The 231,520-nt window shown below is 37.1% G+C and overlaps 6 protein-coding genes and 1 long non-coding RNA gene across 98 annotated transcripts; 4 read left to right on the top strand and 3 right to left on the bottom strand.

Annotated features, from left to right (window-relative positions):
• Positions 1-246: 246 nt before the first annotated feature.
• Positions 247-37,438, bottom strand: USP33 (ubiquitin specific peptidase 33). Of its 26 annotated transcripts, none has more exons than XM_085511477.1 (27): positions 32,870-33,000; positions 29,244-29,307; positions 28,614-28,752; positions 27,489-27,542; positions 26,480-26,527; positions 26,364-26,381; positions 25,480-25,542; positions 22,949-23,098; positions 21,664-21,763; positions 19,570-19,639; positions 19,234-19,347; positions 18,465-18,543; positions 16,183-16,603; positions 15,643-15,783; positions 14,776-14,888; positions 13,397-13,568; positions 13,190-13,294; positions 12,589-12,622; positions 11,739-11,784; positions 10,840-11,020; positions 10,034-10,160; positions 8,623-8,792; positions 6,883-6,964; positions 5,523-5,631; positions 4,474-4,576; positions 3,638-3,706; positions 247-1,320 (listed from the first exon to the last, which is right to left on the bottom strand). In XM_085511477.1, exons 3-27 carry the CDS (start codon positions 28,692-28,694, stop codon positions 1,163-1,165), a joined length of 2,808 nt encoding a protein of 935 aa, XP_085367603.1. In that variant the 5' UTR covers positions 28,695-28,752; positions 29,244-29,307; positions 32,870-33,000; the 3' UTR covers positions 247-1,162. The 26 variants fall into 26 exon arrangements, 21 of the variants coding, with proteins under 21 accessions (XP_085367603.1, XP_085367606.1, XP_085367602.1 ...); XM_085511480.1 differs by having other exon boundaries at positions 13,190-13,260; positions 13,396-13,568; positions 32,877-33,000; XM_085511476.1 differs by having other exon boundaries at positions 32,877-33,000.
• MIGA1 (mitoguardin 1) lies at positions 33,220-65,524 on the top strand. Of its 3 annotated transcripts, XM_015870001.3 has the most exons (16): positions 33,220-33,293; positions 33,847-34,017; positions 34,787-34,964; positions 35,360-35,496; positions 36,805-36,931; positions 37,375-37,511; positions 38,185-38,308; positions 55,881-55,981; positions 59,688-59,806; positions 59,970-60,042; positions 60,384-60,470; positions 60,595-60,693; positions 60,982-61,116; positions 62,236-62,289; positions 63,547-63,663; positions 63,824-65,524. In XM_015870001.3, exons 2-16 carry the CDS (start codon positions 33,919-33,921, stop codon positions 64,040-64,042), a joined length of 1,806 nt encoding a protein of 601 aa, XP_015725487.1. In that variant the 5' UTR covers positions 33,220-33,293; positions 33,847-33,918; the 3' UTR covers positions 64,043-65,524. The 3 variants fall into 3 exon arrangements, with proteins under 3 accessions (XP_015725487.1, XP_015725488.1, XP_085367664.1); XM_015870002.3 differs by lacking the exon at positions 63,547-63,663; XM_085511538.1 differs by lacking the exons at positions 34,787-34,964; positions 35,360-35,496.
• Positions 38,863-40,774, bottom strand: LOC107317384 (uncharacterized). 2 transcript variants are annotated; one of them, XR_014932803.1, is made up of 3 exons: positions 40,646-40,774; positions 40,117-40,194; positions 38,863-38,994 (listed from the first exon to the last, which is right to left on the bottom strand). It is a non-coding gene; the product is annotated as an uncharacterized LOC107317384 (long non-coding RNA). The 2 variants fall into 2 exon arrangements; XR_001556856.3 differs by lacking the exon at positions 38,863-38,994 and adding an exon at positions 39,744-39,829.
• Positions 65,525-68,552: 3,028 nt separating the features above from the next.
• NEXN (nexilin F-actin binding protein) lies at positions 68,553-92,975 on the top strand. 18 transcript variants are annotated; one of them, XM_015869970.3, is made up of 14 exons: positions 68,553-68,776; positions 75,100-75,179; positions 76,231-76,422; positions 76,565-76,646; positions 76,732-76,880; positions 78,200-78,241; positions 79,325-79,519; positions 79,600-79,767; positions 82,222-82,407; positions 86,273-86,473; positions 87,532-87,753; positions 89,534-89,719; positions 90,164-90,524; positions 92,810-92,975. In XM_015869970.3, the coding sequence occupies exons 2-14, from the start codon at positions 75,153-75,155 to the stop codon at positions 92,848-92,850; spliced, it is 2,052 nt and encodes a 683-aa protein (XP_015725456.2). In that variant the 5' UTR covers positions 68,553-68,776; positions 75,100-75,152; the 3' UTR covers positions 92,851-92,975. The 18 variants fall into 18 exon arrangements, with proteins under 18 accessions (XP_015725456.2, XP_015725455.2, XP_085367625.1 ...); XM_015869969.3 differs by having other exon boundaries at positions 86,270-86,473; XM_085511499.1 differs by lacking the exon at positions 92,810-92,975 and adding an exon at positions 90,628-91,118.
• FUBP1 (far upstream element binding protein 1) lies at positions 71,769-116,313 on the bottom strand. Of its 40 annotated transcripts, none has more exons than XM_085511519.1 (26): positions 116,123-116,313; positions 115,132-115,222; positions 114,106-114,168; positions 113,228-113,266; positions 112,831-112,870; positions 112,078-112,127; positions 111,919-111,990; positions 111,623-111,680; positions 109,298-109,460; positions 109,117-109,215; positions 108,932-109,033; positions 108,183-108,285; positions 108,004-108,104; positions 107,583-107,727; positions 106,082-106,242; positions 105,200-105,354; positions 105,035-105,114; positions 101,922-102,050; positions 101,209-101,283; positions 97,066-97,211; positions 95,397-95,489; positions 94,483-94,530; positions 93,461-93,600; positions 92,064-92,150; positions 81,337-81,567; positions 73,476-76,351 (listed from the first exon to the last, which is right to left on the bottom strand). In XM_085511519.1, the coding sequence occupies exons 1-21, from the start codon at positions 116,234-116,236 to the stop codon at positions 95,484-95,486; spliced, it is 1,992 nt and encodes a 663-aa protein (XP_085367645.1). In that variant the 5' UTR covers positions 116,237-116,313; the 3' UTR covers positions 73,476-76,351; positions 81,337-81,567; positions 92,064-92,150; positions 93,461-93,600; positions 94,483-94,530; positions 95,397-95,483. The 40 variants fall into 40 exon arrangements, with proteins under 40 accessions (XP_085367641.1, XP_085367645.1, XP_085367632.1 ...); XM_085511513.1 differs by having other exon boundaries at positions 76,038-76,351; positions 95,397-95,494; XM_085511509.1 differs by lacking the exon at positions 95,397-95,489 and having other exon boundaries at positions 75,921-76,351.
• Positions 116,314-116,437: 124 nt separating this feature from the next.
• On the top strand, positions 116,438-140,462 carry DNAJB4 (DnaJ heat shock protein family (Hsp40) member B4). 8 transcript variants are annotated; one of them, XM_015870005.3, is made up of 7 exons: positions 116,583-116,628; positions 121,850-121,894; positions 128,945-129,023; positions 130,398-130,535; positions 131,941-132,226; positions 134,800-135,374; positions 136,904-140,462. In XM_015870005.3, the coding sequence occupies exons 5-7, from the start codon at positions 132,016-132,018 to the stop codon at positions 137,135-137,137; spliced, it is 1,020 nt and encodes a 339-aa protein (XP_015725491.2). In that variant the 5' UTR covers positions 116,583-116,628; positions 121,850-121,894; positions 128,945-129,023; positions 130,398-130,535; positions 131,941-132,015; the 3' UTR covers positions 137,138-140,462. The 8 variants fall into 8 exon arrangements, with proteins under 8 accessions (XP_085367674.1, XP_085367672.1, XP_015725491.2 ...); XM_085511544.1 differs by lacking the exon at positions 121,850-121,894; XM_085511545.1 differs by lacking the exon at positions 128,945-129,023.
• A 5,385-nt stretch (positions 140,463-145,847) lies between these two features.
• Positions 145,848-167,423, top strand: GIPC2 (GIPC PDZ domain containing family member 2). Its single transcript, XM_015870003.3, has 6 exons — positions 145,848-146,222; positions 152,597-152,782; positions 155,925-156,105; positions 158,542-158,651; positions 159,382-159,463; positions 166,455-167,423. Exons 1-6 carry the CDS (start codon positions 145,980-145,982, stop codon positions 166,607-166,609), a joined length of 957 nt encoding a protein of 318 aa, XP_015725489.2. The 5' UTR covers positions 145,848-145,979; the 3' UTR covers positions 166,610-167,423.
• The last annotated feature ends 64,097 nt before the right edge of the window (positions 167,424-231,520 follow it).

The following is a 231,520-nucleotide window of genomic DNA, read 5'->3' as shown; positions in this document are numbered from 1 at the left end:
TAAAGTAGCCAGAAAATATATGGGCATGGGGACAATATCACAGCATTACTCCAAGGTTTTCACAGTGATGTAATAAATGAAAAAAATTTGAGAAGGCTCCCAACCCCTCCCCACATTAAGGTTGGTTGCCCCCATCCAGCCCCTTTTCTCTCTTTTGTTTTTTTAAAACAAACAACCAAACAAGTAGCCTTGAGTACCGCTGCTTATTTGGTAACTATCAGGCAAAGAAAAGACTAAGTGCCATTCTGCGTTCCGATCTGATTCATTTAGTGAAATTTTGCAATATATACATTTTATCCAGCTTTTCACATTATAGGTCATCATGCTAATGAACAATACAATAAAATTCTTCAAAAGCAACTATCTGTGAATATAATTCAAGAGACCAGACAATTTAACTTCCAAAATTTATATCACTCATGTCCATAATCATTTTACATTTCACATTTCATGCTCTCAAACATTACCCTAGAGAAGACTACATCTTTTTTCTCACAAATATTATTAACGCTAGCAGGTTTATAGAGTTACAGAAGCCTAACGATGCAAAATTGAGCAGGTAATAACTTATGACATTCGCTGACTAAAACAATATTCAATCTACGTTAATGTTTGATCCATTCAAATATGTTAAGTATTTGGATGTCACTCATTTTATATATACTTACAGTGCAAAATAAGTGAGAATTTTTTTCCTGAGCATTTAAGACATAAAAATCCTTTTTCTTTATCATTGATTGCAATCCATTTAGAATATACTCTCCTTATACCTAGCATTGTCAAGACTTTACAATTAAGAAGGCAGACACTTGTGGGTATCAGAAGCCCAATCAGGAAGGTTACATACATCTCTAGAACTTTGCTCCCATTTTTCAAGTCTAAGGATATAACAGGATTTTGACTTACACTGAAAAGTCCAGAAATGACAGTGTTTTCCACTCACCAAACACTCCAAGAAGAACAAACTACACACTTTCCAAAACAGAGAAACAGTCTTCATTTAAACAAATTGCAATGTATATTTCAACTTACACTTCTGTAGTTAATGTAATGCCCAGTGAGATGTGCCTCCAATAGACAAGAGAATAAAACTTTTAGGAATGTATTTTGGGCATTTTGTAAGGAAGCTGGAGTCCTTACAAATTCATCCCTTCCTCAGTAGCTACAGACAATGAGTTTCTAACTCAATCTTCTCTTCTGTTTGCAAGATATCAGGTTCTACTGTAGGAACAGGTGGCCTGTGTATAATCTCTGGGCCTCCACCATAGATTGACTGAAGAAAATTCCACGTTTCTTCAGATATCTGTCCAGAATCTGCACCTGCAAACATTTTAAAAGTATTAACTTCTATTTAAAACAGTTATTTCCACAACTCTTTGAAGCTTGTAATAGATACAAAAAGAAAGAAGAATGTATTTCAAATTTAACAATAATCTAATTTGCACTTTTTCCTATGCCAGCTACCAAACCTAAGGGCTTTTCTGTATTAACATATTTCTTCATTCTTACAACCTACCTGCTCTCAAAACTATCCAGTACTTAACATACCCCAGATATAAGACATGTGAAGCATTTTATCTGAAATGCACCCATCAAGCTAATAACTGATAGATCTCAGAGTTGTGACGCTGCTTCCTGGTATGGAGGGATTCACATTAACAAAAATTCCCATTCATTACTGTGTAAACTGCAAGTATTCAAGGTTTGTGCGTCAAATAAATAATAGTGATCATAAAGAATAAAAGCACATGGCAGTGTAATGAGTCAGCCTGGCTTCTATTCATTTAAGTCTCTGTCTACAATCTCTTCTGGCTAAAGGTTTCTCTGCCATCCCAGGTCAGCATCCAACAGTCTTGTCTGATTCTCCAAAACTTTTAGAAGAGCAAGGGCAGATCAGCATCTCACCCCTCTATGTTCTACCAGAGTGATCCTGTCTGACAAAATTGTAGCGTATCTTCACGTTAACTTACATAACAGAGGACAAACTTCTATTCTACCTGAATAAACATCTTTTCTTTAAGCAACTCTTTAGAAACTTGCACTATGGCAAGTTTCTCCCAATGTCCTTTCATTACATACTATTAATGTTTCAATGAGCCTAATTTCTACTTTAGAAAAAAAGGAACAGCAAGCCTTCTCTCCCTGTCTCCTATAATTTCTCTCCTTGCCACCTGCTCTAGCAGGCCTCCTGCTGTGACAAACATCTAATAAACTTCCAAAAATAAAAGGTGCAAAGAGCTTATGTTTGTTTATCCACACCAACTCAGCCATGCGAAGCTTCATATGGATGCAGATCCTGTGCCAGAACTAATGAAGGTATGTTTGAGTTTTATATTTTTCATGTACTCAGAAAACAAGTCGGCCTCCACAGGCACAGGGGTAGATCAATCTCACTCCCTTATAAAGATTCCAGCAGCCAGGTGTAATTGAACAGACACAGTGAATGCCAACTCATTAGAACTGGGATCAGGACCACAGAATACTATTTAGTAGCACTCCTCTGTTTTCATTCACAAATTGGAATTTTTCCACAGCCTATTCCTCTTAATCTCTACCCCAGTTCTACCTAATATGAACCAAAATAGCTTTAGTTCAGAGTCAATAACTGCCTATTTTACTATGAATTCTAATCTGATTTTATGTTGCTACTGAACATCAGTCAGACGTCTGAAGACTTATGTTTAATTTCTGTGTTAAGAGCTTATACCACTAAGACGTACAACAAAAACTCATGGGTGCAAAAATCCATTCTGTTTTCAGTATGCCCTTTACATTTCGCAATTGGCAACATGTGTGTTGAACCTACTGACCTCCAGCGATTGTCACCTGTAGGTCCTTTCTATATGCTGAAGCATTATGTTAAATTGACTTTTACTTGGTAGCTGGATTTTTTCCACAATTTTAACACTGCAATAGTTGAGCAGTTTAAATATTGATGTATAATATATTGATATTATGCATCCATAGGAAGTCTGAAATCTTTCTTATAAAGATGACCACGTTAGACATTTTCCTCTGTACCCACAATTTTTCAAGTAGATGGTTGGTTTTAACCATTTGACTGAAGAATAATAAAGAAAACATATCTTTGTATGTTAGAGAACATTTGTAACATGCAGTGGTAGCTCTCAAAAATAAATAAATAAAAAAAGAGCAACAACATTTAAGTATTATTAACTTCTATCAGAAGCAGCTCTCATTTCAAATTAATTTCAAGACTCAACTATATACGGATAAATGGCAATCTAAAAAAGCCAAGCAACTCTGAGAGAAGAGAAACCCAACAAAAACAAAAGTGATACAAAGGCAAAAGCAAAATTTGCCCATTTTAAAGTTACTGTAGATCTCCTTTTAAACTCTCATCTGCACTTGGATTAGCCTATTACAGAAATTCATTCTTTGAGAGCTTATTTCTCACTCTCTAAAAAACAAACAAACAAACAAACACTTGAATAACTGCACATTTCTCAACTTTACTCCTAATTGAGCTTTTAGTTCTGAAAACAAACAGAATACAGATTCATTAGGTATCACCACTTCACCATAACAATTAAAGATAAGAATTCATAATAAGTTCACTGAACTTGGGCAAATGTATCACAAGGAGCCCAACATTGCACTAATATGAGACACCTACCTTGTTTTAGCACAGTATTTCCACATTTTGTTATTGCAATCTTAGCATTATCAATAGGACCAGGGGGATCTATTAGGATGGAAAGGATGGTTAGGAAGAGTGCAAAAAACAAAAGGCAGATTGGAGTTTTTATTTTCAAATGAAAAGAGAAATAGCTAGTTTGCCTACTGCTTGCTTTTTGTACTGCCTCACAGTATGTTTTAAGTTGTTAACAGATAACCAGAATTTTAATTAAGAGGAAGTTCTCCAAAATATTCATGATTACAGTAAGTCTTCAAGCAACATCAAGCACAAATTTTTACCCCTAGCAAAACTGTTTTAAAGCAGACTCAGATATGATTGTAGAATATTTTATCAACACTTCCATTTCAGATCTTGAGAGGCACCTGAAGAATACTCAAGTTGTACTGTTATGGTTGTTACTCCGTTATCTATATGTTTTTGCTGTGCCAGTGAGATCTCTTTTCCTGCAGAAGCTGCAGCATTATTTATCAGTTTGTACTGCAAAATACATCCTCCCTCACATCTGTATCTCTGCTGCTGCCAACAACCACCGCCCTCCACACCAGCATAAACATAATGTTCTTTCCACGGCTATCCCATTATCCATTCCTGTTAATAACCAACATTTGACTGTACTTTGTAATTTAATTCCTGGGCATATTTACAACCCATGAAACCAATTTCTTAGATGCTTGTTCTAAGAACCTTTGTTGCCTTCTCTTGCTGCTATTCCTCCATCTTTCTACCAAAGTAGAAACAACCTGCAAAAACATCACCACTGCACAGCAAGAAATAAGAAAAGAACTGGTATTTTGAAATGAAGCACAGCTTACCACTGTCTTTTCCTTTCACAAATTCCTCCCATTCTCTGAACCACTGCATACTGATGCAGTAAAAAGTTGATGGAGATTCTTCTTCTTGGAATGCCCTGTAAAGCTGGAAGGAAAAAGGAGCTTTGTTTTTCTAGCTTCTGTTTCTTTAAACCCTTTCAACCACTCTAAACTATTAACAACATAGTATTATACTGCTACAGAACACTTTGAAGAACTACAGGCCATTAGGACAGTAACTCCTCAGTGAAATCCTGAGGTGAGATTGATGCAGTGGTAGCCTTCATCTGAACAAAATGATTTGTTCCCTACTCAAGAACTTTCTTTCTCCTGAAAACAACAAGATAAACTATATTGTCATGTTTGTTTTTCTACCAATTCTCTGAACAGGCCCAATGAACTCATGCGCTGGGACTTTTAATCTAGAGCAAATAAAAAGTTGTGAAAACACATTAAGATTCTTTTTCCAATTAAAGTAAACAAATAATATAATAATAATAATAATAATAATAATAATATATAATAATAATAATATATATTATATATATATCAGTTTGAATTGTTCAAGTTTTTCTTGCAAGGCAACATCACAAAAAACAGCTACAGGCAGAGTCTCAGACTTAATCGCGTAAGTGGAAAAAAAAATGTTTCTTTAATAAAAAATTGTTTCTTAAAGCCTCGTATTTCCTAAAACTTTTTTTTTTTAATTATATTTTTTTAGAAACTGTAGATTAATTCCTTGCACAGAACAGATCACTGCCAGCGTATGAAGTTACTTATAGGGCTGTGCTCAGTTTCCACACTATTGACAAAATATTTCATGTTTTTAAATTGCTTTTTTATTAAAGCGTATTTCTGTACAAACAATTGTGTGCGACAGCATAAGAACATGGTTACTAACAGAAAGATAAGGATTCTGTACAGGTATACACACACTTTGCAAAGTTCATTTGTTACAGAAATTGCCTATGAAATTTTGACAACTCCTTGTGTCAAGTGACGAATATCAGATGATGCTGAAAAGCAGAAATAAGAATTGTTTACTTTTTTACCCGAATAAACATCTCCAATTCATTTTTCCTTCTTTTTTCAAGTCGTTCAGACTCTATTTGGCAGGTATGACAAACATACAGATGGTTAACAGCTGGTCCTCCTCCATACCTGCAGTGACAGTAAAATAAATTAATTACACAAAAAAAAAATAATCACCAAACAAGAAAACAATATTAACATTGTGGAAAATGTGTAAGTAGGATCATGTACCTGTAGACATCACAAGCATCAGCTTCTTTCAACATCTATTTGAATTCCGATGCATGGCAATTGCCATAATTTATCTCCCTAGTACTATTTTGTACTTAACCCTAAGACAGCTGTATTCCAATTTCTTACTACCTAAGGCCAGTTAAACCATCTTGGCGTATCATACATTTCTAAAGGTATCACTATATCACTATGGAAAAACATGTTGGTGAGCAAGTACTCTGTTTTATACATATACACACACCATGCATGATTTTATTAAAAACTCTAAGAAACCGCTTATGGAAGTAGTCTGTTTCTCGTTTCCACGACAAGCTCTTCATCAGTTCACTACTATCCCAACACTGGTGTCCAACATTTTTTAAGCTTTGTTCTTAAGAATTTATTCTCCACACATCTCTTCTCCTTTTAATTTTTTGTGCACATCTGCATACATGAAAGTTTTCAGGGCTGCTGCTACAGAGAAGCGCAGAATATAGAAATGTAAGTATATATGCACTGTTAGGAACACAGGCAGCACTGACTGGTCTGGAAACTACAAATCCAATGAAGAAAATACCCACAAATGTCCAGCAGCATTAAGAGACGCATTTCTGCTGCACAAAGGTTACGCTGAAAAACTTGTCGAGATAAGAATATTCCAATGTGAACCATCAGTACTGGCAGCTGAAGCCATACGTTCAAAGCCAACATAGAAGAAACAGTTGTTTCCAGTCAATAAGAGATCATTAAGCTGATACAGAGAGTTCTTTCAGAACACCTCGTGAAAGCATACTTCTTCTGACCTACTTTGAATCATTTTGCACATACCATACATGTTTATTAGTTTTAAAGCTCAAGCATTATCCCAGTACCACTCTATGTTGGCTTCTAGAATTACCTTGCACAAGCAAATTATATAAATTGGCAGTTTGCCATCCCTTCACTTAGCTTTGTGCTTAGAGTACGTGTATTTTTCTGAGCCACTAACTCTCAAGTCTGATTGTGCTGCGTGGAACATATTTGCTCTTCAACTAAGACTGCATGTTGATGAGTCCACAAGTTTCCTGAGATACTAATTGCACTAACTGTAGAACTCTTACCATGCTATCTGGCACGTATTTTCTCTCAAACTATCACTGACCTTTTCAGTTGCACTACAAAACTTACCTGCTGTACAGATTATCCCATATATTTTGAGGTAGCATTACAACCAGGTCCTCTATGAAGCCTGCTTTGTGGGGAGGAACACCTGCAGAAGCAGAAAAGACAAGTTATACAAATTCCATGTTAAGACATTTTTGGAGAGAGTTTACAGCTTACTATATCAGTACCTGCTTTCAATGAATTCAAAGAAATCATGTAAAAAAGTTGTATCACACTGAAACACATTACTGCATTCAGTAAGACCACTCTAACTGCAGGTTTTTATGAGGTTAAAAAGTTAATTAAAAAAGCAGAAGCAAACTGCAGGAGAAATTAAAAGGCTAGAATCCTTAAAATACTGATTGCAAAATGCTTCTTCAGGTACAGTTACAATGGTACAAGTGCTGAATTAATGTTTATGTGAGTAAACAAGTTACATAAGAGTCTACTCAAAATTTACTTGCAATAGGCATTTTTTTAATTACTGCAAACAACACAAATCCTTCAAGCACTGAAATTTTGAGGCAGGAAGAAATAGAGGGGCTTGCAGAATCAGAAATGTTGAGCTGAAGCATATTGTAAGCAGCAACAAAATTCTTTGATTAGGGGAAAATGTAGTAGCTATAGCACTAGTACAAGAAGAGTCATCTGCTGTAATCAGGCAGAAGGAAAAGCACAGCCACAATGGCTCCCATACACACATACTATGAATGGCTACAGGGGCACAATATCCCTACATTAGAAGTTTGGTTCAGCAGCAGGGGCAGCATCTCTGGATGCTATTCTAACACAGGTGCATTTTATATTAGAGAATAGGTATAAGAATAAAATAGGTTTTGTTGTAATATTTAATCTTTATTAGCCCTTAGCACAAAGTAAAATTTTTTTTCTCCCATAAAAAAATATTACATCTACTACTTTATTTACAACACTTCTATCTATTGGACACTCTCCAATGGATCAATTTAAAATCTTTCCATTGCTTCTAGCACATAGCTAAGAAAAATATTGGCAGACCTAAACATTGTGCATGATGTCAAAATGACAGGATTTTTAAAATGGGAATATAACTGCTTACTGAAAAAGAGCAGATAAGGCAAATCGTTCCTCTCTAAGAGGAACAAGAAAGCTTACATACGAAATGCTTAATTACAAAATGAAGCGTGTAGAGAAAAAAAAATAGGACTTCATACAGTATGATTTCCAATTAGACATCTACTAAAAACAAAACAAACAAACAAAAAACAGAAGTAAAAGTTACCTAGGAATTAAGAATAAGTAGCTGTAATGTAAACTTGCTAAATTACTTAATTACATAGTTTGGTACTGATGGGGTAACCTCATTGCAGCCTTCCAGTACCTAACAGGAGCTTACAAACAGGAGGGGAGTCAACTCTTTACAAGAGTAGATAAAACCAATTCCATATATTCTGCCATTAAGTTGAAGGAGGGAAGATTTAGGTTGGAAGGATATCAGGGGGAAGTTCTTTACTATGAGAGTGCTGAGGTGCTGGAAAAGGCTGCCAAGAGAGGCTGTGGATGCTCTGTGTTCAAGATTAGGTTGGATGAAGCCTTGGGCAACCTGGTCTAGTATTAAATGGGAAGGTTGGTGGCCCTGCCTGTGGGAGGGGGGTTGGAACTTCATTATCATGGAGGTCCCTTCCAACCCAAGCCATTCTATGATAATTTACTTTATTGAAAGAAATATACATCACTACAAGTCAACAGGAAAATCCTTCTTAAATTATGCTGTTACTGTCTCACCTCCATGCATACAAAGGAAGTCATTATTAGAAATTGGTCCTGGCTCTGCAAAAGTCTTGAATTTATTTAACCACTGTCTTGAAACATAGAACTGCAGAAGACTTGGTTCCATCATATTCAGTAGACTTGATATTCTCCGTCTCTCTCTTTGAGCTTCTTCATTACTCTTTCTATTGCAGAAATAATAATCATTACATAAAGATACATTCTTACATAAAGTGCAGACGGTTTACTTTGTGGATAAAGAAAACAGACGTTGAAGTACTTACCAGGGCTACAGACGTACTTCAAAGTTTTACTAGTGTGATTTAGTTTACTTAACTTGAAAAATCTCTCATACTGTTCTTATGTAGTTAAAGCCACCATCAAAACTGATCTCAAAGAACTTAGATGGTCATGTTACAGAATTACATGCCACAAATATTTTCCAGATATACTTTTAAAAAGCATACATACTGCCAACAAGCCTTTTAGATATTTTTTCAGCACTTTGCTATTTGAAATGCACAGCAGAATTTTGTGGCTTCATTCTTTTTTAAAAACAAACTTTAAGAACAGTGTTCTTTCATTATCTTATTTTAATGCATTTGCCCATGAGAGAACAAGTGTTCTCTCTTGGCAGTGCAGCACAACTTCAACATTTCTTTTAGAACACCTTCTGAGTCGGACTCAAAGGCATAGCTCAGATGGTGGCAGACACGCACAACCCTAGTAGAAGTAGAAATTTTATCAGAACACATTTTATTTCTTCTGCACCTCTGACACAAGCTGTTTTGCAGTCAGCTATCCAGGGAAATTTGATGCTAATAATTCAATTTTCAAATTCCGAATTTCTGGTAAGTTGCTTTTATTAACTCAACTACCAAAATGCCCTAGAATGAAGATTATTATAACATGACTTCTCGCCTTTCATTTTGACTTTCAGGAAAATGCTAGCCTATAAACTCCCTGAAATTAAATTATAACACAGTAAAATCCCTGTTGTTCCATATCCCATCTGCTAAAGAGTTTCCATGATTCCCTTTAGAGCTCAAAGAGTCAGAGTGCTAAATCTCTAATGCAGACCTCTTTTCTGCTCATTGAAAACTACACAGCTCTTAGAACTAGTAATGAATTATTTAGAGCTCTTTCTACTCATCTTAACATGTTTTTATTTATGCAGATTCAGTTTTCATTTTAACTTGTGTACACATTTTAGAAGTGATCGAGCAAGTGTTAAGGACATAATCAAAGAATTACATCTCTCTCCAGTACAGGCTTTTCTAATTGGTCTAATTCTTCTCTAATGATTCTTGGAGAGCAGCTAATTTCTGGAAGCTGAATGAAAAGACTTAATTGCTTAATTATTATTTTCTTTTTTTTTTTAACATAACTGACTAATATTTATATCATCATATTTTTAATTTCTTACCTGTAGAAGAGAACATAGGCTTCCGCATTTTGCACTGTGGATTCTGAAACCTCTGTGACACTTTGGTCATCAAATTCATACCACAAATTATTTAAATTGTTTCGACAATATGCTATATAATGTCCACCTAGAATATTAGAACCAAGAGTTACCAGGTAGCGTGCAAAGTTGCCATTTTATCTCATTTTCATGCTAAGCAGATTAGCTACAAAAAAAGCCAACCTTCTGTACACCTCAAGTTTGGGGAACAGAAGGGTAAGTTCTGTAAGAAAAGTTACAGAAGGTAACTTTTACAAAAACCTCTTAAGTTTAAGGCTTCTGGCTTTAAACCTTTCTTGTCCTGATTATCTGTATCTTAAAGGTGCTGAAAGTGCTAGAAATAAACCCAACAGAAAGCATTAAGAAGCTAATGATACTCTCATCACAACCCACTTCCTACTGCAGGGTTAACTGACAGAGATCATCCAAAAGAATGGTCATCTTTGTGGTGCTTTGGGAAATTAATTTCAAAGAAAGTAAGGCATACAAAGCATCAAAACCTCTAGACAAATAGTTAAGTAGAATAGGTAACCAACTAACTGCTGGTATCTATCGTTATTTATACTATTTATTTTCATTAGGATATGGAGTTTTGCATGTACTATTTCAGAAACTTTTTTTTTTTTAAATACAATTTTTTACAGAATTCAACTCTAGCATTAAAATTAACCACTCTCAACTGTTTAACTCCTCAGTACATAAACGTTATTTTTAAACAAAAGTGCTGATGTGAACAACAAATGCAAAACAATTGACCTCATACTTACTGCTGGCAGTTCCATGATGGCAGATGACAGATAGGAGATCATAAGTCACTATCTGAGCTGGACTGTCCTTCGCAAGGAAAGGCTGAAGATCAAGGCCTTCCAATGGAAAGGACACGTGGGTTCCAATTTTTGTGGAAAACATAAGTTCATGTCTAAATCTTTTGAGATGAATACAGAGTATCTGCAAGAAGGATCAGTACATTCACTCACTCACTGCTACTATTTGATTTTTAATAACTATAATTTATCATGTCCTCTTCTTTTATCATCCCAAAAGGATCCCTTTCCTCTGCAGTCTGAGAAAATTGATCACAAGCTCTGTGTTCCACAGATACATTATTTTAATCAAATGAAGCTCAAGAAATTCCAAATTAATTTGTAATTTTATTAGACTTATTTTACTATCAGTATAATTAGACAGTCCTGAACTGATACTTACACTGATGCAGCAATGAAAGACATACCTTTCCTCTTCCTTAATGGAAATATTTTCAATCTCACCATGAGGGACATTCATTCTTCTTGATTATTGCAGCCATTAACTCATATTTTTAGGTGAAGGGTTGGATTACTTTTAGTACATAAAGTTACATATATGACTTACTGAAAAAGACTTCTACAGCATAAGTTAAAGAGCACAGCCAGACTGGATCAGAGTATTAAGTTCTGCAGGCTGATGACAACAAGAGGAATAAAACCTAACGTATCTTTTTCCTAATTTAATTTTAAGCACCAAATTCACATTCTTCCAAGGCAAACAATGTAATGTTTCTCACCTCACAAAGATACACTTTCATCATGCCACATTATAAACACAATTTTCCACAAACAACTCATTAATCTTACCACACTACTAATTGTGACGAAAAAGTGTTTTGAAGTGTAAGTGGTAACAGTACCTCTGGAAATTTTTGCACTTTGCAGAACTTCACTCCATTTCTTAACCTACATAAAGAAAAGATTAATCCACACTTATTTCTGAGAAGGTTTTTTCTGTCTGTGTGTGTGTTAGACCAGCAAAAGACAATGAAAATCTAAGCTGAGCATTAGTAAGACAAAATATTTCTAGAGTTTAGGCTAGACATGAAATAGCAAAAATGACAAAGAACAATGTTCCAGAAGAAAAGGACAAACTGTACTGCTGAAAAATTCAAAGCAGTAACTACAAATAACCAACATCCTTCTAACAGTTTGTCTTCGCATAAAGGAACTTCAAGCTGATTATTCAGCAAACGGAAAAAAAGAAACCTACTAAGTTTATTTTAAAGAAGTTAGCTAGAGCAGATCACCAGTTACATAGCAAGGAAGAGTGCTCCTTTTTCATACAAGGCTCTGAACAGCCTTTGGACCACTGAAAGTGCACGAGTATATTTCTATCAATATAGATATTCATTTATTATCATTATCATTTATTACATCTCAATGGAAGTTTCTCAGTAATACAGAGCTAAAAGCTTTTTATTTCATTAATTAAAAAAAAAATAAAAATTAGACTTATCATTAGATTGGTCTCAAATTGTAAGAAACAAAAATGAATTTACCACACTGGTTTACAACACAGTACAATGAATTCTTGTTTCCCAGCTACAGCACCTTTGTAATACTAAACTTCTGGCAGAACAAAGTAGTATAAAAAGATCAGAAGTGCTGTGACATAACCAAAGAAAACAAATTTCTCCAGATTAACAGAAACAATAAAGCTCTCAAATTAAAACAAGTTAAAACAAACAGAGATAAAAGCTAGCTTACTTTTTACACCTTCCACAGCTGTACATGTTATCACCTGCAAACATCAGAAAGAAGAAAAACAGCCATTATTCTCTAGATCCACACGTCTATCCTTCAAGTGCAAACACTGGACACATAAAAGCTTCAAGAGAATTTGTCTTTCAGTTGCATCTGATATTTAACTGCTATAAGAGTGTTGACACATCAATTAAGTAGAAAGGTCCTACATTTTATGCTTTTAACTATAAAGTAACACAGCGTATGCTGTCTGAAGAGATGATGCTATATAATTTAAAAGGAAAAAAAATTTCCCAGACCAAATTAAGGTTATAAGAATGACAACAATATTTTTTTAAATACTTATGAACCTTCAGTTGGTATCACTTAATCATAGTAAACTGAGATTCACTTCACATTCCTAAAGCAGCTTTTATCAGAATTTCTTGCCTAAATATTCCAATAACTGAGCAGCTTACCTTGACCGCACTAAAGAAAGGCATGACTGTATTAGAGTTTAATAGGTAGCCTTTTCTTAATTGCATAAAGCAAAAAATATACTATTTATTTATTTAAAATTGCAACTGGAGGAAAAAGCAGCATGTTCATGTAATTAACCTCTTACCCTTCAGCTCATCTCTGGCGAAAAAGGCAGCAAGACAATCTTGTAAGGTTACAACTGGACCCCAAAACCAGCTAGGAACACATGAGACAACAAACCTGAAACATCATTGACAGAAAAGAAAGAAAACCAACAAATGTTCTGCTGGAAGAGCAGAAACGGGGATTTCAAAATAAACAGATAAATAAATCAAGGTAAGAATCATTTACCTTTTGAAATATTCCATAAAAAAAGCTATCCAGCCCTGGGGGGCATATGCTTCTCCACACGACCCTGTTTTGACTAGAGATGTCTGATGACTTGCAGAATGGAGTTTAGCAAGATCTTCCTTACCTGGAATTGGCAAGGACAGATCCTGAAAAGTCTCCAAGGTTACAGACAACTAAAGGAGAAAACAAATGATATAAAACAGAGTTAAGCTTTAACAGAAACAGCAATTGCTTTCAATGAAGATTATCAGTAACTAAATCATTGTATAGACACAGATTACACTTGGTGGCAAGTTAACCACTTAAAGGAAAAGTTCATTTAAAAAAAAAAAGGTAAAAAAAGAACATTCTGGATTTAATGATTATGTAGTTATAGAGTAAAAGCATCAACTATACACAAACAGAACTTTGCTGCTGTTGTTGAATTTGCTCAACCCAAACGCAGGGAGTCATAAAGACATGAATCTGCATTAGAGCGAGGTTTCGTTTAAACCTTCATAGAACATCCTGAACTGGAATGGAACCACAGGGATCACAGTCCAACTCGTGGCTACACACGGGACCACAAAAAAAAAAAAAAAAAAATTAAAAAATCCTATTTCTGAGAGTAGTGTCCAAACGATTCTTGACCTCTAGCAGCAGCCTGTTGCTGTCATCACAGCCCTGGAGATCCTGTTCCAGTGTCCGAGAAACTTGCCCTCAATGCAAAGACGTGGACATCCACTACTTGGTACTACTACTTTGAAACTCTAGGGGCCTACTGTACATTTTAATTGATTTTTTTAAAAGTTATTTTTAAGTGATCATCTGTGCTGTTCGAAATAATGCAAGAAAATCAGCTGTTCTTCTAATACACATCTTGCAGTAGAAGACAACAGCAAAAAGCAGTTAGTGACCCATATTACTTGTAAATGTCTTACTTAGATTTTGTCACAGATACATTTTCTCAGCCTCAATCTGCCAGTAAGACTTAAAGAAACATGACCGGACTTCTGCCTTTCACTTTTATTTTTATCATGATGTGGTTGTGAAGTTACCACAACAGCAGGTGTGACTATTAACATATTCAGAACTTAATTGGGAATAAATCATATCTAAAAGTTGTTAAAGTTTTTCCTTCATCTTTGCAGTAAACCAATTCTTAGAACGTTATTATTTCTCCCTGAGTAAGTTTCCACTTCAATGAAAGAAAGTTAGCTTAAACAAAAGGTGCTTATAGTAGCAGCTATTAGCATTTGAGTAAACAAGCATCAACAGCCTTATCCTCTGAGGAATGTCTGCCACATGAGAATAGTTACCAGAAAACAACTGCATCTGTAAAACCATAGCTGTATACATTGAGAACAAAACACATTAAAGAAATTCCCCTTCTTTACTCACCCGATCACAAGTCAAGCACTGTACTGAGCTTATTATAGTCCCATCAAATATATCAGAGATAACACTCCTGTACTTCTTGCACTTCTTCCTTTTTGGTGATGATACAGTTGAGGCTGTAGAACAGAAATAAAATAAGGAAATTAATGCAAGACACACTGATTGTACTCTCCCCTCAACTTTGAACAACATAATCAAAGGCCACATCTATTTTGGATTCCATTACGGACTAAGGCTCCATTTCTATTTACTAACTACTTCCTAGAAATTACACAATGAGATTTTCTATTACTACCCAACAATCCACATAGGTTCCTCAAGTAGTTAGAATCACTGAATAGTTTGTGTTGAAAAGCAAGTCAAAGATCACAACCTTCAATCCCTCTGCCAGGAACACCCCTCACCCTGCCTCAAACACTTCCAGGGATGTGGCATCAACAGCTTCTCTTGGTAGCCTATAACAGTGCTTCACTAAGAAGAGTTTCTACCAAAATCTAAATCTTTGTATCTCCATATCACTAATAAAGTTTAAAGCTTTTATCCTCACCATACCACTACAATCACTGATAAAGATCTCTCTCTAGCTTCCTTATAGCCCCCCCTTTAGGTACTTGAATGCCACTATAGGATTTCAACAGGACCCAACAATCCCAACTCTCTCTCAGCCTCTTTGCATAGACCTCCAGGCCCCTGATCATATTCTACAACCATTATGAGCAATACAGTATTGCTACACAAGAAACGTGAAATCAGAGTAAAGTCATCCAAGCCTGGAAGTCTGCTGTAAAGATAGAAGAAACAAAACAAATACTGTAAAATACAGCAATTCATTGACACAAGGAAAGAAGGGGGGAAAAAAAGGGCATTTACCTTTTTTGTGTATTGGTGTCGATGAAGAGCATGATGTGCATGACTTTGGAGGACTGCTTGACAAGCGTGTGTTCATCCCTTCATTTGATGACACAGTTTGGCCTCCAGATACATCATTCATGTGGACATCATTGATGTACTCTGCAATTCACATTTGCATTATTTCATAAATTCTAGCAAAAAAGTCACAGCAGAATAAAGTGACACAATAGGTTATGTAATTTATTTAACCACGCTGTCAGGTCATAGGACATTTAGGAGTGAAACAATTTCAATTCACACATGTCAAAGTCAAAACAAAACAAATCCTCCACTCTGAGTTATCTGAGACCTTATCCAGTACAAATCTTTAGTTTTCCAGAGGAATTCAAATTGAATTCAGGATATGAATACTGAAAAAAATAAGTTAAGGAAGTGCATTGTTTACAAACAAATCCAGTCAGCTGGCTTCGCCCATCTCTACTGTATCCTACAACTCTCTTCCACTTGTGCAGGTATTCCAGCTAAGAATTTGACTGTTACACTTTATTCATGCATTACCTGAGAATCTGCTGTGTATCTGTACTTTGACAGTTCCTTGATTATTTAAAAATTCATTTGCTTCTGAAGTACTGTTTGTGTCTTTTTCCAGATCCTCCATAGAATCTGCTCTGTTAAGTTTGTTGCTTGATATTTTTTCTTTCTGCCAGTCTTTGGATGTGATTGAGTTGTTGTCATCATCCTGAATTAACATGGCTGTCTCTGCAGGATCCTCCAAGACCGGTTTGAAAACAGCATCATTTTCTATTTTATCACAGGTACCACAGGACTCACAAGACTGAAAGCCTACATCTGACTGGCTCTTGTCTACTTCCATACTCTCTTCAGAACTCATAGTCTGTGCATCTTCCACTTCCACAATGGGTTCTTTAAGTTCTTCATGAAGCAAATCCATTAAGCAACGCAAAAATTCTTGTGCATCCTAGGATTTTAAACAAGTTTTACAATATCATTCCATTACATCTAGAAAACATTTACATTGAATCATGAAAGGATACTGATTAATGAGAACAAAACCAACTGCTGGCCTAAAAAAAATTAATGAATAAGGTAAACTCCTTTGTCCAGGTCTGCTGTTCCAGACCACTTATTTGCTTCCTATAGCCATTTCTTGAACATCACAAGGCCTCTCGTCATACAAATTGCTTCCCCAACACTCCAATTCCCAGAAAGCTTATTTCAACAACTTTTAACAAAAATACTTTCATAGTTTACATGTACAATGAATATAATTCAAGTAACCACCAACAGTATGGTCAGGTTCCAGCTTTACTAGTAATGGAATATTTTAGGATAGTTTTTTTTATGCTGTGCCTTCTGCAAAGCAATCAGTGCCTTGCTTTCGCTGGGCAAGGAAGCATTTTATTAAAAGCCTTACAATCTGATTAGCACATCTTTCCAATTTCATCAAACTGTCAGTAAGATCTTAATTTTTATTCTCAAGCCTAGGCAGGATTCCTCAAGAACCATCGCTGTTTCCACTAAGAGCTGTAAAGTATTATCACAAGCCTAATCCATGTTCGGAAATGCTTCTTTCAAAACCACTAAATCTCAAAAATCTGTGCAACAGCTTGTTTCCTGACAGCAGAGAATATCTACCAAAAGTAACCACAGGAGAAAACCTCTTTTTCCTGGCAACTACAACAGCTTGCATTTTTCCTGTTGTATTTTATAATAATCATTTTCATAACAACCACCATTCCCACACATCAGAGCCATTAGTTATTAAGCTCACAGTTGCTGACCAAAAAACATTCTTCCACAGATTTTTTGGTATAAAACAAATTTTGTTATTTTCTTTAAAATTACAGCTATTACATATCTTTTTCTTCTACCCAAAAATCAATGCTTAGTTGCCGGGAATCCTTTTCCAAGAAAACAAGACTCAAAACACCAAGTGCAGATAAACTGATAACCATTCTTCCTTTAGCAAAATGACTGTTTACCCAACTTGTGAGGATGAACAATAGAAGAGTGCTGGTCATCTACGACCTACCCAACTTTACATGTTGCCATGAAACCTACAAGTAAAGTTTATAGTGTGATCCAGGCAGAACCTAAAAATATCACTTTAAGCACTACTACCCAAATAATGATTCTCGTCAGCACTCAAAGCTGCAAGAATCAAGTTTCCCTATAGATTCCTTTAAGTTACCAAGACTAATTTTCTACTTTTTCAGGAACTCATGCAACTCTTAAAAAATAAAATAAAATATTTAAATTAAAAAACACTGAGACTAAAGAGTAAAAAATTTAATGAGTAAACATATACTTGAAAGCTTCACACTGCAATGGGACATTAAAACACGTTCTAATGCTCTGATCCACCAATATAAAACAGGATAATTGAAACAGCAAAACTCCTTTGAGTAATAGCTGGCTCCTGAAATCTGGTGAAGATACTAGTAAGCTTTTCTAACTACAAGGCTTAAACCTCTCCTCTAGCCCAACTGTTTTTAATAAGGTACTACAAACAGCATCAGTGCAGCAAGACACTATCTGAAGGATCAACTGAATTATTCAGCCTCTTATTATAAAATAATCCATGCCTATTTAATAGGTTACCAACTTACAGTTCCTACAAGGCTGCTTGTAAAATACACCTTATTTTTTAAAAATTAACTGAAAATTCAAATTAAGAAAACATAACTTGAAAGCGAATTAATGTATATTTTGAATTTGCTTTAAGTAGATATAAAAAGTATGGTAGTTCAAGCTTTACATAAAAAAATAAAAGACAATTTTACAGCTTTGGTGATTTAAAACACGTAAGAAAGTTTTACCTGTTGAGAGTAGCCTCTAAAAGTGGGATTAACACTTTTAATTCCTTGAAATAAACCAGTTGGAACAACAGAACCAGGCCTAAAAAAAAAGTTTAAAATATGGGTATTTATGTAATTTAAAGCCTACATTCAGGTAGAATTCTCCAAATTTACTGGGATAATAACTTAATCTGCAACTGAAGTATGGCATTTACTGTATCCATAATATTAACTAAACATAACTTTAGTATTGAATTAACTATACAAAAAAAACAACTGACAAAGACTGTATCAGGCCTATGTTTCTTGTCAAAGAATCAGATGCTGGATCACACGGTCTTGACATTAAGTGCAATTATTTCTTTAACATTCTATGCATACCTGTATTTTCTTAGATGGCGATAACAGAAATTACCACATAAGGAGTTGGAAGCAATTGATATTTGATACAGATTTAAGGACAGAGAAATGATAAATCAAATATTTAGTTTACATCTATCTGAAATTCATCTATTATTAAAAGTTTACTGCCACTTTTCTTTAGTGTTTATTGTTTATTTCTTGTCATATCTTCTTTACTGCAAATTACATCGATTTTTGTCCTGTCACTGATGGATACAGATAACTGCCTGTAAGAGGGGTGAAAATCAAGCAAGATAAAGTTCCTTCTTTCGGAGAGTAATTTTCTGATATCTACAAAACAGAAGTTAGACATGCAGGACAGATTAATCCACCCTTTATGACTCCAGAATATATTTATAACCATTTTATCATCAAAGTGATGCAATACCTGTTTTTGTGCCAGAGTTCTGTCATCAGCTTGAGGTAACTTTTACAAATTGCTGGTTTTTTATCTGTTCGGGCTAAGCCTCCACAGTCAAGAAAGAAATGTGTTAAAGGTGGGCTGAGTTAAAAAGAGAAACATATATAATTTTTAAAGTCGAAATAGAAGAGTAAATCCACATTTCATAAAATACTATTAAAAGAAGAGCAATATTGCTACATAACTGAACAATTCAATTTCCTACATCCTTAGATACTTTAGCCAAACATTTCCTAATAGCACAACTGCAGAAAATATGTGCACAAGCAAATAGAAAAATTCATTTACAACTATCCTACGTACCAGTTGGAAAGAGCTTGTAAAGCTGCATTCATGTAACAAGTGTTACCAATATTTTTTAATCCTGTTAGACCTGAAAAAAACAAAAACAAAAAAACAAACCACATTCAGCAAGAATGGTAATCTAAGGCATATTAAGAAAAGCACTTCATAATAAAAATGTGCTGATTAGGATGCCTGTGTCACAGTTATAAAGCCCAGTATAATGTAGATTTTTAACCACAAGAAAAACAGGACTCCTAACTCCTGCATCTAGATTACTCTATTGAAAAAGTAATTAGTGTTTTGGTATTGGGTAAAACACTTCAGAAAAGCAAATTATGTTTTATTTTAATTTTTCCTGTTTTGTGACAGATGCAGATTGTCATTTTAAAATACAGTTGTCAAACATTTATACATTAGTAGAACTTAACAATTTGCCCATTCAGTTACATCGTTTCTATGCTGTGCTCAAAACAGTTAATCACAGGACCAAAATAATCAAAATGAAGATTTAACTCTTTTGTCAAATACATGTTAACATTCAAATATGATATTAAATGCTCAAAATGTACTTGCCATGTGACTACCCATTACAGAGCCATAATTAACTTACAACCAAATTTTTCCTATGCCAATTACATACCCTTATTGTTATACACAGACTGCTCAATTTAGATTACCACAAAGAATGTTTTCAAGCCCAGCTTGTCTACTCTCTTGACTGATATCCACATATAGTTTTCCCACACACATAAAAGCTACAACTAACATTCTTTCAGCGATTGCAGAGGCAAGCAAAAATGCCCTCTAATTTGAGGAGAAGCTATTCAAAGAAGTCATAATTATCATACAATCCCAATTCAGGAAAAAATTCATTGGAACCGTTTGCTATTCAGAGCTACTGAAGTGTTAAATTAATAAACTAATTCACCTCAAAATAAATGTGCTGTTGTGTGGGAAAATAATAACACAAGCACAGAATCAATGAGACAGATGATGTTATATATAGCAATCAACATCAGTGATTCCAACAGAATCCTTTAAGCACAAGACTAACCCTGATCTGGTCCATGTCAGAAAAGTAAAACTTAAAAATGGATTTATGTATATTAGAAAATTCAATGAAAAGTATTTTTTTTTAATTAAATGGATTTATTCACTAAGTTGGTAAAGGGTGTCTGCCTGAGAAGAAATACAGTCCTGCATCCCATTATCTGAGCCTGCATACTTTTAGTCCCTTCAAAGATGTACTACAGAAAGGGCAGTCATTCTTACTTAAACGTGAAAGTAAAAATAATCCTGAACTGAGCTGTTGAAATATCTGCAGCTATTTAAAAGAATATAAAAAAAAAAGAATTTAAAAGAAATAAAACAATACTCTAACAAAGTCTTCCAGCCTGCAATGTTAGAAGTGAAGTTTTTGAAGAGATTTCTTTCCTTACGATGAAACACTCCAATGCTTAATTCATCAAAAACACACAGAAAGAATTTTTAGTTGTTTTTCCTTCAAATTTGAGGTGTATGGACATAATCACATAAATATTACAGGGAAATATAGCACTTTCTATTTGTATATTATTTCCATACAATTTACATTTCCAGAAACATTCATAGGATTATAAACTCGTATATGCACATTGGCAAAAAAAAAATAACTAGGAATAAAATATATAGTTTAATGAGTTTAGGGCAGATGGCAAATTAGTGGGGTAGTGATATATCCATAAAGACTGTGCCAGACAACAGAAGGGGCAAAGCAGGCTTTTTGGTCAATGCCAGCAGATTTGCTGGAGAGAAAGCTAGTAGCACATGAGTAAAGGAGAAATAAGATCCATATATCAGAATAACTCCTACCATCACTGATGGAAAACAAACTGCCTTACAATATGCAATAGGTTCTCAAAAGTGACACCTTAAAAGTTTACTGGTCAGGTACTATAAAGAAAATGATACTTAGAAATACTTTCTAACAAATATGCATATCCTTTGTGATATCAGTTGAATGTAATGAAACAATTCCAGTCAGAACAGAACTAACATATAGCTGGAAAATGGACTTGGGAGATGGACACATGCAGTAAAGATCAATAAAGCACTGCATTTCACTTTCATTACCTCTTGTCTTTAACTCATCCTCTTCCACTTCTATATCAAGGTCATCAAATACTGCTGATAATGGAATCTTCAGCGTGGGAATACTGGGTATTTTAAAATCCTTATAAGGAGAAAAAGAAAAAAGTATATGTATTTGTATCTACCCATTTCCCTCATAACTTTGCCAATGAGTAACTAAAAGTGACTTAATGAATTTCAAAATCTTACTCTCTGTAAAGTGAGGATTTCACAATTAATAGATTTTATCATGAAATAATACATCTTTGTTTTCACATTAGTAGCTACAATATTGCATGTTTTTGTACAATAGCAGAAGAACTGAAACAAAGCAAGCTATAGAGGTTTTTTCCCTTGACAGAACAGTTATCACATCAAAACCACGGTTTCTGGTTTTGATCTGCCACCAGATGGCTCACTACATTTAAGAAAGAAATTAAACTGCTAGCAACAAAAATATACAAATGCATGAACAGATTATTCAGCAAACAATTACTGCGTGACAAGCTCCTTTTGTGAGCTCATAAAAACTCTACACAGAGTATGACACAGACAAAGCCCTGATGATTTTTCTGTACATCATACCCATTTCTTTAGCAGACTAAAGCAGGTTTAATTGTCACAGGGCACAAGTTAAGAAGTCTAGACTTTGCTCTGTATCAATTCACTAGAAGTTCTAGTTAACAGATGTTACAATAGAATCCAGCAGTACAAGTGCAATTGGGATGCTGGCGTGTACTGAAGAAACTACTCATCTTTCTGTCCCACTTCCATCTTCAATAGTAAAACACTGCACACAACTTACATATCATCTTTCCCAATACTCAATTCCCCAGACAAGATATTCTTAGAAATACTGCACTTCTATCAGTTTTAACCAAGCCACTCCTCAGTTTTATGAAAGCACATTAAACACAATAAAGAAATAACACCCATTTTCCAGACATATGATGAACAACCATACTTTTAGAAGAAAGAATGGGAAGCATAGGTGAACCATTCCCATCTTGTAGTCAAATTTAACCCAGTGCTTTTTCTGTACCTTCAGAGTTTATTACTGATTAAAAAACAATCAGGCTATAAGATGAAAACAGCATTCTCAGGAAGTATAGATTACAGAATCTGAAAATATAAGGCTGGCATTGTCTCCAGAAAAAAACTTATCAGAACAGAGAAACAAGCAGAAAGTATAGTCACAAGAAATAAGAAAAGTCAGATTCACAAGAGAAGTCACAAAGTTTATTGTAAAGATACAGCTGATCATTTCACTGGGTTAAAAAAAGAATACCTGCACGCTATTTTCTTGTGTTTGAGTCAGCCTTGCATTGGGCAATGGAGAATGAGATCCTAATTTTCTATCCAGGAATACTTCCTTACTACAGGCGTAACACCAAACACGGAGCGTAGTAAGGTTGACAGTTAGACAGTGCTTTGTCTCCTAAAACAGGCAAAAAAAACAAGAATGTGATTCAGAGATTTAGCTTAATTAAATAACAGAAGTATTAAAATACTAGATCTTTCAATAATGAAATAATTGTGCATGTTAAGATACATAGTATTTATAGCAATTTGGTTAGTACAGTTTTAGCACATGCGGCAACACATTATTAGCATAAGCCAGTCAAAGTAGAAACAACATATAATCAGTCTCCAAGCTGCTGTCATACGTGTGTGAAATGCTTCAGCGTAGTTATAAAAGCAAAAAGACTGACTGTAGTCAGAAGAATTACATTTTGCATTAAACTCATTTTCCAGGTCTGCCATTGGTTGTAAGAGCAGTCTCCTCCCACACAGTAAGGATGATGTTTTATTCTACTGGTTTGCTGTATAAAATTCAAGCCATTGGTCGCTTAACAAGCAATTAGAAGAGTAATACAAGATCTTTAGTCCATTTATTGTAACAGTTGCTCTTATCAAATTCTAGACCCAATTAATTCTTTATATAACATTATGGACACACAAATTTTTGAGGGACAATATCTCCACTGTTGTAACTTCCACCTTTCTTTCATGAATTTCTTTTCCTACTGTAAGATCACGCACATAACTGCTATTAAACTCCAAAGATTTCCACCATCCTTCGCTGTATGTGGCAGCACTGACCAGCTTTAGATAAGAAATTTTCTACCAGTTAGGAAAACAATACCACAGCTGCAAGGATGTCTGATTTCCAAGTACCCTCACTTAATAAGGCTGTGTAAAATAACGTTTTGTAACATTAGATGTGGACTATAGCTTCATTAAATAGCCCTCTAACTGCACTGTGACTTCTTTATAAGACTTTAAATGAGGGCTTTAGAACTAGGATCCACTTAAAAAGCTTGTTAAAGAGGTACACTTGTATACAGATTTACATCAATCCAACACTGATGTCCATAGACATGCAGTCGACACTGCATCAGAGGAAAAAAAAAAGACAGGAGTGGGGGTGAAATGCAATCAAAACATACTTTTAGGAGCAAGCATCCTATTTGTTCATTAATAATCATCACTTGGTTGTTTGTTTTCTTCCTCAGTATGATTAAAAACCAAAAATATCACAGTGTGCAGCCCTCAATTTATTTTCTGTGACAGATGAATTGCAAATTGGCGGCAAAAATTTAATCAGAAAGCCAGTGAGTAGGATGTTAATAAAGCAACCTCTGTTCCTAGTATATTCATAGAATGGCATAGGTTGGAGGGGACCGTAAAGATCTTCTAGTTCCGGCCTTGCCATGGGTAAGGTTGCCAGCCACTAGATTAGGCTGCCCAGAATCCCATCCAACCTAGGTCTCACCAGAGCCTTCTCCAAGCTAAACAAGCCAAAATCCTTCAGTCTTTCTTCATAGGAAAGCTGCTGCAGCCCTTTGATCATCTCCAGGGCTCTCCTCCTGTGCTGGGTGCCCCAGGCCCAGACACAGTACTCCAGATGGGGCCTCACAAGGGCAGAGCAGAGGGGGACAAACACCTCTCACCTTGCTGGCCACCCCTCTGTTGATGCAGCTCAGGGTACAGCTGGCCTTCTGGACTGCAGGAGCACACTGCTGGCTCATGTCCAGCTTTTTATCAGGATTCTCAAATGCTCCTCATATTGATAAGAAAAAGTGACATAGCTTATTTGTTCCATTTTGGCAAAGGTTCCAGTCACACATGTATGTGCACTGAAGAAACCACGAGTTTAAGATCCAAACAGATGCACTCAAGCTGGTCAGCCCAGCCAGAACTCAGCACGTTGTCAAACACAGCACACACACACCACTGCTCTACCAACCTGGATCTAAAATCAAAATCTAGCAGGAGGACGTGTTCAGCTTGATTTACAGGGTTTTTATCTGAAGCCACTACAACAGGGACCATAATGCAGAAACAAAGCACCAGTTTCATGAATTAAGAATCACTAGTTTTAACATTCTTTATTCTCTATCTTCATCAACACAACTTCCCTCCTCTCATTCATCAGGCAGCCACAATCCCATGAAGGCAGATGAAAGCATAGCATAAAACTTGAGGTACTCAAGAAGACTTTTGTCTATAGATCTTGAAAATTATCACTGTTTATTTGGGTGGGGTTTTTTTGGTGTTTATTTTACTATTCCTTTCAATTTTCACCATAGTCTTTATAGAAGCTCTAGGGTCAGAATTACATAAATAATTACACAGCTGCAGAAAGATTTTATTCACACATCCCTAAGCTAATGAAACATGATCCTGTAAGTGAAAGAAAAGCAAAAATAAGGGATTATGCCAATATATATTATCAACTTCATTAAACAGGGTAAGAAAGTTCCGTAATTCTACTTCAATGCTTCAAGCTACTGAGTTACTAACAAATGCACTTACCTGGGAATGGATGGTACTGTGATCGACATGGGACTCGCCACAGCCAACATACGTACATCTGTTCTGTTGAACAAGATATGAAGAAGTACACAGAATTAAAAAGTGGCACCAAACAGGTTTACAGAATAGGAGCACACAGCCAGTCCACTTCAAATGCACTAATATTTCAAACTTTCAGGTTCCTACAGAAACCAAGAGACATGCACGCTAAGTGTTAAAATAAATATTACCTAAAGCTAAGCCAGAATGCTGCAAGATTTAACTCAACTCCTTAACCTGGTGGAGAGCATAAAACATTTAGTATTTCTAGAACGTACATATTTTTTGCCATTTTGATATTTTAGTTCAGATTAAAGTCAAAGTACATTTTTACAATTCATTATTTGACAGAGACTGTAACAGAAAACATTAAGTTAGCTCAGTGTCCAAAACACTGAATCACAACAGACTAGAAGCAGGACATGTGTATATAAAAATGCCTTTATATCCTTATATACAAGGCCTATTCTTCATAGAATTATCTCACTGTTCATTGATTATTTACCTTGAAATAAAGGTTTCTGGCACTATGTGGTTAGGCGCTCACTACATTTTACTTAAAAGATCTAAAGCAGTTTTTGATTTTAATTATTGAGTTTAGCTGTGCTAATTTCAAAACATATTTGGCTGAGTTGAATATGAAATCTCGCAGTTGTCAATCTTCATTAATTCCTCATTTGCATGAGTCAAGACAATCCTTTATGAGGGTACGGCATATTATCTGTATAGTGCTCTAAGCATGTTAATTTATGCAATCAAACTGCAGCTGGACACAGTCAAATTTCTGCATTAAATTATCACAGGTGATGGTTAGGTTACAGATAGTTAACATGCTGGGATCTCACCATGTGCTGGCTGCTTTTCTATGCACAAAAGGTGAAGACAAGATGTTAATTCATCCAAGAGGAGATGTATCACAGCATGAAACTTTAAATGTACTACTGTAATCAGAAAACTTAACTGGAACTGTTGGTATGAAATTAAGTTTTTCAATAAGAGTCCAAGAGCTCTAAGTGAGAAATAAAAAACAAGCTTTAAGCTTCACAGCATTTCCCCACCTGCCAGGTTCATGCATCCCTCAACACCTCTTCCTATTTGTCTTCCTATTGCCAAGAGAATTTTTATATGTAATTAAACTTCAAATCATTTAAGAAAAAGACATAAAATGTGGCTGTTTTTCCCCCTCCTTTCTATCTTCTATTGACAGAAGGAACAAAATCTGATCTCTTCACCATTACAATACATTTAAAAGGTAAATAATGATGTATATTTTTAAAAGTATTCATACATGCACCTATAGGTTTCCATCTCAGCCTAGAAGTCTTCCTAACAGGACTTAAACAGAGGCTGTCAAGAAATGAAGCCAAGCCTTTACAGTAAAATATCAAACTTGGGAAACAGCTCTAGGCTTTAAGAGCTCAGAAGACATTTTAAAAACTAAAGCAGCTTCACAATCTCCTGTTGGTATGGATCAGAAGCAGAGAGAAAGAAGAACAAGGTAACAACATATTTTAGATATAACTATACATGGCTTAAATACAGTACAGGAATCCAGATAAGTTTGAAGAATGTTTGTTTCTACATGTTTAAAAAAAAGTATGAGAGTGTTACTTATTTTTAAGAATCAAAATTCAGAGTATCTGTTTTGAAAGCTGTAGGAAGCCAGCGTATACTGCCAGGTATTAGTATTAAAAATCGTAAGAGAAGGTTAGAAAAAGTAGCTTAATTTATTCAGGTACAATATATTATCTTAGGGTCTACAGACATATTGGAAGGAGTTACTTTTTAATTTTTAAACCTATTAAACAGGAAGAACCCTTAATATGCTGGCTTCTTATAAAAAAAACTCATTTCAAACACAATAAGTTACAAGAAAAAGAACTTCAATAAAGCTTTTCCTTCCAACAACATAAACACTACCAACCTTTAGCTGTATTCTTCTAGAAAAAGATTACAATTGAGCTACTTACCTCCAAGCATGCCCAAAGGTTGGGTCCTCTAACTTTACAGTCCTGACAAGTGCCCTGTTCAGTTAAAAACACAAGCAAAGAATGATTTTTAGTTACGGTCATCAGTAAACCACAACCTCAAGATGAACTGAGAAAAATAATGCAAGACCAACTATTAACTGTGTTTCAACCATCAGGTAATTCTTAAGGTGAAACAAAAAATAACATTTGACAATTTTTGTTTCTCTTAACCCAATTTTAATCTCTGTGTATCTAGTAAAATCTTACAGCTCTGAGATTTCATCTGAAGAAATGTTCCTCTAAATAAAACATAAATACATTTCATGTCACATTATCATCAAAATCAGTCAGTCTTGCTCATCAATTTAAAACCCAGAGAAATGAAAATGGAACTTATAACACCTGCACATTCCTATTTCCATACATTCAACACTCCCTACAAAGGTTTCCAAAGAAAATATGACACTGGAGAAAAGCTATTCCCCTCAGCAGCAAACAACTGCTCCCCTTCTACAACCGTGGACAGAAAAGGTTTAATTTTTCATCACCTCCCCATTATTAAAATGAGTTACAAAGTCTTTTGATCTCTTTATTAATACTAGCTAGAAACCAAGAGTTCAGACAGGTTTTCAACCTGTGGCTCCTTTATCAGAAAGTAAACTGTGATCCAACAAAAACCAAAGTATATATTCCTCCATTTCACTCAAAACATCAGTAATACTACCTACAGTAGTACCTACTCTATAGCTACGCTTCCACATTCTAAGTAACTAATTGCCACAACAGAATCACCTGAAGAAGTTCCGCTTATCTGTTTTAAGTGATATATCCATTAAAGCAATATCGCTTGCTTTTAAAAACACTGATGGGAAATATTACTTTTAAATATCAAGTATGAAAAAGGGCTTTCAGCTTTAAAGTCCATTATTTGTACCATATTTAGTTTAAACATTATTACAGCAGTGCAAAAAAGATTTTACTGCATATTTAGTTGCTTGTTGGTTTTTTTTTTTTGGTTTTTTTTTTTGCATTTAATGCCCAGTAATACAAGATGAACTGTGCAACTAAATTCATAAGGATGCTTAACTGAGATAGGAAGGAAGGAAGGAATGTGCTACAACTCACATGAGACTTCTGTATCAATTCCTCTTTTGTTATCTCTCCAACCGACTCCAGGTGTGGACAATTGCTGCTGAGCGATGACATTTTCTGATGCTTTCTTTTCCAAGATCCAGACGCTGGGATTTCTACAACCAAGAAGGCACTTTTCAACAGGAGCGAGAATAAGCAAAACCCAATTCCTTACAGTGTGCAGCAATAGTAGAAATCTAATATACAATCTTTACAAGAATATGCCTTTTAAAAATGTTAAAATAAATAACTTATCAAAACTGCGGGAATCAGCAGTCCAAACTAAATACAACTGAGTTGTAAAAAATGCAAAACACTATTTTTCTGAGTTTTAGGGTATAAACCTAAATGAGTGGAGCAAAGTCAGTCTGGCTGATCTGCTCATCTTCCTGCCTTCAACCATGGCACTCAAAAGGCAAAAAATGAAAGTGACAGCTTTCAGGCCTACCCAGGGCTGTATGTTTGGAAAGTGTTATTACACAACACTGTTCAAGTGTGCTGATGCCACATGACCTACTTGTCAAGGCAGAAGGAAACTTTATCTTGCTTTTATTTATTTACACAGACACATTCTAGATAGCAGGTACACGATATATCAAAAGCAAGCTGAAACTTGTAACTCACATGTAGTACCAACTGCCCAGCAAACTTCTCTCTTGCTTGAGTTCTTCCTGTCCATCCAACAACCCTGATGCAGACACACAAACTTATCAGAAACAAGCAATGCTCAATACATTCACTTTTCCATCATTATTTCAATTTTAAAAACTGAACATGGCTACATTATGTTCACATAAGCACTCAGTGAACTCTCACTCCCGTTTTGCCACTTGAACAATTGCTATTGATGCGCTGATCTCTTAAGCCCAAGAAGTCTTACACTTTCATTGCCCAATTATCCATCCAATCTTGCTCTCCTTTACCAAGGCAAGCAGGTAAACTTCCAACCTAACTCACTAATGCACTTTATTCTGTCTGCAACCTTATATTTCTCATTTGCTCTGGCAGCTCTAGACCTGTTTCTTCACCTGCATGACCAATCACTGCTTTCAGTGCTAGGTAATCCAAGGCTCTGGCAGCAGAGACTGGGAACAAAACTCTGCTAAGCATCGCATACACACTTCCTAGTAAACTTCCAGCTTTTTACCTTTTACTTGGTCTTCATTTCTACTCTCCCATAATAAGACATTTGTCATTTCAGCTTCCTCTGATTACTGAAGACAGCTTTTTTGTGTTCTTAGCATACTATATGAATGCTTTATGTACCGTGATTATATATTATACCTATAAAAATAATGTAAGGCATATGAAGATATATATGTCATATATATATGAGTGTATATTTTTATATATATATGCGTACATATATTCAACATCTTTCAATCTTTTTGCACATCAACAGCTTTATGATAAAATACCTGAGATCACAATGCTAGAAAGACAACAGTAAATAATTTGGGATTTTAGACCAAATAAGGTCTAAATTCTTTTCCCTGATTAACGGAAGAACCTTTAAAGGACACTGTTATTGAATATAAGTTGCAGATGAAAAAATATTTTCTCAGCTTGTGTCCATTTGCAGCATTGCTGAAAGACTTCAAATACAAAAACAACAGTTTTCCAAGCAAAAAACTCATTGACTTTGTCATACTGGAAATTCTGGTTTGAACTGTAAAGTTCCTTTCCGGAAAGGAAACAGAAAGATTTATGCACATTTCGTCTTGTACGTTTCACAATGTCTACACAAGTGTTAAAAATGGATGAGTGAGTTTCAAATAAAGTCTTATCTTAAAAGACGTCACGGTGAATTAAAGCTGATTTAACACAAATGCCTTAGAAGGCTTGGTATAATAGCTTACTAAAACCTTGGCTTCATTACTTTACAGAAGTATATTTCTGAATGAAATATTCCAATCAATACAGAGCAATGAATGAAGGATGAACTTCATCTCATACTACCAGGTATCTATTCAATTGCTCACTATCAGAACTGCAAAACCAACACAAATAAAAAATCATGTAAACCATCACAAAAGCATGAACAATATTTTAAATATTATCAAGTTATTAGTTATTCAGCATAATTCCATGGCATTGTAAGACTTGTGTGCTGACTAGCAGGGAAGGCCTGTCATATACACATAGAAAAAACATTAAACACTAAGAGTTCAAGTAACCTTGAAAGCTTACCACAGAATTTCTTAAGAAACAATAGATTGTAATTTTTATTTATATATAATATTTATTTATAATTATATATAATATTGTAATTACTTGTTTGTAATTTTTTAATTGAAGCTAGAAATCAGTGTTTCCATTCATCTAATCACAGTAGTTAACACTGTAACAATGTTGAAATTAACAAATATTTCCATTCAGCTGATGTCCCCGGAGCCTTTTAATCAGATCATTATACAGGGCTGCTCCCACACACCTGAATACTCGTCCTATGAACTATATAAATAAACTAATTTGAGAAATCAAAGATAATTGTAAAAAACCTAATCTTACATAAATCCCAGCCAAATAAATCGTACATTTTGTAAACAAAACAGAACTCAATTGTGGAACGTTGGGGGAAAACAGAACAAAAGGATTATTCTGAAGACAACAGCTGCCTCAAGCAGTAATTGTATCTTCATTATAGGCTTTAATTACTGTGAGGATTCATCTCTGAATAACAGTGTATTTAGCCAGTTAGCACTAAGCTCAGGGCTCTCCATCTACACTTGGGGTTATTTCACTACTGACACACTGGAACAGTCATGTTTATTTTCTCTTTCAATACTAATAAGCAAGAAGAGTGGTACAGGGACGCGATTCTGTATCTGGGTGTTTAATTACATAATCAGTAAAGAGCTCTGTAGCTTTCAGTAATTAACTGCTACACAACCAACACCACCATCCCCTGCAAACTGCACACGCCCTTTGCCTCAGATGTATGTAATCAGAAGTTAAAGATGCACATTTTTTTAATCAACATTCTAAATAATTCTGCGACAACCTATTACTTTGCAACAACAATGCGTGCAACACAAAACAAAACATCTTCTTTTTTATTAATCTTGAAAAGGTTTGGTAATAAAACAAATCTGATCAAAAGGACCTAAGGAAGATCGCTCCTTAGTTTCACATCCTACTTTCTATTCTGTTATCCAGTCCATGGTTTTGATACCTTGTCCCTGGATCCAGGCAACAAGAGTTACTCACCAAGTCACTTTCATTATATGTTTTGCCTTGTATTGTTTCATACAATCATTAAGGTTGGAAAAGTTCTCTAAGACCATCCTGTCAGACTGTAATCTACCACCAATACTGTCCATTAAATCGTGTCCCTATGTGCCACATCCCCACGTATCTGGAACACCTCCAGGGATGGTGACCCCACCACCTCACCGGGCAGCTGTGCCACTGTATCACTGCTCTTTCTGAGAATAATTGTTTTGTAATACACAACCAATACGAGATCTGAAACGTAAGGAAGGAAAATGTGTGTCTACACCTACACACTTGCACTATCATGCATATGGCTATGGCCTACAACTTAACCAAGAAACTTAACCAAGAAACTAAATATCTATATATCTATATAGATAGATAGATATAGATATATTAACATCGTTCTTCTTTTTTACATGATTCTTAGAATCCTGATTAACATGATTCTACAGTATCACCCATGACAGTTTAAAAAATTCATTTTTTCTCTGGGAAGCGTATCTTTAGAATTAAGCTTGAAAGCAGGCGAGCTAATGACAGAGTACAAGCATTACACCGAAAATTAAGTCATAACTGATTAACTGAGTACTGGAGCGCTAAATCGTCGAAAATACATTAAAAAAAGCTCACAGAATCACAGAATGAGCCGAGTTGGATGGGACCCCAAGGATCATGTAGTTCCAACCCCCCTGCCTAGCAGGGCCACCAAACATACACCTTTACTAGATCAGGTTGCCCAGCTCAAACTGGGAGTTAACCCGCTTATAAGGTTACACAATACTTACGTTATGTTGCTTTCTAAAGCCTACAGCCTGCCCATCCCCTTCTCTCCCCACACACTGCCCAGCAGACAGACCCGGAGCACCGAACCCGCGGGGAAGGCCCAGCCCGTCCCGTCGTGCCGTGAGCACGGTCACAGCGATGGCTGGGGCCAGGCTGCCTCACACTCCCAGTCCGGACGCAGCCACCGCCCGCTCCCCCGCCTCCCATCCCCCTTGGGGCGCACAGACCGCCCCCGTTCCTCCTCTTACCTCTTACCGATCCTACAGCCGAGTCGCGGCCACTCCGCTAAGGACGCGCCTCAGGCTCCATGGATATCGCTTCCACACCCCGCAGGCCGCGGCGCAGAAGGTGACCGCACAGCGCCGCACCGGGCCGGCACAGCGCCCCCTGCACAGGCGGACCAGCGCCCACCGGACAAAGATGGCGGCGGGAGCGCTGCCCCGCACAAAGATGGCGGCCGCAGGCTCTCGCCCCGCCCGGCCGCCTGCAGGGGAAGCTGCCCTGCCAAAAGATGGCCGGCGCGGGATCCGAGCGGGGCGGGCTGTCCTGACGTGTAGAGGCCGCCTCACGACCGACCTCGGCCGCTCCGCCCGGAAGCAGATCGTTGTCGTCTCCTAGCAGCGGCGGGAGCGGGCAGGGAGCCGCCCGCGGGGCTCGTGGCTGCAGCTACAGGTAACCGAGGGCGGGGCTCGGCTCGTAGCCCGGCTTTGGGGCAGGAGGGAGCTCCCGCTGTCACCCTGCGCTGGGGCTGCGGTTGGAGGTTTGCGCTGCGTTGGGCATCGGGGAAGGGTGGTGCTCCTCACCGAGTGAGGTTACGTCAGGCTGTGGTATTTATTCCTTGTCGAGTGTCTGTAGAAACGATGCTTCTCTCAGCGAGAGCCTTCCTGTCTGCCCACGAACTCTTTGAGCTGGTGGATACGGTCCTGCTGACAGTAGCGATCGTAGAGCTGGCTTGTGTATAATTTGAAGGATATTAGCAATGAGCTTTTAGGTAATAAAGCAGACGGCCCTCTGCAGGTCCCTGCTCACGCACACAGCCCTTTGCAGAGAGCAGTTACAATGGGCTGGAGCTGAGCTAGCAGTGCACTGTTTTTTTCACTAAGCACTAATCCCTATGCACGAGCATCTCTGACAAGTTATGGACCTGTTATCTGGGGGCAGCAAGCCTGTAAAAGAAAGTTGTCCTGGGCTTGCATTGCATAATTCTTCATCCTTCGTTTGACAGTACTCAGAGGACATCTGCAGCTGATGTTTTCAACGTGATTCAACTTAATGAATTGATGGGAAAGAAGGAGCCATGTCAGAGGAGGCTGTTACTGAAGCACGCTTTTCTCTGAAGACAGTGGCTCTACGGGCATTTCACCTTCCTGTGTCCTGGTATCACTCTCTCACACAGGTAATACGCACATTATCTGAGCATTGTAACTTGTGATACATTGTTAAAGTTTAATTGTAATATCGTACTCGCTTTTCTGATCTTCTGCTTGATTAAATAAGTGACAAATTACTAAAACAAGGCAGTGATTCTTATGAAATATAGAACCAGATCCTTTTGTTGTTATTATTTTTTGCTGTTTGTGTTATTAACTACAGGATTTGCTTTCATAAATAGACCTTACATGATTTATTTCATTGATACTGTGCTGTATAAATAGCAGCGTGGATAGCAGTCCCTCGTATTTGGGTAAAGACCACATTTATTCTGACCTTTGTTTTCAAGATGGAAGGCTGTGAGTGTTGTGAAGCTGACGCTCCTTGTATGCAGGGAATAGTAAGATGTGTCCCTGGAGCATCCTCATGACACAGGCAGGGGGAAGGTGCTGTCATTACATTGTAGAGATCCAGAGAGAAGAGGTGCTAGTTGCCTGTAACCACATTTGATAAGCAACAGAGCGAAAAACATCAGAATTACTTGAAAATATTAACCTCAGAGAATAAGTATGTTGAAGAGTAAGCCACATGGACGTCCTACTAATCCCTTTGGCTCTCACCTGGCCATCACAAAATTTGAGAAGTAATTTGTCAATAATAATAATAGTTTCTCAGGGTATGTGAGAACAGAATCTCTTAGTTACCCAGGCTGAGCACACCAAAAGGAGTCAAAGGGGAAAGGCAAGAGTTAAGAAGCATGGGATTCCAATGAAGTCATATTCTTTAATTTTCAGATAAAACTTTCCCCTGGTTTAAAGAAGCTGTTCACAGTCACAGCAGTGAGTGCAATATCTGTCATTTTTCTGGCCCATCATTTCAAAAGAAAACGTGGAAGGAAAAACAAGCAAGCATCACAATGGGAGCCAGGTCATCTACTATTAGAATGTACCAAAGCAGCTGCATCAGAAAAAGGTACATGAAGAAACCTCAAAGTCTTTTTGTCTTGGGGGGAAGAAAGGGATGTGAAGGGGTAGGTGTATGTAACAGTATATGAAGCAATTTTCCTTTAACATTGAGAAGGTTTGAACTGTTTGAAGTAGAAACTTAAAAACAGAATTATTGTTTTATAAGTTAGTCTTCTTGATGTTAATGTTTCAACTGTAAATTTGAAACAATATATATATATTGTCAATAGGATACTAACAATTGGATTTGCAGTTCTCATGGATGTACATCCATGTACATGATTGTTTGCTTCTGAATTGGATTTTATTGAAAAGCTCAGAAACAATTCCTTGCTAGTTCTTGCTAACATAAGATTTGCTAGTTTTAAAACTTCTACAAACTGAAGATGTTGTATCTAATAGGTTCAAGTTGTTCCAGTAGCCGACAAAACTTGACTCTTTCCCTGAGTTCTGCCAAGGAAAAAGGATCACAGTCATGTATCTATGCAAATGGAGGGCTTTTCAGTAAATACTCTGGTTCAGTTCAGAGCCTGGTCTCCGTAAGTAAAAGCGTTTTAAGGCATTTCAGTGTCCGTTAACCTGCATTGGGTGCACATGTAATGGTTTCACTGAGCTGAAATAACTTTCCTGAATAAGGTGTGTTCACCACCTCTGAAAGCTGGAGGGTCTGACTGAGCAGATGACCTCCTTGTGGAAGAAGCTACGATACCTTCTACATTGTGAAAATAGCTTTTCAGAGATTTTTATATAACTGTAAAGCAAATGGAACGGCCCACTGATTCTGTCCCTCTGACCTTTCATGTCTTGCATTTAACAACTTCATAAGAATCCAGTTCCGTGAGATGGAATGAGCCAAAACTATGCTACTCAGTGCAGCCAAAAGCAGGATTCCCCTTGTATCTTGCACTCAGTTGTGCATTCTTATGTGTACGCGTGTATAAATAAAGGTAATATAAATATACATACACAGCTTCAATGCATTTTAGACCTTTTAGTGAGCCAAGTTAGTTCACTGACTTAGCAGTAAATCACTTGTAATAAATCAAGATTGAACGCTTTCTTGTTAGGTTAGTGATCTGGATTCAATCTCCAAACATTAGAATTCACACATGAGTACCAGAAAAACCTGAACAGAGAGAGGTAGTGAGACCTTCTCAGCCACATCAGCTCCTCCTAGACTTCGAGTCTGGAACAACAGGTCTTGAGGATGCTCAAAAACTTCCAAAGTTGTATAACTCACTGGCACAAATGCCATCAGAAAAATAGCTTAGTATGTTTCAAAGATGACAGAAAGAGAAGAAAAGTAAGAACTTAAGAACCCTTAGTCAGTATACTAAAATAAATGAAGGTTCCTTGTGCTCCTCAGCTACATTGTAGATGCTATGGTTTGGAGTCTTCAGACTGCAGATTATCTTTGTTTCAGTGATCAACAGCTCTAATTGGAAACTGTTTACAGAGCAAGAAGTTTAATACAGTATATCTTCAGTGGTGTTCCTAGAAAGTAGGTTTACATCAGTCTAGACAGCTTTTTATTTTTGAGACTTTCCTACTTTTTAACAATCTATGGTCAGATTTACTGGGAGAACAACATTGTAGATCAGTGATTACTTTCATATTTCAGAAAAGGAGCAACACAGACTTCCAAAACATTGCTGTTAATAGTAGGGTGTGTTTTAAAAAAAGGAACAATTCTAATTGGCCTGATAATAACTACACTTCCCTAAAATCTTTTAAGAGGTGATCTGTAGGTAAGACTTTAACCATAACATACTCCAGTAGGAATGTAATCTTAAGGATACTCTGTATAACACTTCTAAATCTTGTTTTTAAATTGTATTTATTTCTAGGTTCAGAGTGCCACCTCTTGTCACAGTTGTGCTTGTGCCAATTCTAATTCCTGGGATAAAGCAGATGAAGAGGATATTAAGCTTGTTAATATTCCAGTGACTACGCCTGAAAATTTATATTTGATGGGTAAGTTATCATAAGAATATGCAGCATCTACCAGCAATAAAAGTAGATAATTGTTTTTATGACAAAGTGGCACGTGCACAATATTATTAAAAGTATTTTTTCCCCAGTGTCCTGTGGGCACCTAAGAACATATCCATAAAGTTATGAAAACCTACTTAATCTAGTGTTAGGTTTTGAAAACATAGAATTTTGACTCCTATGTTTGTAGTAGTAAGCTCTAGGTTTTCTTTTTAAAAAGTAAATAGGAAAAAAATACTACTGTCCTTTTTGATTTAACCATATTGTGAGCTTCTTCATCTAAAAAAGACAGACAGCTGTTTTAAAAAACTTGTATTTCTGCTGCAATCATGCATGTTATCTGTATACTTTCCTTTGACACTAAAATATGAATACATACCAAAGCTGTGTCTGATGGAATGGAGGCACTCTTGATCATACTGTAGGTATGGAGCTCTTTGAAGAAGCACTGCGTCGATGGGAGCAGGCATTAACGTTCCGTAACAGGCAAGTGGAAGATGAATCAAGCTGTAGTTCCATCAAGCTGGGAGCAGGAGATGCAATTGCAGAAGAAAGTGTAGAAGTGAGTATATTTAATCTACTTTTGCTGTCCTTGCAATCCATTGCCTTTTGCTACCTGAATGTTATAAACTTCTAAACGTATTTGCCAAAGCCAAGAGCAAATTCAAAGAACATGCATTTGAAGGATATCTAATTTTTTCCTCCCCTTTATTTTATTAGTTAGTGTGGGGGAAAGAGTTTTATTTCTTGTCAGTTGCTGCTGCATCAATGTTTACTTCTGGACAGCATTACTGTTATCAAGTTACCAAGCATTTCTTTAACCACTTCCCTCTCTTGTACAGCTGTGAGAGAATATCTGCTTAGCAAAGATACAAGTCTTAGAAAAGATGATTATTTGTGAATATGATATGGCACTTGTGAACATTAAAAAATAATATGTTTGAACTTTATCTGTATCTCTTTGTTCTCATAAACTAAATGATTAAATATTTTGAAATAAAAATACACCTGTACAGATTTCACTCTAGTGCAGTAAGCATCAAAAATTTATAGATTTTGATCTTAGTTTTGTTATACTTAGTAAAACATACATATCTTTAGAAATGCATATGTATTCATGCTGCTTGTAGGACACTACTGTGGCACAGCGAGCTCTTTAAAGACCGAGTAAGATTTCTTTGTAAAATCCAAGAACATAAATTGTAAATAAATGGAAAATCTATGTCTTCTTGCAGGATATCATTAGTGCTGAATTCATCCATAAGCTCGAGTCCCTGCTTCAAAGAGCTTATCGTCTTCAGGAGGAGTTTGAGGCCACCCTTGGGACCTCTGATCCTGCTTCTCTAGCTAATGATATTGGTGAGTACTACTATTTTGTTTTTATTGCTTGTATTAATACGTCTTATGAAGGAAATTCATGGAAACATCACTGAGGAAGCTGTATTTTAATCAGTAAGTAAACAGAATAAAGTCCAGGTCTTCCACATTATTATTTAAAGCTCAATATAGTATTTGTACTTTAAGTTAGAATGAACTGCTGAGAGGATTTTCTCCCCCAAACCCCATAGACTGTAGGTATATATAAGTATCTTCAGAATTCTTCACAGCTTTCTAAAGTTTATCTTGACTCAGGTATTTAAATAATTACACAGTAAAAACTGTACATCCCTTTTCTTACAGCATGGCTGTATGAAAGCATTTCAAAAGAGAGCTTCATACATTATAATGTGATAATGGGATGGAAAGTACAGTGATAATAACAGGGTGGTAAGTCTTTGGCTACAGCATGTGAGCCCAAACACAGCAGCTGCAGAAATGAAGAAAAAGAGCTGCTTACCTTGGAAGGCCTCAGGTAGGTAGGAACCTCCTACAAGAGATGCTCTCACCTCCTCTGCCAACCCTTAAATGAGGTCTGGGTAGGGGTGGATCCTGGCTCAACCCCTTCTGATTACTCAGGTGCATTGCTTACATCTGTGCTCCTCTGGTTTGGCCCTGCCTTCCTACCAGGTGCTCAGTCTCTGCTTCAGGCTGTGACTTAGCATTTCCTGTATAAATGTCAATCCACAATTGTGTGTGGCCCAGTGTAACTTTAAATAAATAAATAGCCTGGCCCATAACAAAATGAAACCAGAAGGTCAGAAGATAGCTATTTGCAAAGCTCTCAACTTTAGAGATTGAATGTTATGATAGGTATGAGTGATTAAACCTGGGATGTTGTAATGGCAAGTCTAATAAGAGTAACTGCTGCGAGACATGCTGATTTTGTTTAAATAATTGGTTTAAGATGTTCCTAAAGCCTTATACCACTGCACCTTTTCATAATTCAGTATCAAGCATCTGATCTCAAATAACAGTCAGACTTCAAAGGCAGAACATGTTCTGGGATTAGTTTTAGTTTGTAGTCTTATTTGTTAGGCTTCAGATTTGATTTTGCTGGCACAAGGTGGCAGTGCTCTCATCTCCCAGCCTTCACATCATTCTGCAACTTCTAAATACAGATCTGAGTAAGGTGAGAATTAGGTCAAAGCTGGCTTTCTGCTATGTCTATGTACACTTGCAAACATACATAAGCAGAAAAGTGTTTGGATGTCTGAAGCCATAAGCCATAAATAAAGTTGCAGCGTGTATCCTTTTTTAAATAGAAACTTATCTGTAGCTTTTGTCCCCAGGCAAGATTAATAAAATGGAATTCAAGGGGCTCACTATATTCAGTTGTTGATTTGTTGTGTTTCCCTGGAAGCCTTCTAAAGATGTGATGCATCTTAAAAAAAGCTCCTTACTTTCCAAGCCTGTTTTCTCAAGTGTTCTTAGTAGAAATCATTTGTGATCTCCTGAGTAGATGTTGTCTGTTTCTTCATTATGAATTGTATTTGTGCTGGCCTGGATGTGTAAGGGCAAAAAAGTAAAGAATTTATTTAGAGAGCTGTGCTTCACTGTTCTGGATTTGGGTTTTTCATCATTACTGTAAATTCATGACTTGAACAGCAAATATAATAGCTGAAAATGCATCACTTTTGCTGAAGGTTATTTTAGGATGTAAACAGAAGAACATCATCTCATCAAGCACTGCAGTGCTTAAAAGATTTAATACAGAGAATGTTTTTGTCCCGTATTTGTTAGATACAGAAGTATTTATTCATTCACAATTTCATAGATAATTTTCTTACCTGTAAAATATGACTAATAGATATGTGTGAATGTTTGAAGAAGGGTATTTCTGAGATCAGTGTTTTTTGGTAACTTTTCTGGGAAGAGAAAGAAAAATGTGTTTGGGAGAATCATCAAAGCTTTCTTATGTTTATGTTTTTCCTTTAATTTTTACTTGGTAACCCAGTGAAAGGAAAAGAGCTCTCAACAGACTTGCCCTTACTACCCCTAAAATGTATATGTTAACAAATAATGCTCATTTTATTTCGCTTCTCTTCGAAGCTTTGTATAAGTCTCTTACAAAATGGTAGTATGGATAATTCACATCTATAACTTACAAAAGAAGCTGGATAAAGAAAGCACCTTAATCCATCACTTACTGATCATTAGTCTTGGAAAGAGGAAAATGCAGCAAATGATAGAGAAGTTGCCAATAGAATTACTAATGAGGAAGGAAAAAAAAGGGGAGGGGGGATGGTGAAAGAAAAATCACAAACCAAAATGTCACGCCAATGAAATAGTGGAGTTAATAATTCACTGTTCTGTTACCTCAGGTGATAAAAGCTGTAATTAGTGCCAGTCGATATGATTTCTTGGGAACTAGCACTTCTCAAACTGTAGGGTTTTGTGAGAGATGTGTGGTTTTGATACCGCATACATTAGATGATAAGTATTCGCTTGCTGACTTGAATGTTTGTTGATGCTCTGCCCCACTATTAAAGTATTTTAGAACAATTTGTGGTCAAACACTGTAATTTTATCCACTATGTAGTTGTTGATAAAATTGTTCGCATGTCTTGAAGCTGATGAAAAATAATAATTGAGGTCATTAAAAGCATGGAGTAATGAAAGGAAAGGGTTAGTAATACTGATATGAATTATCTTTTTGATTGTTTGAATATGACCAGGTATGGATTATACATAGAGATGGGAGATTTTAAAAAATAAATAGGAAAATTATGCCCCACAATGTAAGTTATCAGTACAGTGCTGCAGGGGAAAAAATAAACACAAATTACTTCTAATCTTTGACTACGTGACAAGAACAGTATCAGCATATTTACAGAGATACAATCTTGTTTCTGTATGGTTTTAGGATACTGTGTACCAGTTCTGTTCTTCATACTTCAGAAGATACGGAAATACTGGACAGCTCAAAACAAACCATAAAAATGATGCATGTTTTGAAGAGACAAGCTCATATATGGCTTAAGTTGTGTATGTTTAACTCTTCACTGAAGAATATACTGAGAGGAGACTTGCTTCTTCTGAATAGCTACTTACACGTGGAAAAGTTACGTGATATTGGGGAATATTTAGGCCTGGTTGTCAAAGTCGTAACTATATCCAGTTTCTGCTTGTTCAAGTGAAACAAATTAAATTCCGAATTAAGCTTGTCTTAAAGTGTGCTGAGGGTATTCCAGAGTTTTAGATAAAGGTGTTTTGCTGTTCCTTTATTATTATTATTATTAAATAGTGTTTTGAGGGAGGATTTACGTCCTTTTGAGAGCAAGGGCTTAGATGGTCACTGTAGTCTTTCTGGCATTGAAGTGTCCAGCATTGTGACTGCTGCTTTTTATTTATTCATACACATTTGAAAAAAAGCCTTTGTTCCCTTTAATAGGTAACCAGAAAATGCTTTGCCATGTTGGTTTCCTTGGTTGTATCTTTCCCCCCTCTGGTTAGATATATTTCATGATTTTTTCTTCAGTTTTCTCCATCTTTAGTGCTTGTGATTAACCACAGCTGGAGACAGGGCTCTGACAGTGGGGCAGATGCTATCAAGTGTTATCAAAATACTTGCTACAAAACATCTGACTTTCCTTATTACAACAGCCTCAGTTACAGTGAGCTCCAAATCTGGCCAGGAAGGAAATTTTCAAAGTTAAAGTCACCCACTGTTTTCTAATTTTTCAGTTTTCTCTGTAAAATATTTGATCAAACCTCTGGGGCTCCTGAAACCACTCTTCTCCCTACTTGTTTACTCATGAGAGATATTGCTCCTTCCAACATCTTGAAATGCTGTTCTTCCCAGGTTCTAATTTTCTCTAAGTAAGATGTTAGTGCTGCTGTTGACTGATGTTCTTCTAAATTCCATGCTGCTTACTTTCCAAGCCCAATAGTTTGACTGTTATGTGAGCTGTACCAGTCTCCCGAGGTCTCCATTGCTGAGTAGCTCTGCATATCATCATCACATTTCAGTGTGGAAGACTGAGGAATGAGTGCTGCAAGCAGGGACACATTGCTGACATTGTCTCAGACCACAGGCTTGCTTTTCTTTTTGTGATTGCATTTACTAGTTGAAGTTGTTTGACACAATAAACAATTTGCCAACGTGCTTTGAGAGATAAACTTCTGGAGGAAGATATTGGTAATAAGCAATGTGGGAGAGACAGGAACAAGTTACCTGGGATACTGCTAGAATACAGTCACTTGTCACTGCAACTAGTCTCTTTCATTATGTGGCTGAAGCACTTCTCTGCTGCTTGCTGTGACAGGTAAAAGATGGCTTGTCAGAGCCAGCAATCAGCACTTGAAGTGGTTGCGTGCTCTAGTCAAATATTCATCTTTACACCTGCTACATAAATACCTCTTGGGGGTAGGATTCTGCCAGGCTGTTATTGCTGTTGTTATTAATTGCAAATCATCTCTTTTGACTCAGTAACCTATTGTTGAGTTAGAAATGAATACAGCCCTGGAAAAGACTTACACTTTAAAAAGATAAAATAATGGAACGTAATTGTGTTCACATTCCCTACTGGACTTTTAGAATTATCATAGAAACCAGCAAGCTAAAAAGGAGAATTCCTGGGTGTAAAATTAAAAGAAATACATAGGGCGAAGCTGCTGTTGGTTTTGTGCTGATTGATTCTCTTAGGACTGAAGCCTGGGACTAGAAGACCTAGAAACAGGCTTTCCTGGAGCAGGCATAAGCAACTCTGAATCGGGAAGGAGGCACTTGACAGAAAACTCACATCATCGTAGTGCTCCTTGTCAGTACTTCATTCCTAATTCTTACAATTATTATTTTGATTCTAGCTGTGAAAAGAAATGCTGACACTCAAGCTAATGGCAACTTGTATGTGTACTGTCCCCTAAACTTTATGACAACGTATGTATTTTTATTAATAGTAGTTACTTTTTAACTTTAAAATACTTGCTTATTTAATTTTTTGTTTATACCATTTACGCCAAATAAAAGATCTGTGACGAAGGTCTGTGCTGCTGGATGATAGGTATGTCTGTTTCTTTTTTTAATTTTCTCCTCACGCTCCAAGATATGCCTGGCATTTGGGAGAGAATGAGCACAGCCTTTAACCTAGTGACAAAACGCCTGGGAGAACCTGTGTATTAGAACCCTTTTCTCTAGCTGCTCTTAAATAAGAAAGCCTTTGCATAATCAACAAAGCTATTGAAGGATCATTTGTTATATATTTAATCAGCACAGATTTCTGTAGTGTTTTGTTGTTAGTGAATGCATGAGGTCTGTTTTTTCCTTCCTGCTTAGAAAACATAAATGGAAAATAATTAGTTTGAGAGTGCCACGCTTTATGTGGTTGCACACAAGAAATATTTCTGCTTCTAATTCTCAGATAGGCACCAATTAGAAGGCCAGCAGTTTTTAACAGTTCACTTAGTCATGCTGCCTAGTAGCACATACCATCAAGTCATTTTCAGGGTTTAACTTTTTATCACCACTTGAACGTTTTGTTTGCTGTGTGTTCCCTGAAGATAAATTTACATTAAATGATTTCTTCATTTCTTGGAGAAATGCAATTTTTTTTTTTTTCTGGTGGCTGAAGCAGAGCTGGGATGCGGGTATTTTAAACAAAAGAAAACACTTATAATTATGGAGAAGCTTTCTTCTCTTCTTCTTCTTTCAGTCTTTTATAAATGAAAGTAATATTACTAAAAGCAAGAGCCCAGAAAAGTTACTTCAGTCTTATTTTTAAAAAAGGCAGATTTTGAATTTAATTTAGCACTCATAGTTTGTGGAAGTTCAGTAACTGCTGAAGCTTGCTGCTCTGACGTCTCCTGTAGTACAATCCAGTGCTGCAACTAACTTGTCATTTCAGATGCATGAAATGACAGATATCTGAATTGCAGAGGATGTTCTTCAATTATCAGTAATATCAGTAGTAGACTTAGCTCTAAAGGCATAGTTGGCCGGTAGTAGTAATACTTCCTCTCCAAATTGAATTTGGCAAAATTCTTTACCCCAAAGTCCCCAAAGGCAGGATGCAGAGGACTGTGAAACTGCTAGTTAAAGGTTCCATTTAAAACTGAAAACAGTAGTATTTCTGCAAGCTTTACATGTATCAAAACCAATGCTTGGTTTTCTCAGCAATATTCTGTCTCTTTTAGCAGAAACTTTTGGAAGTCGGAACAGTTTTGCATGGATCTGCACAGAAGTTATCAGTATTGAAAAAGTTAATGTTTGATAATCTGTATCTGTGTTGACGTTTGATAACCTGGAGTGTATGCTTGTGTTTCTTTTACAAGTGGAAACTCAGATGCCTTTTCATTGCATAGGAAATAGATTAGTTGCAATCTTAGCAGTGGCTCAGAATAATCTTTTTTACTGGGCTAGAGCCAGCATTGGAGATCACCTATCTCCATTGTTTCTCCTTGTTCCTGACAACATGAGAACAACTACAGTAATTTCTTTCCCAATGTCTCTCCTTTCTTCCTGCCTCCTTCTGGTTTTCCAGGCTGTGCTTCATCTCTTACAGCCTTTCATCTTCATTCAGAACTTATTCAATGAAATTACAAATCAGCTTGTAATTAATGAAGAGCATAGTGTAATTAAAGTAAACAGCAAAACAAATATTAGATTGGCTTTTTACAAATATTGAAACAAAATATTTTTAATATTTAGTTAAGTATTTCTTTTCATTTTGTGAGAAGAGCAAACCATGAAAGTCAGTGATGACTGTCAGCACCATTATTCATATAGTCAAGGATTAGACTAGATATTGCTCCATAGACAGAAATGAAACGATGATATAAACAGAAGGGTATTGGAAATTAAAAGCTGGTTTGCAGCAGGGGCAAAGTTCATCATCCACCCTACAGTGAAGCTTGAATTAAAACCCACAACATGCTGAAATATATATAAATGTATAGATATTCCTTGATGGGGACATATAGAGTGGAACATTGTGGCATTGCTTTTAAGGTAAGTACATACTGCTGAACAGTAAGGAGTGTCACAATTCAAAGCATCAAAACAGCTGAACAGGTCAGATTATGGGTACGCATAGTCTAATATTCAGTTTCCAATAGTTGTTGGCAGTAGATTTAAAAGGAGTTTAAGAATAGACTGCATATAAAAGAGCCTTCCTTTAGCAGAACTCTTGGCTTCCAGACAATGGCTAGAGGCTGCCGTAGCCAAGTTTACCTCTGACCATCTGTTTTCAGACCTCTGAACATCCCTTCGAATCATTTTATGCTTTCAGCTTTCACAGTGTCTTATAGCTATGACTTGCCATACCTTTATCATTTTAAAATAATGAAAGGAAAAAGAAATCCACTTAGAACAGGACAGTTGCTATGAAATGTAATAAATCTTTCTCCTTGCTATTTATAATTAAATCTCTTGATAGGTTCCTTTCCCTCTTCTCATATCAACCTTGTGCATATACAAAATCTTCGTGACTGTTATTTATTGCTTCTCATTTCAGTTGAACTCTAGTCCCTCACATCTCTCTTTGTGAGAAAGCCATTGTGTACTTGTGTTTATACTGGATAGTTTTCTGTATAACTTTCCAAGCTTTAGTGTATACTCTTTCTGAATATTTTGGCCAAAATTTATTATATAAAGTTCACATGATGAAGACAAAATAAAGGCTTATAGTGACACAGTTTCTATCTCCTGATAGCTTCTGGCTTTCTGGTTGTGTTTTCTACTATACAACCTAAGAACAGTCACTTCACATATTTTCTATGAGCTGTTCCTGTTGTTGGGTTCCTATAGCTCAGGCTGTTCTTGTGCGTTCATTTGCTGTTACTAAATGGAAATCAATTGGTGAAACAAATGAGGCACTTAATAAGCTTCTTTGTTGCTCATTTTTTTTAAACTTAAATTCAGCTAGCTTAAATATCCTGCTTCTGTAGCCAACTCTGTTCCCTTGTTATCCCTTCATTTTTTCCTTATATATATATATTTTTAAGCTGTGTATTTATTTTAAAGAAAATGTTGCCTTGTATCTCAGCCCACATTTTTTGTGGGAATCTCTCAATAAATGCTCACTTTGTTTTTATTTGCTGTTGGTGTTTCCCTCTGATAAGAGCTATAATTTCTTTAGGAACTTTGGCAGGTGAGTTTTTTGAAAGCTTATAGGATAATTTAAATTTAGGACAAAATATAAATTAAATCACTTATCAACAAGCTATTCTTTATCAGTTGTTTGTTGCAGGATTCATACCTGCTGTCTGTAATTAGATAGCAATGAAGCCCTTACTAATAGTTTCCATTAAGCTGCCTTTAATTTGTGTCACCAGCTGTGGTGAAAAGCTGTGAGCAACAGTCAGTAGCTGAGCACTTTTATACTTAATCTTTCTTAAAAACTGCTTGTCTTTGGTGCTTATATTTGTTTTTCACCTTCTTACACATATCTACCTACTCTTTGCCTAAAGGAAGGTGATCATTTTCCCCCCCACATCAGGGCTGGATTTCCTTAAATTTTGCCTTTACTTTTGAAACAGCTTTCCAAAGGCAGGAAGTTACATTGTTGGTTGTTTTTTTTATTTTTTATTTCTTTTTTATATACCACTTCTCCTCTGGTATATTCTTAACAAGCTAAGAATTTACAAATTCTTCTTCTTACTAAAGAGGATGTATATACACTTAAAGTCTGTATGTTTATATACATTCTGAATATAAATGTTCCAGAGGCAGGAAAAAATCATACCAGACAAATGGCAAACTGTGGGGGTGGGAGAAGTGTTTATTTTTCTGGCTGGAGTACTGCAGTGTGAGGTTATATAAACTGATGATCAAGAACATGTTTTGGCCCATAGGCCTAATTCCTGCTTCAGAACTTCAACTAGAAGTAATTTATTGTTGCATTAAATTCTATTTTAAGAGAGGCTTGTCTGAAACATTCTTGGGGAAAATGAAAGGAGAGCCAGAATGGGGCAAGAGAGATACAGACAGAACGATAGTTTAGTGACTATGAAGACATCAGATCTGTTAGTTTGCTAATTTAATCTTAAAAATGCATAATGTGAAGATCAGATATTGACAGAACCAAACAAAATCAGCAAATTCAGTTCTCAGCACTATAGTTCCTTTATCAGCTCAATAGGTAATTGATGCTAAAATAAATCAAATTTTACCTTCAAGGGTTTAGACCGAAAACATCATGTGCACACATGCAAGAGCCAACTATTCTTCTTAACCCATGAGATTCAACTATCAGAAGGGAAATCAGTCAGTCTTACTTGATGGTATGTCTGGTCTGTACACTATGTCCCACCTTACCTGATAATCCTGTTTGTAGCAAAGTGCTGTGCAGTATCTGATTCAGGAGCACATGCTGATCACACGAGGTTTTGTTCTCTCTACTGCTATTTAAAGCTGTCCTTGTTCTACATGCTGAAATGCCTGCAAATGTTTAAAGGCAAACCTGTAAGTATTTCCAGATAGTAAAGAACAAATGTAATTTAGACTTTATTTTCAATTAACAATGGATAAATAACATATTGACTAGATTGCAGCTTGAACTACATATGCTGGAGTAACTGATAAGCATTGTCAAGTGTCACAGGTCAGGGTACACTGATTGTTAAATATAATTCAGGTATTAATGTGTTGTTTCTAATGCATCTAACAGTCTCAGTAATTCAGAGGAAAAACTTTTACTCAGTATTAACTTTAAAGGATTTTTATTTATCTCTGTCACATTGTCAAGGGCAAGAGGAAGACAAACAGGCCCTACTCCATAGGGCACTTAAGATATTATTTAAGTCTTAGTGCTTAAAGTTACACATGTATCTTGCTAATTTAGGTTCCTAAAGTGAATGCTGTGTGAAACTGGGTTGGCAGAAGCCAGTTGCACTCCAGAACAGATTCACTGCAGTCTGCATAATACTGTAACATTTTTCTTCCCTGAAGTAGTCTGCTTTTTAAAAAAGAATCTGTTACTCCAAATAAAAAAAGAAAATACATATTCACAGTGTTTGGTTTTTTTGTTTGTTTGGTTTGGTTTTTTTGATGCTTACTTGACTGAGTGTCAGCAATGGTTGGTTCTGTCTTCCTAACTTAAGGCCTGTTCCTGGGATAAAAACATACCTACCTGTCTTTCTTATCACTGCCTTCAGACCTGCATTGCAAGCTGATCACACGTGTGTTGACTTTATCATGCTTGTATAGTTGTAATTATACAAATGTATAGCTGTAATTACAAAGTGAATGGATAGCCATAGGGTATATAAGGAAAAGACTCACCAGTGCTGAGGCTCACAGTTGAGATGGATGCTCTCCAATATTGAGACTTGGCACAAAAACCCCACACAAGAAAAAATCTCCAAAAAGAGATGCTACCTCAGCCCTTAAATGGGATCTAGGAGAGGTGGAGTCAGGCTTCACCCTCTTCCAGGAGCACAGCTGAATTACCTTCACCTGTGCTCCCACAGCTGACCCATCACTTGCCTCAGGTGGTTAATCAGAGTTTCAGGCTGTGATTAAGAGTTTCCCATACAATGTTTCAAGAGTAAAGTGTTCTGTGCCTTTAAAATGCATTCTTATTACCAACTGCTAGACAGTACAATTTTCTTTCAATGTAAGAACAAATGAATACGTGGGTTCCTTTTGTCAGTCTATCTCTTCTTACTTTGAAATGCAAATATCCCTGAAGCGTAATACTCTGGCTAAAGAAAAACCTTTCTAGCAACCTTGTGTTTAAAATGTCACTTCAAAGAGAACATGTTGGATGATCCCATATTCTTCCACTGTCCAGTAAAATAGTCTATGTTCTAGGATACAAAATTATATATTTATATAAACTATGTAATGAGCGTCATAAGGCAGAAAGTTTCAAAGTTTCAGTGAGGGAAAGGAGTGAGAGGTACCATTAGAAATGAACCTGTGCAGAGATCTCAGAGATCTTGTCGAGGTTTTTCTTTTTTAGAATTTTATTAGGCTTACCCAGGCATGTTTGGCCAAATGGACAAGTTCAATTACATTTGAGATTGCTTTCAAGTCTGGTGCAAAGGTTTTTCTACCTAATGTGCTTATGGATGCCTCTGATGTAGGAATCACATTAAGTGAACTAATTCTAGATGTATAAACCTTGAAGTTAACCTTGTATTTTCTTCTCCTTTAAACGTGGTGCTGCATTTTGAATCTGCTCTGCATCACAGTGAGTTAATGTGCTATCACACTGTATGTGACTGAACAGACCATTCTATTGTCAGTAGAAAGTGCATGTGCAAAAATAGTGGCAGGTTGTGCTTGTTTTTAAGATGTGAAGAACTAAGAAAAGGCAGTGACGTTCAAATCTGATGACTAAGGCATCTGGCAGTCTTCACAGTGCTGTGCTATAAATCCCCAGTGGACAGCCCACGTTTTAAAATAAGCATCATGTGAATTCAGACTAGACTTTGCTATGGCCAGAATAGATGTTACACTTGCTGAACTCCAGGAGTGCTCCTATGAAGGGGATGTGGTGACAACTCTGTTTCTCGTTTTCAAAGTCTACATTTTCAAAGAAATGAAAAAAAAACTGTTTTACGGAGGGTTTCTTAACAGTGGGATGTAGTTTACACAGAATATAAATCTCAAATTTGTTTCAGACTCTTAGATTCACATTAGGCAGAGAATCAGAGCAATAAACCAGTAGTAAAGCATTTGTTTTGTATTTACTAAGCTGATTTCTGAGCTGTCAGCACGTATGATGCATTAGTTCAGGTTATCAAGTACACATTAGATTAGCTGCTATATTTTCATTGAGTTCAGATTTCAATGATTTAGCACCAACTGTGTTTATCTTGCCTCTTCTTTGAGACTTGGAGAGCTTCTAATGCTGAAGGCTTTTTGTTTTGAGATTTGGGTTTTAAAATAAAGCATGCCACGATGATTCAGAACGTTTTCAGAGGTCGCATTCTTTACAACAAGAAATTTGATTAATTTCTGACCTTTAAAAAGTAAAATAAAATCACTATAAAAATTTTCCAACTCAGTTACTAAATCTGTGGAAGGCTTGTCTAACAAATCTAAATTTTGAAAGAATAATTTCATTTATCAGCAATTCAGAATATCAGACTCGTGTTAATGTAGCTGTGTCTGATAGACCAGAAATAAACCATACTAGCATTCTTGTTTTAGGTACACTTGATGTTTACTTAGACTGAAATGATTACTTTCAGACAGGCATTTTGTGCTGTTTTTTCCTTTGCTAGATGAGAACATTCAAGGTGCTTGATTTTACTCTTTTAGAATGTACAAGCAGCAGCCAACTCGCTCTGTTTTATACATCAGTAAGCATGTGATGGTCAGTAGATAATAGAACTTCATGGACAAAGTCAATATCACAAAGGTCTGAAAATAACCAAATTATTTCAGACATTCAGGAAACTGCTTTTATTTCTTTCTGAAGTATGTGGAAAATCTCTTAAAGATTACAAGGTTATTTTAGGCAAGTTTCATCTTTTTCCAGACAGTTGTCTGCTTGAAAACTACTGAGGCATTTGTTAAGAAGGGTATAATTGGACGACTAGTTAGCTTGACCAAAGATTGCCTTTAGAAGCCTATGTAGATTTATGGGTATGAAAAGGAAAGTGAAATAGTGAATGCTCAGTACTCAGTGCTATCCCATGTCCAAGCTGTTCCTTTCCATTGAACCACTGCTCTGGTGGCTGAGCTCCTTGTCAGGCACTGGTGGGCAGAAGTTGTATGTTCACCACAGGGCCTGCTGGAGGTGGAGGCACAAACCAGCAGTCAAACTGAGCAGCCAACAGCACTAGAGTGTGACATTTTTTACTTTTTTATTTTAAATGGATCTCTGATCAGCTCTTGCTTAGCGTGCTTGAGTCTGCATCCTGACAAAAGAATGGCAAGAAGTGTTTTGCCGATGCATGCTGGCATACTGGTAGGGTACAGGAGTAGGTTAGATGTTTTCAGAAAACTCTGATCTAGTATATAGAGTTACAGAATCATTAAGTTTGGAAGAGAGCACTAAGAACACCTAGTCCAGCCATCAACCCTGCTCCACCATGCCCATTCACTGTGTCTCTCACTGCCACATCTCTTGAAAACCTCCAGGGACAGTGACTGCACCTAGGTGTGTGTTTTAGGCAGTAACCGCTTTTTTTCTATACAGTAAAGTGAGATCCCCCCAGCTATAAGCGCCTTCTTGAATGCAGATATCTGTGTTACTGGTGAATGCAAATGAGGAACCTAATGATAGGTGTTAAGGCAAGAGTGGTCTGTGGTCACCCTACTCTGTCCTTGGCCAAACTTTAACTACTGCTGAACTACTACCATCTGAAGGTAGAGATTACTTTGTGTCATGTTTTTAAAATGAGTAGAAAATCCACTGCTTTCTAGGCGCATCCTGGAAGACTTCATGTAATACATTAGTAACTACTTGATAGGACTGATGACTTTTTAAAGAATACTCAGTCAACACTGTCAGCATTATGACTATTTATAAATGTAAATAAAGCTGCTTCTGGATGCTTCAGCAACAGTGTTGACAAAACACTGCTGCATGTGACCCAGCGAGAAGACAGCAACACGTTCTTTTGAAATTGGATTGTGTGTAATTCATGCTGCTGTGCTCTCTCAACTTGACTATTGTAATTCCTTTGTTTAGGTGTGAAGCCACACACCCAAGGGATCTGACTGCTGCAAAACACAGTAGCTGTTTGGGGTAGCGTGGCAGAGCAGGGGGAACGTGTTATTTTTGGTGTACCCTGACTTTTCATAGGTGAATTTCTCTGTGAAGTTTTCTCCTTTCCAGAGTCTATCCCGGGAGCTCACTGTAGGTATTTTGTAGAAGGGGTTTTCCTTCCCCATTCTGCTTTCCCACCCATTTTGTTCTGTTGAAGCAAGTGGTTGGGGACAATAGGAAGCCATGGCTTTACTGGTGGCATTCAGAACTAGATTCCTTAACTCTCAGTGAATTCTTTGTCAGCAGATAAGTGCTTTCCTTTTTTAGCTGCTGCATGCAAGTGTAAAGCTCACTTGCAAACTCGTACCACTTTTCACTTGGGGTAATAGAGAAGATAACATGTATACACTGTCCAGAATTTAAAACATTATTTTTAGGTGAATTCTTGACAAATGAATACTAAAAAGCTGATTTCTGTGCATTTCCATCTCTAAGGTCAAATGCTGTTTGGAATGTTGAGGTATTTAAGTTTTTGGTCTGCCATAGCTTGGGAAACTACCAGAGACCAAACAAAGAAATATCTCAGAGTAGCACCCTATAGGTATGAAGTGTTTGGTTTTTGTGTATGTGTTTTTTATTCTTGTTCATTTGTTTTGTGGTAGTGGCTTTTTTGGTTTGATTTTTTAAAATATATATATTTAAACATTATTATTTATTGTTATCATTATCTTTATTTGCATAATCTTATAAAGCTGGGGTTAATTTCACAAGTTTTAGCCATATTCTGTATACTTAGCATTCTGGAATCCCCTTAATCTATCTTGAGATGCAGTTAGGTATTTTAAAGCTCTACGGCTTAGAGTCTTTATGGCAATTACTGTTGTCAGTATCGCATCTGAAATTCCACTTCATCCTCTTTACAAATATAAATGAACCCTAAATAACTCCCTGGCTTCTCAATTAAGTAAAGTGTATTTGAAGCTCACACAGTCGCTAGTATTCCTTTCTTTAAGATACGAGTCTATGTTATAACTTGGGATGACTGTACCAGCAGATGCAGCCACGGGTGGGTGGGTTCCTCCTTCAGCTGTTCATTCCAGGATTCTCATTGTGCTGCTGTCTCTTTTTTCATGTTCTTGTGTCTAAGAATGCTCTCCTGGTACTTGTATGGTATGTACTCCAGCTGCAACTGAGTTTTCACCCCACCATTTTAACAACAGTGTGTTTTCCGTGCAGTGTGGGTCCAGTGAGCACCTGCAAGGCTGAGGGTATTTTACAGTATCAGGGCTGTGGCAGCCATCAGTAGCTGACCAGGACTGTTTGTTTGTTTTGGTTAAATGTGTATTTATATGGGCTTGTCCAAGTATCAGTATTATTTGCAATCTTTTAAGAATAACTGTTTTTTCAGAGCCTGCAAATATTGTGCATTTTGGCAACAGAAGGATTTTTTGGATGTGTGTAGGAGGGAAAATTATCCATATTCAGCAAACACTTAAAAAGATTTTGGCTAGGTGAAAGTTTCAGACCCATATTAGGAAAACTGGAATTATGACTCCTTCAGCAAATGTAAATTATTTATATTCTGATTTTAAATGAAAAAACCCAAACAGCCTAATGTTACTACAGTCAGTTATACAGCCTTAGTTAAAAAGTTAATTATAAATGATCACTAGAGGAAAAATTTTAGAGTAATTCTTCTTTTTTTCCTTTTACTCATCCTGTTTCCCCATTACTGCATCCTTATGGTTAGGGTAACGAATCAGCTTGGAGTTAGATATGTGTTTGGACATCCTCTTACACTGTCAAAAAACACATTTGATCTGGAATCTAATCCTTCACTGACATAGCAGGGTGTTTTCTTCCATTCTTCTAACACGATGTGCATTACATTTCTGTCCATTGTACTTTGTAAAGTTGGTATGAAACCACCAATTTAACTGTAGCTGGGACTTGGGTCTTCCCTATGAGGGTGGCAAAGACTTCATGGGATTGAGACTAGGTTGACACATGAGACTGTTTGACAGCTGCTCTTCGTGTACATAAGAGCCTGGGTCCTTATCTTAACATCTTGATTAAAGCCATCAGTAACATCATTAACAGTATTGCACATACATACTTGTAAGAGTTCATAATTTATGTTGCTATTTATGAATAGAGCTGTTTACTTCTCATGAAGTAAGTGTTGCATATTGCTTGTAGGCTGGAAATGTTAGGAAAACAGTATTTCTTTGGATTGCACTTGAACCAGGTGTTAGAGAGCTTTTCTAATTATGAGATGTATAAACTCTAGTTTTAATTGCAGATTTATTATGGAGAACATCTTAACCAAAATGAGAGGCCCAGTAGAAAATCCATGGCCGGGCTGTACACCCCTGTGCAGCCCTGTGTTTAAAAGTATTATTGCAATTTCAGGAACTGCTAATGTGAAAAAGAGGTATTAGAAAAGCTTTTAATGTTATCAGAGGGATACTAATGCAAGTTATGGGTAGAAATGAGGAGGAAACATCATTTTACCTGTCTGCTCTTACCAGACAGCAGGCAAACGCTTTACAGACCACAGTTTGGTTTTCTGTTCCAGCTCTTCAGATTCCAGCACACAACTGACTCTCAGTCAATTCAGATGCTGCTGTACTTTTCCTCTGTAAGAGATTAGAAGAGAGACTAAACGGTTAAGAAGGATTTGAGAGTCAAAGATATTAAAATGAAAGTTTGTGAAGTTGTGATTAGAAGTTGGAGTCTGCCTAACTCAGTGTAGTGCAGCAGCATCCAGTGAAGTCTGTGGCCAAACTTTTACCAATTTTTCCCCTTGGTGAATAGTCTCAAAGACAGAGACTTATTGTTATGTACACTTTTTGACCTGTCATTCCAAGCAAAAAAAACCAACAACCCTAACAACCACTGAAATAATAGTTAAGATATGTGGATTGTAGCACTTCAGTTGATGAGTAAACCATTCCAGTAAGTTGGCATGAGGCCACTTGCGATGTAATAGCATTTTTTATAAAGTATTGCCATAGCAACAGATCTGGATGATATTGGGTAGCTGGTTGCTGTTGACTGCTGGAAATAAAACAGACTTTTAGCAACACATGTGTAATGTCTGAAGGTAAAGTAACCCAAAATAAATGCCTGTGCTCTATTGAGAATGCAGCGCGGGGCACATCAAGCCAAAGTCTGACTTACTGGCTCATGAATTTAATCCTTCAGTGAAAGTGTTTCTGTACAGAAAACAAAGCCATGTATGCTAGCAATATGTGCTGCAGTTGACATCTGGGAATAAAATAAAGGAAAACTGAGAGACACTGTATTGCAGGTGATTTTAAGAATAGAACATCAGTTATTTTCGAGGCAAGAGTTGTAGTGCAATAGGAAGTACTGCTGGATATGTTGTCACAGTGGAAAAGAGGAAAAAGGGGATACAATGAAGATTAAAAACTTCTCTGGCTCTGCTGGAAAACCATCAAGCAGAAAATGGCATAAGAACTGGACAACGAAACAAAACTCAAGTGAAGCTGAAACCTGTTTTTTTATTAGTAGCCTTTTTTTTTTTTTAATAGTACTTCCCGATACTAAAACATCGAGCCTTTGTTACATGGTGCAGCCAAGTTAAAACCTCAATGAAGGATTTAGATCAATATAGCAAAGTAGAATATTTAGGTAGAAGGATCTTCAGAGGTTTATCAAAGAAAAAAGCACAACCCCTGGAAAACTTTTTTTCTCTGTTTATGCAGATGATGTTCTTAAGTCCATTTTAAAAGCAGAAAGAAATGCACTCATACTTGTATATTAGCAGGTCATAGAAGCATATATTCTCATGGTAATATGCTGTTGTGCCTTCCAAGAGAACTACTACATGAAAATGTACATGAAATAGACTTAAGACTTAAAGCTATTAAGCTATCAGAAAATTCTATTTATCTTTTCTTCTTTTTTAATTTGTTTTATAGATAAAAATACAGACATTACTGTAAAGGATAACACGGATGATTTTTGCCTTCGAGATACATTAAGCATCGCGTCGACGGACTCTTTTGTTTCCACAGCTGAGGTAAGACTCTGGAAGACCGATTCTTGAAAGATTAATGGATCTATTTCAACAGTGAAAATAATAATTACTCGAAATTACTGTAAGGGAAGCTTGTTTCTTCTATGGAGAAAGGAAAAAAAAAAAGCCAAACAAGCATTATTTTGCTTGCTTGTAACTAGCTTCCTTAATAGCTGCAGTAATGAAATGGGAATCAGTCTGCTTATTATCTGTCTTTGGTGGCTTTTTTTGTTTGTTTGTTTGTTTTTTGAGGGGGAGAGGAGGTTGGTAGAAGGAACATGGTTACTTGGCAGTATGTTTTCACAAGTCCATCTTAAAAGTAGTTGCTTTTAAAAGTATTTCAGATTTTTGTGATTGAGAGGCATAACCAATTGGAGGCTATAATAGATCTGTTTTTCTATTTTCTTAGATAATATGAATATATATGAAGCAGTCTTTGCTTTCTTTGAAGTCTTTTTATTTATCTATTTTTCTTTTTGTAAGAAATTATTGGTAATTGATGGGTATTCTTTTAGTATGCTGTATTCTTCATCTGACTTCCCCTCACCTTCTTGGATAAGACTGCAAAGTATACATAATGAAAGAATCTTTGGATAAGAGAATATTGCCTGTTAGCTCTTATGTGCTACAGCTCCCTTGGAGTATTTGAAAGCATTTAGTATACAGCACTGAATGAGGAACATCTCAGTTTATGGTCTCTCATGAGCTGAATAGTGCTCTTCTCCAAATTACAGAGAAAGCAATTGGTCTCTGGGCATATTCTGTGCTAGATATTACTATCATATATGCACTACAAATAAGCTTCCGTCAGCTCTTTGTTATCAAAAGAAAGTTATGACCATGTTCCTTCCTTTTCAGCTGTTCTAGCCTTTACTGATAGAACGTGCTCTCTGATCTCCTTTGTCAAATTTTACTGAAGGATTTTAAAAGATTTTCATCCTGGGCAAGAAAAAATGTTTAAAATTAACACTGAAAATAACTGCTGCAATTAGAAGGGGTAACTACTGCTTCTCAGTGTGTGTCAGCTGGAGATAGAGAACAGCGATCACTTAGAAGTAACTGGATTAGAACTGACATACCAGATAATGGATATTCTAGACATGATGGTGTCATATAGATTCATCTTGCTTATCAAATCCCCATGTATTGTTCTTGCAGATGGAAAGAAGAGGAAGGTTGCAGTTTAAGGGGCTGCGTTTCTTTCAGCTTTCAATGTTCTTTCAGCAAATGGACATTTGTCCTTTCATCCTGTGCTCCATGATTGCAGTTACAGTTTTAGCAGCCATCCCAAACTGTCTTAGAAATGTTCCATAGACTGTAATAAGTGCATATACATTTTTGCCTACTGGAATCATCAGTAATTTCACCTTCTGGGAAACTGTATAGTAGTAGAATTTTTTCTGTTCACATCTTGCCACGGGCTGTATTGACAGTTACTCATTTTCTTTCTGCATTGCATCCTGTCCAAAGCAGTAGTACTTAGTGTTTTCCAAGGCTCTAGTTTTAAAGACTGGAAGCTATATCCATGTTTCTGTGCTGACACAAGTCAGATGTAGCTCACTGCCCTCAGGAAGAATACAAGCAAAGGCATGGAGAATCCTAAAACAAGACGCAGGTAGATATTTTGCTGCAAACTGATATGTACACTGCTTAGGAGGTAACAAGGCATTGTGCTGCATCACATTAGGACAAAACACAGGAGGACAGTTTTCAATAAAATAAATGTACAAAACTGGAACAGTTGGCAAGGATTAAACTGACAAATGGGGATGTGTGTATTATCACATCCCCATTTGATGAACGCTGCAGTTCAGTAGGGTATGCTAAAATTTCATCGTGGCTATGACTGATTCTGAGGATCATGTACCTGATGACTTCTCATAGAGAATTGTGCCAATCTGGACACCTGCAGTTTACAGGTGCTCAAATCCTCATAAAGAAGCCATCTCCAAACCCAGCCAGACTTCTGTTCCCAAACACACATAGGCCTCTCCAAAACACTGCAGGAGGGACAGTAAATATAATTATTTGTCTTAAGTTATTGATACTGTTTACTTACTGTGATAAATAATGGTGTTTTCATCCTTATTTGGGACCGTCTGTTATCCTCTTGCATTTATGAGAGTTAGGATCCTTTTCGTATTCTTGTGCTCTCACCTACTGTGTGATCAAAATAGCTGCCTCCTTTGGCAAGTGTACAACAGTGAGTGTGCCAGAAAAAGGTCTCCACCTCCTCTTTCCTGGCTTCTTTTCCATTTTTCTTCTTTTCCTGTCTCCCTGACAGTGAGTTTTATTGCAGCCTCTCCATTGTTGGCACACTTGTGTTTATGATGTCTTACTTTCATATGTTGATTACAATTGAATTTGTATTTCTGTTAGGAAATAAACTTTTCTTTGTTTGTGGAAATGTCAGTTTAGCCCAGAGCTTAGAAAATTTTTAAGACTAGTGAGAAAATCCTTAGCTGTGCTTTCCTGTCCGCTCCCCACATAATTATTTGATGAAGGTTGTCTTCTTTACTTCAAATCAGTTAAAAACAAAGCAGTGCAGGAAGCAAAACTGTCACTGAAACACAGTGTTGCCTTTTTTCTGGTTTCCCAACAGAAGTTTTAATCATTTCCTAAAACAGAGAATACCAGAGGGAATGGTGTTAGCAAGTAATAGCAATATATATTCCTGTAGCTTTTATTAATGACTTGTCTTTCCTTCTTCATTACAAAAATTCAAGATGTGCCTTCCTGTTTTCCATCTGACTTCAGAATTGTGGCTATTATTGCTGCTCTGATCTTCTCAGGACTCATCATTCCCATCCTGGTCACTCCTCACATGTTCATTTAGTCCATCCAATTTCATATGGATTATTGCTTTATCTCAGAACATGTCTTGCAGTCCAGCACGCTCTCCATGCAAAACTGCGAGGAGCTACATATTTTAACAACTTCATAAAACACATGGAGAAAGGGAGGGAAGGATTCATATGTAAAAGAAAAATCTTTTTAGAGATGCAGATACCCAGAGAAATAATTCATTGATCTTCTTAATACAGGATAAGCATCATTTCTCAGAATGCAAGGAAAGCTGACTTCACCAGTAAATTGACCTTTTTATTATGGGGAGCAAGCAAGAATTCCTAAAAGGGCCAGCACTGTGTATTTTTGGTACTTCCATGTAGGTGGTTATTTTGGTAGTCAAAAAGATCCTACTGCACAGCTGAGAATTTTTTCTATTTATTAAGAAACAACTTGTGGTTGGCAAACAAAAGCACTGAGGCTGTTTGTTAGACCAGAGCAGTTAAGAAATACTGAGTTGAAAAGCTATTGTGAATTCCAAAGGTTTGATATTTTACATTTGTTTCATTGACTCATTGCTAGCAGGTAAAGCCAAACTGTCTGTAGAAAATAGGTTGGTGTCTGTGGAGAAGGCATGCTGGAAGCATATCTAGCAATTAATGTCCTTATCAAGTCTCATGCTTGTACTTGTTGGTAGGTGCTCAGTGATATGAGTAACTTCTTAGCGTAGTTTTATTTAGTAATTTTAGTTGAAGTTTAACGTAAAGTTGGGGGGTTTGTTTGTTTTTAAGTATTTCTAAGATGTGAGTAACTACATGTACACACTTCAATCACTATGAGAAGTAGTTTTGAGTAGATTTCTTAAAGGATCAGAAAAACTTCAGCAAATTCTTTAATGAATGTTACTTTTTTTTTCTCCCAGCTTACAGAGCACAGAGAAGCTCGTAATACCTATGGTCTAGATTCCCTTTGCCATTGTCCACTGTATGAAGAAGCAATGCACTTAGCAGAAGAAGGCAAAATTTATTCACGAGTGTTAAGGTATTGATGTATTGATTTGTCTAATTAATAATTAATTATTAATTTGCAAGAAAAGAAAACAATAAAGTTAAATGTTCTGCACAGAATACAAGATTCTCATACTGGGTATTTTTTTAGTTGAATTTTCTTGTGCTTCTCTATTTGATGTCTTTATTTTTCGTAGGACTGAAATGTTTGAATGTCTCGGAGACAGCGACTTCCTTGCTAAGCTTCATTGTATTCGACAAGCTTTCCAGGTAAGCAGAAAGCAAAGTGATCTGTCTTCTTAAGCCTAAGACGTGTGACTATGAAGTGCCACCATCAGTGCAGTACTTATGCACATGCTTTAATAATATATCCTGTAATTAAGCATATTCTTAATTATTGCTATAATTTCTCCATTTCTGTAATTCTAAAATGGGGCATCCCACTCTTGCGATTAACAAAATTTGGAATATTTACACCAAAGACTTCTTGGGAACTTGCCTGCTCTACTAGTGGTTATAATGAAGAAAACTTTATTACATTTGATTGAACTAATTAAGGTTCACTTGCTATAATCTCTGAATATGTCTATATTTTCTAAAACCTTTTCTAGATAATTCTTTCAGAAACAGCAAACAGAATATTTCTTGCTGAAAGTGGAAGAAAAATTTTATCTGCCCTAATTGTGAGAGCACGAAAGGTAAAAGCCTTTTTTCAACTAATGTTTCACTGCTAAAGTAACTTCTACCATAATTCATTTTATAATGTAAATAAACCATCTCTTGTGTTAGGTTTGCTTGACATTCATTGCTTTTACTTTGCAGAATCCAAAGAAATTTGAAGATGTCTTTGATGAAATGATATATTTCTTGGAACAAACGGATCACTGGGATAATACTGAAATGGAACTTGCTGCTAGAGGAGTGAGTGTGACTTTTTGAAGTGTTTTTACCCTTAATTGTGCCAACTGTAACAGCCAAAAATAATTCTGTATAGTTCAGAATTGTGGGAAAGTCAGCTCTGCTGTGCCTGGTATTCTTGACTTAGAGAAATGGCATCCACCAGTGTACTTCAATACCAGAAAACATTTACGTCTTTTTTTCTGCTACTCTTTACATCTGTATGTTAAAACAATTAGAATATGATGCATGTTGAATTCCACTGCTGAAAGAGAAACTAAGTTACTTAGATCATGTTCTGATTTAATATAGGTAAAAAACTTGAATTTTTATGATGTTGTTCTGGACTTCATATTGATGGATTCATTTGAAGATTTAGAAAATCCACCAATATCTATACAGAATGTAGTAAACAACCGCTGGCTAAATTCCTCCTTTAAAGAAACGGTAAGTATTTGTTGTTTTCATAGTCATGGTGTTGTTGCAGTACATTACAATAAGTAGATGCTATGGTGAATATAACAATGGTGAGAGCATTCTGACATGAAATAGTTCTTCTGGTGATCTGTGCTTTATATTATTAGTGTGAATTCTCAAGAATAAGAATAAATCCATCAACTCCATAATAAAGGCTATGGGTATCATCTTGATAAAAGCATTTAATTTTGAAATAAAGAATCTACGTGCTCCTTCGGTGTAAAGACTAATTCAGCTTCCACAACAATTATATATATTGAATATACACCTGAAGTATCTTCAGCAGAAAAAAATACTGTATTATCTCTGCCAAAAATATATAGGATGATTGAATATGCTGGAGAAAATACTTTAGCCTTGACTGCAGAAATACATTTGTTCTAAGGAAGTAAAATTTTACAAGGGAATTTTCTGTTAGCCCCATCTTAGATATTAGATCCAGATTCTGGTACATAAACCAAAGGGTCAGCAATAAGACACAAACAGCTCCTGCTACAGGTAAAGGAATACAATACCATCACACAGACACACATATTGTAAGTATGCAATTACAGCACTTCAAGAATAGTAAATTTATCATCAAGTATGAATGGAGAATCAGATGAGGATAGAATTCTGTTAGAAGCTACGAGGGGGAAAATAGAGGAGTTCTGATATGGGTATATTGTATTATACAGACCCATATTTGGACAAAAGTACTTCGCTGAATCTGAAGCTATTGCAGGAATGTTTTTGCTAAAAGTAAAAAAGGACATTACAATGTGTTCACATGCTATTTAGTATCTAAAATAGCTACTGATGTCTGAGCACACTCTCTGGTATATAATGGACTGATGCTCAGTTAAACTGAATAGATGTTGCTAACAGTTCAACTGTAAAAAAAAACCTCAAACCAACAGTGATTATCAAATCACATTTGAACTAATATACGGAAAGTGTAACAACGAATGATTTCAAAATAGCAAATATGAACACTTGATGAAAGTAGTTGTTTGCATCAGCTGATTCTTTATAGTTGAAAATTTCATGTTATCCCAAGATTGCAACTAGAAGAACATACAGAAATACAACACTCTGCTTTCCTTTTAGGCTGTGGCTTCAAGCTGTTGGTCTGTACTGAAGCAGAAAAGACAGCAAATGAAGGTTAGTTGCTTTGCGAATTGTATGTACCAAAGTTACTCCAAAGAATGTGTAGTTCTGCCTTGTAGCTTTGGAAAAATTAATTATAAATCAAGCCTTATTCCTGTATACATATTAGTTTAAACAAGACTGTCACCTGAAGAAGTTCTTGTGAGGACTTACTATGAATTTTTTAGCAAAAAGTCTTACCTGAAAAATTCTCAAAGCAGTTTAGGCCAGAAACATAGCTGACAGTAGAATCTCTGATTTCTGGGTCCACACACGTACTTCAGATTTTTGCAGACCGAGGTCGCTAATTGGGGACATTCTCAATCCAATGTCTCTGCACCATCTCCACAGCTAACTATAACTCAGTCCCATTTCTTTACCTACCTGGAGCAGCTCTGCCCTCAAGGACTGCAGGATCTGTGCTGCTGCCTCTCTCAGTGCCCTTCATCATCCTGGCTTTCATGGAGAAAACTCTGCAGATTGTGAAGCAGTACTCCTCTGTGCCAGCAGCTCCACTTTTAGGGGCTTTTATGAGACCTGAAGGCAAATGCCCCCATCTCTAATATCTAACCACTTTGTAATTGGAATTGAGCTTTACTGCTGAACATCCATTGCCATTGGAAGTGATTTTGCATACCACAGCTGAGGAAGCACAACTTCAGTGATTCAAAACTGCGTGCCTGGACAAAAAGGATGGAAAAGAAAATCAGGAAACAATTAAACTGTTGTATTTGAGTGTCTGTAGAGGAAGAGCCTAATATTAGCAAAGCTTTTAACATTGTGAAGAAGGGGATAACTGGAAAGGATATTTAGATCTGCACTTCATTCCTAACTTCCAGTAGCAGAAGTTGACTTTTAGAATGGAATTGAAAGAAAGCGCTTGAATTTCTTGATAGCTTCAAATGCAGCTTTTTTTCTTTTTACAAGATTCAGCCATACACAGCATAGGATCTCAAACAGGAGTAACTGAATAAATTTATTTGATCTGTCATATGGGAGAATCAGAGTAGGCTGGTCATGAACTTTTTGGCCTTACGCCTAATAACACAAAATACCAGAGAAGTTTAAAACAAACAAACAAACAAAACCAACACCACCACTTTTCTAAAACAAGAGTTGCTTGGTAGAGTTACCTGTTATTTAAAGGAGTTCAGGTTGCCCCAACTCTGCAGCAGTCAGTTTGTTAGGCTTTTTTAAACATGTGATTTTATATAATAGGGTCTTATATTAAATGTACTGTGTAACTTTTGTCTCCCATTCTTACACCCCCAGGTACCTGATGGATTTTTTGCTCATTTCTATGCTATATGTGAACATATCAGCCCTGTTTTGGCATGGGGTTTTTTGGGTCCTAGAAATTCCCTTTATGACTTATGCTGCTTCTTCAAGGTTTGCACCTTCTTCTTAATTACCGCTTATCTTAGTTTAAAAAAGAAATCCTATGGAATTACATTGGATTGCTATAGAAGTAACATTGCATGCTTCTTCTTTTTTCTTCTCATAAGTAAATACACGTTTTTCCTTTTTTGTTGTTTTTTTCCCCCACTAGGATCAAGTGCTTTTCTTCCTCAAAGACATCTTTGACTTTGAAAAGGTACGATACTCAACTATGGAGAGTTTGGCTGAAGACCTTATGCAATTATTAATGCGACGCACTGAACTTTTAATGGCCTATCTTGGAGCAGATTCATTGAGACATGCCAGTGCTTGTGTAAGTGGTCATGGGCATGTGATGACCAGTGGGCTCTTAGAAGCAAAGGTACAGTAAGCTTAAAATCCATGAGATGTGAAATGGAGTGCACTTTGACATGCTCCTTCCCACCTTTCTTTCTAACCCCAAAGCTTTCATTGCTGTTAATGAGCAAACATCTGAAAATGTACCATGTTGCTAAGTAAGGAAAAGGACTCAGGGAGGATACAAAAAGAACTGGTGAGCGTACTGTTGTATATATCTAAATTAAATTTGCAGCTCAGCTGATATCGTATTTATACTTAATGTATCCCAAAGCTTTTTTTCTGTAATATTTTGGTAAAGTTTATTTATGAAATACTGTACTTTTGCCACAGATAATTTGTAAGTGGAGCTGATGGATGTGTCTCATGTAAAGGCTTATAGTACAAAATGTTCACTACAGAGTCTCAAAGTCATGATGTGTCTAGAGCAGGGAGGTGTTTCAGTGGGTGTATATGCAGTTATACAGTCTCTGATTCATGTGACACGTGCAATAAAGTAATCACAGTCACAAAACTGAACATGTTGCCACTGCCCTGCAGTTATGTTTGTGTGGATGTAAGCAGTCATTCTGTACTACAGTATAGTAAGAGTGATGCAGGCACCACTTGGGCAGTAACAACTTCCAGTATGCATCTTTTGCTTTATTTTTGTGTGTGAAATCTAATAATCATGGAGTTGTTTGTATCAGACCACTTTTATATCCAAACAGCTATGCTAGTTTGCCAATATATATATATATTTTTCTTTTTTAAAACTGTAAAGACTTAATTATATCCATCACCACCATGTTCTTAGTTCTTTTGTAGCATTTCAAAATACATTTTAAAATCATGATAATTTTTAAATCATGAAAGAGAATCAAGGGCAGCATTTTGGAATTAAAAGTTTTTACGTCTTCCTGCCTTCCTTGTAAGGAGGTCAATTACCTGTTTAGGAGGAAATGTGGTGATTTGAGCCATAAATGGGCACATGCAAAAGTGTGGTGGCTCAGGATATGGAAACCTGAGCTTTGTGTAGGGGGCAACACTGTAATGTGGCATGAGAAAATGTGAGGCAACATTTTGACTGTGCAAGAGCTAATAATCATCCATAATCTCGAATTCCTATAAATTGAAACAGCGTTTCCTAGTTAGCTTTTAAACTACACTGATGTATTCTTGGCCACAGAAAGCCAGCCTACAAGAATCCAGCCTGTGTTAAGAAATAAGACTAATTACAGACTAATTCTGAACATTCAGATATTCAGGAGCATGTTGTTGTAATGTAGCACATTGAAGCAAACTTTGATTAGAAACATTTCAACTCGTGTTGCACACAGCCCAAACTGATGGTACTTGAAGATGACGACCTGTGTCTTCCCATAGGTTTTACTGAAGCCAACATTTTGTCGTGTACATATGATAAAGACTGTGAAAAAGTGTCATATGACTGGTGTGAAATGCCAACTGATTATATTAAAAATAAATAAATAAAATAGTATGATTCTATGTGTAATAAAATATAAGTTCCAAATGCTGCTGTTGCCCTGTTTCCAACATTCAGGTGGCTGAACTTGGCACCCTGCTATTCTTTTTCTCTCAGTTAATAATATCTGCAATACCAGAATGTGAAGTCTGTGTCATGTATCTTAAGCATCATCTCCTCTCATTGCAGTGCTCTAAAATTCCTGTGTGTTGGCAGCTTTCTGTAGTCTGTGAATGGAATTTTATAGGTGTCGAACTGGATTCAGAATCAGTAAGAGAGTAAATGTTGTATTCCACATCAAATATAACACCTGGGCACTGTGTCACAGGAAGCTGTGGTTTGTCTGGTCCGATAAAGTGTTGAGAAAGTGAGACCTTAGCAGTCATCACAGGAAAGCAGAAATGCACGTTTTTACAGTAGTAAATTCCTGTCTAAATGACCAATTCTTGTATTTATAAAATACTTCTGAAGAGAGTACAGCCCAAATGTTATTCAACAGTGCTGAGATGAGGCTGTTTCCCAAGGATTTAGTTCTGTGGTCTGTCAGGAATGAAAGGATTTAAAACAAAAAACCAAAACCCAATATATTATGCCAAAATATGTAGAAACTGGTTTAAGTACCTGATATTTCTGGTTCAAACAATGTGTCCCCTTTAGGTCAGGAGCGCTTCCATGACATCACAGAGCTCTCAGAAGTCCATAGAATCAGGTCAGAAATGAGGCTGATGTTTCCCATCCAGAATAAGAGTTACAGCATCCGGTTGCAGAGAGGTATCAACAATAGGTATTTCTTTCAGACTTTGGCTTCTGTTTATGTGAACTTTGTGGGAGGGGGAAGGAAAAAGAAAGTAAGGAAGAAAGAAAAGGAGAGGGAGAAGAAGGGAGGGGGGGGGGGAAAGGGGAAACAGAGAAATGTGCATGTGCAGATACCTTCAGGACCTTTTGGACCTTCTCCCTGGAAGCATCTGCATATTCTGCCCTTCCTAGCTCCAAAAGCAGAGCTGTGAATTGAGGTAGGAGGGAGCTGCTTTCTTGCTGAGGTTTATACAACCGAGCTCAAAGGGACATAAGGAGTATCTGTTAATAACTGCCACACAGCTGAAGAATTCCACGTCTTCCACCTCTGAGAACTCAAAATGCCAGAGCTGCAGCAAAGCAGTGATAGACTGATGTGGCTGTATTGAATTCAGAACTGAAGTAAGAATGTAGTTCATAACCTCTTTTTAAACAGTTGTGAATGCTCCTTTCTGTGCTAATAAGAGCAAGCTAAATTTAAAAGCCGTCCTCTTCTGTCATAACTATGGCTGAGATCAGAAATGTTGAATGCGTGAGGACCGTAGAAGAATCAAGTATTTACATCATTTGCAATTTGGTTGTAATAATCATCTCACTTCTAATGCGTTCTTAATGGTTATTATACTTCACTTTTGTAGCCCTTGGTTTCTGTCAAACTAAATGTGTTAAATCAAGTGCTTGGTTAAGCATATCTGTGAACTTCTTATTGCCAAAATGAACTGCAGTTGTGTTACTCAATAAAACAATACCGTGACGCTGCTCGTTTGGATAACTGTCTAAAACTGGAGTTTGCACAATTCTTGACATCTAATGTGAAAATATTTAATATGGGAGCAGCTTTAGTACCAGTTATCCATCTGAACTGGAATTTAAATGTGCTTCTTAGAATCCAACAAACATATGACAATAGAGAGTGTTGGTTTTGTAGACCCGTTTCATTCTGCTTCTCCTGTACAAAGCAGTGATCACTTTTCAACACGTTGGCCAGTGATCCACCAAACATGAAGAGTGGAGCTTTTAGCCCTGAAGTCCAACAGGTGGCTCAGGCAGACACCTTATAAATGAGAACACTGCCCCAAAGGAGGGCTGTCGTGGCTGCAGACACAGCAGGTATCAGAGGTGTGACAAGGGCAGCGGCTGTTCTGCTGCTGAGATCTCTATCTATCTAACCGGTGTGCTGTAATTGCATTCTTCTATTTCTGTCAAGTTATCTCTTTTCTTGGTTTTAGGAGCTGGTTTTTTTTGTTTGTTATTTGGTTTTTTGTTTTTCAGTCCCACTACACTGAGCTCTGGCTGAAAACTAAGGCTTCCCAGGGGGGCAGGTAATGAACTGCAGCACTTAAGGGAGGTGTCCAGTCCTCACTCCTGCACAACAGTGGTGCATAAATGCTTTGATATGAGTAAATTTGGGTGTATGTCTGCTGGAAGCTGCTAACTGAATGCTTCCTGCCCTTAATTCAGTGTGTGTGCCCTGACTTCGGCAATACAGCTGTTCTGAGCGTGGCATTGGGGGAAAGTTCTGCGCTGTCCTTTGAAATACATACTGTGTTCTAGCAGTGATATCTGTTGTTCAGATTGGCAGAGGCTGATGGCGTGTGGTTATCATCCCCATGTCTGTGATTCTGGCTGCCCCTTGGCTCCAGTCTGGCAGACAAAATACAAGGGAGATAGAAAAGTTCTGAGCTGGGGACGGTGCAATTGGAAAGGTAGGAAACGAGGGGGAAAAGGAATGCATTCAGATGTAATGTAACCACACTCCTGCCTGTGCTTAGTGAAGTTTCCAGAGCAAGGCGCTGCTTGAGGCTGAACGCGCTCTGTGTTCTGGCACGGGCCGGATTCCTGTCCGCTCCATCAGCGAACTGTCACAGCACTATTATTAGGCGATTGCTCCTCGTGTGCCATAAAGCGACCGAGGAGCTGACGGCGGCAGGTTATAAAGCCGCTCCGTAAGCGGAGCATGAAGCAGCCGCTGCCAGCAGCGCTCCGCAGCCGGGGGTGAGTGTGCGGTGCGGTGCGGGGCCGGGCTCCCTGCGGCGGGGACCTGGGGACGAGGCCCGAACTTCTGTCGGCCCCGGGGCTCTGCCGCTGCCCCTCGGCCAGGAATGCGCGGCCCCCCCTGGCCGGTTATTTATGGCTCCGTGGCGCTTCCAGCCCAAAATAAGCCCGTTGGCCGGGACGGCTGTGCGGGGTGGACGAGGGGGGGAGGGTCGGGAGGTGGCTGTGAGCTGACTGGGAGCTGACAGGGCGGCCGGGCCGAGCACCCCGCCGCGCCGAGGGGCCGGGCACATCGAGCCGCCGCGGGTCGGGGCTGAGGCTGAGGCTGAGGCGGGACAGCTGCCGCGCCGCGGGGCTCGCCTGGAATGCGGGCGACGGCCGCGAGCCGAGACTTTTATGGAAAGTTGCAGCGTTGGAGCCGCGGCCGCAGCCAAGGGGCGTCCGCAGCCCGCAGCGCTACCGCCCGCTCCGCCGGGACTACGCCGAGACGCAGCGGCGGGGCAGCGCTCCCAGGTAAGGAGCGGAGGGGATCCCGGCCGCCCCCACCACCCGCCGGGACGGGGTTCGTCGCGTCCCCTCGGGAAGGGGCGGCGGGTCCCGCAGAGCGGCAGCGGGCACCGCGGGGGCTACGGCACGAATCCGTGCGGACAAGAGCCGCCGCGTCTCCGCGCCAGCGCCGGGCTGTTGGTGAGCGCCGGGATGTTTGGTAGATGCTGCTGTGATTGTGATTGTGCCGCTGCAACGCAGCGACTCGGGGGGAATAGTGCGGTCTTCTGACAGCTTCCTAGCGATTTGTTACCGGGTTTGGTCTGGGTATATAAGAGCTGCTGTCGGTATAATGAACATTCGCGAAGGAAATGCTGAGGAGAACGCAGCGCTGTGCTGGAGCCAGCCGGCGCGTGGCTGTGTGTTACAGTGCTGTGGTGTTACAGAGCTGTGGTGTTACAGTGCTGTGGTGTTACAGAGCTGTGGTGTTACAGAGCTGTGGTGTTACAGTGCTGTGGTGTTACAGTGCTGTGGTGTTACAGAGCTGTGGTGTTACAGTGCTGTGGTGTTACAGAGCTGTGGTGTTACAGAGCTGTGGTGTTACAGAGCTGTGGTGTTACAGTGCTGTGGTGTTACAGTGCTGTGGTGTTACAGAGCTGTGGTGTTACAGAGCTGTGGTGTTACAGAGCTGTGGTGTTACAGAGCTGTGCCGTTACCTTCAGGTCTCTTAGAAAAATGCCCTTTGGAACGAAATTCTGAAATAATAATTAGCCCTATAGGAGGGCCACGTGCACTGAGGAATACACATTAACATGGGAACATATCTGGTGTGTGCAGAAAACCCTCAGCAAAACACAAGAACTGGGCAGACAGTTCTGGACGTATCCCCAAGAAATGCTTTCTCCAGCCATGTCTGGAATGCCATACATGGGTGTTTTCCTCCATCAGATAATCCATAATTTACAACGTGTGGACATTCCACTTTGTAGCGCCCTTAGCAAGGAACAGTGCCTCAGCTGAACTGGAAACGAGATGGGGAAAGCTGAAGTGGAGCTGCTGAGGGTGAGCCCTGCTGTGCGCTGGGATGGCCAAGGCATTGCCCTCAGACATCGGCCCCAACGCTCAGTAGAGTGGAGATGGTCAATGGAGCTCCCTCCATGCAGTGAAGGGTCCATGTGTCAGGGAAGCAGCACGTAGGCTGCCTGCTGTCATATGAGATGGGAAGAGGCAAACTGCAGCCCTACCTCACACACAGCATTTCGTCCCACATTTCAGTGCCCGCTCTCCAAGCCTGGCAGTGACAACAGGAGCTGAGCTCAAATCTTAAGGTTCCTCTTCAGCTTCTGGGACACAGCAGAGGCTGGAGGAACTGTGGCATGGGGCAAAACATGCGTTTTCCTCTTAGGGGTCTGAGTTCACATTTTACTGCGTCTCGTAATCAGGATCAGCAGATGTCTTGGAGCACGGAATCACAGGCCTGAAGATCTCACCAGCACTTCCCTGGGCCCCGCTTTGTTCAGGAGTATGCCTACCCCATAATAGCACCTGAAGGGAGCAAGGAATTAAGGGGCAGATCTCTTCCACAGAGAGGGGTGACTTTATTTTTCTAACACAGAAGCTGGGCTGTGTGGCACCGTCACATTAGGAGTATTTAGAGCTGTGTAAACATATTCAAAATAGCTTCCACAAAGTAGATCTGTATAAACAGCACAATGTCTGCAAAGGCCATGCTGCTGTAACAGAAGACTTGAAGTGCAATGAATTGAAAGAGGGAAGAGAAGGTTGTATATGAAGTCCTGGGTCAGTTTTTGGAAGGTCCTGGTAAATCTTTAATTGTAAAGATATCATGAATTAAATACAACTGAGTGCAAGTAGTTTTGTATTCTACAAGATGTAATGGCTGGGCAGCTGGTGCTAATTGTCAGAGCTCGTTGGCTGCAGAGGAGCTGACAGTTTATACCAGCTCAGGACCTTCCCCCATGCCCGTTAATTTTAGAATCTACTTCACTATCTGTAATTTAGTACAACAGCTGGTAGAGTCATACCAGAGAAGTTGCAGTAAGGACAGAAATGGTGAGCCTTGCTCACCTTCCCCTCCTCTTTCCAGTTCTATTTAATCCTCCTTTAAATACTTTAGCATTACGGACCGTGTTTTCCTCTCTTAAGTGCTTTGGCTGCAAGTGCTAAGTTTCCAAGTCTCACAATATGGTTTTCCTATATAACGGAGTCTTCCCTGCAAGTGGATCACAAAGAGAGACAGATGGTAACCGTAACTTAGACCGTGCTGCAGAGGGCTTATTTATAACTCACAGTAGCCAGGAAGACGGCAGGGGGGCCTCTTGAAAGGAGGAATCACAGAGCAACTCGATGGTTATTTTAAGTCCCTGCATCGTACTCCTGTTTGTAAAGAGTAGGAAAACACTTGTATTTCACTGCGTCTCTCACGTGGGGGTGTTAATGACTCCACTGAAATAAATTACAATTAAGGAGGTTTGTTTGGGGACTTAGGAGCCATCAAACCTCCTGTGTCCCACGAATGGTTTTAATTTTTTCAGCTTTAGAGTGTTTTAGGGAATCTTAAGTTTTTAGACAGCTTCGTAATAGTAGGACAAATGTCTTCTGAAGTAAGCACACAAACAAGCAGACCCTTGTTGTGCTAAAGAATAAGCATTACTTGTATTAAATACTATCTTAGATAAAAGTTGCTATTGTTAGAAAATAGCATGTCAAAGTTTCTTGGGTTGGAAAATAAGTACCTGCTTTTTGTATAGCTATTGGTAGATGATGAGGGAGCTATTCTTCCACAATTTGCAGGCTACAGGGCTTCCTGACCCTGAAGGAAACCACTCGAGGGGTCCCTGAGGCAAGGTCCTGCTGCTGTTCATGTTTGAGGTCTAAATGGCATGAAGAGGGATGAGGGGGCAAACATGGGCTGTATCATGTGTAGTGAGGACCTACTGCTTTACATCCGTATCAGTTAGCATCAAAGGTGGAGGCAGAATGACTTACAGCTGCAAAATGCCTTGGAGCCAGCTGGCTAACCTTCAAGCACATTAATAGTTAGGTGATGCCAAAAGGATTGGAAAGTGACCTAAAGTAAGAGGAGATGTGGCAGTATTCCAAATGGCAGTATCTGCCATCTTGATGGACCACAACAAGTTAGACTGGCACATTATTGGAAGTTCAAAGAGCAGGAATTTACAAGGTTGTGGTGCACCAGGCCCAGCACTGACAGCGGGTGAAGGAAGGGATTGTCCCACTCTTCTCCATGCTGATGTGTCCTCACCTCAAGCACTGTGTGCATGTTCGGTCACCACAATATAAGGATGTAAAATTGTTAGAGAGCATCCGAAGGAGCTTTGTGAAGACAGTGAAGGGTCTGCAGGGCAAGATAAATATGAGGAGCAACTGAGGTCCAGTGGTTTGTTCAGTGCAGAGCTGAGGAGAGGCCTCATGGCAAGCAGCTCCTCACAGGGAGCGAAGGGCAGCGCTGAGCTCTGCTCTCTGTATCAGGGGCAGGGCATCCACATAAGTGAATCAGATTTTCAATCAGCCATGGTTTTTAAGTGACTTTAAGATGGATGGGTTATGTTGTTACGGTGAAGGTCAGCAGCAATCCTCACAGGAGCACTTTAGGTGAAATGGAGTCATTTCTCACAAGAGATTAACTTTGGGGCTTACTTTTCTGCTCCAGCCCTATATTAAGGCTTCTCTCAGACCTGCAGAGAAGAATGAGGAAGTCAAAGGGTCTTAATTAGTTTTAAGTCATACTGATTATTATGGGATATCACTTACATGTGTGAAGTATGATAAGCTCTTAAGACGTTCAAACTCAACAGCACAATAGACAAATGTACATTGAAGCATACAGCAGGCACGTCCAACCTGCTGTCCTGGGCTGAAAGCAGGGCATGGGGCACAGTGCAGTGCCAGCTCATGTTATGCAAAATTTGTTTATAGATTTTGATGCACTGGCTGAACACGGTCCTGTGAACCTTGAAAAACATGCAGCCACGCTTTCCATTTTGATACAGGAATTTGAGAACAAGTTTCAAGATTGTGAGTCCATTTTCAGTCACCATAAACACATTCCATCTGAAAATTCACAAGTATAGAGCTGCAATAAAAAAATTGGCCATTTCTCTTTACCAGACTTTTATAACCCTCACTTCATAGTCATGCCTTCCTCACGCCATTGCTTTTAGGCAGTACGTACGTTTGTGAGCAGCTGTTTCAGAGGATGAAACACAGGAAGAGTAAAATGTCATCAGTCATCTCTGATGAACACCTTCAGAGCTCACTAAGAATTGCAGCAGCCCAGGACAATTCCCTCTTCACTCAATGCAGCCCAGGCAAGACAAAAGTTTGGATGTCCATGGCATATAGAGACCTTAAAACTCATAATGCTCATAAAGTCATCTCCATTTCCAGACACAAGAGGATTGTCATATGCTATTGCTTACCTGAAACTAAGCAGGAACTTAATAAAACATAACATACCCTGCCATTCCCGTCTAATTTCAGGGGAAAAATGTAACAAAAAAAGAATCAAAATGCCTTCATTCCTTACATCATTGGGATTGCAATGTATTTTCTCTGTTTTGCATATTTCTCTATTTTCTTTTGGAAAAATAAACAACTACCCTGACTCATCTTGAGCTTTTTCTCTGTTCCCTCCCCCCCTCCCCCCCCCTTTTTTTTCTCCCAAAGTTACTATAGACAAAGATTAGAGCTCATAAAATACATTCGTTTAATGTTTCAAGAAGTGTCATTTCTACATCAGTACATCCAGGTTCGTATCACGCTCACGTGACAAAGTCTTTTTGTAATTATTTCACAGAGTCGTAATATTTTTAATTGTACGTTCCTAACACTGGCTGGTGGGGGTGTCAATTCAACAATGTAATGTGCTTAGGAAGAGTTTGGAACTCATACTGACCTCATTGTAAAGTTGGGGCTTTCCTTGATGCAGCAGGAGAAAGGGAGTCAGGAATAAGCTGTCATACATTAAAGCAAAACAGATTCTGTTCCACACTGCCAACCCAAGGTGTAACTGAGCCATTAACACGTTTCTTGTGATAAAAATCATTATGCTTCTATTCAAATAAATTTGATTTTCACGGACATCAGCCATGATCATCATCCTGACTCAGGAAACCAACTGTCTTCTGGGAACTGCTTGCTTATGGTTTTGCCAGAAATCTTTAAGTCTTAACTACAAAGCTTCAAAGTCAGCTTAGTGCCTACTGGAAGACTTCTGTTTTACAACTTCAGAACGCTAAGTGAAAAATGTTTACATCAGCTCATACGAAACACATTTGTTTGTTTTTTTTCCAATGAGTAATTATGGAGTCTGAGAACTGATAGAATCAAAGCATAGTTCTGTGAAGATTCACTTCCTAGAAGCACAGTTACAATTAGGATTACTTACTGAGTACCCTCCATGGACTCTTCTTGTGCGTTTGATTAAACCATGATTAAACCATGATACAACTTGTGCTTTCATTACACCCCAGTCACATTCAGTTCATTCATAAAGTGACAGTTTGGTCTCTAGAACAGGGAATGCTGCCATTTTTGGTCACATCCTTGTGTCACATGGCACGTATGCTATCTATAGTACCAGATAATCTTTAGTTGCTCCTGAAACGTTTCTCTCGACTTAATAGTTTTCATGTGGAATTCTTCTAACTGAACGATCACATCCCACGTTTGATCCCCTTAGAACTGCGTACATGTGGTATAGAGCAAAGGGAAAAAAGGTTTTGACTGTGATTTTTCTACTTTTATGGATTTTACAAGTAACCTCACAAGATAAGTCAAGATGCCAAACCTACCTGAAGCCCAGCTTCATTCTCTCACACACTCAGCAGCAGTAGGAAGAAAGCAAAGCCGTACAAAGGCAAGGCAGCATCTCCAGCAGGCTGTGTTTGGCCTGAGCGTTCTGCAGACTTCTTGCAACCTGAGCTCACTGGCTCAGACCTCAGCCTGAAGCGGAGTGGCAGAGGTGCAGAGCACATTCCTTTCTGCTAGCACAGTATTGAGAAAAACAGTTTCGTAACAGGCAGCCAGAGCTTGGCTGAGAGCTCTGACTTTCTTTTTAAAATGGAAATTAAAAACCAATATCTGGGACTATGTAAGGGGGGTATGAGCATGAATAGTGAATCATAAGCTTGTTCTTTTAATTACTGTTGCATACTTAGAACCTATTCATTTCTTTGTGAGCCTCAAAGGACCAAATGAAATTGTGATACATCAGTTTCAGCCCATGCAAACTTATTTACAGGAAGATGGTCAAAGCATCATTTAAAAGGAAAAGAAAGGAATATAACTAGAACTGTTTCTTTCAGGTAGAAACTGAAAGCAATCAAACGTACCAGGTGCAGAGCAGAATACTGTAACCATGAATGACATCGCACAGAAAACAGAGGTATGTACCAATTTTAGAGCAGTCAAAGTAATATAGTAATTTACAACTGATGCTTGAAAATAGGGCAGTTAAAAAGCCATTGTAAAATACACTTATAGCATAAGTCTGGCTACTGTCGATTTTAAGACAATGGAAGGATAATTGAGAGCAGCTTTAGACATGTTCATATTGGTATTGAAAATGAATGAAGAGACTTGTAATGTTGGGGACAATTCAGGCTACTTGAAATATTTCTACTTATGCCGTGATACGCTGAGTGCCAGGAACAAAAGCAAAACATCATTAGAGTATCTGCTGTTGGTTTAGGTGGAAAATATGAAACAAACTTTCTTTCAGCCAGTTTTCTCGGCATAACTGCACTGACACATTTCTGCAGTCACTGCAGTAAAAAGATGGAAAACATCATACTGCAAAGTAGGTACTTCTCTTACTTAAGTATTGGCAAAGATGTGTTTGTTACCTTTATTAGTACCAGATTCCTGCCAGCCAGGACCTTGGACCCTTTACACCATAAAATCACTGGATGAGTTTCTCTGAATATTAAGAAAAAAAATAAGTATATATCATATTGGAAGTTGTAAATGAACTGATAGTGCCATGTATTTAAAACCATTTACAGATGTGGAAGAGTTGCAGAACACAGACATGTTCTATTACATGTCTGCCTACTTACATTTGTTTTAAATGTGGTGTTAGGGGCACAAGACCTCTTTTAGTGCTTACAATTTCAGTGCAACAGTATAAATCTATATATAATGTTTAATAAATAAAAACAAGTGTACATTTGTGTTGCTCATATACTTAGTTACGTGGCATTCATCATCACAGTTTTTAAGTTTAATACAGTGCCAAAACTCGTTTAGGATATTTCAGTATTTATTACTGTTTAGCTATGAACAAATACTTCATAGATGATGGCTAATGGCACAAAGTTCATAACCCTGAATGTACTTTTATGTTCTTACATTCTTTCTAATCCAGCCTGACTGCTTCTGTTCATCTGTTTCAACTTTCTTTTTCTTATCTTCATTTCTTCTATATCTTCATCAAGATTCTGCTTTCTTCATCTAAACCCGTCCAAAAGTCCTATGTGCCCAAGCTTCACAAGGGTGATGTAAAGGATAAATTTGAAGCTATGCAGAAAGCAAGGGAAGAAAGAAATCAAAGGAGATCTAGAGATGAAAAGCAAAGAAGAAAAGAACAATATGTTAGAGAGAGAGAATGGAACAGGAGAAAGCAGGAGGTTATTTTTCTTTGCAAATATTTTATGTTATTTTAATATTCAGTTTTGCACGTGAAAGTATTTTCACGTTATTTTAAGACAATATTATTGGAACCGTATTTAAGGTGTAAAAAGTTTACTTTTTCTATATTTCATCAACCAGATGAAAGAACTGCTTGCGTCTGATGAAGATGACGATTCAAAGTCACCTAAGACAGATAAAGGTTACGTTCCAAAGCTAATAGGTAAGAAAGGCTGAAGTTTAAAGGCCACATAATCCACAATGTAGGCATCACATCTCCTTACTGATTTGTGTGTTTCATATCACAGGAACTGTTAAAGGCAAGTTTGCAGAAATGGAGAAGCAAAGACAAGAAGAAGAAAGAAAAAGAACGGAAGAAGAAAGAAAGCGCAGAATTGAGCAGGATATGATTGAGAAAAGAAAAATTCAAAGAGAATTAGCCAAAAAAGCACAGGAGGTATGGTGATCTAACCAAAATAAGGTATAATTATCAACAAATTAGAAAAAGCTTTGTATTCAGCAAAAGTATTTGACTCTAAGGTTTCTGATCGTAGTGGTTTACGTGAGAGAGATACTGAATGGGATTGAATTTAGGAAGAAAGTGAAGATGAATATTATCTAAATAATCTTTAGGGTAACCACTTTTAAAGCTTGAGTTACAGACAAAAGCAGGCAAACATAAATGTGGTAGGAGTAGAAACCAGGCACAACCCGGGGTTTGTAAGTGTTTATAGAAATTACTAAACTAATCTGAAAGTATTTATTTCTGAACCCTTACTTTGGGCTATTTTTTGCTTACAAATCAGTGAATGCAGTTCAGTGACAGATGAACTGAGGCACTAAGAAGTGTGAAAATGACCTCATCAGGCAAATGTATGAGGATGCAAGTAAACTAAAAATCACAATAATTCATGTTTAATTCCTTTGTCACTTTGTGAGCTGTTCCTGCACCTACATGTGAACAGACTCTAACTGTGCCAAAGGAGAAAATCTAGTCATTTGTAAGATTTTGCACTGGAGCATCATATTAAATTCCATCTGTAAGTTTTCCTCAGTGCTGCAAACACTGCAGTACAAGTAAACACTGAGATGATAGGACTATAAGATTTATTTTTCATGTGTTTTACAAAAAGATAGGAATATTTAATTTAGGTTTTTCTTATGAAAAGTGCTTTGGCTTTTTGTAAGAAAAGAGGAAAAGTGCTGCAGGAGAACTCGGTTTTCAATAGGAACTTATACAGTATTTTCTACTTTCAATATTGTTACCTTTCCTGCTAAAAGTACACTTTTATCCAGCAAATATTTAGTTTACTTTGAAAGGCAGAATTATATATCATGGAGAATTCTAGAAAGAACATTCCTGTATAAAACTAACACTATCAAGACACCAAATAGAACTGACTTTTTGCAGGGAGTTGAAGGGAAGACGATGTCACTTAGATCAGAAATACTTTTGCTGTCATGGCTTTTTGTTTGATTTTAAATGCAATTATGGAATGCTCACATGAAGAATGAACATCTATAGCACTTTCCTCGGTTCATCACTGAAGTGTTCAGAATGCTGAAGCATGCTTTGTCTACCATGTCACGTTTCCTGTTCCTCAGCTTGCTAACCTGTCTGAAATACTCCACCAAAGGTTCAGTCGTTACCATCTCTGTGAATTTAAGTGCTACATACATAAAACTGACACACACAAAAAAATTTCCAGTTCTTTGTTTGAAAATCTAAGGCAAAGAGCCAAATTAATGTAATCCTATGAAATTCTTATTTAATAGATTGATGACTTTAACAATACGGGAACTGAATCAGCAGCAGAGGTAATCAGCTTTTTTTTTAAAGAAATGTTCACCTACATTTTTATTCACTTTGCTTTATTATTGTTATATGGGCTGGGAGAAGTTCCAAAAGGGCACAGGTATTCACTGCTGTTCAACCAAGGAGGTAACAGTTTTTTAAAGCATACAGAAGTGTTTACCTGCACTTAAAACTCAATTTATTTAAGTTTTAGAGTCTGAAGCATGAATAATATGTTGAAGGGTTCAGAACAATTCAATTGCAAATATTCAAAGCCACCACAATGATTTCAGGTTACTGACAATGATCCACTAAATCCATAAAGCTCTTTGCCTTAAGCTTGTCGATAAAAGGGGGTTCTGTCAATATACTGACGTTTGAACACTGGTCTCAACTTCTTGGTAACTTTTGTCCCTCAAATGAACTCATTTAACGTATGGGTTTCTATTTCAAATCTTGCAAACAAATATATCATCTCAAAAATCTAGGCTTGAAGGTCCAGTCTTCTGTCAGTAACACAGAAGCACATTCATATTACAGTTATAAAAAGATAACAACTCACCACCAAAACCTATCAAGTTCTTGAACAGTGTCCTTGTTATCATGGTATCTAACTTAAAAAAAGAAAGGGAGAAGCGTATTTTGGCAAAATAATTGATGAAAATAATTTTGAAGCAGAGACATCCCTCAAAAGCAAATTGATCTGCTTGACAAAGAACATACTTCTGGACCTACTACCTTGTTCCAACTACCGTATCTCCCTTACATAGTAAGAAGTAGACTGCCACTGCAACTTCTACATATTCGAAATTCCACCTGTTCTTACCTAATCCAAATAATGAATATTTATAAGAAATAGTTATTGAAAATATGTAAAGAAATGACACCTTGCCAGCAATTATGTTTAAAGTATAATTCAGTCTTGATGCTTTCAGATATGACAAGAAAATTAGTGACTGTCAGAGGCAGACAGATTTTTTGTTGTTAATACTCAGTGCAAGTAATTATTTTGGGACTTTTGGTGCACACAGGTAACAAAACAACAGCTTAAGAAGTTGCCTAGAAGTGAAGCTTTATGAAAATATAATAAATATCTTTTTGGACAGGAAGGGGATGCTTCTCTACTGGTTACGGTAGTGCCCGTAAAGCCCAACAAAACACCTGGGAAGATGAAAGTAAACTTTGATAACACAGGAAAAGAAAGAGCAGAACAAAAAGGCAGACTGGATGAAGAAATGAAGCTTATATATGAGGAACAAAAGGAATTCTTTAAGGAAACCAAGTGCCTTTCATTTCTCACGGTAAACCGCACATCTAAGAATGCCTAAGCAATAAACCTGTGTGTTACTTAAAAGGTAACTATTTCATTTTTCTTATGCAGGGTGAAAATCAGGACAATGAAACACAAGTGTCTCCCGGTAAGCTGAAGGTAACTTTTGAAGAACTTGAAAGACAAAGACAGGAAAACCAAAGGCGGCAAGCAGAGATAGAAGCAAAGCAGCGTTTAGAAGAGGAAAAACGTGCCTTTGAAGAAGCCAGACAGCAGATGGTAAGTACATGTTTTGTGCATGCTGCTATAGAATTCTGATAGAGGATATGCCTTTACATTCACTCCTGAACCTGATTCTCATTGCTTAGCTTGATTTCAAGCTGACAATTCAGTCACCATGAAGTTTTGAAATAGATGCTTCTCATCTTGGTTCTAACTCATTACCCATGTAGGTATAACTCTCATATTAAAATAAAATGTTTGTTGTCAGTATTATCAGTTTTCACATCTGCACTTTGTAGGACTTTGCACTTAAGCTTTAAATCCTCAGGAAGAAAATTACTTTTCTGTTTGGATCATGAAAAATACTTTGTATGTTTAAGTAACCAATTTTTATGAAGACAATCAGTATAGGAAAATGCTCCTTCTTATTCCCACACTTATCTTTATAAACATGATACATTGTGTTGGTTTTTTAAACTTGTTTTTGTGAAGAAAATAAAGACAGGTCAGCCGTCTTATAGGCAGTGGCGTAAAGAACAACATACTAGAAATTACGAGATTTGACACCAAATTGTTGCTCACAACTTGTTTTATATTATTTGCAAAACTATTTCCATTATCAAGAGCCAGACTTATTTTAGTTCAGCTATAAACAGACCTCACTATAATTTGCTCTTTAATCATACTAAGGGAATCGTGCATTTGGCACTAGGATAAGATAACACCAGATACTTGAGTACTGTATTTCCTATTTTACTATTCTCTATTTGCAAAAGCTTTATTTTGAAGTTCTGTATTTAAGTATCCTTCCTCTATACCATCTCAAACATTGTGACTTTGTTCATTCACATACAAAGAAGTTTAATGAGTCATGTTTTTTCATATTTCTTGAGAACTTTAAACATATTATTTCTATGAATTTGCTAATTTTAACTTTAAAAGAACAGTGTAAATATAAATTACCATTCTTAAACAAACAAGATCGTTATATTGCCTATATTTCAAAAGCAATTTGCTACTTGATGGAAAAACAAAATAAACCAAAAACCAGCACAACACAGAACCTCCAGAAAGCTGAACTTCTGAAATTCCCAATTGGTCCAAACTGGGAAGGTTCGAGGCTCAGACAGATGCCAAAACTGAAGTTAATACCCCCTTGTCCCCACCTCTTGTCCTCCCTGTGCCCTTGAAAAAAATCACCTTATGGAATGGTTATTCCCTACCGATAACCTTGGCATTATGTGAATAATGCTCATTTTTGTTTTCTTTTGGAGTAGGGATATAAGTGAAAGAGAAAAGAAAATGAAGGAGAGCGAACTTTGTGAAGCCACCATAGCCATTCCAATTGAAGTTTTCTTCACATCTCCCACCCTTATATACCTACATTTAGTAACCAAGTAATATAAAAGCGTGACAACGGAATTCACAAATTCAAAAGAAAAGCAAATCACCCATGTGGTACTTTTCTATTTTGCGGTTATATCTGCTATCAGTGGTTGTCAAAACCTGGTGTAAAAAGTTTCCTTTACGGAAGAGTTCAGTAGTTCAACTCCTTCAATTCTTTCTTGCTTTTTTTCCCCCCCTTATGAGACCTCTGTAATTCCCTCAGATGTCTACCCAACATACCAGGCTTGCTTGCAGTATGCAGATAGCTGGAGCATTAATACTCTTGACAGTCCCCAGTCAATTTCCACCATTAACAACTGAGGTACTCCGTGACATGTTCTGAAGATGGTTCATTCATTTTGCTCTTCTTTGTAGTTTGCAAACAGTGGGTTTCTCTTAGCAGATAATGTTTACTGGAGATAAGAAATATTGAAATATCTCAGTTCCCTTTCTTCAGTGATGATTAAATGTCTAAAAAGAAAAGAAACAAAAATGTCAGTCTGGATTAATTAAAAATATTAATTTAGTTTTGCTATAAAACTACAGCCTTCCTTTAAGCTGCTAAATGCACTGGTGATAACTCAATGGTATAAAAGTCAATGGAAATGATGTGAAGAAAGTGAATAGGAAGTGCTTGTTTACAGGAAATAATCCAACCCTGAAACTATGAAATAGATACTTAATTTTTTTATCTTTTTCCTGATAAGGCATCCTGCTCCAAATTACACCCTGAAGCAATTTCAATAAATACAGAAGTTCAATATGGGATTCTGAAATACATTTCCTCTCTCTCTCTTCTGGTTAAAAAAGGTTCTTATGGGAAACGAATCATCAGTATAGAATTATAGAATCCTTAAGAGTTGGAAGGGGCCTCTGAAGGCCAACTAGCCCCACTCCCCTGCAATAAACAGGGACGCCACAGCTACATCAGGCTGCCCAGAGCCTGATCCAGCCTCACCTTGAAAGTCTCTATTTTTTCTCCGGGAGAAAAAAAAGCAATTATAAAGGATCAGAAAGGAATTAATGGAGTACTTGTTTGTTATTCAGAAAAGATACATAAAAAAAAAGCAACAAAAAACCTTATCCAAACATTATATTTTTCCCCCTCTCCATTTTTTTCTGAAGATAAATGAAGGTGGCCATGGAGAATCTGAAAATTCTGGTAGAGAATTCCGTCCTGGTAAACTTAGGCTCAGTTTTGAGGAGATGGAAAGACTGAGGAGAGAAGAGGAAAAGAGGAGAGCAGAACAAGATGCAAGGAGACGCATAGAAGAAGAGAAAAGGGCATTTGCTGAAGCACGGAAGAACATGGTATGATACTTTGTTTAGTATTTAGTTTATTATTTTCCCTCAATCTCCACAATGAAAGGGAAAAGTTTTAACTGCAGTTAAGTGTATGCTTCAATTTCTTCATTTATTAGTTTACCCTACTACTTATTGGAAGGCAAACTACTTAGGGCTCCCCATAAAAAATTATCAGGAAACTATCCTTCCTCACAACAAACCTAGAAAAGATATCAAATGAAAAGCAGATACTGTTTCCAACTGCCAGTACTATGGTAGGTGCAAAAATGCAAAGCAAAGTATCTTCAGAAGGAAGGTTTTGTGTTTGGCTGGGGGCAAGGGAGAAATTCCTGTGTCTTTAGCTGCAGTTTTCCAAGTCAAGCTCCCTACGTTTCTCACTCACTTAAGTGTAATTCACGCCATACTAGAAGAATGCTCAGTGCAAGTGCATATTCTGAGCTAATCCGTGGCCCTTGAGCATGGAAAAAATGAAGAAGCTGAAGTCAGCTAATTGAGGTTTTTATTGTATTTCATTACTTGTTTGGAGAAACAGAAAAGGCAACTTGTGGAATTTACTGTTACAATTCTTTATACAGAACATCGAACTGGAATCGATCCCTGTAATATGCAATGATAAAATCTGAATTAAGATTATATCAAAGATGAATTTTTAGGGAGCAAAGACTGACAGCTACATTATTTGGAAATAAAGACAGATGCCCGACATCTGAGGGTCGGAGCAGTAGTTTGTACACAAAATAGCACAGAGTCTTTCATTGCTTTTTCCACTAAGTTCAAGTTTCAGCAGGCTTTTGGATATAAACCAACTACTTACTGGTGGATGTTAGGAAATACAGAGTTAAATTTAACACCAGCTAAAATACAAGTATTGTATTATTCAAAACGAAGGGCAAGACATACCATGAAGAACTGTGGGATAACTCATTTATCCAGCAGTCTCTTCCTATGTTCCCTTGTGTGGCTTTACTAGGAAAGACCATCTGCATGTCTAATTCTCTTTTTTCTTCATAATTCAAAGTGATGCTTGTGAAGCAACAGAACACTTTGTATGGCTTCTAGTACTGTTAGCAGTGCTCCCTCTGGCTGAAAATTGGGCTGAAGACCAGACCTCTACTCTGCATGGCCACCCACAAAATTACAATGTAAATTTATACCAGGTTTTGTATTGGAAAGCAAATATTGAAAATAATGTGTATGGCCTGTCCACAACTCTGAAGTGGGAGCAAAGAACCTTAAACCTCTAGAAAAGGAGTGCTACTGGACTTCTGCCACTATAATCTTAATGAAAAGCCAGCAGATAATTCAAAGAAAGTAAAGCAAGGACACCAACAACTCACTGCCTTCTGTTTTTTACTGCTTTCTTCAGAATATTGTTTTCTGCCTCTGTGTAACAAAAGCTTAAACATCCAGGCAAGAAAAGTCTCATTGATTAATCAAGGCTTAATCCATTTGATGCAGCACAGCCTGCAACTGTAACAGCGCTGTAAAGATGTTCTCTGGTCTAAAAAATTAATTGAAGATGTTTTCAGCATATACGTGCTAGAACAATTTTCTGTTAATTACTATTCTGAAAGAGTTAAGAGTTTCCTTTACTTGAAATAGAAAACACAAGCCTGTTTTCCACACCTACACAATATAGCAGCAACAATTTGATGTGTTTTAAGCACTTTAAGAACACAAGTGATCTCACTCAGAATTACTAAAACCGCATATTCATTTTTAAGTGTTTAAATTGTTGTCTTAGAACTTATTCACGCTTACCCATTTTAATTCAATTTTGACAAAATACACACAAACAGATGCTGTTGCTGAAAACCATCAATGCTGCCTCCACCTCCTTTTGCAAGAACCTCCCTGTTTCACATTTTCTTCTGCTATATTTAAACTTCCACATCTCCCACTATCAACATGATCCCTTTCAGACTCGAGCATTCATTTCTCTGCTGTCGATCGCTTTCCATTAGCAACTATGTGAAGAACCTGTCTTAGTATGAACAAAAAGCCGTTCTATTTTGTATCAATCACTGTTCGCCCACTGAAAATTGGCTGGCAGAGCTGCACACCACTGCCATTACAGGGCTGTTTCCCACAACTGTCTGTTCCCAGTTTGTAGAAATCAAACCAGACAAAGCCACAGGCTCACTTCACAAAACAGAGCTGAAATAATAATAACCAAGCTAACCACAAGGGTTTTGTGTATCACACAATTCAGCTGATATTTGCCTTTCTCTTTTTTTCCCCTTAAATCAGGAATAGGTTGGCTTTCTATCTTTTTATTACTGACTCAAAAATACAAACAGATGCAGTAATTTGGTCATATGCACTTTTTGTTTTCATACACAAATACATTAATACATTTTGAATTAACATTTCTCCTTTCATGAGCATATGAACTCATACATCATCAGAAAGACTTGAACGGCTCTTTACTGACTTAGCTGCAGTTAGCTCCTAGCAAATACGCAGCTCTGCACTGTTCTCACTGAAGGAAATAGTTTACAGCTTCATTTTTTGATTCCACTTCTCCATGACACAGTTTCTACAACTAAAGCTGGTATTATGCAAAACGAATGAAGAATGGAAGGAATGGTGGGGCTGCAGTCCAGCTGAAAGCTTACTCACGGGGAAAATTTGAAGGAAATCTATAGTGACTAAGAGTATTTGATTGAGCCAAAAAAAAAACCCCAAACCAAACCAAAATGCTATTGAAGAAACAAATAAAAACAGAAGCAGGCATGAACAAGGATGGCACAAGCAGCAGTAAAAGGCACAAATTATAACAGCAGTAACCACGAATAACAGAAAAAGTGGAGTACTAAAGCATTTGCATATATATATATAAAGTTAAAACACTTTCTCAAATGGAAGCTTTGATCCCTTATAGAATTTGGATGATGGCTCCTGTTTGGAGCGCAGTCTGCCTGAAATTCTGGGCATTCCTCAGTGTTTGCCACAAGGCTTTTCAAACATGCACTGACTGAACAGTGCCAAAAGCCGTTATCTTTGTGCAGTTCTAGATCAGTAATTGACCTCATTGCACACCTTAGACTGCTTTTGTTGAGACAGTCTCTATCAGTGTGACAAAATAAGTCCACATAGTTACACGCAAAAGTAGACTCACATAGGTTTTTATCTAGAATTTACTTTCCTGTGCAATTCAGATGACTGGGTTATCACCCTTCAATGTCATAGTAATGCTCTGCTTTAACAAATGCAGTTGGATTAAATATTTGTTTCTAGATTTCCAGCTTTTGGAAGTAGTTAAGCAGTGCTTCTCTGAGGCCATACTATCCTCTTATGAACTGATCAGAAAAACAAGCAATCACCTCATAAAGAATGACCATTAATGCCCAGCCAAGCTGTGCAGCCTAAGGACAGGGAAAGAAGGAAATCAATGAACTGGCAACATGATTTCATATCTTCCATTTGCATGTGTCTTCTAGAAAATTCTTCTAATATTGCATATTAGCAATACTGATATCAAATAATATAACACAGATTGCCTACAAGAAAGACTACGGATATTTCAGCATATAGGGCAATGCCACTTAGACACAAATACTTAATATAAGGACAATCTGTGGAATGAACAAGAGTTGACAGCTTTGAGTCCCAAAGCTGCTTTCAGAGGACATGCTCTCCCATCATCTTGTAGAAAAGGCTGCATTTGTATGCACACCTTCATCTCCATTATAAAATGTTTAGAGCTGTAATAAGAAAGGGCTAAAATCAAACAAATCCCCCAGACACATTCCATCTCAAAACACCAAAGCAAAACCCTACTGCACCTTACTGCTCTGTGGCAGAATACTTGGATATTTAATCCCAGGTACCTTCAGGATGCAGCATTAACGATGTGAATTTCCAGCAGGTGCTGGATGATGATGAACCACCAGAAATGTTTAAGACATTTTCTCAAGAATCTCTCATCCCTGGTAAACTGGAAATTAATTTTGAGGAGATGCTGAGACAAAAGATGGAAGAAGAAAAGAGACGCACAGAAGAGGAACGCAGGCAAAAACTGGAAATGGAAAAGCAAGAATTCCAACAGCTAAGACAAGAAATGGGAGAGGTTTGTATATCCAGAGATGTGTTATGCATGCTCCAAAGAAAAATACAACATTCAGACTTCAGAGTATAAGATTTTAACTGGAAGTTCCTTTTTAAGGGATTTTAAATCAATACTTCCTGTATCACGTGAGAAGAATGAAAATCCAAAATATCTTTTTATAATATTGCATGCATTTAATTTCTAACCTACCAGGAAAACGCCTGTATCCCCTTGCTACCCTTGAAGTATAAACAACTTCCAATTTGTTGTTTTAGCATTTCAATTAAGTTACCTGCAAATTCTACTGCGTTAATAAAACAAATACAACATCTTTCCAATATGTGGAAAACAAACACCTAGATTCAAAATTCAAAGATAAAAGGAAAAAAGAGCAAAATTCCTGCCCTCCTCACAGAAATGCCCTATTAAATAATTTGGAAGGAATTATAGTGACCTTGAGTTGTTTCTAGTGTATCAAGGATTTGAAGGCTGTCACAGCTGATGTTAAGAATCACACCCAGAATTTGCCTTGCATACCAGATGACTAGAACAGCACATTCAAGAAGTGCACACCAATTTGATTTGGTTGTGGGTGGTAATTTTCAGAATATGATTCAATTTTGAATATTAGAATGACTTTATTTTTGTAAGCAAAGCTAGAGCGAGTAATAAAAGCCTACAGCTTGCGAGCTTTGCAAGTACATTTTGAAATGCACACTGGGGAAGAAGAGATACAACTGAAATGCATTCCCTTATTGCCATCAGAGGTCATGAAGTGATAGAGCAGAATATAAACAATTACTTCTTTTCCAGCTGTGACATCCTGAAATCTCATTTGTTTGATCTGTAAAACCAGAGCAAAAATATTTTAAAATTAAAGCTTAATGATGCTGTGAACTCAGTAGAATCCAGACCACACTGAGAGAAAAGTCATTAGAAGGAAAAGGTCTTTGACTTGAAATAACTCCAAGCTAAAAGAGTTGTTCAAGCACTCAAAGTTACACCAATCTGTGGGCAGAACGGGTAGTGACAATAACCAAGGTATTTTCTATCTTATATGTTCTGTTATTTCTAAACAGCTGGAAGAGGAATCTGAAACTTTTGAGCTAAGCAAAGAATATGAAGAATTAATAAAGCTAAAAAGAAGTGGTTCTATCCAAGCAAAGAATCTGAAAAGCAAGTTTGAGAAAATAGGACAATTGTCTCAAGAAGAAATACAGAAGAAGATTGAAGAAGAACGAGCCAAAAGAAGAGCAATGGATGAAGAAATAAGAGAAAGGGAAGCTGAGAAGTTTCAGGAGGTAATTTGTATTCTGCATGGTAATGATTTACTCAACTAGCACAGCTGATAGTACAGGGCAATACTACTGCTTTCACCAAAATTTGCCGTATTTCCAACATGTTTCTGTCCCTGCTTCTCTGTTCCCTTCTTTGGATGTATGATGTTGGCATCTCTAAGAGAAACAGCACTAGTTTATTCATCAATCATTTGCACTCAAGCAGGATCTGTTTATCTGCTCATACATCATTAATAACCTGTTGGCCTGAGGTGCTGAAACATGCTGGTTTTTGAGTCTGTTCTACTAGTGGTCACACATGTTGCTGCTCCTTCTGAACTCTAATTCATTCCCACCATATAAATTAAAGCCTCACACTGAGGCTTTAGTATCCACAATCATTCACTTCAATGTCAGCTCAGAACTTTTTAAACTTCCCATTGAATGAGTAACACTAACATTTCTGTAAGGTCAACAACCTGCCTGAGCGCTGAAGCAAAGTGACTGGGGATGTACCACTGCCACAAGAGCACTACAACTTACACCTGGAAGTAAAATCTTTAGAAGATATTTTTCTAATACACTTGAGATGATTTATGCAAATACTCTGTATTTCTCTCCCTAATCTTCTCCCTTCCCACATCTACTCTACAATCATTTTCTATGATCATTAAGTTGATTATTTTCCAAAAAAATAGATAAGCCCAGCTAAAAAACAGCCCACAGAGAAGATGACTTAATTGGGAAGGTCTGCTTTTAAAGTCCACAAATAAAAAGGCCAATAGCACAAATAAAAGAACTTGTACAAGCAAATCAGCAGTGACTTCTAACACACCAGCTGGTTGCATGGCAACGTGAAGAAAGGTTCTGTATCTCTAGTACGTGACAGTAACAGAAAGCAAACACTCCCATTATCTTTTCTATACTTCATGGATTCTTGGGAAAATAGGATTTTCCTTGGACAGGAATATGGAGAATTACAGCATAAGTGCAGTAGGATTTATTCTCATTTGAGGTGAAAAAAGAATTTAAATCTCTGCAAAATTAGCTGCAGGGAAAACCAACCAAAATCAACCAAAATGCACAGAAAAAAAACCTCAACAACCCAAAATCTGAGCATGAGGAGTTGCAAAAAAAGTCTAAGTATTCTTTTTGAGGAAAGAAACTAATAAAAATCAATGTCTCTTCTCAAAACAAGGAAGGACACGTACTTAGTTGGGCCACTGCTAAGAACATTTACTTGGCTCCCCAATGTAAGACTGCAGTGATGATTCACTTCAGTGCTTTACAACTGTCCTTAGAGAAAGACTGAATACAGTTTCCAATAGCTCTGCTCTTTTTTCCCTTAGCTTAATAGTTTATCACCTCTAATCCAGAGCTACAGCTGTAGCCAAAGTTACTTCTACAATGTTACTACAACATACCACTAACAAAGTGCAATTAAGAGTGAGACGTTACAGGGGACATGTGAATTCACAGTATATACTTGTAGCTGTGCAATACGTTATTTCTTGAATCCACGCCTTGCAGACTTGATAAGCAATTTATTTCTTTAGAAAAATGTATTGTTGAAGTATTAGACTAAGGTTCAACTGAAATGTCCTTGGTAACTTCTAAGGGGAAAAAACTCCCATCTCAGAATATGAGGAATTATTATGAGACTCCACTTTACATCCAACATTAAACAAATCTGTGGGGAGAAAAATAACCAAGAGGACTCAAGGTGGCTTTGCAGTTAAAAATTAAACCGGTACAATTGCTATGAGCATTTAAAAATTAAATCCTATTCTTTTTCTTTCCCAAGGATGATGAGGTAGATGTGAGACCAGCCAAGAAATCCGAGGCTCCATTTACTCATAAAGTAAATATGAAGGCACGTTTTGAGCAAATGGCAAGGGCTAGGGAAGAAGAAGAACAGAGGAGGATTGAAGAACAAAAATTACTACGCATGCAGTTCGAACAAAAAGAAATTGATGCTGCATTACAGAAGGTAGAGATTACAAAGTACCTTTTCTAAAGTACTGTCTTTTAACTTGGCCTCTGATTACCACTGATGGCAACAATGCCAGAAGTATAAAAGGAGTATTATATAAATTATTACATTTGTGTAATCAATTACTTTTGAATTTTTATTACTTTGAAGAGCATGAGAAATATACTGCAAGAAAACAGCAGTTTCCTTTGAATATTCTGAACAAGGAAACACTGTTCACGCTTATACTTTCCCCTAAGACACCAGCCATACCAGCTTCATTAAAACAAAAGTTTAGACAGCATTTACTGCCTGTCCCATGTTCTGAACATTGTTTTCTAGCATGGATAGGCATTTCCCCTTCTTAAAAACAACAGCTTTTCTGTATTCAACTATATGTAAACTAGCAGTCAAGCAGCTATTGCTACTCTGAAAATTCTAAACTGAATTATTTTAAAACAGAAAAGGGAAGAGGAAGAAGATGACGAGGGAAGCATCATTAATGGTTCTACTTATGAAGATGAGGAAGACCAAGCCCGATCTGGAGCTCCCTGGTTTAAGAAGTCACTGAAAAACACATCAGTTGTTGATGGTGAGCCAGTGAGATTTACAGTTAAAATTACTGGAGAACCGAAACCTCAAGTCACATGGTGGTTTGAGGGGGAAATGTTGCAGGACTCTGAGGACTATCAATATATTGAAAGAGGAGAAACCTACTGCCTTTACTTGCCTGAAACCTTCCCAGAAGATGAAGGTGAATATATGTGTAAAGCAGTCAACAACAGAGGCACATCTGCTAGCACCTGTATTCTCACCATTGAAAGTAAGAGTTAGTATTTTAATTTGCTTAAATCTCACATACTCTTGTATCTTTCCTATTGTGAGAAATCTATTAATCTCTTTCTCTTAACCTTTTTATTTTCTAGCTGATGACTACTAATGCTCTACTTTAGCTGGAATCTTTCTTCCCCTCAAAACTTTCTTACTGCATCATCTCTTTTTCTGATGGGGCCAACTAAAGAAAGCAAAGATATGCATTGTCATTCCTGCATCAGATATGAATAACCTTCAAGTTGTGTGAGTGTCCGGGTTCCTTGCTCAGTACAGAATTTAGTATTGCAGGCTAAAAAAAAAGGAATCAATGTGTGAAAGATCAACTAAAAGGAAAAATGGAATGATAGTAGCGCTCCCATATTTGAAGACCAACCGTTGTGTAATAGTATAAAGCTAAATACACAATCTGGAAACTTTTGTAGTAGTGTAAATCTACTGGTATAGTTTTGCATGAGCACTGAATATTTAAGCTGTTTTACTTTATCCCAGAGGCACAGAACTGGCAAAAGGAAATACTTATCAATGATTTTTCAAGAACTCCAGTGTACTATTTTTAAACAATAAAAGATTACATAACTGCTCACTCTGTTGCTCTGTGGTTCAAAGAGCATTAGTTTGGTGGTCATGATTCTTTAAACAGGCTTGCATTTAAACTCTTATGCTCTTATCAACCTATGCAGTCGGTAATCCAAATAGTAAGAATAATCTCAGTAAGGCCTGTAGCTACCGTAAGAACATCACCATTTGCTTGTAAAAATTCTATTTTTTCACTCTTTAAAAGACAGAGAAAAATATGAACCAACAGTTACGTTGATAGAAGTAAACAATTACTTTCAGGAAGTACATCGTTTTTCAACCTCCATTTTTTTTGATGCAATGAATTTATAGTTGCATCTCTAAACGATGCCTGCTCGAGACAAGCACACTATTTTTCAATAGAATCTCCTTGGTGTCAGTGCTTAAGTCATTGTGCTAAACCCTTGTGAATTTTTCAGCATAAGCTTCTTTAAGAATTACTTTACAAATAAGTCACATTTTCAACTGAAGAGCACTGGCAGAACCTTAGCATAAAACACAGTAAAGCTAGATTAGATTATGGAAACATTTAAAAATTACTAAGAAATTTTACTACGGTCAAATGTGCTGACTGCCCTCAGAACAGTCACTATGGAAGTCACTCTTTTGCCTCAATAAAATAGTTGTAAAATTCAGAGAAATCTTGGGAAAAAAATATAAGCTGCATGATGTTTTCAGTGAGTATTTTAATAGCCATATAGACTTCCATGGGGGTGATGTTCATTCACATGAGACTTGGATGTTGTGATATTTTTCCTCTACATCTGTAATTTCCTACTAACGAAGGCAGGGTAGGAGCATAAGAAAGACAAAAACATTGCTATTATTATCCACCAGTTTACATTTATTGAGAAAAACCATACAAAAAACATTATACAGTTAACGTGTACCCATATTACATACAATGTCAATGCAAGCTCAAAACCACATTTTTGTAAAGCATTCGATTTACCTCAAGTCCAAGCTGCATCTCCCTAAGACACTGTTCCCATCACAGTTGCCTTTTAAAGCCAATCTTCTTTTTACACACGGGTAGTTTCTGCAGAGAACACTTTTCTCAGGACGAAAATGCATTTCACATGCACGCAAGAGAAATATTTGTGCATACATACGAGTTTTATAAGCTATTACTAGGGAAGAAGGAATCCTGTCAACTGCAGGCTTTCTGAAAGGCCCGGTCCTCCCTTCCTCCCCCCACTTCCAGACAAAAGTAAAATAAGAGCCCTTAGCATGCAATGGAAAACTTAAAAATTACTTTGGAAGAGAACAGGGGAGAAAAATTTTCTATCATCTGATACAATAAAACACTACTGGTAAAATGAGAAACATGTCAAGATAAGCTGTGCAAGTGAATAATGATCCTTTCTGTCTGCTCAACTTGAATGAAACACATGACCTGTGATAATGCTAGACTGAAGATTATTCACCTGACATTTTACTTCATGGCCTACTAGAGTCTAGGCTGCAGAAAGGTGTATGAAATTCTATCCCCTACTTCAAACGTTATGCTTCTCTTACGTGACTTCTCATATTCCTTCGACTACCTAATTTGTTAAGACTCCAAGGGGAAAAAAAAAGCAAGAAACATATAAACATAGCTTATGGATAAGAAAGTCTAATTATCTCCTGCCATCAGAGTAACTCTGATAATGTTTGTTTTTTTTTTTTCTTTCTTTTTTTTTTTTTTTAAATTCTAAGACTACAATTTTGGAGAGCTGAATGATAACCGCTACATTTAGTACAAACCAGCATGCCTGTAAGCTCTGCAGTCACAAAGTCAATACACCTCAAGTGCTATATGCTGAGGTAAGAAACTCATCTTCCACACCCTAGCAACATTCCAATAAACTGACTTTCTTCTTTATTTCCTCCCACTGGCTAAAACTTACTGCAATATTGTTAATAATATTTTAGGAACAACAGTAGTTAAGAAAAAAAGTACCACGTAAAAGGAAGTGAAGAAATGACTCACCCCACCACTAAATTCACAGTATCAAAATCCAAACAATACACACCTAACTTTTTCTTGTGTCAAAAATGAAGTCAAATTGCATATTACACTACAGATAATCAAATATTAAGTAGCTTGAGAAACTAAACGACAACTATTGATTTAGTTCAAAAAGTCAAGATATCTAAGCTTGACCATATAGAAGAATATAAATTAAAACTGCTTAATATTATTAAATCACACATTAAAAAAAAAAACAAAAAAACAAAAAAAAACAGATCATGGAACAATTATGGTCAAACAAATAATACTTTAAAGAATGAAAAGTGATCAAAACAAAAATCATACCCTACACCATGGGATACATTTCAAATCTGTTATGCTTTTGCCAATTTTACCTTCTACATGGAGCCCTTCTACGGTCCATGCTCATCGGCTCACCAATGGCATACACTCAAAGGATTCCTCTTTACTGGTAGTAACTATCTCAGGACCTGATTCTATGAGCTATGATTTGGTGCTTGCAGCATCTTCAGCACTGTGTGTGAAAATGAAGGCAGTATTTTTGAATATTTTTCTTCAATGTACAGATAAGCAGGACTTTTGAAAGAGGAGCAGCACATTTCAGAAACAGAATCATCAACAACAAAAAACAAACAGATGCTGCTTTACTTTAAGCTTAAAAAAAATAAAAAAGAAAACCTGTACCAGACCATCTATAAGACATACAAACATTTGCAACTATCAAAATATACAGCAATTCAGTTTAAGTATCAAGGAACAAGATACACTGACTGATATACGGAGAAAATATCATTTGCTGTATCATTAACATTTAATTGGTGCTTTTCCAAGTAAAACATACTAATCTCTGAAACTCCAGATTCTATTTTCCTACCTTGTCAAGTATGAATTAGCAAACTAAGTTATCTAAAAATGCCACTATCACACTGTAACTCTAAGACAAGTCATCAAGTTCAGCGGCAACACGAAGTTATATTCTTTGTATTTACGTCTTATGGATTGAGTGACAACAGTGCCCTACTGTAAAAAACATTTGTGAAGGCTGTTGACATTTCTATCACAAGTAATTCCTGCATATTTTAAAGGTTTTGATTCTTTAATTGCAACAAGTAGCTACTGGAAGAAAAAGAACAAGAATGACTATTTATTCTGCTCCACTTCAATTACTGCAGTCCACTCAACTTTTCTTACAAAAAAAATATACATATTTACCTAGAAATATAAACAGTTGTTTAAAAACTTAAAAAAAGACTTTCCACTGAAATGGAACCGTGAGTAACAATGCATTTGGGAAAGCAGAAGATTGCTTTTCAATACACAACCACAAAGATCTCACAGGGACAACATTAATGTACTGAAATATTTAAATTTATATACTTCCTTAGGTTGTGCTTACCTGTTGCTTTTTTGCAGCAGAACCTAAGGTGGAAGGTCTGGGAAGGCACTGTGAAGTATAAATAATTGCACTGTTTGCAATTAATAAAGATTTTATACCTTAAATGAATCAAAATCAACAGCCTCCATTTTGTGAATGATAAAGAATCCAGTGAATTCAATTTTGCTCAGTTTAGTACATAACAAATGCACCATTCTTTACGATTATCTACAAAATACCATGCAAAATATCTCAACTATTATACTTCATACCCTACACTAAAGATAGCAAATACCCTCCTATCCTTTATAAGGTACCAGAATAATTCCTAATTGTTAAAGGGATAAAAATAATTCCTTCCATTTCTACAGCACAGTACATACATTGCTAATTACCTGAATAGACTACTTCAAATTTCAAGCCTCAACTTTTATTTCTCTGTGCAGCCACCCTAAAAAAAATTTATTCTCAAAGCAACAATACGTTGTTCCAAGAAGATAAAGTAACAGTTATAGAATTAAAACATACCTACATCACTACATATCTGCAAACTATCTGACGACAAAAACAACTGGCTATCAAGTGGTTCCAAAAACTTCAATGTTACAATATGCATACTTTAATACACTGAATGATAGAGCTGTCTCACGAGTACTAAAGAAAATACTATTACTCAGATAAACAGCAACATAATTGTTTTTTTTTTGCTATTGCTATACCATTCAGGAATACTTACCCACAAAGCTCACATTATGTGTATGTAATATGTATATACGCAAACCTATGTTTCTGAATCAAGAAGCAATTACAGTTTCCTAAGATATCAGCACTGTATTCCAACATAATATTCACACAAGTATGGCATTTGCATTATGTGGAACATTGACAAAAAGATACTGTTGCAGTTCATCAATTTGTCATTCTGATGTACTTACAGTGCAATGCTCCTTGAAGGAACAATCAAGGATGATACACAGCACAGTCCTCCTCACCCCTACAGAGCTAGTTCTATACTGGCTGGATCAAACCTGCACTTCAACAGACAATGGCAAGACAGACTGTATTGCATGTTGTCTAATATATGCAAAGAGCCAATAAATATGCAAAGAGCAAACAGGATTTCAAGAGAATCAGATGTTTAGTATGAGCATTAGAGCAATAAGAAATTTCAAGTATATAAAAAAAATAAAAATCAATCGATTCAAGTACTTGAGTATTTATGAAAATAGAAGTTATCTGCTCTGCAGGAAGTTCTCAACCACTCCCCATCAAACAAAACAGCGTTTCAAGGACAGATGCAATTTCTGTAACTACTATGCATACCACATTCACTTTTCTACACTGAATTTTGAAGTGGACTACTTTTAACTGAAGGCTTAAGCACATTACTTAAAATAAATGTTATAACTAGCCTGAAAAAATCCTCAAAGTAATTACGCAGGAACAGGTTTGAAGTATTCAACTAAAAACAAAAGTCATCTGTTGTAACAGCTGCACAGATCTGAAACAGTGGTCACATGTAAAAGGAAATTTCACTGTTAATGCAATGGAAGTATGCCAAAAGATCATCATAAACACATGCAGTTTTAATCAAATAGAAAGAAAATTAAGATATCAAGATCACTGGTGCTAGGCAGCAAAATACAACGAACAAAAGAGATCCTCCATCTACAACTATTCTGCAAGAGGGGAAAAACATGCTAACGACAACTGTTTAAACTCAACAAAGTTCCAAGGGGGGGAAAAAAAATAATCTCAATTGTGTACAGGTACCTTGATTCTGCGTTGTAAATCAATCCTATAATTCTTTAAATACCCACATATCCAACTTACCGACACAGGAGGTTTCATATTATTTATTGTAAAGCACAAAACAGGCATTTTAAAAGTGATAAAGAATACATTGAAAAAGTACATTTATATCACAAAGCATTGACCACATAATTGCAAATACATTTGCTGGAATGTGTACATCTACACTAATACTAAAAACAAACCATTTTTCATTTCTACACAGAAATATTACCTCCTATCAGTAGTGATAGATATTTTGTACATTTTCAAAAACACTATTTTTTTTCTTTTTTTTTTTTTTTAAACCAAACAAAATTAAGATCTTCATCAAGGCGTCTGCATCCATACATTTAACAAAGGTATTTTCCCCCACACAATGAAGCAAATACTGTATTGTCCACTTCTTATTATTGGCCCTGTGCAGAAGAGATACATAAGAGATACACAACAAGTTAAAGAAAATCCATTAAATCGAGCTAACTCAGGAGTGAAGCCTTTAAGAAAGAAAAATTGGTTAATGTAAATGGTGGTGGCTTCTTGCATGGTTTTCAAAACCCTGGGAGGAGAAAGTTTTTTTCTTTTTCTTTTTTTTTTTTTTTAAATTAAAATCACCAAACACACAGATAGATACAGAAATCAAGTTATCACATAAACAACGTCATCTATTAATTATTCTGATAACAGGTACTGTGCTAGGAGAAAAAAAAAAAAAGCATACTCCAAAGGTAGCAAAGCAGAAGACATGCAAAACAATATCTATAAGTACTGAAACAGAAGCTAGCCAGAAAACACACTGAAGGAAGTTTATACCTGTGGTGCTGGAGGATGCTGTGGCATTCCCTGGGGACTTGTCTGGGCATAATAAGCTGCCTGCTGCCTGTAGTACTCGGCCCATGCTGCGCTGTAATCTGGCTGACCACCAGGCGGAGCTCCAGCAGGTGCAGGAACTGCTTGACCTACAAGTGATTCAGGTTTTATAGCTTTGCTGCTGCTACACAAGTGAAACAATTCCAAAATCCCATTACCTAGCAAACATCACTTTGCTTACACTTCTGAACAACCTTGTGGCTGCTCCTTCTTACCTTACTTCTCATTATACCACTTTAATGCAGTGATTTCCAAAGTCCAAAAGCTTAAGTCCTTGTAACATCTGGTCTACACCAATCTGACCAACCAGTTTAAACCAAAATACAAGTTAGCAGGGGAGATCACGTTCCATCACCTACCTAATCTGACCTGATCTTATACTGTACAGCCTGCAATACTTAATTTGTCAGAACCTCATTTATGCACTCCCCCAGTTTCAGTATGCTCAGTGTGATGTCTGGATTTCTGCAAGTTATCTTTTTTCAAAAGAGCACTAATGTTTGTAAACTTTTATTCCACAAGAGTACAGCCCTGAAACTTCTCAACCACTGCTCAAGTGCCTGTAAGTAACAATACATACAGACAGCTAAGAACAACTGATCTTTCCCATAACATCAAACAACACTTTAAAACATTTTTATAAAGGTGATAAGACTAACACACTGACTCTCTCATGTATCAAAAATGCTACAGCCAAACTGAAGACCTAAGCCATACTACTATTTCAAGGCAGGTCTGTAGCAGGCATACTTACTTCCTTTCCCCTTATTTCAGAACAAGCAAAACTACTCCAATTATTACCATTATGTTCTTCAAAGATCTTTGTCTCAAAGGTTCTTTGCCAGTTACCACTGAAGAAGATACCTGACTATGAACACAAGCTTCTCTATTCAGTCACTGCTTGCACACATCCAGACAGAAGGGGTCCATATATATTTTCTTTAACTTCTGAAATAAAGCACTTCTTACTACTGCAATACACGTTCTTAAGAGGTCAGAATATTTCCATGTGGAAAAAGTCAGGCCTAGATTACTACCATTGAAACACAACCCACAACCCACCCCCCCAGCCAAACTGTTACACTTTTTCTAGTGCAAAAGGAAACAAAACCAAACCCTATCCTATCACACTACATCAAGCAAATCTAAGTAAAATGCAAGCTTCTATCCTATGCAATTTTAAGAGAGTGCCCCTAGTCTGATCTTCTGCTAACAGTGGGGAGCTTCCAAAGGATGAAGGCTGGATACTGCCCATATCAACTCACTTCTTATTCAACTGCAAGACCACAGAGCAGCCTTCTGCTATAAATTACAATTTAGTCTTCTGATCAAGAAGTCTAACCACAGCTATCTTTAAAATATCGCTACAAACCATCCCAGGATACCCTTTTTCCAAGTTTCCAAGGCAATACATGTATTAACTCCTACAATGACATACAGATCAGTTAGTGAAATGTGACTTCGTGTTTCTTAGGAACCAATATCCTTGGAAGATTTTTACTGATGTAGTTAAAGAAAAATAGTATAACTTCATTTCAAAACAACACTACCAACATATCTTCAAGCATTAACCTGCTGTCTTGTTAACCTGAAGTTTAAAACAAGTATTTAAATGTATGACTTAGGGTACTAGGAGAAAGCTTGAGCCACCTACGAGACACACATACAGTAACTTACCGGTGTGCATAAGAAATTTCATTAGCTCTTCAGTCTTACTTTTAATTGTATTTGCTACTCAAAGCAATAGTTCCTGAGCAAAACAAGGGTCTGAAAAACAGGACAGACCTTGCCACTGTGTTTGTGAGTGAGTTGGTAACATGTAACTTTCAAGCCACTGTTATCACAAGCTCAAAAATCATAGGCAGAACACAGAAAATGTGTGATTGGCTGCGTCCTACTAAACAAGTAGAAAGTCACTTAGGAAAACAGCATTACAGTTTTCATTACAATATTCAGAACGCTTTAGTTTTCAGGTCACTATGAGAAAAAATCCATAGCACTAGTTGCAGTATTGCAAGAAAGTTGTTCAGTTTAGCACTACTATGAGCTTAGTGTAGTCTCCTCCAGCAGCCAAACTAAAATCATTAGGGCTCTTCACTCACATTTCAGTTCAATTACCTGAAATAGCACATGTATGAATTTTTTTATAACATCTGTTTGTGTAACTATCTGTGCTGTGAGAAATCTGAAATGGAATCCAAGAATGACCCTTAATTCTGAATTTTCTCCTTTTGCGTGAATTAGGGACAGCAGCATTACAGCACAACAGGAAGCACAAGCAATAGCAGCTGTATTTGAGAGATGTGAGACCGCAAGAATGTGCTGATGTAGAACCTTCCCATGTCAGCTCTTCTACCATTTAACATCGTAAAGGAAGCAAGGAAAAACACCCAATTATTTACTGCAAAACAGGGAACCTGCTCCTCAATCCCACTTGTTCAGTTCATCCTCCAAGTGGATCACGGGAGAAATTACAGATTCTATCTCAATGCTTTTATCATGCCAAAGCAGAAGATGGTTTTTATGACTTACAAACTTAGGCAAAGACTAGGGAAAAGAAAAAGAAAAAAGAAAAAAAAGATCAGAACTGCCTGTTTTTCCTCTTGTTTTTTGTAAGAATTTATCCATTGTGAATTTTAAGAACAATTCTTCACATTTCCTAATGTTTTCTTCTCAGAACTAAGACTCCTTTCCAGACGTGCTCCCCAGAGCTACCCACCACCTTTAGAGCCAATGTTTAGTTAGAGCAAGCGCAACACTACAGCAGTGCTCACTTTCAGAGATAACAAAGCAGGGTCTCTCATCTTTTTGATAACGAATTAAATTACTCTTAATTTAAGGGCAGTAAAAAAGCTCTAGTACCTTGCATTGACCATGTGAGCTGTGATGACAGAGACAGCAAAGTCAGAAAACAAAAAACCTCCACCAAAATCCAATCAAACAATAAAAAACCTTGTTAAATGAAACTGGAAGAGAAAGAATGTTCATTACATCTTAAAAACCAAGTGTTTCGAAGTTCAGTTTTTACAATCTCATATACAGTCCTTGAAATATCACATCACTCTATCTTTTGTTTCATTGATATATGCTACACCAATAAGCATGAAGGTAATTATGTCTTGGCAAACTGAGATCAAGTTGGTTGCAAGTTGGTAGGAGGAATCAAGCACGTCATTATTCCTAACTCCAAAGCTCTGTAGAATATCTTACTGAATAGAAGGGGTGCCATCCAAAGAGGGGAAAAAAGAGAAAAACAACAACAAAAACCCAACAATAATAGTAAAAAAAATCAATCTGTCCCACTAACATTAAACAAACCAATCCCCCAGCAAATGAAAAACCAACAAATAAATCAGATGTCTTCTTATACAAATCTACATCATGTATAGTAAACATGAGAGATCAGTACAGTCTGAACATTTACATACAAGACTTCACCATGATTTCAAAGACAGCATTTTCTGCCAATGCACAAGATCACATATTCTCTCTTTATTCAGCGATGGAACCTTAAACTGTAGATGTCAATACTTCTTAATAGTCAGGTTGATCAAACTATTAATGAAGGTTGCAACTACATATAAACTTCAGTTTAAAGCACAGCACTTAAATGCTGCAAAACAAATACTATTAAAAAAGCAATAATGTAAATGAAAGTTAGTTCTGACTTTAATGATCACAGAAAGAAGAAGTTAGAACAAGAAAAAGGAAGGTAATTGAAAGCATAGAAAGCAAATCTACTGAACACCAAAACCAACACTTTCATTAAAAAAACCCTCAAAATGCACTTGAAAATATTTTAAAATACTTAAAATTTTAAGCATACAACAACAAGGATTCTTTCCCCATGATTAAGTACAGCCATCTTTAAGCAGATAGTTTTTTCCCAAAGTTCATTACTGGAATGAATACAATTAAATGCCTTCACTGTTCTATTTTCTTCCAAGGTCAAGGTTTTGGTACTATTGTTAAGGGGAAAAGTCCATAATGCATTTTTCTTTAAATAAAAAAATAAATGTCATCAAATGAGACACACAGATCTCCTACAACATCCTACTACAGAACAAGAAAAATATGCACACGTACCCATTTTTTTGTAGTATTCCTCCCATGCCTTTGTATAGTCAACCTGCCCTGCTGGTGCTGGGTTTGGCTGATCTCCTGAATTGAGCAACAACGAATGAAGGTTTAAATAAAATGACTGAATTTGCTTTTCCATAACAACTTACAAAGAATCATATGAATTTTTTAAGCAATAATCTCAATATTACTCAAATCTGTCAGTAAAAGCCTCCAAGAAATAAGCTGCTAAAAACATAAACAATTACTAAAAGAAGCCAAGAACTATGTATTTATTCATCATGCAATCAGAATTCAGAAAAGCATACATCTCTCACATTATAAAATGCTAATTAAAAATGCATTAAGCCTCTAACTATTGTAACACACAACTTAATATCACAACTATAATTTTCTCAAAACCACAGGAAGTGAGGCAAATGGCAATTAACTGGCTCATTCCATTTTTGCTTCTAAATGACCACACTATAAAGATGCAAATTAAACTAGCCTAAGCAGCAGGAAAATTATGTGTTTGGAGTTAATTACAAGACAAAGAGCAGACTACCTTGATTAATGCTGAAATAATAACCAGCAATGCTGAAGACTGTAAACAGTATTTTTCTAAGAAAACAACATACCTTAAAATACATTTACCCAGCATACAAAGACAATTAGAAAATTATGGCACATCTACAACCACAGCAATGAGAAACTTATCTACTTTACTGAGCAGTTACCTTGTCCGTTGGTTTGGGTTGTAGCTGGTCCACCAGGAGGGGCTGCAGGTGGTGGCTGTGCTTGCTGCTGATAGTAGTGAGCATAGTAAGCTGCCCATGCTGCTGAATTAGGATCTGTTCCTGGCTTACCTATGAAGGAAATACAAGCACTTATGAAAACACTGCTCTCAATTAACCCTGTCCTAGGCACCTTCATTTTCCTCCAAAGAAAACTCCATCTAAATCACCATGTCAGCCTTCTATTTTTCCTTTCTAGCACAAGCTTCCCATCAGGTCTCATATAAGTGCGCTGTATAAAGCATACTTACACAAAACTGCTGAGATAGTATCTTTCAAGAAACTATGCTGCTACAACACCATTTATTTTTTTAAGCAGAAACATATTAGAATTTATTTAAGCAGTCATGTTACTAAACAGCTGCAACAATGAATCATTCTATCGCTGAACTTCAATGGTTTCACTCTCATCATAGCCTTGCACCCACAAGGCTGGCAAAAGTAATACAACAGCAACGTTTTTAAACAGTAAAATACAGAAACAGTACTTTAGAACCTGGGTTCCCATACGTGGCTATAAAGCATCACTGTTTACTTACAGCTTTTTAGTAAAACAAATGATTGCAACATTCGTTTCTTCTGTGGCTATTTCCATGCTTCCCTTATTTTTAACTACATCTAGGTAGGCCAATGATGTTGCTTTCTAGGTCTTACTTCTCTAATGTTTCTCACATAAAGCCTGTAGGAACGGTTTCTTCCTTCTTGCTGAATCACACAAAAATTGATTACATTAACACACTGGCAATCCACAAAAATTTCATAGCTGCTATTAGAAGCCATGATGTTCTATAATACAACCAGCTCCATTTAGTAACATTTGCATCCATGAAGAACATAAATATTTCTGCAAATAACTGGGGCCAAATGCTGAAAAATTTCACACAAGAACACATACACAAATGACATTTTAGGAGAACTACTATGAGAATGAAAATACATTTTCCCCAAACCAAAAATAGGTAAGCAATTGACTGAAGAGAAAAAAGAAATCCCTTGAGAAAAAACATCAGAGAGGTGAAAACGAGAACACAACAAATTTCAGGCAGTTTTGCATTTAGCAATCAGATGTAACCAATCAATATGCATACAGCAGTATCAGCATATAGAAAGCAAAGTTAACAGTTGGCTGTTCCCCTTTTAAATTACACTGCTTGCTTTCACAACTGTGGATTTAAGCAATATTATTATACTCTGGGACTGTGCTTAACTTTTCTGAGGAGACTGTCAAAGAATAACCAACCTATCACATGTTCACTGCAGAAATGTTTCCACACAAGAGAAGAGTTGCATATTCAACTTAACATGTTACTAAGCATAAAAGCAGAAGGAACAACATCTATTGAAAAGCTTGCTTGGATAAAGAGAAAACAGTATACTCGTGAGAGATGCAGCCAACACTATACAGCCTCATTTAACACAAGGCTAATACATAGAATTCTAAGGTTACCTGGAAATAGCAAACAAGTGACTGCTTGGTTCCACCCCCCCGCCCCTTGCTTTTTATAGCTACTGCTCCAGAAGAGAAGACAACATGCGGTTCATTGAATTGCCAAAGAATCTGACTGTAGTAACTAGCTCCACTACAACACAACAATACAAGCATGGCATGGAGGAAGAATCTAAGGAAAAAAAACAAACAACCCACACCAAAAAAATGAGCCATTTGTTGAGTTGAAATGACTGACTGTGGACACCTGTATGGAAATTGTTCAAGTAAAAGCTAGTCAAAGGAAAACACCAACTTCAACTGCACCAACGAAAACTTCATTAGATTTGTAAGTCAAGTATTAACCTGAAAAACAGCAATAAAATAATCAACACAAGTATTTGCCATTTTTCATCATAAAACCATAAAAAGCTGGTAATGAAAAAGACCAACTTTCTGGCAGCGATTGTGGATTAAATGATTATTGGTAGGCTGAGATTTCAGGTCCAGTCACCCCGAATCAATCCACTTTCAAGTACTTGCAATAGGCATTTTTAAATACAAAGCAGAACACATGCAAAATTACCATATAAGCTTAGGAACTGAATCTACAGATGGTTCTTTGCCTAGAGCAGCTATATAGAAGTCTTCAATATGAACAAAACTCTAGACTGTGGCATCTTCCAAAGCCCTATCTTTTTCCACTCGTTCCAGGATCAGTGGCTATCAGAAAATGATGTATTCTGTTTTAACAAAAAAGGAAACTGATATCTTTCAGTTGAAGTTCTGAAGAACGCCTACCTCAAACCAATGAGGTACAAGTGACTCAAGCATCTAGCCTTACCATGCCTTCTGCGACTGCAGTTGAGATTCCCCACTTGCTTTATTCCAACCAAAGGATGTAACTTAAAAGCAGGAGACTAAAACTTCAGGAAGTTGTAATTAAGAAAATACTCCTGATTTTGACAAAGATAAACAGAAACAGAAAAAACAGATCCTACAAAGATGCATTTCAAAGAGAATACAAATCTGTTATAACAAAGCCTCAAAATACATAATCCTATGTACTTTTACTGTATTAAAAAAACTGTGCAAGAGAAGTTTTATTCCTCAAAAAGGACTGAACAAAATACATTTGTACCAGACTCTGAAGAGCAATCTCATATAGGACAACAAAAGCTAGAAACACACAATACGGCATTTTGTTCAAGGTCAGGATCAGGGAGGCTGTTTAAAATAAGATAAGAACTCACTGAGTACTGAAAAAGAAAACACATTCTCATCAAAGAACTTTATGCAACAACAACAAAGCTAATCATATTCCATTACAAGAAAAAAATGGATGGATTTGCACAAAAATCAGATAACCAAGCACCTCACAAGAAGCATCATAAACTGGGATGCAAGATCAATAACATGTAATGAAGAAGCACATTCCAGCTCTAACAACCAGATTTCAACATCTCAAGAAATGGGGAAAGTATAAAACATACATAAATTGACCGCCTGTAAAGAAAGCCTTTCAGATTTACCAGTAAAACACACATATTAAGAATGCATGTACTTGTAAGGACAAAACAAACACACTCGAAGTTTACCACGCTACAGCAAACTGTGCTCCATTCCCTACCTGGATCTGGTGGATTTGGTGGCTGCCAGTGTGGATAAGCATTTCCCCATCCTTGTGGAGCATATGGAGCTGGAGGACCACTAGAAAAGACCAAGTAATAAATAAATAGAGAACCAATCTTAGGGTCACCCTACAAGGAAGAAATATCACTGAAGCAATACTTACTGAGGTGCTGGGCCAGGAGGCCCTGGATTATAAGGAGCTGGGTTATATGGTCCCATGGGAGCACCGGGGCCTGGTGGCCCAGGAGGTCCGTGTGGGCCAGGAACAACACCATGGGGTCCATGGGGAACAGGCGGACCCAATGGATTTACTGGACCCTGTAACGGAAGTAGCACATTGATGAAAATCAACTCAGAATAAAGACTCGTCTGTAGTTCAGATGAACAAATCTGAACAATTTAAGAACTGTGTCTAAAAGGTCTGTCTGATGGCTCTTAAATTTCCTTGGAGAATATGGTCTTTTTGGTAATATTTAATTAGGTTAACAAATAGTTTTTACTTCTACAGCCACTTTAAGTTGCACTTATTTCAGTTTCCTTGATGAAGAAGAATTTTAGAAAAACACCAATTATTCCACAAGCTTAAAAAAAAAGAAACAAAGCAAAACCATCGATGTTTTAAAATAGCAATGTATCTCAATCTCGCCATCACAAGGATTATATATGTTTGTAAAGTCAGGTACAAAAACCAGGCAGTAAACTTTTTTACACGCATACACAGGCATACAAAAATAAAGTATCATTTACAAATTAGAACTGTAACTGCGCATATTGAGTGTAATGCTAAGCAAGGAATTTACTAGTTCTAAGAAAATTAAGACTATGTTTGAAGTTGTCAAATGTATCATTATGCACTAAGCAGGCATATTCAACAACTTACCATTACAGAAATTATTTACTGTAAACACAGACACAATTCATTATCAATGAACTTATTATATGATAAAGTAATTTGGAAGTGAAATAAAAGGGAAAAAAATTATCTCGCAAGAATCTAGCTATATTCTCTGTTTAGTTATAAAACAAAATACAGTTGAACACTCACTCCAATCTTTTCTTCTATAAGTTGTCGAGCATAATCTATTTGCTGGGGTGTTCCACGGATAGTAAACATCTTCATGTTTGGGTCTGCATTAGGTGGAGGATTTCTTTGAAGCTCTATTCTAGCACCAGACTGTTGGCTTATGCTTTTAATAGTTTCACCACCTATAATGAAACACACACTTCTATAACATTCATGTATTAAGTGAAAACACCAAGATTCAATAAAAAAGAGAAAAATCAGCTATATGGAAGTTTAAAATTAAGAACTGACATGCATGAGTTGTGTAAGAACACATAAGAAAAGTCTTCACTGTACCTAGAGCATTGATTGCAATAAACCAGTAAATACGATTTAAGACAATATCGTTACTAAAAAAAACAACAAAAAACAGCAAAGAACTCCTACTACGCTGTTTACTTCTTTTTCCTCACGTGTGAAGATATAACATTAGTCACAAACAACAAACAGTACCTGCAGATATCATTGAACACAACCATAAAGCCTAATCCTCCTATAAAGCAGGCATTAAAAACAGATTACAAAACCCCATAGAAATGAACATATGGCAATGTCTGTTTTTTGCAGTGCACTACCAACAGAAATACAAATACCCCTAAATCAGCTCTTCCCACCAGAGAATCCTGAGAAGATATTTGTGTTTCAAGACAGGTCATTTGGCATTTAAAAAAAATAAATAAAATAAATCGACCTGCTAAGTCAAGAACTGAACTTTGTCAGCCTATTTGCTGTCTGAAAAATACACTACAAAAGAAGAGCACCACTTTAAAGCATACACTAACTTAAAAAGTGAAATTCTATGAGAAGTGACAATATTAATAAATACCGAAGAAATTGTCACAGCATTCCATTGCAAAAGATCTTCACCATTATGTATGAAAATTACTCCAAAGCAAGTTAAGCAGAATACACATCTAAGAATGTAGCAAACACTACAAGTGTAGCTTAGTATTTATCACTTTTAAATACATGGATTAGAAAAATTGATTACTTGGTTTTTAGCTACTGAGGTGTGTTTTGCTGAGGAAAATCTTTCCTACCTAAGTCTGATAGTGCTAGGACAAGGAGTAATGGTTCTACACTAAAAGATGGGAGATTTAGATTAGATGTTAGAAGAATATATATTCTTTTTTTTATCTCATGGAAGATGGTGAGGCACTGGCACAGGCTGCCCAGTGAAGCTCTGGATGCCTGGAGGCATTTAAAGCCAGGCTGGATGGGGCACTGGGCACCCTGATATAGAGCTTGGAAACCATGCCCATGTCAGGGGGTTGGAATTGGATGATCTTTAAAGTTCGTTCCAAATCAAGCTGTTCCATGACAAGAATGAGTGTTTTAATTCAGCAAGACTGTGTTGCTACGCTACACACAGAACCATATGCAGGGGCTTTATGAATGTTTATAGAAACAGAAAGAAAAAAGTTACTTTTTCTTTTTTAAACACAGAGTTGCATATATATATGTATATGAAAAGATACATTGCCTTTGCCAATGATTAATCCAGTTTTGCCAGTGGGAACAATAAAATTGAATTCCTGTAATCCACCAGGGGGCCCCATGTTCCAGTTGCCTTGACCTCTACCCCTTCCTCGACCACCGGGTCCTCCTGGCCCACCAGGGTTACCAGCCTAAAAAGAAAACGCAACAGATTAGTATATTTAAGAAAGTTACTGCAGACAAATTATTAATGCCAGCTGGTTACTTGCTTGGAATAATCACATCATTTGTTCAGAAATAATCTGATGTTTTAACAAGTAGAATCTCACAAAACACCTGAATCGTGTTTTACATGCTTTACACAACTCTGCATTACAATGGTTTCTTGTTACACACTATTTTTAAATATTCTCAGGGTTTCTAAAAGCCAAATAGGATATTTTAAATAACATTAAATATTACCCAACCTGAACACTTCGAAGAAGATCTGTAATGATTTCTGCAGCGTGTTGACATCTATCAGGTGGCCCTGTGATTTGGGCTATCCTATCTGGAGTTGTTCCATCATCTAGAATAAAAAATGAATGGTTCCAGTAAATGTAATCCATTAAACTTATTCAAAAAAACATGCAGATTTATTACCAACCTGGCTTAAATTGGATCCTAACACCAGCATCATTCTGTATCTTTTTTATCATCTCCCCATTTCTTCCAATTACAATACCTACAGCAAACCGTGGTATTGGAACCTTAAACAAAATGAAAGGGTAACATGTTAGAATGGAAAACTAAGGCTGGACCTATGGCACTTAAGGTTTTTTTAAGAGTGATTTTTAATTTTATTTTTTTAATATCAACTATCAAGCCGCAAGCTCAATAAATAATGGAAGAAAGCATCAGAAAGAAGGAAATCCTCTGCACTGCACATTCTTATAATGGCAGAAATTGCAGTGGACAATGTACTGTCCACAAGCAAAGAGCATGAAGTTTTAATAGGCCTAAAAAGCAGAGTTCAGTAGGTGTAACTTTCAGCTTCCCCTCTGAGGAAGTTACAAGTTCAAAATTTGCATAACAGGTGGAATTAAATACTCGTGTCCAAACTCAAGTACAACTCCATCATTATATACCATTATATACTTAGCCATAGAACTTACTTGCTTTCATTTACAAGATTTACATTCGCCAGCTAACTGTGGCTCTTCAGAACTGTTGGTAATATAAAATGAATACTGCACACCATTTAAAAGCAAAACTTAAGCAATTAACAAATACTACTTACACACTACAGTTACTTGCAGAATCTAGTAAAAAGCTTTCAACAATATTAATCACTTTAACATTTTAACATTAACATCTTCTCAAAATACAGTGAACAAGTTTTTCAACCATGCTTACGTCTATCCCTTCATTTCCTCCTATTCTTGACCCATATTCGTTGCGCACCTCTCTAAAGCCACCTTGATCACGAATTAACTCCAGCACCATTTCCTTGGCTTGCTAAAAACACAAAGAAAGTTCATTTAGGTACTGCAATATCATCACAGACTTAGGAATCCTCTGAATTCTGAATGACTCCTTACCTGAACTTTATAAGGGTCTCCAGTTATTCTAAGGGGTTTGTCAGCACCAGTGTTCTGTGGACCATCTTGAATCATAACCATTTTGACACCTGCTCGCTCCTATTCAACAAAAAGGAGGTCAATACTCACTCAAATCCAGATCTAGTACTACCACACACTTCAAAAACAGATACACATATACCTGTAATTGCTTAATTGTCTCTCCACCTTTACCGATAACTAATCCTGCTTTACTTGCTGGAATCATTATTTCTTGCACTGCGTTTCCAGGTCCATCCCCATGATGAAAGCCAGGTGCAGGTCTTCCCTTTTCAACTATTTGATCAAGTAATCTCTTCGCTGATCTGCAAAAGAACATACGTGCTTATAAATTCCTGCATTTATCACTTGTCCATGTCCATTCTCCGTAAAACAAATCAAGTTAAAAGATCTCAGACCCCTTTATGCACTTAAGTTTCAGAAATGCATCAAGGACACCTGCTACTTCATAAACATACACTTCTCAAGACCTTGAGCGCAACCCCCCTATGGAATTTCCTTCTAGACCTTGGAAAAGAAAAGAAGTAATCTGTTATCAACCATGATGCAGTTCTCTTAAGGAAAATGTTTTCAATCCTTTTCCCAGGTCTCTATCCAATGTGCATTCTAGCATCAAAACGCAGAACACACCCAGCAGCTTCTTTAACAGTTAAAGGTATTATCTCTCTTATTTTCTTATGAAAATGTTCCACTGTATCAAACAACAGGTAGGCTGCAAAGACTGTCTTTTAGTTCTAGTTATACTATCTGCAGGAATAGTACAAACAAATTAATCTTGAACTGCTCAGAGGCTGAAATTTCAACTCATTTACATTATCAAACTAATTCTTTTCTTCTGCTTGATCGAGACAAGCACAGAAGGGTCTGAAAGTTATACAGATCCAAGTTATCAAATCCACAGGGTTTTGTTTGTTCGTTTTACTGAATCACAACATACACAGTTGTGCAAGAAACAAACAAAGAACTAGACCACACAATGTGCAGCTAATCTGAGAAACACCAGGAATGTCAAAAGGCTCCCTGCAAAACCACCATCAGCCAAAAAATTTCTGCAGAGGAAGTGTAATCACTCTAAGAAATAAGGAAAAACTCTGTAAATTTATATCAGAATCTTAAGAAACTAGAGACAAAGTAATGTGGGTAAGCCTAAACGCACCCCAATGTCACAACAAAAAACGTAGTTCTTTGAGCAAACTTGTTACCCCCTCAAACATAACTATTTTGCCTGAATTTACATAGAGAAAACTTAATTCAGGAAAAAAAAGATGGAAACCTCATACTTAAAAATATTATTAAAATTTCAGAATTTACTAGAGGTGTTGACAAAGCCACAATTTATTCTTGTCCGGTGCATTAAAATCACAAAAAAATGGAAGTTTATTCTAACTTTGCTCTTAATTTCAGTAGTTTAGGCAGCCTAATGTGAAAGAACCTACAAGCAGCTAATTTTAGAGCATTTGATGTTAAGACTTACAAACAAGGCAAAAGAAACAAAAAAGACTGTAATAAACCTAGCATTAACATCCAGTACAGTCATAGTTGCTTTTTGATTCTGCATGAAATGTAAAGGTATTAGCACTTCCAAACACTACAAGAAAAGCAGATAAAAACAAGTATATACACCTCACATACAGTTAAGTGCCAGAGTAAAATCATTATTACAGCACTAACATCAGCTACAAACTCCTCCTTGTAACATGTGAGCTGAACAGACTATAATTAGAAAGGAAACTCCCATGAAGGAGTGACATTATGAACAACAGCATACTTAGCTGCAAGGTACGAGGTGAATGCCCATGCTACTTTAACAGAGCATCAACGTGTAGCTGTAGGCCTTACCTGAAACTATGAAGTGGAAGGAGCTAATGAAGCACTACCAACTATACTAACATAGCTAAGATCACTCTTAGCCAAGCCAAGATAAGCAAGTCGTCAAGTATAAAACTTCTGTCCCAGTAAAAAATGATTTTGCTATCACCTTCTCCTCTCAACACAAGAAGGCTGAAGCGTATTTTGCTGACTGGCATTACTTGTGTACCTTTGGTTACACAGTTTACACCAAATACAGACTTAAGAACTGTCAAACTGCACTCTGAGTAACCCCTTCTCTTAAACATTACTTTTTTTCCTTAATCTTTTGAATTACAGTTGAGTTTCATTTTTGCATATTAGAATTTTATTGTTATTTCCTAGCATTCAGTTATCCATTTCATCCTCAAGAAGCGTACAGTTAGATAAACACTACCAAAAACACGTGTTGGACTTAAATTTCTAAGTTTAGTAACTATATAGACTTTTATGTTAAAGCCATAAGTATGCTGACTGCAGTATCAGGGATTCTGTACATATTTAGCACTAGATGATCTCTTCAATGGAAATAAAACACGACCTAAACATTACATTTAGATGTAAAAAATGAAATGTGCAGCATATTTAAGTATGAATATCAGGAATTTATTTTACTTACTGAACAGATTCTGGGGTTCCAGTTAACATGCATGACCTTTCAGGCAGGCCCCCGCTATCTAGGATTATAAAATAAAATCAATTTAGTAGTCACAAAAGAGTTGAAGAAGATAGACATAATACAAAAACAACTGGAAGGTCACTGAAGAATTCTATTACAATACTTTGTGCTTCTTTAATCTGTGATAACCATGATTAGGACATGAATTAAAATGTACCTTAAATGAAGCTATGAATGAAGGCAATCAGACAAAAAAAAAAACAAACAAAAAACCAAAACCAAACAGAAATAGTTACCAGGTGCAATCTGTATTTTACATCCTGACTCTTGCTGTATGCGTGAGATCTGCTCTCCTCCTCTGCCGATGACTTGTAGAAAGAAAACAGAGAATGATACTTGTATTAACAGCATCTGCTAAAATCCCTCACTATAATGCAATACTGCAGACTACTTACTGAATCCAACCATTCCATCTGGAACTTTGTACTCCTCTGTCATCACAGACCTGTAGAGAAGGTTAAAACAAAGGTAGTGAGCATACAGAGACCAAAGAAGCACTAAATTTAGAGATAACATCCCATTAAACTAGAGGAAGGAAGTCATACGCAAGCATAGTGGCAAGCAAACTAGGAATCTTCAAATGTGACCGGAACAAATTCAACATGAATCAATTGATTCTAGCCTTTATTCTCTTTATGTGATGTGAGGTACAGAAAAAGACAGTGTATTGTTAACAAGCTTTATCTATATGTCCCTCAAAGGCAAAGGACAGAACACATTGGATGCATTTGTTCAGGGACAAATAAAAATATACGTTGTACCAAAAGCAGCTGGCTAAATTATAAGCTGTCTTAAGTCCACCCCTACTTATTGTTTAAATCCATTACTTCTCTGTTTTTAAGACAGCACTGAGCTCCTTTCCCCTTACTTCTACTTCCAACTTTTGGTAACGCTACTAAGGAAAAGCAATTCATTTTCCCCCTTCTATTTTTGATGCACAGCATTGGCTGCCAAGAAAAGACAAGACAGCAAGATATTACCAGATGCACTTTAAAGGTTTGGCGTGGGACTGCTGCAGCTAAATTTCAATTATGACACAAACATGGAGTAACTGTTTTATGCATCGGTATCACTTTTCCAAAATAATTTCTTGAAAATGCCTTTAGTACAGTGGAAAACTTTACATAAGATGTAGCATTAACCCTTACCTTTGTTGTTGATGCATTGGTGGTAGCTGATTTCCAAAAGCTGTAAAACAAGTTTTGAGAATTAAACTCAAGAAAATACTGTAATTTACAGCTAAGATTTTTGTTTAAACTCATCCACGCAGACATCTATCCAACCTGACTTTTTAACAAGTCTTATCAAGATGTTTAAAAATGTAACCAAACTATTCTTAGTTGTTGCTAACATTTCCTTTTCAGTTTTACGAAGCAGATTAGCACAGCTTCAAAGAAGGAAGGTACAACCCTCCAGCCATTCTTATGATCTCACTGATTAAAGTACCACCTACCAGAACACAGTTTGAAACTGTCATTCTGAAAATACTACACTTGTTTAGGAGTTTTATTTATTTTTTTCCCCAACAAAATAAAAACTACTTACAGTCATTCTGAGGAGCAACTTTCTTAGCATCTGGTTGATCTGCAAAATTAAGATTTTTTAAATTTTTTTGCCAGGAAATTCAAGAATCGTTAACACCTTTTAGTGTGAAGTGCAACTTTCCAGTGTATTTTAGTCCCCCTTTCTTATTTTTTCTTTTTTATTTTCCTCCAATTTCAGGAAGTTGATCATCTGAATAGAAGAAAGAATCTCACGAGCACTCAGCACTTGGTTAGTACAGCTGAAAATACGTTAGGTTTCTCTGCGTATCTATTCAGTAGTTAAACAAAAGGTGGAGTTCTTAGAACACACTGTAGATCACTCAGATACCCAGTCACTGAAACTTAACTAAGACAAGGAACAAAGTTTATGTCTATTGGCTGCTCAAGCTAATGATGCTTCTATAGGTAAATAAAAAAAAATCCACACAAAAACTAACGAATTTAAAGGAAAAAATAAAATAAAATCTGACAATAACTACAAGTCTAGATCAAACATTTGTAAACACAACAGTATCACACAGCAATGCAAACTCAACCTGGATTTTGGTACTAAATTCCTATCCAAATATCAAGCATTTCATAGCATAAAACTTACAAAAAAAAAAAAAAAAAAAGCAGATTAAAAGCAACTATATCACTACTATCCAAATCCTTTTTGTACAGTAAAGGAATAAAAGGCATAACTAACCTTTATCTGAAAAGACAGACTTCAGATGCTTCCTTCCCACCCCAAAATATAGGTTACATGAACCACCATGATTTATGTGCAGCAAAAATTCAAGACACATATTCCAAGAAATATTTGTGTCTATCCAGAAAGATCCACTAGTTTATGTCATGTTTACATACTAAACACAGGTAATAAATAAAAATTCCTGCCTTTAAAAGGAGAGGGCATTCCCTCCCAGTGTGTTGTACTGCTCGGACTTGTCCAAGAGCCATCTACACATAAAATAAAAAGAATACATTACATATATCATCTGAAGCATCATTAGCTCATTTTTGTATATTAAAAACCTCACCATCAATAGAAAAAAAACTTTATTACAGGACACAAGAACTCCTGATATAAAGCCTTAGTTACATTCTGTAGACTGAGTTTCAATCCTCTCAAAGGAAAAAAAAAGAAAAAGAAAAAAAAGGAAAGCATTGCCCTTTTGTAAGACCTACGAGAACATTTCAACAAGTTCAGATATGTCTTTTCATATTTTAGCCAGGATTTTGTGAGTTTACTAAACACATCAAACCCTGTTCAGTTAAAACTGGCTGCTTAGGAAGAGACAGAAGAGGACACACACACACACTTCAGGAGAAATCTTTATTATAGCATGAAGGAAATCCAAAAATCTGCAACAAGCTAAGAGACTTAAATATTATCTGGTGTATATTATATACTTTAATATTGGACTAAGAAAAAATGTCTACAAGGTAGAAAATATGTAGTTTCCTGTCTTTTCTTAAAGTCCTACGCTTTTACAATAAAATGCATTAATACTATTAATTGAACCCATGTGATCATAATGTATATGAAAGAACTCAGAGTGGCCACTTTTTATTCTAATTACATTTTGGAAACTGCAAACTGTCGGATGCAAGAAACACAAGACTTCAATGACATACCTGTAACAAGCGTTTCTCAGCCACAAAATTATCTGCCCCCTCCCCAGCACACATTTTCTTAACAGTTTTTAAGCCACACTTTAAAATATTATAAAACAGGCTTATGTAGTATGTTTCCCCGATGAACTGAAGATGGAAAAGCATGTCATGATCTATAAAGGGAACAAAATGTTTTTCTACTGTGCTATGGAAAACAAACCAACAACAACAAAAAAAGCACCTGAAATCTTTCTGGCACCATGGCCACACTGAACAAAAACAAATGCAGCAGTAACGGGTGCATACCTCCATCCTCAAGAGGTCTTTTTTGTCCTCCATAACCATAGTCATTGGAATTCATGGACGTACCAGCATCTCCTCCAATCTTTGCTGCAATCTAAACAAAAGGCAGATGTGAGGGGAAAAAGCAACAACAAAAAAGAGCAGATATTCTGAACGACATTAAACTCTTCAGACGACACAAACTACTACGACCTGAAACAAGTAAATGGAAGAATGCTGCTAAAAAAGCTCTCCAAAGAGAGGTTTATTTTTTTACGTATTCCATAACACCGTGACCACCCCTTTAACACCAAAGCTTTCTATATTATTTAGTCGGTTAAATAATATATTTCACCCTTTAAAATAATCAAAACTTTCCCTCCCCACCCCCATCCCTTAAACGGGCCTTTTCCTTTCCTGCCCGTTCTTCAAGAAAGACTGCGGCACGTCGGAGAGTTCGACTACTGGAGCCAGTCCCGACTACACCAGCTCTTCAAATGTTGCCTAAAACCACGATCGGTCATTACCGGACGAGACGAAAATTGTGCCCGTGAACTCATGAAAGCATCGCCCGTAGCGCAACAACTACAAAGGGAACTTGGAGGCTGGAGAATTTCCGAATGGCAGCCTTCAATCCGCGCCTTCCCAACCGGTCTGAGCAGGTCGGGCGGGCAGCGCGGTCGCCTCAGGGGACACAATACGGGGCCGAGCACGGAGCCGCCCTCCCGCAATGAGCCCAGGCCGCGATAAGGCGCCCGGCCGAGATTTGGTCTCCCCTCAGGCCCCGCGAGCAATGGCGGAGCGGAGGCGGCCGGGGGCCCTTTCACCGCCCCGAGGAGGGCGGACTGGCGGCTCGGAGGGAGGTGTGTGGGGACGGGACGCCGCTTCCCTCCCACCCCCCCGCGGTGAGGAGCTGGCGGAGGGGCCCCTCCTCACCGCCCAACCCGGAGCTCAAGGCCCGGCCGGGAGCTGCATTGGGCTCCCATTGATTCGCGGATCCACGTTTCTCACACACCTGCCTAGCTCTCTGCAGCGCGTCTTTAAAAGCATCGTTCACTCCTCCACCTCCACCGCCGCCTCCTCCGGGCGCTCCCGAAGCAGGAGGTGGCACCGTAGAATAGTCCGCCATACTCGCTCCGCCACCGCTGCCTGCCAAGAAAGAAAGAAAATGGCGGCGGGCGGGAGCCTTTCACATTCCTGCGCTGCATCGTGCACGGGGAGGGGGGGGGAGGAAGAGCGGGAGAACCTCGCGAGACTTGGGGAGGGGAAGGGCGAGATTTCATCGGAGAAGCGCGGCCCTGCTCTTCCGGCGGAGCCTCCAGGGGGCGCCAGTGAGCAGCGGGACGGGAGAACAGCGCGGGGTGTTAACAGAGCGACGTGATAGGGCGGGGAGCATCACGTGATGACAGATGCGGAGGGAGAGTCTCGCGTGATTTGGTCTCGGGGCTCGTGAGTAAGAGCGGCGCGCGGTGGTTGCTGGGAGCAGGGCTGGGCCGGGGAGCGGTTGAGGCGGCGTCAGTGGTGAGTAAGTGAGTGAGTGCGGGAGGGAGGGAAGGATGGAGGGCGGCGGGCAGCGCTGCGGCTTGGCGGCCCGACAGCATCAAACAGCGCCCAGGGAGATGTTGAGCGCCCTGCAGCCTCAGCTTGGGCTGATGGAGAAGCGGTTGGTGCGGGTGGCAGCGGTGCTTTCCTCAGCCCCGAGCCGCAGGGTTGTTTGTGCGCCGTTGTTCGGCTGCGTGGAATAATAAATGCTTATTTAGGGGGTGAAGCCTCGGTGTCTTGCGGTGGTTGGTCGGTACCAGCTGTGCTGTGGGCCGGGTGCCACGGCCGGGCCGTTCGGGGCGGTGCGTCACTCAGTTGAACGGCTCTGGGGCTCTTCCAAGCAACGGAACCGCGGGGCGGGCTTTGTTTGGGCACCGTTTGGGTCTTGTGACTGAGTTAGGAATGAACTGTCAGGCTGAGTATGGATGACGGTGCTGGAAAGGATCTGCCTCTAGATAAAGTAATTAAATAAATTAATAGAATGGTAAATCCTTTCTGAGGGTGAGGAGGGGAAAGTGGAAGAGGTGATTTAAAAACTCTGAAACCACATTTATAATATTTGCCTAAACTGAAAATCCTCTAATGCAAGAATTGCATACAAGTTTTAGGGAAATAAGTATTTGCAATGAAGTTTGTGCGTGAGTGTGGATATTATTTCTTCAATAAATACTGTACGACCTCTTAAAGGAAGCTGTCACTTTAGTGTGGTGTTTGAAAGCATCATCTTGTAATGGTCAAAAGGCCTCAGTAGCCACATTGCATAGAATTCAAAAGAGATAAATATTGCTGGGTTAATCTCAGACCTTACTCAAAAAGATCGGTGATGTGGATGTCATCCCTTGCTGTGACAAGTGAGGAAGCAGGAGTTTCTGTAGCTTAGGGACATATAAGGTCATAGAACGTCTGTTTACCTACTGTAGCTTAGGGACTAAAGGGAGACTAAGCAGTACAACATTTTCCAAGGGATGGCTTTGCTCTACTGTAGTTTATATTCATCAAACTACCTTCTTAACAGATTGTGTTAACTCAGTGATTAAGAAAATAAACTGTACTTTTAAGCTGAAGGATGGTTGGATTCTTTCAGCCTTAAGTCATTTCATTTATGTGGATAAGCTCTTTATTTGAGGGATGGTTGGTTTACACTTGGCCTGGCTTTGGGCTGTGTGTAGAAGGGGGAATCCATTGAGCTCTGCCGCTCTGAACAAGCTGTATCACAAACTGTGCCTTGCTGTCTTTTCTTATGATTTGCCTTGTAGTCCCATGCTGCCTTAAGAAGTTCCAGGTTTCTCACTGGTCCTTTCAGTTGGTCCCTTCATATCTTTGCCACTTCTTTGCAGATTTAAATGTCTGTGTCCTTAATGTCTTTTTATTATAAAATGGGATAATTATTCTTTGTTAACCTGCGAGACAAGCCAGTAGCATGTAACACTAATGTCTACAAAGTGTGTATAATGCCTTGGGCTAATGGAAGCTCTTGTGTAGTACTGGTGTTCTTCTAGTTCTGTTCATGATCAGCTAAAGATAAATGAATGCTAATTTTGGAGTTTTTACTTATTTTTTTTTGTAATGTTTGAGGTGGTGCTGCATTTAAAAATGAAAATAGATGATTAATGTATATGTGAGTCTCCAATGTTTTACATTCTTGAAGGCAGTATCTTTCTTAGTCTTGGGCTTTCCAAACAGCTGGAACAATAAATTTAGCCAAGTAGAGAGGAATAGCATCTTAAGTATTAGTCTGTACAAATGTTAGACTCTTATTTTCATCATTCTTAAGCTAATTTGATGACCTTTATCAATAGCTAGAGTTGCTTCTGTTTCCCCTGGTGACACTTAGTGCCGATCTCCTTGGAACTCATACATCTGAAGCACACTTTCCTGTTTTCCCTTGTTAAATATTGCATCCGTTGAGGTAATTACCACTATGGGATTAATTTTTTGTTCTTGTGGAAAGGGGAGGAGGGGGACGCTAACCCTGAACAGTGTCAACTGCAACATTCTTTCAGTTTCCTTCATGACTTGATATTGTAATGTTGAGCTGTGATGGTTTCACACTTGAAGAGTTACTCACTGTGTTTTCTCAAAATCTGCCTTCTAAGAAATTCAGCAGATGGTTAAACAACTACTTGCATAGTGCTTTTAGAGCAAGAGGACTTCTGTCTTGCCGTGTAAAATAAGCTTTTGTTCTATAGTAACTTGTTCTGTTGCTAAGGAAAGTTGTGCAGTAGAGAAATCTACCTCCAGCTTCTTAATGGCATCTCATGGTATTCCGGCCAAAGGTATCTCTTCTTTTAAAGTAGTCATCAGACTAGAACATAATGAATAGTTATTAATAGTCTGACAAGTCAGAAAACTTAACATACATAGTATAGACTTGAGTAATGGAAAGTTCTGAAAACTGAATCAGATATTGTGTGTGTGAAAGGGTCCCTATTTCTACAGAAATCTACTTGAGGAAGTTCTAAATTAGGTAGTTCAGGTGTTGTAGGATTATATGCCGTGGATTTCATACTATGGTAGGGTGCTTGAGTGCATGATTCCATTCACTTCTGTTCTAAATTTTTTCCTTATAAACAACATGCTTCAACTTTGTTGGTCCATGGTGACCAGATCTAAAGGTGTGGTAGTCCTAAAAGAAGCAGTGTACCTAGGACTCCTCTCATTGAGTCAGAAGCTAAATCATTACATTTGTTGTACATTTGTTCCTGTAGCTCTTCAGTTATGGGACATTGTTTAACTTTGCCTAAATATATTAGAAGTTATGGTAGTCTCTAAAACCATTTTGCACGGTTTGCTTTCTACAAATCATTGCTCATCTGGGGAGACTTGCATTTGGTTTCTGCTGATTTCAGTACATTAGGGGATTCAAGTGAACTGACTCAGATCCAAACTGTCAGCTGGTGTTCCTGCACTGGCAAAAGGTGTCCAGGATCTGCAACACTATCAGTAGAAAACTCCCTGTGTGACTCCTGAGAGGAGCGTGTTCTGCATCCAGGCAAAGGTTTGTCTTGTCGTGAGCTTTCATACTTACCACGTGGGCAATGAAGTAGTAATTATGAATTTCAGAGTCCCAAAAGAGAACGTGGCGGAGGATAAAATTAAAGCATTAACTAAAATTGCCTACAAAATCTTTTCAGTGCTCAGAGTTAAGTTCTCTCTTAAGAGAGAGAGATGAGGGTTAAGGGGAACAGTTTTTAGGATGGAAATAGGAAGATTACTGCGCAGAATTCACTTACCCGGCATGATCTAACAGATGGTCAGCGTATTTTCCTATTCAGCAAATATTCCTGTAGTGCTTCATTCCAGACAAGTGCAGAGGCATGGGTTGCTTCTGAGGAGTTTGATGGGATGGGGGGAAAAAAAACAAACCCACAATCATTTCTGAGAACAGATGGGAAGTATGGAAGGGGAAGGACAACCTGCTCTGCTGCAGCTTGGTGAAAGCAGAACCCATTTGTCTTCTCTTGGTGATGATAACAGCTTTCTTGGCTTCTGGGCGGAAGAGTGAATTTGCTCCCTAAGTCCACATCTGGTTTATGTATATCTACCTAAAATTGTAAGTGGGATGAGGCAGATGAAAGGATATTTAATTAAAAAAAAAACAACAAAAAACAACAAAAAAAAAACTTTAAAGGGAAAAAGGGTTCTTTGCTTCAAGGTGAGGGGTTAAGATCTACCAGCCAATTCCAGTTCTGGGGCTGAAGACAGTTTAGCAGCAAAAGATTGATGTGGCCTTGCTACTGAAACCAAGCAGGAGGCAGCCAAATGGCATTTGGCCACCAGAGTGTTAGGTGTGTCACAAATATGGACGGATAAATCAGAGAACATGCAGTTCTTCCTTAAATACAACTGAAGCATGCAATGAGACAGCGATCAGCATATAGTGATCTCTGCACAATGCAGTGCAGAGAGGCTGCTGGATAATGTTAGTCAGCACGGTAGCGTGGTCATCAGTGTCCCACATGTTTGCAGGCTTGGATGTTTTTCTGTAGATGTCACGGGAAGAAAAGTTTTCAGAGCCCGGAGCATTTGCTTGTTAACATCTGCAGAACGTCTCCCAGGGGTGAGGTGAGAAAGGCCTCACATATAATAGATTGGCTGGTAAAGCTGTGTATGGAAATTGCATATGAATAGGGATTAGGAAGGGCAGAGGTGGGGGCTGGGGTTGGACTTCTAAAGGGAAGATAAAATCAATGCAGTAGTAGCTGTAGGGGACAGAAGTGTCTCAAGGTTTTCCTCTATCAGCAGAGCTGTGAAGAAAGTACATTCAGATCCTGTTAATAAAATTGTAAACGCCAATTTTGTTGAATATAGGCGGTAGTGTTCCTACTTCTCATCTGAAAGTAGGAAAAATACTAATTAAAGGGATTTGTGTACTTGTCTGTTTCACCGAGTTGGGAATGAACTGTCACACTGAGTACGGATGACAGTGCTGGAAAGGCTCTGCCTCTAAATAAAGTAATTAAGTAAGTTAATAGAATGGTAAATCCTTTCTGAGGGTGAGGAGGGGAAAGTGGAAGAGGTGATTTAAAAACTCTGAAACCACATTTATAATATTTGCCTAAACTGAAAATCCTCTAATGCAAGAATTGCATACAGGTTTTAGGGAAATAAGTATTTGCAATGAAGTTTGTGCATGAGCGTGGATATTGTTTCTTCAATAAATACTGTACGACCTCTTAAAGGAGGCTGTCACTTTAGTGTGGTGTTTGAAAGCATCATCTTGTAATGGTCAAAAGGCCTCAGTAACCACATTGCATAGAATTTGAAAGAGATAAATATTGCTGGGTTAATCTCAGATCTTACTCAAAAAGATCAGTGATGTGGATGTCATCCCTTGCTGTGACAAGTGAGGAAGCAGGAGTTTCTGTAGCTTTACCTTAAGTTTGTATATAGAAATGATAAACTTCATTTGCAGATATCCTTGAGATCTTCACCATTCTATATACTGCCTTGTTGGTTTGTTTTTTTTTTTACTAGGAGGGAATGGGGATAATATGACAAAAATATGCTACTTTCTAGAGTAGCGAGTCCTAGAAAGAAAATTCAATCTTCCATTATTGGTTTAGTTTGACTTCCATTAATTTCAATAATCTGTTAGACCAGTTGCTGGGATTTGCTACCTCTTTAGAACACGCTCCATTTAGACATGTTTTTTACTTAATTGTTCATCTTTCTATGTTGTGTCATCTTTTCTTCTTAGGGCAGCATGCATTTGTTCATCTGAAGAAGTAAAGCCATATAAGAGGTAACTGACAGTGGGACTATCAGACTTGTCACTTCCATCTTTTCTCAGAACTTCTAGGTTGAGCTCGGGGAGGTGGATAACAAGCAACTAAGAAACCAGGTTTGAGTTATGAGATGTGTTAGAAACCTTTGAAAGACAATGAACAGCTATTTTGACTTCTCTTACAGCAAATTATGATAAATATAGCTCGGGCTGCCTGTATTTGGCTCCTGTAGGTGAACAGGATATTCTTAGTGTTTTAATTTAAATCAAGTCACTTTAAATATGCTGACATATATTCACATTCTTCAGGGGGGAAAAAAATATTCTTGATGTCTCCTTATCAAACTCTTGTCTCTATACAACTATTTTAGCCTCACATGTGAAACTACCGCATGAATCTGAGCAGCTGGGTGGGATCATGACAAACACACACTGGAAAAAGTATTTAGTGTGACCATCTCCTTTTGCTTATGTAAGAACAGCAGGATCTCATATCTGCAGCAAAAAAAGAAAAAATGTTAAAATGTGTGTAGTTCCTTATTTGGTAAAGCACTGCAGCCAAACAAGATGAAGGTTGTTTACAGCAATCAGAAACAATACAGTGTACTAGAAAGTCATGTTTTCAAGTGGATTTATTTGTCTTGCAGTTCCTCTCTTCATTGAGACTGACAAATAACCACCCTTCCACCCTCCTAAAGAAAAAGGAAAAAGCAAAACAGTATCTAATTCTATTGTTTTTATGTGTAACGTTTTTTTTCCCTCTGACATTGTTAAGACTGTGTCAATCACAAGAGCCAAGGGTGTGAAATGAAAGCTGAGTTGAACTCTTATTCAATTGTAACAAAGGAAACTTAGTTCTGTTCTTACTGGGGTCTGGAGAAATTAATAAATAGTACAGTTTCAGTGGGGCCAAACTCCCACGTCACATCCCTTGTGAGGACAGGCTTGAGATGGCTCTGGGGAGACCTGATAGTGACATTTCAGTACTTAAAGAGTGGGTATAAGAAAGAACGGGACAGACTCTTTATCAGGATCTGCTGTGATAGGACAAGGGGAAATAGTTTCAGACTAGAAGTGGGGAGATTTGAATTGGGTATAAGGAAAAAGTGTTGGTTTTTTGTTTGTTTGCTACAAGAGTAGTGAGGCAGTGGCACAGGTTGCCCAGAGAAGTGGCTTTGGGGGCCCTGGAGACATTTGAAGTCAGGATAGATGGGGCTTTGAACCATTTGATCATGCTGTGGGGTGTCCCTGTTCATTGCAGGGTAGTAGGATTAGATGATCTCTGTTCCTTAGTTGTGGAACGTTTCTGAGCTGGTGGTATGCTATTCTAGATGGGCCTGTCAGTCTTCAGCTTAAAGTTGTAGAGCATCTTCTTCACTTAGGAAAATATTTCTATCATGTATAAGCTATTGGTTCCTCCAGTCGCAATTCAAAATTGACTGTGTGTTTTTGTTGTTGTTTTTAATGGAACAAATCAAAGTACGTGTGATAGGCTGATAACCATTCAGAGCAAATCTCAGATCCTAGTTGTGCTTGTACCATCTTCCCAAAGTCTTCTAGCTAGAGCTAACCTGTAAGGACTATTTACTGTCTAGGTGTCCTGAATTCTGTGCTACTTGCTGCCTTGTTGAGACAACAGTTTGTTAATGATTATTGTTTGATGGAAGAAACCCCTTAGGACTGTTTGTCTTTGACAGACAGAACTGTTGCCATAGTTAATATGAACATGAAGAAATTGTTGCAGTTTGTATGTGTACCCTCCCGATTCTGTAAGTAAAGACTAAAATATCAGCTGTTGTATAGCACTGCCATTGAAACAGAGAGCCTGTAATTCAGATAGCCTATTCCTGGGTTTCCTGGGTGATAAGGTAGTTGCGATAACTATGTGTAGGTTATTGAAATCTATTTTAAATTACCTTCTCAGATCTTTTTGTCCATTCTGATTTCTCGAAAGAAAATCAGCTATAGAGGTACTGTGGAAATTCACATTGTTTTTCCACTGTTCTTTTTCTGTTGATCAGCACATACCACTGTGATTAGATCAGTTCTCCTGCTACAGGACTCATTTGGTGAAAGATCTAGCAGAGAGCCTGTCATGGTTCCCAGGGTCTCTGAGCTGGTTGGTCTCTTGTCCAGTGTCAGCCTGGCCCAAAGCAAGTGTTACTTTGGCTTGTGCCAGGTAGCTGTAATCTCTGGGGTGAATGCTGGACCACAGAAGGGGTTGTGTATAAGTTGACTGATCTGTCTCTGTGCTTGTAGGGCAATTTCTGTTTCTTCTGTACTGCGAGAATAGGACTTAATCTAAGTCACACTGTTACCTTAAGCCTTACTTTTCTTGAAAATGTTAACAGTGAGACATCTCTATTTAGTCTAATTGAACGCCTTGTTGTTTTTTTCCCCCAAATGCTATTGGAAGCAACACCCCTCAACACTTGGTGGAAGACAACATAAATTGATTGTTTTCCAACATTGGCATAATAAACATTCAGATAGAAAAATGAGAGTACAAATCTACTTGCATACTTTGTAAAGGTTTTTTCATGTGTTTGAGTTGACTGAAAGCCTGTAGGCAATTGATTTGTTGTTTTGTAGGAACAGATAGAAGGGTGGTGGGAGAGAATGTGGAAGCAGTGTGGTTGCTGGTCATATTTGGATTTATTAGTTTCAAGTAGGTTTTAAACAATGCGCTGCAAGTATATGTACATTTGAAGCATATAAATAAGTATACGTAGATATGAGTTTACTGCTCATACAAAAAACTATTCTGTAGTTATTCTAGCATGCTTTCTTATAATATAGAGTCCCCGAACACTTTTTTTCTACTAATACATTAGTTGGAGCAGAACTTCAGTGCCTGGCTGAACTTGTATGTTTTGACAGCAATTGTGAGATTGATTGCAAAGTGCCAATGCTTGCAACTGAAGCTTCTGAACTGGAAAGTATTATTTCTTGCACGGAAGTTGCTGAATTACATTGCACTGAGATTTTCATGAATCTAATGAGTTTGTTCCTCCTGAGAATGCTGAACTGCTTGTCCATTAAATGGTCTGTTTATTCCAGTGATTTGCATTCAGAAGTGGTCTTAAATAGTTGCTTTAGGCAAAGTGAGAATAAAGCAAACACCCAGTTGTTTTTCTTTCCCACCTTCCTGTTGCAGAGAGTTCCTGTTGGGCTTCTCTGTTGATTAACTTGGGCCTGATCTCTTCTGTGCCTTGTTTTTCTCTCTGTGATCCCCCTGGAACTTTTGAGTTTACACTGTCCTTTGGCAGAGAATTCTACCACTTATAGGATTTCTTAAGTTTATTTTTGGAACTGTTTTCTACTCGTGTATATTTATATCTATGTATCTATATATATATATAATATATCTTATATATATATATATATATACACACACATATATATATATATATTTAAGACCGAAGACCTCAAGCCTTCTCAGTTATTTCTCACGTTTTTCATATCTCTATTAGATTTTTCTGCCTTTTTTTTAAATTGATAATCTTAGTAGTAGATTGTGTGGAACTTGTTGACATATAACATTTTTCTTGAGTGAAGTATACCTTCAGCTTCCTCCTTTTTATTTCTCCTTAACAACAGTAAGGAGATTAAGAAAATGTTTTTCCTTACCAACACAGAGCATTTTTTTCTCTGTAGATATTTACAAAAGCATGACAATGACATCATAGTGCACTGAAGCCTGTAACTGTGTGTGATAAACGTGTTGTTAGTAACGTGAAGGAATCTGTTAAGTGTTTTTTATCACCGGCTATTTTAGTTCTTGATCTAGCAACTTGTGTTTGGAGAACAGGCCTTATTCGCAGTCTTCTACGTGAGTGGAAGCTGAAATGATTATTGTCTCTAAGGGTCTGAAAAGAATTTAGGGAATCCTTAATCAGTAGATGAAAATACTTCCTGTCTTATGCAACCACTCTTGAGTTTCTCCTTTAGTTTTTTTTTTCAAGTGCAGTTGCCTGAAGAGGTTAATCATGCCATTGTGAAGTAAGCCTCGTTGGCTGAGATTCAGCCAAAACAATGCATCATAACTGAGTTCTGAGAACTTTGCCTGCTTTAAGATGTTGACTGTTCCTTCACAGCAGTGGGAGGTGAAACTTGAAAAGTTCTTCCAAGTGTATTTTTGGTCTTCAACTATAGTAGAGATTGTGACTTAGAAGGCAAGTTCCAGGCATGAGAAGGCAATTCTTTGTTAATGACCTATAATTTGGCTATGTGAAGAAGTATGTGTATGACTAGCAGCCTGCTCATATTTTTGATGATCATTGCAACCATGTTTGGTGTAAAATCTACCTGAGACTCAGGTCAGCCCCCCTCCTGCTTTCTCATTAAACTGTGCTTAATGCTTCATGGTGCTTTTCACTTTTAATTCTTTCTGAGCAGAGTATTTTGAAGGCACCATGCATGCCATACAAAAATACAAAGCATTACTAAAGTATGCTATTTAGTGAAGTTAGTATTATTATCTATGGCAACTTTGTCATTCTATGGATAGTTTAAATTTTCTGTGTTGTGTTTCACTTTCTCTTATAATTAATTAAATGTAAACTCAGACCCCGGTATACTTATTTACAGTGAGCTTTCTACTTAAATCACATCAGCAACGTATTTCTGCAATGAATAGAAGTAAAATTATGAAATTTTGCACAGGTTTCTCAGAGACCTGTGGGTGCTCCAGCCCTGGAAGCATTCAAGGCCACTTTTGATGAGGTCTGAGCAGCCTGATCCAATGAGTGACAACCAGGGTATTGGAACTAAATGATCTTTGAGGTCCCAAGACATTGTGTGATTCATTCCAAGAAATTTCTGGGCAGTTACTTGGATGTGATGTGAATGACTAAATGAAACTGGGGCCTTTGACTAGTTAGAACTGTTCATGCTCTGTCACGTTTCATTACATGTATCTGCTGTCTCTTCTGTTACAGACACTGAAGTTTATTTCTGTAGATGAGACCAACTACTGAATGCTTCTGTCATGAACTGATATTTAATGTATTTGTGAATATGGCTTATATGTCTAAGGTTTTATGCACAGTCCCAAAGCATAAATGTAGCTCAGAGAATATAACATGCTGTGTTAGAGGTGGTGAGGAGAAAAGTCATTGTCAGAATGCTTTTATCTAGGAAGATAATGGCCTTATAGAAAACATACTATTATATATAGATTTGCTTTCTTCAAACCTTTTAAAACAGATTTATTAAACAAAACAAATTTATTGCATTCATTCTTGTGAGTTTGCAAATATTATACTACTTAATTGTGAAAGTTTTTGCTGGGTAGAGATTTGGCTCCTCTGCTTTGACATTTATGTGTACATGTGTATTTATAGTTGTGATCTGTCTGGAATTTGCCTTTGTGGTTTTATTTGCTCTTTAACTTGTTCTGTGCTCTAGTCCTGTCTTGCAGTTTTGTCTGAGGCTTTAACATGTGAGGAATTTATATCTTATTTTGTTTTTAAAAGTCATAATTGAAAGAAGATATGAGTATTTTTGTTCAACTTCAGCTATTTCAAGGAAAGCTACAGTTCTGTTTAGGAGCTTTTCCTTAAGCTAACCTTGTACTGGTACTAATTTATGGTTAACCTGGAATTTGAGTTCTCTAGTGTGGCTTGTAAGAATTGGAAGAGATGTTTTCTGGGAGCTGCTGTTTCTGAATACTTGGTTATCAGCTAACAAGCCTTGAGAAATACTGTGCTTTTAGCCATCAGACCTTTTAGATCAATGTTGTAGTAGAATTTGGGAAAATATCTACAGGATTTAGGAGAATATCTACACACTTTATTTGAAAATTAAACCTAACGTTTGTGGTTATACACTGTAAAGAAGAGATCTGATCTTTATTATGTATATCTTGTAGATTAAGTGGGTAAATTTCTTGCTTTGCTTGACATTTTAGTACTTCAGTGTGATATACACAGCATCAGAAGCTGACCTCATTCAGTGTTAAGGGAATCATGTGGTCAAGCATTACTAATACCTAGTCTCTACATGCTTTAGAGTAAAAGCTATTTGTGTAGAGGATATCTGAAGAACCTACATATATATATATATATATATATATATATGGTTTGGCAGAACATGGTTTTCCAGAATTGACTAAACAATATTTTCATAAATTCTATTTGATATGACAGTGATTGAATCCAGCTACTGTATCTGGCTGTGTAAAGATTCAAACATCAGCTTTTTGTATGGTGTATCACTCAGAAATGTTGATACAGCAGGATGAGGAAGAATGGTACCAACTGGCAGATTGTATCGTGTGTGTGTGGTGCTGTCATAGACAAAAGTGTAAATGAAAATGTATGTTTGAGAATTTGCTTAGTGCATGTTCATGAGCATTCTGAATCAAAGCATTAGATGACAGTTTTACTGACTTTTATAGCTGCCTAACTTAGTGGCTTGCTTCTGGGAGGCATCAGTGAGTTGTAGGATGCAGTGCTGCTGGCTTGTCATGTACAAGGAGCCAAGGCAAGTCTTGGCTCCTTAATTTCTACCAGGTTATGTGCTCGGTTAAAAATTCAGTTAAAAGTCCAAATAGATGGTGAGAGGGCACCCCAGTTTGCTGCATGTAGAGTTGTGGGCGTGGGCAGGTATGCAAGCAGGGTAGGTACCTCCTGGTATTCCAACCCAAACACCAACCTCAGAAGAAAGGTGTTACTCTAATGCAAGGACTCTGGGAAGCACTTGCTGACAGAATGCCCAGCGATGGTACTGAATACTACTGCTAAACAGAAAGGTTTTGAAGTAGAAAGGCAGAAACCTGTGAAGGACTAAATGATCCCATAAATGAATTCATCTGCCCCACACTAGGTGATTACTTTTTTTTTTTTTTTTTGAAGCACAGGATATTCCTTCAGGTATTAAAAAACTCGAACCATAACTTATTCAACGTATGGGAAGCAGAATCTTTACACAGTTGATTATTTATTTGTTTATTTTTAATACTTGTGATTCTAGTGTGTTGTAACAGAGGAGATAAGATTATAGCATTAAAAAAAATATAGGAGGTTTTTCAATAGCTGTTTTCTGTTCACTTGTGTTTATTTGAAGGAACTACAGTGCCAGAAGTTCATGTTATGGACAGTGCCCAAAGGATTTTCTTGTTAACAACACTGAAGGGGGAACATAGGTAAAATAACAAAGATCTCTAACTATATGATAAAAAAAGATAGAATGTATGGAGAGAAAGAAGGATCATGCTTCATAGAACCTTGTGTTTCACTTGTCCCATCAAGTAGGCAGGAAGTAGAAGTAGCAATAGTCATCGCTATGTATTTCACTCAGAGTCTTCAATCTTATTATTTTTAGAGAATAACTTGCCTAATTAGGGTATAACTTGGCAGTAGTGCTGGAAGAGCATGTTTCTCTCTGTAGGGCCCCTACAGAAAGGATGCCTGAACAGTTACTCACTGTGATTGTCAGCAAAATTTCTCATTGTGACTTAAGTTCTGATGCCTGAGTGGAAGAAGCTTTTGATTTAAGGAGAAATCCTGGCTATTATATCTTTTAATTAAACCTGGGAAATTAATTACTGTGCTGTGAAGAATGGTAGGTGGCAGTGTAAGCCATGCTTATTGCATCTCCTTAGGTATTCTGGTGATAATTTTAAAAAATACATAATTTTTTCCTGTTGAGAACATTATATTAAATAAAGTTTTTATAATTGCTTTTAAATTTAGTGCACACACACTCTTCCACTTCCACTGACCAGACATTTTGAAAAACTTAATGAAAGATAAATCCAAGACTGGTCTGAGGTACTGCTGTTCTGACGGCTCTATGATAAGTCACCATGGTCACACAAATAGTGTGTGGTCCTTCTCAGTGCACTGCAAGTGATGTAAGTTGTGACCCCACTGTGTTTGCTCAGGCCATGCAATGGGAGAACTGCTGAGCATGGTGATTCCTTGTAGTGATAGCTCTGCAAGAGGACTTAAGCCTGTGCTGAATTTTATTATTGTCAATAGTTTGTTTTTCTCAATGAAGTTTGCTTGCTACTGTTATTCAGAGTGACTGTGGCTGCTGAGTTTGGATGATTTGTTGTATTTGCAGCTGTTTCTTGAGCAGAATAAAATTAAAGTTGCCACTAGAACATAAATAAGTAAAATATCTTCTAAGGGAGTAGTAGTATGTTTTGAATGAAGTCGGTTTCAGTGTTGTTTTAATTCAACCTGTTAAACCCCTCTTGCCCTAGGGATTTGATAGCAGAAAAATCCTCAGCTGGATCTACATGGATCTACAAGAGGTTATCTGGAACAGTAAATTAACAAAGCCAGTGATTTTTAATGATAGGGAGAAAAGGGTAATTAGTAAAAGACTAGCTTTGTTCCACATAGAGCTCAATAACAAATTATTCCTTCAGCTGTGAAGAGCTGTTCTGTAACCTTGTGGCTCCCAATGTTCTAAAAACTTAAATCAGTCCTGAGAGATTTGGTGATAGACAAATTAGATTCTTCTTCTCAATGCTCTTTCACCTCTGTTGGTTTTGAAATATTAATTACAGGTATGCAGAATCCATGGCTGTGATGAAATGTCATCTTTCATCCCTATTGCTATTCCAAGGAGATTAGAAAAACAATCTAAGCAAATCCCAGATACACTGAGGGAATCAGGCCAAGTCTAACACAGTGAGAAAGAACAGGTAAGATGTGGGGAATAGGGTGATAATGTAAGGGGCTGAGGTATCTCTTTTTATAGCACTCTATATTGTAGAAGAAATTTTCAGTCTGTATTTCATCTCCTTTGAAGTTAGAGCAGAATCTGGAAAACAACTTTAGAAGCTGTTTTCTTTAATGGAACAAAACTAATTAATCTAAAGATTAGCATTCTCTTTTCAAGTTTGAGGGTCCTTTATCTGGTTTATACCCTCTTGAACTTTGCAGCACTATAGGAAAGATAGTTTGAGTCTGAGAGAAGCTTTCTTATGTGTAAGTTCCAGATATGATTAAAGTTGGTATATTTTAATCATTTTATTTTCCAGAAAGGCGCATTTTTCTAGCTGTACTAATCAGTCTTAAAGTTTATTACCATCCTGACAAGCAAGGATAATTTCATAACAACTGAAAGAAATCAATGTCTGAAACTTGATATCGTTCTCTCTGCAGAGCATTAGAAAACCTTAAATATTAAAATTTCAAATACCTGTTTTAAAAGAAGTGTTCAGGAATTACGTATTTTTCTGTTAGCTTTCATTTGACAGCACTAATATTGGCTGGAAATGTTGCAATACTTGAACTGTCTTGATTATGCCACTATAGAATGAGAGGTCAAGGGGGGAAAAAAAAAGGGAAAAAATATCCCACACATTTGATCTGCTTCTGGTTGTTTTTATTTTTTTTTTAACGTTTCTTTCATGTTTGATTTACTGCTTAATGGTACTCAGCTGCAGTCAACTGCAGCTGAGAGTGAGTTAATTTTGTTCTTAAATGAATACAATTCGTCTTTCTGAAGCTTTGTTGTTAGCTTTAGGTGTCAAGAACTTCACAGTCTTTGCTGGAAAGTGTACAAATCCATGTTAATTATATGTTCAGAAAGCAGTTGCATGTACAATTGTCTCTACATAAACTGTGAAGTAAAATGCTATAATTACTTAATATGAGCTACTGAATTTCTGTTAGAGTGGTTATGTCTTTTAGATGTGGTTGGGTTCATCCCTGCTGGTGAAAGGCACTGCATTGCACTGTTAAGCATTTAAACTTTCTAGTTGCTGGAGGAGGGAGGAAATAGTTCAACAGTTTGTGTGTGTGTGCGTGCTTGAGAGCGAATGAACTGTGCAGACTGTTCAGCACGGGCAGTCTGGGAAGTGACGCCCTGTAGTATTTGTCGTTCTAGAAAGAGCCGGAGACACGTAGTTTAGATGGGAGGACTCTAAAGAGGGCTGTGTCCTGCCCTGTGTGTGTAATTATTTATAAATGAGCAACAGCGGAAGGAATGAAATACGGATAGGCTATCTAACGTTTCTCTACCGTATCAGAGTTTGATTTTTGTTGTTGTTGTTGTTCTGTTTACTTAATTTCCAAATTTGATCTTTATTTTTCCTTCTCTAGCTTCTCTGCATTGCTGAGACACTGGATACTAGTTTCTTTATAACGAGGAAAATCTAAATTCCTATAACGCCGAGGATGGGGAAGGATTATTATTCTATTCTGGGAATTGAAAAAGGGGCTTCTGATGAGGATATCAAAAAGGCTTACAGAAAACAAGCGCTCAAATGGCATCCGGATAAGAACAAGTCTGCTCATGCAGAGGAAAAATTCAAGGAGATTGCAGAAGCTTATGAAGTGCTCAGTGATCCCAAGAAGAGAGACATTTATGATCAGTTTGGGGAAGAAGGTATGTGTATCTTTGTTATAGTTTGTGAGGGGCCACTTTCATTATGGAAGAAACAAAATAAGCACGAGTGATGCATAGGAGCATGTGTGGAGTTTTGCGTAATATGTCTGTTCCACTGATTTTTTTTGGTCTCATTTTTGTTATAATGCAAAATGTATTGCATGGTTTTAATGATGGTCTAGCTTTAATTTCTTCTGTTAATGTTTTTATGTTTTAGAAGTCCCAGATACTTAATTCACAGGCAGAAAGTCATTGGACTGAAAGAGTTTGTATGACCCATAAATAGCTTTCTGGGATCTCATCTTACTGCCACCTTCCCTTACTCTAGCACTTTTTGAAATGCAGTTGGAGAGATGAATTCTGCTTTAAGATTTTGTTAAAGGGCACTCTGCTCGATCTCAGCACAGCAGTCCTGAGCAGAAGCCCAGGTGTCCAGTCTGTAGTTGTCCTTGGCTTCTTGCCTAGGGAGGAAAGAATTTGGCTGATGTCATGAAATACCAGAACAATTTTTTAGCTTTAATTGTAAACAGTGATAACATGCCAAGAGAATGAGGCCTCAGAAATGTCATATTTATCCTAAAATGGTTATCTGGAGAGGATTTTTTTTTTTAAATTTATTTTTGACCAACATGACTTTGCCTCAGTCTTATGCTTGAATAACAGAGGAGGATATTAACAACCCTCCCCTTAAAGTTACACTATCAGAAATTCCAGATGAAGTCATCATTTCTGTTTTAATGAGGATATCCGCTCATTCACTGCCATTCATTCAACCCTCCATCCCCCTTTTTTGAGAGAGCAAGAAAGGACACCTAGCATTGTTTTGTGAAGGAAGTTGTGAGTTCTTGTATGAAATTTGGCCCTCTGTCATCTGTGGGGCTTAATACATTTGTTAAAAAATTGTTATAAAATCATGTAGAAGGCCTTTAGCTCCTGCACACGGTGCAGTGTTTTTTTGTTATCTTATAGTGCAGGTGTCCAAAACCTTTAGTGCTGTTTCTGAAGCATTCTAGGAAAAAGTTTTAGGTACCAGAGGTCTTTGTTGCCTCTTGGTCTTCTGTCTCCTTGCATTTCTTCCCATTCTCCACACCTCTTTTCTGTATATGACTACAAAACTATTTACCTTGTGATTCCTTGGAATTTTTGATTCCTGTACAGTAGTTCATCTCAAATGGCTGTCCCAGAGATGCATTTTTATGTCACTTTTCCCAGGCAGCTTGAAGTAAAACATGTAGCCTTTTGTGTCCTAGCATACATACGTAAGTCTAGAGGTTCAAAATATATGTTTGTTTATTTTGAGCGAAACGTTAAAAGTAGCAGTGGTGACTTTGGAAATACCTTGTGATGACTCAGTTGTTCTCTAAGCTTTTCCATTGCTTCAAGAGTGTGATTAGTAGTTCTGAGGAAAAGGTGAGGAGGAGGGGTATAGTAAGCAGGAAATGTCAGTGTTTTTTACAGTGAAGAACCTTGATGTGCCTTCAATAAAAACGTCTGACCAGCTATTCCAGGAGGTGTCATACTGTTACCATAGATTAGATCTACTGATCTGATTGTTTACCATTAACAGTTTTGTTCTGTGTTGATAGCACATTGTACAGTACTTTTAAATGGCATGGCATTGAGATGGGGGAAGATGTTCTTATTCTGATGACTTTCTTGGTTACTGCTGGTAACTAGTATTTGGCTTAAGCATAGAAGTTCTAAGCAAAATGGAACAAATAAAAAAAAAAAAAAGAAAATTGTTTTAAACAATTTTTCAAACAAACAAACAAACAAACAAAAAAACTAATTGAACATTGTGAGTTACAAACTAAGTGTCCTATAAAAGCTTTCAATTTTTTTTTCTTAGAGATTTGAGATGGTATTCTGAAATTTTCTGAAAAAAAAAAACCAAAAAAAAAACTAGTAGGAGTTGAGAAAGGCATTTTAGAACTTAGTGCAAACCCAGTCAGGAAGTGCAAAGGACCAGTCAGTCACAATCATAAGGGAAGACTTATCAGGAAGACATTAAATGTAGATATCTTCCTAGGGAAGACAGAGGTGGAGCAGAGTTATTTGAGAACAATGTGGGTTGTGTTTTGTTTTGTTTTTCTGTACTTAGACAGTGATGGTTTGTAGAAGATTTTTGTGCACAAATAGGTCTTAAGAACTTCTGAGGGTTTTTTTTTGTGACTGGATAAAGTTAGTTATATTCCCAAGTTTCTTCCCTGTTATATCATAACATCATTAACTGTGATAAATTTGATATTTTTGCACTGATTGCCAAAGAAGCAGTATGGCTGCTTGAGTGTTGTTCTGTTTGTTTATTCTTTTGTTAATTAGTTGCAGGGAAACAGAAGTAAAGCTTATCAACAACAGTTTAGAGTTGAACAATAGGGAATGAGAGAATTACCATTTGAAGTAATAGTTGATACTGAGTAGCCTGGTATTTCCTCTTTGAAGAGGAGTCCTTCCACTCTACCCCAAAGACCTTTTCTGCTTGTCAGTTCTGATATCTATTCTTCCACTTTTTGATAAATGGAATATTAGTATAAGCTTTCTTATATAAAATTTTGCTTATTTGTCTCTTTTAGGTCTGAAAGGAGGAGCTGGAGGGTCTGATGGACAGGGTGGTACCTTCCGGTATTCCTTCCATGGTGATCCACATGCTACGTTTGCTGCTTTCTTTGGTGGCACAAATCCTTTTGAGATCTTCTTTGGAAGGAGGATGCCTGGTGGTAGAGACACTGAAGACATGGAGGTGGATGGTGATCCATTTGGATCGTTCACTAGTTTCAGTATGAATGGTTTTCCAAGAGAAAGGAATACAGTAGGTAGCCAGTTACGTCGTAAACAAGATCCCCCTGTAATTCATGAGCTTAAGGTGTCATTAGAAGAGATATATCATGGCTGCACAAAAAGGATGAGGATTTCACGAAAAAGGCTGAACCCAGATGGTAGAAGTGTCCGAACAGAAGACAAAATTCTCACTATTGAAATAAAAAGAGGATGGAAAGAAGGCACCAAAATCACTTTTCCAAAAGAAGGTGATGAAACACCCAACACAATTCCAGCTGACATTGTTTTTATCATAAAAGATAAACCTCACTCTCATTTCAAGAGAGATGGATCAAATGTTGTCTATCCTGTTAAGATCAGCTTAAGGGAGGTAAGTTTTTCTTTTAGTGGAACTATGTGTTCAACCCCATTATAATGTGGTACAATAGCTGCACAGCAAAAACTAAATGACAGCAATAAAGTGTTTTCTTCTGTTCTAAAGAGAGTGTTTCTCTCATAAGAACGTGGCTACAGAATGTAGTTATTTATAGTGGAAGCGCTAGCTGTTTTGATATAAATGGAGTACTGTTTAAAGCTGTTTACCATAGAGGAGGTGGAGGAGAATGAGGGAGTAAGAGTGAAAGTAAAAGTTGATATGGCTTAAATCTTTTTACTTTACCTTTCCATATAAATACATTTTAGGCTAAATCTATAAATACGTTCAATATGGTATGCTCATTTCTTGTATACGATTGCTGCTTCCATAGAAGAAAATAAAAATTTATTAAATATTTTCAGTGCCAACAAATTCTAAGCCTGCCTTTTTATGTCATACGTTATTTCAGTGTGATTTCGAAGTAGGTAGAGATTGATTTCATGAGGATAAATTATTGAGAACAGGTGTTATAGGAGCTATATATAACAACAAAAATGCTATAGCTTTTTTTAATTCTGTTCCAAGAACAAAACACACTGGCTTTCAAAAGGAAAGAATCGCACAACCAAGTAGAGTTCTTCAGAATCTGAAGCTGTGCAATGGCCATAATTTAAGAATTTAATATAGCTGAGTATGTTTTATATTTTCTTTCAATTAGTATTAGGTGGAAGGAGCAAGTTTTTACTTGCATTTTGAGCTCTTTGTGTATATCATGAGCTCCCTTCTTAAAGGATTCCTATCTGAAAATTCATTTGGTAAAGGAGGAAGAGAACTATTTGATGATGTGGGTAGTACAGTTCCTTCATGGATAGAAGCCTATGTAGATTTATTGCATTGTTATGTAGTAGTGAACATGGATCAGTATAGACCAAGCTTATAGGATGAAGTGAAGCTGGAAGAGTCTTTATCAGAAGTCTTAGTAATGAAAACACACCATTGGGTAAAGCAGGAGAAAACCTAATCTTCCTGATGTTTTCATTTTGGTACTCCAAAAATAGTGTTTGATTTTCTTTGACCATCACAAATACTCTCCTAAGACAACTGTCAAATTTGATTGCTTCTACTTAAAGACATTTAAAATGTTGTGTTATTTGATGTAACGTAAGTTGATGGAAGTATTAGAGAAAATCCCTGTGCACTGTGATCAAAAAAGTGAACAAGATTCTAAATTCCCAGTAGAAATGTTACAGTATATAGGGATTTGTTATTGGAGAGTTGTGAGTTGTATGTTTGCTCTGTGCTTAATTACCGTATTACTTGATAAAGTCGTGGAAAGATATATAAACTCACTCACTCTTCAGTGGGTATTGCATAAGATTATTTGAATTTTGACAAGATATACTGGACTTACTAATATTACATCTTTGCACTATACAGTGGAAGTATTTTGTTTACAATGCTAGTCTTTTCTAAATAAAATTCAATTGTAGGTACAAGCAATGTTCTGACCAACCCATTTTTCTTATGATACAATCTTTCTCTAGGCATTGTGTGGCAGCTCTATCAATGTGCCAACAATAGAAGGAAGAACCATACCCATGACAGTAAATGAAGTTGTAAAGCCTGGGATGAGAAGAAGAATTATAGGATACGGTTTGCCATTTCCCAAAAATCCTGACCAACGTGGAGACTTAATTATAGAGTTTGAAGTAATTTTTCCAGATAACATTTCTCCAGCATCAAAAGAAGTACTTAGGCGGAATCTTCCAGTTTCATAAAACGAGGACTATGTCAACTGTTTAAGCAGGACACTGGAAATGCAGAAGACTGGCAAGTCTGTGCTTTAAAAGTGCAATGTGTAACAACTAGTGGAATATTTGTTGTTTTTTTTTGTTTTGTTTGTGGGTTGGGTGGGGGGAAATACTGTAATGCTGCATGAGAAGAGTTAAGTACAAGTCATACAGATGACTTCTGCAGTATAATTTACAGGGAAAACCACTCATATTTTATATTAGATCTTCCTAATCAGAAAAGCTTACTCAGTATTTTGCTTAATATGAAGTGTAGTCAGTTTTTACAAAGCCAATGCATATTTCTGATAAAGTACTCAAGCCACTAAGTACTTTATTCCTTATTTCCCTACTCTATCTGTAACAGAAATGGTTTATATAGAAATTGGATGTGGTAGTAGAAATATACACGTGCAAATATTTTAAATTACAAAACAGTAAAAATACTATTTGGCTTTTTGCTTTCCACTGCACGAAGCATAGACTGGGAGAATTGGCTTGGTCTCCTAAATTGCCCCCCACTGAAATGAAAGTATTTTCTTTATTTTATCAGAATGTGAGGGATCTGCATTACAAGTCTAGGAAAGGACATGTAGCTTGAGGAGAAAGTAGACATTTGTTGAGTAGTTCCTCATGCTTCAGACAGTACAGCAAGAAAGGATTGTACATGTACAGCAAGTGTGGGCCCCGGTTGTTAAATGGGGTAGGGAAACTGGGTGGCAAGTAATGTGGAGAAGGCTGAGGTGCTCAGTGCCTTCTTTGCCTCAGTCTTTACCAGCCTCCTGAAACCAGAAGGAAATCCTGAAACAAGGAAGGGGTAACCTCAGTGGTGGTGAACCAACACAGAGGTGCATTTAAACTAGATGTACAAAAGTCCGTGACACCTGGCAGGTTGCATGCAGAAGCGCTGAGGAAGCTAATGCCATTGCAAGGCCTCTCAATTATCTTTTGATTTGAGAATGGTTTCTATAGACTATTAAGAAGCAAATATCACTCCTGTCTTCAAGAAAAGCTAGAGAGAAGATATGAAGAACTACAAGCCAGTCAGCCTTAATGCAGTCCCTGGGAAGATCAGAAAGAATATCTTCCCAAAAAGCATAATCAAGCACATGGAAGACAGTAATGTGATTTAAGGTCAGCATAGATTTACAAAATGGAAATCATGCAAAATGGAATCATGACTTGATTTCACTCTACAGTGAGGTGATTAGCTTGGTGGATAATGGGAAAACAGTCTGTGTTCTTTACCTTGACTTTAGCAGGCAAATTGGAAAAGTACAGGATAGATAGGTGAACAGTGGGCACAGGGGTTTTGTTATCAGTGTCACAAAGTCTACTTGGAGGTAAGTCACTAGTGGTGTGTGCAGACACAGTAATATTCAACATCTTTGTTAAAGACCTGGGGAATGGAATGGAATGCACATTCAGCAAGTTTGCATGTCATGCAGGAATGTGAGGAGTGGCTGATGACACCGTGTTGATTGTGCTGGTCTTAAGAGGGGCTTTGGTGGTCCAAAAAAAAAACCAAAAACAAACAAACAAACAAAAACCATACAGAAGGAAAAAAACAGAGTTCAATGGGCAATGGGTAAAAATCTTGCACCCCGAAGTATTACCCAGGCACCAGTACAGTCTTGGGCTCACTGTCTGGAAGGCAGTTTTGTTGAGAAAGGACTTTGAGTTTCTGGCAGACAACAAACTGACCATGAACTAGCAATGTGTCCTTGCAGCAAAACAGACTAATGGTTGCCTGGGTTGCACTGGGAAGTTTTGTGAGCAGATTGAGGGAGGTGATCCTTTTTCCCTACTCCTCATGGGTGAGGCTGCATCTGGTATACTGTGTCCTGTTGTGGTCACGCCAGTAGAAGGAAGACAGTGGCTTGATGGAACAAGTCTGTGAAAGACAGAGAACTGGAACTCTTCAGTCTGGAATGCAGAAAGCTCAGAGGAATCTGATGAATGTGTACAAGTACTTGGAAGGAGGGAATGGAAAGAAGGGAGCCAGACTCTTCTTAATAACACCCAGTGTCAGGACAAAAAGGACAAAAGGCATGGAGACAACTTAATACACTTTTTTCTTTTAATACTGTGGTCTCCATCCCTGGAGATCCTCAATACTGAACTGGTCATAGCCTGGTCTAGTGACCATACTTGAGGAGATTTGGGTGATCACCAGAGGTTCCTTCCAACCTGAATGATTGTGTACACTCACTTAAGAGCCTCTTTCAATAGACAGTGTTAAGGACCGTGTTCTGTAAATTAGGCTTAGCCCAGAAATGGGTGGTGCTGATGTGACAGCTTGAATCCATAGGAAATAGTTGTGGGTTTTGTTTTGTTTTTTTGTGGAAAGATGTATAAAGAACACTGTAGAATTGCATAGTAGAGCAGATATTTAAAGATCATGCTGATCTCAAGTTCAGACTTGGAAAATAATGCAGATTTTTACTTTGAAGAAGGAGAATCCCAGGTCCTATCTAAGGAGAAGTCTGCTGAAGACATGATAGAATAGGAATTGCCCACAAACTTCTACGTGCTTGCATCGAGTCTTTTCTGAACACAAATATGACTTACTTATCTTTAGAGTTAAAAGGTGAATAGGGAAAAGGAAAGCCCTCTGTAATAGTCTAGTTTTGTAATATTGTAATAGGGCTGGTTCCCTGGTGAAAGAAATGCCTTGCAGATTTGTTCTTGTTACTTGAGTTTTAAAATATAATAGAGTGCTTTAGCAGCAGTTTCAAAGAATGCTTTTCTTCGTAAGAAGAAAATATATAGGATTTGCTGTTAGCCTTTTGACAGTGGAAACTCGGTAGTTACCTGCTTTGTTAGGTAGCTTAAGAAATAGCAGTATTAACTTCATATAAACGCTTTTCTGTGGGAAAGTAAATAATATGGAAGTTGGGATTCAAGTTACGATAGCTTTTTAATGAGCACAAAAAATTCCATTTTTGTTACTCAAAGAAATAAAACTTCTGGGAGATACTGTTCAAATAATTTTTCAACTGCTGATCTCTTTGTACATTGTCAGTTGTAGTCCTACAACTGCAGTAGATCTACAAGGAACAAAACAATTGCTGGAGCAGTATCACAAAGGGCAAACTTAGCTGCTTAATGTTTATGTGTATTGTTAACACTATATATTGTTTGTTTAAAGAATTCCCAATATGTTCTGTATTGCATTTCTTATGTGGTTTTTCAGTAAAAAGTGTAAAGTTGTTTTTTCATTTTCTCTCATCTTTTGTTATGATGGCAGATGCTGAAATCTATATAACTGAAGAAGTGTATCATTCTAAAATATATGTATGTTACTTTAAAAGTTAATGGCATTGAAATTTTGTAATCCAGGATCTTGTAACAATAGTCTAACCTGCAAAAAAAAAAAAAAGAAAGAAAAAAGAAAAAAAAATCAGTTGCAGCACATTATCTCTTGTAACTATTTTCAGGTAAGAAGAATAGCGTTCAATTCAGCATTTTGCAGTATCCTGTGCATTTAGAGGCGTATGTACAGCAAACGTCTTTTTTTTTCCTTCCTAATCATTTTCATGCTCAAGATTCAGAAGAACCATAGAACTGGTATGAATTATTTTATTAATGGAGAGATAACAAAGCATACATTTCAAAAAATAGCACATGAAATTACTGCAAAAGAGAGAGGACATCAGTCCAGAATTTGCAAGAAAGAAGCACACTTTCAATAGTGAAATATTGAAAGCTATGTTTTAAAAACCACTTGTTTTTTAAGTGAAGGCTGCGTGGGAGACTCAGTCACCTGCTATATCTATTAAAATACATGGAAATACATTGACATTGGTGAATTTGGGAGGACAATGATATTTTTAATCTCCTCAGGATTGGTTAAGTACCATATACAGCAAAAGGCATTTGCGTAGTTCAGAGAAGTTCATTCTTAGACTTTCTGATGTCATGAGAATATTAGCATTCCATTGTTTATTCCAGTATTCCTTGTAAAACTGAAAGCTGTATAAAACCTGTTTGTGCTGTGTTGAGGAAGTGCTGTGGTTTGGGAATGATTTTGAATAATCACCCATTTGATTTGGGAAGTAATATGCTTTGTAGCTGGGGTTGGTTCTCTACTATTATTTTTACCACCTTCATTTTTAACTTTGTGGGTGCTTACTCCCATTTATTTTTTTATGGAGTGGGATTAGTCTTCATTTGCATGTCCTCTCAATATTCACCACCTACTTTAAATATGACCGTCAGTCTGAAAGCTACAAACAATGCTGAAAATGGGCAGTGTGCATTATGGTAATTGGTGAAATGAGGTTAGCAGTGTTTTGAGTCTCAGGTGTGGTAGTTCTGGTTTTTTTAGTAGGTGCTCAAAAATCTAGACATGGGGAGACATCTCCAAGATTGATGCATAGCACAGTGACTAAATAAAGATCTAAAAACAGTTGTATTTTCAATGCCAATGAACAAAAGCACATATGAGGAAATACTTTATAGCCAGCTTGGTTGTAAAGACACTGGTTGAGCTGTGCACCTAAAACTCTCAACCTTGCATGGTTTTACTTAGAATACTGCAGGAGAGAATGTCACCAACTTGATCCAGTTGTCTTTTGGATAATTTATCATCAGTGGTGGATGAATTTTTTTCCTTTGTAGGATATGTACAAAAATAAAATCGGCACCCTAGACAGTGGTGATGTATTTTACCAAGAATGAGTTCTGCTTGATAAGTGCCACTAGCACTGTGCTTTTGTAAACCATATTTACCCTATTAATTACTCATGCTTTGTGTTAGTAATATCTTGTGATAAATTGGCTGACGTACATTTTAAGGTAAGAGAAAAACAATAGTGGTTTCCAAAGGTTGTTTTCTTTGGCCTTTACTGAGATTGTATGACCTTATACTTATCTACATCCTCTCTTATTCTTTACCTATACCCACTGAGTGCTTCAAAATGTTTTAATTCCCCAAGCCTTTACATAGTGACTTGGTGTTTATAAAGATTCTTTTATTGTGTAAATGTTGAAAGCAGAGAGCTACTGTTGCTCCCCTTATGTTTAGCAACTCTGTGTGCTTGTTTTGTTCCACTGTAAGTGCTAGCATACCCAAGCAACAGTCTTATTAGTCATGCCTGATTGCTTTATCAAGGACAAGCTATCTTCACACTGGTTGCTCTCCATGATTAAAAAAATCAGGTGTAAGTCTAATATGAACTTAAAAAAAAAAAACAACAGTGCCAACCAGGAAAACTACATGTGTTTCTTCTCTTGTACACCACCAAATTGATCCTAAGTAGTGGGGATCAAATTCCTGGGATCTGCTCTTTTCCCCTGTTAAGTAACAGTTTGAAACTTGAAGTCGGTGCACATAATGAGTTTGTTGCTACGATGTGGACTTTCATATAATGCTCTCATCTAGTTGCAATTTTTCACGTGCCAAAGCTAAAATACAAATATTTGATGTGGTATGGCCATACTCTCAGAAGGTCAGTAATATCTGGTAATAGAGTTCATTCACTTTCTGCCACAGAAGAAATCCTGCTCAAGCTCCTGGCTTGAAAATTGTATTTTACCCTCTGTTTTCTCAAAAGGCCTTGTTTTGCAGCGTGACTAGGCAACTTCAGTTTCATTTCTATTATAACATTTTTTTATTATTATTTTTTTTTTAATTTAAATAGCAGATCTCAAGGTACTACCTTATAAAGAACACCTCTGTTTTCTTTCAACTTTATTTGCATTCAAATAAGCAAGATATGGTCCCATAATATCTTACAAAACTGGATCTTTACTTTGTTCTGTAGTTAGAGTCCTTTTAAACTGTTACTTCCTTTTGGAATGTAAATGATCAGAGACAATATTTTTTCAGGTAAGAACTCCTCAAGTCACAGATTCATATATCATTTGTGGTGAAACAGTTTTGTATATGCCGATGGGACACTGCATTAGAACACTTGCATTTTTCCTTAGTGGTATGACTTAGCGCTGTTCATAGCACTTTCTTGACAGACACGGCTTTTGCATGCCATAGTTCTTACATCGAAAATACTATTGCTGAGGAATGTGGTAAGCTCCATTGTGCAATATACTAGTAGGATAAAAGGTATGTAACCAATTCTTCTGTTCTTAGTATGTGATTTTTCTCTCTAAAAGCACGGCGAGTAATGGGTAACAATTTAAATGATTAACTTTCTGCACTGTCACTAAAAATGCAGTTTAAATTCTTTTTGGATCCCAACTTTCCTGAGCTGCTGAAAGCTTATTTGAATTCATGATCTAGTTATGATGTGTGCTACTTACTGTGGGCAGATATTTTCCTGGTGGTACACATTCAAAGAAGCCTGAGAACTGCTTGTAGTTGGAGGAAATGTCTTGCACACATTGTATGCTTTCTTTGTGCTCAGCAGTCTGACTCATTTCTAAATCCACAGATCACTCTGTCCACTCTATTATACTGGTTAAATCTGAGTGGTTGAAGTTCCTAATTCATGATCAGAATGATGCCAATAAATAGCATTTGTAGCTCATAAAAAAAAAAACAAGTACATGTAGCACATGTGAAACTGAAAGCTGTTGAATGTTTCCTAATGATTTATTGCCAAAGCTGGAAACTGCTAATGGTAACAGCGTACGTGTACTGTCCTAGATTTGGCTTTAAAGAAAAACATAGTATGTGTGTAACTTTCTCTTCTGATTTAAGGGACAAAATAAGAACCAAAAGGCTCTCATCACTTTAATTTTACTTCTTATGTAAATAATTATACGATATACGTATTCCATATTGTTGAGTGCAATGTGATCTTCAGTTTACTTGGTCAGCTGTTCTGGTTTCTCACTGCTTTTACTTTCTGTGCTTAAAAGCTGATGTTCTTCCAACTGGGATCAACTTAGTTCTGGTACAAGATTAGCTGCCTATTTCTATCTGTCCTTTATAGATAGATCGATGCACAGAAGTGTAACACTTCAGTGAGAGGAGATTTTGCAACATTCCTAAATTAGGGTTACATCAGTGTCCGTAGGTTTGTAAAATAAAACTGCTCATCTTCTGCTATGTATAGAAACTTGACTGGTTTTGTTTCCATTTAACTGAATTGCTAACAACAATAATGAACAGCAGTTAACATTGATTCAATTATGGTTTCAGAAGATAAGGAATGAGTTAGAGGAGATCAGGATTGGTGGGGACGAGAATTGTATTACAAAAGAATTAGTGACATTGACATTTGAGTAAGTGGGAAAAGGCATGTTTTGTAATAAATGCCTTATTGAAAAATAGCATAGCAGTGAAAACTCAAAATACTGGGGTGCTTAGACATGAACCATTTTGTACTGTCTTTTAATTTTGTCTCACTACAATCTCAGTTTATGCTAATGTGCTCTAATGTGCTCTCAGTTTTGTTCCTGTATTGGAAAGGAAGGTGCATACAGTTTCCTAAGTTCAGAGAAATCTTGTATTTTCAGTTTTCTGTTTTCAAACTGGTTTTGGAAGGTCAACTATTAAAGTGTGATGGTAAGTTTATTCTGTAAAATACACTGGTGGGAATTGCTGGAAAATCAGTTCCTTTTGATTTACTGGATAAAAGTTAGACATGTTTGATGATTCAGTTAAACATATCATGCTATCTGGAAAGACCCAAATCCAGCTGACCAGAACCTTTCTCTTCTCCCAAGAAAATGATTTTAACCATTTTATGCATTTCCTGATGAGCGCTGGATACTCTCCAAACTATGCTATAAGTTTCACTCCAGGCTGCCTCTTCATCATCCACTTCAATCTGCCTGTCTGCTCTGATTCCATATGGCAGAATCCTTTTTTTGTTTCTTCTGGTTGTTTTGTGTTTCCCAAGACATGGAAGATAAAATAAAGCAGTGCTGCTTCTCTCTGCAACTTTACAGCAGATTCCTGTGGAAGTGCTGGATACTGTTTCATCAGTCTTCCACTCTTCACATCTTGACCATTCAAGATGTGGAATAAGTGCACCACTGCAATAAAGTTATTCCACTGAGGTGAGTGTAGTTACGCTGAAGCAGGGTGGAGGTGTTCTGTAGTATCTAAGTCCTTATATGGAATATATTTCTCTGTTCTGGGTGATGGGAATACTTTAAATCCACTAAATGTTAGGAAAACATAGTTTTCTAACATGTTAAATCTCAACACCGCAAAACTCTTGTCCATTACAGCAATGTCTTTAAACTTTGCTTATATGGCTATGGCTGTGTTAATTCTTCGAGGTTCATAGTACGGTAAGTTGTGGTGAGAAAGCAAGAGTTGGCAGAAGCCCTTACCTACTTTGTGTTACCTACTTCGTGTTTTCTTTTATAACCTGAATATAATCCTCTGTGACCAGAATTCAGTATATATTTCTTCCTGGTTGAAATTCACGAGCCTGCTCATCAGAAATATGGTAGTCTTACAAAATGTCTTTGTGTATAAATTAGAGACTTTAAAGGTATATATAAATAGATTTCATAGCATATGCTTTTTAATATCCAAACAGGAAACGAAGAGATGGCTGTGCTGGCCAGTATAAGTAACGTGAACTGTCTTTGTTTGGACGGGTGTTACTGGTGTGATCTTACTGAAAGTTCCCTTCTAATAAAGAAACCCTTCCTAATCGATCCTGTGGGCAGGAAGCGTTGTTTACGTATAGGAATAGCTCTTGTCCCAGGTCCCGGTGTCGCTGTCCTCCCCGGCTCTTCCAGCCGTGCCTCCCCCCGTGTGTACGCCAAGGGAGGGCCGAGCGGGGCGGGGCGGTAGGGTCCGGGCTTCACCTGGCGGCGGCATGGCCGCACCGGGCCGGGGCGGCGCCGGGGGCAGAGTCCAGCGCCAGGACCCGGCGGCCGGAGCCCGCTACAGGCACGAAAGATGCCCCTGGGACTGGGGACCAGGAAGAAGGGCAAGTCCAAAGAGACCTCCAAGCTGGTGGACAGCGAGGCTGCGGCCCCACCGGCTGCGGCGGAGGTTCCTGCACCGGCGGCGACCGCCTCGCGGCTGCAGTTCCACACTCAGCTGGCGCACGGCAGCCCCACCGGCCGCGTGGAGGGGTTCAGCAGCGCCCGCGAGCTGTACGCCAAGATCGCAGAGGTGTTCGGCATCGCCCCTAACGAGGTAGGGCCCGGGCCGGGGGTGCGGCGGGGAGCGGCTTCGCGTTCTTCTGTACGGACAAAAAAACTTTCCCTTCGGTCTACCTGCCGTCTTCATGAATTTCCCGTTGTTAGCAGGGCTCCGCAGCGCCGGGCCGGGCCGGAGTGGGGTGGATTCATTATTTTCAATGAGGGGTTATTGGCTGCCTCCGTTCTTGGTGCCCGCGGAGAAGGCAGCGGGGTGACACGCAGTGCTGGGCTGGGAGCCCACCGCCTTTGGGAGCAGCGGCTGGGAAGTGTTTGCCGGATTGTTAAACAGTGTCCTTTTAATCGAGGTTATTCTAAACTCTTAATAAGCATTTATTTTATTAATTCCTCTGAAGCTTTTTTTAATTTTTGTTTAATCCGAGCTAGGCTTTAAACACTGGTTTAGATTATGATTCACTTGCTTTTGCGGCCGCATTGTTTTCCCTTAGCTGGAAGGCAGTGGCCATATCAGGTTCTTCTGCCGTGCCTGCGTGGTTCTGTGAACCTTAACTTCTGAGCGGCGAATCGAAAGAGAATGCTTAAGCGTCCAGAGGTCCCCACGTGTCAGTGCCGCTTCTCTCATGTGTGGCTGCCTCTTCTGAAGTGCCACGGCCAACGCTGCAGACTTTATTCTGGGGCCGGCTGCCCTGACCCAGCAGCATTTCACACAGTAAATTACAGAAGTGTCAGTAACAGTGAATACAGTTTAACCAGTCACTGTTGCATTAAGTAATTAAGCAGTACCTTCCCAGCTGCTCTGACCTTCTGCTTCTCTGTTTTCTTTCCATACCGAGCTTCTGTTCCCTTTTGTTTTCTGTTCAATCTCCGGTTGTACCTTTAACTCTCAAGTTCTCCAATTGTCAGATTGTCTTTTGTTTTTAATTTTGTTCTTAATGAACTTTTGTTACCAATCTCGTGGCTCCACTGACTCAAAATAATAGCATTCACCAGGAAATTCAGTTCTGGAGGAATGGTGCTTTCCCCATTTCTCCTGCTAGGTGGATAATCTGGCACTTTTACAGGTTTCATTAAACTAAAGAGGATCTAAACTGGAGATTTTTTTTTTCTTTCTGTCTTCACTGTCCCACTCCTATATATGGGTTTTATTTTTTTAAATGAGGTTTATTGGTAAAAACAGATGGGGAATTGGTGCAGGAAGCACTGAACGTAAAATCACAGAATCATTTGAGTTGGAAGAGATTCTTTCAAGGCCATCTAGTCCAACCCCCCCCTGCAGTGAACAAGGAGCTGCCTTCAAGAAATGATGTTGTATGAAACAAAAATAATAAAGTAGACTTCCTGTTGGCAGAGCTGAGTGAAAAATCTGAACCTGATGAAATTCTGATAGGAAAAATAGATTTGTGGCAAGTGTTGCCATGAAACATAAGAATTTGCTGACAGCTGCTAAACTTGCTGGGAATAAGGGCATACCAGACACTTTAAATAGTATTATCTACTAATTAGTGCTGCTTTTGTATAGTCTAGTTTAAAGCATAATGCCTGAAGCAATGCTTCTTCAAGCTGAAAGACTGAGGTACTCAAATGCCACTTGCAGGTGTTATCTGTCTAGGAAAGTTTCTGTGACCCAGGTGCCCTGAAGCCTGACAGTGTGATACCTGAATGCCTTTGGAAACAGGCTCTATCACAGAGATCTCTGCCCTGCAGTCACCAAGGTGGAAAATAGAGGAGGAAGGAGTGAGGGGAGGAGCTCAGTGTAGAGAGCAGTTGGCAAACCACCACTGAAATGAATACATTTAACATAGCATGTGAGTTTACTGCGATGTGGGCAAGGGAATGGATTCTTGGATAAGTTCCTACTTAAGCATTTCAGCACAGTACAGGATGAGTTATACTTGAAAGCTGTCAGTTCTCTTGACTCAGCATGGTTGCAGCACCTCGTTTCCTCCTCGTATCATGTCCTTCAGGACCAGCTGCATTTAGTTCTGCTGGACAATCCAGGCTCTGTGAGAGAACCCTGTGTAAAATGCAGTTTTTGTTGGATAGACACTGAAGAATCAGTGCAGAGTGACAGAACCTTCTGTGCAGACCTTGATTGAAAGTAGGGTAGGATGAGTATTGGAAAACACTGGCCTAGATTCAAAGGAGCTGCTCTCTCCTTCACAGGAGCCCCAGCACTGGCTTCCTGAGGCTTCCCCAACACTCACCTCTTGTTGTCCAGTTATTATTCATCCATCATCTGAAGATAACATCCCTATTGTCCTTTTTGAACCTGGCTTTTGGCCTGCATTCCTGCCCACCTTGCTTAGCTTTGCCAGTCGATTCCTTGCACAGGGGAGAAGTGCAGCGTGTGTGACAGAGAAATGAGCACTGACCAAAGGACAACATAGATCTGTAAAAGCATTTGCTGGTGTGCTCCTGTGACAGTACATTGTAGGGCTTTGAATTATTCAGAATGGCTAACCAGGCACTTGGAAGTGAATATTAAAATCTAACTGTAGTAAGGCTGTTTCTTGTTCAGGTGGAAGGGAATGGTAAATGGTAGCCATACAAGTTTTTAGTTTGCCTACTTATGGCTCATGCTTCTGATTATTTTGTTTGCTTTGTAAGGTGAGGTGAACTGAATGCTTAGTGGGTGCGTCTAGCAACTGCTCATGAAGTCTGAGATATCTAATGTGGTGAAAGGGCTTCTACATCATAAGGGGAACAGAGGAACAGGGAAGCCTTCCCAGCAGTGCCAGGAGTAGAAATGCAGCTGCCTTTCTCTTCCAGCAATAGGAGCTCAGCTGCTGAGCTTGTGCCCAGGCCGCTGTTCTGTGGCATTGCCTCCTGATGCTAAACAGTTAAGTATACAGTTAGGCTCAGCCACATTAAACTTTCATAGATGTATTTGATTTAAACCTGTTCAGTTTAAACTTTTATGAAATTGCTGAAAAATAACCAAAGCCAAACAATAGTATTGAAGTGCAAGTTTTTCAATGTGACATTTCTTTTTCCACAAGAACTAAAACATAGTTTAAAAAATTAGAGAAAAGGATCAAGTTTGTGAAAGTTGCTAAAATATTTGGAGTTTTAGAGTACTCATCTATTGAAATGAATTATCACAATCTCACCTAAGGACTGAAACAAAGCAAATTCAAATGATCAGAGATGACTGACCCTGTCTCCAAACTACCTCCTTTCAAACCAATGGCATCATTTGTTTATTGCTGTTCCCTGAAGCGGTGCTTGTATTTGATACCATGATGCATGTGATGCTTGCTGTGTTAAGTATCTACTGCTGTGTTTTTGTAGCTCTGTAGAGGAACTTACTCTATTTCTTGTACATTCTGGAGTTATTTGTTTGTTTTTAATTAAAAGAAAACCAAAACATTGAAAGCTTATTTTATAGTACTTTGAATATATCTGGGGAGACAAAGTTGCATACTTGATAGAGTACCAAAACCACACTGAAAGCATGAGGATGTGGTTACTCTTTTTGTCACCGCAGTAAGTTGAGGCTCCTGCATTTTCCCCAGGGAGAATGAAATGAGTAAGGTAGCTAGAAAACATGTTGGTGGTTTCTTGATATAGATGACTCCTACATATAGAGGGAAATATGTCAGTGGGTGTTACATTTTGCTCAAAAGTAGAAGTCCCATGTCTCAGCTTCTTAAGTAACGTGATTATGATGTCCCTTGTAAAGGTATATGAGCTCTAATGAGTCAAAAAATGCTTTTAATAGCTTCTGATCATGTTATCCCTCAATCAACTTATTTTTGTACTCTTTTAAGGTTTAGCCTTAATGGAAGGTAAGAATGTGATTAATAAAGCATGTATAATAAGGTGCTGCTTAGGTACTTTTATATAACACATAATGCAACCCTCTTTCTTATCTAATGTAGTTTCTTACTGTGTATAACAGAGTGTAACACCATCTTTGATGACCAGTGTCTCTTACTATTGAAAATATGGATGCAGGAAATAATTTGTTAGTAATCTTATCTGGTGAATCTATTTTATGAGGTCTCTGCCAGCCAAATGGAATTTCCTTCTTCTGTCTGCAGTGTGAGATAACTCAGTGAAGGAGGTATCCTAGATATTTTAGGACTGATGTAGCAGCTATGATTTATAATACCTTGCCACAGTTGGCATGAAATGTCACAGCACTGTTACGCTGAGCTGAAGACCAAATGCACATGAATGTTAAGGGTGAGAAAGGAAAGAAAGGCCTTTACAATGAAAGTTACACATTGATTTTTTCTCTTGTTTCTTTTCTGGGTAAGAAAATTACTATTTAAAATTATACGGAGTTTTGAGTGGATGGCAAAGTGTACTATAGTAGCTGTTGTTTTAATTTTAATTAGGTATATAAGCTGATATTAGGTACCTATATTAAGTTTAGATAAGACTTAGGAAAAAATATAAATTTTCCATTGACAGTCCTCAGTCACGTACAAATAAAGCAATGCTATGACTGATGGTGTAACTGTATATTATTCTGGGAGGATACATCTTTAGTGCATTACTCTTTGAAGATATCTGTTCTGAGAAAAAACAGTTGTTCACCAAAGAGGATAAAGAATGATTTAAGTGTTATTTTTGACTGGTTGATGTTCTCTCAGCCTTGTGGTTAGTATGGAACTGACTCACTGAGAATTCTGGAGACTTATAGGCTGCAGTGGGGAATACCATCCAGATGAAGGTCTAAAAAGAGAAACTCTGGATCGAGTTTCTAAATATCACATTTCTGCCCTGTTGCCAGTTTTATCTATTCGAAGGTGTGACAGTGATTGCTAGATGATTGTCTATTTGACAAGGTCAGATGAAGGGTATTAATGTCTAAAGTGTGAAGCCATAGGGCTCGTTGTTCATTGTAAGAAGTAGAACTGAGTTGCAGTTGTAAACTGGCCAAGTTTAGCTTGCAAGAAAGCTGAGTGTATATATGAATTTTATATAATCTGTTCAGATTGAAACTTTTAGGTTTAAAAAAAAATGTTGATGATTAGGTATGATTAATACTAATAAAATAGAATTTAGCATTCTGATTATAGCCATATGAATTTCTCTAGGTTATATTATTTTGTAAGTGCTCATTAACTTGAAAAACTTTTGCATTACTTGAGAGAATAAAACTGATGTCTGTTAAGTGTGTGCTGTTGTGACTGTTGTTGTTAAAGCAGTAGGTTGGAGTGTTTGTTTAATGAATTATCAGATAATTAGACTGTAGTTGGGGGTTTGGTGGTTTTTTTTTTTGTTTGTTTGGTTTTTTTTTGTTTTTTTTTTTGTGTGTGTGTGTGTTTGTTTGTTTTTAAGAAATAACTAGAAAATAACTAAGAAAAGGGTATTTGAAGCATCCTGGGGCTGAAATCCATGTAGTTTTTGTAGATGTGATGGGGAAAGAAGGGAAGCCCACACTTCCATCAGAGCACCAGGGGCTCTGCAGGTGCTGATCTATGCCTGTGACTAGGAGCAGTTGGGCTAGCATGCTAGACCCCACAAAAGGCTGCCACTAGAGCAGTAGCAGAGCTGTAGGACACTGTGACATCCCACTGCTGTTTTTGTCAGATGCATCCCACTGGCAGCAATGCAGACGTAACATGATGACGTCCTTTGCCAGTGGCTTGCACTGCCAAATGCAGTATTAAGCTGCCTCCTCCTCCTGTCCTGCTTTCAGTTCTGCTTGAAATATGGTCTTGGGGGAATCATTTGCCTCAGACATAGATATTAAGGATGGAGTTTCTCTGGCCTGTGGCCCTGTATTCTCTGGCACTGCTGGGAGGAAGCTGTGTGGGGGCAGCTGTAAGGCCTTGTTCTTGTCTGGTTTCAACTTGGTAAACAGCTGGCAGGTGAAATTGTCCTAGCTGTGAGGTGGAGCAGTGGATTTTTTTCTTATTTTTTGGTTAGACTATTTTCCCTTTGAGCATGTGCTATATTAGAGTGCCTAACACCTGCCTGGCCTGGCCTGATTCCTCCATACAGCACTGTGGTGGGCAGACCCCTTGTCTGTCTGCAAGCAATACTCCAAGTTGGAGGCTGGTACTTGACAAAAATGAAGAAAATGATGGTTGCTCTTGAAGTGGCATGCTCAAGCCCCCCTTAAGCTGTTCAGTGGAACCTCAAGCTGCTAGTGTCTGGGTTGGTGCCCTGTGTCAGACCGCAAGAGACTGCTTGCATAGATGCATCCCTTTCCTTTGCTCCCTGCAAGCTTTTATCTGCTGTCCGAGCTATTGATGCTTCTTGTCATTTGCGTGGATGGAGAGTGTCACCTCTCCTGGGGCAGCTGGAGAAAGAGAGTTTTTATTGTGTCAGTTATGGGATCTGTCAGAGGCTGGTATTATGCTCTGCTTAAAAGAGCCCATCAGCCCGTCAAGTTCACAGAACCTAATAAACTGCTATACTTTAAGGTAACGTGTTTCTTTCCTTCCTGCACAGATCATGTTTTGTACTCTGAACACTCATAAAGTTGATATGGACAAGCTGTTAGGTGCACAGATTGGCCTTGAAGATTTTATATTTGCCCACATAAAAGGACAACGAAAAGAAGTGGAAGTTCTTAAATCCGATGATGTGCTTGGGCTTACTGTTACTGACAATGGAGCCGGATGTCCCTTTATAAAGGTAAATTTATTTTCCAGTTAAATGCTTTGTTTTGTAGAAGTTTCTATTACTGTGGTAGATGAATTATTACTTTACTGATCCTCCAGAACTATCAAGCCATTTAGCATATGGCAAGTACCAGAAAAAGTTGCTTTTCCTTAGATTCAGCTATTTCTGTACTGCATGTCATTTTGAAATTAGGTCATTTGTTTGTTGTTTCTGTGATGTGTAAGAGCTTTATGATATGACTGTTACACTGTGTAACCAATACCAAGATGATAAGTGTCGCATGCTGCTTATTTCTGCCTCCTCTTTTTATTTTTTTTAGTGAGTTTTTGACATCATCGATTAGATCCTTATAGCACATCTGTCACTCACTGTAACAAGGCTGTACTCTCTCAGTCTTTGAGTGTTTATGGGGTAAAATCCTGAATGCTCTGTAAAAGCAGGTGAAGTACAAAGCACTTTCAGCTTTCCAATACTGGCATGTCCTTAGGTAGGATGGATTAAAAAGTGGTAAGGTTATGGATTAACTGAGTTCACCCCAGTTAGCTTGCATAGAAAATATAGTCAGTAGCATGTGTAATGTATTAATTATAATTGCTCTTGTCCTCACCTCCTGTATGACCTCCAGGCAGTTTATTTTAAGACAAGTAAAGATGGAAGAAATTATGACACCTTTCCTGCTAAACTATGTTTTTTTTATTATTTTTATTAGGAAACTTGCCCAATTTTTCCAGCCTTTCTAGGTGCATTTCTTTAATTTACTCCAATTAACTGTTACTAGTGAGATACTGGGAATTATCTTTGATTATTTCAGTCTCAAATGCTGATCTTATTACTATTATTAACAGAGCTTCTGGTATGTAGAGCTTGTATTCTCTATTCATTTCTTAGCTACCATGGATATGAAAAAGGATGTGGACTAGATGCAGGCTTGCTTGCTGTCAAAAAAGATGTGATAGAGATCACTCTTGACAAAATTGAGATGCAGTGGAGTCTTCAGCAAGCAGTTTGGCAAAACTGTATCCTCATTTTTATGTTTATAGATAGGGAACTGTGAATTTTCAGTGGTAGTATCAATGCAAGCCATAACACTCCATCACACTGCTACTTACGTTGCATTTTAAAAGAAGACATTGAAAGCAGTGCTTCAGGTTCACTTGTGCAGCACTGTACAGAGTATAACTTTCTCTGTACATGGATGGTAATAGGGGAAGAGAGAAACAACAATTGCATTGACTGCTGTATAATTTGAATGAACTGGAAAACCTTCACTACATCAGCAAGCTGCAGTATCCAGGAAATTAAATAGGAATTGTCTGAATAAATATAATGTTGTCACTGTATTGGTCCAGTAATAGGTGTAACGGATGTGGTGCAGTCTTCATGGGAATGCAATTCCACATCAGTTTTGAAGATTTTCTACAAGGTTGCTTTTATTACTGTTGCACATTTAGCTAATGGCTGATTTTAAACAGCAGAATATATATATATACATACATATATATATATATGTACACAAAAGTAAAAGCTGCATATATTACATATTTAGTTGACTTGCTGAATCACTAAGCAGAAATTGTCTTTACTTAAAAAATAGTTTGGAATTATTTCCTTATATTTTCATAGGAAACAGAGATTGTAGCTTCTACATGTTCTCTAGAGCAACTGAAATACAAGCATATCAATTGCATCTTAATTACAGTGACATCATAGTTTGACTGCCTTGAGTCAGTTAACTTGGAGTGCTGTGTCACATAAAAAAAATTGTTGGAATGAATGATATTATCAGGTAATATAAAAGAAGTCTTGGTATTAGGATCCAAGTGAAGAAGAAAAGGTAATAAGAATGGATTTGGTGCTTAAACATGAAGTATGGCAGACACAATTGTGAACCGGGCAATAGAAATGTGTCTTAGGCCTGGTTTCTTGTTTGTGTACAACACCCCTCTCTTCTTTTGCCATAAGTCATCTTTTTGTTTCTAATCTAGGTTAAACAGCAATAACAAAAAGTGCTAGAAAGAGTTAAGCTCTGCGTGAAGCTAAAAATTGTAGCAGTGTCTTATAGGACAGTGAGCACTATCACACTTCCCACTTACTCTCTCAGATGGAGGCACATATGTGGGCTTAGATGTGCACATAAACTAGAAACAGGTTTTTAAGACAGTTAGCAGCTAGGATAAGTGCTGTAGTATTAGGTGGAAATGTCTCCCTTGTGTTGCTGTAAACTCAAAGCCAGTCTGAAGCCAGCCGCAGTCTTTATTGAAATGTATGTTATTTAGGAAGATTTTCAAATGAAATCCGTATCTCTGCAAAACAGAAGACATTCTACAATGTCATAGCTTTATATTAAACACAATAATGGCTTTCATGACTGGAGCATGATAAATATGACAGTATTTAACAACAATAAACGGAATCACTGAAATCTTAATTGTCCTTTAATTGACTTGATAAATCATAGAGATCTTTTAATGATTGCTTTTTCCTCACTTGAAATTGAACTTTGGAAAAACTATGAATACTAAATTCTGTTTCATTTTATGATCTCTGCCTCTACGCCACTTTTATTCCCTGAAATACCATTTGGAAGCATTTCTTGTCCTTCATTGTTATTTCACAGGAAATAGCTTACCATATGCAGTTACACAGCTAAGTGAAGAAAACTGTAGAAGTTTACTTGCTATAGATAAGCCTTATTAACACCAGACTTACATAGCACTCCATTTTTTTTTTGTATATCACGTATTATTTTCTATGTTCCAGGACTACACATGAGAAGTTTTTTACCTGTGCTTGTCAGACTATTAAATCAAAAGTCAAGAGAACATTAATATTACTGTCACATTAGGTACAGTTTTAAAGAAAGAAAAAAAATATATATATTCAGAAGCCTTAACTTCTGAAGTATGATTGCATTTTTTTTCTAGTGTTGATTTTTATATGCAATGTATATTACTTTGTTTAAATATAGTTTTCTAAAATGTCTTTTATGACATAAATGTTACAGTCAAAATATCTCATTGGTAAAAGAAACTTAGTGATATTTGATATTTTTAACTGACATTCTTGAATCTGTCACCTCTTTACCATTTCAAAAAATGATTCTAATTATTTTCTGGGTTTTTTTTGTTTTTTGTTTTTTTTTTTTAAACAATAGCGAATCAGAGAAGGGAGCCTTATGGACCAAACCAAAATGATCTGCGTAGGCGATCACATAGAGTCTATAAATGGAAAAGATGTGTCAGATCTTCGGCATTATGAAGTTGCCAAAATGCTAAAAGATCTGGAGAAAGGTCGGGTGCTTAAGCTGAAGCTGGTAGAGCCTATGAAGTCATTTGGTGAGTGTTACTTGGCTGTTTGCCTTGTTCCCTGAGTATTGAACTCCCAATATTGTATTGCACTGTAAGTTTGTTTTCAGGCAAGATAATGTAACTGCTGCAAAAAGAGAGGAACATTCTATGTATAGCATACATATATATATATATGTATATTTTCTTTTTCTTGGAGTGGGAATTTTAGGAATGAATTTTCTTCCATCTGCTTTCTCCAGCAGTTCTCCTGGTATGGGCTGACTCAGCACTGGGTCTCAGTTGCTTGATTTCTTTGCTACCACATGACAGTGCAAAACAAGTTCAGGAGTTGTTTAGGCATGGTTTTAAAGCGTGGTTCATTTCAGTGATCCTCAACCTTTTTTTTCTGTTTTTGTTTATATCTCTTATATATGAACCCTGTTCATGTGTGTATCAGATTTTTCTATTTGTGAGCTTTAGGAGGGACTGAGCTCTTCTAATGCAGAAGGATGAAGCAGAGAAGAATCTGGGATTCCCCAAAGCTCCTCCTTGGATGCTATCCCCAACATTTTGTTCACTCTTTTATTATACAGCAGGTATACTTAGGACTGAAGGAAAGGAATTGGACAAAGCTCTGTCTCTACCTGATACCTGACTGCTGTGTGAAAGTGATACTTATATAAGACAAACATACCTCCTGCTATTCCTTAAGTACATCCAGTTTATAAAGGCCGTAAAAATAAATAAAAACACGTTGAGTTAATTTAGGGAGCTAAAATAGAGATTTTGATTCTCTCAGGTTTTTTAAATTTGTTTCCGCCCCTGATCCACGCATTATTTTTCTTTAACAAGAAAGCACAAAATACTGCTGCATTTTAAGCATGTATGACTTCATGTGCACTCAGTCTCCACCACAGTGGAAAATGTTTTATTTTTTTTATTCCAATTTGTTTTTTATCTGTTAGCAGTTTACAACTGCTGTCATACACCAATCTTGACACTTGGTGTCAGAATAACAGCAGAAATTGAAACTGAGAGAAATCTGAAGATTGCTTTTGGTGCTTCTGCACAGAATGTGATATGTCTCTAATATCACTGGATATCCTGTTAAGTAACTTTGTATATTGTAATATACTTCAGTGTAATGTACATACATTCAATGTTGCAATTAGCAGTATAATAATATCTTTTTAATATGGGTATTTGGGGCTAAGCCTATTACATAGTCTGTAAAGACTGGGGTAAATCAGATTTTGGTGACTTGAACTATTATTTAATAACAGTTACTTTCCAAAGATGATTAAGGTACCTCTTCGTCTGCTGATGATGTAGAGAAGGAAACTTGTTATTCCATGACAATACCTTTTATCTGACATTAAATTAAGAGCAAAGTAGATCTTTTTGGACAGATTTTTGAAAGCTGCATATATTTTTTTTACTCTACAGAAACAAGCTTAAAACTCCCAATGTCCAATTTGAGACAGGTTAAGAATATCCTGGCTTTTGCCTTAGGTGCAAGTTGAGCTTCAGGCACAAATTTGTATGAGATGGTTTATGCTGCAGCGGGCCAAGAATAGCCACAGAGGAGATGACAAAATCCAGATGCTACTGGAAAAGTAGATGCAGGATTCCTGTTAATTTCAAGACAACCTGCTTGCTTTATGTTTGTAAAGGTGTAGGAATGAGGGACAAGTCTCTGTCAAATTACCAGCTTTTATTTTCCTTCCTATTAGTGGAAAGCGAATACAAGTGTAATTTACTGGTTGGAAATCTTCCTACCATGTGTGCAGATGCTGCACTAGATGCCTGAGGCAAGGCTTAAAGTGCAGAATTGAAGACTTCTCTGAAGAAGATTTGTCCTTACCAATCATAAGCTATGCTTCAGTGAATCAGTGAAAAATTAATAGAAACAATGCAAAGACAGCATAAGGCAAGCCACAGATTTAAATTAAAAAGAAATAGTTTCTATGCTGGCCAGAGTGCTTTGGTGTGAAGTATTGCAAACACAGGTAATGTCATAGTTTAAGCTTCTAGTGGTGATAGAACTAGAAAAGTATGTATATTACATCAGGCCTTTTGAGACAAATTAACTGATATCTATATCTTAAATTTCACTGAAGTTCACATTTCATGATATTTTAGCAGAATAGTCTAGGCAAAATGCATGTAGCATAAGTTCTTCTAAAAGTTGGAATAGTCTGGAGCATAAAATAGCACAGTGAAAACAATTCTACATAACTCTTTATAGAACTTTCCAAGTTAAATTGCTGAACTCCTGAGTTAATAAGTAAATTAAATCCTTGCCAATCCTGAATGTGAAATTATAGATCTATATGGTGTATGTGGTTAATTTATTGTTAAGATTTTAGATGCCTGTTGAATCTTGGTTAAAATTAAAACTGAAGGTAATGTAACAGCAAAGCAGATGCACTGTATACATACCATATAATTAGTTTTGTTTGTTTGTTTTCTTTTTGACTTTAGAAAAGGTGTCTGCAAGGTCCAAAGGTGGAACTCTGACCGAAGCTAAAATCTCCAGAGGGAGAGAAACACTGCGATTGAGAAATAAAGGCCCTGCCACTGTGGAAGAAATGGTATAGTTACTTTGTGGCTTTTCAATAGTTCAGTCTTCTAGCACCCAATTTAGTCTTCCCCAAGGTTTTTCTGGTAAACCAGGAAGGGAAAATCCACGTTATAAAGCTTGTGGGACTTATGATGAAGTCTGTTTTCTCCAAGGAGAAATGTATACACAAAGTTGAAGGCTAAGGAAGATAGGATGGGGCTGAAGAATCTGGAAATGAAGAACCTTTACTTAGATGTCTAGGTGAATGATTTTAAAGTGCATTAGACCAAGAAGCATTGAAAAGAAGGAAGGAGAAAATAAAAGTAATGGCTGAAGATGTGGTTCTGTATCTAACACCAGGAAGTATACTGGGCTAGTTGAAGCGTGGTTGTTAGGAGAGGCTTATAACGTATGTTGACATGAATGTGTGTAAAACCAGGTATAGTGCTTGGAAGAAGAAATTTTTCTTATTTCAGGTTCCTTTAAAGTTGATGAGGCTTTGATGAAGGTCTGTATTGTCAGGAGTTGAAAGGCCTGTATTTTGTTTGGACAGTGTAAAAGTTATGTTGTTTGAAGCTTGTAGGATGATTTTAGTTTGTGAAAAGAAGGGAATAGGGAAGGATAACATGATTTACATTTGGTTCTGTAGGTCTAAGCAGCTACTATGAAAGTGAGGATAAGCAGTAGACAATTTCTTGTTTTAAAGTCTGCATAGGATATAATAATACTTTTGCACTTTTTCTTCCTTTATTTCAATAAAGCTGTCTGAAGTTGAAGAAAAAGCAGTAAAAAAAGTGGATGAACTTCTTGAAACATATATGGGGATAAGAGATATTGAATTAGGTGAGTTTTAACAAATGCATTACTACATGATTCAATAATTTTTCATTTTATCTAGCCTATAATTTATAGGGTATTTCAATCTGTGGATGTTAGCAAAACAAAACCTGTCTAGAATGTAAACCCAAACCTTTCCTTTGCTTCTCCAAATATATCTCTTTTATCAAAGGGAGAATTTATCACTTCAGGCCTTATGATGTAATTAATGTTCTTTCTGCATGCTATCTATACACCACTGAATAATTTATTTAGTTACTTGCCGTTAATTAACTGTCATGGCTGCTCTTTACAGCATGTATTTTCTACTAAAGCTTGTATGTGAGGTTGGGGGATTGTTAAGGTCAAGCATGTCTATTCACCATTTTTTCCTACCCCCTCTCACTCATCCCTTGGCTTCAGATGCTTTAAAGGAGGTCACTAAAGTTAGAATCTGAGATCTTTTTCAGCAGCAGGACTGATGGAGTAATAGCAGATTTATCAAAGTCTTTAAAGCCTGTTTGCTGAAGAAACATGGGAAATTTTCCATTATATTTGTTAACTTTAAAATAATCTATTATAATGAAAGAAACTGTTGAATATCAGTATTCCTTAAAACCGCACTAAATTTGCCCCTGAAGCTGTTGTTTCTGGTGTTGTTAATCCCACACCAGCTGAATATGAACTTCCATTTGTAAGGGAAGAAGCTGTTCATGTTTTGTGGTGTAGCTGACTGAGAATTGCCAGTGTGGGAGCATTAGCTGGGTGCAGTCCTCTTATGATATCATTAACGCTGAAACAAAGGCAGAAGTTATTTGTTACCGTAATATCAAAAATCAGCCAAGAATTAGGAAAGGACAAACTAAATGGAAAGCAATACTGAAAGAAAGCCTTTATCGCTTCTCTCATGTCAAGGCAAAGCAGAATAGGTCATAGGTCTGGCATGTAGCTAAGGGCAAAGCAGAATGGTTGGACAGTCAGCAGTTAGCAGACAGGAATGAGAACAATAGAAAACAATATGAATAACCAGAAGTCTTTTGCTAGCTGCTCCTTCTGGCAAGTATCTTATTGGCAGCTCTACACATTTCTATACAGGTAAATTGTAGGTGAATTACTATCTGTGTCTTAACCTAAAGTAAAGGTGGACTTCCTGGTATGGAAGTGAGAGTGAAGCTGCATAAAACTAGTTAGCTCTGTTTTGCAGATATTAACCTCCCAGTTCTAAGGAAACTCACAGTTCTCAAAAATTCTATTCCCAGTAACTCTAGTACGTGATGGTTATGGCATGCAGTATGCTCTCAGGAGACCTGGGTGGTGCTGACTGACCCTCTGTTTAGGTTTACTGTGAACAGTTTCTGGCTCAGGCTTCAAAGCTTCCGAAGACTCGTGCCAGTCACCCTTTCTGGAGCTGTTTTTGTCCTGCAGCTGTTACAAGCCCCAGCTTGATCCAGTCTTCAGAAGGCTTCTGTCCTTGTTACTTACAGACAAGGTCTCCAGGCCTCCTGCCCCATAGGAACAAGTAGCTCTTGTTTTGGTATCAGTAGCCCAGGATCCTGAGATTGTAGGCTAGGGCTTGTTTTTCGGACCTTCAGGGTATTCTGTGCTCTGCTATGTGACACGATCATGAGTTCCAGTGGGAACTACTGTTACCTTTCTTTGACTCTCACTGTCATAACGGGATGGTTCTTGTAAGTCGACTGAAGAGTTCAGTTTGTAGCTGAAGTTTGGCTCTGCTGGTTGCCAAGCACTTCATGAATTCTCTGATATTTTTATATATGTATTTTAACAGATCTAATGTCCTTGTATCTTTCAGCATGGATAGTTCTAAAGAAGGCCTTTAAAAATGCTCAAAGAATGAACAGGTCTTTGTCCTCAAAGCTACTCCATCCTTCCCAACTGGATTGTTGGTTTGCCTTTTGCCTCTTCTCTTCCTCTCAAGAAGGCTGTTAAAGAGAGGTTGTCATGAATCAAAGACTACAGGTTTACCTAGCTCTAGTTTGGATCTTTGAAGCTGTTTCTTGAAGTTCAAATCTTAGTCAAGGGCCAATGGTGATGGCAAATAAGAAAGAAAAAGTTTTATCACTTTTAAATAATTAAACAGTTCTAGATCTCTTTAGGAAAGGAGAGCTAATCACTTGTCACAAATCTGTTCAATTAACATATGTCAGGTTTTTTTATATACGAGATGTGATCAGTCACCCATGAAGATGAAATATGAGGAAAGGATTCATTCAGAGAATGCCAATCACTGCTCAGCTAGAAATTTCACTCATTACTCAAGCCAGATTAGTTGAAAATGCAAGTCATCACAATGCGACAGCCGACAAGTGATTAAGATCTCAATCATTGCTCACTCCCATGCAGTTCTGTTTGTCAGAAGCTCTGGTTGTCAGTTAATATTGCTTTTTCATCTCCATTAAAATGACACTTCCATAGTGAGATTGAATTCTGAAACAGTGCCCCAATTTTGAGCCAGAAGTTAAAAAGAAGAGAAAGAAAAATAATGTAAAATTATAGACAGAATTAAATATGAGATAAAGCCCTTAATTTTTGTGTTGCTAAGTATCTTGGCAGTTTCAAGAATGGCTGACTAAATTTACATGTGAGCCCCTGAGTTGGAGGAAAAGCGTGGAAATTGTTTAATGGAACATCATATACACTTTTTTTGGAGGGGTGAGGAGGGGAGTGTGGGAGACAGATGATTATTTTCAGGTATCTAAACGCTGTTGAGAATTACATACCTGCATCATGAATGCACTTTTACCTCTATTTTACTGAAGGAAGGAAAAAAAAAAAAGGCTTAATTCATAGAAGAGACATTTGGCTCTGGAAACATACTCCTCAGCTTCGTGTGTGTGTTAGAAATTGGGCAACGATTTGAGCTTTGTTTAAAATACAAATGCATTAGTGAGGGCTGCTGTAGATTATTTTAATTCTTGTCTGTGTTTTCTGATAGAGGAACACGAAGAGCTGATTAATTGGGATGGCTCAGAAAGCAATGTTAGTGAAGAAGTCTTATGGCATTTGTTTTTAAATCAGTGGATTGAGGTGAGCTGTATTTCATATCAAAGATTGTGGAGGAGAGAAAGCCTGGATCTACAGCGTTCAACCCCAGAATGCTTTCAATGGGAAACATTTGCAAAAGGGTTTCCTGTCCAAGTTGAGATGTTCCAGCATCTTCTGGCCACTCTTCATCCATAAATATTTTGTTCTATTTTTACGCTTTTGGATGATTATTTCCTTTCAGATGTTCTTTTAGTGTTGTCAGGCACTACATACCTTATAATATTCTTTAATTCTGTTTAGAAGAATTCAGATCTACTTTTCAGTTTCTGGTTTTACTTTTCCAGCTTCTCATATGCTCAAAATATGACTATATTCCATACAGTTTAAGCTTCATCTCACCTAAGCTTTTATTCTTTGATCACCTGTACATCCCAGCAGTGCTGGACGGATATTTTTATTCTGAAATGCTTTGAATGAAGTGGTATCTCCTTGAACCTGTTGCTGTCTTCTCGTGTCACCAAACTTAATCCTCCAAAGGATTATATTTGTCCAGTTTTTGTTCTTTGCCCTTCAAATTGATTAATGTGTGGCAGTATTCAACACGAAGCTAACATCAATGTATATAAAACAGTGAAAACTTTAATGGCATACTTTGTTTTCTGTCATATTGATAAGGAGTGTGGTTGATAAAAGTGTAAGTCTAAACTAGTATTTGTTACCTTTTGATGAAAGCAAAATCTCTGATATCATTACATCTAAATAAATACTGAAATGTCTGTAAAGGCTTTTCTTTTTCTTTTTTCTGAAAGTGACAGAAGAGGATGTAAGTAGCAAAAACTGCTGTGTAAGGTGATTGTGTTCTGGAAAACCTGATAGCTTCCTCGGTTAAAGCTGAGAGGACAATTTCTTTTGTCACTTTTGAGTTCACTGAACTTCTCACATTTTACATGAAATTTTCTCAAGTATGAGCATTGCTAGCAGTGGGATTTTAAAACAAATTTCTGAAGACAATGGGACTATCTGGACTGTCAAGAAAAATATTCTCTGTATTAGAATAAAATTTATGCAATCGCTTATTGTGCAGCTGTCATGAGAAGCAGTGGGGGAGAAAGGGGAGTGGAGTCAATTTACATTGAGATGTTCTCTGAGAGCCAGAGTTCTCTTCCAGTTGCCACATATCTACCAAATACCCTCGAATTAAGCACTTTTTGATTAGCCTTGAGGGATCGTCACCATGTAAGTGTGCATATTCTGCACACAGTTTTCCATCTGTGCCTCTGAGGGCATGGATGCCACCCTGTGCATGTGGTAACTGCCCAAGGGGGTAAGAACGTGTACACTGCGTGACAGATAAACTAGTCTGTCTTAGTGCCTCTGTGTGTATGAAACTAGCAAAATATAGGTTCATCGTTTGTATACATCGGTGATAAGAACTATTGTGCAAGCGCCAGTAGGGATTGCTTGCATCTCACATTGCCGTTTGCTGAGCGGTAATATAATGCTGCTGACACTAGAGGTCGTTACCACGCTACTGAAAAGGTATTCAGGAGAAAGGAAGATCTTGCACTTTCTGTGTTAAGCGTATTCTATAGTACCAGGTGAATTAGGGAAGAGCAGTGTGCATTAACAAGTACAGCTCATTAAGTGCAGTGGTAGTGCTGATTGCAATTGTTCAATATGATTATAAATGTTTTTATTTGAGACTGCTGCTCTCAAATGGCTGTGACATTGTGACTTATCATCATTTCATGATTTGGGAAGCTCAATATTTATGAAGCCTTGTGTTTGAAGTAGCATTTTGGTTAATGACGGTGTAATTCTGAAGTTTTAACTAGGATGGTTGAACTTTTATATAAGAATGTGTTATCTCTGCTGTCATATGGCTCTTGCATGTATGAGTTTGTCTCCAGAATTCCTTGCTGCCACTCTTTCCACTGGAATACTTGTCTAGATCCTCACTCTTTTGATCACTACTTTCTTTTTAATATCTTAAGGAAATATATCCAGGCATACTTCTTATGTCTAAATTGTCTTTCACCTTGCATATCTTCTCTCCCTCCAACCTTGTTTCATTTTCTTTATGGAGCGGCTTCATATCCTCATTCATATCAGGAAGACTGTGAAGTAAGCCCTTCACCTAATTTTTCCCTCCTAGTCTGCTCTAAGTCAGTATCCCAGGGACTTCTTGGTGGATGAAGAAAGAATCCATGCAATGGGGATAGGTTACTTCTGACATCTTGAGTCCTTGAAATCCTGTAGTGCTGCCAGGAGTCTGGGTAAAGCTTAAGCTTCCTTGAGCACAGCGGTTTGTTCGTCAGACTTTGGGCTTCTGTGTGGTGTTTGGCATGGAGATCCTGTTTGCAGTCTCACGTCTGAATGTAGTTAAAAATGAAACATCAAATTTCTTCAGAATTGCTGTTGCTGACGTCTACAGTGTGGCATGTGGCTCCAATTTGTTCTCAGCTTGTTAAAGGTTTGCATAATAACCAGCTCTATTTTCCAGATAGTTCCAACTATCAATAAATACTTTCAGGTTAACAAAAGAATATTAAATACACATTAGAACAGGGAAAGTTTATTTTACATTGATCAGTGAGATTTTACCATTTCAACACCACATACTGCATGCATTACATAGCAAGTATGCAGTAGACTGTTGTACTGAAAATGGTCTTCTGTGATTTCAGGATTTTCTTCCCTTTCTCAGGCACTATAATACATGTTTTCCACTCAGTTATTAAATTCCTCATGTGTGACATTAGTATTTAATGTGTTTGTGAAGAAGGTGGTTGTTACTTGATGTATAACAAAAGATGAAGAACATCTTGCAGCTTAAGGTGTAAAAGATGGTGATGAAATAAACCAGAATTTGATTCAGGATTTCATCTATTGTATAGTATAATCTTGTTGTTGTTAATATAAACAGAGGCTGTGGAGCAGAGATACAGCTCAGAAAATAAACTCACTCAGCAGTCCTGTTAGTGCTTAGTCTCTTTTGCAGTCTTCTGCATCCCATAAACCAAGGTAGCCTACTGGCTTAGCTTAGCTTTGCTGTTCTCTCCTGAGCTGACACCTTTCATCTTTTTGGGAGGTGCAGGTGCTGTGACAGAGAGAGCTTTGAGCCCTCACAGCTTTCCTTTGCACTAAAATCCCTGTAGCCACTGTTGAGTGCTGTTTGTGATAGGCTTGTAATTTCTCCTGGAAATCTGAGAGTTGTTCAGTGGCTAAAGCAATTTCCAAATTGAAGTCTGAAACTTGATAAAGACTGATCCTCATGTGTTTAACAGGAGAAATTGCTGGATGAACAAGACATCAGTCTATCTCTGTTTGATAGAAATGCCATTCTACTCTTTTTTGTGGGTTTTCTTTTGACACTGTGCATATGTTGAACATAGTGCATAGTATTTGAATTCTTTTTCCAGAAGTATTCAAGTGTTTTTTCTATACTTCTCATTACTTATGTCCAAATACAGGTTGTACTTAACACTTAAACTTAGAAGCTGTTTCTAGCAAACCCATACTGATTTCGTTGCATGCCATCATTTGAGTATTCCTTTTCGATCACTGAGCCTACTTCAAACTCACTGAAGTTCGTTGTGCATTAGCATGGGTCTTATCACAGGAGTTTGCTGTACCTTGCCTTTAGACAAGTGTGTATTAATGAATGGTGAACATAATTTAATCAGAGAAAAATTAAGGCTGCTTGAATTAACATCCCCTAAACAATTGAAAGAATATATAATGAACACTTCAAGGAAGCTCTCCCATTAACCAGAACATAATGTAACTACTGTGGGGATGGGTATATAAATAGTAATTAATTTAGGATTCAGTAGGTAAGCTTTAGATCCCCTTAACATTACTGGTCTCCAAATACTCTCAGAAATATCTTGGACAAATGTTAGCTGTCCCTTTCATGAGAATAATTTTATATTCTCAATATATTTTATATTTATATATATATAATAATATATATATATTATTTTTTTTTTAACTTTTTGTTTGTGTTCAGCTGCAACAATGGTGGAAGCAGGAAGAGACAAGAAAAACCCAGACGAATTTGCAGTGGCACTGGATGAAACTCTTGGAGACTTTGCATTTCCAGACGAGTTTGTCTTTGACGTGTGGGGAGCAATAGGGGATGCTAAGCAAGGAAGACTGGAATGAGAACTGTGAAGATTATCATTCTCAATTCAAAAATATAAAGTGACTTTGAAATGTCAGAATACTAATATTTTTATTGATATAAATCTGGGGTGCTCTATGTAAGTATTGCTATCAGAGACATTATTTTACAAAGGAAAGTTTCTAACAGAATTAAACTGAGAGATTTAAACTGTGCATTTAAAAGGAACACTTAATTTACATGTAGAAATCACTGAGAGGAGAATGGTCACGTAGATGCATTTACATGTGCATTTTATGTACTTCGGTATCTATTTTGAGGAGTGATAGATATATGCAACAATATTTTTTTGGATTTTTTTTTTTTTTTTTTTTTGCATTTTAAGAAAGATTTATAAGCTTGATTTAAAAAAAAAATAAAAAAAATCACCAATACATGGAAGTTCTCTGATCTGCTCATTCTCAAGCATTCAAGTAGGCCAAGAACTGTACTGTTTGGCCTGGATGTAGGCAAAGCTGAGAAGAAGCCACTCTGCCTCTGCAGAATTGGAAAAAAAACTGAAACAAACTATGACTTTAAAATGAAAATGACTCATTTTTGGTCATAACATGCGCTGCTGAGGTATTTCTGAAATGGTATAGTAGAAACGCCTAGAGCAGGAATCTGTTGTTTTATTCAGATGCCATATTATTGCAATAGCTACTGCATAATAAGTAACAAATGTTAATTTTGATTACTATTCACATATTTGGATAATATCTGCGATCTGGCACTGGGGACTGTAGTACATGACTAAATGATTCACTGATCTTTGCACTTAATAAACACCTGAAATCCTGTGAAGTTCCCCCTTTATCTTGTCTGTTGGTTTTTTTTCAGAATTGCAATTTAGAGATATTTAAGAAGGTGCTCAAAATCAGCAGATGTAATTGTATGATCACAGCTGCAGTTTGGATGAAAGTTAATGTCTAAAACTTCAATTAATATTTTATATTTGAGGATTTCAAATTACAATGTACATAGACGTTTATCTTTAAGTGACAATGTTTTACTAATGAATCTCAGATTGTTAAAAATTAACCATCTCTTATCAAATCTGCTATGTCTGCAGTTATCTTCCTGTTCACTCTGTGTTTAATGAAGAGCAGTGTTTTGCTTTTATTTATAACTGTATTCTTTTTCAGTTATTAATGCGTTTGGTTTTAATCAAGTCAGGTACTTGCTAATTTATGTAGAAAACAAAATTTTCAAAAGATAATTGTGATCCTGATTTTTATTTTTTTTTTAAATGTACGCAGTGTACATTTTAGCCAAATAACACATAATTAATATCCTTCAAAATGAAATTGAACAAAAATATGTGGCCTGACTTGGATTCGTGTAAATGCTTTTCGATGAGATTGTCATCAATTTTATAAATGCCACTTTGAGTGTTTTGTTCCTCTATCTCTAATATAAGGATAAGCTTTTGTATAATACAGATGTTCATTTTTTAATGAAATGAGTAGTACAGAGACGAATAGAGATCAGGCATTTTATTGTATTTAAGAAAGTTCATAGGTGTCAAAATTGCATTGTACAAGTGCCTTGTAAAACTAGAGTTACCGAGGATGGAACGTGCATCTTAAAATAGGTGTGATAATTATGAATTTCTATGGTAATACATACATATATAAGAGTTCAGGGAGTATTATTTTGAGAAATGCAGTTGTAGGGAAAAGAGTACGAGTTGAATAGCTTCTGTCTGTATTTAATAACAGTGAATCTAATCTCACAGTCTCCTGATGCAGTTGAACACTTTCTTACACAAGACTCCTATAACTAATGTATACTTCATTACTTTTAGTAATGAAGAATTTAAGTATTGTGGACTGTATCACTCTCTAAACTTCTTTTAGGTGAATAAGAAAATTGAATTGTCAAGAATTGAGTGCTAGAAGTTGGTTTTGCTTCTGCATGAACTTTAAATTCTTTTTCATAAACTTCAAATTCTGTGAAAATGTTTGAAAAAGTTTATATACATTAATAACCATAATCAATTTGATATTGATTACAAAAACTAAAGAATTCCTTCTTAAAGAGCAATGCACTATATATAGTTGTATTACAAAAAATACAAAAAACATTGTCTATAGTAAATAGCTCATCATGTGTTTTGGCTATTCATTTTATTTTGAAAAATCAATGCTAAAGAAATATATCCTTAGGCCATAGTTTGTCTTATTACATTGACTGAAATAGCTAGACAATCTCTGAAACACTCATGCACTGATCTCTTGTGTCATTTATGGAGTTTATTGCAGAACTGAGATTTAAATAGTGATGGCAATTTTGCTATCCCTCCCTCCCTCCCTCCCTCCCTCCCTCCCTCCCTCCCTCCCTCCCTCCCTCCCTCCCTCCCTCCCTCCCTCCCTCCCTCCCTCCCTCCCTCCCTCCCTCCCTCCCTCCCTCCCTCCCTCCCTTCCTCCCTTCCTCCCTTCCTCCCTTCCTCCCTTCCTCCCTTCCTCCCTTCCTTTGCGTTTGATCTCTCCAATTGCTTGTAACTGGCTTTTGTAGCAAGCAATCAGAGAGAGGCTGTGAGCAGCTTTTCCAGTTTTCATTAAATAGTGGCAGTTTGGATCTCTGTTGCTGCCTGAGCTCTTTCAGAAAAATGTTTAATTGTTGTAAACTTAATTTTACTATATACTATTTGAAAGAGGAAAAATTGATGATAATAAGTGTTTATTCTTTGAAATGGGGGAGGGTATCTACCGGTTCCACTTCTTAGTCATTTCTGTTGCTGAGTGTAGGAAGAATACTTTGGAAAGTGTTCAGAACTCAGCAATGTGAAAAAAGAGTAATGAATATTCAGAGCCCCAGCTTGTGGCCCACATTATGTGTTTCCTGAGAGTTCAGAAGAAGAACAGGAGTGACCATGGGAACAAATCGAAATCTTTCTTCCTAAATAAATCCTTATCTAAATTGTTTTAATCTTGATGTCCTAGACTTGTGTCCCAAGCGTGGTCTCTGGAAATTGATACGTGAACTATATGGGTCTTTCAGCAGTGTGGGCAGGGTGGTAGATCAAGAGAAAAAACACACAGAGCAGTCCCTAAATGGATTGAGCCTACAGGTTGGACTAGCTCTAGATCAGAGAGCTTGTTGCAGGATTAATGTGAATGCTGAGTCCTCAGCCACAGTGATTCTGCACTACAGACATGCTTCTATGGCTCCTTGAGCAATTGCTGAGATGTACCCAGTATTTTGCCCTGTTAATGTTTGCCAGGCATGTGGGCTCATGAATCTAGTGTAAATTAATTATTTTCTTGTTGTACAGACATAAGTTTGACTGAACCTGAAGGTTGTAAACAACGGTCCCTGTAGGCTTTCTATTTTGTTTCTGAAGGCATTGCACGTCTGAGTGAACTTTTCATGGAGGCAGAGAGGATGACAGTGAGATTCATTATGAAGTTCTAACTTTTGATTCCTGAATATTCTTCATATTTACTTCTTCTGCTGTTTTCTTTTGGGAATGAACAGCTAAATATTTACTAATAATGTTTCTAAATATATTTCTATGATTCTGTGATATCTGAAATGCCCAATGGCTGCTTGCCATTAGCACAACCAAGCTCGATAGTGATCAAATTCTATTTGTAAGACTGAAAAAGCAGAAATGGACCTTGTTCTTTCTATGTTATCAAAATCAAAACAGCATCTTGTTTTAACGTTGGTATGTTTTCATTATCTACAAAGTGAACAGAGAAATAAAGGGTCTAACTATGATAAAACCAAATGTTAAGATGTACAAGTATGACTTCTTTCCCGAAGCAGAAGCAGGTGAAGCTTTGTCTTATCTCCAAGAACAGCTTTAGTGCTGGTCTTCGGCAGTCAGGGGTAGACCCTGAATTGCTCAGGCTGTATGAGATGAAGATGCAAGTGCTGCTTAGCTTCTAGCTGTGATTGAATGAAGAATGAGAACAGACCACATAATGTTCATAGCTTGTGCCGCAGCCTGTTGCTTGGGTCACCAATTTCTGTGTTCTCTTGATTGCTAGTCTCTAGTATAAAATGTCTTAGGCTTGTACCTGCTAAACTCACTGTGATGTTTTTTTCCTTTGTATTTTTGGCCTTTTAAATCTGTGGTTGGTTCTCTCAACCATCAGGGAAAAAGGAATTAGTAAATAGCTTTGGCTGCAATCTGTATTCAGCTCTGTGTTGAACATCCGTTATTTTTATGACTGTAATGAAATGAATCTCAGTGTAACAGCTGCCTTGGGTTTTCAATTAAATGCACTAATACATAAGCAAGAAAATAGCCTGTCTCAATAGTATTTATAGGGAAGAGAGTATTTTTCAAGATGTCTCCATTATATGACTTCTGGATATCTGAGACTGCATTTGCAGGCATACTGCTTTATTACTTGCAGGTGGAATGTATGATAATCAGCACATCCACTTTATCATATTTCTAGATGACGACAATCTAAATTGCATAACAGTACAGGTTTGTAAACCTGATGGAAACGCCTGTAGATTGTGCTGGTTTCAGTAAGAAGATGGTTAACAGTCTCAGAGGGGCCTGAATGCATGTTCACAGCTTTGCTGCATTAGTATAAATTTCTTTCTGCTTTATTTTGATGATGGATTCGTTTTTCCTTTATTTTTTTTCCCTTATTTGTTTCCAAACTGCTTTTTCCAACATGCTTTATATTCTGCATCTTTGCTCCATATCACAACCATGTCTGAGTTTCTTTTGTTTACAGCATTCATTCCTTTTGTTTGTGCCCATAGGCTTGCCAAAAAAAAAAAAACCAAAACACTGAACAATAAAGTGGTCTCTGTCCACAAGTTTATTTTATTTATTATTGTTATTATTATTTATTTATTATTTTTTCAGGCTTTGCACTGCAGCCCATTTTCTATTCCTTCTAACTTTCTTTTAGTCTGGACATCTGTGTTCCTGATGGTGAGTCTGAAATAATGGTCATATCACACTGCTTTCTCAAGTCTGGAATTCCTTGTTAGGTGATTGTTAATATCAGAACATAGAAGTTGGCTAATTTAAAAAATGAAATGAATACTATTGTTTCAGCTCCAAGGCAAGTAGTACTTCGGGAAGTGCTTTATTAAATCTTCATTCCCATATGCAGAGTAAGTAACAAAGCCTAAAAGCGCACACGCACAAAGGCTGCTAGGATTACTATGAGACAGACATTAACATGCATACCATTCAACCATTTTATTCTCAGTGTTAAACTTCTTTTAGTGAGTTGTTTTACTGCAGAAAGAGTTGAATCTTCTGTTACCGGGAACACTTGAACGAATGTTATGAACTTGATAACAGCATTGCAATCTTCTCCTTTTTTTCCCCCAGTGATGGTGCCTCTCATGATCTCACATCCAGGATCCCATAATATGAGATTTCATACTGTTTCTTTATGAATGTTCTGAGATTATCTTCTTAAATCTTACCTGGCGAAAAAACAGCTAAAAAGCTAAGCTTGTCTGGATATGGGGGAACATCAGCTGTTGTAAGTAATTCTTTAAAACACTATGTTTTAAATGTCCTTTAGGGTCCATGGCAATTGTCTTGAAAGCAATGAAAAACCCAAATTTATACATGTAACTGCTACTGAAACCATGCAGATTACAAACAAGTCCTGTGATACATTTATGTAAACAGTGAATGCAGATTTTTTGAATTTTGGAAGTTTTTTTTTCTATAGCCCATCATTATGAATAGTAATTCATATGAATTCGTATGAAGTGGCAATGATTACTGATAGGATTAAGTAAGCAGAAAAAAATATATACACTTTTAATTAAACAGTTTATAGAATGGGAATTGATTTACTTTATCTGGCAAAATACTTTTTTGTTTGTAATGTAGGAAATCTGGGTTTTCTTATTAGGATTCTGATGTCAGAGTGAACGCATAAATCTATACTCAAGGATCTGTCCTGAGGAGAGTGTAATCTAAGCCAAGACTAAGTTATATGTAGACAAAAGCATAATGCAACTTAACTAGGGAACTGAAAACTACCTGTTAGTGGTAAATGTTATCCAAGTTCTGCAGGGAATGGTGATTTCCACCATTTTACCTCCCTCACAGCTCATGTTGGACAGTGAGTAGTGCAACTCTCATTTTACACTCACTTCTGGAGGTTTCTCCCCCCTTATAATTCATTTTCCCTCCGCAGAGTATGATCAACTCTCGTTAGTCACTATGATTTATGAGGAAAAAATGCTGTTTGTTCACAAACATGGGAACAAAGAAGTGAACTCTGCTTTGTCAGAGTTCATGGAGATGCAAGTAAGGTGATTTCTCCTTGAAAATCACGCCTGGTCAAGGATAAAATGACCTTTTCAGCAGCTTCAGCTTCGTGCCTCTTCCCTCAGATGACTTCCAGCCAACTTCGTGTAATCACCTACTCGTTATGTTTGTTTGAGATGAGAGTTTGAGAGATGACATCACATAGCCACATATTGTGATATTTATGACTAATCAGCAGTTAAGAATGCAACAATTAATTCCTGTGCAGCATTTAATTTGTCACTTAAAAATATTCCTTTGACTCATGGAGTAACTCATATCCCACAGGAAAAAAAAAATCTCATTAGAGCCAATCTGCAGTTATCTCTTGGCTAGTATCTCCATTGACATCTCCTGGCCCTGTTTGTTTCAACCTCTCAACCTCAATCCCATTTCTCACTGTTTTTTTTTTGTGTTTTTTTTTTTAATGTCGTTTTTAATACAGTGGATTGGTCTTGCTTCCAGGAAGAGCAAAGGAGTCAAGCTGCATTATTAAATGCAGAAAGAAAGAAAAAAATAATAGCCCCTTCTTTTTCTGACAGGCGTGTATGACAGAGTATCAAAATGGCTCAAATAATGAATAGCACTGTTTCCTCTGAGCTTCAGTCTCAGTGCAAGAGGCATCAATGCTTCAGTGTCTTCCACACTGCCCTGTTTGCCAATTGATTGCTTTTTATAGGGGTTAGTCCTGCTTGGATTAATATTTATCTACTAATTTTTTTAAGAGTTCATGCTCTCAGAAGTACTTTTTTTCCCACCTCTTTACCTTAACCTATTTTAAATACAGATAATGAAACTGAAAAGCCAGTAACACTTGTTTTTTTCATACAAGGAAAAACCTGCAATCAGTCTTGGATCTTATAACAGGTTATATCTGCTCAACAGAGATTTTTCAGAATTCTTTTTTTCTTGTGCATGGAAACCCTAGAACAATATGGTTGCAGCTCTCGGGTGCCCTGAGGAGCATGAGGTTACATTGAATATCCTGACCAGAGCATTTGGGAAAGAAATGTCAGCACAGAGGGCAGTGCGGCCAAGATCCTGCAGTGGTCCATTGTGTCTGGAGACTAAAGCCAGCTGGACAGGAAGCTTGGACTGGGAGGTCAGTGCTCGGGGTCTGATGGGGCTATGATTCAGCAGCACCTGAGAGCTGGGCACTGGCCATGCATGCTAGGACTCAGCAGCCAAAGCAGCAGGTGATGGGAAGAGGCCCAATATCCATGAGGTATTTCACAAGCTGTAGACAAGCATGTTACTTAACACTGGATTGTGTGAATTCTCACTGTAAAATTTGCCTTCTGAAATGTTTTTCTCTGTTAAATCTCAAAGTGCTTTGCAACAGTCAATGTTATCACCGCTCTACATGTTGTGCAGCTGAGGATGATGGATCAAAGATCTGCTAACAGCCTTTCTCAGATCAAAGCTACTTGTGTTCTGTGCAGGTAAAACATTCTTACTGACAAATGAAGGATATATTACTACAAAGAGGAAAATGCAGTGAGCTGTGAATGGATTGCAAGTGCTCAAGTGAATGCAACAGGTTATTTAAAATGCATGTGGGTAGCTAGTGCGTAGAATCATAGAATCATTAATGTTGGAAAAGACCTCTAAGATCATCCAGTCCAACCCCAACCCACCCCACAATGCCCACTGACCATGTCTTCCGTGCCACATCCCCACGGTTCTTGAATGTCTCCAGAGATGGTGACCCTCTCTGGGCAGCTGTGCCAGTGTCTCACCACCTTTTCAGAGAAGAAATTGTTCCTAATATCCAACCTGAACCTCCACTGGTGCAACTAAAAGCCATTATCTCTTGTCCTATTGCTGTTACCTGGGAGAAGAGGCCAACACCTATCTCATCACAACCTCCTTTCAGGGTATTGTAGAGAGTAGCAAGGAGCCCCCTGATCCTCCTCTTCTCCTACTTCTCCAGTGCAGTGTGTGTGAAATTCCCCATGTTCACATACGGCAGTGTCTATTTCAGAAGGTGTGTGAAATGTGCTTCCTGTCTGAAATGATAGTGATTGAGGTGGCTATGGGTAAACCAGATGAACTCTTTTTGATAAATCTGGTCTGATGGTCCTTCTATTTCCAGCAGAATAATCTGATTTGTCAAAATCAAAACTCTCCCTGGAACCTTCTTATCTGAATGGCTAGCTAGAGATACACTGGTTGTAAAAGAAGTCAGCATTCTCTCATCCAAGGGACAGCCAGTCACTGCATAATGAGAAGTATTGTCAGGTGGATGAAATAAATATTGTACTACTTGTAAAAGCAGAATAGCTCAATTATGTGGGAGGCTGAATGACCTCAGATTCACACTTAATGAGTTTCATTTTTTAAATCATAATAGTCACGAAAAAGAGGACTTTGAGGCAGGTTGATCATGCCCCCAGCAAGTCGACTGCAGGAATTTATTTTATTTAGTCTGCCCACAGCAGGAGGTTTGAATTAGGTGATCTTTAAGGCCTCCAACCTAGGCCATTTTAAGAGTTTATTTTGGTGGAGAATGTGTGAATGTTTCCCTTACCAGATATTGGGCTTGTTTTGATTTAAAGTAGAAATGCTATTAAATTTTTTATTTTCTTTCCTTTTTTTTTTTTTTTTTGGATACAGTTTCATACCCAGATCTTGTTACAAAACCGTGTGGGCATATGCCCAGAAGTATATCAGGATGTCTTCCGAGAAACACTATTAGGAACATACTGCAGCCAGAGGCTGGGACAGTAACCACTGACAATGGGAAAGAAAAAAAAGGGAAAGATTAGAAAGATATGAAGCATCAAAAACACAAAGCATGGTCAGAGAAATGTGCTCTGGAAAAAGGGCAAGCTGTCAAATGTGTGAAAGTGAACCACGTACAAATTCAATAACAGGGCTGGATAAGCTGAACAACTGTCTTGCAGAATGGTCTGTATTGGCCTATGAGACAGAAAGGCTTGCTTAAAAAAATAGTAAAAAAAAAAAAAAAAAAAAAAAAAAAAAGAAGTGTGGCTCTTGTTAGAGCAGAGACAAAATTTAAAGAAAAGAAAAATGGAAGGAAGGTCCATTTTTTTCTGAGTTGTTTTGCTGAATGTGCCAGCTTCAGAGCAGCACTATCAGCGGGTCCAGTCAGCAATAAAATTTCTTTAAATCATTTCTGAAAGTTGGGTAGTTCTGGCCTCTTCCATATTTCAGTACTGATCTGGCACTTCCTGCAGCAAGCCCATAATTTCTGTCTGAGCTCTTAGCATCTCTCTGAAATGCATGGGTAGGATTTAAAGGGCTTGAGGAGATGAAGAAACTACTACACTGCCAAGAAAGATGCTTCCAGTAGTTAATTCTCTTCATAATTTCTAAAGAAAAAATGAAGTTCAGTTTCTTGACTGATTAAATACAACTTCTAAACATAATCCTCCTTGAGCAATTTTCTGTTACAAGAAAATTCTTTCCCAGTTTTATCTTCCTACATATGCTAATGTCTCATTATTTAAAATTAATAGTGATGCTATGTCAGTGTCTTACATTTATGTATATCAGTTCCTGTACCCAGAACTATAACTACAGCTGCTTCTACCCGAGCATGTGATTTGAATATTTCTAATTATGTCTAATTTCATCTACATTACTGCATAGATTGTGCCTTTATTCTTGATCTTGTGTGAATGAAGTAACATCAGATGAACTACTCAAAAACCCAAGTCTGAACATAAAAAAAAACCCAACCAAACAAACAAACAAAAAAAGCCAGCCAAGTGATTCTTGGAGTAAGCTTTTGGTTCTGTGCTGGCTGCTCAGCAGCAGCTGATCTTGTATATGTCTATATTCTTCTTGCTTACAGCAACAGGTCAATATATTTCACTGGAAAATGGCTCTCGTATCTTAGAAGAGTTGTAGTGAAGGCTGCAGCTGTTCTGCTCGCTGTTGACGTGAGTGTCCATGACCTTTGGTCTTTTCTTTTCCACAAGAAATATTCAAAGATATGCATAGTCCTTTTTTTTTTTTCTCCAGGACTATGCTTGTAAATTAATGGAAAGAGAAAATATTTTCTCCATTATATATATATATATATATATATATATATATATATATATATACACACACATACAATGTATGTATATATGTATATGTATATATACATACATTGTTCTCAGAATGGGCAGGTAAATAAAGAATATTAAAGATATTTCTACAGTTGCATTTTTATCCCACTGAAAAATCTCCATTACTTATGAAGAAGTTTAGGTCTCACTATCTGTCAAGCATTAAAATGTGTTGTAGGTAAGTACCAGATAATGAATACTCATTAAATTTAACTTGAATTGTAGTGGGGAGAGATAAAGAGAGATTTTTCTTGTTCTTGGCATTTTAATGTACAGAAATCTCTGCTTCATGAGACCTTCCTTATGTTAAGGAAAATAAATATTTTATTTCCTATTTCCAAGCTTCTTATCATTTTAAAAATTTATGTGAACAGGCAAAACAGTATATAAATACATTTATGTTTAGTATAGTTTTACACTTAGCACTATGTTTATTTAAACTGAAAGAATAAATATTGAGTGTTATTGAGTGTATAAGTATTTTGTGATACCATAAGGTCAGTCTGTGCTTATTTGTTAATCAGAATAAATTTCAAACTCTGAAATAAGTAATTTAAGTTGAGAATTTGTAAATAATTTCTAAACAGACAGCAGATACTTAATTTTATAGAAGTGCAGAATCATTATGCTTGGAAAAGGCTGCTAAGATCATTTAGTCCAACCATGAACCCATCACCATCATACCACCAAACCATCTCACTTAGTGTGACATCTACTCTTTTTCTTAACACCTCCAGGGATGGTGACTCCACCATCTCCCCAGGCAGCCTGTTCTCATGCCTGATCACTCTTTCTGAGAAGAGAATTTTCCAAATATTCAACATGAAAATTCTTTCCTTCCAAATTCTTTCTTTAAACCTCCTGTGGATGTTTTCCCATAACTGCAGAATTCTATTTCATTTGACTACAGCGTTTTAAGGACCATAGCTCTGAGGACAAACCTTGGTGAGCTCATGCTTTAGTTAATTATTTGTTTTAGGTTTATATGTAATAAACACTTGCAGCTTTTTCTAAATCATTTGTATAACACTGACAGGAAAATTTCTGCTTAGGAAGCATTGTGTAAGATATAAGAAAGTGCTTCTCTTTTATCCAAAAATGAATCACATTCATCTTGGTCATTATAGTCACAAGAGAGATTTCCAAACCTCTGAACTTCCCCTCTGCCAGGTGTCTGGGGAAGGACCAGGACAAGTGTTTTCCATGGCAAATGGCTGCCTGCTGCTTTCCTACTCCCTCTGCACTCCTGATGCTGGATACAGTTAGGAAGTTGTGGACCTGAAATGGCACTGACAAACTGTCAGAAGATGCTTTTCAACTCATTTTTGGTGTATTCTTAACTGGCTTAGTAGATTTACATCTCTAAATTTGATAGAGGGAAACCATGACTGATTTAACATAGCCAGGCTTCTGCGTGAGCTGAAAATCAGCATAGCACAAATAAGGAGATAGAAAGTTGGCTGCTCACAGTGTATGCTTGTTGGTGGATTGCTCTTACAGAACAGCCATATGATTCCAAAGAAATTGCTTCCTAGTATTTTGTTCTCACACTTTCATTAGTGACTGGGAAGAAAAAAATTACAAATGATGAACAGAGGTAACACAAAGACTAAAGATAAGGTGTGAACTGAAGACTGTAGGTGTTTGGATGGTGGGGGCTCTTTGGTGACATGGAAGTCTGATTACATGGCTTTGCTGAGAAGCTTCCAATTCTTGCTGTGTGCACACAGTTACAGGGGAATGTCTGCCTGACTACACAGCCAGGACTGTTTTACGCATAATAAACACATCTTGCTCTGGGTATAACTAAACAACATGGTTTTTAATATGGTTAAGCTAAGATTATGCTTCTGGAACCAAACCAAGTAAGTGTTTTTCTATGAGGGCAGGCTGTCTTGGGAAGCAGTGACTCAGAAGAGGACTTGGGGGGAGGAAGCTCGCAGCGCAATGTTATAAGGTGGTTGTTTGGTTTTTGGTTTTTTGCTGTAATTCAACTCAAAATTACCCACAGTACATCAGTTACTGGAATATCACATGCAGGTTTGGAAGTTTATGGATCAGGGAGGTCTCTGAGATTTGGAACCCTTCCTACGTCACGAGATCCAGTGAAGTTTATTAAGGAGAAGATTAAAGATCATCTTGACCATATATGAAGCAGTGATTTGATAACAGCATCTCTCCTATCTGGCTGGCAGAAGTGTAATGAGAACCACGCAGTGCAATTCAAGTTAGGCAATTTAGATTCCAAGCAGACACAAATAGTGTGGGTAATTTGCCAGTGGAATGATTTAATGAAGATTGTAATAAATTCCCCCTTACTGGACATCTAAAAATCTGAACTGGATGCTTTTCTAAAGGAAATACTCCAACTCAAACAAGATGAATCCAGAAAAAATCCTATGGCACATTTTATTCAAGAGGTCAGATGGGAAGATTGTAACAATCCATTCCATCCTTCTATTGTGCAAAATTGCTCAGTGGTTGGTCTGTGGACTTTTTCTATGTAAAATGATTATTTCTTTCGCAAACTCTAATTGCATCAATTTAATAGAGAGCTCTCAATTCTCTTCTGTTATTCTGATCTTTCTATCTGTACTAAACAATGATTGTGGCTCCAGCTCTTGTTTTTACACCATAGAATCAGATCATAATTCTATGGGCTAATAATGCATTTATTGCTGCTCATAGATCTTGAGATGTTATGAAGCAATAATGAAAGAGTCAATTACTAGATTCGTTTTACAATTTAAAAAATCCCCTCAGTGGAATTTTCATGCTTTTGACTGGAGGCAATACTAATGTGGCTTCAGACTGCTGATCTGTGGGTAATGTTCACTGTGTTCCTGTGTGCTCTTCCAGCAGCAAGCATCTTCCTGGCACTGCTAAGCAAAAGGAAATGTAGAGGTTGCTGTTCTGGGTTATCTAACAGAATGCAAATGTATGCAGAGAATTGCCCTTCATTAATATATTGCTGCTCCTCTCTGCTCCTTTTCTGTGCTCTGTTGAGATACAAAAACAAGGTCACTGCTAGAAAAAAAGGTATGCTCTCAGTGTTTAAATGAAGATGATGACAATTGTATTAAGAGAAACTTGCTCAGAATTGTGAAAACAATGACAGTTCTTGCAATGTAGTTTATTAAGCTGAGACGAGGCTCGGTAGTTTTAATATATTTGAATAATATAATCATTTAGGTTATAAAAAAGCTTTAACATCATTAAATGCAACCAACCTAGCAATGCAAGTTCACTCCTAAACAAGTCCCCATGTGCCACATCTACATTTCTCTTCAGAATGAGGACCACCTTGCTGGGCACTGTTCTGATGCCTCACCATTCTCCATGAGGGGATTATTCAAGATACCCCATCTATGGCGTGAGTATAGATAGATATTTTGATTGTTCTTCAATCTGTGACTCCAGTTTTCATACTGAAAAGCAACAGGGATCTCAGCTTTAGGTTTCTAAAAAAATACACAATTTATTTTTATTGTGGTTTATGTGAATTAGTTAGCAAATCCAGTAGATAATAGCGTTCTTTAATGTTGCACATAGTTTTGAAGGCAATTACATGGTAATAAGAAGGGAAAAGTAATTGCTGACCTAAGAAAGTTTTATACTCAATAAAAATGATTGTGTGCCTCATCAGATGAGGTAATCTAAATGTGAATTGAAAATCACTAATTTTAGGAAGCAGTATGTTCTGAAAATAGACTTGGTCAGTACTGAGTGTTTAATGCTAACAGCATAAAACCTGCCATTTGGCCCTATGCTTAGAGAGAGTGATTGTTACATACATGCTTAAACTTGTAATGTATATGCTTAAACCTAATGTTTGCTGTTTTCATTTATAATTGCTCCAAGTGAAACGAAGTGCTGTCACGAAGAGCATAGCAGCTGAAGAGGTGCGTTAAATTAGGGCTGTTTGGCATTAAAAAAAAAACAACAAAAGAAAATGTGAGAATGAAAGAGCTCAGTAAAATTGTTTGCAGTTATTTGTACACACATTGAAAGCAATGCTGGATTTCATTTGTATCTTGCAGATTATAACATCTTTTTAAAAACATTTGGAGTGAAGATTCAGTTTGATCACCGTGAAACTTGCTTGGTTTTTGAGATGGAGAAGGTAAGAAAGTAGCATTATTTAACTGCTGTGCATTGATCTTTAACTTCTTAACTCTTGCAAAACACATTTGAAGAAAATTATGTGATATTTAGTGACGATTTATAGAATATTCATAGTTTCATAGTTTCATAGTTTCGTGCGGGTTGGAAGGGACCTTAGAGATCATCGAGTCCAGCCCCCGGGATTTTGATAAATTATTTTAATAAGAGACAATATCCAGAAATGAAAAGGCCATTTTGAAACCTTTTTCTGTTACTGCTTGTGCTGGAACTGCTATCTTTGCTTTGTTTTGTTTATTTGGTTTGTCTTCTCCTCACTGAAGGAGATGGTATGCCTATTTCTGCTCTGATTTTCTTAGATAATTTTCTGATACGACCAAATTTGCAGAGGCACTGTTATGCAGATGTGTTTTTGATACATACTTTCTTTTTGGAGAATGGAGCATCAGCTTGAAATCCTTTAAAGACTATACCCTGAAGGTTTCTTTCCACCTACATTGCATTTTCCAACAGCTAGATATGTAATCTATGGAAATAAGCTTTATTTCAGTATTTCTGTAGATTGTCTCTGGGTACATGCAGGAAATAGACACAATTTACTCAATTTATGAGTAGAATGCACTCAGTCATGTGAAGCACAGTGTCAATGTATTGGGTAGGACAAATGCCATACCTTGCTTTGTACTGTTTTCTGGGAATCTATATGCAACTTTTTGAAACTTAGCTTGATCTTCTAATCTGAGCAACCCAACTCAAATGCTAGATGGCAATACCTCTTAGTATTTCAGATGTCGTCTATATAATGAATAGGAAGGGCTTAAAGGGCAGCATTATAATATTAAAAAAAGTAATTTTTATCTCACTTTGTATGGACTCACTATTTTATTTTATTTTATTTTTTTCCCTTCTTTTTTGACTTGGTAAATCTGAGCAAATACTTTAAACCATGCAGTTTTGTCATGATATTCTGCCTACACACTAATGACTAGAACTTAAGAGTGTGTCAAAGTAGTTGAAAGAAATTCTCCTTAACTACAGCTCTTTGCATTTATCATTACAGAGTGTTTGTCTTTGTGTTGTCGTTGTATTCAGCTGTGCTTAGGTTCTATCATAAGTCATTTTTACTCAATGTTTTTATTTTGATGTGGTAAACATTTGGGTAGATTTCCTTTCCGGCAGCAGACATTTCTTATTATTCCCAGTTAGGGAAAAAAAAAAAAAAAGGAAAAAAAAACCCCAATTACCTGTAAGAACTGAAAATGAATTTTCAAGTGGATGTAAGAATAATTCATCCATGCCTTTGTATGTGAAATATGAAAACAGAGTTGAGCCATATTTATTCTCTGAAAATAAAGAAAAAAAAAAAAAAAAAGAAAAAAAGAAACACCCCATCCTGCCCCAAGGAGATGAAGCAATTGGTCTCTTAAGAAGTGGAATCTTTCAAAACCACTTACAATATATCTCATAATAGATTTTTTTTCTTTTTCTTTCCTGTTAGGAGGTGAATGTGGTCTTATTAAGAAGGAGACAATTGTTATCTCAGCTTTTAAGAATGCATGTGGGAAGTCTAACTCAGTAGAGACAGGGATATTAGATAAGAGGAAAGTACAAATCCTGTCTTAAGTTCTAGAGCGTTAAAAAAAAAAAGAAAGAAAAAATTAGACGTGTAGTAGATAAGATAGTAACTAATGAAATATCAATGAGTGTTAGAAGAAAGGCACTGTGAACCAACTACTGTTGTGCAGATTTTTTTGACATCAATTTAAGTAGCATTTTATGCAAAGATTCTGCTGGGTAAAGGAAAACAAAGTCTTGGGATGAATTCCGTAATTCTTACAGCATCTACTGCTACACCGACTTCTTTCATAACTTCATCTTGCATGAGCAGCAAAAAGATCAGAAATTTGAAAAGGTTCTCCTATCTGTAATGTTGTTTTCCCCCACTGTAAATGCTTAACATAGTACTATTTAATTGCTTCTGCTAAGCTTTAAAAATTGAAAAGCAAAATGGATCTCAAAGTTGATAAATGGAGACAGGCTATAAAGTGCTTTTTCAAGAGGTAAATGCTGCTCTATTCCCATTTGCTCTGGCTCTGCTTTCTGCAGCTGTCTTTGGTCAGCTGGGCTGTGCTCACCTAGAAGCACTATACCAACAAATGGCTAATACTGATTCCCTGTTTGCTTCTCCTGCCTTTGCCTTTTAAAGATAAGGGCATTTCAATGTTGAAGGTACAAAACACTATTAAAGATACATTTGACCATTGGGAAAAGAAAGGAAGGAAATTCAAAATCTCAACAGAATATCTTCTGTTTGATCGCAGCACCATTTGGCCTGCCAAAAAGCACATGTTGATCTTGCTTGCTACTTCAGATGTGTCACACTTCCAACAAAACAGAAGTAGTTCTCAGAAACAGCTCATGGATTGATGTAATTATGACAAACTGAATCCTGCTGGGAAGGTAGCTCTTATATGAAAGAGAGAAAGAAGGAAAATGAAAGAATATGACATCTCCTCCAGAATCGTGCAGGCACAAATCACATTTAGCAAGATGACAGTCCACCAGACTACAGCTTCCATGTTTCAGGTTTTCAGGTTTTGATTCATTAATGAATCCAGCAAGCAAAATCGTTTTCATTCTTTGTTTATGATCAGTAGACAATGTAGGAAGAAGGAAATATGGTCTCTAGTTAAAGTGAATGTGAAGGTCTGCGTTATGTCTCTAATATACCTGCAGGACAGACTTGTATTTTTTTTTAATTTGCCTAATTTAATTTTGGATTGACTACTCTCCTAAATTCCTTCTTATTTAAATCAGTGAAATTACTTTTGTGGATCTGGCTCTTACTGTTTAGTCTTTCTGCTTTTCCTTACTAATGTGCCTGTTGCTGTGAAATGATATATCTCCTTTCTGCGATAAAAATTATTTCATGAAATGTTCAAAGGCATTATAAGGGAGTAAAGTCATGAGTTAATATCTTGGGGAAAAAAAAATCTATAAAACACAGCACTGAGGAGCTTCTGACAGGACAACTATACATCTTATGTGGTCTTGAGGTCTAGGGAAAAAATGTTATTATATGGTTAAAACTCTACTAGGCAACATGGAATTTGTCATTTCTCAACTTCTGAGTTTAGTTTTGTAACCTCAGTAGCGTTTTTCTTCTTCATGTAGCTCATTTTCTTTTGTCACTGAACCTGGAATATAACTGTGGTCCAACAGGGACTTACCCCAAATGACATTTAGGGTCCTTTTCAGTAAATCCAACTGAGTTTATGAAGTAGTAACTTACAACAATGTCTAGCATAAAATGGTTATGGCTATATTGTCCTCTTTCATATATATCCAATTTTGTATTCTCTGACTTCCTTCCATTCTTCTTGGCTACCTTCTGTCTTGATGTTTCTCTTAACCAACTTGTTCTATAAATTAAAGTAAGTCTGAATTATCATTTAGATAGATTGCAATACTGATATTTAAAACTTTCTGACTCCACTCTTGCCTAATTTCAAACAAAATGCTAAGCCTCTGCCTTGTCTGAAGCTAACTAGCTGTTAGTAATGTCGTACATGGAAATGAAATATGGAGAAGTGGGTTAGGGCAACGAATGGATTTAGCTTGTGTAATGCAGGATTGTTTCTGGAGCCAAATTCTATTCAACATGCTACTTTGCTTGAGTTGCTTCTCAAAGAAGTTGGCCTTGCTACGAATATACCCCATAATTTCTTCACAGTTATGTTGCTCTACATGCTTGTAATGTGAATTAAGTTTTTCACTGTATGTACAAAATTATTCATTTCTTGCTAATTGATTCATTTCTTGACTAATGCATTGATGCATTAGTCAGAATTGTTTAATCTCTGTTCATTAAAGTGTGCATTAGTAGTCCTATGTGAAAATGCTATTGGAAGATTTATAAATTCTATGGCATTCTTGGTCCAAAAAAAAAATCAGATTCCCTCAGTCTGTTTAGGCTGTTCTTTCTCTAATACCCCAGATGTTTTTCCCACTATTTTGGAACCACCAGTTTCCAAAAAAGATAAATTTTCTGTTGCTTTTCATTTCAGACTTGGAAGTCTCCTTGGTATCACCATATGATTTGCATTCAACACTTCTATTCCAATCCCTTCCAAACTTCGGAATTTCAGGGACAAGCTTAATTGACTGAAATGAGTAGGAACCTTTCCTTTGGCTTTAAGGAATTTGGACTGTATCGCTGTAGTATGTAATGATGAAGCTAATTTTGTGCATATGTACTTAAATTTGGATGCATCCTTTTGAGGAAGAACAACAACTAATTTTAACTGTGTAACTAATTATGTGTCTACCAATTTAACTAGAGACTTCTAGTAGCTAGCTAAATGAAATTTCAAAACTGTTGTGTAGTTTTCTTCTTTCTCTCCAGCCACCCTCTTGGGGATATTTAATATAACATTTGCTGAGTATTTTTAGAGACTATGAACTGGAGATGTGCATTTTGCATTGAAGAGAAGGGATGATGAGTTCTGTGAGAAGTTTCAGTTCCAGCTTCCAGGCTTTCCTTATGCATCATCTCTCTCTAAGCATTATCTTAAAATCAGGAGCCAAAGTAACAGTTTTCAAACATATTTCCAAAGATGCTTAGTAATCTCACACTTGAGCTGTCCTGAGAGACTGAGTGCATGCAATAGGAGATCTGAGATCTAAAATTCATTTCTATTTTCTATGACAATAAAGTGCAGAGTGTGAAGACTGGGTTGCTATTATCTGAGTTTTTGAGGAGATCAGCTGCAGTGTCCCGTCCCAGGTAGAGTTTGCTACCAGTGATGGCTTTATATAAGTTGTTTTGTTTTAATTCACTGAGGTTGTGATTAAGGTAGTTAATAGTAGGTCATAATTCACAAAGATGGCATATTAACGTTAGTCCTACCAAATAGGTGAATTCAGTTGACAGAGACAAAAATAGAGCACAGATACTAAGGCACCTTTAAGTAAGGTATCAGTTCCATATACAGAGCTAGATGTTATTTTTATGGTATAAAAGAAAACATGTTCTGACACATTTCAGTAGGGCATTATATGAACATGAAATGATTAGCTGAAGAAGGAGAAGGTAGTGATTATTTACAAGGATCTGAAACTGACTGACGGGCATCTACTTTTATACAGTGTTTTTGTTAACAACTTTAAAAAGAAGAAATAAGTAAATAAGTCAGTGAAATATATTGCTGGTGCAAATTTGTGAGGTCTTAGTAGTATAAGAGGGTACTAGAATACTATCAAAAAGAACTGGGAGACCGTTAGTGTGGAGGTGATAAAGACAGAAAGAAATCCAGTAGAGCAAAGCCAAAGTTTGTGTGCTTTACTTTCCTTTATAAAGTGGGAATATCTAGACACACTCATGCTGGAGGAAAACTTGACTATTCTTCACTCACAGTGACTCACCTAAGAATAGAGTACAGCCATGAAGTGCAAAAGTCTTTCTTGGAAATACTAAGGGCGGTGTGTTACTGGTGAAGGCAAGGAAATACTGGAGTTGTTGTACATGTCAGTTAAGACATCATCCATCGCAGTATCTGCTGCTTTTAGAATTATTGCTTAAGCAAGATTAATTCAAACTGGGACTGTATAACAGGAAAAGTGACAGTCTTTGGTGAGCTATAATAAAAGTCATCAAGTTGTTTAAATTATAAATGAGGCTGAAGTGGAGATATGTGTTTTGGTTTATAGAAAGAGGCATTTATATAAATTATTTCCAAAGAGCGTGTGTTTCAGGCATACAATTACACTTATAGCTCTGCCAGTTATGTCTTTAGACATATACAATTAGTTTAATAGTCTACATTATGCCTATTTCTCTGTCATTTAAGAACAAAAGTATAAAATGCCATTAAATTAATCCTTATTTTAAGATACTTTCACATCTCAGGGAAACTTGCATGACAAACTAGTGATTACAATTAGTAATACTAGTTTCAGGGAATGTCTCTGTTCATGGTGTGGTTTGTTGAATAATCTCTTTTAATGTGCTATTGCAAACATGCACACTCTATAAAACCAATGGAAATTTTACTGAGGTCATTAGGGTGTACTTCTGCTATATCACACAGAAGCTTGATAGGTAGTATTGTCCAGATCAAAACTTTGGAGAATTAAGGAAAAGAATAGCTCTTCTGAGCTCCATTCTTTCTTTACCTGCTCTCTTGACTCCTGTGACATCTTGACAGTGACACCTTTGCTTTGAAAGAAAAACATCCATGTGAACAACAAAATGCAAATTCTTTCAATCTGCACTTGAGGAGTGTTCATTATTGTGCTTTCTCCCACTGTGACGTGCCTGATACTGGAGGAAAACCACATGTGGCCACTAAATATGTAGTCAAATAATTATTTCACACTTAAGCACATCTTATGTCTCAGAAGGCTGATCAGTTACTACCTTGTCAGTGCAAATGTAGGCCAACTTTGCAGTAAGTTCTCATAAATTGTTGGGATGCTTTAAGCCATGCACTACAACCAGACAACTTTATAGTCTGAAAGTCAGAGAAAAGGGATATAGTAGTAAAGAACATTCCACTATTAAAAAAAGGAAAAAAAAAGAAAAAAAAAGATGGAAAATACAAGAAAAAGAAAAAAAGTTTCTTCTTTCAGGCTGTGTGCTCTGGGAGCCTATCCAAAAGAAATCGTGAAACATCTGGACATTTGACTTGAGTACCCATAGTTCTGAAATCTGAAACATCCATCTGAACCTCAGCTGTCATAACCGTGGAGGAGTACTGGCACTGCTTGTGACTGCCTTGCCATGATCTCATGGTGAGATAATTCTTTCTTTTCATACTGGGAAGGGTGCTGTTGCAATGACTGAGAGCAGACTACTGCGAGTAAATGTGGAAACAATCTAGGGAGATCCTTGTGTGGGGTCGGTAGAACTCTACCATGATGATACTGTCAGGACTGCATGGGTCATGTAATTAAACACTAATGGAACCAACTGGGAGTGAAGCAGGGAGGACTAAATCTATCCAGTGCGCAGTTTCCTCCCTATGTTATATTGGAAAGATGAAAATTAACAGCATTTAATGACTTTCTCATTATGTTGCCCAGAGGATCCTGGATGAGTCACACTTGACCAGCAGCATAGCTTTAATATGTAAAACTTCTCTACTGCTTATAGCTATTTTACCAGCCATTTTTTTGTTTTTAATTCAAGAGTAATGTGAAGAATTCTTACAAGCCTTTTTTTTCCCTGATCCCCCACACAGCTTGTGGTAGAGATTAGGTGAATATAGTATATCCTTACTTCTCTAGTAAGATCACTTTTTAGATCTGAAAACTGTTTTCTTTCACTTTATACACTGTTATGTACCATTCTCCTCCTGTTCTTCCTCCTTTCATAGCCTTCAGAATTTAATCTGGTATGCCTGTTCTGTCTCAAAGGGTGTTCAGTAGTTAGATGACTGTTAGGTCTGTAACTAGCCTATGGTAATATCTAAGGAAGCAGTATTTCCAAGGTAGCAATGATGATGGTGTCAAGAGGTCTACTTTATTCTTCCTCTTGAAGCATGTGATGCAGTAGATGTCAATTGAGATAGCATAGTAATGATAGATAAGGTTGAAAATATTTTTATTAATGATACTTTCCCAGGCAGATTCAGTGGCAACAGTATACCTAACTGATCATACAGTGCTTGGCTGTTGATGATTTTTTGCAAAAATCAAATACAAATTGTTAACTAAAAAAAGCTTTCTGAATAGGAATGGAACTTATTGCTGGGATTCTTAGGACAACACTAAGTCATTAGCTGAATGGATTTGGGGTTTTGCAGAAGCAAGCTGTTTCTTAAGAGTGTTACATTTTAGACTTTGAAATTATGCTTTGCTAAAATAATTTAGGTTTATGTGCATTTTTATTTTAAAGGAAGATCTTGCATGCATTTACATTTTCTTTTCATGGTGTTAGCACTGTAATGGACACTGGAAAACATCAATGAGAAGAGCTGACAAAAGCTTAGACGTGACGTTGGATTGTGCCTCTTTGTAGACTGTAAAGTTGTAAGAGTAATGTTCCTAAACAGGAAAATTCGGCTGCATCTATACAGGCTGAACAAAGCCCTTTCCCAGATTTATAATGCTAAGCTGTTAAAATGAAACGGTATGATAAGTTTCCTCCTTTCCTTCTTTCCTCCTCCTTTCTTTTTAATTAAGCATGTACAAGATGAGAGGTACAATGAATTGTTTAATTGTTGCACAAAACAAAACAGTTCATCACGTAGACTACAAAGAAACTGACTCTTCTATAGTCTTTCAGTCAAAGTAAGCATCATAATGAAAAAGTTATCACATAACTTCAAGTGTACATCACGATTTTAGTGCACAGAGGAAAACTGTGGTCATCACAGTAGAATGCAGTAACATCAAAATGGAATTGCACTGAAGGCTTGAGGAAGTCAAAACTGCAACAAGAGACAGTTTTGTCTTCTATTTCCTTTTAGAAAATGTAAATTGTTTTTTGACTGCTTCCCATATCAGAGAGAGATGTTATTATTAACAGGTACAGCAGACCAACTTTCTAACAGCACTTTGTTATCATGTGTTATTTATATTCCATTGTTTTAGAATGAGTCCACGTAGGTTTTCTTAACTGTGAAGAAATACTTTTTCCTTCATACAAAATACCTACGTATTAATAGGTTGAATTAAATACATCTATTTCCTGCTTAGGAGAATTGGACAACAAACACACTGTTTCTTCTTTCAAGTTTTTTTGTTTTCCTACTTAACAAGAAAGGATAATTCCATCTAAGTAAAGAATGACTCTGCAAATGATTATGTATTTATTGCTCTTCTATGATTAAGAGCATGAACAGTGCCATTAACTTCAAAAGTACAATTGTGTCAGATTCATTATGGCTTTTATAGAATAAGAGTTATGAATTTTTATCAGGGCTTTGATCTGCACATATTCTGTGCTTAAGGATGAACATAAATTATAAGTTACAGTATAGTTCTAGAATGGTTTCAGGAACAAACTCTTTTTTCTATTTAAATCAGCAGGGTGATGGTATACATCTACACATGTATTTGATTTGGGTAAATTTTCCATTCTGGACCACCTCATATTTTTTCATAAGAGACAGGAGTGAGTGATCTCATGTTATAGCTTTCCAAGTGGTGTTAATTAAGGACTTTTTCTGCCAGGTGCTCTGCATGCGCTGCTCCTACTGCTTTCAGTTGTGGTCAAGGGCACAGTAGGATACACCCCTATTGTTTATGTGCTGCAGTTAGCATTGCCAAAAAGAGTACAACATGAGAGAATAAACTGCACTGAGGTTTACTTTGAGGATACCTCGATTTAATTAATTTTTTTTTTTTTTTGGAATGTAAAAGTTTACATCTGGAAAATATCAGTGGTACATATAAATTCTGTCTGGCCACAGAGTTCACATTAACAGTCTTTATATAAAACTTGTGCAAAGTCAGTTTTATGTCTAAGGAATAAGGATCTAAAGTCTCCTACTGACTTAAGTGGTTTCTGGAGTAAGTTCTAACTCTGTTTTTCTTCTTGTAACATGACCTGAACCCTATTTAAAAACTCAGTACCATGGCCAATTAATTATTGTGTAGTTCCTGATAAAGCCTGAAAATGGGCTAATCCTTGGATATAATACAGTGCATGGTGATTACTGACAGCTTCCTTTGTTCCTGAAAGCCACAGTATGTGTCTTTTACTTTCTTTTAAGAAAAAACAGATCAGAAATGTGAAATACATTAGGTTGTTGATATATTCATTGAGCTGGGAAGGATGAAAGGGGCATGCTTTCTACTTCACGTTATTCAGCAAGAGAACAACTTGCAGAAAGTGTAACCACAAGGGAAAGCCTTTCCTCTTACACCCTGGGGACCAGCTCTGCCTTCACAATATCTGTCTTTGCACAGGTCTGTGCGAAAATCCTGTTCACAAATGTTCCCTGTGCTCCTAAGGGCTGTGGCCAGCCAGTGGGAGCTGTGGAAGTGCTCGGAGGAGCTGAGGGCAATGGTGAAGTCAGTGCTGCCACTTCATGTGTTGGGGGATTCCTCTCGATCTCCAGTGTCTCTGTAGGAAAGAGGCTTTCTATTTGTCTAGAAATCATTAGAAGACAGCTCTTCAATTTCCATAGTGATGGAAATGTAACCTTATTCTTGAGAGGAAAAATAGAGAAGCAAACATTCTGCTACTACTTGTTTCTTACATGTTCCTGCTGGGTCAGGGAATTTAAGATCTCTTTTGGCACTTCCAGTTCATCATGAGAAGGGATAAATATTTTGAAGTCTGTCTGCCAGCTGCCAAGAAACAACCAGTGCCGATAAAGACAGCAGAGCAAATTAGAAAAGGGAATAGTTTTTCTTTTAATGGAATTCTTCTTCCTCCTTTCCTTTTATTTACTTATTTGTTTTCAAAACCTAAAAGGAGCTCACACAACTTTTAGGCACTGGTGCTGCAAAGCTGCTCTAACAGTTATTTGGCTTTTCATCTGATTTTCTGAGGGCCTGCCCTCTGTGTTTCAGCAGCTTGAATTTCACTGGGGTGATGCTAAGCCTGCTAGAATGCTTTTTTCCTTAAATTGTACAGGAAACAGTACATTGCTTAAAGACTTCTCACTTTCATGTAAAACTCCCTATACTTAGTTAAGTATGAACAACTAAACCTTCAGAATCACGGCATTTATTTTTTATCCTTTCTTTAACATTTATTCTTTTTGCTATGAACAGTGATCATGTCAAAACTCACAAATTACGTGGTCTTGAGATGAAATGAAATCCTTTAAAGAGCTTTGAGGAATGTTCTTCCAGGAAGTGATGTTTCCTGTGGTAGCTCTGCTTTATTTTGTAGTGTTTAACTGTTGTGGCAGGCAGACATCTAGAGGTGTAAGACTACTGAGGTCCTGCTAGTTTAATGCAGGTGTAAAATGGCAAATCCTTGGATGATAGAGTTAATTACAGATCCAGCCTGCACATATGTGGAATTACCCTGACCCAAGTGCAAAACCTCTCACTTGGCCTTGTTGAACCTCATTAAGTTCTTGTTTCTCCACTTTTTGAACTTGCCCAGGTCCCCCTTCTATTTTGCCAGCTGCACCACTCAGCTTGGTATCAACAGTCTGCTGAGGGTGCACTTGATCATATCATTGATAAAGATGTTGAAATCAATCAGTCCCAAACCCTGGGGGCTACCACTCATGACCAGCTTCCATCTGAACACAGAGCTGTTATGATAGCCTTCTGGCTATGACTATAAATATGGCTATGACTATAAAGCCTTCAAATCCATATTTTTCCAGTTTAGAGGTAAGAATATGGTGTGGGACCATGTCAAAGGCCTTGTATAAGTCTAAGCAGATGATGTCAGTTGCCCTTCTTTTGTCCACTGTAGCCATCATTCCAGCATAGAAGGCCACCACGTTGGTCAGGCACAATCAGCCCTTGGTGATGTCATGCTGGCTCCAGATCATGGCTGGCTCTCAGATCGCCTCCTCATCTTGTATGTGCTTCAATACATGTTTCAGGGTTATCTATTTCATGCACTTTCCAGGAACAGACCTGAGGCTCACTGGCCTGTAGTTCCTCAGTTCTTTTTTCCCTTTCTTAAATATAGGAGTGATGTTTCCCTTTTTCCAGTCACCAGGGACTTCACTTGACAGCCATGTCTTTTCAAAAACAATGAAGAGATGCTTGACAAAAGTCACAGTGGCTGGTCTAATGCTGTCCCTTTTAATAAGACTTGTTAGATCATCCAAAAAGGGAATAGGGTAGCATAGATCTTTTTATGTCTTAAAACAATATGCAGAAAGAACTTAAATGAGCAAATGAATTTCTATCATTTTTTATTTCACCAATGTCACAGCATGTGTGCAGTAACTTCCCCTCCCCCAATATTATATTAGGCAATAAATACATAGTTTACCCGAGAGGTAGGGAAAAATTAATGTAGTGTGTAGAAGAGCAGCTTAGCCAAAATTTTGAGTAATTAAATAGGACAATTCCTGGCTTCCTGGAAAAATGTGAAATGATGCATCATTTTAGCCACCACACTGTAATCAGAGAAGCTCGGTGTTGCTGGAATTTGATATAGTCCATGAGTTACTGTGAGAATGGACAGAGCTGCTGTGGTCTGGTGTTTGAGTGATCCTGAGGTAAGATCCAAGAAGCTATAATATTGGCCCCTATTACAAGTACTGTGTATGTCTGCACATGAAAACTTTGACGTTTCATTAAAGGATCTCTGGAAAGTTTTCCCTTAGAGCCTATTAGTTTAAAATAGTGTTTAAAGTTCATGATTGCACTTTCTTTGAGAAGCCTGATCATGTTTCTGGTATTTTCATTGAGAACCAGTACATAGCCTCCTGGAAACCACTCCCAAGTTGGAATATACATTGTTCTGGTGCAGTGCAGCTTATATCTCAGCTCTTCTGAAAGAAAATGTTTTTATAAAGTGTGGTTGAGGAAGCAGAAGTTATGATGTAGTGTCAAATAGCTAATACTTACACACTTCTGGACAAGGCTCATGTACCACCTGGCTCTTCAGAGTACTGATTTGGAGGGAAGACTACACAAACATCTGCATCTTTTTCATGCTGCCAAAAGGGAATGGCTGGTCTTTGTCTGGAAGAAGTTTGACTGAACTCTCCTGCTGAGTCAGCTGGGGCTGGGGAATATTGTACAAGTTTAATGAATAGTTTTTACTCAGTATGAGTGAATCCTGGGAGAAATTTGTCATTTTAAAACAGGACTGAGGTGGAATCTAGGTTCCTGCTTCACAACTCTGCAGATGTCTATATCTGCATCTTTCAATTCCTTCCTCACACAGGTTTACTGATCAAACAGGAGGCATCAGTCACCCTGTGCTAGGTTCATTTCTGGATAGAATCTGTTTGATTGGGCACAGATAAAGCAGAACTGTTTCCTATCCAGGATATGTAAGTCGATAGATAACATGTGGAGTAACTTCAGGGCTTGGTTCCAAAGGATCTTGGCTGTATCAAGTGTAGGACATTACTGATGTGTCCAGGAATTTGATTTAGGGTAGCTTCTGGGAGAATTTACCAAAGCTGATGTCTGACAGAAAACTGTGTCAGTGTAGAAGGAACATACACATCTTGTATGCTCTTCTCATTGGATCAGAAGTATCATTTGCCTTTGCCTGCCGAACCTCCTGTTCTTGTACTCTGCTCCTCTAAGATGATTTTTCCTTCCTGGTAACGTCAGTTCCTATGAATTCCTCTCCTTTGAATGGATTTTATTACACAGCCCATGTGTAAGGATGGGCTTACTTTCCTTTGAGTTTGCTATTCCTGGAACTCCTGCTGGCTACACAAGAAGCTCCTTTCTCCATTTGGTTGTTTTAGATTCACTATGATGGGCCTCATTCTTTCCGTGATTGTGTAAGGCACTTTGACACCTAACTTGGGGTCAGTGTTCCAGACTTGTTTTATGTGCAAAGCACTGAAGCGCATTATTAATTCTGACTGTGTCTTAAAATGAATACACATTTGATGCTTTGATGGGTAGAGGCGCATGAAAGAATGCATTATCTTGGTTAGACCAGATTTGGTCCCCCGCCTGCTGTGTTTATTTATTTCCCGGTGTTGTCTGGGCCTCTTTGTTGCCTCTGCTCCTATGCTGAGGGATGTTCTGTGTGTAAACTGAGCTGTGTCTGACTTCCTGTGCCTGTTCTGCCACAGCAAGGCAGCTCAGGTGTTAGGTGGGATGAGTGAGAAAGGGAGAGAAAACTACAACATTGGGACAAGCACTGAGACTTTGGAGTAGGTACAACTAGCATTAGAGAGTATTACTTTTTGTTTGTGGAATAATTGAAACACTGGGAAACATGAGCCTTGCCTCTGTGGCTGAGTAAAGAAAAAATGTCAACTTTCATTTAATACAAGAGAAGAAGCAGCATTATTACTAGCATTATCTACAATATTATCAGACTCCAGTTCCAGTTGGAACTTAATAAATTCTCTAAAGGCTATTTGGCATTTGTAAAGGACAACATTCTTATTAGTTATAAAAATTGCATGGAGAAATAAATTGAATGACACAGTTATTACTGGGACTATTAATTATATACTTCTGGCTGGATCAGGCCTGCAGTTGTGGTCTGCGTAATCTGGAACTCAGACTGCTTCACTGAAAGGAAGCATCTTTCTGAAACACTCAGATTTTCTTTCCAAAAACAAAGCTGTTTTGCAAAGAAACCTGTATTTCTTGTTTTTCTACTGCATGCAATTTTTACTGCTATACCACTGCTCACTGTAAGATGTTGAGCCTGCAGCTATTATCAGTAGTGAAAAATGTTTTGAATTTTATCTGTTTTCTCCTTAGCCTGTTCCTCACTTTTCCTATCTCTTCATCTCTGATAAATATCCATATGGTATTGCAAACAAATGCGACATGAATATCTCAGAAACCTGGGCTAAATTTCAGGCTTCTTCCTACAAAGCTGGATCTTCATCTCACCTCCTTCACCCTCGGCCTGAGGGTTCAGCTGAGATTTATGGTTTTTTAGCATGACTCAACTGTGTGACCTCAGTCAGCTACAATTGAATAAATGTTGCTGAGAAGTAAGAAAGTACCCAAGTAAAAGCTATACAAGTTCATACAAACTAAGAATAGTAATAACTTGTAAGTATAATTTTGGAAGTATCACAGAGGGCATTTCAAGTATTGAGGAAGAAAAAGTCTGATAAGACAGAGCAACACAGGACCAGACTGTCCTAAGGAAAGGCAATATTTGTGTATATTATCTGATTCAATGTCAGTTTTGTTTTTGAATATACTAACCTAGACTGGAAAACATTAAACTAAGCTAAATACTTATCCACAGATTTTCAGTGGGAAAATAGAACATTTAAATTATAACTTCTGCAGTTACTACAGCATTTTGGTGTGAATTTGCAAAAGGGAACTACAAAAAACAATTGCTTAGAGGCATCTGCCATGGTACGGAACACTCCGAAGGTGATCACAACACTTATTAACTGGACCATGGCAAGGGGATAATGTGAAAGCGTCTCAACTGTTGGAATGCAGTTTGGCTTTGCCAAAATCTCCTTTTGTGGGTCTGTAAGGCTCAGTGTGTTAAGCTGTGGTTTCTTTAGAGAGAAGCAACCTGCTACTGCAGAAGTTTCTCAGTGAGAGACTAGGTCTGCTTAGTATTCTTAGTTTTTTTATCTAATTCCATTAACAGATACTCTTATCTCACTGGCTACAAAAGTATGTTTTATTTGTAGATATATGTGCATAATTAATGCATCTAGTTAAAGCTATCTGCTTTAAAATTGGTGCAAGCATTTTTAATTCATTCCTGTACTTAATTACTGTGTATATAGTTTTAAAACCAATGCTAGACTGAGAGAATGCCATTTGTCTCAGTTGGAGCAGATGACCTGGGCAGGTCAGTGCTAAAAAGAAATTTCACAGAGCATTTCAGGGATTCTATCCACTTATCAGTGGATAAGTTCTGAAAAGTGTCAGGAGAAAAAAAAAATCTGTACCTATCAAGCTACAGCTTCACAGAAAATGTAAAAGATAAAAAAGACTTGTGTTTAACATGGTCTAAAATTGTTTTAAAGTCAGACATTTTGATGTGATGAGAATCTTCCCTTAAAAAAAACACACTATGTAAATACAGATGAAGTCAAAGCAAATTCTCAGCTATAGCGATGAGGTTTTATCATGTAGATTTAGAATGTGAGGCTTATACTCTCAAAAATCGGATCTTTACCTTATTAAATGATAATGGGAATTATCATAGCAAGCCATTATCTAGTCTGCTCCTTTTCACTCTGCAGCTGAAGCTCATTTTGACTATGGGTTAAAACTATTTTTACAATTATCCAACTGTTCCCTAAATCCCTAATGTTTCAAATATTTTATACACAATTAACATCAGGCACATGGGAACTGATTTTACTAGCTTGAAGATGAATGAGTTTGTAAATATACTTACAGTTTTTTGTTGTGTTTTTTTTTTTTTCCATGGGGTTCCAAATGTAAAAACAATAAAGATTTCAATACAAATCCTGATTTATTAAAGTAGATGAAAAGCCATGGTTTCTTCACAATGAGTGCTTTAAGGAAGTCATGTGCATGTAAGTAATAGCAAAACAGATTGAATGCTTTTGGAGTCTTTGTTGGCCACTTTAAGTTCAAGTTTAAATTAATAATCTTTATTTATCAGAAAGATGCACATTTATAGAATTTCAATGCCTTTACTCATCTTTTTACTTCATTTTAGTGTCTTTGATGGATAAGTTATGTAGATCAGCTTGAGACTGTAGAAGATGTGAAACAAAGTTAGAGCAACCTCTATCATATCTGGCTAGGTTAATAGTCTGCCTGCCTAGTGAGCTTGTCTCTGACAGAGCTCAGTGAAGTGCTGCACACTAGAGATTTCATCTGAGGTCTACTTTGATGACTTAGCAGTGACTTTGAAATTGTTTTATTCTCTTAGACTGTGGCTATTGAAACTTTCTCTTCATGTACTTTAGTAAAGTATTGGTATGCCTTGCTTATCTCTTTGTATTTATGATTTTTGAGGTTAGTTACACATCACACAATTATTTTGTAGAAAATAAAAGTTGCAGCTGATTTCTCATTAGCCTTTGAGTAGCAGCTAGTCAGAGATGGATTCCCTGCATTACATATCCTATAACAGCCTGTTTTACTCTTGCAAGATATCTCTTTTTCTTTTCCTTCAAAAAGATGTAAACATATCTTCTTTTATCGACTGAACTTATTGTTCTTTGCAGTCATTAATTTCAGATTTGCCCTGATTTATGGCAGTGTTTACTTGGAGAAGACAGAGAGATCTGAGAAAGATATTAATTTGTAACGCTTTTCTTTGTTAGATTTCCTGAGCATTCAAAAATAAATTAGTGTGAGACATCTAGTGTTCATTTTGTTGCTTTTCGTCATGAAAGGAATGTGAGACCTGATGCCACAGCAAAAAAAGATAGTGCTGTTCAGTTCTTTTGCGAGGATTTTTCTTAGAGATCAAGTCATAAAAGAAAAGGAGTCAAAACCATCTTTTTTTTAATTAATTGGGAATTCTACCCTTAATATTGTTGTAGTGAGTGGATAAAAGGTGATGTAAATACTGAGACTCTTCAGGATAGAATATAATGATCAGATTTAGTCATCACTGGAGTTGTATGTAGATTAAAAAAAAAAAAAAAGAAAAAGGCCTAAAGAAGTGAAGAAGCTCCTCCTTTCTTCAGTTTCCTGTAGCCATATTTGGCAAATATTTGTTTCTCTCAATCTGTGCATCTTAAGAAATGGAAATTTCCAGCATGGAAGCTGAAAGAAGCACAGCTGGTCCGTCAGAGGACGTGATCGCTTAGTGGGAGGAGAGGGTAGAAGTAGAGATGAATGTGTAACTGCTTGTAGTTAATTCTATTCTGACATAGACAGATAACATCCACTTTCCTTGGAGTATGGATGGATCTGAAATTCACGGAAATACTAAATTTACTTTGGCAACTATTTCAGGGACACATTTATTTTAAGCCTTTGCTTCAAGGGAGTGACTCTCACTTTGCCTTAACAACACTTGAGTTCAGATGTTAGTCCTTATTTTGAAATTCTATCTAGCATGAGGGATAAGTGCTTTTGAGGCCTGTTTTTTCTCTGTTCTGAGTTTGCTTATGGATTTAGCAAAACAAAGGCCATAATGACTAATTAAGTGAAGATGGAGGGATAAAAAGAGTAATTTGGAAACAATTTCAAAACAATTTAAAGACAGCTCTGTTTAAGGATTTTGTTGGTACTTTAATATAAAAAATAACTTCTTGCTTTCTTGATGAGCTTTTCAGAAGTATGTTCTCAATTTGTTCCAATACTGCAAGATTTTCTCTAGAGAAAATTTCCACCGATTTAAGTTGCAGTTTTACTTAAGAGAATATAGCTGCAATCCATTATTTTATTATCTATAGTGATTGCAGTGGTTGAAAATTGCATTTTTATGCTTTTTTTTTTTTTTGCTTTCTAAGTCAAAGAATCTTGCTCCTTGCTTGTCTAAGTTTTATGGCCTGGGTTATTTTTATTCTTTAAGAGAGGTACTATTTTAATCTTTTTTAACTTCTTTACAGCTGTGTGGACTTGCATTCTGTGGTAATATATATATTCTGTCAATTTTCCATGTACAGTCTGATATTTCACTTTAACCTGCTTCTGATTTAATTTAAGGATGTTATTATTATATCATAAATATAAAAATATTGGTTTTCATTCAAATTTTGTGCAGAATTACAATTAAATACATATGCAAATGCTGCTTGACTTACTGACTTGCCTCTTCTGAGTCTGCACAATTCATACTGCAGATGCTGAAAGAGTACTTAAGTAGAGAACTGAAGAGCTAACAAAAATTAAGAAGCTTAGATTTTCTTGTTTCATTTGACTTTGATATTTTGCAAGGACCCTGATCTCATGGCATGATTTTTTGATTTGTGCTTAGTAAGATCAAGTGCATTTAAATGAAATATAAAGGAGATTGTCTGGACTGGACTAAATGCATGTGTAGGTATATAAATATACATAAAAATGTAAAAGCTTGACTGTGAATGTGAAAAGGAGCTGTTTCTTTAAAAATACTGAAATATTTGTGTTTTTGAAGTAGATACTCTTGAAAGCATTTTAGGGGAAAATACTCCTTCTGACAGGAACCTAGTATGGAAGACAGGTGTAGCCTGATTTGTATCTAGACAGTCAATTTGCCAGAAGATGAAAATAATCAACTGGAAAAGTGAGGAAAAAATGAGAAATGCTGGATGATATTTCTAGAAAGATGAAGTACAACATTTCATGGTTCTCAGTTGCTGAATTCTCTCTATAATTTATGTGTGGGTCTATTATTGTTAATAAAAGTGAGAATGGATGTAACATCCCATTCCAGAAATCAGTGCAGTGCTCCTACAGATTTCTATACTGGTAATAAACTTCATGGAATATATATTAGCTCAGTGATTAAAATCCCATCTTTGCCCTTCTGTTATGGAAAGCAGCATCTGTTCAAATAGTCTCTGTTACTGTCCTTCTTCCAAATCAATTATGGAGAGGTAAAACAACACCTGTTCCATTTTCAAAATACTATTTGCAGGTGGAAGCTGAATTTATTACTTGAAAGTCTTAGTAATGAAATCAAAATAGGATTGGTAAAACCTTTTTTTTTTTTTTTTTTTTTTTTTTTTTTGTATATTTTTTCCAAGTGTTTAGTAAATCATCTTGAGGGACTAAGCTGCTCTGATCAGGTAGTAGCTCTAGTCGGGGTTTGCTAGACTCTTCATTGTTCTGACATCCACAGCTTGTGGATAAAATAAGACAGTAACATCCCATGATTGGATCAGGCAATTCTCTTTATGTACAACCAAATACAGTCAATGACATTACATGGCTTTGTCATTTTGTGCTGGCCTTACTCATCCTGCAAATACTTTCTTGCTTTGTACTTGTTAGCAGAGGCAATGTTAATAACACAAGGAGTGTATCTACGAGTTGCAACATTCATCAAGAAAAGATTATGAGACTCTGCGACTGCTTCAGACTGTGTGTCTGCAGATATCAGGGAATGTGTACCCAGTAAAACAATGGTGTGAGGTAAAAAGGCATTGTGTACACAAAGCTGATACATCTAATTAGCAGAGATTACAAAATAAGAACAGAAATATGGTTACCTGTCCTTTGTCACATGGCAGTACCAAGGTTATGGATTCAATACTCTCAAAGAGCTTATATTGTCTCAGGGTGGGCAGCACATGTTGATGTCTCTTTGTGGCTGTATCTTCAGAGGTGTGGCAGTTAGATCAAGAAATTCTAACCAAAAAATGAGTTAGATTGGATTTATTATCTCATTCAACAGGAACAAATGCTGAAGGGATTGAAGGCACCTCTAGTCCTACAATCCTCTTTTTTTGGTCTGACTGTGACATTAAAAGAACTCTCCGGCCCCTAACTCTTCATTCTTGCTTTGACTTGTCTGCCATTGGAGCAGGTAATGTGACTGCTGTCTCATCTTACTGAAGCAAATATGCCCAGGTAACTCTAACAACTGAAAATTTTCCTTGAAACTAACTACGAAGTACCCAGAGTGAAGTTTCTCTCCTACTTCAGACCTCTTGCTCCAGCACCAAGCTGCACAGCTGGGGTGGTTTTCTCTTATTCTGGGCCAGATGAATTTGAGAGAAAGTAAAAGCCCATCTTTAGCTTCTTCACTGGGCTGTTGCTACATTGACTTGGTGCAGCAACAATTATGCTGCCTATTTCTCTGCATTTGTGCAGCTTTTCCCTTCTGACATGATTAGGAGCAGGTGCTGTATAAATTGGTGCCAGTGGAGAAATTTACATCCAAAAAGTTGGCTTAGTCCCTCAATGATTCTGTTTTTTGATTTGGCATGAAGCTGTGCCTTTCTGGAAAAAAGAAAAACATTGTGAGCACTCTTGGGAAATATTGCAAATTCCACAAACAATCAGTGAAAGCTGGGGAGAGATCTTATCTATTTAAGTCAAGAAACAAAAATTCAAGCCTGTAACAGACCACTGACATGCAATCACTGAAACTGTTTGCTAAGATTCTGTAGAAGTTAATATCTTCATTGGAAATATTTACACCAATTAAAATGAAGCCTTATGTACAGAATACAACACAAAATTGCCTTTTGTTAGCAGACATCTTGGCATTCACTCATCCCTTTTCTAAGATGTTAGAACAAGCTAAACAAATGTACTTTGCTCAGAAGTAATTAAAAGAGGTTGCTTTCTTCTTCTGCTAATAGGACAAGATGACTGTTTTCTTTTAAAAATATACTAGAAGTCCTGAAAATAAGCTTTAAACAACCAATTTGAGACAATTTTTAAGCTACAAAAGGATTTCCCTCCTGTCTATGGGTTAGTTTTTCTTTTCTTGTAATGTTCGGTCTTATTTATAAAAACACTGTCTGAAACCATCTATTCCTGCAGAGAATTCCTGGATGCAGAATAATATGAATCGCCAAGAAGTCTGTAATTGTTCATCCTCCGTGGTTAAAATACTTTTGAAGGGCTTTCCAAATTGAAATGTTTGGTTGTGGGTTAGTACTTGTGAGGGAAAAGTCCTCACAGAATGAGAGTGGTAGAGCTGTTTAATGCTATTGGCATCCAGCCCAATATACCATTCTGATCCTAATAGCAGTGGCAACTGGAAATCATAGGGTGCTGTCAGAAGAAGTCCAGCTCTGGATTCTCAGCTGTAGGTTCATTTTTTTGTGCATGCAACTATCTTCACAGGCATCTTGGGCATATTCATCTCAGCTGTGCCTAATTATTTGGCCATAGCCACAGTCTTCACTGGCTGGTCTGCACACAGCTGCTCTGCTTCTACAGAAAGGCTGGTCTGGTAACGTAGTCCTTGTGTGATTGAGGTTAATGTAGCATTATAGACATTTCTGTTAGGTTCTAGCAGGCAGGGTTGTCTCTGTTTCTGACCTACCTGCTTTTCTATCATTCTCATTTAAGAACACACAACAAATGCTAACAGTGTTTTACAACTTCTTTTCACAATACTGCCAAAGCTAACCTAATTAGTTTTTGTGCTATCAACTGACCATACACTACTTTGTTAATTCTGGATCAAGCAACTCTACAGAGAGTCTGAATACACCAAGGGCAAATGAGACCTTGTATTACCTTTTTTCTATAACTATTAGTCTATTTTGTTTTCTGAGGTTTTGCTGAAAGCAGTCGTGCTTTCAGCTCTATGCTATTCAAGATAAAGAAGAATTACAAACTCCTAAACATTCTATCCTTCACATTAATGAGGTCTCCACCCAATTTGTGATGTGTTGACAAAATTGTCTTTTTCATATGAAAGCAAAACAAGAGAAGATAACTTTGAATTGCACAGTAATTGCAAAATATATATCTTAAACTTCCTGAGCAATTTGAAGGGGCAGACGTACATACATAATATGATAATACTATATATAAAGTAATAAAATTCCATGTATGATACACTGTTAGCAACATATGCTTAATTTTTATTTATTGTGCACAATAATGGCTAAAATGTAAATAGCCTGTTTTTATATATATGTATATATATATATTTAACATTAGAATATATTTCCACTAAATTCCTTTTTTTTTCTTCATTACTTATGTGATATACCATAATGTGTAAGTTTGCATATTATATATCTGATATCCATTCAGACTCTGAAAGGCATCATAGGTTCTATAGCAACAACCTTTGAAGTAATCAGTGGTAATTTCTTTCTGAGTGAATCCTGTAGATCATGGGGTGAATACAGAAAGGGCTGAACCTGTTTTTATGGTTTAAATAATGCAAATAATATTCATTGTTGACAGATAGAATACAGTGCTCAGGACTTGGTAATAAAGAACAAGAGATAAGAGAACACTGAGTGTAGAGGGTATAACTCTATAACGGACACAATGTTTAGAAGACCAATAATATAACAAACTAATTATGTTTCAGTACAAACAGTGCCTGAATGGGAGTTGTGGTCTGAGCCAAGCTCTCAGTACACGTGGCTCGTGCAGCCTGATTTATATCACGCTTTCCTGGTGAGTAATGAGCACCCTACTGTAGAGCTGTTTAGTTCTCTGAACATTCCCATGCACAGCTGTAATACATGCACCATCTAAAACCCACATATTTCATACTGAGATGTTAATAATGAGGCATTTTTGCACATATTTACATGCAATTAATAATCCAGTGGCAGCCAACATGAAATGAGGCTGCATACCTGTTGCTTGAGTTTTCAACATTTTTGAAGTGGCAGTTCTAGATTTGTTTTTGTCAGAGGAAGAGGAGTAAAGTATATTACAAAATCTAGATCAAAATAAAATGAAAATTTTAGATCAACCTAAACCATTAAAACATTGTAGTCTCTCAAGATACTTCAGGTGTTTCACATGGCTGGAAATTTACCATTCTTGTCAAACATTGGTAAATTATCACAAGTTAACATGTAAATTATCACAAGTTAACACCTTGTCTTCTCTTTTCCTGGGAAAATTTTCATGGGTAACCTTCACAATAAATCTTCCCTAGAAAATTCACCTCATATCAATAAGATCTGCTGACAGTGAATGAAAAATGCAGGATTATCTGGATTTTTAACCAATATATTATTACATTAGTTTTCCCTGTCTGTGCCTTTAGTTGAGTTCCTTTATACCTGCAGCATATTTTTCCCCCTTTACTACATACTTATCAGTTGGTTTTTGTTTGTTTGTTTATTTGTTTTTTGGATGGAAGTAGATTTGTAGAGGATTTGTTGTTATACCCTTTGGAATAATAGCACCATGGAGATGGTTGCATCTCAAGTAAAGAGAACATACACAATTTCCTGCTAAGTTTTGTGATGAAGTTACTAGGCTCACATTGATCAGTGGATGGTAGAGGCTGTGTAATGTAACCGTCTTCTTGAGAAATCTTCATTCCTCGTGTCCTTGCCTAATAGTTTGTTACAGAAGCATTGTTCACAGCCAGTTATCCCTGCTTTGCCTTTAGGATCAATAGATGGTGTGACAGTAGCTTCAGGTGACAGTAGAATTTCTGTGCCAATGTAATTAAATACAAACAGAAGCAGTTGTTAAAAACAAATAAATCCTATGACCAAGGCCCTGTGCTTCTCTCTATGGGAGAAGTTGAACAATGATACATGCATGTGGGAATAGAAATTAGAGATGTGATTGCAGCTCTCTGCCAGTGCTGTTCCAAATTATTGCCATTGCTCCTCAGGCATCACAGTGCTCCTTCAGTGAGTTTTCTGGGAGCCCTTTTAAAGCTGTGAACCTCTGAGTTTTAGGTGTCTGAAATTAAAGCACGTGCAAATGAGGGCAATTCTACATGCAAGTAAAGTAAGGAAAAACCTCCCAGGATTCTTTCTTTTGTTGTTGAAATTTCGGTTTTGCCAAAAGGTTGTTAGACTTCAAGGCTTAACAATCTGAGTGAGCAGTTACTAATTTATCTTGTATTTTCTGTGTCAGGAATCATTTGCATATAGAGCATTTCCAAGGGCCTCATATTTGTGGGTTGTCAGTGTCTTTTCTGAGGACTGTATGACTGTCCAAATTTTTTGACTATCTTCCAGACATTCTGGTGTTTACGATGTGGGCTTTTTGTTGCTGTTGTTTTTTAGTGGGATATCTGCTGACATATTAGGACATAACACCTACTCATAGATTGCCATTAAACTCAGCAGGACTGAACAGTTCTGGGAAAAAAGCAACAACCAACCATAAATATTCAAGTAGAGCACTCCAAAATTCATATACCCCCCAAGTGAGTGCACTACTGAAGGCTGGTGAGATTATCATGTTTCAAACTCCTATAAGCATCAGAAATATTGCCTGCCCTTTTGTTCTTTGGGTCTGCTTTTTGCAGATAATTAACATATCTTTTAAGAGCATCTTTGAAGCATACATCTTAACTACCTTGAAATCTGAAAGCTGAGAAGCTTAAATCCAACAAATGCAGATTAATAAAATAAATAATTTAGAAAGTCTAATGAAATAGATATTTCTCGATATGCTTGGTTTTGTTTTTGTTTTCTGTTTTATATTTTGGTTTGTTCTTTTGTTTTGATTTGTTTTTAACAAACAAAATGCTCTCTATGTGGTTTTCATTGTTAACGTAGGAGGGATTGTTGCCAAAGGAAATGCAGGACTTGTTTAAATAAAAAACAGCTCTAATCACATAAATAATCATGTATATGAGGTAAAAGGTAAATGGATTGGGAATTACTGGCCAAAAACTCAGTTTTATTTAAAATACATGTGAATGATACGTATAAAAACAGTAGACAGTGGCAACTGACACTGACAGTACAAAAATGCTGATAACATGGCAGCACTTGGAGCTACATTAACAGCAAATCCCCCAGCTTTCTGCTTATCTCCTAGGCTCAGCTCTCAGCTCTGCAGTCATTGCCTTCTTCCAAAGTCTCAGACAATGGGAGAGGAAAGGCAATTTGCTGCAAGTGCCAGAGTGACAGCAGCAGAAGATGACAGAGTAAAGGAATAAGATGCTGTTAACAACAATGACATCTAATAACCATATGACATAATCTAGAGTTTGGACTGTTCTGCTCTGCCTGCCAGCATAAAAATTTCAAACTCTGCATGGCACTCAGATGCTAAAAGTAATGGGTGATAAATAAATAACATTGTTTTGTTCACAATGGCAATGACTCAGGATGCTCAAGAGACAAAAAATGATTCATATGTAGCCTTCAGACCTCATCAACTGTAAGCTATTTTGCTTGCCCTCAGGAATTCAGTAACTGGGGCAGGGGAACAGACAGTGATTAGCATGTTAGTGCTGTGCTTGTCTACTCTATGTTAATTTACAATTGTTCTGTGTTCGAGTCAGTTGTTACTTATTCCCAGGGTGGTTGCAGTGAGGATACTGAGAGAAGCTGTGTGCGCTAGGATGTGCTGGTGGAATGAATTCTGCTACCACTTCACAAGATAGTAGAAGTAAGCAACACAAGGCAGAGCAAATGAACTGTCATCTGACTCTTCTGCTACAGTTGTTTTTCTAAACAAATATCATCATGCTCTTTCTTAGTCTTGAATCTCATGTTTGAGTTACCTTCAGATAACGTTTCACTACACATACAATTTATTGCAAGTTTATTCCACAAGAATACAAAGTTAATGAAATTAATGAAATTCTTCAGATCTGTCACAGATATTATGAGAAAATATTACAGTTTGGGGACCAGCGGCACAGATTAAAAAATGACTTATATGGAACAAACTTACACAACTGGTTGTTCTGCCTTTTCCTATCAGAGAGGAATAGAGGGTACGGTTCTATGAAGTAAGGAAAACTTTTACAAAGCCACATTCCATTGTTTAAAGTCTCATATTTTTCTTCTTTTATTGCAGCTTGACAACTGTGATGAGAAGCAAATGTCTAATTTGAAAGGGCCAATTCAGGGATACAGTTTCTGCCTGGTACTATTGTCTGTTCTGCAGAAACCTACACAATCATGAACTTCCATCTTCAGCCTTGTGCACCGTGGGATCCAGATGGACGTTTTCGCTGAGTCTGGGATTTGGTATACAAATGCTTTGACTCAAGAAAAAATAAGTTTTTCCACATACAGTTACTAAGTCTCTACTAATGTATTTTAATATCACATACATTTGAATGTTATATATATTTAATAGATACTCTAAACATTAAGATGCTAAATTTTCTTGTTAGTCTTTAATTTCTTTTCTGTTTCTTGGAGTTTTGACTATGCTGGCTGAATGGCTTCTTTTCAGATGGATGTTTTCCATATTTCCTAAAGAAGAGGGCCTCCTGCTTCACAGGCTTCATTTGCACATTACAACAAAACAGTGCAAGAGGGTTTCATTCGTTAAACAAAATGAAAACATATTTAAGGGACAGATATTCTTTCCAAACATTAATGGGATTTTTACCTAGGTCTACCACATGAGATTTTCACCAGTGTCAGTTTAGAAGCTCAGTAAATCTCCCTGGAGTTTGGGTAATATAATAATGATTTGTACTTTTTTACTGCCTTCCAGTACAACTGCTTTGTGATTCGAGTCATGCTATTTTCAACGTTAGACTTCTTTATGCCCTGTTCCTTGAAGACATTCCTAAGTCTTCAAGATATGGCGTGCTCTGTTAACTGATTGTTGGCTGTACATACTGAAATCTGCCAGGAAAACCTTCTGGTCAAAAGGAATAGCCTGTACTCTTCGACTTGATTCTACCTAGTGAACTCTGTAAAGATAGACAGACCTTTCAAGATCCCCCCTCCCCCAAACAACAACAAAAACAAAACCCAGCTATGTTGGCTTTTCAGCTTTTTCAGATTTGGAGAAGGAGGTTAGCAATGAATTAGATATACAACTCTGTTTATTTTTGGGAAGGCGTGAGAATGTTCTTGATTTGCTAATAGTTCCTAGTGAGTGACTTCCTAATATGAATTAATTTGTATTTAATTTGCTGTTGATCTGCACTTGTTCATTTACAGAGCTGCTGGTGCACCATGTATGTACAGTTTGCACTGTCTCTGAACTCCATTTGCACTTTGATAGTCCACAACACCAACAGTCCTTCTGGGTCCTTGATGTATCATGACTTTGTGTTTAGTTAGGAAAATATTTTATATATTTGGGAATGAATGATGTATGATGGATGTCTTTTTTATTCTACCTTTAGGAAAATAATGAAGAAATGGCTGTATCTCAGAGGGAATGAGTGAAGTTTTGCAGAAAATAACTGAAGAAAGGTCAGATTTGTGAGTAGTGTATATTGTGAAATGTACATTGTGAAACTAATGAAAAACTTGTGAAATTGGTTTTTACCAGTAGAAGAAAAGCAGAATCTGACCCATAGGGAGAAGCAACGAGTATGGAGTCAGAATGGTACAATAGTTTTATTTACATAAAGATTTAGTAAAACAAGCTGTGTTATTTTAGCTGAGCCTGCCCGATTTACTATCCAAACACAATAGTCAATGATACATAACTGGCATCTGATCACTACAGAAGTGGAATTCTGTTGAGCAATGTTCCATGTTAGGAGTGGTTTTCTTCTCCCAGTGTAATGCCAGTGAAGCCTGCTACACAATGCTGAGAGAGTGCACACAAGAGAGTAGTAGCCCCACATGTGCTTTTGGAAGGCAAGGGATAATCCCATGTTGTAACAGTAAAATCTTTGTGCTTATGACTGTCAGTACACTGCTCCAGAGGCTTCTGCAATCTTTGGTCTGAGTTACATTAAGACCAGGGAGCAGCCAAATTTTAGGCAGCTCGTGGTTGCCCACAGACTTTGGGTTGTTGTAGTGTAAGATGCTCATGATCAACATTCCCTTCTCTTTTGCACCCAAAACATGGAACAACACCAAGTATCCCAGTTCTGACAGAGGCATTGCAGTTCTGCAGCATCTTTGCCAAAGAGTACAGATGATCTTGCTTTGCTCAGAAGCAAGTGAGAACAAACGTGATATTCTAATACAAAATACTTCCCCTTCAGAAAATAATGTTTTTCCACATTCCCTTCTTTGTTTTGCAGGTGTACTCCTCATTTGTCATTTCATTTCTCTCCCTTTTATCTCACAGTCCCATTAATGGTATCCTTTAGATACAGAGGAGTTAACTGTGATTTTGAAACTGTCACTGTAGTTTGTTTACAGCATTATGTAAAAACCCTCCCATGCTATGAAACTGACACAAGAAATAACTTTGTCTCTGTGGAAGGATTAAGTTCTAGGTGACTAGCCTGTAGTCCTCCCAAGCTCTATTTCTTGCTAATTTTCTATTACCCGAGACTAGATATATTTCAGAAAGTCACAAGACTGATTTTTTCCACACTAGTAACAATTACAGAATGTTTTAGGCTTTTCCTTTCTCTTCCCCACATTCTTGCCTTTACAGTTTTTATCACCATAATTTGACTGTTATTTCAGTAAAGAAACAAGTGGGTGAGAGGTACGCATTTCTGAACTGAGTGATATTAACTTGCTTTTCCTCTGCTGCTTTTGGGTGTAAAGGATGTATGAAGTGACTATGTGTGCAACTGATATCAATATTTTCTTAACTAGGTAGCTAGGATGCATATACTACATATACATATGTATTATGTATATGTATACTACATATACACGTATTTTCTAGGTCAATCAAAACTACCTGATGGCTAGCTGGAGGGCTCAGTATGAGTAAATTCTAAGGGAAAATATTCTGCATCTTCAGCAGAAAAGAACCTGTACTTGTATCTTGAAATTCTAGTGTAGATATTGTGAACTATGGGAATGATCACAGAATCCCATGGGACCACATCTTTTTTGCTGCTTATCAAAGGGCTGACAAAAAATAGGAGGTTTCATTTTGATTTCTCACTGAAATTAAGAAAAATAAGTAGTGTTTTGTACATCTTCCTGAGCGCTTCCTGAAACACTCCAGCTGGCATGATAATTTGGGAGATTAACTTGTTCAGCTGCTAGATTGTTTGTAAACAGTATTCTCTGCATAGATTGCGTTACTGTCTCCCAAATGAAACAGCTGTGAATATACTTGCAGTCTGAGAAAGCTGGAGCATTGATAGAAGCTTGCAGTTTTAGTAATTGTTCTTTAGCTGACGTAGAGGCAAAGCCCATGGGAAGCATGTGCTTATTCTCTCTTTCGTCTCTAACCCCACCCACGTGTTGCCATTTCTCTTGAATGGATCTGTGCGCTCAGCATTTAAGGCTTTTAGTAAGTCAGGCCTGTGAGTGAAGGTCAAACAGTTTAAAGATAGGCTGTTGAATACTTCATAAAGTACAACTGTATTTATGGGAAGCTATAGTGACTAAGAGAAAATATTTATGGATTTGTATTCGTTTAGGTAACTCTTTTTATAACATCAAACTCCTGAGTTTCTTGACAATACTTTAGTCCTGGCTTTATTTTAGAAGGCAACCTCTAACTGATAGCAGTTATGGTAGAGTGGAACCTAAAGTTCATGGCACTTCAATCATTTTATATTCTAAGTGCACTAGACTGTGTGTTTATTTACTATTTTATCAACTATGCTATGTTGTAGGAAAGGAAAGATGCTAGAGGAAAACAAGTGATGAAAAGAGTCTGAGAAGTTGAATAAACTTCACTACTGTTGTATAAATGCAGCTGCTATCTCAGTGCCTTAATAGGACTGCCCTTAACTGGGCACTCTAAGATGTGGTAAGCAAAGAGCAAACCACACTGAAAGAAGACACCTGCCAAACAAAGCAGAACTGTGTATTTTTAAATAGCTTTATGTAAGACAATTCCCAGATGGAGATTCACCTTAAAATAACACTACAATAAATAAATTTAAAAAAATAAAACAAAATAAAATAAAATAAAATAAAATAATCCCCAAATGTGAGGAACTTGAGAGAGGTCCTGGAAGACTAACTTTATCTTAGAGTTTGTAACAGGGAACGTATTATTTCTAGTATCCTTATGAAATGAAATGTGCAGTCTTAATACCTGTGTGCTTTAATTTCCCATTCTTTCAGTTTTTCCAGGGGGATTTACTAGGTTAATAAAATGATTTTTGCAGGCTTTTCCAAAGCCCCATGAGGGCATTTGATTTCATTTGCTTCTGAATCAGCTGTGGTCTGGTGGCATCCCAAGAGTGCCTGAAATTGTGCAATATATAAATAAGCACCTTGTGTTGAGTTTGGAATTGTCTGTCAGTGCAACCAAGGAGGCAAACAAACAAAACAAAAGTACCTCTCTTTGGGGAAAAAATTTAGGAAAATAACCATTTATTGGGCTGATGATGCAAAAAATCTCCCAAACAACAAAACAGTATAAAAAAATAAAAGCACTGAAACAAAAAGCCTCTGACCCTCAAACATGTCAAGTTCAAGCACCTCACAGATCAGTGCATAACATATTCCTAAACATAGACAATCCCTTAGGAAAAGGTTTTTCATAATCAGGAATTTCCTTACAGGAGATTGCTCAACAACTCTTAAGCAATTTTTCCATTATGTGCAAAGCAAAATCAAAATCTGGTGATGTTACAGCATGCATTTACTTGCTGCTTGTAACTACATGTCTGTTCTTAGACTGTTTCACTCTCATCTCCTTTATAAGGTGAATGTGGATTAAAGACCAAATCCGGGAAAGTGATCTTTCCAGTATTGAAGTGGCACTCTTAATTTAATAACTTAGCTTGTACATCTCAGCAGGACCCAATATTTAATCAGTGCAGAAGCACTTGAGATAGTTGAAGGCTTTCCTGACCATGGACCAGCTCATTCTAAATGATGAAAATTCCATTCTCATTTTTGTTTGGTTTAGAATTTACTTTTTATTGTTCAAGGTTCTGGGCTGAGGATAGGCAAGGGGAATAAATAAAAAAACTGCAATACTCCTTTGATATACTTCTGGCCTCAGAACATAAGCTATTTGTCCAAAGGAAGGACTAGAATTTGCTTTTTTTCTACAGTGCAAAGCAACAGAGCTTTGAGAGGAAAGGTATGGGAGAAAAGAGACAAAAAATTTCCAATAGGTGAAATGCCATAGCAGATTTGCCCCCCCTTTTTTACAGCTCTCACCTTTTTTTGTGCTTTTTGACCTAAACTAATAATGGGTAATTCTAATAACTCTGAATTGCTTCTAAAATGTATATTGGAAGCAAAAAATAATAAGAATTATTTTTTATGCCATCAAAATATTAATCTCCTGCTGAGCCCCTAATTCATTCTTTTCTTCCCCTGTTGTTCCTTTTCTAGTAAATTCTGTGTACATGAAGATGTACCTTGTCTTATTCACAGCCCCGCAACTGCACAACCCTTCTCTGAGTTAGTGCAGTGCAGTTAGTGGCAAGCCAAACTCACAAGCCAGGAGAGTTTGACATCAGCGGGTGTTGTCTCAGAAAGGAGCGTGCAATCTGACTCCAGAAAAGAGACATGAATTTTTCAAGCTCTTTGTAAAATAAACAAAATGTTGATATTTGTGGTGAGTTGAACATCTGTGTTTCTTTTTGAGAAATAAGCAAGCTTTGAAAATGCCATTTTCCACCACTTGTATTGAACTCAACAGTTGACAAAACTTGGCCGTCAAAAGTACTTCTAAAAGGAGTGACCAATAAAGAGCGATGTCTTTTATTGCACTGAGAAAACAGATGTACTAACCTTTCTCCTTATTCCTAGCTTTTCTTTTTCATTTTTCCTTTTTGGCTTGCAAATGTTCACCTCTTGTGGGTAGTGGTTCCATTTCTGGCCTTGATGTGTTTATTTATTGCTTAAAATTCAAGGCTTACCTTCTCAAGGAACAATGGCATAGGAAGGAAAAAGTAAAAGGTCAATCTCATATTTAGGCTAAATAACTGCTGTTTTTTGTTTTTGTTTTTGTTTTCAGGGGGAGTTTCATCAGGATGATCCAAAATTTTTGAAAAACCCTAGAACTTAATTTTTATGAACTAAATTTTATGAAAATATTTGTACATTGAAGTAGCATCTAAGAAGCATTTGTGTAAACCTGGGCTATCACATTTTAGTTAACTTCAAACCACAAAAAACTAAGGATTTTTGTGATTAAAAAAAAAAAAACAAACTTTCATGTGGTTTTGTTTTGTTTTGTTTTTAGGGTTTTTTTGGAAAATGGTTTACTTCTCAAAACATACAATTTCAGACAACACAAGAGGAAGAAAAGTATGTTCCAGGAAACTGTTATGATATATCCAAAAAGTAACATTTAATTTCTAAACTTGATTAACAAAGAACTTTGGATGCCTTTCATAGAATGAGTTCTGTTGTACAGGGATTATTCTCATGATGTCCCGGTTTACCCATGAAATGACAACCAAGGCTGAAATTCCTTCTTGGGATGACAATTCAGTCCTAACTCTCAGCTCACCCACATTTTGGATGATTTTCCCAATAGTTGGAGTGGTGAAACTCATTGTTGAGAGTTAAGCCCCATATTTCACAGTCAGCAATCAATACACTGTAACTTAAAAGCTGAGGAGGGGAAACTGAAAGAACTTCACAGGCAGGATCTGACAACAGTTCCCTGAGGCTGAACATGTCACTTGTCACCGATCCAGGCAAATAATGTTGGCCATGTTGGCTGCTTTCTTCTGCTAGAGAAAGGTCCAGTGCATGCAGCCAGCGCTGTTCCTTCAAAGCCAGCCTCACGTACTGCGGGCTGGCACAGAATGACCCTTGGACTGTCTACAAGTTGGTTCTAGCCCAATTGCAACAGGACCACCACCTCTAGTACACAGGGTCAGGGGAAAAACTTTATTTTCATGGTTGCTTTTTGACTCTGGCTTCTTGACATTATTAAGAATGTTTGATTTGTTCTTGCTTGAATTAAATGTTATGTTCAATTTCAAATGATCTGTTTTAATTGGCTGAATATGTGGAAACATTTCAGTTTGGGATGGATCCAAAACAATAACCACTAACTCTTTTTTTCTGTTGGCTACTGAACCAAAAAAATCAATTATTTAAGTAGCTTCAGTTTTAGCATCAGCTGCGGAAGAACTGCCTTTGTGTGAACCTGAGAACCAGTGTGAAATGTGAATCTATGGATCAAAACCAAAGCAAGCTCAAAGAAGATCCCAGAATAGAGAAGTGAGTGTAGTCTGTTCATTTAGTTGTATTTATTTCTGATACACTTGAATTCAACCTGGATTCCTATCAGAGTTCTTTAAAAGTCATTATTACTTGGGAGTCAGTTTCTTTTAGTCTTATGTAGATATAGCACTTCAATATAAATTCTTGATTTTAAAACTAGTCTGTTTTTAAGTGATGCACCTACTCTGGCTCAGAATTAAATAATGTGAGGAGCAGGTTTAGATATAAGCTTTGTGGCAAATTTTAAACTTCTGAAATGTCAGCATAGCTTTTTGGATTAGGGGTTCACATTTTATGTCAGAATCAGAGTTACAGCTTCCAAGCCAGTACGACCTTTGGTGACTTCAAATGGGATTTTGAGATCAACTACAGCCATAGTTATAAAGTATGGTAAAACATAATGAGTAGGAAGAGATAGGTTGAAGGAATGACGCAATAACTTTTCTTTAAGTGTTCTGATGTTTTCCATGAAAACTAAAGAAAAGAATTTGATTATTCAAGCATAATTTCTCCATTTTCTAAGCGGATTTTATTCTCAGTGTATAGAAGACAGAGTAATAGTCCAGCTTAATAGTTTCTCTAAGCAGGAGACTGGTAATATTTTAAAAGACAAGCAATATAAAGAATTGCCTAATGCTTTTAATTTAATGTGAATAATTTCCCCTAAAAACTTGTCTCTTGCAATGAAATTTTAATCTTACACTAAATAATAAACTGAGCATAATTTTTTCTCTAAGTGGAATAATTGTGCATAATATAGTGATCCTTGCACAAAATATACATTTTGGGTTTTTTGTCAGAATAATAGATTAGTAACAGAACTGATGTCTCTTTGCAGAAGGAATAAACAGGATTTATTTGTGTGTGTGTTTAATTACTGCAGATAAAGAAGCTGAAGTTATTCTTTATGATATTTAATGATCTTAATTTAGTAGCCTTTGTCTTGTTGTTTTTTTTGCACACTGAGTCATATCAAAAGAGGGTGAGTGGTGACGTACAATAAATTAATACTTATGCCTTGAAAATAGAAATGCAGAATTACTACACATGCAACTATTTATGGAAAATGGAACATGAAAATTCATTGTCCTTACATACACTACAGGCAAATAATAGTCATAATACTCTACCAGACTAGGTAAGATACTTTTGTTCACACCTTAAAATGCACAAGTTGAGATTCTGGAAGTCATTATTCTTAAGATCCCTCTGGAGTTTTCTAATCAAGAATATATTGTTAAAATAATCTGATCATTCTGAAGTAAAGTTAGAATATGTGAATCTAATGTGATGGGATTATTAGAAATGTTAATGGTGGGTTTGAGTCATCATTTTCTGCTATAATTCTGAATTATCTCCATTGGTAGCAAGCATACCTAGAGCCCTTGGCCAACAGTTCTGACAGATACAACAGCTTTGAAGCTGGGATTAAGAATGTGAAAGAACATTCTCAATACCAGTCATACGTGGACATGGATCAAAGTCTGCTGTAGGAAAAATATGCATCTCTTGTGTCTGGATTTCTATTTGACTTTTACAAAAAAGGTGCTGGAGAATCTGTTTTGTTTCCCTTGTAAAATCAGAATGAGAAGTGATTGGATTTATAAAAGTAGCATAACAGTATAATGAAGAATGAAGTGTGTGGTAGATTAAGTTGAATTTATGAAAGTAGTTTAAAAGATTTTTTCTTGTGTTTATTATAGTTCCCAGAAACTCATAAAGACGAGCAGCGAACCATTTTCCATTATTAGACTATAAAAGTACCTGGTTTTGAACCTGAATACAGTTACCCATGATTTGTGCTGGTTCAGGGATGAAAGAAGACACATGCAATGGGCAAGGATGAGGTAGTCAAGGGTATATAGAGAACGGACAAAAGAGGCAAAAAGTCTACTGAGGAGGAAGAAAAAGGCCGATGGTTAAAGGTTAGTTCATACAAGAAAACTGCATGCAGAGATGAGGTGACAGTGTGAGCATACACAAAATCTGAATAAGAATGTGTCAACTGAGCTAACAGGTATTGATCTCCTTACAGTTTAGTTTCATTTTCCTTTATCTGTTACCAGGGAACAGGTATTCTTTCACTTTATGAGTGGGGATCAGAAGCACAGAGAGATTTACTTGAGGTCACCCAGGAAGTCTGCAGCAGAACAGGAAACTAAACCCAGAACTTCTGAGTTCCAGACTGATATGCCATCCATGGGAGAACTCATTTCTCCTCTGTTGGAGTTTCTACTGCCAAATTGCATTAGATGAGAGAACTAGTCCCTTTAGTTTATATTTCTTTAAAGCAAAACTTAATTAAGGCCAAATTCAATACATCACAAATACATCACCAAAATTACTGTGAAATGTCTAATAAATGTCTAAATCCTAAAGACAGGATTGGCTAATGATGAAAATGAGATTGCAAGACTAAGAGTTATCTGAGGAGATAAATGAGGTTAAATTATGTTGCAGGAAAAAATAATTGATAAAACTCTGAGAAAAGTTTTTCTGTATTGGTAAAAAAAACTTGTTTGTGAGATTGAGTATGCCAGAATAGTTTTAAAGCTCACTTATTATGAAATAAAATCTGCTGTTTGAATACTGTGTCTCATCAAGTCCCTGGGGCTGTTTATATAAAGGCAAACAAGCTGCCAGTGTTAAAAACTTTACTCATTTCCTTCATTTCCCAGTTCTTTCTAAAACCTATCCTCTGAAAAGGATGTTGCTCAAGTCATTGGTGGAAAAGAACTGTACCTTTAGAACAAAGAAAAGAAAACTTTATGTAGAATTTTATGGATTTTAAGGTATTTTTTACCTTCTTCTGAACTCTTTATTGATGATCTTCATTTTCAGGGTGACAGTGTGTTCTGTATATCAGTTCCAGGAAAAATGACTCTTCTGTTTGTGTCTGTTAGCTGTCCTGGGACATGATTTAGGTTGTGATTTACATATAAATACATTAAAAAAACATTTGGTTGAAGTGCTCAGGGACATGATTTAGCAGAGGGTTGTTAGTTGGGGTAGTATGGTTAGGTCATGGTTGGACTCAATGATCTTTAATGCCTTTTCCAACCTCAGTGATTCCATGATTCTATATGGTAACTGCACAGATACTCCCAAGCTATCTTCTCTCTTATATTTTTCTAGGTACAAATACAATCCAGGTATCAACTGATATCTCCACTCTTTTAAAATGTTTCCTACCTTTTCACATATTTTTAATATTTTTCACTCACAGCATAAGGAGTTTTGACTGTGCTGTTAGTTTACTGCCTTTACATTTGCCTTTAAAGGCAAAATGATTCCTCCCACCATATTAGTGCATCCACTTGCTCTTAATATCCTTTCCTATTTTGTTTGGTAATAATTTTCTGGTCTTTGCCAGGCTTTTGACTCCATAGTCATATTTTTTTTTATGTGTCCTGACAGGGCATATCATAAGGGAATAGTATCCTAAAACTGTTCTCACAGATACTTTGACGAAGGCAGGATGATGCATCAGCAGGTAGGTGGTGATTATTCTAGGCCAGCTATTTTTCCTTGTTTTCTTATGTATAGTTTTAGTGCTTGCACTATTTCTCTCTCTCAGCCCTTTAAAAAAAATAAGAGTTCAAGACATGCATCATCAATCTCCAAGAGTAAAATAGGTTCCAATACAAGAATGTAATTTCTCAGTTTTATCCAGCATCTTGTTTTATATCGATCTTGGTTTTATACAGATCTGTTTATAGATTTGTTGTGTCTTCCAAGATGAGCATTCTGCTGTGTTTAAAGGTGATAATTTTATTTTCTGAGTAGAAATGATGTTTCCTCATCAGTGGGGAAAAGAAGAAATGGAAAAATGCATCCAGTCTAGTTCCTTTTTTTTATGTAAGATCTTTATCTAGATTGTTAAGGAGAAGAGTAATGCTCATTGCAAAGATTAATTATCAATGATGATGCTGATGTTGAAATGCAGAATTTATTTTCATTTGTGGTAGGATATTTCAGTTCGTACAAAGATTGTGCTCTATGGCAGGTAAAGCTGTAAAACATCACTGACCGCAAACAAGTAGGGCAGGAACTGAATACCTGAAATTTTTGCTGGTGAACAGAATGTACCACCTGGTAATTCTTATTTCTGTGGATTCCTATGCAATGCATTGCAATTTTTCTTCTTAGAAGGGAGATAAAATGAATGTAGGCACATATTAAACCTCCATTTTAATAAGTAGATGTGGCTGACCTCTTGGAGTGGGACTGGAAAAATAGTAGGATTTTTCAAGTGTTTAAATGAGTTTGCTGCTTTATTTCTGTTATGATGAAAGTCAGGTACTCAGTCTACTCAAGTACTTTTGAAAATGAGTTTTTCATTTTTCTGCTTAGATTGGTATGGAGATTTTGTGTGTTTACCTCGGTGCTGTAATGTGGATGAAGAAATGGAGATTCTGCTCAGGTATGATAGAAATTATATTGCATTAGTGGCCAGAGCACAGGTTCTAGCTAAGTGGTGAATACTCACTTTGGATTATCTCCTCTTGGAAGAACCAAATTAACACATAAAGAAATAGCAGCAATTGCCAAAGAAGCTCACAAGAAAGCCACACAGGCCAGGCAATTTGAGGGTGATCTCTGAGTAGGTGCATTTTCTTTTTCAAACTTCAAAGAAATTTCATGGGAAAAGAGGTCCTACTGAGACTGTTATTAAAGATTTTATTATCTTGCCTCTTTTTTTGTCAAGAAAGTGTTCTTTATCAAACATAATTTCACAGGACATAATCTCATTATTCTTAGTAGAATTAAGTTGTCACATATGGACACAGAAAAGTCAATGGAAGAACACAACACTGAACACAACCAAGTCAATTTTGCAGTTATTTTTTTTGTGAAGGAGACCTAAAACCTCTCCAGACCTGGGATAATCAGACATTTATATGTATACAAGTTATTCACATGGCAGATCTTGAGTTTTAATAAAAATACTGTTTGGCATATTACAATGTAGTGGTTCTGACTGCAAAAGCTATAGCCTGCTAAATTGTAAAACCCCATGGAGGTTAATTTTATAGTTAGTACAAAACAACAAAGATTATGCACCTTTTTACATTGAATAAAAATTTAGTGTAATAGGATTAGATGTAAAATATTGCTATTCAAAGCTGTTAGAACTACACTTGTCCAAATTCATTAATGGCTCTTTGCTGAGCACCCTATTCACAATACGCTGAATGTTATTCAAGTGTTTATATTCTTTGTAGCCTGTAGATTTAGCTTAATGTAGAGGTGTAAGAGAAATAATTTTCATGAAGGAAAAATGGAGTATGAAATATAAATTAGCAACAGTGGCTGGTTGTGGCAAAGTTGTGTTGGAATTCTAATTTCTTCTTTCCTGACTGAGTTACTCATTCAAATGCAGGCCCATTTGGAAAAAAAAAAGACAGAAATTCAATTTCTGATGCAGAAATGCTCCTGTCAACATCATACATGTGGGAGAAGTATGAAGTAGTATGAATCTGAGCTTAACTACATCTCAGCATAATTGCAAATATTATAAGTTGATTTTGGTGTAATCTTTCATGAGTAGTGGGCACTTACAGTTTACTAAAGCAGGTAATATTATATACAGTTTTCTCTATAACTTTAGATAGATTTTAGGAGGATTTTTGAAATGTTTATTCTTTTAAGTGATTTAAATATTTTTTTCTTCTGATTTTTTATCTTGAGCTTTTATGCTTAACTTAGAGCAAACTGTCAGTGTTATAATTGTAGCTTGCAGTTCTGCTTTAATTAGGTCACCTGGGAGAATGTGGACTACAACAGAAGTAACATTTCAGATTGCATGAATTTATGATCTATAGGAACGCAGGTGAATATATAGCTAAGTGTGACAGAGGCATTCTGGACACAGCCTGCACAGGATCATGTTTCACTGTATATAGTCAAAGCAAACAGGAGTGTGTGGTTCTCTTGCTCCTATCACTTCTGATTTTCTGTTCCTGAAGTTTCCTGCCTTAGGAAATATTTCTGAGTATTCTTATGTTGCATAACAGGTAGGTGAGTTTTTTTATGTCCCCATAAAAGGACATGAGTAAAAAATGCTCCTATCAAGAAATGAGAGTTGGAACAAATTTTGGAACTGGTGATAGGGTGAAACCTATCTGATGCAAGGAAAAGCATTGTCTGAGGCCTGTGAGTAAGATGAGAGAAGGGTCATTTGAGCTGCAGTGATGGGACACTGTCCCTGGGGAAGCACTCATCCAAAATTTAGTGAAAAAAAAAACAAAAAACAAACCATTTTCTGTGATCCTCTGTTTTATCAGGGCACGGTGAGGTAGACACCTCGTTGTCGTTGTGCACAAAAGTGTGAAAAACTGTGAGAAAGTATTTGCTTTGCTACAAAATCATTTTAATTGGACAAAACAAACTTAATCAGTTTAGGGCAGGATTATGTAGAGGACAGCCAATTGAATTCCAAGCAATTTACTATGCCAAACAATTATTTACAGAAATGATTAATAATAGAACTCTTAAATGAAAAAATCTGGTCAGGTGGATTAATTTTGTATAATCTATAAGCTTTAAGTCTCTTCTTTGCTGACTTACTGTTTAATGTGAATGATCTGGTGTTGCTAAACAGCTGATGATGTCCTGTGTTGTGAAAACAAGTTACTTCTGTAGACTTTGTTTCACTGTCCGCATGCGCAGCTGAAATTTAGTAGTGGTTAACTTCCTCGCAAGTGTTTCAATGAAAAAAAAACTGAAATACTGATTCATCTACTTTTTGCACCAGCAAAAGTCTCGGGTACAGTTTGTGCCAATACTATCTGCAGAACTTTGCTATAATTTTGAAGAGGGCTGAGTTGTGCAGAGATAAATAATGTAATGGCTTATTTGACAAAACCTAAATCAACGGTGATGTTGTTGCATGGTCGTTTTCTATGTTCCAATCTGTAACTTGTTTTTCTCTGAATCAAAACCACTAATTATGAGGAAATTGACCCCTTAAAAGATTTTCATATTTTTCATATTTTTCTTCTTTCTTTCCTTTTAGCATTTTTTAAAACCACGGTGGTTAGCCTGGAAAAGTGAGTCAGCAGTGCAGGTGTGATGGTTTGCAAACATGAGAGCTGTGACATGCACAGAACAAATGTGTTGCTACTTGATAGCCCAAAGGCCATGGGACTAATGCTATGTTCAGCCTGTGGGCTTTGTTCAAGTCTGGACACGGCTCTGGGCAGCCTGGTCTAATGGTTGGCAACCCTGCTGATTGCAGGGAGTTGAAACCTACATGTCATTTGAGGTCCTCTTCAACCCAGGTCATCCAATGATTCTATGATTGTTCGTAGAATGTGCAGATTAATTTGCTGTTTGCAACATATGAAGCAAGAGCATGAGCAATATGTTTTAGGATCTTTAATATTTTCTTAACTTTGTTTTCTATCTGATTTCTTTAGGATGAGAGTTGTCCCTTTACCTGTGACTGCATTTATTTATTTATTTTTACTTTGTCATTTAGAAAAACTTATCTCTCTTTTTGAATTCCATTACAGTTTATGTATTCCCAAGAAAAACAACAGGCATCTTACAGATATTAATGTTCCACAGGTATTCACAGGTAACTCTGAATATTGCTAAATTACTGTATAGTTAAATAGGTCCTCAGCAACTCATCTCCAGTTTGTTGTTACGTTGTCAGTGTAAGGCAGAGTGCTTGATCAAAACTTTAAAGTCCACTTGCTCTACAAAGCCAAGGATAAATATTAGATCACACTGTAGACACAGGCAAAGAAAGGATTCTGTGCTTAGCACTCTTACAAAATCCTGAGTCACTTTGACCTATTCTTTTCTAATATTGTGTATTGCTTATGATACATACTACACTGCCTCTGACATTTACTGCGGTTACTGAGGTTGCTGGGATGTGCTGTTTTCATATTTACACTACGAAAAAAAATATTTTCAAAATGAAACATGGAAACATGAGTTTGGAAAACTATAACTTTTCTCTGCCATTCGACTCTGAAGTTGTAATGAAACAGAGATTTAATACAGCTGTGTTTTCTCATTTTTCTTTTCTTTTCTTTTTTCTTTTTCTTTTTTCTTTTTTTTTTTTTTTTCATTTGGGTATGGAAATTTTAAAAGCACTTATTGAACATGTTGCTGCATAAATTATGATGGATGCATAGTCTCAGAAACACCTCCCTTGTCTACCCACATAGCTTGTTTCAATCAGTACATTTGAAATGTAGAGCTGCTGAGAAATATATGGCACATAACATACTTAATAAACAATTAATAGTCAATTTTATATTCATGCTCTCTTGGGAAAAAAAATATGGTTTCTATAATCAGTTTAACAGAGTTGTTCTGCTTTTGTTGATTTATATGTTCGCAATAGAGCTATATTTATGCTTGTGTTCACTGCACTTTATATTTGGGTTGTGGATACTACTGCTTAACATACATTTCTAAAAAAATGATAGCTTAGCATAAGGAAGAGGGAAATGTGAAGTAAAAATCTGCCACTTTTTCTTACGTATTTAAGAACTGAAGTTTCTTGTCTCGACTTTTATAGCTCACTAGTATCTTTCTGAAAACCCCTTTTGTCTGTGCTATATTCGTGAATCTCACTGTATTTCTACAAATGTTACCTGCTATTCTCATACATAGAAAAATCTCGTGTAAATCTTGCCTGCACCTTGCTATTTATTTTTTATTTCTCTACAAGATGTTTTGAGGACTCAAAAAGTCTACTTTTGTAGACTATGCCCAATCTAATCAACTGAATATCAGTTCATGATCAAAGCCTATACCTTGTTCTGGACTTTGATGGACATTTGAGCTGAAGATCCAGCGTTGAAATGAAAACAATGATATAACAGCAAAGCAAAATGAAACAAAACAAATGATCAAGCAAACAAAAAACAACCAAAACCCACTTCAAACGTGGTTTAAAAAAAGAAAAAGAAAAAGGGAAAAAAAGAAACCTACTGAATACACTTCACTGACCCAGGCTGTCAGACTTGGCATTCCTGTGCAGGGTTGCATCAGTGCCTTTTACGAGAACACTTTACATTCACCTCTCACCTTTAGTGCATTCTTCTGAAACTTTCCATTGCTTGATTTACTCCAGCATGTCAGTTATGTCTCTTTGGGCTTCACCCTAAACAGTTCCTTTCCCTCTTTCTTTGGAAATTACACTTCTGCAGAAGATAATCCTGTTTCATTTTTGTCAATTAATTTACCCATGATAGTATTTCCTCAAAATGTGTATTTGTATTTCCGTAAATGTTCCACGGTAACATATTTTCCTTGGTAATTCCTCTGCCAGTCACCTTTTATGGGCTCTTTAGAGGATGTCAGAAGAGACTGAATAATTAACTATTAAAACTATAAAAAATAGTTGCAAAGGCAGATCCTCTTGAAAAAGAAATGAAAGGGCTACAAGCCATTCAAAATGGGAACTCACTGGCAGCTTCTATTGTTTAGGTACAGATCAAATGCACTAAGGTCTGATGTGATGAAAGCTAGAAGTTTGGCCTTCATCCTAAGGGCTAAGTATGTCCCATAAGGGAATACACTGCCCAATTACTTAATATTCAAAATGAAAATAAGGGGATCAAAGCCATTATTCTGGATGAGAAGAAGTAGTGTCTCTTAAATATCCTGATATTTGATCAGAGTTAGTCACTTTTACCATGTAGTACATACCCATCCATGTTCAGCAGTTTTCTGTTTCAAATCAGGTTACTTAAGGTCTGTCTTGTTTTTATTGCTGTGCTACTTAGCACTAGTATTTATTTTGTACCATTTCTCTATTTCTTTCATTTCTCACCTGTTTTTGCTTCTACTCAGTAAATAGCTCTATTCCTGCTGCTATTTCCTGGGCTGGAGAGTGGAAGTCTCATACACCATTTCCTGAGTTTATCATTAACTAGCTATGACTTCAGGCAATCAGAATGTTTAAATGCTACTAATGCTTTTGTTACTGATTAGTGTAACGAATTGAAAAAAATCTGTAATATGTTTTAATTTGTGTTCATTTCACATTTCTAAGCACATTCAACTTTTCTTCCACCAGCTGTCTGCCAGATGTTTTCTTCTTTACGTGCTATTTGAGCCTAATTTAACCTATTTTAAAGTCAATTGCTGTTTCTTATACATGGAAATTCTTTTCAGAAATACTCCATTCTGAGGTTAAAGCTGGTCAAATTCAATTGTAAGCAGTGATAAGGTGAGGCTGGACTTTTTTATTTTTTTATTTTATTTTTATTTTTACAACTTGTACTAATGGAGTCACAAGCTGGTGGAGAAAGCCGAGTTTTTTAGTCTTTAAATGCAAGAAGTTAGACTTGCTCTTTCCATGTGTGCCCAGAAAGATACGTAGCTATGGGATCTACTGGGTCACATATCTACATACAATTGCATATGGTTAGCCTTTAAGGTCCTCTATGACATGTCTGGACTTGCTTCTATTCTGAATATGTGAAGTTAAACTTTGCAATTAAGCATAAGTATGCGGAAAGTGTGGTTGCAAAACTGTAATTCACAGATGTTTTATCTCTGTTACTGTGTTCTATGAGACACAAGTGACCATCTGATTATTAAATCCTTGCATTTGAGACTGTTTTGGACAATGCAGTCTTGCAGAGGTCTGTTAGTGAACTTGAGTGCTTTCTTTGTGTAACACATCCAACTCTCTACTTGTCAGCAAATAAAGTTGCAGAATATCAGCGCATGGACTTGTAGTAGATGTAATTTCTCTTTAATGCCCTTTTTCATAACATTGTCTCAGAACTTGCTGGTCCAGTCCCTCTCCAAATGCATTCTGCTCTCTTTTCTACAGTGGAACTCCAGCAATGCTATTCCTGGAAATATGATCTCATTAGTTCACTGTTTATCAAACCCTGCTAGTTATCAGGAGTGACTGGTTTATTGAGTTTTCAGAGATAAATTATCTGCTTGGCTTATGGCTATATCTTTACAGATTCTATTAATTCAGTAAGAGCTTATGGCTACATGGCTGTCTATCACAATGAAAATGAAATATCTTCTAATTAAAGATATAAACTTGTTTGCCGCCATTCTTCAGCGTAGATATTACTCGAGGTAAGCCAACACTGTGAGAATTGCTCATAATAAAATTAGATCATTCTTAATTAAATATCTCTACAGAGAGACTTCTTCACATCATAACTGAGTGTTTTTCACTTTCATTAAGAGGAATCTATTTCTCCATCCAACATTGCATTCTGCCAGGAAATCCAACTGCTTTCATTTAGTCGGAAACCTTGAGGCTGAGTTCCTGCACAGGACTGTGGTTTGTTGTTGAGTCTAAAGTTTAAAAATCACACTTTGCTTTAAGATACCAGTAATTTTAGGAAAAAAATGTTGTGGGGATATAAAGCCCTCACCAAAATTAAATCTGCTTGCCTAAGTTATTTCTTTAATTTCTTTCTGTTTACTTTGATATATGCAAACAAAAACAGTATTTCTCAACATTTTTTGATGATAAAGTGTAGGGATAACTTTTTATCATTTCCCTGTAGCAATCATGTATTCCTGCGTTTCTGCTGAAGTGCACCTGTGGTAGCATGGCTCAGAGAGAAATGCATCTCTCAAATGTAATGTTTATCCAATGTGAGACTGAGTTTTGTGCTAATCAGGTAGCATTTGTATTGCTTGCAACCCAGAGCCCCCCGAAGTTAATGGAAATCTTCCCATTGCTTTTTAATGAATGTTGGTTTTTTTTCTGATAAAAATAGTAATGAAGGTGGGGTTTTTTTTTTGTTTTTTTGTTTTTTTGTTGTTTTTTTTCTTTTTTTTTTTTTTTCCCCTAAGAATATGAAAAATGCTGAGAGGTTGAAAAAAAAGTGAGTCCAAAAATAGAAAGAAGCTCCCTACTTGTAATTATATGTTCTGATTTGAGAAATTTCATTGATAATTAAATGTTCCCTGAAAATATTCTGTAATCTGTAGTGAAGTGCATGCTTTACAATGTGTTACAACAGAATGCTTATGAGTATCTAACCACGTGGCATACATTAAATGACAGCACCCTGAATGCTTAGTTTATTTTGTAATTGAAAGAATTATATTAACATCTTTAATAAAAATGCACAAAAACACTACTGCATAGTTTGATGAGAATTTTCTTGGTGAGAACTTTCATCAGTTTCAAAGTCCCATTTTTGTTTTGTGAACATCTTTCTGTTTTCTTGAGGAAAGTAACATTGTCTAATTTTCTTTGACTACAGCTTCTTGGAGACACTGCAGAGTTTTGCCAAGCATCTACTGCCGGGAAGCTCAATACTCTGGAACATAAAACAGATGGGTAATAATTACCTTTATATATCCTTTTTTCTCCCCCATCATAAAAACATAAATAACTTCTTTACCACTTCAAACATTTGTTAAAATTGAATTTTGGAAGAAAGAGGATAGAAAAAATCTGATGGTATAAAAATGTGAAGGTTACAATGATGACTGATTCCAAGTAACTCTCTTCCATCATTTTTACTGACTTTTATAGGAATTTTCCTGTTGTGATCTCAACTTTATTTTTTTCTATCTGGAAAGTAACTTTATAAATGGACAACATCTTCAGAAATCCTTGTTTCTTACTGCTTTATTTTAACTCATTGTATTACTCGTTATGTTAGACAAATTCTTAGTAAGTAAAGATTATTTTATTGGCACTATTAATTTTTAACTATCAGCTTTTTATTAAGTCTCAAAAATGAAAAAATATTAGTTTGTGGATTAATGATTACAATAATTCTTTGACTCTTCTGTATGCTTCATATGTTAATTTCTATTTCTGCCAAAATTTGTCTTCTCAGTTTTGGATGTAGAAGAAATGATTAGAGCACTAACTCAGAGTTGGAAATAGAAGATACAGGATTCCAAGATCAAAGACAGCGGATGTAACGGCTGGAAAATCTTCATAGATGAGGAAATATACAATTAGAAAACTATGAAACAATTTATATAGTAACCCATAAAACTCCATCAGTTTATCTCCTTTCACATTCACAAATGCAAATGGATAATATGTTAAAAAGATGCTTTTGATTTTGTTCTTAAATGCAACTGTGCTATTTCTTGATACTTTTGGTGACTGGAATCAACTGATATTATTCTGATTGTGACTTTGTAACTGAATTGGAAATTAGACAATTGTGTAATTTCCAAACAGCAGCATTAATTACATGTAATTAACCAGAAAGGAAGGATTTAAGTCAGCTGTGGCTTTGATTGCCCTATCTGCTCACAAGAAATGAGAGATGACATTTTTCATTTCTTTGTGAGTTATAAGTTTCAAATATCTTTTTACTCTTGAATGAATTGGAATAGATGTATCTGAAACTGAGAGCATCATATTTCATCCTAATTGCCTGAGAGATGCTTGGCTTGTCAGGGCTCAGCATGGCATAGCAGATGATGATACTTGACAGTGAGTTAAGTGCAAGGACTGCTTTTATGTTTCCGGGAAGATCACTTCAGCCTCTTCTATCAATTTATTCATGTTGACTGCAAACTCTTCAGGAGTGAGGCCAGTTCTACTGTTCTTACCATCCTAATCATGCACTGCTGTGAAATAAGCTGCAAGCTTTCTCTTGTTATCTGTATTCCTCTAATATCTTCTCGAAATTCTTCAGCTTTTCACTGACTAGAAAGAAGTAAGAAGTTTTAGATGGGGTATTACACAGCTTACGATACATAAACTATTCCATGTGCAGATTGTCATGGAACAGGATTAGGGATGTTGTGGAGTTGTATGTACCTTCAGCTGTACCTTCTGTAGGGCTGAGACTGCTGAAACCCTTGTAAAAGTTCTTCACACCACTGGACTTGCCCAGCAGTAGGTTCTGATATTTTCTTTCCAGCCTTTTAACAAAATTAATGGGACACATTTGTCATAAGTAGTAAGAAAAATGGGATGGAAGAGTCTTTCTCTGTGTTGGATGAGGGACATATGTCACAGGAATTTAATTAGTTCTGCTGAAGGAAAATAGAAGCATTTTTCTCGTTAATTTTCATAAACCTTGTGGTAAATCACCCCTGTTAGGGGTGGAATTAGCTCTTGGAGAAGAGGAAAAATGAATACAGTAGGGATATGTCAGGTGCTCATTACAGCTGGTTAGTGGAGAAAAATTACAAAAAAAAAACAACCAAAAACAAGTAGTCTGGAATTACTCCTTTAAAAATAAATAAATAATGAAACCATAGAATAGTATTTTAAATGCAGTGTGCTTCTCTTCTTAATTAACTAAATTAGAAGCCTCTTGGATTAGCCATTCAGTCAAATTACCTTTATCAATAACAATAATATCACCCTTTACAATAAACCTTAGATGTAAGCTTTCTCCACATAAAAACATAATTTATTTATTTATTTATTTATTTATAGACAAAAGTGATATGTAGACCACATTTCTCAAAGGCATTCAGAATCACAGCTTTAGAAAGAAGAATGCCTCTTTAAAAATGCTGGTTCCTAACTGTGCAACTATTTATTGAAGTTTTGAGAGAATCCAAATTTTTTAAACTTGTTTGAGAACATGGTAATGTCTGAAGAGATAGTTCTCTCTCTCTATCTAGTTGGCTAGACCAGAAACTAAATGGTGGATAAAGAGCATGTCTACTGGACCTCTTAAGGAACTCTTAATGACTGTGGGTCTTTGATTTCCAGTATTTTATTTCTCCCAAGTCATAGTGGAAATTCTTTTTGACACTGACAGAAAAAAATCTTTCATTTCAGAATATTATTAGAAATATTTAATCTGTCAAAACATCACCTATTATGTCCTTGAACAAGAAAAGGACTAAATAAATAGTACCACATATCTTGAAGGCATGCAGCTGGCATATCCCTAATGAGATTTATTTATGTAATGGACTTACTTTGACCATTAAGTCACATGGCATAAATAAAATAGGTTAGGACAATTTGAAGGAAATGATTTCTTTATTTAATTTGACCTGAGCAGAATGATTGAAAAGAATACTTGATGAAAGATCTTTTCAGGCTTGGTTTTGCACTGTCTCCCTTCTGGAGAAAAGAAGAGAAAATGAGTTCAGAAGAGAAAATGCTTCAGTATTTTGTATCACTTTGTAAACTGTTTGTTCTTATGTGTTAGAATATTAAGGAGGTGACTCATAAGAGAGAACATTTTGTCTCCCATATTTAAGATGGACAAAAGAAAATGATGCTGTTGTTGTGAGTAGAACAGTAGTTCCAGACTTGATTAAGCCTACTCATTACAAATTACTCCAGCCTCAAGAGTAAAGAGTCATTTCAGTAGTGGTGATGTGTGTTTCCCTTGGCCATGGAAGGATATGGGTCTGTGGAGCCACAGAGAAGTCAATAATTCATACAATCATAAAGACACTCCTCCATTATGACTGAATTGTCATTTTGGACCTCAAAAAATATTTTTCCTATTGTTAAATGTACTATTGATTAAAGTGAGCAAAATGCACACCAGATTCCAAGATTCTTGAATGGAATGCTTCAAAATTAATTGATTTTTAGGAACAACACTCTCAAATTATCCCTGTAGCCAATTTTTAAAAGTAGTTAAAAGATGTTTAGTGGCACATATTCTCTATGATCACATTGCTGTTATTTTGTTCTTCTTGCCTCATTTGTAAGGGAAAGACTTGTACAAAGTAATACATAAAACTGTATGGAAGAATTTCATACAGTAGGATTTGCATCATTGCACATTTATGCAATGATATAATAGAAAAAGTGTTAAGAAAGTACCAGATACACAAGGTGTGTAAATGAAGAAGAGAGAATTACTATCCTCCAGTTCTTCCAGTTATAAGCCAGTTAGGTGTTGTCTGTAGTAATCAAATAATCTTAGGGTGTCTGTATGTGATTAAGATAAAAGTCTGTCAGTGAGTGGGAATGAATATAAATCAATAAATTTGTGTAATTAATTTCAGTAGTCAATAGTAATATTTTGCACTGGCTGGCATGATCTGTTAGTGAATCATTTGATCAGTAACTAACATCTTCATTTGTATGTTTATGCAATTGCTACTAAGAACAAATGTGAGTAAGACTGGAAATAATCATTTATTTATTCATTTTGTGTTTCATAATCTGGCTTAGGCTGAAAGCTTCGGGGTTTAGATATTTTTTTCCACTTGTCTGCAAAGTTTTGTCTCCACATTAGACTGCTGGATGACAGGTGCTTGAGCTCGGTCCTTCTGTGTCAATGCGGTCTGGCTGTGACAGTAAGGTCCAATTCACCTCTTTCAGAAACTCAGCTCATGTGTTCGGTCTGCTCATCAAGTAATTGCTTTGCAGGCCTGCTGCTATCTCAGTAACAATCTGTTTATTTGGAATCAGTAGGCTCACCATCCATTTGATGGCCAAATTCTTTGGCGAAGCGGGTGCCTCTGAACGGACTTCTTGGCTACTTGTGACAGGATTAAGATCTACATGGAGATGGAAAATCTGTCTTTGCACATGGTGAGAAGATCCACAATACAAATATGAGTGTTCCAAATTGTAGCGAACCTCTATTCCCCACTCCACCCCCTTCAAACTTCACAAGGAAACATTGTTTTCCTCTTTGTTCTGTCCAAGACAACACTCACCTCCTTCAGCAGTTGACGAGACATGTCTTGATATCTAGCAAAAAATAACTGTACTTCCTTGCTGATAGGAATGTTTAGAAAATATCATTATCCACAGTTGTACTTCCAGTAAGAGCAAACAGTCTTTTTTTAGATGTCAGCAGGTGGAAATCTCAGCAGAAGGATGCACAGTTGTTATGATTCCTGATGACCTTTCTTTTTATTACACTCTGATAATGAATGATGTTGGTGTTTTTAACCTCCAAGACCGATTCAGGGCTTGTTACAAAACACTGTTAATTTATATTTAGCTACCTAAGAATTTCCTCCTTTAACTGCACGAGACAATGTCACAATTCAGGCAACATTTTAGCCATAATTTGCGACTGCTTTATCAACTTCTTAATGGTGAAACTAAATCGGCTGAGAGGTATTTAACTGAATGACAAAGCCACGACTAAGTTGATCAATACATTCTGATGAACCACACCTCTTTTCTTTTTCCCTTCCCTTCCCTTCCCTTCCCTTCCCTTCCCTTCCCTTCCCTTCCCTTCCCTTTCTTATAGAAGTGTTTTAATATATTTTAAAATGATTATTTTGAATATGATAGGATACTGGGAGCATGTATTTTATGTGCTTCCTTCAAAAACAGGCAAATTCAGGATTCCAAGACCACACTTTTAAAGAGGTATATCACAACTTCTACTGGATGATCCTAGTGGTCTTTTCCAACCTTTATGATTCTAGGAGTAAAGTGACCCTTCCACTCCACCCTCACAA

This window comes from Coturnix japonica, chromosome 11, assembly GCF_054131305.1.
Source record: "Coturnix japonica strain WE chromosome 11, WE-NBRP24, whole genome shotgun sequence".
Taxonomy (NCBI): domain Eukaryota; kingdom Metazoa; phylum Chordata; class Aves; order Galliformes; family Phasianidae; genus Coturnix; species Coturnix japonica.
The sequence above is the reverse complement of the archived record's forward strand: the minus strand, read 5'-3'. Positions and strand labels throughout refer to the sequence as shown.

Coding starts and splice junctions, on each gene's coding strand:
- MIGA1 (XM_015870001.3), top strand. CDS start 33,919: ATGTCAGAGGAGGCTGTTACTGAAGCACGCTTTTCTCTGAAGACAGTG. Junction 38,309..55,880: donor TTCTCTAGCTAATGATATTG/GTGAGTACTACT, acceptor TTTGTTTTATAG/ATAAAAATACAGACATTACT. Junction 63,664..63,823: donor ACTTATGCTGCTTCTTCAAG/GTTTGCACCTTC, acceptor TTCCCCCACTAG/GATCAAGTGCTTTTCTTCCT.
- USP33 (XM_085511473.1), bottom strand. CDS start 37,419: ATGCCTGCTCCCATCGACGCAGTGCTTCTTCAAAGAGCTCCATACCTA. Junction 13,261..13,395: donor TTTATGGAATATTTCAAAAG/GTAAATGATTCT, acceptor ATGTGTTCCTAG/CTGGTTTTGGGGTCCAGTTG. Junction 11,785..12,588: donor AGCTGTGGAAGGTGTAAAAA/GTAAGCTAGCTT, acceptor TTCTTTATGTAG/GTTAAGAAATGGAGTGAAGT.
- NEXN (XM_015869969.3), top strand. CDS start 75,153: ATGAATGACATCGCACAGAAAACAGAG. Junction 82,408..86,269: donor CTGAAGCACGGAAGAACATG/GTATGATACTTT, acceptor GTGAATTTCCAG/CAGGTGCTGGATGATGATGA. Junction 89,720..90,163: donor TTGATGCTGCATTACAGAAG/GTAGAGATTACA, acceptor ATTTTAAAACAG/AAAAGGGAAGAGGAAGAAGA.
- FUBP1 (XM_085511506.1), bottom strand. CDS start 116,236: ATGGCGGACTATTCTACGGTGCCACCTCCTGCTTCGGGAGCGCCCGGA. Junction 108,105..108,182: donor TAGGATCCAATTTAAGCCAG/GTTGGTAATAAA, acceptor TTTTTATTCTAG/ATGATGGAACAACTCCAGAT. Junction 106,243..107,582: donor TGGATTAATCATTGGCAAAG/GCAATGTATCTT, acceptor GTTTCATTATAG/GTGGTGAAACTATTAAAAGC.
- DNAJB4 (XM_085511548.1), top strand. CDS start 132,016: ATGGGGAAGGATTATTATTCTATTCTGGGAATTGAAAAAGGGGCTTCT. Junction 132,227..134,799: donor TGATCAGTTTGGGGAAGAAG/GTATGTGTATCT, acceptor TGTCTCTTTTAG/GTCTGAAAGGAGGAGCTGGA. Junction 135,375..136,903: donor TTAAGATCAGCTTAAGGGAG/GTAAGTTTTTCT, acceptor ATCTTTCTCTAG/GCATTGTGTGGCAGCTCTAT.
- GIPC2 (XM_015870003.3), top strand. CDS start 145,980: ATGCCCCTGGGACTGGGGACCAGGAAGAAGGGCAAGTCCAAAGAGACC. Junction 152,783..155,924: donor CCGGATGTCCCTTTATAAAG/GTAAATTTATTT, acceptor TTTAAACAATAG/CGAATCAGAGAAGGGAGCCT. Junction 159,464..166,454: donor GATAAGAGATATTGAATTAG/GTGAGTTTTAAC, acceptor GTTTGTGTTCAG/CTGCAACAATGGTGGAAGCA.